Here is a 288,358-nt window from a genome sequence, read left to right as displayed (position 1 = left end):
AAATACTAATATGACTGACACTTTGTATACGTTCTCTCCATAGATGCTACTAACTAAACACGACTTCGATAAGCGCCGGTAGTGCCATCTCTCGGACTTTCCACAGACTCTTCAAACGCACCTAGTATTTAAGTATATTTAAATTAATATCTTCCAGATGTATTAATTTAACAAACTAAACATATCTCTTTGTTTAATGTTTTATCAGATTTGTATACAGCTATTCGTGAAAGAAATGCAAAACTGCTGACGTGGAACCCCTCCGCCATTGGAGTGATCCAAATACTGAGTAGCAACTTATCAGATCTTTTATGGTGCAACGAAGAACCTACAGTCTTTCAGAAACGAAGTCCGATACACAATTAACTATACAGAATAATTCAATTGACCGGTCGCGTTATGCTCTTGCCTTATGAAAATTACATTGGAGATACATCTGTAATGCAGCGTTTCTCTCGAACACAAGCCTGGAGTAACATGAAATCACATCAGGAATCAACAAGCACTGTGCAGTTAATTTTATTTGACAATACTGTGTTGACCACCTACTGGTTACTAGTAGGTGATCACGACTATTTTCTTTACATTCTCTATCTTCCTTCCACTTTCTCAAGCAGGCAAGGTAACAGTTACAGCTCACAACTTCCACTCGTTCATCCACCTTAGAGAGAGGTTGTTGCTATTGTCTGATAGGGACCACTTATACTGTATGGTTGCATTTTAACGTCATACCAGGAACACTTCTTTTTACAACAACTAAATATACAAGAACCAAATAGACAGGTCTTTGATGCCACAGGATATGCCCTTCGGCCATAGAAGACAGTAGTTTGAGGCCATGACCACCTGTTGCGTCAGTTCCTTAACACTCGCAGTCGTCAGCACACACTATGGAGGAAGATGCACCACAGAATTTTCTAGTTTGTTTTTCAGTAGAATGAATGACTAACAGTGAGGTTTATATGAGCCGCCATCGATCGTCATCTCTACAACAATCCACCACCTCAACTCAGAGCTCCACGTGTAAACGTCATCCATCCTGAACAACTCATTTTGATGTCAGAAGTGTGTGTTATGTCTAAATTACATTGCAGGGGAATCTTACCAGCCACTCTCCCTGGAGACGATGACTCTCGACTACCTCAGGGTTGCAATTTAGTCGACACGGTATATGAGTGGCCGAGCGGTTCTAGGCGCTTCAGTCTGGAGACGCGCGACCTCTACTGTCGCAGTTTCGAGTCCTGTCGCGGGCATGGATGTGTGTGATGTCAGTAGGTTAGTTAGGTTTAAGTAGTTCTAAATTCTAGGGGAATGATGACCTCAGAAGTTAAGTCCCATAGTGCACAGAGCCTCTTTGAAGCAAAGTATGCAGTCGGTGAGTGCACTAACTGTTGTATTTTGCCCCCTGCGTGTATCACGTTGAGTCAGTGCACCTTTTTAGCAGCTTTTTAGTTCTGTTTTCATGTGTGACATGTGTCAAGTAAACTCAGACTGTTTTCTGAGGAAGTGGAAATTTTTTTAACTATCATCAGTGATTGGGGCTCATTGTCTGGAAGTGTATAAGGTTTTAACCATGCGTAGCTTCTTAGGAGGGGAATATCAGTATCGTCGAGAAGTCGGAGTTGTGTGGTAATTTTCGCCATTTTGAATGGGCAATGTATTTCATTTTTAGCAATAAATACGGCTCACTGCGTTTAAGCACGTAAAGTAGCAGTCATGATTAGCCTCTCAAGCGGAAAAGTTAAGTTACAGTAAGTGTTAGTATAGAATTAGATTAAGTGTCCTTGTCGTTGTACTGTTTTGTTCTCCTAGTTTGTTGTTTGCATAATTAGTGGGGGACCTCCTAGCGGAGAGGTTGCAAATTTCTGCAGCCTGGAGCAGATGTGGAGGGAAGTGCATATGCCGAAGATTTTTGTGTTTTGCTGAGTGCAACTGCCGACAGTAATTTTGTTGTAGATACGTAGGAGGTGACACTGAAACCTATCAATATGGCTGACTGTATTGCAGATGTTTTGGGTACTGAAATGGTAGAAACGCATTCAGTATTTCCGAAGGCCGCAGTTTCGGCACCATATTTGACGGCACTGCCTCCTCATAAGGTGGGAGGAGAAGAGAAAGGAAATGTGTTTGCAAGGTTTATGATCGGGCCGACAAGGTTTGTGCCAGTGGATAAAGAGATTGACAAAAGCGACAACACTTGCAGTGTAATGCGAGATGCAGTCGAAGGCTGCTGTCCAATCCCAGGGCTAGACCTTCTCATCAGACATCATGCCGAAACTGGCTTTCGATGACGTAGAGTGGAAGTCTGGTGGATAATGTTAAAGCTGGGGAAAGCTGTCACCTGTGAAATACCGTCGCAAAGTCCGTTTGTTATGATAGGACAAATGCGGGCAAAACCACTAATGATTAATTTGTATGATATAGTGCCGCAAGACACTGGGAAGTTGCTTTATGTGACCGAAGGTGTTGCTAACTTATACGATTCTGGACTTCGCCACTGGGTAGAGAATATTCGTTGAGTACGCAGCGCTCAGTGATTGAGAGCACTTCCCCTGTCTATACTCACATTGAGTCATTATCTGAATTCCGTCCTTGTGGATGGGAGTTCGCGTTTCTTGTCTGTAGAACACACAGAGAAAAAGATAGTGTTAAGTTATACTAGACAGAGGACTGCCTTCTGTCGTCCTAGTGTTTAGTCAGTTTTTTTTTTTTTTTTTTTTTTTTTTTTTTGCTGGAGATCTTCCATCGCCGCAGACGTGTACGAGAACCATCACTCCGACGCACCAGACGTAGTAGATACGGTGATATTGGTAATTGCTTTGGCTTATTAATACTACAAAGCTGAACAGCTGTGATTATGTAAGTTTCATTGCTACTGAGGTTGCACACTACTGTAGATCTTTTTGAAAGTAGTGGCTTCTAGTGTTTAGGACGTAGATGACGTCTGTCATCTCGCATTATTTATATTAGGTCGCGTAGACATGAAAAGGGGCACATTTGGACAGTTGATCAATAATAAGAGTTAGGAAATTCATTTGTATATCTTTATGGCCGTTGCACATCGACATATAAACATTTGTAATATATAAAGGGGTTTTAATCTACAATAAATGTATAAGCAGAAAAAAACATTAATAAATAGTAGTTACCAGTTCCCTTCATCATTCATTTGTTTTTATGTAGAAATTTATATGTTAAAGAGCAAGAAGCAGAGAATCATATCACCTTTACGAGGTCCTAAGATCTGCTTCAGGCGGTAGTTAGACAGTGCCAAATCTTTACTTTGGCGATCAGTATTTTCCGTTGCACACACTCATTTTTGTACCCGCCTGAAACAGCACCTCGGAAACCATACAAACACCTTACAGTTATACTTCCTAACACTTAAATTTATATTCGATGTTACGAAATCCCTCTTTCTCATTAATAGTTTTCTTCCTATAATCAGTCTTCATTTGATATCGTGTTGTGCGTAGAAGACAACGAAAAATATTGAAATAAGTATATCTTTGTGTTGGTCATATAATTCATCCCTCTTTGTAGTACACGTTATTTAAAATTAGTTGGTACTGCTTGGTTTAATTCGAATATGCTCCGTTACCTTTCATTTAGTTCCATTGGGGGTTATCTTATAATTACTTTCCAGGGCACTATCTATTCCATTCAACTGTTATTCCAAGTTATTTGCTGTCTCTGACAGAACTCCAGGTCACCGGTATACTTAAAAATGTGTATTTCTTCTTCCTAATATTTAATTCTGTTTACAAATTTGTCCCTATATGCTTTACTGCTTGTTCGTTGAAGATGTTGAAAAGCCTACCTGAATGTCTCAGTCCCATTTTCCCACTGCACAACTAGAAATCCACCGGATGGCGTAGAAGAATTTATGTGCTTCAACAAGATATGTTCTTTGATGGGGTGGGGCTCTGATATAAATGTCCAGTCTCATTACTCCTCTCTTTTCTTTTATCACAGGACAGCAAAATTCATTTTCAAGCACATATACGGCAAAAATTCAAACTTTAATTTAGGACAACATGGATTCTCAAGGATTCACATGTTACCAGTTTTGGAGGAACATATAGGAATGAGCGTCTCTCCTATTTCAGAACATTAAATGTTATATTTGTAACTTCCAGAAGAGCAGAGTACACTGAGATAACTATTTCTAGATCGAAAAGTAAGCCATATCCGTTCGAACCCACTAGCGAGAACAAAGAGAAAAGACGGTTGGAGATGCAGTAGAGCGGGATGTCGTTAGAGTGTATTCTGGGATTGGAGAAGTATGAGGAAGAAAAAGTATTGTATCTTTTTCATGACATTTCGCCTCTTATCTTGAGATACCATATTTAAATGACGAATGATCGCCAGAGGAATGTTTCTACCTCACAGCATCTCTCGACAAATAGCTTTACATCTACGTATAATTTGAAGAGTTTATGTGAAAGTCCAAATTCACAAACCTCTCGGTCCTGGGGGGGGGGGGGGGGGGGGCTGACACTAATGCTTTAACATTGTCCTTGTCCATGCCAACAAAAGGTGCAGTGTAGGCGATTTCCCCAGTTCTAATTCCTTAGACACCGCTTGAAAGAGCTATTAAAACACTTATGTTTTAAAAGATATAAAAGAAACGATATGGTATAAGAATTACAGAAATCAAATAGCATACATATCGGAAAAAGTTCTTTCATCAGCGTATTATCAGTTTTTTTTATTTTGTGCTATTTTCCCTTCTCAGAGAGCTTCTTGCACAAAGACATTCTAACATTGTCAACTGCTTATTCCAGGCAGTATCGTTAGATTGGCTCAGTGACCTATCAAGAGCAGGAAGTTTGAAGGAAGATAGAGAATGTAAAGAATATTGTCGTGATACCTACCACTTACCAGCAGGTAGTCAGCTCAGTATTGTCAATGAAAATTAACTGAACAGTGCTTGTTGATTGCTGTTGTGATTTACTATTACTCCAGGTTTGTGTTCGAGAGAAACGCAAACTTTCATATGTTGTTCCAATGTTATTTTCATAAGGCAAGTGCATAACGCGGTCGGTCTATCTAATTATGCTGTATAGTTAAATGAGTATCGGACTTCGTTAAAAAGACTGTAGGTTGTTTGGTGCACCATAAAAGATTTGATAAACTGCTAATCAGTATTCGGATCACACCAATGGCAGACGGGCTCCACGTCAGCAGTTTTGCTCTGAGCACTATGGCACTTAACATCTGAGGTCATCAGTCCCCCAGAACTGAGAACTACTTAAACCTTACTACCCTAAGGTCATCACACACATCCATGCCCGAGGCAGGATTCCAACTTGCGACCGTAGCAGTCGCGCAGTCAAGGACGGAAGCCCCTAGAACTGCTCGGCAACCACGGACAGGCTCAGCAGTTTCGCATTTCTTTCATGAATAGCTGTATACAAACCTGATAAAGTCTTATTACAGAGAGATATGTTTCGTTTGTTAAATGAATACATCTGAAAGCTATTAATTTAAATATATTTGAATACGAGGGGCATTTTAAAAGTATGTGCAAAGTCCGAGAGATTAGACCACCGTCGCCTTTAGAGGTCACGTTTAGTTAGTAGCATCTTTGCAAAAACGCACACCAAGTTTCAGTCATATTGGTCTCTTTCCTTGTGTTTGGCATCAGTGTGAATCAAGGAAGTCGAGTGATTTAAAAAAAAAATGGACGAAAAATAATTTCGTGTGTTGCTTAAACATTACTTTATGAAAGGCAAAACGCCTCAGTAGACTAAAGAGAAGCTTAATACAGTTTGCGGTGACTCTGCGCCTTCGATTAGAACAGTTTATAAGTGATTTCAAAACTTTTAGGAGTGGCCATATGGGCACAAGTTATGCTGAACATTCTGGACGCCCTGTGGAGGTTACCACTCTAGAAAACATTGATAAAATCCATAATATGGTAATGGAAGACAGAGGGATTGAGGTGCGTGAGACTGCTAATTCTGTGGGCATATCGAATGAACGGGTACATAATATTTTGCGTGAACATTTGGATATGAGAAAGCTATCCACAAAATGCGTTCCGCAATTGCTCAAGCTTGACCAATAATGGAATCGTGTGGAGTGTTGCAAGGATGGTTTGCAGCTGTCCAGATGAATCCAGCGGACTTTGGGCGTAGTTTTGTCACTGTGGATGAACCATGGATACATTACTATATTCCTGAGACCAAACAATAATCTAAACAATATGTTACCAAGGGAGAATCTGCACCAAAAGAGGCGAAGACCATTCATTCGGCCAGAAAGGTTATGAAGACTGTATTTTAGGATTCGCAAAGGATAATCCTCATCGACAATCTGGAACAGAGTAAAACTATTATATGTGAATATTATTTATTATTATAGGACCGTCCTTTTCCATCATGACAATGTACCAGCACAAACCTAAGCAGTTCTGCTGGAAAAATTAATGGAAATAAGATTCCAGCTCGATTCCCATACCCTGTATTCCCCAGACTTGGCTCCCTCGCACTCCTATTTGTTCGCCAATTTGAAGAAATGTCTGGCGGGACAAAGATTTTATTCAAACAAGGATGTGATCGCAGCAACTATAAGCTATATTGAAGACTTAGACAATTGCTATAATTCGGAAGGGATGTACAAATTAGAACAGCGTTGGACGAAGTGTATAAGTCTAAAAGGAGACTATGCAGAAAAATAAAAAAGGTTTACCGCAAACACGTAAATGCTTTATATTTTTGCACGGACTTTTCAAACGCCCCTCGTATATTCGTGGTACTTAAGAGCTAACAGGATGGACGCATACATAGCGAAAGCTGAAGAACAAAGGACGATACGAAACAGGAAGGCATCTCCTAGATGATTGCAGAAAAAATGTGAAGGCTTCTGTGTTCTTCATTGTTGTAGAAAGTATTACTTGTACTTATTAACATTTGTAGACTTTCTAGTACACAAATATTTCATAAACACACATGATGCCACAAGCAACCACTAAAAGATATGGATTACAATACCTGTGGGTCCCTGATGCTGGTTTTAAGATCAGTGCAGTGAGCTTAGCATCTTCCAGGAAGTGGGCCAACTACCAGGTGCAACCAGCCTTCCGCTATAGAGGGCAGTCGTTTGCGACCATGGCCACCTGTTGCGTCAGTTCCTTAAAACCCGCTGTCTTCATCACACACTATGGACGACATTGCACCACAGAATGTTCTAGTTTGTACTCCAGTAAAATGTATGACTAACAGTGAAGTTTTTATGAACAGCGATGGATCATCATCGCGGCAACAGTCCACCACCTCAACTCAGACCTCAACGTGTAGAGATCATCCATCCTAAACCTCTACATTTTGATCTCAGAAGTGTGTGTCACCTTGAGCGAAGGCGTATAGTGAGCATGAGGGAGGCCGGGTGGACGTACCGCCGAATTGCTCAACACGTGGGGCGTGAGGTATCCACAGTACATCGAAGTTGTCGCCAGTGGTCGGCGGAAGGTGCAAGTGCCCGTCGACCTGGGACCGGACCGCAGCGACGCACGGATGCACGCCCAGACCGTAGGATCCTACGCAGTGCCGTAGGGGACCGCACCGCCACTTCCCAGCAAATTAGGGACACTCTTGCTCCTGGGGTATCGGCGAGGACCATTCGCAACCGTCTCCATGAAGCTGGGCTACGGTCCCGCACACCATTAGGCCGTCTTCCACTCACGCCCCAACATCGTGCAGCCCGCCTCCAGTGGTGTCGCGACAGGCGTGAATGGAGGGACGAATGGAGACGTGTCGTCTTCAGCGATGAGAGTCGCTTCTGCCTTGGTGCCAATGATGGTCGTATGCGTGTTTGGCGCCGTGCAGGTGAGCGCCACAATCAGGACTGCATACGACCGAGGCACACAGGGCCAACACCCGGCATCATGGTGTGGGGAGCGATCTCCTACACTGGCCGTACACCTCTGGTGATCGTCGAGGGGACACTGAATAGTGCACGGTACATCCAAACCGTCATCGAACCCATCGTTCTACCATTCCTAGACCGGCAAGGGAACTTGCTGTTCCAACAGGACAATGCACGTCCGCATGTATCCCGTGCCACCCAACGTACTCTAGAAGGTGTAAGTCAACTACCCTAGCCAGCAAGATCTCCGGATCTGTCCCCCATTGAGCATGTTTGGGACTGGATGAAGCGTCGTCTCACGCGGTCTGCACGTCCATCACGAACGCTGGTCCAACTGAGGCGCCAGGTGGAAATGGCATGGCAAGCCGTTCCACAGGACTACATCCAGCATCTCTACGACCGTCTCCATGGGAGAATAGCAGCCTGCATTGCTGCGAAAGGTGGATATACACTGTACTAGTGCCGACATTGTGCATTCTCTGTTGCCTGTGTCTATGTGCCTGTGGTTCTGTCAGTGTGATCATGTGATGCATCTGACCCCAGGAATGTGTCAATAAAGTTTCCCCTTCCTGGGACAATGAATTCACGGTGTTCTTATTTCAATTTCCAGGAGTGTCTGTCGATGTGCAATGGACATAAATAGATACAAACTCCAGCCAAAAAATAAAAATCTCATTAAACACTAGGACGGCAGAAAGCAGTGCTCTGACTAGTAAAATCTAATGCTATCTTCTTCTCTCTCTATTCTACAGACAAGAAATGTGAACTTCCACACACGCTGCGTACTCAACGATGATTCCCTACTCGGACACGAAGTCCAGAATCCTTTAAGTTAGCACCACCTTCGGTCGCCTAAAGCTCCTTCCCAGTGCCTTGTGCCCTATAACATGCCTATTAGACACTAGTGATTTTGCCCGTATTTGTCCTATCATCATAAACGAAGCCTTCGACTGCATCACGCATTACACTGCAAGTGTTGTCACTTTTGTCAATCACCTGATCCACTGGCACAAGCGTTGTCGGCCCGATCATAACCCTTACAAACACATTTCCTGTTGTTCTCCTCCTACATTCTGAGGACGCAGTGCCGTCACAGATGGTGCCGAATCTGCGGCCTTCGGAAACAATAAATTTGTCTGTACCATTTCAGTATCTCTGCAATAGAATAGCTTTCTGCGTCACCTCTCAAATATCTACAAAAAAATTAATGTCGTCATTTGCACACTACATGACACAAAGATCACCTGCAAATGCACTTCCCTCGACATCTGGTCCAGGCTGCAGAAATTCGCAACCTCTCCGCCAGGGTATACTACACCAATTATGCAAACAACAAACGAGGAGAACAAAACTGTACGACGACAAGGACACATAATCTAATTCAACCCTAACGCTTACTGTAACTTCTTCACCACAGCGGCTAGTCATGCTTAAACGTAGCGAGCCACACTTATAGCTCGAAATGAAATACGTTGCCCTTTAAAAACTACTACAAAACTCCGACATCTCGGCAGAACTCATCTTCCCCTCCTAAAACGTTAGGCATGCTTATACACTTCCAGACAATGAGGAGAATCATTGATAATAGGATAAAATAACTCTGATACTTACACATCCTCAGAACACAGTCTGAGTTTACTTGACACAAGTTACACATGAAAACAGAAGTGAAAAGCTGCTAAAAAGAGCAATGACTCGGCGTGATACTCGCAGAGGAAAGAAATAGCACAGACAGTGCACTCACCTACTGCACACTGATGCTGTGTCGAGGAAACTGCAACCCTGAGGTAGTGGAGAGTTATCGTCTCCAGGAAGGGTGGCTGGTAAGGCTGACATCAAAATGTGGAGGTCCAGGATGTATGACCTGTACACGTGGAGGTCTGAGTTGAGCTGGTGTATTGTTGTCGGGATGATGATCCGTGGCTGCTCATAAAAACTTCACTGTTAGACATACATTTCACTGAAGAACAAACTAGAACATTCTATGGTGCAACATCCTCCATAACGTGAGCTGAAGGCACGAGTGTTAAGGAACTGACGCAACAGGTGGCCATGGCCTCAAACGACTGCCTTCTATGGCGGAAGGCTGGTTGCACCTGGTAATTGGCCCACAGGCTGGAAGATGCTGAACACACAGCACAGACCTTAAAACCAGCAGCAGGGGCCCACAGTTAGTGGAGGCCAAATCTCGAGTTGGCTGCTTGTAGCCTCACGTCGCCTCGTAGAGCGGCATACACCTCTTCTTTTAAATAGTAACTACGAGAGTGAGATACCTTTGACTGAAAATAATGGTAACTTATGTTGGAACAGAGCGTTCCTGCTTTGCAAATCATACCTTGTAACCATGTAGACCATAAGAAGTCTGTTGATAGTATGTGTAGTTACTTGCTTACCAACGCCTCTCTGCTGCGTCGTCATTATGGCCTTTCCTTTAGCACAATGTAGGGATCTGCCAGTACCATTCCTGCATCGGACGTAATGGTGTTTGGTCGGCTCTGGAAAATTAAACGGATCTTTGGAGAAAAGGGAACGACTTGCATGAATTTCAAAAGCTCAGATGGAATTCCAATAATAAGCAAAGAAGCGACCTGGAAGAGCAGCTGAGCGGAACGGACAGTCCCTTGAACGGAAGATATAAGATGAACATCAACAGAAGTAAAACGAGGGTAATGGAATGCAGTCCCCTTAAATCGGGCGATGCTGTGGGAATTAGATTAGGAAATGAGAGGCTTAAAGTAGTGAATGAGTTCTGCTATTAGGCGAGCACAATAGCTGATGATAGTCGAAGTAGAGGGGATATAAAGTGTAGACTGGCAATGGCAAGGGAAGCGTTTGTGAAGAGGAGAAATTTGTTAACATCGAGTATAGATTTAAGTGTCAGGAAGTCGTTTCTGAAAGTATTTGTATAGAGTGTAGTCATGTATGGCAGTGAAAAAATAGTTTAGAGAAGAAGAGAATAGAATCTTTCAAAATGTGGTGCTACAGAAGAATTCCGAAGATCAGATGAGTAGATCACATTACTAATGAGGAGGTACAGAATAGAATTAAAGAGAAGAGAAATTTGTGGCACAACTTGACTAGAGGAAGGGATCGGTTGGTAGGGAATATTCTGAGGCATCAAGGGGTCACCAATTTAGTATTGGAGGGTAGCGTGAAGGGTAAAAATGGAGCAGTAAATGGAGCAGTAGAATTTATGTGTTTCAACAAGATTTATTCTTTGATGGGGTGGGGCTATGAAATCTCATTACTCCTGACTTCATTTTACCGGAGGACAGCAAGATTCATATTTCAGTGCATATACGGCGAAAATTCAAACAGTGATTTAGGACAACGTAGACTCCCAAGGATTCACATGTTACCGGTTGTGGAGGAACATTTAGGAATGAGCGTCTCTCCTACTTCAGAACATTAATTGTTATTTTTGTAACTCCCAGATGAGCAGAGTACATTGTGACAACTATTTTTAGATCGAAAGGTAAGCTGCTTCCCTTCGAACCCACTAGCGGGAACAAACAGAAAACACGGTTGGAGATGCAGTAAAGGGAAATGTCGCTAGAGTGTATTGTGGGATTGCAGAAGTATTGTATCCTTTTCATGATTTTACGCCTCTTATCTTAAGATATCATTTTTATATGAGGAATGGTGGCCAGAGGAAAGTTGCTACCTCACAGTATCTCTGGACAAATAGTTTTCATATAATTACAATTTGAGACGTTTATGTAAAAGTCCGATTTCAGAAGTTTCTCTGTCCTGGGGCGCCTGACTCAAATGCTTTACTATTGCCATCGTCCATGTCAAGGGAAGGTGCAGTGTAGGTAATTTCTCCAGTTCTAATTGCTTGGACGACGCGTTGAAGTGATACAAAAAACATTATGTTTTAAAAGGTATAAAATAAACGTTTTCGTGTAAGAATTACAGTAATAGAATAGCATACATACCGTAAAATGTTGATCCATCAGCATATTTTCAGTTCCTTTAGTTCGGGACTTTCTCCCTTCTCAGAGAGCTTATTGCACAAAGTGTTTTTGAAGCTGTAAAATAAACGATTGCATATAAGAATTACAGTAATCGAATAGCATACATAACGGAAAAAGTTCTTTCATCAGCGTATTAACAGTTCCTTCATTTTGGGCTATTTCTCCCTTCTCATAGAGCTTCTTGAACGAAGACATTCTAACATTGTCAGCTGCTTATTCCAGCGATTATCGTAAGCCTGGCTCAGTGATCCATCAAGTGCATTAAGAAGACCACTTTCTTTACGTAAGTGATGTGTTCTTTCGCCGCAGTCAAAAGACCATGAACGTATGGGTAATTAACGCATATATACTCGGCATCAAAATTATTTCATAGCCCTGTTTTTAGCATATGGCAGGAACAATTCAGTCGTGAATAATCGCGCAGTCAGTGTCACGAAAAAAATGAAGAAATCCCATCACTCCACTAAACACTGCTCTTTTCACCGCTCGTAGCCCGTAGCTCGCAATTGCTGTCAGTGCTACCAACAGTTCGTAGGTGCAGCACACCAGTGCTTGCACACGGCGCTGGTGCAGTGACGTCACAGTCTCGCTCAGTGCGCAGCAGTGAGGCCGCGGCTCGTGGGCTGCATCTTAAGTTGCAACTCGGCTGAGGCCGTTACATACAGGTTCTTTCGCAACAGCACTGCTCGGCCCTTGGGGTGACGTCAGGGACTCGCTCGGCCCGAGACTGGTGTTGCCCAGTGCGGCCACACGACTCTGCACCGTGCTAACCGTCGGACGTCCATGTGGCTGCCCCGGCTGACTCGGCAGCGCTAGGCAAGGCTCACACAGATGCCGTGTCTATGCTCCTGGACAGGCCGCGCTACGATGCCCACCTCCTACTGCAAACTGCACAACCAGAGCTCGCTCTGAGCCGGTTGTCACCGTCTAATAGACATCATACAAGCCAACTGCGATGTCACTCCAACAGTTGCTGCATCAATTCCCACTGGCAGACACGTCCCTGAACTGTCTTCACCTTGTTGTACACGACTTGAATGACTACTCATGTAATAGCTGCCAAACTTTCAGGAAACATTCCTCACACACAAAGAAGGAAAATATGTTATGTGGACATGTGTCCGGAAACGCTTACTTTCCATGTTAGAGCTCATTTTACTACTTCTCTTCAAATCACATTAATCATGGAATTTAAATACACAGCAATAGAACGTACCAGCGTGACTTCAAACTATTGTTACAGGAAATGTTCAACATGTTCTCTGTTAGCGAGGATACATGCATCCACACTCCATCGCATGGAATCCCTGATGCGCTATTGCAGCGCTGGAGAATGGCTTATTGTACCACAGCCGTCCACAATACGAGCACGAAGAGTCTCTATATTTGGTACCGGTGTTGCGTAGACAAAAGCTTTCAAATGCTCCCATAAATGAATGTCAAGAGGGTTGAGGTCTGGAGAGCTTGGAGGCCATGGAATTGGTCAGCCTCTACTAATCCATCGGTTACCGAATCTGTTGTTGAGAAGCGTACGAACACTTCGACTGAAATGTGCAAGAGCTCCATCGTGTATGAACCACATGTTGTATCGTACATGTTCTAGCAGCACAGGTAGAGTGTCCCGTATAAAATCATGATAACGTGCTCCATTGAGCGTAGGTGGACGAAACTAAAATGAGCTCTAACATGGAAATTAAGCGTTTTCGGACACATGTCCACATAACATCTTTTCTTTATTTGTGTGTGAGGACTGTTCCCTGAAAGTTTGGCCGTACCTTTTTGCAACACTCTGAATATCGTAGGAAAATGTAAGACGCCAAGAAAATTTTTCTTTTTTTATGTTTATGAAATATGTGTGTACCAGAAAGTCCACAAATGTTAATCAGTACATGTAATACGGGCCGATAATGAAGAACAGAAGAATCTTCACATTTTTTCTGCAATCAGTTAAGAGATACCTTCCAGTTTCTTATAGTCCTTTGTTCTTCAGCTTTCGCTATCTATATCCAACTATACATCTATCCCGTTAGTTCTCAAGAACCATGAATATATGGGTCACGTATTAAAAGTCCGTCCAAAAAAAAAAAAAAGAACTCCTTACATGTTTGGGTAAACCTTTTTTTGTTTTTCAACATAGTCCCCTTTTAGACTTAGAGACTTAGTCCAACGCTGTTCTAATTTGTTGATCCCTTCCAAATAATAGGAATTGTCCAAGTCTGCAATATAGCTAATAAATGCTGCAATCATCTCCTCGTTTGAATAAAATCTTTGTCCCACCAGCCATTTCTTCAAATTGGGGAACAAATAGCAGTCCGAAGGAACAAAGTTTGGAGATTATGGGGGTGGGGGATGTGAATCGAGACAGAATCCTATTTCCATTAATTTCGCAACCACCACTGCTGAGATGTGTGCTGGTGCATTGTCGTGATCGAAAACGACAGTCCCATAACGATGAATAATAGTCACATGGTTTTACCCTTTTGCAGATAGGCGATGAGAATTATCCATTGCCGGCCGCGGTGGTCTCGCGGTTCTAGGCGCGCAGTCCGGAACCGTGGGACTGCTACGGTCGCAGGTTCGAATCCTGCCTCGGGCGTGGATGTGTGTGATGTCCTTAGGTTAGTTAGGTTTAAGTAGTTCTAAGTTCTAGGGGACTGATGACCACACAGTTGAGTCCCATAGTGCTCAGAGCCATTTGAACCAATTTGAATTATCCATTGCGAATCCCAAAAGACAATCGCCATAAAGTTTCCGACCGAAGGAATGGTCTTCGCCATTTTTGGTGTAGATTCTCCCTCGGTAACCCATTGCTTGGATTGTTGTTTGGTCTCATGAGTATAGTAATATATCCATGTTTCATAAACAGTGACGAAACGACGCTCAAAGTCCTGCGGATTCTTCTGAAGAGCTGCAAACCATCCTTGCAACACTTCGCACAATTCTGTTTTCAGTCAATATGAGCAATCGTGGAACGCATCTTTCGGATAGCTTTCTCATGACCAAATACTCTTGCAAAATATTATGTTGCCGTTCATTAGAGATGCTCACAGCACTAGCAACCTCACACACATTAACTCTTCTCTCATCCATCACCTTATCATGGATTTTATCAGTGATGTCTGGAGTCGTATCCTCCACAGGGCGTCCAGAGAATTCAGCATTACTTGTGCCTATATGGCCACTCTTAAAATTTTGAAATCACTTATAAACTGTTCTAAGCGAAGTCGAAGTGTCACCGTAACTTTCATCAAGGTTCTCTTTAGTCTCCTGAGGCGTTTCTCCTTTCATAAAGTAATGTTAAATCACCACACGAATTTTTTTTCGTCCATTTTTTGATAATCACTCGACTTCCTTGATTCATACGAATGCCAAACACAAAGAAATAAACCATTATGACCAGTGTGCGCTCTTTCCAAAGATTCTACTAACTAAACTCGATAGGCGTCGGCGGTGGCATCTCTCTGACTTTGCACAGACTTTTCAAACACTCCTCGTATTTAAATATATTGAAATTAATACCTTTAAGTTGTATTAATTTAACAGATTAAACATATTTGTTTGTATTAATGTCTTTATCAGCTTTGTATACACCTATTCGTGAAAGAAATGCAAAACTGCTGACATGGAGCCTGTCTGCCTATGCAATGATCCAAATACTGATTAGCAATTTATAAGATCTCTTATGGTGTACCAAAGAACCTACAGCCTTTCAGAAACGAAGTAGGATACTCAATTAACTATACAGCATAATTCGACTGACTGATCGCGTTATGCTTTTGCATTATGAAAATTACATTGGAGCCCCATCTGTAACTTTGCGTTACTCTCGAACTCTAACCTGGAGTTACATAAAATCACAACAGAAATCAACAAGCACTGCTCAGTTAATTTCAATTGATAATACTGAGCTGACTAACTGCTGGTAAGTGATAGGTGATCACGACTATTTTCTTAACATTCTTTATCATCCGTCCAGCTTCGCAAGCAGACAAGGTAACAGTTACAGCTAACAACTTTCACTGGCTCATCCACCTTCGAGAGTGGTTGTTGCTATTGTCGGATAGGGTTGCAGTTTAACGTCATACCAGAGACACTTCTGTTTACAACAACATAATAATACAAGAACCGCCACATCAGTTGGTTGCATCGGCCAACAGCGTGAGATAAATACTTTTTCTCATCCGAGAATGAGCAGCGCCTGAGCCGTTAATTAGAGCAATATAGAAACGTCTTTTGCCATGCATACTGCATCACGTGATTTACCTTAATAACGAGTTCTCCCAGTAAAGAACTTACAAAGTTGTGGACCAGAAGCCTACCTCTAACTCCCACCTCCTTCAACAATGTTGTTGTTGTGGTCTGCAGTCTGAAGACTGGTTTGATGCAGCTGCCCAAGCTAGTCAATTCTGTGCAAGCCTCTTCAGCGCTGCACAGCTAATGCGACGTGCATCAGTTTGGACCTGCTATCTGTATTAAAGACTTTGTCTCCCTCTACAATTTTAACAACCCCCCCCCCCCTCCCCAACGCCCACATATACACACTTCTCTCCATTACGTACCAACATGAGAAGTCCTTGATGCCTCAGGATATGCCCCATGAAAGGCAGTTGTGCCATAAATATCTTGTTTTCCCCAGTTCGACTCAGTATCTTCTTATCAGTTATTCGATCTGCATTGCCCGCACTATTTTTTGGCGCTACTGAGTAAAATTGTGATGTTGACATGGTTATTGCAAAAGATCATGGAATTGCGCCAGCTCAGAGCCGACAAAACATCATTACGTCAGATGCAGCAATGCCACTGGCAGATTCCCACATTGTGCTCCAGAGAAGGGGCTGGCACCGCCATAATGTCGACGCAGCAGGAAGGCGTTGGTAGCCCAGTAACTAAACATCCAATCAACAGACTTCTTATGCTCTACATGAGTACAAGCTGTGATTTGCAAAGCAGGGACGCTCTGTCCCAAAACAAATTACCATTTTTTTTTAGTGAAATGTGTCTCAGTCTGGTAGCTACAATTTAAGAGGAAAGGTTCTGCCACTCCACGAGACGACATGACGCTACAAGCAGCCACCATGCGATTTGGCCTCCACTAACTGTTGGTCCCCGCTGCTGGTTTTGAGATCAGTGCCGTGAGATTAGCATCTTCCAGGTACAAGCAGTCTTCAACCATAGAAGGCAATCGTTTGAAACCATGGTTACCAGTTGCGTCAGTTCCTTAATTCTCGCTGTCTTCAGCACACACTATGGAGGACGTTGCACCACAGAATGTCCTAGTCTGTTTTTCATTAAAATGTACGACTAACAGTGAAGTTTTTATGAACAGCCACGGATCATCACTCCGACAACTATCCACCACCTCAACTCAGACATCCACAAGTAGAGGTAATCCATCCTGGACCTCCACATTTTGATGTCAGAACTGTGAGTCACGTCTAAATTACAGTGACTGGGGAACCTTACCAGCCACCCTCCCTGGGACGATGACTCTCTTCTACCTCAGGGTTGTTGGTTCGTGGACATACAGCATCAGTGCACAGTGCCTGAGAGCACTGACTGTTCTATTTTTTGCCCTGCAAGTATCACGTCGAATAATTGCACCTTTAAGCAGCTTTTCAGATCTGGTTTTATGTGTGACATGTGTGAAGTAAACGCTGACTGTGTTCTGAGGATATGTAAATATGAGCGTTATATTTGCCTATCATCAATGGGTGTGGCTCATTGTCTAGAAGTGTATAAGTTGTTAACCATGCGTAACTTCTTAGGAGGGAAAGATGAGTTTTGTCGAGAAGTCGGAGTTTTGTGGTAGTTTTCGCTGTTTTTAATCTGCAATGTATGTCATTTAGAGCCATAAATGTGGCTCACTACTGTTAATCACGTAAAGAAGAAGTCATGAGTAGCCGCTCAATGAGAGAAGTTAAATTACGGTAAGTGTTAGGATACAATTAGATTAACTGTCCTTGTCGTCGTACTGTTTCGTTCTCCTGGCTTGTTGTTTGCATAATTAGGACCACTTTTGTTTTCTTTATATGTCAACGATATTTCGTCGGTTTTGTCCTCCTGTAAACATCATTTCTATGCCGACGACCTCCAGCTCTACCTCAGCGTCAGACCTGAAGACGTAAACACTGCAATCGCTCTGATGAATGATGATCTGTCTTCAGTAGTGACATGGGCGAAAAACCTGGGGCTTAAATTAAATGCAAAAAAGACGCAAGTAATCTTAATAGCCCATCAGAAATTAATAAGTTCAGATTTCCGCGAACGGCTACCTCCTATTCTGCTCGAAGGTACTCCAATACCATATCAGAAAACAGTGAAGAACTTGGGTGTAACTTTGGACGAGCATCTCAACTGGGCGGAGAATACAGTCGCAGTGTGCCGAAAAACGTCTGCTTGTCTCTATGCCCTCAAAGAGTTTCGGAACATATTCCCACAGGACTTGAAACGCCAGCTCGTGCAAGCACTCGTTCTACCGAACCTCCACTATTGTGATGTGATTCAACAAGGTATGAGTAGTGAAAACAAAAGACGGCTAGAGCTAACCATGAATGCCTGTGTGCGTTACACCTGCAACATTCGCCGATATGATCATGTTAGTGCTTCATACTCCGAGCTAGGGTGGCTGCGGCCGGACAAACTGCGTGACTACCACACTCTATGTCTACTTCACCGACTCCTCATCGCGCAAGCACCCCAGTACCTAGCTTCAGAGATTAAAATCCTGTCATGCCATCATAATCGAAACACGAGGTCACTCTTATCTGGTATCCTAACTGTACCCACTCACAAAACAAAAACTTTTGCAAACTCCTTCTCAGTTGCCGCTGTCCGCCTCTGGAACAAACTGCCCCTTACCTTGAGGAAAATTCAGTCTCCTGTTGCTTTTAAGAAGAAGTTGAAGCATTTCCTACTATCATCCGCATAAAATTCTCCACAAAATTAATGTGCAAGGCCAATCCTCTCATCTGTCAAATAGCAAAGCTAGTGTCTCCTATCTTGCTCCTGAGATGCCTTCCTCTTCATCTATCTCTATTAGACACGCAGTCTCCTTTTCCTTTATATTTTCCTTAATTATGTTTCATCATGTCTCTCTATTCTTCTCCTCGCTTCACCATGAGTCTCCCTCATACTCCGTGCTGCCAGCACTCCTATCTTAAATCTTTCTCTTCAATAATGTATTTTTCGAGGTGTACCTTTCTAATTGTTTATCTCACTTTTTGTATTAGATGTAGTTTAACATGCCTACTGAAACATATGACTGTAAAATAAGTAGAATGCCTGGTTAGATGTAAGAGAGGGCCTGATGGCCCTAATCTTGCCAGGTTAAATAAATAAATAAATAAATAAATAAATAAAAAATAATTAGTGAGGAGAGCTTGCGAATTTCTGCAGCCTGGACCAGATGTGGAGGGAAGTTCATGTGCCGATGATTTTTGTGCCTTCCAGAGTGCAACTGCCGACAGCAATTTTATTGTAGATACTTAGGAGGTAACGCAGAAAGCCATCAATGAGGCTGATTGTATCGCAGATGTTTTGGGTATTGAATTGGTACAGACGCATTTAGTATTTCCGAAGGACGCAGATTCATAACCATCTGTGACGGCACTGCCTTCTCAGGAGGTGGAATGAGAAGAATTAGGAAATGTTATTGTAAGGTTTATGATCAGGCCGACAAGGCTTGTGCCAGTGGATCAGGAGAATGACTAAAGTGACAACACTTGCAGTGTAATGCGTGATGCAGGCGAAGGCTGCTGTGCAATCCCAGGGCTAGACTTTCTCATTAAGCATCATGCCGAAACTGACTTCCGATGACGAGCAGTGGAACCCATGTGGATAATGTTCAACCTCGGGGAAGCTGTCACCAGTGAAATACTGTTGCAGTGTTCGTTTATCATGATAGGACAAATTTGGGCAACATCAGTAAAGCTTAATTTGCGTGATATATGGGCACAAGGCACTGGGAAGTTGCTTTATGTGACCGAAGGTGTTGCTAACTTATACGATTCTGGACTTCGTTTCAGGGTAGGGAATCGTCGTTGAGTACGCAGCGCTCAGTGATTAAGAGCACTTCTCCTGTCTATATTCACGTTGAAACGTTATCTGAATTCCGTCTTTGCGGCTGAGAGTTAGCGTTTCTTGTCTTTAGAATACAGAGAGGAGAAGATAGTAATAGAGGAGTGCCTTATGCCATCTTAGTGTTTAATGAGTTTTTTATTTTGGGGCTGGAGTTCTTGCATCGTCGCAGACGTGCACGAGAACCATCACTGCGACGCACGGGACGCAGTACATTCGGTGATATTCCTAATTGTTTCGGCTTGTTAGGGCTATAAAACTGATCAGTTGTGATTGTGTAAGTTTCATTTCCACTGAGGTTGCACACCACTGTAGATCATGTTTGAAAGTAGTGTCTTCTAGTGTTTGGGACATAGATGATAATAGTCATCTCGCGTTATTCATATGAGATCACGTAGCCATAAAAAGCCGCACTTTTGGGCAGTTTATCAAAAATATTAGTCAGAAAATTCAATTATATCATCGACATATAAACATTTTTAATATATAAAGGGGTCTACAATAAATGTATAAGCAGAAACAACGTTAATATTGAGTAATTACCCGTTCCCTTAATCATTCATTTTTTATTTTGTAATTTATATGTTAAAGAGCAAGAAGGAGAAAATAATATCACCGTTAAGAGATCCTAAGATCTGCTTCAAGTGGAATTCAGACAGGTCCAAATCTTTAAATGTTAAAAAGTACATGTAATACAGACCGAAAATGAAGAACAGAAAAGCCTTTACATTTTTCTGCGATCAGCCAGAAGATTCCTTCCTGTTTCGTATCGTCCTTTGTTCTTCAGCTTTCGCTAGGTATACATCTACTTGTTATCTCCTAAGAACGATGAATATACGAGGGGCGTTTGAAAAGTCCGTGCAAAAATAAAACCTGCTTACATATTTGGTATAAACATTTTTTATTTTTAACATAGTCTCCTTTTAGACTTATACACTTCGTCCGACGCTGTTCTAATTTGTTGATCCTGTCCGAATAATAGAAATTGTCCAAGTCTGCAAAATAGCTAATAGTTGCTGTAATCACCTCCTCGTTTGAATAAAATCTTTGTCCCACCAGCCATTTCTTCAAACTGGGTAACAAAATGTAGTCCGAGGGAGCCTGGACTCAACAATATGGTGGGTGTGCGATGTGAAACGAGTTGGAATCCTATTTCAATGAATTTTGCAACGATAACTGCTGAGGTGTGTGCTGGTACATTGCCGTGATGGAAAAGGACGGTCCAATGACGATGAATAATATTCACCTGTAATAGTTTTACCCTTTTCCAGATAGTCGATGAGGATTATCCACTTCGAATCCCAAAAGACAGTCTCGATAACTTTTCCTGTCGAAGGCATGGTCTTCGCCTTTTTTGGTGCAGATTCTCTCTTGGAAAACCCATTGTTTAGATTGTTGTTTGGTCTCAGGAGTATAGTAACGTATACATGTTTCTTCCACAGTAACGAAATGACGCTCAAAGTCCTGCGGATTCAGCTGAACAGCTGCAAACCGTCCTTACAACACTTCGCACAATTCCGTTTTTGGTCAGGCGTGAGCAATCGCGGAACGCAACTTGCGGATAGCTTTCTCGTGAACAAATGTTCATGCAAAATATTATGTACCCGTTCACTCGAGATGCCCACAGCACTAGCAATCCCACACACATTAACTCTTCGGTCATCCATCACCATATCATGGATTTTATCAATGATTTCTGTACTTGTAACCGTCACAGAGGTTCCAGAAAGTTCAGGATCACTTGTGCCCATATGGCCACTCAAAAATTTTGAAATCACTTATAAACTGTTATATGCGAGGGCGCTGAGTCACTGTAATGTTAACGAAGCTTCTCTTTACACTCCTGAGGCGTTTTGCTTTTCATAAAGTAGTGTTTAATTACCAAATAAATTTTTTTCGTCCATTTGTTGACAAAAACTCGATTTCCTTGATTCACACGAATACCTAACACAAAGAAATAGACCAATATGACTTGGTGTGCGTTCTTTCCAAAGATGCTCCTAACTAAACTCAATAGGCGCCTGTGGTGGCATCTCACGGAATTTGCATGCACTTTTCAAACGCCCCTCGTATTTAAGTATATTTAAATTAATACCTTTCAGATGATTCAATTTAACAAATTAAACGTATCTCTTTGTCATAATGTCTTTATCAAAATTTACATACTGCTATTCGTATAATCAATGCAAAACTGCTGACATGGATCCCTTCCGCCATTGGTGTGATCCAAATATTCATTAACAATTTATCAGAGCTTTTGTGGTGCACTAAAGAAGCTACAGTTTTTCAGAAACAATGTCCGATACTCAATTAACTATGCGGCATAATTCGATTGTCCGATCGCGTTATGCACTTGCCTTATGAAAATTACATTGGAACCACATCTGTAACTTTGTGATTCTCTCGAACACCAACCTAGGGTAACAGGAAATCCCATCAGGAATCAACAAGCACTGCTTAGTTAATTTCAGTTGCCAATACTGAGCTTACTACATGCTGGTAAGTGGTAGGTGATCACGACTATTTTCGTTACATTCCCTATCATCCTTCCACCTTCGCAAGCCGGCAAGGTAACAGTTACAGATCACAAGTTCCACTGGCTCGTCCACCTTCGAGAGAGGTTGTTGCTATTGTGGGATAGGGACCACTTATACTGTATGGTTGCAGTTTGTCATACCAGAGGCACTTCTGTTTACAACAACAAAATGTACAAGAACCGCTACATCAGTTCGTTGCATCGGCGAACAGTGTGAGATAAATAGCTTTTCACATACGAGAATTAGCAGCGCCTTTAATTTAGTGCAATATAGAAACGTCTTTTGCCATGTCAAGAGCCAAGGGCGCTGAATCACAGGAGATCTACCTTACTCATGAGTTTTCCCAATAAGGAACTCACAAAATTGTGCCACCCCTTTCCTCAATGTTGTTGATATGGTTTTTAGTCTGAAGCCTGGTTTGATGCAATTCTCAAGCTAGTCAATTCTGTGCAAGCCTCTTCAGCGCTGTATAGTTATTGCCATGTGCATCAGTTTGATCCTGATAACTGTATTCAAGACTTTGTGTCCCTCTACAACTTAAACACCCTCCCCTCCCCAATAACCACATATACACACTTCTCTCCATTACCAAAAAAAAGTCCTTGATGGCTAAGGATATGCCCTATGAAACGAAGTTGTGCCACAAATTTCTTGTTTTCCCTAGTTTGACACAGTATCTTCTAGCAGTAACTCGATCTGCAGTGCCACCGCTATTTTTTGCACTATTGAGTAAGATTGTGGTGTTGCCATGGATGTTGCCAAAGATGTTGCTAGTAGACCAGCACAGAGCCGACCAAACATCATTTCGTCCGATGCAGCAATGTCACTGGAAGATTCCCAACTTGTGTTCCAGGAAAGGGGCTGGCGGGGCCATAACGACTACAAGCAGAAACGTGTTGGTACGCCAGTAACTACACAAAGGTGTCTCAGTATGGGAGCTACTATTTAAGGGGAGCGGTGTTGCCACTCCACGAGGCGACATGAGGCTACAAGCAGCTACCATGGGATTTGGCCTCCACAAACTGTGGGCCCCTGCTGCTGGTTTTAAGGTCAGTGCTCTGAGCTTAGCATCTTCCAGCCCGTCGGCCAACTACCAGTTGCAACCAGCCTTTTGCCATAGAAGGCAGTCGTTTGAGACCACAGAATGTTCTACTTCATAGTATGTATGACAAATAGTGCAGTTTCTATGGGCCGCCGTCGATCATCATCCCACCACCCCACTAATCACTGCTCTACTCACCACTCGTAGCCAGTATCTTGGAACTGCGGTCAATACTACCAACAGGCCGTAGGCCCCAACACTGGTACAGTGACGTCACGGGCGCACTCAGTGTGGAGCAATGAGGCCGCGGTCCGTGGGCTGCGTCTTCATGTGCAACTCTGCTGAGCCCGTGACATACAGGTGCTTTCGAAACAGCACCGTTCGGCCCTTGGGGTGACGTCAGGGACCCGCTCGGCCCAAGAGTGCTGCTATCCTGTGCGGCCGCAGCTCGCGAGACGGGCCTCTGTGCACGACTTTGCACCTTTCGGCCCGTCGGACCTCAATATGACTGCGCCGGTTGAACCGGTAGCGCAAGGCAAGGCACACACGTCTGACATGTCTGCGCTCCTGGACGGGCCGCACCTCGATGCCCAGCTCTGCTACAAAGTGCGCAACCAGAGCTCGCTCTCAGCCTGTTGTCACCGACCGATTGACATAATACAAGCCAACTGCGATGCCACTCCAGCAGTGGCTACATCAATTCCCATAGGCAGACACGTCTCTGAACTGACTTACCCTCTTCTACTCAGAACAATGATAACTCTCAAACTTTAAGTTAGTGTATCTTGTACAAATATCTCCCATGCCAATGAAAATGATTTGTCAAACTTTCATTTTAAATATGTGAAATGGTTTATTCTTATTCCTTGTATGCCCCAATCTTGTGGTTTTTTTGTACTTACGACTTGAATGACTACTTTTGTAACGGCCAGTGTCGTAGTCAAATGTATCGTAGACAAACGTAAGACACCAAGAAAATTTTTCTTTCTTTATATTTATGAAATATGTATGAAAGCCCACAAATGTTAATAAGTGCACGTAATACTCTCTATGATAATAAATAACAGAGAAGCCTTAACATTTTGTCTGCAACAAGTTAGGAGATGCCTTCTTGTTTCGTATCGTCCTTTGTTCTTCAGATTTCGCTATGTAAGCATCTATTTTGTTAGCTCATAAAAGCCATGAATATATTTAAGTATATTTTAATGAATACTTTTCAGATGTATTAATTTAACAAACTGAAAATATCTCTTTGTATTAATGTCCTTATCAGCTTTGTGTACAGCTATTCGTGAAAGAAATGCAAATCTGATGACGTGGAGCCCGTCCGCCATTAGTGTGATCCAAATTCAGATTAGCAATTTATCAGATCTTTTATGGTGCTCCAACGAACCTGAAGTCTTTCAGAAACGAAGTCCGATACTCATTTGACTATGCAGCATAATTCGACTGACCGATCCTGTTATGCACTTCCCTTGTGAATATTACATTCGAGCCATACTTGTAACTTTGCGTTCCTCTCGAACAACAACCTGGGTTAATAGGAATTAACAACAGGAATCAACAAGCAACGTTTGATTAATTCAATTGACGTTACTGACCTGACTACCTGCTGGAAACTGGTTGGTGGTCACGACTATTTTCTTTGCAGTCTTTATCTTCCTTCCACCTTCACAAGCAGGCAAGGTAACAGTTACAGGCCACAACTTCCATTCGCTCATCCCCCTTCCCGAGACGTTGTTGCTATTGTTGGATGGGGACCACTTATACTCTGGTCACTCCACGTGTGGTTGCAGTTTTAACGTCATACCACAGACACTTACGTTTACAACAAGAAAATAATACAAGAAACGCTATATCGGTTGGTTGTATCGGAAAACAGTGTGAAATAAACAGGTTTTTTCATACCAGAATTAGCAGCGCCGTTAGTTTGAAGCAATATAGAAATGTCTTTTGCCATGTCTACAGTCGAGGACGCTGAATCACACGAGATCTACCTTACTCGTTAGTTCTCCCAGTAAAGAAGTTTCGAAATTGTGAAACAGAAGCCTACATCTCTCTCCTCTCCCTTCCCAAATGTTATTGTTGTGGTCTTCAGTCTGAAGACTGGTTTGATGCAGCTTCCCAAGCTAGTCTATTATGTGCAAGCCTCTTCAGCACTGCACAGCTAATGCAATGTACATCATTATGGACCTGCTAACTGTATTCACGACTTTGTCTCCCTCTACAATGTTAACACCCCCCTCCCCAGCACCCACATACACACACTTTTCCCCATTACCAAATTGACAATTCTTTGATGCCTCCGGATATGCCCTATGAAACGAAGTTGTGCTATAAATCCCTTGTTACCCCAGTTAGACACAGTATCTTCTTATCAGTTATTCGATCTGCAGTGCCACCGCTTTTTTTCAGCACTACTGAGTAAAATTGAGATGTTCCTACGGCTGTTGCAAAAGATCTTAAGAGTTGGCCAGCTCAGAGCCGACCAAACGCCATTACGTCAGACGTAGCAATGCCACTGGCAGATTTCCACATTGTGCTCCAGGAAAGATGCTGGCACCGCCATAACGACGACGGAGCAGAAAGGTGTTGGTAGGCCAGTGTTGTGTACATAGTTCCGGTAGTCAGCGGGTACACAACTTTCCCACTACAGCGTGCCCCACTAAGCACAACAGCGCAGGCGCAGCGCTCGTCCGTCTCCGCACTACGATTTGGCGTTGCCTTAGAGACGGCCCAAATTCTGCATCCGCTGATCCGTGTATTAATGTGTAACGCAGCCAATGAGATTGCTGCTAATGTAGAACTTTTTCTCCTCGTGGATCACACTCACACAGTGATACTGGAATGCGTGAGGTATTATAACGAGTGTACAGACCTCCGATTAGTGAGTCTGCATTAGTCTGTACGAGTCTGCATTAGTCTGTACCAGTCTACAGTCAAGTTTCAGTCTGCGCCTAATAAGATTATCATATTCCTGTACATAGCCATGAAGATTAATGTATATACACTTTGTCAAGTATCAGAGATATGTGAGAATAAGATTAATGTACCAAGACCAAAGGAACTTCAGATTGTCAATTGTAAACAGCATCCAGAATCAAGTTACGTAATATCTAAGCTTTTTATTATTTTAAGAAATGTGTGTGAAAATTAATCAAGTTCTGTTTAAAGCTGGTCACCGTCAATTTGCTACTCTAAGCACGCAAGTGGCATTTCTATCGTCTGACCTAACGGCAGGGGATAAACACGCCACGATAAGACCACGAGACACTCGTCTACTTCGTTAGAGTGACAAGTCAAATAATCTGATGGTGAGTGTACCGAAGGTCTTACAGTACACACACCACAGCCGGTTACTACACATCCAACCAACAGACGTCTTATGGTCTACATGGATTACACGCTGCGATATGCAAAGCAAGAACGCTCTGTCCCAACATAAATTACCATTACTTTCAGTCAAAGGTGTCTCAGTCTGGTAGCTACTACTTAGGAGGAGAGGTGTATACCGCACCACGAGGCGACACGAGGCTACAAGCAGCCACAGTGTGATTTGTTCTCCACTAACTGTGGGCTCCTGCTAATCGTTTTAAGATCAGTGCTGTGAGCTTAGCATCTTCCAGCCTGTGGTCCGACTACCAGGTGCAACCAGCCTTCAACAATAGAATGCAGTCGTTTGAGCCCATGGCCACCTGTTGCATCAGTTCCTTAACACTCGCTGTCTTCAGCACACACTGTGGAGGAAGATGCACCACAGAATGTTCTAGTTTGTTCTTCAGTAAAATGTATGGCTAACAGTAAAGTTTTTATGAGCAGCCATCGATCATGATCGCGACAACAATCCACCACCTCAACTCAGACCTCCACATGTACAGATGATCCATCCTGGACCTCCACATTTTGATGTCAGAACTGTGTGTCAACGTTAAATTTCAGTGACAGAGGAACCTCACCAGCCACCCTCCCTGAAGACGATGACTCTCGACTAACTCAGAGTTGCAGTTTCATCGACACACAGCATCAGTATGCATTGGGCCGGCCTGAGTGTCCGAGCGGTTCTAGGCGCTTCAGTCTGGAGCCGCGCAACCACTACGGTCGCAGGTTCGAATCCTGCCTCGGGCATGGATGTGCGTGATGTCCATAGGTTAGTTAGGTCTAAGTAGTTCAAAGTTCTAGGGGACTGATGACCTCAGAAGTTAAGTCCCGTATTGCTCAGAGCCTTTTGAAGCCAAGTAAGCAGTGGGTGAGAGCACTAATTGTTCTATTTAAACCCCTGCGAGTATCACGTCGAGTTAGTGCACCTTTTAGCACCTGTTTTCATGTGTGACATGTCTCAAGTAAACGCAGACTGTGTTCTAAGGATGTAAATATGAACGTCATTTTTAACTATCATCAATGAGTGTGTCTCATTGTCTGGAAGTGTATAAGGTGTTAACCATGCATAGCTTCGTAGGTGGTGAAGACGAGTTTTGTCGATAACTCTGAATTTTGCGATAGTTTCCGCCATTTAGAATGAGCAATGTATTTCATTTTTAGCCATGAATGTGGCTCACTACGTTTAAGCACTTGGGTAGCCGCTCAAGCGGAGAATTTCAGATATTGTAAGTGTTACGCTAGAATTAGATTAAGTGTCCTTGTCGTTGTACCGTTTTGTTCTCCACATTTGTTGTTTGCATAATTAGTGGGGGATGCCCTGGCGAAAAGTTGAAAAATTTTTGCAGCCTGGACCAGATGTGGAGAGAAGTTCATGTGCCGATGATTTTTGTGCCTTGCAGAGTGCAACTGCCGACAGTAATTTTGTTGAAGATACGTAGGAGGTGACACTGTAAGCTATCAATATGGCTGATTGTATTGCAGATGTTTTGGGTACTGAAATGGTACAGACGCATTTAGTATTTTCGAAAGACGCAGATTCGGAACCATCTGTGACGGCACTGCCTCCTTAGAAGGTGGGATGAGAAGAAAGAGGAAATGTGTTTGTAGCGTTTATGATCAGGCCGACAAGACTTGTGCCAGTGGATCAGGAGATTGACTAAAGTGACAACACTTTCAGTGTAATGCCTGATGCAGGCGATGGCTGCTGTGCAATCCCAGGGCTATACTTTTTCATCAAGCATCATGCCGAAACTGACTACCGATGACGAGCGGTGGAACCCAGAGGGATAATGTTCAAGCTGGGGAATACTGACACCAGTGAAATACTGCTGCAAGTTCCGTTTATCATGGTAGGACAAATGTGGGAAAATCACTAAGCCTTAATTTACGTGATATAGTGCCACAAGGCACTGGGAAGTTGCTTTATGTCACCGAAGGTGTTGCTAATTTATACGATTCTTGACTTCACCTCTGGGTAGGGAATCATCATTGAGTACGCAGCGCTCAGTGATTGAGAGCACGTCTCCTGTCAATACTCACGTTGAGACGTTATCTGAATTCCGTACTTGTGGCTGGGAGTTCGCATTTCTTGTCTGTAGAATACAGACAAGTTTAATGAGTTTTTTATTATTTTGTGGCTGGAGATCTTCCATCGTCGCAGACGTGTACGAGAACCATCACTCCGACGCACCGGACGCAGTACATTCAGAGATATTGGTAATTGCTTCGGCTTATTAGAATTATAAACCTGAACAGCTGTCATAATGTAAGTTTCATTTCCACTGAGGTTCATCACCACTGTAGATCATCCTTGATAGTATTGTCTTCTAGTGTTTGGGACGTAGCTGATTTCAGTCATCTCGCATTATTTATTTTAGGTCGCGTAGCTATAAAAATGGGCAGATTTGTGCTGTTGATCAATAGTATTAGTCAGGAAATTCATTTGTATATCTTTATGTCCAATGCTCATCGACATATAAACATTTGTAATATATAAAGGGGTTTTAATCACCAATAAATGTATAAGCAGAGAAAACATTAACATTTACTAATTACCAGTTCCCTTAGTCATTCATTTTTTATGTTGTAATTTATATGTTAAAGAGCAAGAAGGAGAAAATAATACCACCGTTAAGAGATCCTAAGATCTGGTTCAGGTGGTATTCAGACAGGTCCAATTCTTTACTTTCGCGATCAGTATTTTCCAAAGTGCACATTCGTTTTCACATCCGCCTGGAGTAGCATCTCGGAAACCATACAAATGCCTTCCAGTAATACTTCCTAACACTTAAATTTATATTAGATATTACGAAATCTCTCTTTCTCATTATTACTTTCTTGGTATAGTCAGTCTTCATTTAATATCCTGTTGTGCGTAAAAGACAACGAAAATTAACGAAATAAGTTTATCTTTGTATTAGTCATATATTACGACCCTCTTTGTAGTACATGTTATTTAAAATCCGTTAGTACTGCTAGGTATAATTCGAATGGGTTCCATTACCTTTCATTTAGTTACATTGGAGGTTGTCTTATAATTCCTTTCCAGAGCACTATCTATTCCATTCAACTGTTATTCCAAGTTCTTTGCTGTCTCAGACTGAGTTGCAGTGCCACCGGTAAACTTCAAAATGTTTATTGCTTCTCCCTAATATATAATTCTGTTTACAGATTTATCCTTGTATGCTTTACTGCTTGTTCGGTGTAGATGTTGAATAAAATCGAGTTTAGGCTACCTGAATGTCTGACTCCCTTCTTCCCATTGCACAACTAGAAAACCACTTGATGGAGTAGCAGAATTTATGTGTTTCAACGAGATCAGATTTTTGATGGTGTGGGGCTGTGAAATACAATTCCAATCTCATTACTCCTCTCTTTTTACCTGAGGACAGCTAAATTCATGTTAGTGTACATGTACGGGAAAAATTCAAACTTTAATTTAGGACAACATTGATTCCCAAGGATCCACATGTTACCAGACGTTTAGGGGCATGTAGGAATGAGCGTGTCTCCTATTTCAGAACATTAAATGCTATTTTTGTAACTTGCATAAGAGCAGAGTACACTGAGATAACACTTTCTAGATCGAAAGGGAACCCACTTCCTTTCGAACATACTAGTGAGGAGAAATAGAAAAGACGGTTGGAGATGCAAATGAGGGAAATGACGTTAGAGTGTGTTCTGGGATTGGAGAAGTATGAGGAAGGAAACCTATTGTATTTTGTCATGACTCTACGCCTCTTATCTTCAGATATCATTTTTAAATGAGAAATGGTCGCCAGAGGAAAGCTACTACCTCACAGCATCTCTGGACAATTAACTTTACATCTATGAATAATTTGAGACGTTAATGTTAAAGTCCGATTTCAGAAACTTCTCTGTCCTTTGAGGCCTGACTCAAATGCTTTAACATTGTCATTGTCGATGTCAAAAGAACGTGCAGTGTAAGTGATTTCTCCAGTTCTAATTCCTTGAACGCCGCTTTGAAGAACTACAGAAACCCGTATGTTTTAAAAGCTATAAAAGAAACAATAGCGTATAAGAGTTACAGTAATCAAATAGGATACATAACGTAAAAAGTTCTTTCATGATCGTCTTTTCAGTTCCTTCATTTTGCCTATTTCTCCCTTCTCAGAGAGCTTCTTGCACAAAGACATTCTAACATTGTCAGCTGCTTATTCCAGGGAGTATCGTTAGACTGGCTTAGTGATCTATCAAGTGAAGGAAGGCTGAATGAAGATAGAGAATGTAAATAAAATAGTCATTATCACCTATCACTTACCAGCAGATAGTCAGCTTAGTATTGTCAACTGAAATTAACTAAGCAATGCTTGTTGATTCCTGTTGTGATATCCTGTTATTCCAGGTTTGTGTTCGAGAGAAACGCAAAGATTCAGATGGGGCTTCAATGATATTTTCATAAGACAAGTGCATAACGCGGGCGGTCTACCCAATTATGCTGTATAGTTAATTGAGTATCGGACTATGTTTGATAAAGACTGTAGGTTCTTTGGTGCTCCATAAAAGAACTTATAAATTTCTAATCAGTATTTGGATCACACCAACGGCGGACGGGCTCCACGTCGGCAATTTCAAATTGGTTCAAATAGTCTCAGCACTATCGGACATAACATCAGAGGTCATCAGTCTCCTAGAACTTAAAACTACTTTAACCTAACTGACCTAAGGACATCACACACATCCATGCCCGAGGCAGGATAGCAGTCGAGCGGTCCCGGACTTAAGCGCCTAGAACCGCTCGGCCACCTTTGTCAACCTCAGCAGTTTTGCATTTCTTTCACGAATAGCTCTATTCAAAGCTGATAAAGACATTAATACAAAGAGATATGTTTATTTTGTTAAATTAATACATCTGAAAGGTGATTATTTAAATATACTTGAAAAGTCTGTGCAAACTCCGAGAGATTCCACCACCGTCGCCTTTAGAGGTCCACCAAGTTTCAGTCATATTGGTCTATTACTATGTGTATGGCATTCGTGTGAATCAGGGGAGTCGAGGGACTGTCAAAAATGGACGAAAAACAATTTCGTGGGGTGATTGACCACTACTTTATGAAAGGCTAAACGCCTCAAGAGACTAACGAGAAGCTTGATAAACATTATGGTGACTCTGCGCCTTCTATTAGAACAGTTTATAAGTGATTTCACAATTTTACGAGTGGTCACATAAGCACTAGAGATACTGAACGTTCAGGAAGCCCTGTGGAGGTTACAACTCTAGAAACCATTGATAAAATCCATGATATGATGATGGATGACAGAAGAGTTAAGGTGCGAGACATTGCTAGTGCTGTGGGCATCTCGAATGAACGGGTACAAAATATTTTGCATCAATATTTGGACACAAGAAAGCTATCCGCACGTTGCGTTCCGCGAGTGCTCACGCTTGACCAAAAACGGAATTGTGGGAAGTGTTGCAAGGATGGTTTGCAGCTGTTCAGAAGAATCCGCAGGAATTTGAGCGTCGTTTCGCCACTGTGGGTGGAATATGCATACATTACTATACTCCTAAGACCAAACAACAATCAAAACAATGGGGTTTCATTGGACAATCTGACCAAAAAAGTGGAGACAATTCCTTCGGCCAGAAAGGTTGTGACGACTATCGTTTGGGATTCGCAAGGGATAATCCTCATCGACTATCTAAAAAACAGTAAAACTATTACAGATGAATATTATTCAATGTTATAGGACCGTCATTTTCCATCATCACAATGAATAAGCAAAAACGGTAGCAGTTCTGGTAGCAAAATTACCGGAAAAGGGATTCCTGCTCGTTTCCCATACCCCCCTATTCTCCAGACTTGGCTACCTCGAACTACTATTTGTTCCTCAATTTGTAGAATTGTCTGGCGAGACAAGAATTTTATTCAAACGAGGACGTGATTGCAGAAACTATTAGCGATATTGCAGACCTAGACAATTCCTGTTATTCAGAAGCGAGCAACAAATTAGAACAGCGTTGGACGGACTTTTCAAACGCTTCTCGTGTATTCTGGTACTTAAGAGCTAACAAGATGGATGCATAAAATGCTGAAGAACAAAGGACGATATGAAACAGGAAGGCATCTCCGAGCCGATCGCAGGAAAAATGAGAAGGCTCCTCTGTTCTTCATTGTTGTAGAATGTATTACATGTACTTATTAACATTTGTGGACTTTCTGGTACACAGATTTTTCATAAACATAAGGACAGAAAAATTTTCTTTGTGTCCTACATTTTCCTGCGATATATTTAACTATGATACTCGCTGTTACATGAGTAGTCATTCATGTCGTGTACAACAAGATTACTTCAGTTCAGGATGTGTCTGCCTGTGGGAATTGATTCAGCCACTGCTGGAGTGACGTCGTAGTTTGCGTGTATGATGTCATTCGGACGGTGACAACCGGCTGAGAGTGAGCTCTGGTTGTGCAGTTTGCATCAGAGGTGGGCATCGAATCGCGGCCCGCCCAGGATTGTAGCCATCACAGCCGTGCTAGCCTTGCCTAGCGCAGCCGGTTCAGCTGGGGCAGTCGCATGGAGGTCCGATGCGCCGCACGGTACAGAGTCATGCGGCCGCAGTGTGCTACAGCAATCTCCGGCCGAGCGAGTCCCTGACGTCACCCCAAGGTCCGAGCAGTGCTGTTGCGAAACAAATTGTATGCCACGGGCTAAGAAGAGTCGCGTATGGAGACGCAGGCCACGGGCCGTGGCCTCACTGCTCCGCACTGAGCGAGGCTGTGACGTCACTGCATGAGTGCCGTGCTCAAGCAATGGCGTGCTGTGGGCTACGTGCTGTTGGTAGCACTGACCGCAGCTTTGAGCTACGGGCTGCGAGCGGTGAGTAGAGCAGAGGTTAGTTCAAATGTTCAAATGTGTATGAATTCTTATGGGACATAACTGCTGAGGTCATCAGACCAAACACCATTTCGTCTGATGCCGATTCCCACATTGTGCTCCACTAAAGGCGGTGGCACCGCCGTAACGACGACACAGCAAAAAGGCGTTTGTAGGCCAGTAACTACAAATCCAATCAACAGACTTCTTCTGGTCTACATTGTTGTATGCTGTGATTTGCGAAGCTAGAACGCTCTGTCTCAACATAAATTACCATTACTTTCAGTCAAAGGTGTCTCAGTCTGGTAGCTACTACTTACGAGAAGAGGTGTATGCCACTCCTCGAGACGACATGATGCTTCAAAGCAACCACCACAAGATATGGCCTCCAACACATTTGGTCCCCTGCTGCTGGTTTTAAGATCAGTTGTGTGGGCTTATCATCTTGCAGCCAGTGGGCCAACTACCAGGTGCTTTCCACTATAGAGGGCAGTCGTTTGAGACCATGGACAGCTGTTGCCTCATTTCCGTAACACCCCCTGTCTTCAGCACGCACTATGGAGGATGTTGCACCACAGAATGTTCCATTTTGTTCTTCAGTAAAATGTATTACTAACAGTGAAGTATTTATGAACAGCCATGTGTATTTCCACATGGTTGCACTTTCATCGACACACAGCATCAGTGTGCAGTGGGTGAGTGCACTGGCTGTTTTATTTTTTTTTTCCCTGCGAGTATCACGTGGCGTCAGTGCACCTTTTAGTAGCTTTTCTATTCTATTTCATGTGTGACATGTGTCAAGTTAATTTAGACTATGTTCTGAGGATGTGTAATTATCAGAGTTACTTTTGCCTATCATCAATGAGTGGGGCTCATTGTCTGGAGGTTTATAAGGTGTTAACCATACAATGTTTCTTAGGAGGGGAAGGTGATTTTTGTCGAGAAGTAGGAGTTTTGAGGTAGTTTTCGCCGTTTTTAATGTGCAATGTATTTCACTTTGGCAATAATGTGTCTCACTGCGTTTAAGCACTTAAAGTAATATTGATGAGTAGCCGCTCAAGCTGAGAAGTTAAGTAACAGTAAGTGTCCTTGTCGTCATACTGTTTTGTTCTCCTCGCTTTTTGTTTGCATGATTGGTGGCGGGATTCCATGGCGGAAAAGTTGCGAGTTTCTGCAGCCTGGAGCAGATGTGGAGGCAAGTGCATGTGCCGATCATTTTTGTGTCTTCCAGAGTGCAAGTGCCGACAGTAATTTTGTTTAGATACTTAGGAGGTGACAAAGAAAGATATCAACAAGGCTGATTGTATTAAAGATGTTTTGGGTATTGAAATGCGATTGTAGAATTGAATGTGCGCCGTGGAAAATACTGAAGGCGAAAATGAAGATTTTGCCCTATCTGAATATCCCGTGAAGCAGATCTTTGGGTCTGTTAACGGTGATATTATTTCCTCCTTCTTCCTCTTTAACATATAAATAACAACTTAAAAATAAATGAATGATTAAGTGAGCTAGTAACTACTAAATACCAATCTCGTTTCTGCTTATACATTTATTGTAGATTAAAACATCTTTATACATTACAAATGTTTATATGTGCAATGGACATGAAGAGATACAAACTCCAGCCACAAAATAAAAAACTCATTAAACACTAGGATAGCAGAAGGCGGTCCTCTGACTAGTAAAATCTAATACTATCTTCTTCTCTCTGTATTCTACAGACAAGAAATGTGAACTCCCACCCACAAGGACAGAATTCAGATGACGACTCAACATGAGCATAGACAGGAGAAGTGCTCTCAATTACTGAACGCTGCGTACTCAACGACGATTCTCTAAGCGGAGACGAAGTCCAGAATCGTATAAGTTAGCAACACTTTCGGTCACTTGAAGCAACTTCCCAGTGCATTGTGCATCTATATCATGCTAATTAAGCATTAGTGATTTTGCCCGCATTTGCCCTATCATGATAAACGAACCCTTCGACAGTATTTCACTGGTGAGAGCTTCCCCCACCTTGAACATTATCCCCCAGGGTTCCACCGCTCGTCATCGAAAGTCAGTTTCGGCATGATGCTTGAAGATAATGTCTAGCCCTGGGATTGCACAGCAGCATCCACCTGCATCGCGCGTTACACTGCAAGTGTTGTCACTTTAGTCAAACTCCTGATCCATTGGCACACGCCTTGTCGGCCCGATCTTAAACCTTACTAACACATTTCGTGCTTCTTCTCCTCCTACATTCTGAGGATGCAGTGCCGTCAAATATGGTGCCGAATCTGGGGCCTTCAGAAATACTAAGTGCGTCTGTACCATTTCAGTACCCAAAACATCAAACATCTGCAATACAATTAGCCTTATTGATAGCTTTCTGCGTCATCTCTGAAGTATCTACAACAAAATTAGTGTCGGCAGTTGCGCTCTGCAAGGCACAACGATCATCGGCACATGCACCTCCCTCCACATCTGGTCCAGGCTGCGGAAATTCGCAACCTCTCGGCCAGGGTATCCCCCACTATTTACACAAACAACAAACGAGGAGAACAAAACAGTACGACGAGAAGGACACTTAATTTAATTCTATCCTAACACTTACTGCAACTGAAGTTCTTCACCTTCCCATTCAAAACGGCAAAAACTAACACAAAACTCTGCTTCTCGACAAAACTCATCCTGTCCTCTTAAGAAGCTAGGCATGGTTAACACCTTATAAACTTCCAGGCACGCTCAAATTTACGCATCCCGAGAACAGAGTCTAAATTAACTTGACACATGTCACACATGAAAACAGAAAGGAAAAGGTGCTAAAAGGTGCTTTGACTCGGCGTGATTCACACAGGGGCTAAAAATAGCACAGACAGTGCACTCACCTACTGCACCCTGATGCTGTGTCGAGGAAACAGGTATCCTGAAGTAGTGAAGACTTATCGTCTCCAGGGAGGGTGGCTGGTAAGGTTCACCTGTCAATGAAATTTAGACGTGACAAACACTTCTGACATCAAAATGTGGAGGTCCAGGAATGATGACCTCTACACGTGGAGGTCTGAGTTGAGGTGTTGGATTGTTGGCGGCATGATGATCCATGACTGCTCATAAAAACTTCACTGTTAGTCATATATTTTACTGAAGAACAAACTAAAACATTCTGTGGTGCAACGTCCTGCATAGTGTGTGCTAAAGACAGCTAGTGTTAAGGAACTGATGCAACAGGTGGCCATGGCCTCAAACGATAGCCTTCTATGGCGGAAGGCTGGTTGCACCTGGTAGTTGGCCCACAGGCAGGAAGATGCAAAACTCACAGTACTGGCCTTAAAACCAGCAGCAGGGGCCCACATATAGTGGAGGCCAAATCCCATGGTGGCTGCTTGTAGCCTCATGTCGCCTTGTGGAGCAGCATACACCTCTCGTCTTAAATAGTAGCTACCAGACTGAGACACCTTTTACTGAAAATAAAGGTGATTTATGTTAGGATAAAGCGTTCTTGCTTTGCAAATCATAGCTTGTAACCATGTAGACCATAAGAAGTCTGTTGATTGGATGTGTAGTTACTGGCTTACCAACGCCTCTCTGCTGCGTCGTCATTATGGCCTTTCCTTTAGCACAATGTAGGAATCTGCCAGTAGCATTGCTGCATCTGACGTAATGGTGTTTGGTCGGCTCTGAGCTGGCCCACTCAGAAGATCTCTTGCAACTGTGATGGCATCATCACAATTTCACTCAGTACCGCCGAAAAGTAGTGGTGGCACTGCAGATCGAATAACTGATAAGAAGATACTGAGCGGAACTGGGGGAGACAAGAAATTTGTGGAACAACTTCATTTAAGAGGGCATATCCTGAGGCATCAAGGACTCGTCAGTTTGGTATATCATTTAATTGATGACAGGAGAAAATACAAAAACGCATTACATGAAGCAGGCAGAAAAGAATACATACGTCTAAAGAATGAGATCGGTGGGAAGCGCAAAATGGCTAAGCAGGGAATGCTAGAGGACAAATGTAAGGAAGGGTAGGCGCATATCACTAAGGGAATGTTAGATACTGCCTACCGGAAAATTAAAGAAATCTTTGTAGAAAAGAGAACGACTTGCATGAATATCAAAAGCTCAGGTAGAAATCCAGTAACAAGAAAAGAAGGGAAAGCAGAAAGGTGGAAGGAGTATATACAGGGTCTATACAAGGGCGATGTTCTTGAGGACAATATTATGGAAATGGGAGAGAATGTACATGAAGATGAAATAGGAGATATGATACTGCGTGAAGAGTTTAACAGAGCACTGAAATACCTAAATCTAAACAAGGTCCAATGAGTAAACAACATCCCATTAGAACTAATGACAGCCTTGGGAGAGCCAGGCCTTGCAAAACTCTACCATCTAGTGAGCTACATGTATGAGATAGGCGAAATACCCTCAGACTTCAAAAAGAATATAATAATTCCAGTCCCACAGAAAACGGGTGTTGACATATGTGAAAATTACCGAACTAGCAGTTTAATAAAGCTCCGTTGCAAAATACTAAAACGAATTCTGAAGATGACAGAGGAAAAATACAAGAAGGAAAAGGCTATTTATAGTTTGTACAGAAACCAGATAGCAAGAATCGAGGGGCATGAAAGGGAAGCAGTGGTTGGGAAGGGAGTGAGACAGGGTTGTAGCCCATCCCTGATGTTATCCAATCTGTATATCTAGCAAGCAGTAAAGGAAACAAAAGAAAAATTCGGAAATGGAATTAAAAACCGTGGAGAACAAACAAAAAGTTTGAGGTTCGCCGATGACATTGTAATTCTGTCAGAGACAGCAAAGGACCTGGAAGAACAGCTGAACGGAATGGACAGTGCCTTGAAGAGAAGGTATAAGATGAACATCAAGAGAAGCAATACGAGGATAATGGAATGCAGTCTACTTAAATCAGGTGGTGCTGCATGAATTAGATTAGGAAATGAGAGGCTTAAAGTAGTAAAGGAGTTTTGCTATCTGGGGAGCAAAATAACTGATGATGGTCGAAATAGAGAGGATATAAAATGTAGACTGGCAATGACAAGGAAAGCGTTTCGGAAGAAGAGAAATTTGTTAACATCGAGTATAGATTTAAGTGTCAGGAAGTCGTTTCTGAAAGTATTTGTATGGAGTGTAGTCATGTATGGAAGTGAAACGTTGACGATAAATAGTTTAGACAAGAAGAGAATAGAAGCTTTCGAAATGTGGTGCTACAGAAGATTGCCGAAGATTACATGGGTAGATCTCATAACTAATGAGGAGGTATTGAATAGAATTAGAGAGAAGAGAAAATTTGTGGCACAACTTGACTAGAAGAAGGAATTGCTTGGTAGGGCATATTCTGATGCATCAAGGGATCGCCAATTTAGTATTGGAGGGCAGCGTGGAGGGTAAAAATCGTAGAGGGAGACCAAGAGATGAGTACACTAAACAGATTCAGAAGGATGTAGGTTGCAGGAGGTACTGGGAAATGAGGAAGCTTGCACAGGATAGAGTAGCATGGAGAGCTGCAGCAAAAAAGTCTCTGGACTGAAGAGCACACCAACGACAACAAGAGCTAACAAGATAGGTGCATACATAGTGAAAGCTGAAGAGCAAATGACTGTACGAAACAGGAAGGCATCTCCTAGCTGATCGCAGAAAAAAATTTGAAGGCTTCTCTGTTCCTCATTATTGTAGAAAGTATTACACGTACTTATTAACATTTGTGAACTTTCTGCTACACCCATATTTCATAAACATAAAGAAAGAAAAATTTTCTTGGTGTCTTACATTTTCCTACAACAGAGGAGATATTTGTAGTAGAGTAACTTGAAATTTCAGAGGAATCATTGTTCTGAGGATAAGAGGTTAATTCATTTCAGGGACGTGTCTGCCCATGGGAACTGATGCAGCCACTGCTTAAGTGACGTCGCAGTTGGCTTGTATGATGTCAATCGGTCGGTGACGACTGGCTGAGCTCTTGCTCTGGTTGTGCACTTTGCAGCAGAGGTCGGCATCATGGTGAGGTCCGTCCAGGACCGTATCCATGAGAGATTTGCGAGCCTTGCCTCACGCTGCTGTTTCTGCCAGGAGAGCCGCGTCGAGGGCCGATGGATCACAAGGTGCAGAGCCGTGCACAGAGGACCGGCCCGCGAGCTGCGACCACAAAGAACAGTTTGACCATTTACAAATCATTTACATTGGCATCGGAGAAATTTGTAAAAGAGATGTATCAATGTTCTGAGGATAAGAGGTTAAGTCATTTCAGTGACGTGTCTGCCCATGGGAATTGATGCAGCCACTGCTGGAATGACTTCGCAGTTGGCTTGTATGATGGCAATCGGTCGGTGACGACTGGCTAAGTGCGAGTTCTGGTAGTGCACTTCGCTGGAGAGGTGGGCATCGAGGCGATGCCCGTCCAGGACCGTAGCCATGTCAGCCGTGCGATACCTGCCTCGCGCTGCCGGTTCAACCGGTGCAGCTGCATCTTGTTCCGCCGCGCCGCGCGGTGCAGAGTCGTGTGCCCGCACTGGACTACAGGAGTCTCGGTCCGAGTGAGTCCCTGACGTCACACCAAGAGCAGTGCTGTTGCGAAATCACCTGTATGCCAGGGCATCAGCAGAGTTCCGCGTACAGACGCAGCCAACGAGCCGCGGCCTCGCTGCTTCACACTGAGCGAACACGTGGCATCGCTGCACCAGTGCCGTGCGCAAACACTGCTGTGCAGCGGCCTACGGGCTGTTGGTAGCGAGTTACGGGGGACGAGCGGTGAGTAGAGCAGTGTTTAGAGGAGTGGTGGGAATTCTTCATTTCTTTCGTCCCACACAAAATGAGCGCGGAAAGTAAACGTGGTTTGCAGAGGAAGGAGTGCATGTCTAGAAAAAAGGAAAGTAAAAGAAAAGCTAATCAGTGCTGAGTAGCGAACCACACAGCCTGAAGCGAATATCAAAAGTTCGGTTTGGACCGTGTCAAACCTTATTGTGGATGGCGTTAGGAAAAGCGTTCATTTTGTTTGCCGTTCGCTATGCAGTGGTATTTACTCTCAAACTGTAGGGTCAAGTGGCACTTCACACATTTCTCGCCACCCATGTGTGCTTACTAAACAAAGGTCTTATGTGGACGAGAAACGACTTCCTAAACCTGCTCAGGACGTAACTGTCGATAAATGCGTGGGTATATGTGCACCAGACGTAAGGTCGTACGGAACTATAAGAGATGAAAGTCTTAAGGATCTTGTTCAGACGTTAGTTGACACTGCAAATCCCATTATATCTCACCCCACAACTGTGTCGTCGTACATAACAGGAAGTGCTAAAAACCTACGACATATAATCATGCCTCATATAATGTGGACATCCATTGCGAGAAGAAACAATTATCTCACATGTACTGTCTCCTGTTACATTGACTGCACTCTCAGATCTCGCATTTTGTTTACAACTCAGTTTCCAGATGAACCAAAAAAGGCGGTAACATTCTAAGAGAATCGTTTAGACGTTTTATGTCTCTTGGTATCCACGACTCTACTTTGAAAGACATGGAGCCCAAGACTGATGAAGGTACCAACATTGTCGCTGCACTGGGCGACATATTCACGACTGAATTGTTCCTGCCATATGCTAATTACAGGGCTACGAAATAATTTTAATGCGGAGTATATATGTGTCAATTGTCCATAAGTTCATGGTCTTTTGATTGCGGTGAAAGAACGATTCATTTACGTAAAGAAAAGTGGTCTTCTTAATACTCTTGATAGATAGATGTGTAACGACACTCCCTGAAATAAGCAGCTGACAATGTTAGAAAGTCTTTGTGCAAAAAGCTCTCGGAGAAGGGAGATATAGCCAGAAAAGAAGGAACTGATATCACGTCGATGGAAGAACTTTTCACAGTATGTTTACTATTCTATTACTGTAATTCTTATACGCAATCGTTTATTTTATAGCTTTTAAAACATAAGGGTTTTTGTAGCTCTTCAAAGTGGCGTCCAAGGAATTACAACAGGAGAAATCACTTACACTGCATCTTCTGTTGACATGGACAACGAGAATGTTAAAGCATATCTGAGGATAATAGGCGTAAAGTCATGAATAGAATTCTCTTCTTGTCCAAACTATTTATTGTCCATGTTTCACTTCCATACAAATACTTTAGCATCACCCGACTTAATTCGACTACATTCCATTATCCTTGTTATGCTTTTGTTGATGTTCGTCTTCTACCCTCCTTTGAAGACTCTGTCCATTCCGTTCAACTGCTCTTCCAAGTCCTTTGCTGTCTCTGACAGAATTACAATGCCATCGGCAAACCTCAAAGTTTTTATTTATTCTCCCTGGATTTTAATATGAATTCCAAATTTTTCTTTTGAAATGTGCGCACTGGAAAGTGAATCACATTACGAAGTGAGACTCTAAAAGGAGTATTCGGCAGAAAAATTACTGATAATGGCCAAAGTAGAGAAGATATAAAATGACGACTGACTATAGCAAGAAAATAATTAATGAAAAAGAGGGATTTGCTAACATCGAATATAAATTTAAGTGTTAGGAAGTATTTCTCGAAGGTATTTGTATGGTTTCCAAGATGCTGCTTCAGGCGGATGTAAAAATGAATGTGCACAATGGAAAATACTGATCGCGAAAATAAAGATTTGGCCCAGTCTGACTACCCCCTGAAGCAGATCATAGGATCTCTTCATGGTGATATTATTTAATCGTTCTTGCTCTTTAACATATAAATCCCAACATAAAAATAAATGAATGATTAAGGGAACATGTACTACTAAATAATAAAATTTATTTCTGCTTATACATTGACTGTAGATGAAAACCCCTTTATATATTACAGATGTTTATATGTCGATGTGCAAGGGACACAAAGAGGTACAAATGAATTTTCAGACTAATATTATTGATCAACTGCACAAATATGCCCCTTTTTATGGATACGTGATGTAATATAAATAACACGAGATGGCTGACATCATCTAAGTCCCAAACTCTAATAGACTCTATTTTAAAAGATGATCTACAGCGGTTTGCAACCTCATTGGAAGTGAAGCGTACGTAATCACAGTTGTTCAGCTTTATAGCCCTAATACGCCGAAGCAAACAATATCACCGAATGCGCTGCTTCCGGTGTGTCGGAGTGATGGTTCACGTTCACGTCTGCGACGATGGAAGAACTACAGCAACAAAATAAAAAAACTCATTGTAACGGTAGGACGGCAGAAGGCTGCCCTCTGACTAGTATAATCTAATACTGTCTTTTCCTCTCTGTGTTCTACACACAAGAAACGCGAACTCCCAGAGTTCTTCCATCATCACAGACATGTATGTGAACCATCACTCCGATGCACGGGACACAGTACATTGGGTGATATTGACTGCTTCGGCTTATTAGGTCTATAAAGGTGACCAGCTGCGATCACGTAAGTTTCATTTCCACTGATGTTGCAAACCACTGTAGATCATCTTTGAAAGTACTGTCTTCTAGTGTTTGGGGCGTAGATGATATCAGTCATCTCGTGTTATTTATATTAGATCACGGAGCCATAAAAGTTGCAGATTTGGGCAGTTGATCAATAATATTGTTTAGGAATTTCATTTTTATCTCTTTATGTCCACTGCACATCGATATATAAATATATGTAATAAATAAAGATGTTTTAATCTACAATTACTGTCTAAGCAGAAACTTTAATATTTAGTAGTTACTAGTTCCCTTAATTACTCATTTATTTTTATGTTGTAATTTATATTTTAAAGAGCAGCACTGAGGAAATAATATCAACGTTAAGAGATACTAAGATTTGCTTCATGGAGTAGTCAGACAGGGCAAAATCTTTATTCCCGCTTTCAATATTTTCCATTGCGCACATTAATTTTTACACCCGCCTATAGAAGCATCTTGGAAACCATACAAATACCTTCAAGAAATACTTCCTAACACTTAAATCTTAATTCTATGTTAGCAAATCCCAATTTTTAATTAATATTTTTTTTTGTTGCTGTCGTCAGTCTTCATTTTATATCCTCTCTAATTCGGCCATCATCAGTTATTTTCCTGCCCAATAGTCCTTTTAGTGTCTCACTTCGTAATCAGTTTCCTTTAACACTACCTGATTTAACCCTCGCAATACCAAGGGACAAGGAAGTGGTACTTTATGCCTACCTTTTTATAACAATGTAATTCTAGTCACGTACATTATACTTTAAAATTCCGAAAAATATATATTTATGATTTTTAATGATTCCTTCTACCAGATTCCGTAATTGCTTTAAATTTTTCAGTAAAACTTAACGTAAAAATTTAGGTCTTGTCAATGGATGTGAATTTTCAGAAGAGGTGTCATATTCATAATTTCTGGTTTAGGACCCTTCATACACATAAACATATCTTTAAAAATGTATGTTGTGCGTAAAAGATAACGAAAATTCACAACATCCGCATTTCTCTGTGTTGGTCATACATTATGCCCCTTCTGTAGTAAACGTTATGGAAAATTCGTTGGTACTGCTAGGTTTAATTCGAATACGTTCCATTACCTTTCATTTGGTTCCATTGAGGGTGATCTTATAATCCCTTTCCAGGCCACAACCTATTCCATTCAACTGATGTTCCAAGTTCTTGTGTCTCTGAGAGAATTACAGTGTCACTGGTAAACTTCAAAATGTTAATTCCTTCTCCCTGATATTTAATTCTGTTTACAAGTTTATCTTTGAATGGTTTACTTCTTGTTCGGTGCAGATGTTGAGTGACACCGAGTGTAGGCTACCTTATAGTCTCACTCCCATCTTCAAATTGCACAACTAGAAATCTGGCAGATGGAGTAGCAGAATGTATGTGCTTCAACAAACCTTGTTCTTTGATGGGATGGGGCTCTGAAACACGCAAAAATTTAGGTCTTGTCACTGGATGTGAATTTTCAGAACATAAGTCATATTCATATTTTCAGGTTTGGCATACTTTTTACTGGTAAATATATCTTTAAAATGTATGTTGTGCGTAAAATATAATGAAAATTAACAACATCCGTATTTCTCTGTGTTGGTCATAAATTATGCCCCTTCTGTAATAAACGTTATGAAAAATGCGTTGGTACTGTTAGGTTTAATTCGAATACGATCCATTACCTTTCATTTAGTTCCATTGAGTGTTATCTTATAATCCCTTCCCAGGCCACTATCTAATCCATTCAACTGTTATTCCAAGTTCTTTGTTGTCTCTGAGAGAATTGCAGTGTCACTGGAAAACTTCAAAAGGTTTATTGCTTGTTCCTAATATTTAATTCGGTATACAAATTTATCCTTGCATGGTTTACTGTTTTTCAGTGTAGATGTTGAATGATATCAAGTGTAGGCTACCCGAATATCTCACTCCCATCATCCCATTGCACAACTAGAAATCCAGGAGATGGAGTAGCAGAATTGATGCGCTTCAACAAGAATTGTTCTTTGATGGGGTGGGGCTATGAAATCCATGTAAAGTCTCATTACTCCTCTCTTCTTTTTACTGGTGGACAGCAAAATTCATATTTCAGTGCATATACGACAAAAATTCAATTTCTGATTTAGGACAACATATATTCCCAAGGATTCACATGTTACCAGTTGTGGAGGAACATTTAGGAATGAGCGTCTTTTCTATTTCAGAATATTAAATGTTGTTTTTGTAACTTCCAGAAGAGCAGAGTAAATTGAGACAACTAATACTAGATCGAAAGGTAAGATACTTCCGTTCGAACTAACTTGCGAGAACAAAGAGAAGAGACACATGGAGATGCAGTGAAGGGAAATGTCGTCAGTGTGTATTGTGGGTTTGCTGAAGTATGAGGAAGGGAAACTATTGTATCCTTTCCATGACTTTACACGTTTTATCTTCAGATATCATTTTTAAATGACGAATGGTGGGCAGAGGAAAGTTGCTACCTCACAGTATCTCTGGATAAATAGCTTTTCATATAAGTATAATTTGAGGCGTTTATGTAAAAGTCTGATTTCAGAAGTTTCTCTGTCCTGGGGCGCCTGACTCAGAAGCTTTAACATTGTCGTCGTCCATGTCTGCAGAAGGTACAGTGTAGGTGATTTCTCCGGTTGTAATTGCTTGGACGCCGCTTTGAAGTGCTACAAAAACCCTTATGTTTTAAAAGCCATAGAATAAACGATTGCCTATAAGAAATAAAGTAATAGAATAGCATACATACCGTAAAAAGTTCTTTTATCAGTATGATATCAGTTCCTTTAGTTGGGGCTATTTCTTCCTTCTCAGAGAGCTTTTCACACAAAAACATTCTAACATTGCCAGCTACTTATTCCAGGGAGTAATATAAGACTGGCTCAGTCATCTATCACGAGCATTACGAACACCACTTTTCTTTACGTAAGTGATGTGTTCTTTCGCCGCAGTCAAAAGACGATGAGCGTATGGACAATTAACGCATATATACTCGGCATCAAAATTATTTCATAGCCCTGTTTTTAGCATAGGGCAGGAACATGAGGTCATCAGTCCCCTAGAACTTAGAACTACATAAAACTTACTAACCTAAGGACATCACACACATCCATGTCCGAGGCCGGATTTGAACCTGCGACCTCAGTGGTAGCGCGGTTCCAGACTGAAGCGTCGAGAACCGCTCGGTCACTCCGGCCGGCATGTGCTGTATGTCTGTCAAAGTAGAATCGTGTATACCAAGTGACATTAATAGCCTACACAATTCTACTGGAATATTAGTGGTTTTCTGGTTCATCTGGAAACTGGATGGTAAGCAACGCGAGATCTGAGAAGCTCTAACATTCTGCATGGTGTCTGTTGTTCTATGTCGTGTCTCCCTACCACTTTCGCGCAACGACGCTATGGGCGTGTTGTTTAGGGAATTGACTAGTTTGAACCTGGAACCTGTTGCTGGTAAGGAGACGCCACACCACACATGACATGTAGAGTTCAGAAGAGTTCAGTAAGACTAGCAGTGATATAACCAAATACTTAATGATTTCAGCGTCAGCTCCACTACACTCCCTGTAAAAGAATCTTAATACTAACTAAATTTAGTGGAAGGGGTCCAAGGCTTTCCTATTTTTAGTTAGCTGATAAAATAACGTCGAAAAATCAGTTAAGTTTACCTATGGAAATTTTATTTTACTCACAAAACATTGTTTATAAATTGCCCTATTGATAAAAGGAAATGATTTAATACAGGGTGATAAAAACCAACTGCGTTCAACAAAAATGTGACCGAATATTCCCTGAATGGGTTTCCAAGTTCTACAATGGATCGAAGGATGAACTATGCCATATCAAATCTATAATCTAGGTTTAAATTAAGTTCCACAAAAGAGAAAACTATCAAAATGGTCTAAAGTCACCCTCAATTATCTACAATTACTTATCTGTCTTGTCGTAAATTACAGTGGCTGATGTGGCTTCTTAATATTTATATAACAGGAAAATCATAGCGTTTCAGATTTTAACTTGTGTAGATTTTTGCTTCAAGTGGCAAATGTGAACACCATGAGCTTCAATTGACGATCGACACTAGTATTATGTAAAAAGTGGATGTAACAGATGAGACTTCTGCAGTTCTGAGTGAAGTCTTATGCGCTCAAAAATGCGGCATCGCGTGCGTTATTTACCTTGTAGGTGTTTAGGCAGCGTCAGGGCGGCTCAGCTCCTTACATCTCGCCATCTCGGAAGCAACTCTCTCCTAACTTCTCCTTACTACAATTTACCGAAGTTGGTTTAAAAAAAACTATCTGGCTGTGTTTTCAACTGACCAATAAGGATCTCAATGTTAACCTTAAGCTCTGCCTACAAAAATTCTGTCTATCCAATGAGAAACGTTATACTTTTCATGGTGGGGCAATGTTTTTAAAATTTGCAACGTAACATAGACGCGAGAAAGTCTCACGCTAAACCTTGCAGCTGGTGTGGCCCTTTTAGTGGTATCGTAAGATCTATACTGTTCTTCTGGAGGGCTCTAGCCTCTAACATGGGCTGTGAGGTGATCCTGGTGGTTAGCTGGATACGTGGGTGTCTGTTCCTTATCGTAGGGCCTTCTAGCTTAACACGGTTCTGCTCTCGGATTCTGTTCTCGTTTCTCCCCTCGGAACTGCGTCTGTCTCACGGTGGGAAGGTATGACTTGCATTTAGGCATTCTTGTGTTAGTCTGTGGTATTCCATTTGCTCACTCGTTACTCGTATTACTTTGGTTAATTTAATGTCACGATTTATTCGGAACTGTGTGACGTACTACTGGATTTGCTTATCATGTCAGGGTGTTCATGGAAGTTGTTGGATTTGCCTGACACCTTAAAAGGCCAGTCAATGAAACAGGAGACAGTACATGTCAGCTAATGGTTTCTTCTCGCGCTGGACGTGCACATGTCTGTAGTTGCTGAGTATTCACCTTCTTTTACATGAGCAATTACCTCAGGCACAATTATATGTCGTAGGCTTTTAACACTTTCTGCCATGTACGACCACACAGTTGTGGGGTGAGATTTAATGGCCTTGGCGGTGTCAACTAACGTCTGAACAATTTCCCTAAGAAGTTTCTCATAGTTCCGTACGACCTTACGTCTCTTACACATATATCAACGCAATTATCGACAGTTATATCCTGAGGTGGTTTAGGAACTCGTTTCTCGTCCACATAAGACCTTTGTTTATGATACACGCGAGGACGGCGAGAAATGTACGACGTGCCACTTGACCCTTCAGCATGAGAGTAAATTTCACAGTACAGCAAACAGTAAAGAAAATGAACGCTTTTCCTGATGCCATCGACAATAGACTTTAACAAGGTCCAAAGCGTACTTTTAAAATTTGCTCCAGGCTGTGTGGTTCTCTACTCACCACTGATTAGTTTTTCTTTTACTTCCCTTTTTCTTGACATGTGCTCCTTGTTCTGCAAACCACGTTTAGTTTGCCGCTCTTATTTTGTGTGCTACGAAAAAAATGAAGAAATCCCATCACTCCACTAAACACTGCTCTACTCACCGCTCGTAGCCCGTAGCTCGCAACTGCGGTCAGTGCTACAAACAGTACGTAGGTGCAGCACACCAGGGCTTGCACACTGCACTGGTGCTGTGACGTCACGGGCTCGCTCTGTGAGGAGCAGTGGGCACGCACAACTCTGCTGGGCCCGTGGCATACAGGTGTGTTCGCAACAGCACTGCTCGGCCCTTGGGATGACGTCAGGGACTCGCTCAGCCCGATACTGCTGTAGTCGAGAGCGGCCGTAGCTCGCAGGCCGAGCCTCTTCGCACGACTGTCCCGTCGGACCTCGTTGCGGCTGCCCCGCCCGACCCGGCAGCGCGAGGCAAGGCTCGCACCGCTGTCATGGCCACGGGCATGGGTGAGCCGCGCTTCGATGATCACCTCTGCTGCAAACTGAACAACCAGAGCTCACACTCAGCTGGTTCTCACCGACCGATCGACATCATAAAAGCTAACTGCGAAGCCATTCCAGCAGTGGCTGCATCAATTACCACGGGCAGACACGTCCCTGAACTGACTTAACCTCTTATCCTCAGGACATTGATAGCTTTCAAATCTTAAGTCTGTGTATCTTGTACAAATATCTAACATGCTAATGTAAATGATTTATCAAACTGTTTATTTAAAACATGTCAGATAATGTATTGCTTTTCTTCTATACACCAATCTTGTAATTTTGTTGTACACGACTTGAATGGGTACTCATGTAACAGCCAGTATCAAAGGCTGATGTACCGGAGACAAACGTAACACACCAAGAAAATTTTCTTTTTTTATGTTTATGAAATATGTGTCTACCAGTGTCCACAAGTGTTAAAAAGTACATGTAATACTTTCTATGATGGTAAAGAACAGAGAAGCCTTCACATTTTTTCTGCGATCAGCTGTGGGATTCCTTCCTGTTTCGTATCGTCCTCTGTTCTTCCGCTTTCGCTGTGCAAGCATATACACTACAGGCCATTAAAATTATTACACCACGAACGTGCTACAGATGCGAAACTTAAACGACAAGAAGAAGATGCTGTGGTATGCAAATGATTACCTCTTCAGAGCATTCACGCAAGATTGCCGCCGGTTGCGACACCTCCAACGTGCTGACATGAGGAAAGTTTCCAACCGATTTCTCACACACAAACAGCAGTTGACCGGCGTTGCCTGGTGAAACGTTGTTGTGATGTCTCGTGTGAGGAGGATAAATACGTACCATCACGTTCCCGACTTCGATAAATGTAGGATTGTAGCCTATTGCGATGGCGGTTTATGGTATCGCGACATTGCTGCTAGTGTTGGTCGAGATCCAATGACTGTAAGCAGAATATGGAATCAGTGGTTTCAGGAGGGTAATACGGAACGCCGTGCTGGATCCCAATGGCCTCGTTTCACTAGCAGTCGAGATGACAGGCATCTTATCCACTTCGCTGTAACCGATCGTGCAGACACATTTCGATCCGTGAGTAAGCAGATGGTGACGTTTGCAAGACAACAACCATCTGCACGAACAGATCGAAGACGTTTGCAGCAGCATGGAATATCAGCTCGGAGACCATGGCTGCAGTTACCCTCGACGCTGCATCGTAGACAGTAGCGCCTGCGATGGTGTACTCAACGACGAATCTGAGGGCACGAATGGCAAAACGTCATTTTTTTCGGACGAATCTAGGTTCTGTTTACAGCATCGTGATGGTCGCATTTAAGTTTGGCAACATCGCAGTGAACGCACATTGGAGGCGTGTATACGTCACCGCCACACTGGCGTATCACTAGTGATGGTATGGGGTGCCATTGGTGACACGTCTCGGTCACCTCTTGTTCGCACTTAGAACAGTGAACTTTACATTTCAGAAGTGTTACGACCCGTGGCTCCACCCTTCATTCGATCTCTGCGAAACCTTACATTCCAGCAGGAACTGTGCGGGCCGTTCTGGATACAGAAAATGTTCGACTGCTCCCTGGCCAGCACATTCTCCAGATCTCTCACCAACTGAAAGCGTCTTGTCAGTGGTGGCCGAGCAACAAGTGGCTCATCACAATACGCCAGTCACTACTCTTGATTAACTGTGGTATCGTGTTGAAGCTGCATGGACAGCTGTACCTGCACACGCCATCCAAGCTCTGTTTGACTCAATGCCCAGGCGTATCAAGGCCATTATTACGGCCAGAGGTGGTTGTTCTGGGTACTGATTTCTCAGAATCTATATACCCAAATTGCCTGAAAATGTAATCAAATGTCAGTTCTAGGATAATATGTTTTTCCAATGAAACACGTTTATCATCTGCAATTCTTCTTGGTGCAGCAATTTCAATGGCTAGTAGTGTATCTTGTTAGCTCTTAAGAACCATGAATATATTTAAGTGTCTTTAAATTAATAACTTTCAGATGTATTAAGTTAACAAACTAAACATATCTCTTTGCATGATGTCTTTATCAGCTTTGTGTTTAGCAATTCGTGGAATAAATGCAAAACTGCTGACGTGGAGCCCCTCCTCCATCGGTGTGATCCAAATACTGAGTAGCAATTTATCAGATGTTTTATGGTGCCTCAACGAAACTGCAGTCTTTCAGAAACGAAGTCCGATACTCAATTAACTATACACCATAATGCGACTGACCGATCGCGATATGCACTTGCTTTTGAAGTATACATTGGAGGCACATCTGTAACTTTGCGTTTCTCTCTAACACCAATCTGGAGTAATAGGAAATCACAACAGGAATTAAGAAGCAATGCTCGGATAATTTCAATTGACATTACTGAGCTGACTACCTGCTGGTAAGTGGTAGGTAAACGCGACTATTTCCTTTACATTCTCTATCGTCCTTCCACCTGCACAAGCAGGCAGGGTAACAGTTACAGCTCATACCTTACACTCGCTCATACACCTACCAGAGAGGTTGTTGCTGTTGTTGGATGGGGACCACTTATAATGTGGTCACTCCATGTGTGATTGCAGATTATCATACCAGAGACATTTCTGTTTACAACATCAAAATATACTACAACCGCTACTTCAGTTCGCTGCATCGCCGAATAGTGTGAGCTATTTAGCTTTTCTCATACGCGAATTAGCAGCACCGTTAATTTAGAGTAATATAGAAACGTCTTTTGCCATGTCAACAGCCGAGGGTGCTGAATCACAAGAGATCTACCTTACTCATGAGCTCTCCCAGCAAAGAACCTTTCCCTCCCATCTCGTTCCCCAATGTTGTTGTTGTGGTCTTCAGTCTGAAGACTGGTTTCAAGCTAGTCTATTCTGTGCAACCCTCTTCAGCGCTTCACAGCTAATGCAATGTGCACCTGTTTGAACCTGCAACCTGTGTTTAAGACTTTGTCTCCCTTTACAATTTTAGTACCCTCCCTCCCCAACACCAACATATACACACTTCTCTACATTACCAAATTGGAAATTCCTTGGTGCTTCATGATATGCCCTATGAAACCAAGTCATGTCTTAAGTTTCTTGTTTTCCCCAGTTCCACTCAGTATCTTCTTATCAGTTATTCGATCTGCAGCGCCAACACTAATTTTCGGCGCTACTGAGTAACATTGTGATTGTGGTATCGATACCTACGATGCCAAGGCGTACGTCAAAGTCCTTAAGTTGGCATTACGAAAGACACCGACGCCAGTGCCCTCTAGCCAGTGCTGTGGAGGATTACGAGCTCCGCGACAGATTCTGCCCATTTTGGTCAAGAGTAGACGGCCATTACACCTCGTTTGCTCTTGAGACTGTGTACAATATACGACGGGTCTAAGTCTTCCCACCTGAGTGCAATGTTATGTATTCTGTTAATATTGTGATACAGTAAAACCATTTCTAGGAGCTGTGCCGTACAGTAAAACCATTTCTAGGAGCAGTGCCGAGAGATTTTCACCTTTTCCTGCTCCTACTCGGTTCCTTCATTCGGCCAAACTTTCAGTTTACTGGAGCAGACCAACCCGCCGCCTTCGAGGCGGGATACAAAACTTGGCGACAAACTGCGAGTAAAGTTTTTTTCCCTTCTCTCATTTCCTTTTTTCCTCGGTACTGCTTTAGCTTTTTTGTGATATCCCCATGTGGCTGAGTGACTGTCATTGTTTCCACCATTCGCTATAAGACTATCATTTGTGTAAGCCATCGCTTCGCCACAGGAACAGGCTTCACTGTCCGATCTTGCACGTTTTCAGGCTCCGCAAATGACGCAGTTGCTTGCTACCATAAATGGGCTGGTCGCACTACAGACTGCAGCTACTTCGGCTCTTCCGACGCCACCGCCTGTACCGGCGCCGTGGCCGACGGCGCCGCCATTTCGTGCCTTCAATCCTGACGTTTAACGCTGGCCAGAATACATCATACAACTCGAGGCACACTGCGCAACTTACAACATACCAGGTACAGAGCGGCTTGCTTTTTTCATTGTCATTGCCGGTGTTGTGTTGTACCACATGCTCGTGAAATTGTTTCCAACCACTCGCCCAGAAACTAAAACTTACGACGAAGTAATTGATGCTTTGTTATGCCACTTTCGTGATTGTGTAAATGTGGTAGCTGCACGCTACGAATTCTTTCACCTCCGGCGTGGTTCTACTCAGTCGATTAAAGCTTGGTTAGCGAGCCTTCAGGGACTAACTTCTGATTGTGACTTTACTCGTGTGGACGCATATGCGGATGTAATGATTAGAGACGCTATTGCACATAATGTGGCGGACCACCGGATCCACGAAAAAATCCTCAGATTTAAAAACCCGTCTTTGCAGGAAGTGGACTTGCTAGACAGACAAGATACATTAGACATGGCTACTTCCATGTTAGACGTGACCCCGGGTGTGTGGACTGTAAGCGCGGCACAACAGGTGCCCTCCCACCCGCCAGCACGGTACCCACTAAGAAACTGAATTCATGTCCGAACTGCTTTCGTTCCTACCCACGGGACAGTTGCCCATACCGCCAAGCACTGTGTTATTTTTGTAATAAGAAAGGTCATGTGCAAGCTGTGTGTAGTAAGAGAAACTCTAATGCACCAACTTGTCTCCCGTTCGCGTGACTCGCATGGGCGTCACCGCAATGGCAACCGCCATGATCATGATTCACATCAGCCTATGTATGTTAATGCAATTTATTCAAAGCCTTCTGCTTCACGTGCTTCGAGAGCTCGTTGTGCGAATCAAGTTCTTCTCGCGATGCGAGGGAACTTTTGTGACTTTGCTCATTTGCGTTCGTTGTCTTCGCATGCAGCTGGACACTGGTGCGTCAGTTTCTTTACTGAACAAATCGACGTATGACTTGCATGGTTCACTCCCGCTTCATCGTTTACTTTCCACACTGACTGCACTTACTGGACAGGAAATCTCAGTGCTCGGCGTGTGTAGCTTGCTAGCCACATATGGTGCCACGTACAGTGTCTTTCCATGTGCTCTGCTCTAGTGATGCTACCAACATTTCTGGCATGGACGCATTTGAACTTTTTGGTCTCGCAATTCAGGACAATGTACTTTACATCAACGCTATTGACCATGCAGACAGTGTTGCCACACTACGCGATGATTTTGCTGCACTCTTTTCTGATGGCCTTGGTTGTGCCACAGACTCTGCAGCGCATGTTGTAAAGACAATGCTATGCCTATTTTCCGGCGTGCGCGCCCGGCACTGCACACACTGCTTGACACCGTAGCTTCTGAACTGAAGCATATGCAAGACATTGGTGTCATTGAAGCTGTTTGTGCTTCGCCACGGGCTTCGCCTATAGTGTGTCTGAAGAAACCAAACAGCCGTGTCCGAATTTGTGCTGGCTTTAAGTCTACAATAAGTTCCCAGACGCCGGCAGTGGTGGTGGACCGGTTCTAGGCGCTGCAGGCTGGAACCGCAGGACCGCAACGGTCGCAGGATCGAATCCTGCCTCGGACGTGGATGTGTGTGATGTCCTTAGGTTAGTTAGGTTTGAGTAGTTCTAAGTTCAAGGGGACTGATGACCTGAGAAGTTAAGTCCCATAGTGCTCAGAGCCATTTTAAATTTCCAGACGATGGCAGCTACATTTCCATTAGTGCGTCCTGAAGACATTTTTGATAATCTTGATGCGGGACAATTGGTTTCCACGATTGACTTGTGGGACGCATACTTTCAGATTCCCCCCGACGAACAGTCGCAGCGCTATTTTGCGATCAACACCCACAATGGATTGTTCAAGTTCCACCACCTTGCATTCGGTTGTGCTTCGGCTCCTGCTATTTTTCAGTCTTATTTGCAGCAGTTGTGTGCCACTGTCCCTGGTTGCTCAAATTATCTGGACGATATAGTGGTATGAGGTCGCACCCCTGACGAACATTTGCAGAATTTGGGTGCCTTATTTATTGTACTTTTAGTCAGGACTAAAGTGTAACAGGGGCAAGTGCAATTATTTTCAAACTGAGATTCAGTATTTAGGACATATGATTAAAGAATAGGGTATACACCCATCGCCGTCACATCTCAGTGCTATTAGAGACTTGCCAGCACCCAGGAACTCAAAAGAACTTCAGTCTCTGTTGGGTAAAATTTCATATTATATTCGGTTTATGCCAAATGCAGCGGAGATTGCAGCGCCTTTGTATCGCCTTCGGCGTAAGAACGTCCCTTTTGTTTGGCCTTCGGAATGTGACGCTGCTTTCGACAAGCTCAAATCTGCGTTGTTGAGTGATCGCTGTTTGATTCCATTCGAATCCTCCAAACCAGTTGTTTTCGCTGTTGATGCATCTTTTCACAGCATCAGAGCGGTTCTCTCACACCACATTAAATCTGTCGTTCGCCCGATAGCTTTTGCGTCTAAGTTATCCAATTCTGCACAGCAAAACTTTTCTCAAATCGAGGAAGAAGCTTTAGCTATTGTATAAGGTGTGACAAAGTTTCATGATTTTTTTACGGCCCCAAGTTCTATTTGGTCACCGACCATAACCCTTTGAGGTCGTTATTCCACCTATCAAAGCCAGTTCCGGCCCGTACTGCACAAAAGTTGCCGCATGGTCTTTATTTTTCTCTAACTACAATTACGAAATTTTGTTTCGGCCAACAGCCCAACATGGCAAGGCTAATGCTTTGTCTCTTCTGCCTATCGGTCCTGACAAAGTGTTTGATTCTTCCGAATTGTCATACGTGTTTATTGATTCACAAGATAAGAAATTAGCTAATGGTTTTCCAGTGGATTTTCACGCATTGCTTCATCGACAGCGGTCGATGCTTCTTTGCAGATCCTTTAGCAGTATATTCGTACTCAATGGCCTCCAGCAGCTACGCGGATTCGGGAGCTACTTGTTCGACATTACTTTGCGCAACGTGACAACTTGTCTGTACACCACAGCGTTATCTTGTTACGAACTGACGATGATCAGTCCTGTGTGGTTGTACCTCGCTCGTTGCAGTCGGAAATTCCCCAATTGCTGTACGCTGGTCATAGGGGTATAGTGCGGATGAAACACTTAGCGCATCATCACTGCACTTGGGTCGGCATTGATAAATATATTGAGAATTTGCTTGCTAATTGTCGCTCTTGCGTGGAGCACCAATCTGCTCGACGCCAGTGCTTCTTTGCGTGGCCGAATCCTACTGTGCCTAGGCAGCGCGTTCATATTGATTTTGCGGGTCCTTTCTGGGACACCAGCTGGTTGATAGTCATTGATGCGTACAGCAACTTTCCTTTTGTTGTATTTATGTCTTCTACTACATCTGCCAGTACTATTCGGGCTTTGACGTCTATTTTCTGCATTGAGGGCTTTCATGAAGTTATTGTCTCCGATAATGGCCCCCAATTCGTGTCCTCAGAGCTTGAAGCGTTCTGTGCTGCTAATGCCATTCGCCATCGGACCTCAGACCCTTTCCACCCCCAGTCAAATGGCAAGGCTGATCGTTTAGTGCGCATGTTCAAGTCAAGATGAGCGAGATGCGCGCCATACTCTCACGAGCACGCGCTCTGCACTTTCCTTGCTTCATACTGCTCGCAGCCGCTTGGCACCCGTTCCCCAGTGGAATTGCTACATGGCCGCACCCGATGGTCGTTCTTGCAGCTATTCAGCCGCCTCTGTGCGCTCCCACTGCTTCGCCTCGTTGTGGCTTGGCGCCGCATGATTTAGTGTTCTATCGCGTTTTCTGTGGCAGGCAGCGCTCGGAGCAGGGACGCATTCTTCGCCAGCTTGGCGGCGCCTTATCTGTCTTTTCTGGTCCTTCTGGCAGTGACTAGCGACACCGAAGCAGATCCGTTTGTGTCGTCCTCGGTTTTCTGCCTCTGGTTCTGTTTTGGCAGAATTGGAATCTTCACGGATTCCGCCACCTCAGCTCACCACTCCACCGACGGCTCCTCCGCCGCTCGCGCCTGCAGGCGACGGGCGCCTCTTGCCGCCACCATGGCCCCACCTCCAGCCGCCGCTGCCACCGCTTTCCTCCGCGGTGGTGGAACCGCTGGAGGGCCCCCTGGGTCCCTCCACCCGTCGTCGGCCCTTCTCAACGAAGGTGTGTCGTTTCAAGGGGGAAGGATGTGGTATCGATAGCTACGATGCTACGGCGTAGGTGAAAGTTCTTAAGTTGGTACTACAACAGACACTTACGACAGCGCTCTCTAGTTGGTGCTGTGAGGTCTACGAGCTCCGTAACAGATTCTGACCATTTTAATCAAGAGCAGACGGCAGGACACTTCGCTTGCTATTGAGACTATGTACGACATACGACGGGTCTAAGCTTTCGCACCTCAGTGCAAAGTTATGTATTCAGTTAATATTGTGATATAGTAAATCATTTCTAACAGCAGTACCGAGAGATTTTCACCTTTCCTGCTCCTACTCACCTCATTCATTCACTTTACAGGAGCAGACCCACGCGCTGCCTTCCAGGTGGGTGATATTGCTGTGTCTGTTACAAAAGACTTTTTTAGTGGTCCAGCTCAGAGCCGACCAAACACCATTACGTCAGATGCACAATGTCCCAACATAAATTACAATTATTTTCAGTCAAAGGTGTCACACTCTGGTAGCTACTATTTACAAGGAGAGGTGTATCCCGCTCCTCGAGTCGAAATGATGTTACACTCAGCCACCACGTGATTTGGCCTTCACTGTGGCTCCTGCTTCTGGTTTTAAAATCAGTGCTGTGGCTTAGAATCTTCCAGCCAGTGGAAGACCTTCAAGCCAACTACCAGGTGCAAACAGTCTTCCGCCATAGAAGGCAGTCGCTTGAGACCATGGCCACGTGGTGCGTAAGTTCATTAACACTCGTTGTCTTCAGCACACGTTATGGAGGACGTTGCACCGCAGAATGTTCTGGTTTGTTCTTCAGTAAACTGTTTGACTAATAGTGAAGTTTTTATGAGGCGCCATCAAACATCATCCCGACAACAGTCCACCACCTCAACTCAGACCTTCACATGTGCAGTCGTGCTCAAATGTATTCGAACGACCTGAACTGCATTTAGCCTGATTCGCATTCCACCCTCATAACGCAGCTGTCTAGCAGGTCCTCTAATCGCTCCTCGGCACAGTCGATTGACTATTGAAAAGGGTTCCAACAAATCATCCCTAGAAAACATTGCTCTGTATCGCAATACTCAAGATGTAAGGTAATACCATGATACTACTAATATTAGGGAATAACGTATCACAGATAAGACTGTACTTAACGCTTGTAAGCTCACATTTATTACAATAAATGACATAACTGATATTTTACTACTCTCATTATTACGACAGATATGTAATGCAGGTAGATTAAAACTGAAGAAACTGCAAAAAGGTGGGAATTTAAGGAGACGGGACCTGGATAAACTGAAAGAACCAGAAGTTGTATAGAGTTTCAGGGAGAGCATAAGGGAACAATTGACAGAAACAGGGGAAAGAAATACAGTAGAAGAAGAATGGGTAGCTTTGAGGGATGAAGTAGTGAAGGCAGCAGAGGATCAAGTAGGTAAAAAGACGAGGGCTAGTAGAAATCCTTGGGTAAGAGAAGAAATAATGAATTTAATTGATGAAAGGAGAAAATATGAAAATGCAGTAAATGAAGCAGGCAAAAAGGAATACAAACGTCTCAAAAATGAGATCAACAGGAAGTGCAAAACGGCTAAGCAGGGATGGCTAGAGGACAAATGTAAGGATGTAGAGGCTTATCTCACTAGGGGTAAGATAGACACAGCCTACAAGAAAATTAAGGAGACCTTTGGAGATAAGAGAACCACTTGTATGAACATCAAGAGCTCAGATGGAAACCCAGTTCTAAGCAAAGAAGGGAAAGCAGAAAGTTGGAAGGAGTATATAGAGGGCCTATACAAGGGCGATGTACTTGAGGACAATATTATGGAAATGGAATAGGATGTAGGTGAAGATGAAATGGGAGATACGATACTGCGTGAAGAGTTCGACAGAGCACTGAAAGACCTGAGTCGAAACAAGGCCCCCGGAGTAGACAACATTCCATTGGAACTACTGACTGCCTTGGGAGAGCCAGTCCAGACAAAACTGTACCATCTGGTGAGCAAGATGTATGAAACAGGCGAAATACCCTCAGACTTCAAGAAGAATATAATAATTCCAATCCCAAAGAAAGCAGGTGTTGACAGATGTGAAAATTACCGAACAATCAGTTTAATAAGCCACAGCTGCAAAATACTAACTCGAATTCTTTACAGACGAATAGAAAAACTAGTGGAAGCCGACCTCGGGGAAGATCATTTTGGATTCCATAGAAATACTGGAACACTTGAGGCAATACTGACCTTACGACTTATCTTAGAAGAAAGATTAAGGAAAGGCAAACCTACGTTTCTAGCATATCTAGACCTAGAGAAAGCTTTAGACAATGTTGACTGGAATACTCTCTTTCAAATTCTAAAGGTGGCAGGGGTAAAATACAGGGAGCGAAAGGCTATTTACAATTTGTACAGAAACCAGATGGCAGTTCTAAGAGTCGAGGGACATGAAAGGGAAGCAGTGGTTCCTTAAGGGAGTAAGACAGGTTTGTAGTCTCTCCCAGATGTTATTCAATCTGTATACTGAGCAAGCAGTGAAGGAAACAAAAGAAAAATTCGGAGTAGGTATTAAAATCCATGGAGAAGAAATAAAAACTTTGAGGTTCGCCGATGACATTGTAATTCTGTAAGAGACAGCAAAGAACTTGGAAGAGCAGTTGAACGGAATGGACAGTGTCTTGAAAGGAGGATATAAGATGTACATTAACAAAAGCAAAACGAGAATAATGGAATGTAGTCGAATTAAGTCGGGTGATGCTGAGGGAATTAGATTGGGAAATGAGACTCTTAAAGTAGTAAAGGAGTTTTGCTATTTGGGGAGCAAAATAACTGATGATGGTCGAAGTAGAGAGGATATAAAACGTAGACTCGCAATGACAAGGAAAGCGTTTCTGAAGAAGAGAAATTTGTTAACATCGAGTGTAGATTTAATTGTCAGGAAGTCATTTCTGAAAGTATTTGTATGGAGTGTAGCCATGTATGGAAGTGAAACATGGACGATAAATAGTTTGGACAAGAAGAGAATAGAAGCTTTCGAAATGTGGTGCAACAGAAGAATGCTGACGATTAGATGGGTAGATCACATAACTAATGAGGAAGTATTGAATAGGATTGGGGAGAAGAGAAGTTTGTGGCACAAGTTTACCAGAAGAAGGGATCGGTTGGTAGGACATGTTCTGAGGCATCAAGGGATCACCAATTTAGTATTTGAGGGCAGCGTGGAGGGTAAAAATCGTAGAGGGAGACCAAGAGATGGATACACTAAGCAGATTCAAAAGGATGTAGGTTGCAGTAGGTACTGGGAGATGAAGAAGCTTTCACAGGATAGAGTAGCATGGAGAGCTGCATCAAACCAGTCTCAGGACTGAAGACAACAACAACAACAGGTAATGCAAGTAGTATGTTCGTCGTATTCATGATTTTCTCTTCAAAGTAACATACCGTATTTATTATTTAACACAATGACATTAAAAATTTAACTTTTCACGAGCTGCTAGATGAGAATATGTATGAACTTCAAATGACACGACGAACCGTCTTGTTCTGCATATGGATTCAAACCCAGGTCATTCAGGCTAAGTAAAGATTTCGTGACCGACGGAAACTAACAGTCAATCCTGACTAAGCATACAGAGAGTGATATACCTCGATTTTAGACAATATCAGTTAGGAAATATCAACTTTAAATTACATAATGTAAACATTTTTAACGGACGCGAATTCCTACCCTGCCTCTATTGTCCCTGTTAACGAACTACGAGAGATGTTAAATATTGCCTCTTCACAAGTATCTTACTTGAAGTGGGACAGGGATTCGAACACAGAATCTAATCGGATTGTTATCGAAGCACAATCAACTGTGACATATCGGATTTTCTCGGCAGTAGCAAGACGTTTTATCTGATATGACGAGACGAAACATTAATTTTTTCCTTCCCAGGACTCCAACCCGGCACCTATCACTGTTATATTCTAGAGAAAACGAACGTTAAATATAGGTTTGTTACGCCAGCAGCGACATGTGAGCATGTCTGACCTAGAAATAATATAAACTCCGCACATATCGTTCTTGACTACACACAAATAGACGTCAGCTACCGAATGTTTCTCCACCAGCACCTCGGAGTAACATCCCTGAACTTACAGTGAGCTCTCAAATAATTCTGTGTCTCACTGGGAGTCAAAAATGTCAGATATCGTTACTATTGACAACGAATAAAAATACATTAAAAACCAAAATTATTATCCGCCAGCAGATAGGTGTTCGCATGCTACACCTTGAAAATGCATAATGAGAACTTTAGTGCCGGGGCGAGGATTCGAAACCATTCACGCGCAATATGTGGAGATGTTGAGGGTTCTGCAGTGTTGAACAAACAACAAATTGTAGTCGAGCTGTATTGCTACGAAGGGATCAAATTCCGCGTTAAGGGAGGCCTTAGTTGATTCCCCACTTCAGAATCAATTTTATCGACATACAGAAGCTCAAATAAAAGATGGAATAAGTGTCATGTGACGCTACGAAGCGTTTGTTTCGTCAATAGAAATAAGTAACTAGTATAGGAAAGGTTACCGGTGATAGAGTTTCTACATGTTTCCAATACTGTCTTTATTGTGGTTGAACTTAATGTCTACTTGTCAGAGAAGGAATATCACGTTTAATGTGAATTTCAGACCACAATTCCGTTATACCTTCTTCACTTGGCGTAGCCAGAAGAGAATAGAATCTCCCTCTCTTCATCAAATATCATTGGCACAAGTTGGAATCAGACCCAGACCACACGTCTATGAATCTATCAGCAATCCAACAGACCACCAAATCCTCACCTCTGTGAATCATTTTTCTATTGTAACGCCATTGCGCCACACTGGATGAGAATTCTGACACACAGCCTCCCTGTAGTGGTTTGCAGCATGTGCAGTACATTCATTTACTTGGTGACCGAATCGCCACGAACTAGCTGCCTCGGCTACCCAGTGCATACATTCGACTCTATTTTGTAATCACCGAAATAAAATCACGTAACTGCCAACTACACAGAGCTGCCAACAGTGTAGGACGCAGAAATTTAAGTAGGAAGTGTTCTTTTTCACTTGAGCTAGTCTATTGCTGATCTGACTGTTGAAAACTTTGTGCAGTGCAAAGGAAAAGCTAAGACTGTCTGTCTCTCAGAAGTCTACATCCGGCCATATGCATTATCTCACCACACTGTGGAATGCGGAAGTTCTGGAGGAATTCTTGTTGATGTCTGGAACTACTGCAGCTATGGCTCAGTAAGTAGGGTAATGGTAAGTGTAGTGCACAGTAGACAAAACGTCGTGAGTTCAAATACATTTTTTAAACTCAATTCTGCTGCCTGCTGAAGTTATCAATCTAATGGAACTTTGAACATAATTCCCTTCACTTCTCACCTCAAAATAGTTGCATGTGGAAAAAGGGCCAACTACTGCGACGTTTTCTTCTTTTCAGGTTTAATATACAGCCAGGAAGCAGACGCATCTCCTAACTTTAGTATTATGTATGGGGAGATCGCATCGTGGCAAAATATGTCAGAAAAGTATTTTCTACATTAGCTGTCGTGTGGTAGTGTTTGACAGCTTTAACTCAGAACAAGTTTTCCACATGCATGTTATCAATAAACTGCATGTGCATTGTCAGACTAATATTGATAACATCAGTGAATTTGCATATATCGTTGATGATACTTTCTCTCTCATGTCTACTTTTGTTTAAACAACACTAAAAGAAACCCAACGAAAATTGTGCGCCGTATTATAAGAAATGAAATATAACCACCCATGTTAACCTTACGATGACAGTCTCTTTCAATAAAGCTGAGTATCAAACTCAATCATGGACGTTTCCATGCCTGGCGGTATGTCGAGCATAGTGAACAAAGAAAAAGAAAAAAATAATGTCTCTCTCTCTCTCTCTGTGTGTGTGTGTGTGTGTGTGTGTGTGTGTGTGTGGGCGCGCATGTGAGAAGAGAGAGAGAGAGAGAGAGAGAGAGAGACACAGAAGAGAGAGAGAGTAAATAATTATTGTAAAGAAATTGCATCATGTTATGTAAGGAAACCTTCCATTAAAATGACACATTCCACATCATTACGAAATGTCATATCCATGATCTATGGAACAAATATTCATCGAATCCAATGTAATCTAATCATATTGCTGACTAGCCATGAAGAGTCATGAATTACCGAAATTTTCACCAATATTGGTAGCCAAATCTAAACTTGAAAATAAAAGACGGCAATTTTTGTAATAAACCAGGACTCCTATCAAGACCCTTTCGTCCCTGTTAACTAACCACGATAAATGTCTGATATACCTTCATTCAGAAGTAACAAAGTATGCATGATGTGAAGTTCTATGGCAGAGATACAAACCCAACACGTTGGCTTGTTAACTAAGTAAAATCAAACGTTATGTATCGGTTTTTCTTACCATCTGCTAGGTGTCTGAATCTAAATAAGGATACATATTTTGTGCCTGAGCGACAATCGAAATACACACCTACCGTCCTTCTTTATCATCCACGAATATAGCTTAAGTATCAATTGGTTACTCACCAACAGTAAGATGAGTTCGTATTTGGCCAGAAATAACGATACCTATTGTGAATGTTGGCAACACGTGAACAGACATTAAAAATCCATTTTAATTTTCACTAGGAGGCTGGTGTGCATGTGATACAGTTTGAAATGAAATTATGAATATTTTTGTACTGGATCAGTATTCGGACCCACATACTTTCCTTTGGAAGAGACCTAGAGAGGACTGCAGTCTTGGGAAGAGAAACGAAATGATTGAACTATACTGTTCCGAGAGATTCACATCCTCGAGAGAGGAGATACGAATTCAAATCACAGTCCAGCACCAAATTTCTCAACGTCTGTAGATCAATCAAGTACAAGTAAAAAAGAGCCCTCTTTCTTTAAATGGCTATCGGTTCATAAAATAAAATAAAACTTTCTAATGTAAATAAGTAAACGCTGGTAACAGTATTTCTGTTTACCATGATTTCCGCCTATGTCGTTTCCCAACGTGAACCGGCTATGCCCATTTGGTAAAGAAGGAACGTGATGTTCAATGCGGATTCTGAATTACAACATCTTTCTGTTGAGGTTACCAGAGATAAAGTAAATCTGTTTGTGCCTCTTAAAAGTAAACGCCTGAACCCACACATTGCACCTGTGGCAGTTCGTTACACCAGACCATTGTGGTCACATTTTCCAGCATCAGGAGTGTGCTGTAGTGGAGCATATGCTTAGATTACAAAATTAGTCACTGTGGAAAAATGCGAGTCTGTTAAATGGTTAAGTACAAGCAAGTTTCTGACGTGGAGATTATGCTATTCTCATGTCAGCAAGATGTAAAGACACTTCTAGGCATCACAGCCTCGATGTGAAGCCATTTTTAATTTTTCATTAATTCAGCAAATGTCTTTGTGCGATAAAATACACTGTAAAGTGTGAAGTTGTCGGATAATTCGATTATTACTGTATTATTACTATAATTTTCATTATACCGCTGCTGGAGCACATGTGCCTGAACATTATTTAAGAACAGTTTCTTTCCCTGTCTACGGAATTCTTTTCATGTTAATATCAAACATCAGCAATTAGTCGTAGATTACATTAAAACTAAAATAATTGATGAAGACGTCACTTGATAACGAAGACGCGGTGTCTTTCTTCATTCACTTGCGCCTATAAATGGTTGTCGAATACTGCCAAACCAAAAGCCAAGGGATCTTATTGCCTTCCAATATGCGTTGCTGTCAGTTCTTCAATATGATTTGGTCCACGTGACCTGTTTCAAGTTGTTATGACAGAGAATGTTTTAGAAAATCAATTCAGTAACGAAGTATTAAGAACACCTATGCAGTGCGCCAATTAAACACTCAGCCTTTCTTGGTTATTTTGTTAATCGTTAACAATTGCCTGTAATGTAGTAAACATCCTTGATTACTGATTTGTTACTACTAGCTTTGTTACTGTTATTCGTCACCTCACCACAACTTTCCTACCACTCATTACTGCCGATGCAACTAACGAATGGATCAGAATGAATGGAATATGGGATGTTTCGTCACGGAGAATAAACTCATTTATCTCGGAGTCTTGTGTTCAGGGTAATATGAAAATCTCGGTAAGAAAAGACAACAATGAGATGCCGGTGATGCAGGCAATAGTACCCAACTATTTCTGTCGACTTAACACCACGACGACAGAAAAATCGGCGTCTCAATGTATTTTGATTATACTTCGTTAGCCTTCTTGCGACGTCGTTCTAATATCTCGTGAGAGCAGGCATAACATTTTGCTTTTTGAATACCGAGCAGTAACACACAAAGATAGTAGATGGAAGGATACAAAGAAACAGTCAGACTCATGGGTGTGGATCCAGTTCATCATCAGAAGACTAAACAAGACGGAAACATTACGAAAGCAATGAATACGCTCGTTAGTATACATTATTTGTATAGATCTGAAGATGAAAACGCGCAGATCTGCACAGTGTCCGCATCTACACTTTAATTTCTGTCTTAATGGGCACAATTTTTAGTTTCTTCTCTTCTGAATTTTCAAGTGCATTGATTATTACGAGACACAGAATAATTAGTAAACTGTATTTCTTGTAGCTTCCATTCTCTCCAACATTTTTCAACATTTTCCTACACTTCATGAAATTCTACTTGTATGATCACAAAACTGCATATAGGTGCAATCGATTTCGAGGTGCAAAGTGTTTGTCATCATATTTTTCGTGACAGGTGGGAAAAGTTGATTTCCAAAAACTTTTTATTGTACTCAAATAATCTTTTGTCACAAAGTAATAGGGTAAGTGTTTTAATAGTATATATTTTGTGGGAAACTGTACTCGTGATGGAAGTTTATACACCTGAATGTTTGACACAACTGGTAGGAGAAAACGCTGTATATTAACCAAACCCCACGCCTCCTCTCCGTATCCTCCTATGACACAAGCACGGGATTCTCCTCGCATACCGCTACAGAGCTGTTCCCAGCACAACTGAGAATTGGCAACATCGTCACAAAAATTTGGCAACACTGTGACAGTGCAATCACTTCCACGTATGGTACTGAACTGACTCGCTGAATTCACTTGATATTACCTTTCTATTTGAGTGACTGGTGCTATATAACCCCTAGACACTGAGAGAGAACGTTCAGTTTCTTGGCTAAAGAAATGCTATTCTTCACGTAAGTGACAACTTCTATTATCTGTCACGATGTGTTATGAGGCTGAGCGACCAATACCATGATAAAAGTGGCGTGCTGGCAGCAGTGTGTCCGTAGCCCCGTGCCCCCTCCCGTATTTCCTGTCGCAACAGCTCAATGAGTCATCAGTTCTCACCGTGGCAGGGATCAGCATGTGTGAGCTTTTTTTTCTGATTTATTTATGGAGCTGCGAAGTTCCAGTAAAAATTCTGTAACTAAATTGTAAGAAAACCTATACACAACAAGTCCTCTTGATAGCTCGACACAGCAAGTTGTGTTAATGGTCATTGATCTCGGCTTTCTGACTGCAAGCTGCTTCACAATACAAGTGTCTCTGAAGAAATTCGAATCGACCGTCAACGATACGAATTTCAATGTTGTTCTTCACTTAAAACTCACATGCCAGGGTAATAAGTATGAAGGAAATGAACCTCTTGATTACTATAGGGCCTCTATGCTAAGTTTCCACAGTAGCAATTAGGAACTCTCTGCAGACGTTTGGTAACAGCGGCTCTAGCAACTTACTTTTTCTATGGGTAGCTTAAAATGTGGGCAATTTTGTCGCCTTAAATCCAACTGAGTATTTTAAATATCACTTTTCAACAGCGTTCACTTCTCCATTAATTAATGTATGGAACTCAAAACAACCAATTTGCCTGAGTAGCTGTAGAGCAGGTTCTGAAAGGTATTGACAAAATGTTTTGCATCCATTTACCATAGGTAATCAAAGAAAGAAACCAAACACATTAAATTGCATTTACTCTCTGTGCCTTGACTAACACATATGAATCCATGACAAAAAAAAAATTATTTGAAGAATCTCCTCTGAAGGGAAAAAGAACACGATGTGACGCTTTAATTATAGCTCACTAGATCAGGAACAATGAAATTAATTCTGTGCCACATTGATGTATTGGATACTAGTGTAATAAAATACTCATCAAATGAAAACAGTATTTTTGCCTCCCTTGCTATCGAGAGTGAAACACGAATCGTAGACAGATTTTATGGGTCACCAATCAACAATATTAAAGCTTGTTACACCGTCGAGAGTAGAGGAGTGGAGCAGACGTTGTCTAAACATTCATGGTGATGTCTGTTTATTCTATATCGTGTCTCCCTACCACTTTCGCGCAACGACGCTAAGAGCGTGCTTTTTAGGGAATTAACTAGTTTGAACCTGGGACCTGTTGCTGGTAAGGCGACGGCAGACCATACATGACATGTAGAATTCAGAAGAGTTCAGTGAGACTAGCGATGATATAACCAAATACTAAATGATCTCAGCGTCAGCTCCACTGCACTCCCTGTAAAAGAATCTTAATACTAACTAAATTTAGTGGAAAGGGTTCAAGGCTTTTCCATTTTTAGTTAGCTGGTAAAATAACGTCTAAAAAGCAGTTAAGTTTACCATTGGAAATTTTATTCTACTCACAAAACATTGTTTATAAATTGCACTATTGATAAAAGGAAATGTTTTAATACAGGATGTTAAAAACCAACTGCGTTCAACTAAAATGTGAACGAATGTTCCCTGAATGGGTTTCCAAGTTCTACAATCGATCGAAGGATGACCTATGCCATATCACATCTATAATCCAGGTTTAATTTAAGTCTCACAAAAGAGAAAACTATCAAAATGGTCTATGGTGACCCTCAATTATCTTTAATAACTTATCTAACTTGTCGTAAATTAGAGTGGCTGATGTGGCTTCTCAATAACTATATAAAAGAAAAATCATCGAGTTTCAGATCTGTTCTTCAAGTGGCAAATGTGAACACCATGAGCTTTAATTAACGATCGACAATAGTATTACGCAAAAAAGGGGTGTAACAGATGAGTCTTCTGCAGTTCTGAGTGAAGCCTTATACGCTCAAAAATGTGGCATCGCGTGCGTTCATTACCTTGTCGGTGTTCAGGCAGCGTCAGGGCGACAGCGGCCGGCGCACCAGCCATCCAGCTCGCCGTCTCGGAAATAACTCTCCTAACTTCTCCTTAGCACAATTTACCGAAGTAAATTTAAAAAAAAGCTATCTGGCTGTGTTTCCATCTGACCAATCAGGGTCTCAATGTTAACCTTAAGCTCCGCCTACAAAGATTCTGTCTATCCAATGAGAAACGTTATACTTTTCGTGGTGGGGCAATGTTTTTAAATTTTGCAACGTAACAGAGACGCTAAAAAGTCTCACGCTAAAACCTGCAGCTGGTGTGGTCCTTTTAGCGTTATCGTAAGATCTATACTGTTCTTCTGGTGGGCTCTATCTTTTAACATGGGCTGGGGGGTAGTCCTTGATGTACCTGAGACGCGAAAAAGTCTCACGCTAAAACGTGCGGGTGGTGAGCCGTAGTGGTTAGCTGGCGACGTGGGTGTCCAGTCCGTCCCTTATCGTAGGGCCTTCTAGCTTAACACGGTTCTTCTCTCGGCTTCTGTCCTCGTTTCTCCCCTCAGAACTGCGTCGGTCTCTCGGTGGGAAGGTACGACATGCATTTAGGTATTCTTGTGTTAGTCTGTGGTATTCCATTTGCTCACTCGTTACTCGTATTACTTTGGTTAATTTAATGTCACGATTTATTCGGAGCTATATGACATACTACTGGATTTGCTTATCATGTCAGGGTTTTCATGGAAGGTGTTGGATTTGCCTGACACCTAAACAGTTGTCAGCAGAAGGCGAGGCAGCGGCATGCCTCAGCCTCCACCGGTATGCAGCAAACGGGTCTCAGAGAACTCAGATGCTTGCGGTGTTCAGAGGCAGATGGCAGGCCAAGAAATCTCTCGCTAATATAGTGTTGAACCAAACCGTTATTACCAATGTGACAGAAAGCGAAATAAATAGTAGATTCGCTTGAATCAGCACTGAGAGGAAAGGGGCGATAAAAGTTCTGTCAACATGTGCTTTCTGCTGCCAGACGTCGTATTAGCTAGTCTCGTGTTTTATCTGAAGTCTACAGTCGCAGTCAAGAGTGATGTACTCAGACTGCGGTCAAGACTTCCTCCAGGAAGTGCCGAAGTCTAGAATGTTGCCAGATCGAGCATATTGTCGGACTTAGAACTGTTAAGGTGGAGCATGACCGTATTGTCCACCTTATGTGAACAACTCGGCGGGGCGGTCAATTTTTTTGTCTAAGGCTGCATCTACAACACATGTTGCACACTGAATCCCCCGAAGAATTAAACAAACAAAATAAGTTTATGAGAGCAACGTTAACTATATTGTTCGAAGTATTCATAGTATTGTATACATGGGTCTAAAACCCTTCCAATGCCCACTCAAGGAAGAAAAGGATACACAGTCTTGCTTCAATATTATAAATACTCCTAGTTTGTAAATGAATTCAGTCTTAAACTGACAATCATTTTGAATATTTATCATTACTGTACCCATTGGTGTTAAACTCGTTTCCAACCAATGATTACAGCTACAGGAACACTACTTGTTCTACCTCTTAGACAAAATACTTCCGCAGTGCTGTCAGAGGAAAAGATCAACCTGACACAAACTGTTGGAAGTTTGTTATACAACCTTCGTACCTGGATAAAGAGCTTTTACTATTTGATATATATCTGTGAAAGTCGCTGCATAAGACGGTTTAAGAAAAAACTGAATTGCTTCAGCTATGACAATGTTTAAAGAAATCGTGTTAACGGCACTAAATCGTCGTTTGTGAATCGTTTACCAGCCGTACTCTGCTGCATTTCGCTGGTTGGAAGCCAAAAAACTTACTGACAAATTTCACAGAAGGAAAAGGGAGACGAAATGTCTCCCACTGGAAGGTCATGTTGTTTTATTTAAATGACTACAAAATCGGGTAAAATAAACAGTGAGGTTATCAGTAAAAACTCATTACTGTTGTCAGTATGATGTTGTACTGCCCAGGACCTGTAATGATAAAGAGCCCGTTTAGATCAGGAATATTGTATACAGAAGTGGAAGAGAGAGCACCACTAAATTCTACAGTCCGTATGCATTGCATACACAAAAATTAATATTACAGTGTACTTATGGGGCCCAATGGGTTAATTGCGTATTTTCCAGTAAGAAAGAGCACTGGCAAACAGTCTTCACTACATTAGGTTACTTAAATTGGTGTCACTCTGAGCTAGAATTTATGGTCGGTGACTAAATGTAAGGTCCATGGGTCGGAAGCGGGTTTTGCAACTGTGAAATACTTTCCCACATTAGGCAAGCGAATATTAAATTTGAACTAATATTGTGAAAATTTTTAACTTGGATAGCTTAAAATAAATACCTTTATGTTTATTGCAGAGGAAAACAGTTGATTTTCTAAGACATTCTCTGTCATACACAACTTGAAACGGGTCACTTAGACTAAATCATATGGAATAACTGACAGCGACGTATATTGGAAGGCAGTAAGATCCCTTGGCTTTTGGTTTGGCACTATTCGACAGCCATTTCTAGAAGCAAGTGAATGAGGAAAGACACCGCGTTTTCGTTATCAAGTGACGTCTTCATTAATTGCTCTATTTTTAATGTAATCTACGAGGTAATTGCTGATGTTTGATATTAACATGAAAAGAATTCCATAGACAGGCAAAAAAACCTGTTCTTGGGCTACTACTTCTATAATGACTAAAAGGAATTAACTGATGTTCAGGCACATGTGTTCCAGCAACGGTATAAAAAAAATGATAGTAACAATACGGGAATAATGGAATTATCTGACAACTTCACCCTTCACAGTGTATTTTCCCGAACTTAGAAATTTGCTGAATTAGTAAAAAATTCAAAATGGCTTCACATCGAGGCTATGATGCCTCCACGTCAGAATCTTGCTCCTACGTAAACTTTTAATAGGCTCCATTTTTTTCCACTGTGACTGATTTTGTAAACTAAGCATATTATCCATTACAGCACACTCCTGGGGCTGGAAAATGTGACCACAATGGTCTGGTGTAACGAACTGCCACAGGTGCAATGTGTGGGTTCAGGCGTTTACTTTTAAGAGGCACAAACAGATTTACTTTATCTCTGGTAACCTCAACAGAAAGATGTTGTAATTCAGAATCCGCATTGAACATCACGTTCCTTCTTTACCAAATGGGCATAGCCGGTTCACGTTGGGAAACGACATAGGCGGAAATCATGGTAAACAGAAATACTGTTACCAGCGTTTACTTATTTACATTAGAAAGTTTTATTTTATTTTATGAACCGATAGCCATTTAAAGAAAGAGGGCTCTTTTTTACTTGTACTTGATTGATCTACAGACGTTGAGAAATTTGGTGCTGGACTGTGATTTGAATTCGTATCTCCTCTCTCGAGGATGTGAATCTCTCGGAACAGTATAGTTCAATCATTTCGTTTCTTTTCCCAAGACTGCAGTCCTCTCTAGGTCTCTTCCAAAGGAAAGTATGTGGGTCCGAATACTGATCCAGTACAAAAATATTCATAATTTCATTTCAAACTGTATCACATGCACACCAGCCTCCTAGTGAAAATTAAAATGGATTTTTAATGTCTGTTCACGTGTTGCCAACATTCACAATAGGTATCGTTATTTCTGGCCAAACACGAACTCATCTTACTGTTGTTGAGAACCAATTGATACTTAAGCACGGTAGGTGTGCGTTTCGATTGTCACTCAGGCACAAAAATTTGTATCCTTATTTAGATTCAGACACCTAGCAGATGGTAAGAAAAACCGATACATATCGTTTGATTTTACTTAGTTAACAATCCCACTACATGTTGGGTTTGTATCTCCATCACAGAACTTCACATCATGCGTACTTTGTCACTTCTGAATGAAGCTATATCAGACATCTTTCGTGGTTAGTTATCAGGGACGAACGGGTTTTGACAGGAGTCCTGGTTTATTACAAAAACTATCGTCTTTTATTTTCAAGTTTAGGTTTGGCTACTGATATTGGCGAAAAGTTCGGTAATTCGTGACTCTTCATGGCTAGTCAACAATATGATTAGATTAGATTTGATTCGATTAATATTTGTTCCATAGATCATGGATACAACATTTCGTAATGATGTGGAACGTGTTATTTTAATGAAAGATTTCTTTACATAACATGATGCAATTTCTTTACAATAATTATTAACTCTCTCTCTCATCCTTTTTTTATATTTATGTCTATCTCTCTCTCTCTCTCTCTCTCTCTCTGTGTTTATCTCTCTCTCTCTTCTCAAATGCGCGCAAACACACACACACACACACACACACACACACACACACACACATACACAAACATTATTTTTTCTTTTTGTTTGTTCATTGTGCTCGACATTCCGTCACGCACGAAAACGTCCATGATTGAGTTTCTTAGTTCTGAGTACACTTACGACAGAAATATAAAAATGATTATGAAAGTTACTGATTTATGATGCTTAGTTTACAGTCAGTTCTGAGTATTCTTTTAACTACGCTCTAGTCCCTAAACCTAGTTACAGAAATGCGAATCAGACACATTACGTATTCCAGGCCATGTCAACCACGTCTTTGAGATGCCATCTAGGGTCACTTCCCAGCCCTCGGTAGGAACACATCGGTTCGTCTTCTTCCTGCTGGTACTGTAACTGAGATTTGGCAACAAGGCAAGTTATGTTTGGCAACTCTGTGATCGACGAGTTACTTCCTGGTGTGCAGCACGGAATTAAGACTCAAGGTTCACTTGATTTTTCCTGTCATTTCCATTGAATAATCTGAGTTAGTATCGCTTGAGGTGTAACAAAATATTGTAAATTTACTGTTTTCAGCCCAGAAAAGTCGTTGCACGTGGAAATCGCAACTAATCTTGTCCTTTAAATAGTGGCTTACGAGTTCTAGTCACTATTAGCGTCGTAATATGAATACCTGACACATACGTCTGTGTTAGCTAAGTAGTAATGTGCTGTACTGTGAAAAAAGCGTCTGTTCGGGTTCGTGATTCCAGTCTCTCAAACTGCAGCGTTTTCATCCATTTTGTGAAAGAGCTAGAAGCAGTCAGATCAAACATCGATAAGGTAAACGCAAGAAAATACTTTCGGGTCATAGTGCAATGGTGAAAAACTTAAAATGTTGCACATCAGGTAATACCTCCTTCCATTGCTGAAGAGAAAATTTTGCGTTTCTGGGAATACATAACATTATTATTGAAGTGCTACATTTGCACACCTCTTGAATATTAAACAGCGTACCATTTTAACACAGACCCAACGGAAATCTGTGTGAGTAGTATATTATTAAATCTGTTTGATAGAGGCACAATTGTGTACAGATACTCAGCTTTATTGAAACAGACTTACGTTGTAAGGTTATCATGGGTAGTTATATTTCATTTCTTATAATACAGTGCACAATTTTCGTAGGGTTTCTTTTAGTGTTGTTTAAACAATAGTAGACATGAGAGAGAAATTAATCATCAACGATATATGCGTAATTCTCTGATGTTATCTATAACAGTCTGACCATGCAACTGCAGTTTATTGATTATATGCATGTTTAAAAGTTGTTCTGAGCTAAAGCTGCCAAACAAGGTTTGAAGAAGAATAAAGTGCCATTACCACACGACAGCTAATGTAGAAAATAATTTTCTGACGTATTTTGGCACGATGCGCTCTCCCCAAACTTAATACAAAAGTTTCGAGATGCATCTGCTGCCTGGCCGTCTGTTAAACTAGAAAAGAACAAAATGTCGCAGTAGTTTTCCCTTTATCCATCTGCGACTATTTTGAGGTGAGGAGTGAAGGGAATTGCACGCCTGGAAATTGAAATAAGAACACCGTGAATCCATTGTCCCAGGAAGGGGAAACTTTATTGACACATTCCTGGAGTCAGATACATCACATGATCACACTGACAGAACCACAGGCACATAGACACAGGCAACAGAGCATGCACAATGTCGGCACTAGTACAGTGTATATCCACCTTTCGCAGCAATGCAGGATGCTATTCTCCCATGGAGACGATCGTAGAGATGCTGGATCTAGTCCTGCGGAACGGCTTGCCATGCCATTTCCACCTGGCGCCTCAGTTGGACCAGCGTTCGTGCTGGACGTGCAGACCGCGTGAGACGACGCTTCATCCAGTCCCAAACATGCTCAATGGTGGACTGATCCGGAGATCTTGCTGGCCAGGGTAGTTGACTTACACCTTCTAGAGCACGTTGGGTGGCACGGGATACATGCGGACGTGCATTGTCCTGTTGGAACAGCAAGTTCCCTTGCCGGTCTAGGAATGGTAGAACGATGGGTTCGATGACGGTTTGGATGTACCGTGCACTATTCAGTGTCCCCTCGACGATCACCAGAGGTGTACGGCCAGTGTAGGAGATCGCTCCCCACACCATGATGCCGGGTGTCGGCCCTGTGTGCCTCGGTCGTATGCAGTCCTGATTGTGGCGCTTACCTGCACGGCGCCAAACAAGCATACGACCATCATTGGCACCAAGGCAGAAGCGACTCTAACCGCTGAAGACGACACGTCTCCATTCGTCCCTCCATTCACGCCTGTCGCGACACCACTGGAGGCGGGCTGCACGATGTTGGGGCGTGAGCGGAAGACGGCCTAACGGTGTGCGGGACCGTAGCCCAGCTTCATGGAGACGGTTGCGAATGGTCCTCGCCGATACCCCAGGAGCAACAGTGTCCCTAATTTGCTGGGAAGTGGCGGTGCGGTCCCCTACGGCACTGCGTAGGATCCTACGGTCTTGGCGTGCATCCGTGCGTCGCTGCGGTCCGGTCCCAGGTCGACGGGCACGTGCACCTTCCGCCGACCACTGGCGACATCATCGATGTACTGTGGAGACCTCACGCCCCACGTGTTGAGCAATTCGGCGGTACGTCCACCCGGCCTCCCGCATGCCCACTACACGCCCTCGCTCAAAGTCCGTCAACTGCACATACGGTTCACGTCCACGCTGTCGCGGCATGCTACCAGTGTTAAAGACTGCGATGGAGCTCCGTATGCCACGGCAAACTGGCTGACACTGACGGCGGCGGTGCACAAATGCTGCGCAGCTAGCGCCATTTGACGGCCAACACCGCGGTTCCTGGTGTGTCCGCTGTGTCGTGCGTGTGATCATTGCTTGTACAGCCCTCTCACAGTGTCCGGAGCAAGTATGATGGGTCTGACACACCGGTGTCAATGTGTTTTTTTTTTCCATTTCCAGGAGTGTATATTCAAAGTTCCATTAGATTGATAATTTCAGCAGACAGCAAAATTGCGTTTGAAAAATGTAGCAGTGAATGTATTTGAACACGCGACGTTTTGTCTACGGTGCACTACACCTACCATTACAGTACGTACTGAGCCGTAGCTACAGTAACTCCAGAAGTCAACAAGAATTCCTCCAGAACTTCCGCATTCTACAGTGTTGTGAGATAATGCATATGGCCTAATGTAGTTTCTGAGAGACTGACAGTTATAGCTTTTCGTTTGCATTGCACGAAGTTTTCAACATACAGATCGCGCAATAGAGTAGCTGAAGTGGAAAAGAACACTTCCTATTTAAATTTCTGCATCCTACACTGTTGGCAGTTCTGTGTAGGTGGCAGTTACGTGATTTTATTTTGGTGATTACAAAATAGAGTCGAATGTATGCACTGGGTAGTCGAGGCAGCTAGTTCGTGGCGATTCGGTCAGCCGAGTACATCATTGTACTCGACATGCCGCAAACCACTACAGTGAGGCTGTGTGTCAGAATTCTCATCCAGCGTGGCGCAATGGCGTTACAATAGAAAAATTTGCAACAGAGACTAGGATTTGCTGGTCTGTTGGATTGCTGATAGATTCGTATACTCATGGTCTGCGTTCAGTTCCAATTTCTGCCGATAGTTTTTGATATGGAGAGACAGATTCCATTCTCTTCTGGCCACGCCACGTGAAGAAGGTATAATGTCACTGTGGCCGGAAATTCACATTAAACATGATATCCTTTCTCTATCAAGAAGACATTAGGTTGAACCACAATAAAGACGAGAGTTGCGCATTGTAGATACTCTATCACCAGTAACCTTTTTTATACTAGTTAATTACTTCTAGTGACGAAATAAACGATAGTTTTTGATATGGAGAGACAGATTCCATTCTCTTCTGGCCACGCCACGTGAAGAAGGTATAATGTCATTGTGGCCGGAAATTCACATTAAACATGATATCCTTTCTCTATCAAGAAGACATTAGGTTGAACCACAATAAAGACGAGAGTGGCGCATTGTAGAAACTCTATCACCAGTAACCTTTTTTATACTAGTTAATTACTTCTAGTGACGAAATAAACGATATGTATGGTCATTGGACACTTACTCCATCTTTTATTTGGGCTTCTGTATATCGATAAAATTGATTCTGAAGTGGGAAAGCAACTCAGGCCTCCCTTAACGCGGAATTTGATCCCTTCGAGGCTATACAGCTCGACTACAATTTATTGTTTGTTCAACACTGCAGAATCCTCAACATCTCCACATATTGCGCGTGAATGGTTTCGTATCCTCGCCCGGCACTATAGTTCTCATTATGCATTGTCAAGGTGTAGCATGCGAACACCTATCTGCTGGTGAGTAGTAATTTTGGTTTTTAATGTATTTTTATTCGTTGTCAATACTAACGATACCTGACACTTTGGCTCTCAGTGAGACACAGAAGGATGTTACTCCGAGCTGCTGGTGGAGCTGACGTCTATTTGTGTGTAGTCAATAACGGTATGTGCGGGGTTCGATTATCACTCAGCACTGAACTCTTTGCCATATTATTTCTAGGTCAGACATGCTCACATTTCGCTGGTGTAACAAACCTATATTTAACGTTCGTTTTCTCTAGAATATAACAGCGATAGGTGCCGGATTGGAGTCCTGGGAAGGAAAAAATTAATGTTTCGTCTCGTCATATCAGTTAAAACATCTTGCTACTGCCGAGAAAATCCGATATGTCACAGTTGATTTTACTTCGATAACAATCCGATTAGGTTCTGGGTTCGAATCCCTGTCCAGCACAAAGCTTAACCTCACGCCATTTCAAGTAAGTCACTTGTGAAGAAGCGATATTTAACATCTATTGTAGTTCGTTAACAGGGGCAATAGAGGATGGGTAGGAATTAGCGTCCGTTAAAAATGTTTACTTTATTTAATTTAAAGTTGATACTTCCTAATTCATAGTGTATAAATCGAGGAATGTCACTCTCTGTACGCCTAGTTAGGAATGACTGTTAGTTTGCTGCGGTCACGAAATCTTTGCTTAGCCCATATGACCTGGGTTTGAATCCATATGCAGAACGAGACTTTTCGTCGAGTCATTTGTTGTTAATACATATTCTCAAGTAGCAGCTCGTGAAAACGTAAATTTTTAATGTCATTTTGTGTTAAATAATAAGTACTGTATGTTACTGTGAAAAGAAAATCATGAATACGACGAACATACTACGTGCATTTCCTATCTGTCGTAATAATAAGAGTAGTAACATTTCAGGTATGTCATTTATTGTAATAGATGTGAGCTTACAAGCGTTAAGTACAGTCTTATCTATCATTCGGTGTCCCCTGATAATTGTAGTATCGTGGTATTACTTTACTTCCTGAGTTATTGCGATACAGAGCAGTGTTTTCTCGTGTCGATATGCTGGAACCAATTTCAACTGACAAACGACTATACCGAGGGGCGATTAGAGGACCTGCTAGACAGCTGCGTTATGAGGGTTGTATACGTATCAGGCGCAATGCAATTCAGGTCGTTCGGATACTTTTAGCACGACTGTAGATCTAAATCTACATGGATACTCTGCAAATGACATTTAAGTCCCTGGTAGAGGGTTCATCGAACCACCTTCACAATTTTCTATTATTTCAATCTCGTATAGTGCGCGGAAAGAAAGAAAACCTATATCTTTCCGTCCGAGCTCTTATTTCCCTTATTTTACTGTGGTGATCTCTTCTCCATATGTAGGTCAGTGTCAACAAAATATTTTCGCATTCGGAGGAGAAAGTTGGTGATTGGAATTTCGTGAGAAGTTTTCATCGCAACGAGAAACGCCTTTCTTTTAATGATCATCAAGCCTAATTCCTGTATCATCTCTGTGACACTCTCTCCCATATTTCGTGATAATACAAAACGTGCTGCTTTCATTTGAACTTTATCGATGTACTCCGTCAGTCCTATCTGGTAAGGATCCCACACTGCGCAGCAGTATTCTAAAAGAGGACGGAAAGCGTGCCGAGCGGTTCTAGGCGCTTCAGTCTGGAACCGAGCGGCCGCTACGGTCGCAGGTTCGAATCCTTCCTCGGGCATGGATGTGTGTGTTGGCCTTAGCTTACTTAGCTTTAAGTAGCCTTCCCCACAACAGTTTCCATGTGCTCTTTCCAATTTAAGTTGTTCGTTTTTGTAATACCTAGGTATCAGTTGAATTTATGGCTTTTAGATTAGACTGATTTATCGTGTAACCGAAGTTTAAAGAGTTCATTTTAGCACCCATGTGGATGACCTCACACTATTCGTTATTTCGGGTCATCTTCCACTTTTTGCACCATTCATATATTTTTACTAAATCGGTTTGAAGTTTGTTTTGATTTTCTGTTAACTTTATTAGTCGATAAACGACAGCGTCATCTGCAAACAACAGAAGACGACTGCTCAGATTGTCTCCAAAATCGTTTATATAGATAAGAAACAGCAAAGGCCTATAACGCTACCTTGGGGAACGCATGAAATCGCTTCTGTATTACTCGATGACTTTCCATTAATTACTACGAACTGTGTGATCTCTCTGACAGGAAATCGCAAATCCAGTCACATAACTGAGACAACATTCCATAAGCACGCAATTTCACTACGAGCAGCTTCTGTGGTACAGTGTCAAAAGCCTTCCGGAAATCCAGGAATACGGAATTGATTTGAAATCCCTTGCCAATAGCACTCAGCATTTCGTGTGAAAAAAGAGCTAGCTCATAATGTTCGAACACAATATATGTTCTAAAATCCTGCTGCATATCGACGTTAACGATATGGACCTGTAATTAAGTGGATTACTCCTACTACCTTGCTTGAATATTGGTGTGGCCTGTGCAGCAGTCTAAGGCGCTGCAGTCCTGGACTTTGCGGCTGCTCCCGGCGGAGGATCGACTCCTCCCTCGGGCATGGGTGTGTGTGTTTGTCCTTAGGATAATTTAGGTTAAGTAGTGTGTAAGCTTAGGGACTGATGACCTTAGCAGTCAAGTCCCATAAGATTTCACACACATCATCTGACCTGTGCAACTTTCCAGTCCTTGGGTACGGATCTTTCGAACGGTTGTATATGATTGTTAAGTATGGAGCTAATGCATCAGCATACTCGGAAAGCAACCTAATTGGTATACAGTCTGGACCAGGAGGCTTGCTTTTATTAAGTGATTTTAGTTGCTTCACTACTTCGAGGATATTTACTTCTACGTTACTCATGTTGGAAGCTGTTCTCGATTCGAATTCTGGGGTATTTACTTAGTCTTCTTTTGTGAAAGCATTTCGGAACACTGTGTTTAGTAACTCTGCTTTGGCAGCACTGTCTTCTACAGTATCTCCATTGTTATCGCGCAGAGAAGGCATTGATAATTTCTTGCCGCTAACATACTTCACGTACGACCAGAATCTTTTTGGATTTTCAGCCAGGTTTCGAGACAAAGTTTCGTTGTGGAAACTGTTATAGGCGTCTCGCATTCAACTCTGCGCTAAATTTTGAGCTCCTGTAAAGGATGGCCAATATTGTGGATTTTGGGTCTATTTAAATTTGGCATGTTTGTTTCGTTGCTCCTGCGACAGTGTTCTAACCCGTTTTGTGTACCAAGGAGGATCAGCTCCGTTGTTTGTTTGTTTATTTGCTATAAATATCTCAATTGCTGCCGATACTATTTCTTTGAGTTTAAGCTACATCTGGTCTACACTTATTAATATGGAATGAGTGGAGATTGTTTCTCAGGAAGGCGTCAAGTGAATTTTTATCTGCTTTTTTGAATGTATATATTTATCGCTCATTTTTCGAGGATTTGGGGATTACAGTATTCAATCTCGCTACGACATCCCTGTGTTCACAACACCTATATCGCTTTTAATGCTCGTTATTAACTCAGGATTATTTGTTGCTAAGAGGTCAAATGTGTTTTCCCAACCATTTACTATTCGCGTGGGCTCATGAACTAACTGCTCGAAATAATTTTCATAGAATGCGCTTAGCAAAATTTTGGATGATATTATATGCATACTTCCGGAATTAAACATGTATTTTCGCCAACATAACGAGGGTAAATTAAAGTCAACACTAACTATTATCGTATGAGTCGGGTACGTGTTTGAAATCAAACTCAAGTTTTCTTTTAACTTTTCAGCGACTGTATCATATGAAATGGGAGGTCAGTAAAAGGATCCAATTATTATTTTATTCCGGTTGCCAACAATGACCTCTGCCCATACTAACTCACTTTTCGGAACACCGTTACGTTAAAAAATGGCTATGAGCGCTATGGGACTTAACGCCAGAGGTTATCGATCCCCTAGAACTTAGAACTACTTAAACCTAACTAACTTAAGGACATCATACATATCCTTTCCCGAGGCAGGTTTCGAACCTGCAACCATAGCAGTGTCGCAGCTCCAGGCTGAAATGCCTGGAACCGCTCGGCCACCGCGGCCGGCACACCGTTAGTTTCTTCGTAAAAATCTCGGCTGAGCTTATATCCAACTTTAGCCAGCTTTCAGTGCCTATAACGATTTGAGAATCAGTGCTTTCTATTTGCGCTTGGAGCTCTGGCACTTTACCAACACAGATACGATAATTTACAGCTATTATACCAATGGTTCCTGTATCAACGTTCCTCCTGTGTTCAGATTGCACCCTTTGTGACTGAAGACTTTCTTGTGTTTTCCCGAGACCCTCTAACCTAAACAACCTCCCAATCCACGCTACAAAGCCCCTGCTACCCGTGTAGCTGCCTCCTGCGTATAGTGGACACCTGACATATTCAGTGGAACCCGAAACCCAACCACCCGTTGGCGCAAGTCGAAGAATCTGCAGCCTACACGCTGTCAGAACCGTCTGACCCTTTGATTCAGACCCACCACTCGACTCTGTACCAGAGGACCGAAATCGGTCCTGTCGACTATGCTGTAAATGGTCAGCACTGCTTTCATTTTGGAAGCAAGACTGGCAGCCTTATCCAAAGTGACACACATCATTGGTACCGACGTGAGTAACCACCTGCAACTGGCGGCACCCTGTGCTTTTCGTGGCATCCTGGACGACCTTTTCCACATCTGGAATGACTCCACCCGGTATGCACACGGAGTGCACATTGGATTTCTTGCCCTTCTTGTCAGCAACGCCATAAGGGGCACCATAACGCGCGTAACGTTGGAGCCCCCAACTACCAATAATCCCACCCACTGCGATTGAACGGATCTTGCAGGCTGAATGGTTTCCTCTGAAACAGGACAGGCTACAGCATCCGGCTCAACGACAGTGTCGGCCAAGGACAGCAACTGGAACCTGTTTGTGAGACAAACCGGGGAGGCCTTACTTGCAGCTGCTTGGGAAGTCCTTTGCCGCCTGCTTCGCCCTGGGGCGACCTCTACATTTTGATGTCGAAAGTGTGTGTCACCACTACATTTCAGTTAGAGAGCAACGTTACCAGCCACCTTCCCTGGAGACGATGACTCTCGACTGGTTGGTTCTAATGGCTCTGAGCACTATGGGACTTAACATCTATGGTCATCAGTCCCCTAGAACTTAGTAGTACTTAAACCTAACTAACCTAAGGACATCACACACATCCATAGTGGTCTCGCGGTTCCACACTGTAGCGCCTAGGACAGCTCGGCCACCGCGGACGGCTTCTCTAGAGGAATATAGAAACTTCTTTTGCCATGTCAACAGCCGAGGGTGCTGAATCACACGATATCTATCTTTCTCATGATTTCTCCCAGCAAAGAACTTGCAAAAATGTGAACCCTCAGCCTAGCTCTCCCTTCTGCCCCCTTCCCCGATGTTGTTGTTGTTGTCTTCAGCCTGAATACTGGAGTGATGTAGCTGCCCAAGCTAGTTTAGTTTGTGCTAGCGTCTTCGGCGCTGCACGGCTAATAGAAGTACATCAGTTTGAACCTGCTAACTAAAGATTTAACACCTCCAACCTCCCCAAAACCCACATATATACACTTATTTCCACTACCAAATTGACAGTTCCATGATTCCTCTGAATACGCCCTATAAAATGAAGATATGCCGTAAGTTTCTTGTTTTCCCCGGATCGAGTCAGTATCTTCTAATCAGTTATTCGATCTGCAGCGCTACCACGCTACCGTGTAAAATTTTGATGTTGCCATGGCTGTTGCAAAAGACCTTGGGACTGGGCAAGCTCAGAGCCGAGCAAACACCATTGCAGCAGATGCAGCAATGCCACTGGCAGATTCTCACCTTGTGCTCCAGGAAAGGGGCTGGCACCGCCATAACGACGGCACAGCAGAAAGGCGTTGGTGGGCGAGTTACTACATACCCAGTCAATAATCTTATTATGGTCTACATGGCTGCAAGCTGTGATTTGCAAAGCAAGAACGCTCTGTTCCAACATTGTCATTGTCCATGTCTACAGAAGGTGCAGTGTAGGTGATTCGAGCGTTTTAATTCCTTGGACGCCGCTTTGAAGAGCTACAAAAACCTTTATGTTTTAAAATCTATAAAATAAACGATTGCATATAAGAATTACAGTAATCGAATAGCATACATAACGTAAAAAGTACTTTCATCAACGTATTATCAGTTCCTTTGTTTTGAGCTATTTCTCCCCTCTCACAGAGCTTCTTGCACAAAGACATTCTAACATTGTCAGCTGCTTATTCCAGCGAGTATCGTTTGAATGGCTCAGTGATGTATCAAAAGCATTAAGAAGACCACTTTTCTTTACGTCAGTGGCGCTTTCTTTCGCTACAGTCAAAAGATCATGAACTTATGGACAATTGAAGAATATATACTCCCCATTAAATTTATTTCGTAGCCCTGTATTTAGCATTTGGCTGGAACAATTCAATCGTGAATAATCATACAGTGCAACGATAATGTTGGACCTTGATCAGTCGTATGCTGCATGTCTTTCAAAGTAGAGTGGTGGATACCAAGAGACATAATTCGTCTAAACAATTCTCTTAGAATGTTACCTCCAATTTTGGGTTCATCTGGAATCTGAGTTGTAAATAAGATGCAAGATCTGAGAGTCCAGTCAATGAAACAGGAGACAGTACATGGCATATAATTGTTTCTTCTCGCGCTGGATGTCCACATGTCGGTAGTTGCTGAGTATTCACCTTTTGTTGTATGAGCAATTACCTCAGGCATAAATATAGGTCATAGGCTTTTAGCACTTTCTGCCATGTACCGTGACACATTTGTGGGGTGAGATATAATGACCTTTGTAGTGTCAACTAACGTCTGAACAAGATTCATAAGATCTTCATCTCTTATTGTTCCGTACGACCTTAGGTCTCGTTTGCCGGCCGCAGTGGTCGTGCGGTTCTAGGCGCTCCAGTCCGGAGCCGCGCTGCTGCTACGGTAAGGTTCGAATCCTGCCTGGGGCATGGATGTGTGTGATGTCCTTAGGTTAGTTAGGTTTAATTAGTTCTAAGTTCTAGGGGACTAATGACCACGGCAGTTGAGTTCCACAGTGCTCAGAGCCATTTGAACCCTTTTAGGTCTCGTTCACACATAGCCACGCATTTATGGACAGTTATCTCCTCAGTTGGTTTACTAAGTCGTTTTTCGTCCACATGAGACCATTGCTTTACATTCTCTATATTCCTTCCACCTTCGCAAGCTGGCAAGGTAACAGTTACAGCTCACAACTTCCACTCACTCATCCACCTGCCAGAGAGGAAGTTGCTATTGCTGGCTGGGGAGCACTTATACTGTGGTCATTACGTGTGTGGTTGCAGTTTAACGTCATACCAGCGACATTTCTGTTTACAACAACAAAATAATACAAGAACCAATTCCTCAGTTCGTTGCATCGGCCAATAGTGTGAGATAAATAGCTTTTCTCATACAATAATGAGCAGCGCCGTTAATTTAGAGCAATAGAGCAATGTCAACAGCCGAGGGTGCTGCATTACACGAAATCTCCTTACTCATGAGTTCTCCCAGTAAAGAACTTCGCTTGCTATTGAGATTATGTACTACTTACGACGGGCCTACGGTTACGCACGTCAGTGCAAAGTTGTATATTCAGTTAATATTGTGACAGAGTAAAACCCCTTTTAAGAACAGTACCGAGAGATTTTCATCTTTTCCTACTCCTACTCACAGGAACAGAGCCACGCGCTGCCTTGCAGGCGGGATACAAAACTTGGCGACGACCAGGAATTAAATTTTTTTTCCCTCTTCTCTCATTTCCTTTTTTGCTCAGTACTACTTTAGCTTTTTTGTGATATGCCCGTTGCGTAAACCTTGGCTTCGCTAAAGGAACAGGCTTCGCTGTCCGATCTTGTACGTTTTCAGGCTCAGTACATGACGCAGCTGCTTGCTGCCATAAATTGAGTGGTCACACTACAAACTCCGCCTGTACCGGCGCCGTCGCTGATGGCGCCGCCATTTCGTGCCTTCAGTCCTGACGTTTAAGGCTTGCCAGAAGACATCGCACAGCACAAGGCATACTTGGCAGCTTGCAACATTCCAGGTACAGAGTATTGCCAATGCGGGTATTTTGTTGTACCGTTTGCTCGTGAAATTGTCTTCCACCACCTGCCCACAAACTAAAACTTACGATTAAGTGATTGACGCTTTGAACTCCCACTTTCGTGATGTTGTAAATGTGGTAGCTGCACGCTAAAAATTCTTTCGCCTGAGGCGTGGTTCTATTCAGTCGAATAAAGCTTGGATAGCAGGCCTTCTGGGACTAACTTCTGATTTTGACTTTAATTACTAGTGTGGACGCTCATATTCGGATGTAACGATTAAAGACGCTATTGCGCTGAATGTGGTGGATCACCGCATCCGCCAAAAAATCCACAGATATAAAAACCCGTCTTTGAAGGAAGTAGTGGACTTGCTAGACAGACAAGATTCATTAGACATGGCTACTTCCACGTTCGACGTGACGCCGAATGTGTGTACTGTTAGCGCGGCACAACACGTGCCCTCCTATCCGCAAGTAAACAAATTTCACACCAGGCACCCACTAAGAAACTGAAATCATGTCCGAACTGGTATCGTGGACACCCATCGTGGACTGTGTTATTTCTGTAATAAGAAAGGACATGTGCAAACTGTGTGTATTAAGAGAAACTCAAATTCACCAATTGTCTCCAGTTCGCGTCACTCGCGCGGCCGTCACCGCAACGGCAACTGCCATAATCATGATTCACAGCAGCCTATGGATGTTAATGCCATTTATTCAAAGCCTTCTGCTTCACTTGCTTTTACAGCTGGTCGTGTGAATCAAGTTTGGCCAGACACTTCCTCTTACATTCAGCGCGATGCGAGGAAACTTTTTGTGACTTTGCTAATTTGTTGACGTTCTGTTCGCACGCAGCTGGACACTGGTGCGTAAGTTTCTTTACTGAACAAATCGACGTGTGACTTGCTTGGTTCACTCCCGCTTCAAACTTCACAATTCACGCTGACTGCACTAACTGGACAGGAAATCTCAGTGATTGGCGTGGGTAGTTTGCTAGCCCTGTATGGTGCCACGACCCGTACAGTGTCTTCCCACGTGCTCTGCTCTAGTGATGCTACTACGTGCATTACCTATCTGGCGTAATTATGTGAGTGGTAACATTGCAGGTATGTCATTTATTGCAATAAATGTGAGATTACAAGCTTAAGCACAGTATTATCTGTGATAAGTTGTTTCCTGAAATTTCCAGTATCGTGGTATTACTTTACATCTCGAGTTATTGCGATACAGAGCAGTGTTTTCTACTGGTGACTTGTTGGAACCATTCTCAATAGTCAAACGACTGTATCAAGGAGCGCATAGAGGACCTGCTAGACAGCTGCGTTATGTGGGTTGCATGCGAATCAGGCGAAATGCAATTCAGGTCGTTCGGATTAATTTTAAGTACGTTTGTACATTATATTTTAAAATTTTGAAAAAACTATATTTGTGATTTTTAGAGATTTCTTCTACCACATTCTGTAATTGTTTTAAATTTTTCAGTATAAGGAAACGCTAAAATTTAGGTCTTGTCAGTGGATGTGAATTTTCAGAACAGGTGTAATTTGCATATTTTCAGGTTTAGGACCCTTCTTACACATAAATATATCTTTAAAAAGTATGTTGTGCGTAAAAGAGAACGAAAACTAACGAAATCAATATATCTTTGCGTTGGTCATATATTACGCCCCCCTTTTGTAGTACACGATATGGAAAATCCGTTGGTACTCCTATGTTTAAATCGAATACCTTTCATTCAATTCCATTGAGCGGTATTTTATAATCCCTTCCCAGTTGCTGTGTCTGACAGAACTGCAGTGTCACCGGTAAACTTCAAAATGTTTATTGCATCTCCCAAATATTTAATTCTGTTCAAAAATTTATCCTTGTATACATTTCTGCTATTCGGTGCAGATGTTGAATGACATCTAGTGTAGGCTACCCAAACGTCTCACTCCCATCTTCAACATGTACAACTAGAAATCCAGCGGATGGAGTAGCAGAATTTATGTGCTTCAACAAGATTTGTCCTTTGATGGGGTGGGAATGTGAAATACATGTCCAGCCTCATTACACCTCTCTTCTTTTTGCCTGAGGACAGCAAAGTTCATATTTCAGTGCATATACGGCAAAAATTCAAACTTTCATTTAGGACAACATGGATTCCCAAGGATTCACATGTTACCAGTTATGGAGAAACATGTAGGAATGAGTGTCTCTCCTATTTCAGAACATTAAATGTTATTTTTGTAACTTCCAGAAGAGTAGAGTACATTGAGGTAACTATTTCTAGGTCGTTCAAACCCACTAGCGAGAACAAAGGGGAAAGACGATTGGAGATGCAGTAAAGGGAAATCATTTTCATGACTTTACGCCTCTTATCTTCAGATATCATTTTTAAATGTCTAATAGTGGCCAGAGGAATGTTGCCGCCTCACAGTGTCCCTGGACGAATAGCTTTTCATCTAAGTATAATTTGAGGCGTTTATGTAAAAGTCCGATTTCAGAAGTCTCTCTGTCCTGGGGCGCCTGGCTCAGTTGCTTTTACATTCTCATCGTCCATGTCTGCAGAAGGTGCAGTGTAGGTTATTTCTCCAGTTCTAACTCCTTGGACGCCACTTTGAAGAGCTACAAATACACTTATGTTTTAAAAGCTATAAAATAAACGATTGCGTATAAGAATTACAGTAACAGAAGAGCATACGTACCGTATAAAGTTCTTTCATCAGCATGAAATCATTTCGTTCTATTTCTCCCTTCTCAGAGAGCTCTTCGCACAAATACATTCTACATTGTCAGCTGCTTATTCCAGCGTGTATCGTTAGACTGGCTCAGTGATCTATCAAGAGCATTAAGAAGACAACACTGCTTTACGCAAGTGACGCGTTCTTTCGCTGCAATCAAAACGTATGGACAACTGACGCATATATACTCCGCCTCAAAATTATTTCCTTGCCCTGTATTTAGCATATGGCAGGAACAATGCAATCGTGAATAATCGCGCAGTGCAGCGACAATGTTAGTACCTTCATCAGTATAGTGCACCAGGTCTTTAATAATGGATACCAATAGACATAAATCGTCTAAATAATTCTCTTAGAATGTTACCGCCCGTTTTTGGTTCATCTGGAAACTGAGTTGTAAACAAAATGCGAGATCTCAGAGTTCGGTCAATGAAACAGGATACAGTACATGTCAGATAATTGTTTCCTTCTCGCACTGGATGTCCACATGTCAGTAGTTGCTGAGTATTCACCTTTTGTTGTATGAGGAATTACCTCAGGCATAATTATATGTCACAGTCTTTAAACACTTTCTGCCATGTACGGCGACACAGTTGTGATGTGAGACATAATGGCCTTTGCAGTGTCAATTAACGTCTGAACATTATCCGTAAGACCATCATCTCTTATAGTTCCGTAAGACCTTATGTCATGTGCACATATAGCCACGCATTTATCGAAAATTATCTCCCGAGCAAGTTTAGGAAGTCGTTTTCTCGTCCACATAAGACGCTTGTTTATTAGACACGCACGGATGGCGAGAAATGTGTGAAGTGCCACTTGACCCTTCATTATGAGAGTAAATTTCACTGCACAGCGAAACCAAATGAACGTTTTTACTACGCAGTTCAAAGCAGACTTTAACACGGTCCAAACTGAACTTTTAAGATTCGCTTCATGCTGTGCTGTTCTCTAGTCATCACTGATTAATTTTCTTTTACTTCCCTATTTCTTAGCATGCACTCCTTCTCCTGCAAACCGCGTTGAGTTTCCGTGCTCATTTTGTATGTTACGACAAAAATGAAGAAATCCCAAGACCGCACTAAACACTGCTTTACTCACCGCTCGTAGCCCGTGGCTCGCAACTGCTGTCAATAATATCAACAGCCCGTAGGCCGCAGCACGGCAATGCTTGTGCACGGCACTGGTGCAGTGACGTCAAGAACAAGCTCAGTGTGGAGCAGGGAGGCCGCGGCCCCTGCCTGGATGTCCATAAGCAACTCTGCTGAGGGCGTGGCATACAGGTTCTTTGGCGACAGCACTGCCCGGCCCTTCGGGTGACGTCAGGGACTTGCTAGGCCAGAGACTGCTGTGGGCCAGTACGGCCGCAACTCGCAGGCCGAGCCTCTGTGCACGACTCTGCACCGTGCGGCCCGTCGGACTTCGATGCGGCTGCGCCGTCTGAACTGGCAGCGTGAAGGAAGGCTCACATGGCTGTCGTGGCCACGGTCCTGGACGGGCCGCGCCTCGATGCCCATCTCTGCTGCACAACCAGACCTCGCACCAACCGATTGACATCATACAAGCCAACTGCGACGTCACTCCAGTTGTGGTTGCATCAATTGCTATGGGCAGACACGTCACTGAACTGACTTAACCCCTTATCCTCAGAAAAATGATACCTCTCAAATTTTAAGTTACTGCATTTTGTACAAATATCTCCCATGTCAGTGAAAATGATTTGTCAAACCGTTTGTTCAAAACATGTCGAACTGTGTGTTGTTATTTCTTGTATACAACAATATTGTAAATGTGTTGTAAACGACTTGAATGCCTGCTCATGTAACAGCCAGTATCACAGTCAAATGCATCGTAGGCAAATGTAAGACACCAAGAAAATTTTTCTTCCTTTATGTTTATGAAATGTGTCTGTACCAGTGAGTCCACAAATGTTATTTAGTACTTGTAAGACTTTCTATGATAATAAAGAACACAGAGGGCTTCACATTTTTCTGCAAACAGCTAGGAGATGCCTTCCGGTTATGTGTCGTCCTTTGTTCTTCAGCTTTCGCTATGTAAGGTCTATCTTGTTAGCTCATACAGTAATAACCATTATTATATTTAAGTATATTCAAATTAATACCTTTCATATATATTAATGTTACAAACTAAACATATCTCTTTGTATTAATGTCTTCATCAGATTTGTGTACAGTTATTCATAAAAGAAATGCAAAACTGCTGATGTCGAGCCCATCCGACATTGGTGTGATCCAAACACTGATTTGCAATTTATCAGGTATTTATGGTGCACCAACGAACCTATAGTCTTTCAGAAACGAAGTCCGATACTCAATTAACTATAGAGCATAATGCGATTGACCGATCGCGTTATTCACTTGCCTTATGAAAAGTACATTGGAGCCACATTTGTAGTTTCGCGTTTCCCCCCGAACACCAACCTGGAGTAATCGGAAAATACAACAGGAATCAACAAGCACTGCTCGGTTAATTTTAAATGACATCACTGAATTAACTAAGAACTTTCACTCGCTCATCCACCTACCAGAGAGGTTGTTGCTATTGTTGATTTGGACCACTTATACTTTGCTCACTCCATGTGTGGTTGCAGTTTAACGTCATACCTGAGACATTTCTGTTTACAACAACAAAATAATACAAGTTCTCTGTATCGGCCAATAGTGTGAGCTAAATAGCTTTTCTCATCCGAGATTGAGCAGCGCCAATAATTTAGAGCAATACAGAAACGTCTTTTGCCATGTCTACCGCCGATGGGGCTCAATCACACGAGATCTATCTTACTCAGATAATCTCCCAGTAAAGAACTTGCAAAATTGTGGACCAGAATCCTACGTCTCCCTCCCGTCCCCTTCCCCAATGTTGTTGATGTGGCCTACAGTCTGAAGACTGGTGTGTTGTACCTGCCCAAGCTAGTCTCTTCTGTGCAAGCCTCTTCAGCGCTGCACAGCTAATACAATGTGCATCAGTTTCAACCTGCTAACTGCAATCAAGCGTTTGTCTCTCACTACAATTTTAACACGCCACTCCCCAACACCCACATATACACACTTCTCTCCATTACCAAACTGATAAGTCCTTGATGCCTCAGGATGTGGCCTATGAAACGAGGTTGTGCCATTCTCCTCTTTGTATTTTGTAGACAAGAAACGCGAACCCACAGTCACAACGACAGATTTAGGTAACGTCTTGTGGCGTCGCAACTAGTGCGAGCGCACAGTTTTCTATCAAATATTTACTGTGAAATGTAGACAGACTGTAAAGTAGCCATCAGATTAGCATATGTGCTGTAGCGGGCAGATTACCGGTGTCCGTTCGTCTGACGTCACGACCATATGGCATGTCTGTACCGTGAGAATGTAAGACCTGTGCGCTAACTAGCCGCGTGTATAACGTGGAACTTTCATCTTTAATAACTTCTAACTGAGGAACCTGAGGAAATTAAAAGTTAATATACTAGTTTCTGTTATAAATAAAAATAAGTCATCCAAATTTGAGCTTTGAAACCTGCATATTTTGGAAATTAGAAAAATCTTTTAGAAAACGCAAATTTCTACAATTTTCGAGTCTAAATAAATACCATTATGTATAGATCACCTTCAGTGACCATCCAACTATGAAACAAAATCACCTTCCGTGCTTTTGTATTTATTTTGAGAATTTTACTTTTAGAAATTCACCTATAACTTTGTTAAAACCATAAATGTTTTGAAATTTTGTGAACAGTTATTTTATATGAGTAGGTGAGAGTGAATGAGTGTGCCTGAGTGAATGAAAGAGGGACATTCGCCATTCTTTGCAAGTGTATAAAATCTAGGTTGGAACTCGCAAGTGTTCAGACGATGTAACCGTGGGAACAGAGTCGCCAGTGGTTCCCCATCTTAGTGAATGTCGGATGTCCAAGAGTGTATGGTATTGTACAAGCAGCCAGAACGTTCGCGAGTATTTAAATAATTTCTGGAAATAAAGTAAAGTCTAGTTTTCCTTTCGGTTTGTTAAATTATACAGTAAATTTTGTGTAACAAGAAATCATTACGTAAATGATTCAGAAGTCATGACTGGTGCGTGCTAGATTTTGGCGCGAGGCGCACCCAAAGAGTTAATTCTGATTGGCTGTGTGATGTGTGAGCCAATGAGATGCGAGGACGGTTAGCAGACTAGGAGAGTGAGTCGCGAGTGGAGGGGAGTCGCGAAGGAACTGTGATCGAGAAGAGACATGCTTGATGTGTCCTCGCGAATAATGTGTAAAATGAAGTCATAAAACGGCTTCATCGGTTCGGTACTGTGCGATTTGAGGCTGGAAGAGTCCAGTAACGCGTAGTGTGAGTTTGAGCGAGTTGTGACTTTTCGTTCCGCGAAAGACGCGAGTAACTTTAATAATTAAAAGCGTGGCGGTACTTCGTAAACTTTTACTAAGTGCTTATGGCGAGCATTAACGTTAAAAAACGAACTATTATTGAACATCGACTGCAAACGTGTATGTTAGAAAATCGTCTGTGTTGCAGTTAAGTAAATTCCGTAACTTTGAAAGCTAATTCTGGCGGGGTTTGAGTGTGGATAGAATTGTGAACTGAACTTTCTTCAAACGTAGATTAGCGGGCTGATGATCAGGCTTAAAGACAATAAAGAGCTTAAATAGAATTACCAACTTCGCGTTCTCGTTTGAGTAAACAATTACTACCATTCCAATAACTCAATTTATTTAGGAAGATTGCTCATAGATTGTATTTCAGCAAACATGTATCGCGGCCTCCGGTGAGCGGCTATTAAATTGCAGTTTCTTCAACACTGCTTTTCTGCAATTTTTCCAGTAGCTGCTATCAGGAGAGGCGAGTGCAGCAACTACCTAAGAAACGAGGTAGGTGGATTTTCTTTCAGGGAAAGGAAACTGCGCGATAAGAGCCTGACCCGTCGCAGTCTCAACGTGCGTATAGACAGAAAAAGTGCTCTCAATAACTGGACGCTGCGTACTCAACGACGACTCCCTACCCAGAGGCGAATTCCAGAATCGTATTAGTCGGCAACACCTTCGGTCACCAAAGGGAAGTTCCCAGTGCCACTTACCACTATATCATGCAAATTAAGCCTTAGTGATACTGCCCGCATTTGTCCTTCATGACAAACGAACCTTGTGACAGAATTTCACTAGTGACAGCTTCCCCCGGCTTGAACACTATCCCCCTGAGGTCCACCGCGCTTCGTCGAAAGTCAAATGGTTCAAATGGATCTGACCACTATGAGACTTAACATCTGAGGTCATCAATCCCCTAGAACTTAGAACTACTTAAACCTGACTAACCTATAGACATCACAGACATCCATGCCCGAGGCAGGATTCGAACCTGCGACGATAGCGGTCGCGTGGTTCCAGACTGTAGCAGCTAGAACCGCACGGCCACTCTTGCCGGCCGTCGAAAGTCAGTTTCGGCATGATGCTTGATGAGGAAGTATAGCCCTAGGACTAAGCAGCAGCCTTCGCCTACATCACGCAATACACTGCAAGTGTTTTCAAGTTTGTCAATCTCCTGATCCACTGGCACAAGCCTTGTCGGCCCGATCTTAAACCTTACAAACACATTTCCTCTATCTTCTCTCGCACGTTCTGAGGAAGCAGTGCCGTCACAGATGGTGCCGAATCTGCATCCTTCTGAAATACTAAATGCGTCTGTACTATTTCAGTACCCACATCATCTGCAATACAATAACTGGTAATGCTGTGTGGCTGGAGCTCCCGTCGGGGAGATCGTCCGCCTGATGCAAGTGTTTCGAGTTGACACCACTTCGACGGCTTGCGTGTCGATGGGGATAAAATGACGATGATACGGAGAACACATCACCCAGTCACTGAGCTGCGAAAATCTCCGACCCAGCCGGGAGTCGAGCGCGGGCCGGTAAGTATGACACTCTGTCGCACTGACCATTCAGCTACCATGGGCGGAATGCAATACAATCAGCCTTCTTGATAGCTTTCTGTACAACGTCCTTACTGTCGGCAGTTGCACTCTGCAACACAAAAAAATCATCGGAACATGCGCTTCCCTCCACATCTGGTCCACGCTGCAGAAATTCGCAACCTCTCCACCAGAGTATCCTCCTCTAATTATGCAAACTAAAAACGAGGAGAACAAAACAGTACTACGACAAGGACACTTAATCTAATTCCATCCTAACACTTACCGTAATTTCACTTTTCTCATTGAGCGGCTACTCATGACTACTAATTTACGTGATTAAACGTAGTGAGCCACATTTATTGCTCAAAATGACATACATTGCATATTAAAAACGGCGAAAACTACCACAAAACTCCGACTTCTCGACAAAACTCATCTCTCCCTCCCAAGAACTTAGGCATGGTTAACTCCTTATACACTTCCAGACAGTGAGCCAAACCCGTTGATGATAGGCAAAAATATTTACACATCCTCAGAACACAGTCAGAGTTTACTTGACACATGTCACACATGTAAACAGAACTGAAAAGCTGCTAAAAGGTGCAATGATTAGACGTGATACTCTCAGGGGAAAAAATAGAACAGTCGGTGCACTCAGAAACTGTGCACTGATGCGGTGCTTCCAAGAACCAGAAACCCTGAGGTAGTAGAGAGTCATCGTCCCAGGAATGGTGGCTGGTAAGGTTCCCCTGTCACTGAAATTTAGACGCGACACACACTTCTGACATCAAAATGTGGAGGTCCAGGATGGATGACCTCTACACGTGGATGTCTGAGTTGAGGTGGTGGATTGTTGCCAGGATAATGACACGTGGTTGCTCATCATAACTTCACTGTTAGTCGTACATTTTACTGAAAAACAGACTAGGACATTCTGTGGCGCAACGTCCTCCATAGTGTGCGCTGAAGACAGCGAGTGTTAAGGAACTGACGCAACTGGTAACCATCGTCTCAAACGACTGCCTTCTATGGCTGAAGGCTGGTTTCACCTGGTAGTTGGCCCACAGGTTGGAAGATACTAAGCTTACAGCACTGATCTCAAAACCAGCAGCGGGGTCCCACAGTTAGTGAGGGCCAAATCTCATGGCGGCTGCTTGTAGCGTAATGTCGCCTCTTGGAGCTCCTATATCTCTCCTCTTAAATAGTAGCTACCAGACTGAGACACCTTTGACTGAAAATAATTGTAATTTATGTTGGGACAGAGCTTTGCAAGTCACAGCTTCTACCCATGTATAGCATAAGAAGTCTGTTGATTGGACGTTTAGTTACTGGGCTACCAACGCCTTCTTGCTGCGTCGTCATTATGGCTGTGCCAGCCCCTTCTCTGGAGCCCAATGTGGGAATCTGCCAGTGGCATTGCTGCATCTGATGTAATGGTGTTTTGTCGGCTAACACTTACTGTAACTTAACATCTCCGTTTGAGCAGCTACTCCTGACTACTACTTAACGTGCTTAAACGTAGTGAGCCACATTTATTACTCGAAATGAAATACATTGCCAGTTCAAAACGGCATAAACTACCACAAAACTCCGACTTCTCCACAAAACTCGTCTTCCCCTCCTAAGAAGCTACGCATGGTTAACACCTTATATACTTGCAAACAATGAGCCACACCGATTGCTGATAGGCAAAAATAACGTTCATATTTACACATCCCCAGAACACAGTCAGCCTTTATTTGACACATGTCACACATTCAAACGGAACTGAAAAGTTACTAAAAGGTGCACTGAATCGACGTGATACTCGCGGAGGAAAATAAAGACCAGTCAGTGGACTCAAAATAGAACACTTAGTGCACTCACCCACTGCATACAACACCCTGAGGTAGTCGAGAGTCAATGACTCCAGGGAGGGTGGCTGGCAAGGTTCCTCTGCCACTGAAATTTAGATGTGACACACACTTATGACATCAAAATGTGGAGGTCCAGGATGTATGACCTCTACACGTCGAAGTCTGAGTTGAGGTGGTGGATTGTTGTCGGGATGATGATCGGTGGCTGCTCATAAAAACTTCACTATTAGTCATATATTTTACTGAAGAACAAACTAGAATGTTCTGTGGTGAAATGTCCTCCATAGTTGGTGGCCATGGTCTCAAAAGATTGCCCTCTATGGCGGAAGGCTGGTTGCACCTGGTAGTTGACCCATTGGCTGGAAGATGCTAAGCCCACAGCACTGATCTTAAGACCAACAGCAGGGGCCCACAGTTAGTGGAGACCAAATCTCGTGGTGGCTCCTTGTAACATCATTTTGCCTCGTGGAGTGATATATACCTCTCCTCGTAAGTAGTAGCTACCGACTGTGACACCTATTACTGAAAATAATGGTAATTTATGTGGGTACAGCTTGCAACCATGTAGGCCATAAGAAGTCTGTTGATTCGATGGGTAGTAACTGCTCTACCAACGCCTTTCTGCTGTGTCGTCGATATGGCGGTGTCAGCCCCTTTCGTGGAGCATAGTGTGTGGGAATCTGCCAGTGGCTTTCCTGCATCTAACGATATCGTGTTGGGTCGGCTCTGTGCAGGACGACTCTCAACGTATTTTGCAACAGTCATGGCAACATCTCAATTTTACTTATTAGGGCCGAAAAATAGTAGTAGCGCTCCAGATCCAATAACTGATTACAAGATACTGAGTTGAATTGGAGAAAACAAGACATTTATGACATAACTTCGTTTCATAGGGCATTTCCTGAGGCATCGAGGAATTGTCAGTTTGGTAATAGAGACAAGTGTATATATTTTTGTGTTGGGCATGGGTGGGGTGAATTAAAATTGTAGAGGAAGACTAAGTCTTGAATACAGTTAGCAAATTCATTGTATTAGCTCTGCAGCGCTGAAGAGGCTTGCACAGAATAAACTAGCTTGAGCAGCTGCATCAAACCAGTCTTCAGACTGTAGGCCACAACAACAACATTGGGGAAGGGGCGGGAGGGAGAGGTAGGCTTCTGGTCCACAATTTTGCAAGTTCTTCAGTGAGAGAACTCATGAGTAGGGTAGATCTCGTGTGATTCAGCCCCATCAGCTGTCGACATGGCAAAAGACGTTTCTATATTGCTCTAAATTAACGGCGCCGCTCATTCTTGTATGATAAAATCTATTTGTCTCACACTATTGGCCGATACAGCGAACTGAAGTAGCGGTTCTTGTATTATTTTGTTGTTGTAATCAGAAATGTCTCTGGTATGACGTTAAACTGCAACCACACATGAAGTGACCACAGTATAAGTGGTCCACACCCAACAATAGCACTCACCTCTTAGGTGCGAGGATGAACGATTGGAAAATGTTAGTTAACTCAGCAATGTAAATTGAAATTAACCGAGCAATGCTTGTTGATTCCTGTTCTGATTTCCGATTACTCCATGTTGGTGTCAAAGAGAAACGCAAAGTTACAGATGTGGCTCTAATGTAATTTTCATAATGCAAGTGCATAACGTGATCTGTCAATCGCATTATACTCGGACTTCGTTAGTGAAAGACTATAAGTTCTTTGGTGCACCATAAATGATCTGATAAATTGCTAATCAGCATTTGGATGACACCAATGGCGGATGGGCTCCATGTCAGCAGTTTTGAATTTCTTCCACGAATAGCTGAACACAAAGCTGAAGGGTATTAATTTAAATATGCTTAAACATAGTCATGGTTCTTAAGAGCTAACAAGATGGATGCTTACATAGCGACAGCTGAAGAACGAAAGACGATACCAAACAGGAAATCATCTCCTAGTACGGTACCTCAGCGTGCTCGGTCAGAGGGTTAGCTCCCCTCTGTAATAAAAAACAACGGAGTTAATCGATCAACAACGAGCTTAAACGGATGTCTTATGACGTCCGCCCCGAGCAGATCCAACGAACAAAATGAGATTAAAAAAAATTGATGCCAGAAAAAAATGTGAAAGATTCTCTGTTCTTTATTATCATAGAAAATATTAACACGTACTTATTAACATTTGTGGACTCTCTGGTACACACGTATTCCATAAATATAAAGAAAGAAAAATTTTCTTGGTGTCTTACGTTTGTCTACGATACATTTGACTACTATACTGTCTGTTACATGAGTACTCATTCAAGTCGTGTACAACAAAATTACAAGATTGGTGTATACAAGAAAAAAATACACTACTTTACATGTTTTAAATAAACAGTTTGACAAATCATTTACATTGGCTTGTATGATGTCAATCGGTCGGTGACGACTAGCTGTGTGCCAGCTCTGGTTGTACACTTTGCAACAGGGTTGGGCATCGAGGCGATGCCCGTCCAGGACCGTAGCCATGACAGCCGTGCGAGCCTTGCTGGGCGCTACCAGTTCAGCCAGGGCAGTCGCATCGAGGTCCGACAGGCCACACTGTGCAGAGTCTTGCACAGAGGCTCGGCCCGCGAGCTGCGGCGGCAATGGACTGCAGCAGTCTCGGGCCGAGCGAGTCCCTGACGTCATCCCAAGTGCCGAGCAGTGCTGTTGCGAAATCACCTGTACGCCAGAGGCTCAGCAGAGTTGCGCATAGAGACGCAGCCTACGAACAGCGGCCTCGCTGCTCCGCAGTGAGCGAGCCCGTGCCGTGCGCAAACACTAGTATACTGCGGCGTACGGGCTGTTGGTGTATATACTGTATATTGCGTTGCAGAACATTTTATAACTGCTTCTGAAAAAAGGCGTTGTCTGGTTCTGTAGATGCTGCTATGGAATACCTCAGACCAGACATTTCAAGTAATTTCCATAATGTGAATTTGACCCTCTCTACCCCAGCAGAAATAATGTTCATTATAAAATACTTAAAATCAAAGACATCTAGTGGGTATGATGAAATATCAACAAAGTAAATTAGAGTATGTGATTTTGACTTAAGTAACATATTAAGCTATCTGTGTAACCAGTCGTTTATCAGTGGAATATTTCCTGAATCGTTAAAATATGCTGAAGTTAAGCAACTGTTTAAGAAGGGAGATAAAGAAACAGCATCAAATTTCTGTCCAATTTCACTTTTGCCAGCATTCCCAACAAATTTAGAAAAGTAATGTACAATAGGCTTTATAACCACCATATCTCAAATAACATACTGTCAAAGTCGCAGTTCGGATTTCTAAAATATTCTGATGTTGAGAATGCTATCTACACTTACAGTTAACATGTGTTTCATTCATTAGACAAAAAATTGCAGGCAACTGTTATATTTTGTGATCTGTCAAAGGATTTTGACTGTATAAATCACAATATCCCCTTACGTAAATTAGAATATTATGGTGTAATGGGAAATGCTGCAAATTGGTTCAAATCTTATATCTCTGGCAGGAAACAAAGGCTGTTATTAGGAAAAAAACATGAATTAAGCTATAAGCCTTCACCCAACTGAGAACTAATTACATGTGGATTCCCACAAGGTTCCATTTTAGGCTCCTTACTTTTTCTTCTGTATATCAATGACCTTTCATCAGTAACATTATCTTTACATGCAGTTCAGAACTTGTAAAGGGTGTCCCACAAGTATATGCCTAACATACAATGACAAGCAGATAGAAGAAGTGGACAGTGTTAAATTCTTGCGATTACAGCTTGATAATAAATTAACTGGGAAGAGTACACCACATAACTGCTGAAGCATCTTAACAAATCTTTATTTGCAGTGCTGATTGTGTCCGACACAGGGGATATAAACATGAAAAAACTGGCATACTATGCTTACTTTCATTCCATAACGCCATATGGGACTATTTTTTGGGGTGATTCATCAAGCCAAGCTAAAGTTTTCCTGGCATAAAAACGTGCAGTAAGCGTTATATGTGGTGTGAAGTCAAGAACATCTGGAAGAAGCCTGTTTAGGGAACTAGGGATACTAACTACTGCTTCTCAATATATTTATTCCTTAATGAAATCTGTTATTAAAAACATATGACTTCTTCAAACCAACAGCTCAATTCATGGAATCAATACTAGAAGTAAGAATAATCTTCACAAGGATTTAAAGTCACTTACTCTTGTACAAAAAGGTGTGCGTTATTCAGGAACACGCATTTTCAATAACATGCCAGCACCCATAAAAAGCTTACCAAAAATGGCTCTGAGTACTATGCGACTTAACTTCTAGGATCATCAGTCGCCTAGAACTTAGAACTAATTAAACCTAACTAACCTAAGGACATCACACACATCGATGCCAGAGGCAGGATTCGAACCTGCGACCGTAGCGGTCGCTCGGCTCCAGACTGTAGCGCCTAAAACCGCACGGCCACTCCGGCCGGATAAAAAGCTTAACCAATGAAATTCAGTTTAAGAGAAGCCTAAAGGATTTATTTGTGGCCAACTCCTTCAACTCCATAGATCAATTTCTTAGTAGGACCAAATTGATTTCTTCTGCACCATTTCGGTGCAGTAATGTGTTCATTGTAAATAAGAGTGTGTGTGTGTGTAAGTACAATCGAACTTCGGCGCCTTTTCAGTGCAGTAATGTCTTCATTGTAAATAAGTATTGTAGTAGTTCTATTAAATGTTTATTTCCTCATAAAAATTCTTTTTTTAAATTTCAAATTCAGTGCATTAGTGTTTGTAAAATCATTCTTTCATATAGAGTCCATTAAAAAAATGAGGATAATTCCACTTGGGATCTGTGGAAGGTACTTTAACTTATTTGTTTCAGTTGTAAATATCTGTCGTGTATTATTGTTTCTCTGACATGTTCCACATCCTGGAGGACCTTCTCACTATGGATTAGTTGGAATGAAAGTAAATCTAATCTAATCTTGGCCCTCTACATTTTGATGTAAGAAGTGTGTGTCACTTCCAAATTTCACTGACAGAGGAATCTTACCAGCCACCTCCCCTGGAGACGATGACTCTCGACTACCGCAGGGTTGCAGTTTCGTCAATACACAGCATCAATATGCAGTGGATGAATGCACTGATTGTTCTTTTTTCCCCCTGCGAGAGTCACATCAAGTCAGTACACCTTTAACAAGGTTTCAGTTCTGTTTTCATGTGTGGCATGTGGCAAGTAGACTCAGACTGTGTCCTGAGGATGTGTAAATATCAACGTTATTTTTACGTATCATCAATGGGTGTGGCTCATTGTCTGGAGGTGTATAAGATGTTTACCATGTGTTGCTTCTAAGGAGGAGAAGATGAGTTTTGTCGAAAAGTGGGAGTTTTGTGGTAGTTTACGCCTTTTTAATGGGCAATATATTTCATTTTGGGCAATAAATGTGGCTCACTATTTTTAGCACGTAAAGTAATAGTCATGAGTAGCCCTTCAAGCTGAGGACTTAAGTTACAGTAAGTGTTAGGACAGAATTAGAGTAAGTGTCCTTGCCGTCGTACTGCTTTGTTCTCCTCGTTTGTTGTTTGTATAATTAGTGGGGGATATCGTGCCAGATAGGTTGCGAATTTCTGCAGCCTGGACCAGATGTGGAGGGAAGTGCATTTGCCAATGATTTTTGTGTCTTGTTGTAGATACTTAAGAGGTGACACAAAAAGCTATCAATAAGGTTGATTGTATTGCAGATGTTTTGGGTACTGAAATGGTACCGAAGCACTTAATATTTCCGAATAACGCAGATACGGCACCATCTGTGACGGCACTGCCTCCTCAGAAGGTAGGAGGGGAAGAAAGAGGAAATGAGTTTGTAAGGTTAATGATTGGGCCGACAAGGATTGTGCCAGTGGGTTAGGAGATTGTCAAAAGTGACAACACTTGCAGTGTGATGGGTGATCCAGGCGAAGCTTGCTGTGCAATCCCAGATCCAGATTTTCTTATCAAGCGTCATACCAAAACTGATTTGTGATGCCGCGCGGTGGAACTCAGGGGGATAATGTTCAAGCTGAGAAAGCTGTCACCAAGGTTTATCATGATAGGAGAAATGCTGGCAAAATCACTAAGGATTAATTTGCATGATATAGTGGCACAAGGCATTGGGAAGTTTCTTTAGATGCCTTAAGGTGTTGCTAACTTATACTATTCTGGACTTCGCCTCTGGGTAGAGAGTCGTTGAAGAGTACGCAGCGTTCAGTGATTGAGAGCACTTCTTTGTCTATACTCACGTTGAGACACCTGAATCCCGTTCTTGTGACTGGGAGTTCGCGTAACTTGTCTGTGGAACACAGAGAGGAGAAGGTAGTAATAGATGATACTAGTCAGAGGACCGAATTCTTCCGACCTCGTCCTTGAACGAGTTTTCTATTTCGTGGCTGGACTTCTTCCATCGTCGCAGACATCTACGAGAACCGTCACTCCGGCGCACGAGACCCAGTACATTTGGTGATATTGATTGCTTCGGCTTATTAGGGCTATAAAGCTTAACAGCTGTGACCACGTAAGTTTCATTTGCGCTGAGGATGCACACCACTGTAGACGATCTTTGAAAGTAGTGTATTCTAGTGTTTGGGACGTAGGTGAAAACAGTTATCTCGCGTTACTTATATTAGATCGCGTACCCATAAAAAGGGGCACATTTGGGAAGTTGATCAATAACACTAGTCAGGAAATTCAGTTGTATCAATTTATGTCCATTGCACATCGACATATAAACATTTGTAATAAATAAAGGGGTTTCAATCAACAATTAATGTTTAAACAGATACATTAAGATGAAGTAGTTACTAGTTCCTTTAATCATTCATTTATTTTTATGTTGTGATTTATATGTTAAAGAGCAAGAACGATGAAATATTATCACTGTTAAGAGATCCTAAGATCTGCTTCAGGCGGTAGTCATACAGGGCAAAACGTTTATTTTAGCGTTCAGTATTTTCCATTGCGCACATTCAATTTTACACCCGCCTGGAGTAGCACCAAGGAAATACCTTCAGGAAATACTTCCTAACACTTAAATTGATATTCGATGTTAGCAAATCCCTCTTTTTCATTAATAGTTTTTTTGGTATAGGCAGTCTTCGTTTTATATCCTCTCTTCTTCGGCCATAATCAGTTATTTTGCTGCCCAACAGACCTTTTACTGTCTCATTTCGTAATCAGATTCCCTTAACACAATCTAATTTAACCCTCGCATTACTAAGGGGAGGGGTACGTCATGCCTACGTTTCCAGAACACTGTTATCTAGTCACGTACATTATATTTTAAAATTTTGAAAAAATATATTTGTGATTTTTAATGATTTCTCCTACAAGATTGAGTAATTGTTTTAAATTTTTCAGTAAAACTTAAGGCAAAAATTTAGGTCTTCTCAGTCGACGTGACATTTCAGAATATGTGTCATATTCATATTTTCAGGTTTAGGACCCATCTTACACATAAATATATCTTTAAAAAGTATTTTGTGCATAAATGACAACGAAAATTAACGAAACCCGTATATCTGTGCGTTGGTCATATATTACCACCCCCTTTTGTACTGCACGTTATGGAAAATCCGTTGTTACTGCTAGCTTTAATTCGAATACGCTCCATAACCTTTCATTTAGTTCCATTGTGGTTTATCTTAAAATCCCTTTCCAGGGCACTTTCTATTCCACTGAACTGTTATTCCAAGATCTTTGCTGTCTCTGACATAATTACAGTGTCACTGGTAAACTTCAAAATGTTAATTGCTTCTCCCTGATATTTATTCTGTTTAAAAATTTATCCTTATATGCATTAGTGCTTTTGCGTTGTAGCTGCTACCCGAATGTATTATTCCCATCTTCAAATTGCATAAATAGGAATCCAGTGGATGGAGTAGCAGCATTTATGTGCTTCAACAAGATTAGCTTTTGATGGGGTGGGGCTCTGAAATACATGTCCAGCCTCATTATACCTCTCTTCTTTTTACCTGAGGACAGCATAATTCATATTGCAGTGCATATATAGCAAAAATTTAAACTTTCATTTATTATGACATGGATTCCCAAGGATTCACGTGTTACCAGATGTGGAGCAACATCTAGGAATGTGCGTCTCTCTTATTTCAGAACATTAAATGTTATTTTTTAACTTACAAAAGAGCAGAGTACATTGAGATAACTATTTCTAGATCGAAAGGGTAGCCAGTTCCGTTCGAACCCACTTGAGAGAACAAAGAGAAAAGGCGGTTGTTTATGCAGTAAATCAGCCTCATCGAAGAATTGCGCCCGCGGGCGCGAGGCAGTGTAGTTCAGCGCCCCGTCCGCGACCGTGTGTCGCTGGTGTCGCCATAGGAGCGAGAGAGAGCTGCGGATCGAGTGAGACCGCACAGCACTGCGCTACACAGGACTGTCCCGGGTCAGCTTTTTGTATCCATTGTCAGAGTTTAAAAATCGGATGCTTAGTTTGCTGTTTTGTACGTAATAATTTAACTGACCAATTTTGAAAACTTATTAAAAAATAGAATTAACGTTATAAAGTTCTTTGAGTCTTACAGTCAACATTGTTAAAGAAGACAATTAACATTTTATATGTTTTTGTTTTTCGAAGAAACGATTTTGACTAGGTTTTGTACAATATTCCGTGAGACTGCTACCCTCAAAGTGTTAGTCAAATTTTTATCGCCAAGTCATGAAGGGTTCTTAGTTTTAGCAAGCTTTAACAGAGGGAAAAAGTGCTCATATATATATGTGGAACCAAACATTGACAGAACTTTGGCCGCGTGCTTGTACAAAAGAGGATATTTCTCTCGTCGAAGATAACTGTAAAAGTCATCCAGAGATTTAAGCATAAGAAAGCGGTCCTTCAGGCGGATATTGCACTGCAGGTCAATCAGCTCTAGTTGAAGCACTTGTAAGACGTCCTCTGCCCGAAGGGAAAAGGGGCGAACAAATATATCTAAGGCCGGCTGAAGCTCACTTGTCTCCAAAAATCTGTTTTCAAACTGTTCATGTAATTCGAAAATGATCTGAACAAATCTGAAAAAACCACACATTCTTTAACGCTGTCTAGTGCAGAAATGTGACAACAATTCTTCTCGTGCAACTGTTTTTCTCACAAAATAAGAATTTTTGAAATGTTTGAATCGTCTGCACTAAATAAACAACAGAGTGATTTTCGCCTTGGAGTGAAATGTTCAAAGTATTTAAAGGACCACTGACAACACTCAAAATAGCCAAATTCGCCACCCACATAGGATCACAAAGTAATTCTTCTGGACGTCCTTTCATTTCCAAAAAGGTATTTATTTAGCCTCTCAAGGAGAAAAACCAATGAAGCGCCTTTCCTCTGATCATCTATCTAACTTCGGCGTGAGAGGGTACGTCGGGGTACTCCGCTTCGACAGCAGCCAGAAATTCTTTAAATTGGCGATGTGTGAGTCCATGCGATCGTAGATAATTAACCGTTCGAAGAACTGTGTCCATAACATTTTTTATGTTGACAATCTTCCCACAAAGTGGCTTCTGGTGTATCACACAATGGACTGCCGCGAATAAGGAACAGCCAACTTCAGCCATTTTTGACCTGACAAAACTCAGAAATCCAGTGCGTATCCCTCGTAGCGCAGGGGCTCCGTCCGTTGTTACACTGGTCAGGCGTTCCCATTTTAAACCCATTGACTCTAACACGTTTTCCGCGGGTAGAAAAATATCCAACCCCGTGGTTGTGTCTTTTAGTGGTATAGGGTTGAGAAATTCTTATGTGACACGTAGAGTGTCGTCGACACCTCGAATGAATATGACGAGCTGAGATATGTCCGCAACGTCCGCGGACTCGTCAAGAGCGATAGAAAATGATATGAAGTTCGCCGCTCTCTCCATTAATTGCTATTTCATATCTGAGGCCATATCTTAGACTAGGTGAGCAACAGTCTGAGGCGAAAGAGCTAGTTTTTCAAATTTTTCCGTGAGGTCACCTGGACAAATTCAATCCGATTCGACCAGGCAATCCTTGATGAGATTCCCAGCCGCAAAGGGTTTCCCTGCTTTCGCAACTCTTAGCGAGCGTTTGCAACTTGTAACTTTTGCCACCTGTTTCCTGCTCCTACCACGACAAAAAAACATACAATTAATTTTGTACAATCCTGTATTTTAAAACACTTTTATCATTTTAACAACTGTTTAATTCATCGAAACTCAAATAAAAAAACTAAAAATGAAAGATTGGTTTTAGGTGCGTTTTCCCCCAGTTCTTCCGAAAAGCGGCCTTAGACGCTAACCAGGACAGCGAAATGTGCTCGCGAAATAAATTTTTATCTATTGGAATATCCACATTTTAATTAATTTAAAATATAGATCAAACTACAACATAATTTTCCCATCCATAAAACACAGATATACAAAAACAAAGAATGACTCTTAATGACACTTTGCTTCCCGATAGCGCATTTGTGACGGCTTTTAAGAAAGTGGCAAAACAATAACGCACCTGAAACTTTTTCTTGTCTGTGCTACGTGATTTAATGCAACCCAAACATAAAAATTAACCGAAAAGAAATGTTCCTTGTTGCGAACAATTTGATATTCGATAAATGACACATTGCTGAGTGACAGATTATAAAATATTATTTTCTTTATCATCTTTATAAATTATAAAGAGTCATATGATAGGAAACACTTAATTCACTGTAATGCTGCTTGAAATTTTCTTTCACTTTTTCAAACCTTCACTGGCGTTCCTCTCACGACAAATTTCGAACTGATGTTTGTGACCGGTATTAAAGTGCCGTTGAATCGAGTACTATTTTAAATACGTAAGGTTCCCGATGTCATACTAAACATTTGGCATGATTTTCGACAGCAGTACAAAGGAAATTAATTTCCCACTCGGGTTTAAATAGCGCGGACTCGCCGCTCCTCTTTCTTTTTGTCTGCTTCCCGTTGACTATCCATCTCGATTCATTGCAGCCGTACGTCTGTTGCTTAACGGCTTTGTGCGGCTTTTGGCCGCTGCCGGCACGTAAAGGGGCACGGCGAGGCACGGAGGGCGGTCCGCACGGCCAGCTAAGCGACACGACTCGGCCACTGCGACAACACCCGAATTCTCCCAGGCCGCTGGCCGCGGGCAATCGCGGGCGCTGGCGCCCCGGGGGCACAGTTTGTACGAGACTGCAGTAAAGGGAAATGTCGTTAGAGTGTATTGACGGATTGTAGAAGTATGAGGTATAAAAACTATTTTATTCTTTACATGACTTTACGCATCTTATCTTCAGATATCATTTTTAAATGACGAATGGTGGCCAGAGGAGAAGTTCTACCTCACATTATATCTGGACAAATAGCTTTTCATCTGAGTATAATTTAAGGCATTTATGTTAAAGTCCGAGTTCAGAAGCTTCTCTGTCCTGGGCCGCGTCACTCAAATGCTTTAACATTGTCATTTTCCATGCCCACAGAAGGAGCGGTGTAGGTGATTTTCCAGTTTTAATTTCTTGGACGCCGCTTTGAAGAGCTACAAAAACCCTTAAGTTTTAAAAGCAATAAAAAACTATTGCTTATAAGAATTACAGCAATAGTGTGCCATACATACCGTAAAAAGGTCTTTCATCAGCGTGATATCAGTTCCTTCAATTTTTGCTATTTCTCCCTTTTCAGAGAGCTTTTCGCACAAAGACTTTCTAACATTATCAGTTGCTTATTCCTGCGAGTATCGGTAAACTGGCTCAGTGATCTATCAAGAGCATTAAGAAGACCACTTTTCTTTACGTAAGTGACGCGTTCTTTCGCCTCAGTCAAAAGTTCATGAACTTATGGACAATTGACTCATATGTACTCCGCAAAAAAATTATTTCGTAGCCCTGTATTTAGCATATGGAAGGAACAATTGAATTATGATTAATCGCGCAGTGCAACGACAATGTTGGTATCTTGATCAGTTGTGTACTGCATGTTTTTCAAAGTAGAGTCAAGTGGCTAAAGTGTCTCTGAGCGCTATGCGACTTAACATCTGTGGTCATCAGTCCCCTAGACCTTAGAACTACTTAAACCTAACTAACCTAAGGACATCACACGCATCCATGCCCGACGCAGGAACCGAACCTGCGACCGTAGCAGTTGCGTGGTTCCGGACTGAGCGCCTAGATCCGCGAGACCACCGCATTCACTTAGAATGTTACCACCCGGTTTTGGTTCATCTGGAAACTGAGCTGTAAAGAAAATGAGAGATCTGAGAGTCCAGTCAATGAAACAGGAGACAGTAGATATAAGATAATTGTTTCTTCTCGCAATGGATGTCCACATGTCTGTTGTTGTTGAGTATTCACCTTCTGCTATATGAGTAATTACTTCAGTCACAATTATATGCCACAGGCTTTTAGCACTTTCTGCCATGTTCCACGGAACAGTTCTGGGTTGAGACATAATGGGATTTGCAGTGACAATTAAGGTCTGAATAAAATCCATAATTCATTCAGACTTATAGTTCCATACGACCTTACGTCTCGAGCACACATGTTGTTGTTGTGGTCTTCAGTCCCGAGACTGGTTTGATGCAGCTCTCCATGCTACTCTATCCTGTGCAAACTTCTTCATCTCCCAGTACCTACTGCAACCTACATCCTTCTGAATCTGTTTAGTGTATTCATCTCTTGGTCTCCTTCTACGATTTTTAACCTCCACGCTGCCCTTCAATATTAAATTGGTGATCCCTCGATGTCTCAGAACATGTCCTACCAACCGATCCCTTCTTCTAGTCAAGTTGTGCCACAAGCTCCTCTTTTCCGCAATTCTACTCAATACCTCCTCATTACTTATGTGGTCAACCCAGCTAATCTTCAGCATTCTTCAGTAGCACCACATTTCGGAAGCTTCTATTCTCTTCTTGTCTAAGCTATTTATCGTCCATGTTTCACTTCCATACATGGCTACACTCCTTACAAATACTTTCAGAAACGACTTCCTGACACTTAAATCAATACTCGATGTTAACAAATTTCTCTTCTTAAGAAATGGTTTCTCTGCCATTTCCAGTATACATTTTATACCCTCTCTACTTCGACCATCATCAGTTATTTTGCTCCCCAAATAGCAAAACTCTTTTACTACTTTAAGTGTGTCTTTTCCTAATCTAATTCCCTCAGCATCACCCGACTTAATTCGACTACATGCCATTCCATGGATTTTAATGCCTACTCCGAATTTTTCTTTTGTTTCCTTTACTGCTTGCTCAATATACAGATTGAATAAGATCAGGGAGAGGCTACAACCCTGTCTCACGCCCTTCCCAACCACTGCTTCCCTTTCATACCCGTCGACTCTTGTAACTGCCATCTGGTTTCTGTATAAATTTTAAATAGCCTATCGCTCTCTGTATTTCACCCCTGCCACCTTCAGAACTTGAAAGAGAGTATTCCAATCAACATTCTCAAAAGCTTTCTCGAAGTCTACAAATGCTAGAAACGTAGGTTTGCCTTTCCTTAATCTTTCTTCTAAGGTAAGTCGTAAGGTCACTATTGCCTCACGTGTTCCAACATTTCTACGGAGCCCAAACTGATATTCCCCGAGGTCGGCTTCTATCAGTTTTTCCATTCGTCTGTAAAGAATTCGTGTTACTATTTTGCAGCTGTGGTTTATTAAGCTGATGAGGTCGGCTTCTATCAGTTTTTCCATCCGTCTGTAAGGAATTCGTGTTAGTATTTTGCAGCTGTGACTTATTAAACTGATAGTTCGGTAGTTTTCACATTTGTCAACACCTGCTTTCTTTCTGATTGGGATTATTATATTCTTCTTGAAGTCTGAGGGTATTTTGTCCGTCTCATACATCTTGCTCACCAGGTAGTAGTGTTTTATCAGGACTGGCTCTCCCAAGGTTGTCAGTAGTTCTGATGGAATGTTGTCTACTCCGGGGGCCTTGTTTCGACTCAGGTCTTTCAGTGCTCTGTCAAACTCTTCACGCAATATCATATCTCCCATTTCATCTTCATCTACATCCTCTTCCATTTCCATAATATTGTCCTGAAGTACATCGCCCTTGTATAGGCCTTCTATATACTCCTTCCACCTTTCTGCTTTCTCTTCTTTGCTTAGAACTGGGTTTCCATCTGAGCTCTTGATATTCATGCAAGTGGTTCTCTTTTCTCCAAAGGTCTCTTTAATTTTCCTGAAGGCAGTATCTATCTTACCCCCAGTGAGATAAACCTCTACATCCTTACATTTATCCTCTAGCCATTCCTGCTTAGCCTTTTTGCACTTCCTGTTGATATCATTTTTGAGACGTTTGTATTCCTTTTTGCCTGCTTCATTTACTGCATTATTATATTTTCTCCTTTCATCAATTAAATTCAACATTTCTTCTGTTACCCAAGGGTTTCTACTAGCCCTCGTCTTTTTACCTATTTGATCCTCTGCTGCCTTCACTATTTCATCCCTCAAAGCTACCCATTCTTCTTCCCCCATTCCTGTCCATTGTTCCTTATGCTCTCCCTGTAACTCTGTACAATCTCTGGTTTTTTCAGTTTATCCAGGTCCCATCTCCTTAAATTCACCCCTTTTTGCAGTTTCCTCAGTTTTAATCTACAGTTCATATCCAATAAATTATGGTCAGAGACCACATCTGCCCCTGGAAATGTCTTACAATTTAAAACCTGGTTCCTAAATCTCTGTTTTACCATTATAAAATCTATCTGATACCTTTTAGTATCTCCAGGGTTCTTCCATGTATACAACCTTCTTTTATGATTATTAAACCACGTATTAGCTATAATTAAGTTATGCTCTGCGCAAAATTCTACCAGGTGGATTCCTCTTTCATTTTTTACCCCCAATCCATATTTACCTACTATGTTTCCTTCTCTCCCTTTTCCTACTGACGAATTCAACTCACCCATGACTATTAAATTTTCGCCTCCCTTCACTACCTGAATAATTTCTTTTATCTCATCATACATTTCACCAATTTCTTCATCATCTTCAGAGCTAGTTGGCGTATAAAATTGTACTACTCACTGTAGTAGGCATGAGCTTTGTGTCTATCTTGGCCACAATAATGCGTTCACTATGCTGTTTGTAGTAGCTTATCCGCACTCCTATTTTTTTATTCATTATTAAACCTACTCCGGCATTACCCCTATTTGATTTTGTATTTATAACCCTGTATTCACCTGACCAAAAGTCTTGTTCCTCCTGCCACCGATCTTCACTAATTCCCACTATATCTAACTTTAACCTATCCATTTCCCTTTTTAAATTTTCTAACCTACCTGCCCGATTAAGGGATCTGACATTCCACGCTCCGATCCGTAGAATGCCAGTTTTCTTTCTCCTGATAACGCCGTCCTCTTGAGTAGTCCCGGCACGGAGATCCAAATGGGGAACTATTTTACCTCCGGAATATTTTACCCAAAAGGACGCCATCATCATTTAACCATACAGTAAAGCTGCATTCCCTCGGGAAAAATTACGGCTGTAGTTTCCCCTTGCTTTCAGCCGTTCGCAGTACCAGCACAGCAAGGCCGTTTTGGTTAGTGTTACAAGGCCAGATCAGTCAATCATCCAGACTGTTGCCCCAGTAACTACTGAAAAGGCTGCTGCCCCTCTTCAGGAACAACACGTTTGTCTGGCCTCTCAACAGATACCCCTCCGTTGTGGTTGCACCTATGGTACAGTTATCTGTATCGTTGAGGCACGCAAGCCTCCACACCAACGGCAAGGTCCATGGTTCATGGGGGGGGGGCGTATCCTTGCATTCATCGACAGTTACCTCCTGAGCAGGTTTAGGAAGTCGTTTCTAGTCCACATAAAATCCCTTGTTTATTAGACACGCATGGATGATGAGAAATGCTTGATGTGCCACTTGACCCTTACGACAATGAAGAACAGAGAAGACATCACATTTTTTCTGCGATCAGCTAGGAGATGCATTCCTGTTTTGCATCTTCCTTTGTTTTTCAGCTTTTGGTATGTATGCATCTATCTTGTTAGCTCTTAAGAACTATAAATATACGACCGAAAATGAAGAACAGAAAAGCCTTCACATTTTTCTGCGATCAGCTAGAAGATTCCTTCCTGTTTCGTATCGTCCTTTGTTCTTCAGCTTTCGCTATGTATAGATCTACTTGTTATCTCCTAAGAACGATGAGTATACGAGGGGCGTTTAAAAAGCCCCTTGCAAAAATAAAAACTGCTTACATGTTTGGGGTAAACATTTTTAATTTTCAACATAGACTCCTTTTAGACTTAAACACTTCATCCAAAGCTGTTCTAATATGTTGATCCCTTCCGAATAATAGGAATTGTCCAAGACTGAAAAAAGCTAACAGTTCTGCAATCACCTTCTCGTTTGAATAAAACCTTTGTCCCGCCAGCCACTTCTTCAAATTGGGGAACAAATAGTAGTCCCAGGGAGCCAAGTCAGGAGAATAGGAGGAGGGGAAGGGGAACGTGTAACGAGTTAAAATCCTATTTCGATTAATTTTGCGACCACAACTGCTGAGGTGTGTGCTGGTGCAGTGTCAGAATGGAAAAGGACGGCCGTAAATCCCCAGACAGTAGTAGCTACATTTCCCTTACTGCGTCCTAAAGACATTTTTGATAAGCTTGGTGCGGGAAAATTTTTCCAATTGACTTGCGGGACGCATAATTTCAGATTCCGCTCGACGAACAGTCGCAGCGCTATTTTGTGATCAACACCCACCTTGGATTGCTCAAGACTCGCCGGCTTCCGTTCAGTTGTGCTTCAGGTAATGCTATTTTTCAGTCTTATTTGCAGCAGTTGTGGGCTACTGTCCCTGGTTGCTCAATTTATCTGGACGATATAGTGGTATCAGGTTTAACCTCTGACGTACATTTACGGAATTTGCGTACCTTATTTTTTGTACTTTTGCAGGCAGGACTAAAGTGTAACAGGGCAAGTGCAAACGTTTTGAAACTGAGATTCAGCAATTAGGACATATAATTAAAGAACAGGGTACTCGTATCCACTCCTCGCCCTCACATCTCAGTGCAATTAAGGACTTGTCAGCACCTAGGAAGTTGAAAGAACTTCAGTCTATGTTGGGCAAAATTTCAAGTTATATTCGATTTATACCAAATGCAGCACAGATTGCAGCGCCTTTGCATCGCCTTCGGCATAAGAAAGTTTCTTTTGTTTGGTCTTCGGAATGTAACGCTGCTTTCCATAAGTTCAAATCTGCTTTGTTGAGTGATCGCTGTTTGATTCCTTTCGAATCCTCCAAACCAGTTGTTTTGGCTGTCGATGCATCTTCTCACGGCATCGGAGCGGTTGTCTCACACCGCATGAAGTGTGTCGATCGCCCGATAGCTTATGCGTCTAAGTTGCTCAATTCTGCCCAGCAAAACTATTCTCAAATCGAGAAAGAAGCTTTAGCTATTGTATATGGTGTGAGAAAGTTTCATAATTTTTTGTAAGGATGCAAGCTCTATTTGGTCACCGACCATAAGCTTTTGATGTCGTTGTACCACCCGTCGAAGCCAGTTCCAGCCCATACGGGACAAAAGTTGCAACGTTGGTCTTTGTTTTTCTCTAACTAGAATTACGAAATTTTGTTTTGGCCCACAGCCCAGCATGGCAATGATGATGCTTGGTCTCGTCTGCCTATCGGTCCTTACAAAGTGCTTGATTCTTCCGAATTGTCATGCAAGTTTATTGATCCACTAGATAAGGAATTAGCTGATTTTTTTTCCATTGGATTTTCGTCACATTGCTTCCGTGACAGCCGCCGACTATTCTTTGGAGATCCCTTTCCAGTATATTCGTACTCAATGGCCTCCATCTCCTAAGCAGATTCGTGATCCACTTGTTCGACGTTACTTTGCGCAACGTCACAGCTTGTCTGCACACCATGGTGTTATCTTGTTACAAACTGACAATGATTAAACTTGTGTGGTTGTACCTCGTTCATTGTACTCGGAAATTTTCCGCTTGCTGCAAGCTGGTCATTGGGGCATACTGCAGATGAAGCAATTGGCGCACTGCACTTGGCTCGGCATTGATAAAGATTGAGAATTTGCTTGCTAACTGTCGCTCTTGGGTGGAGCATCAATCTGCTCGTTGCCAGTGCATCTTTGCGTGGCCGACTCCTACTGCGCCAAGGCAGCGCGTTCATATTGATTTTGCGGGTCCCTTCTGGGACACCCGCTGGTTGATAGTCATTGATGCGTACAGCAATTTTCCATTGGTTGTACGTATGTCTTCTACTACACCTGCCAGTAGAATTTGGGCTTCGACGTCTATTTTCTGCATTGAGGGCATTCCTGAAGTTACTGTCTCCGACAATGGCCTCCAATTTGTGTCCTCAGAGTTTCAAGCGCTCTGTGCTGCTAATGGCATTCGCCATCTGACCTCAGCCCTGTTCCACCCCAGTCAAACGGCGAGGCTGAACACTTTGTGCATACGTTTAAGTCGCAGATGAGCAAGTTGCGCACCACACACTCTCACAAGCACACGCTCTGGACTTTCCATGCTTCATAATCCTCGCACCCGCTCGGCAACCGTTCCCCAGTGGAATTGCTACATGGCCGCGCCCGTCGGTCGCTCCTGCAGCTATTGCACCAGCCGCCGTGCGCTCCCGCTGCTCCGCCACTTTCTGCTTTGGCGCCGCATGATTTAGAGTTCAATCGCGTAATCTCTGGCAGGCAGCAGCACTGGGAGCAGGGACGCATTCTTCACCAGCTTGGCCGCGCCTTATTTGTCATTTCCGGTCACTCCAGCACTGACAAGCGACACCGGAACCAGACCCGTTTGTGCCGTCGTCGGATTTCTGCCGTTCGTTGTTTTCCGGCAGAATTGGAGGCTTCACAGATTCCGCCGCCTCAGCCCACGACTGCAGCGGGCACGCCTGCTATCGTCGTCATCCAGTCACCTGCATAGGACGGATGTCTCTCGCCGCCACCACATCCCCACCTCCGGCCGCCGCCGCCGCGTTCCTCCGCAGTGCCGGAACCGATGGACGCTGAAGCTGTCGTAACGCCGCCGCTGCCGTCGCCCATAGAGGTCGTTGCTCTGCCTCCTCATCCTCATGCGAGCATACCCAATGGCGGTGCGCGGTCTGAGCAGGTTTTCCTCGGGGTGTTTTCGTCGCCCACTCGCGTGCAATGCGGGGTCGTGGGTGGGCAGCACGCTCCATTAATTCCGCTGTCTGCTGCGCTCCCCGAGTCCCACCACCCGTCGTCGGAAGTCCTACTCAACGACGGTATGCCGTTTCAGAGGGGGGAAGGGGGAGGGATGTGGTATCGACAGCTACGATGCCACGGCGTAGGTGAAAGTTCTTAAGTTGGTACTACAACAGACACCGACGTCAGCCCTCCTCCCCCCCCCCCCCCCCCCCTCTACGTGGTGCTGTGGAGGTCTACGAGCTCCGTGACAGATTCTTCCCGTTTTGATCAAGAGCAGATGGCCGGGAGACTTTGCTTCCTATTGAGACTATGTACTACTTGTGATGGGTCTAAGCCTTCGCATCTTAGTGCAAAGTTATGTATTAAGTTAATATTGTTGTATAGTAAAACCATTTCTAAGAGCAGTACCGAGAGATTTTCACCTTTTCCTACTCCTACTCACTTCTTTCATTCGGCCAACCTTTCACTTTACAGGAGCACATCCATGTGCTGCATTCCAGGTGGAATACAAAAGTGATATTGCCATGGCTGCTGCAAAAGACTTTGTTAGTGGGCCAGCACAGAGCCGACCAAACGTAAGATGCATCACTGCCACTGGCAGATTCCCACACTGTGCTCCAGCAAAGGGGCTGGCGGGGCCATAACGATGACACAGCAGATACGCGTTTTTTAGGCCTGTTACTAGACATCCAATCAACAGACCTCTTTTGGTCTACATAGCTGCGAGCTGCGATTTGCAAACCAAGAATTCTCTGTCCCAACATAAATTAAATTTAGTTTCAGTCAAAGGTGTCTCAGTCTGGTAGCTACTATTTACGAGGAGAGGTGTATGACGCTTCTCGAGGCGACATGATGCTATAAGCAGCCACCACGAGATTTGGCCTCCACTAACTGTGGGCCCCTGCTTCTCGTTTTAAGATCAGTGCTGTGGCTTACCATCTTCCAGTCAGTGGACCACCTTCAGGCCAACTACTAGGTGGAAACAGCCTTCCGCCATAGAAGGCAGTCGCCTGAGACCATGGCCACGTGTTGCGTCATTTCCTTAACACTCGCATGTCTTCAGTACACGTTATGGAGGACGTTACACCACAGAATGTTCTAGTTTGTTCTTCAGTAAAATGTATGACTAATAGTGAATTTTTTAAGAGCAGCCATCGATCATCATCCCGACATCAGTCCACCACCTCAACTCAGACCTGCACATATACATCTACATCTACATGGATACTCTGCAAATCACATTTAAGTGCCTGGCAGAAGGTTCATCGAACCACCTACACAATTCGGTATTATTCCAATGCCAATAGCGCGCGGAAAATATATCTTTCCGTAGGAGCTCTGATTTCCCTTATTTTATCGTGGTGATCGTTCATCCCTGTTTAGCCCGGTGTCACCAAAATAATTTCGTATTCAGAGGAGAAAGTTGGTGATTGGAATTTCGTGAGAAGATTCTGTCGCAAAGATAATCATCTTTCTTTTCATTATTTCAAGTGCAAATCGTGTATCATTTCTGTGACAACCTCTCCCGTATTTCATGATAATACAAAACGTGCTGCCTTTATTTGAACTGTTCTGATGAACTCAGTCAGTCCTCTCTGATAACGATCCCACACTGTGCAGCAGTATTCTAAAAGAGGACGGACAAGCGTAGTATCCTCTCGTAGCGTTGAGTCCTCCTTGGTTGGTAGGTTACATTTTCGAAGTGTCCTCCCAAAAATATGATTCCTTTATTTAGCCTTCCCACAACAGCTTCTATGTGCTCTTTCCAATGTAAGTTGTTCGTAATTGTAATACCTAAGTATTTATTTATATACCGCTTTAATATTAGACTGATTTATCGTGTAAGCGAAGTTTAAAGAGTCCTCTTTTAGCACTCATGTGGATGACCTAACACTTTTCGTTATTTGGGGCCAACTGCCACTTTTCGCACAATTCAGATATTATTTCTAAATCGTTTTGGATTTTGTTTTGATATTCTGATGACTTTATTAGTCGATAAACGACAGTGGCATCTGCAAACAACCGAAGACGGCTGCTAAGATTGACTCCCAAATCGTTTATATAGATAAGGAACAGCAAATGGCCTATAACACTACCTTGGGGAACGCCTGAAATCACTTCTGTATTGGTTGATGACTTTTCTTTTATTACTACCAACTGTGACCTCTCTGAGAGGAAAAAAAAAAAAATGGTTCAAATGGCTCTGAGCAATATGGGACTCAACTGCTGTGGTCATTAGTCCCCTAGAACTTAGAACTACTTAAACCTAACTAACCTAAACACATCACACACATCCATGCCCGAGGCCGTATTCGAACCTGCGACTGTAGCAGACGCACGGTTCCGGACTGCGCGCCTAGAACCGCGAGACCACCACTGCCGGCGCTCTGACAAGAAATCGCAAATCCAGTCACATAACTGAGGCGATATTCCATAAGCACGCAATTTCACTACGAGCAGCTTGTGTGGTATAGTGTCAAAAGCTTCCACGAATACGGAATCGATCTGAAATCCCTTGTCAATAGCACTCAGCACTTCGTGTGAATAAAGAGCTAGTTGTGTTTCAGACTAACGATGTTTTCTAAACCAGTGTTGACTGTTTGTCAATAGACGGTTTCCTTCGAGGTAATTCATAATGTTCGAACACAATATATGTTCTAAAATCCTGCTGCATATCGACGTTATCGATATGAGCCTGTAATTTAATGGATTACTCCTACTACCTTTCTTGAATACTGGTGTGACCTGTGCTACTTTCGAGTCTTTGGGTACGGATCTTTCGTCGAGCGAACGGTTGTATATGATTGTTAAGTATGGAGCTAATGCAACAGCACACTCGGAAAGGGACCTAATTGGTATACAGTCTGGACCACAAGTCTTGCTTTTATTGAGTGATTTGAGTTGCTTCACTATTTCGAGGATACTTACTTCTAAGTTACTCATGTTGGCAGCTGTTCTCGATTCGAATTCTGGGGTACTTACTTAGTCTTCTTTTGTGAAGGCATTTCGGAACACTGTGTTTAGTAACTCTGCTTTGGCAGCACTGTCTTCTACAGTATCTCCATTGTTATCGCGCAGAGAAGGCATTGATAATTTCTTGCCGCTAACATACTTCACGTACGACCAGAATCTTTTTGGATTTTCTGCCAGGTTTCTAGACAAAGTTTCGTTGTGGAAACTGTTATAGGCGTCTCGCATTGAACTCCGCGCTAAATTTTGAACTCCTGTGAAGAATCGCCAATCTTGGGGATACGTGTTTGAAATCAAAGTCAAGCTTCCTTTGAACCTTTAAGCAACTGTATCATATGAACTGGGAGGTAAGTAAAAGGTTCCAATTATTATTTTATTCTGCTTGCCAACAATGACCTCTGCACATACTAACTCACAGGAAGTATCTACTTCAATTTCGCGACATGTTAAACTACTTCTGACAGCTGCAAACACACCACCGCCAACGGTGTTTAGCTTATCTTTTCGGAACACCGTTAGGTTCAAAAGTGGCTCTGAACACTATGTGACGTAGTATCAGAGGTTATCAGTCACCTAGAACTTAGAACTACTTAAGACCTAACCAACCTGAGGACATCACATACATCCATGCCCCAAGTAGGATTCGAACCTGTGACCGTAGCAGTCTCACAGTTCCAGACTAAAACGCCTAGAACCGCTCGGCCACCGCGGCTGGCACACCGTTAGGTTCTTTGCAAAAATTTCGGCTGAGCTTATATCCGATTTTAGCCAGCTTTGAGTGGCTATGACGATTTGAGAATCAGTGATTTATATTAGCGCTTGGAGCTCTGGTACTTTCCCAACACTACTACGACAAATTGCAACTGTAATACCAATGGTTACTGTATCTACGTTCTTCCTGTGTTCAGCTTGCACCCTTTGTCACTGAAGAAATTCTTGTGTTTTCCCGAGACCCTCTAACCTAAAAAACCGCCCGATCCACGCCACAAAGCCCCTGCTACCCGGGTAGCCGCCTCCTACGTATAGTGGACACCTGACCTATTCAGCGGACCCCGAAACCCAGCCATCCGTTGGCGCAAGTTGAGGAATCTGCAGCCTACACTGTCGCAGAACCGTCTGAACCTCAGATTGACCCACCACTCGGCTCTGAACCAAATGTCTGCAATCGGTCGTGTCGACTATGCTGCAAATGGTCAGCTCTGCTTTCATCTTGCAAGCAAACCTGGCAGCCTTTACCACTTCTGTTACCCGCTAGAAACCAGAGAGAATCTCTTCTGATCGAAAGTGAGACACATCATTGGTACCGACATGAGCAACCACCTGCAGCTGGCTGCACCCTGTGCTCTTCGTGGCATTCGGTATGCACACGGAATGCACATTGGGTTTCTTACCCGCCTTGTCAGCAAGGTCCTAAGGAGCCCCATAACGCGCGTAACGAGCGAGCTCCCATCTACCAATAATGCCACCCACTGCTATTGCCCGGATTTTGCAGGCTGAGTGGTTTCCTCTGAAACAGGACAGGCGACAGCATCTGGCTCAGCGACAGCGTCAGCCACAGACAGTGACTGGAATCTGTTTGTCTGACAAACTTGGGAGGCTTTACGTGAGGCCGCTTGGGAAGTCTTTTGCCGCCTGCTTCGCCCTGGGACGACCTCTACATTTTTATGTCAGAAGTGTGTGTCACCACTAAATTTCAGTGACAGAGGAACCTTACCAGCCACCCTACGTGGAGGTGATGACTCTCGACTACCTCAGGGTTGCAGTTTCGTCGACAGACAGCACCAGTATGGAGTGGGTCATTGCGTTGACTGTTCTTTTTTTCCGCTGCGAGTATCACGTCGAGTGAGTCCACCTTTTACCAGCTATTCAGTTCTGTTTTCATGTGTGATATGTGGCAAGTAACCTCAGACTGGGTTCTTAGGATGTGTAAATATGAACGTTATTTTTGCCTATCATCAATGAGTGTGGCTCATTGTCTGAAAGTGTTATAGGTGTTAACCATGCGTAGCTTCTTAGGTGGGGAAGATGACTTTTGTCGAGAAGTCGGAGTTTTGTGGTAGTTTCCTCCGTTTTCAGTGGGCAATGTATTTCATTTTGAACAATAAATGTGGAGCGCTGCATTTAAGCGCGTAAAGTTGTAGTCATGAGTTGCCGCTCACGTGGAGAAGTTAAGTTGCAGTAAGTGTTAGGATAGAATTAGATTAAGTGTCCTTGTCGTTGTCCTCGTTTGTTGTTTGCATAATTAGTGACTTATACCCTGGTAGAGGTTGGGAAATTTTGCAGCCTGGACCAGATGTTGAGGAAATTGCACCTGCCGATGATTTTAGTGTCTTGCAGAGTGCAACTGCCGACCGTATTTTTTCTGTAAGTACTTAGGAGGTTGCACAGAGAGCTATCAATAAGGCTGATTGTATTGCAGATGTTTTGGGTACTGAAATTGTTGGGGTTGTTTGAGGGAGAGGAGACCAAACTGCGAGGTTAACGGTGTCATTGGATTAGGGAAGGACGGGGAAGGAAGTCGGCCGTGTTCTTTCAAAGGAACCATCCCGGCATTTGCCTGGAGAGATATAGGGAAATCACGGGAGACCTAAATCACGATGGCCGGACGCGAGATTGAACCATCGTCCTCCCGAAAGCGAGTTAAGTGTGCTAACCGCTGCGCCTCCTCGCTCTGTACTGAAATGGTGCAGACACATTTGGTATTTTCGAAGGACGTAGATTCGGCACCGTCTGTGACAGCACTGCCTCCTCAGAAGGTGGGAGCAGAAGAAAGAGGAAACGTGTTTGCAACGCTTACGATCGGGCCGAAAAGGCTTTTGGCACTGGACCAGGAGATTGACGAATGTGACAACACTTGCAGTGTAATGCGTGATGCAGGTGAAGGCTGCTGTAGAAACCCAGGGCTAGACTTTCTCATCAAGCATAATGCCGAAACTGACTTTCGGTGCCTCGCGGTGGAAGTCGGGGACATAATGTCCAAGCTGGGGGGAGCTGTCACCAGTAAAATACTGGTTCGTTTATCATGATAGGACAAATGAGGGCAAAATCACTAAGGCTTAATTTGCATGATATAGTGCCACAAGGCACTGGGAAGTTGCTTAAGGAGGCCGAAGGTGTTGATAACTTATACTACTCTGGACTTCCCCTCCGGTTAGAGAGTCGTAGTTGAGTACGCAGCGTCAGTGATTGAGAGCACTTCTTCTGTCAATACTGACGGCGAGGCAGCTAAATTCCATCCTTTTGATTGGAAATTCGCGTTATTTATCTTTAGGACACAGAGAGGAGAAGATAGTATTACATTATACTAGTCAAAGGACCACCTTCTGCCGTCCTAGTGTTTGAATGAGTTTTTTATTTTGTGGCTGGAGTACTTCCATCCTCGCAGACGTGCACGAGAATCATCACTCTGACGCAAAGGACGCAGTACATACGGTGATACTGCTAATTGCTTCGGCTTATTAGGGCTATAAAGCTAGACAGGTGCGATCATGTAAATTTCATTTCCACTGACGTTGCACACCACTGTAGATCATCTTTGAAAGTAGTGTCTTCTAGTGTTTGGGATGTAGATGATGTCAGTCATCTCGCGTTATTTATATTAGATCGCGTAGCCATAAAAAGGGGCAGATTTGTGCAGTTGATCAATATTATCAATCAGGAAATTCATTTGTATCTCTTTATGTCTATTGACATATAAACATCTGTAATATATAAAGGGGTTTTCATCTACAAAAAAAGTATAAGCAGAAATAACTTTTATTATTTAGTAGTTACTTGTTCCCTTAATTATTCGTTTATTTTTATGTTGGGATTTATATGTTAAAGAGCAAGAACGATGAAATAATATCACCTCCAAGCGGTCCCAAGATCTGGCTCAGGGGGCAGTCAGACAGGGCAAAATCTTTATTTTCGCGTTCAGTATTTTCCATTGCGCACATCCATTTTTACACCCTCCTGGAGTAGCATCTACGAAACCACACAAATACCTTTAGGAAATACTTCCTAATACTTATATTTATATTCGATGTTAGCAAATTCCCCTTATCACTAATACTTTTCTTGCTATAGCCAGTCTTCATTTTATATCCTCTCTATTTCGGCCATCATTAGTTATTTTGATGCCCAATTGTCCTTTTAGTGTCACATTGCGTAATCTGATTCCCTTAGCAATACCTGATGTAGTCCTCGCATTAGTAAGGATGAGGTCTACGTATCCAGAACACTGTAATCTAGTCATGTATACTATATCTAACATTTTGAAAAAAAATGTAATTGTGATTTTTAATGATATCTTCTACCAGATTCCGTAATTGTTTTAAATTTTTCAGTAAAACTTAACGCAAAAATTTGGGTCTTCTCAGTGGATGTGAATTTTCAGAACCGGTGTCTTATTCATATTTTCAGGTTTAGGACACATCTTACACGTAAATGTATCTTTAAAAGGTATCTTGTGCGTAAAAGACAACGAAAATTAACGAAACCCATATATCTATGTATTGGTTATATATTACGCCTCCCTTTGGTAGTACATGTTATGGAAAATCCGTTGGTACTGCTAGGTTTAATTCCATTACCTTTCATTTAGATCCATTGAGGGTTATCTCATATTCAGTTTCCAGTGCACTAACTATTCCACTCGACTGATATTCCAAGTTCTTTGCTGTCTCAGACAGAATTGCAGTGTCACCGGTACACTTCAAAATGTTTATTGCTTCTCCCTGATATTAAATTCTGTTTACAAATTTATCCTTGTATGCTTTACTGTTTGTTCGGTGTAGATGTTGAATAACGTCGAGTGTAGGCTACCCGAATGTCTCACTCCCATCCTCAAATTGCACAACGTGAAATCCAGTGGCTGGAATAGCAGAATGCATGTGCTTTAACAAGATATGTTCTTTGATATGATGGGGCCGTGAAATACATGTCCAGCTTCATTATTCCTCTCTCCTTTTAACCTGAGGACAGTCAAATTCAAATTTCAGTGCATATATCGAAAAAATTCAAACTTTCATTAAGGACAACATGGATTCCCAAGGATTCACGTGTTACTAGTTGTGGAGGAACATGTAGGAATGAGCGTCTCTCCTATTTCAGGACATTAAACGTTATTTTTGTAACTTCCATAAGAGTAGAGTCAATTGAGATAACTATTTCTGGATCGAAAGGTAAGCCAGTTCCGTTTGAACCCACTAGCGAGATCAAAAAGAAAAGAAGGTTGGAGATGCAGTAATGGGAAATCTCGTTAATGTTTCGTGGGATTGGAGAAGTATGCGGAAGTAAAACCATTGTATCCTTTTCATGACTTTACGCCTCTTATCTTCAGATACCATTTTTAAATGACGAATGGTCGCTAGAGGTAAGTTGCTACCTCACAGCATCTCTGGACGAATAGCTTTTCAGCTAACTATAAACTGAGATGTTTATGTAAATGTCCGATTTCGGAAGCTTCTCTGTCCTGGGGCGCCTGACTCAAATGCTTTAACATTCTCATTATCCATGTCAACATAAGGTGCAGCGTAGGTGATTTCCCCAGTTTTAATTCCTTAGACGCCGCTTTGAAGACCTACAAAAACCCTTATCTTTTAAAAGCTATAAAATAAAAGAATTGCAGTAATTGAATAGCATATATAACGTAAAAAGTTCTTTCATCAGCGTATTATCAGTTCCTTCATTTTGGGCTAATTCTCTCTTCTCAGAGAGCCTCTCACACAAAGACATTCTACCATTGTCAGGTGCTTATTCCAGCGAGTATCGTTAGACTGGCTCATTGATCCATAAAGAGCATTAAGAAGGCCCCTTTCCTTTACGCAAGTGACGCGTTCTTTCGCAGGAGTAAAAAGACCATGAACGCATGGCTAATTGGCGAATATATACTCTGCCTCAAAATTATTTCGTAGCCCTGTATTTAGCATATGGCAGGAACAATTCAATCGTGAATAATCGCTCAGTGCAACGCCAATGTTGGTATTTGGATCAGTTCAAATGGCGCTGAGCACTATGGGACTCAACTGCTGTGGTCATTAATCCCCTAGAACTTAGAACTATTTAAACCTAACTAACCTAAGGACATCACACACAGCCATTCCCAAGGCAGGATTCGAACCTGCGGCAGTAGCAGTCGCACGGTTCCGGACTGCGTGCCTAGAACCGCGAGACCACCGCGGATCAGTTGTGTGCTGAATGTTTTTCGAAGTAGATTGGTGGATACCAAGGGTGATAAATCGTCTAAACCTTCCTCTTATACTGTTACCGAGCGTTTTTGATTCATCTGGAAACTGAGTTTTAAAGAAAATGCGAGATCTGAGAGTCCAGTCAACGAAACAGGAGACAGTATATGTCAGATAGTTGTTTCTTCTTTCACTGGATGTCCACGTGTATGCAGTTGCTGAGTATTCACCATCCGTTATATGATCAATTACCTCAGGCATAATTATATTTCGTAGGCTTTTAGGTCTTTCTGCCATGTATCACGGCACAGTTGTTGGTTGAGAGTTAATGGCCTATGCAGTGACAATTAAAGTCGGAACAAGATCCATAAGACCTGCACCTCTCATAGTTCCATACGACCTTGCGTCTCGTGCACACATTGCCACGCATTTATCGACAGTTATCTCATGAGCAGGTTTAGGAATTCGTTTCTTGTCCACATAAGACCCTTGTTTATTAGACGCTCATGGATGGCGAGAAATGTGTGAAGTGGCACTTGACCCTTCAGCAATAGAGTAAATTTCACAGCACAGCGAACAGCAAACAAAATGAACGCTTTTCCCAACGCCATTCACACTAGGCTTAACACGGTCCTAACTGAACTTTTAAGATTCGCTTCAAGCTGTGTGGTTTTCTACTCATCACTGATTAATTTTTCTTTTACTTCCCTTTCTCTTGACATGCGCTCCTTCCTCTTCAGACCACGTTTAGTTTCCCAGCTCATTTTGTGCGTTACGGCAAAAATGAAGAAATCCCACCACTCCACTGAACACTGCTCCACTCACCGCTCGTAGCCCGTAGCTCGCAACTGCGGGCAGTACTACCGACAGCCCGTTGGCCGCAGCACGCCAGTGCTTGCGCAAGGCACTGGTGCAGTGACGTTACGGACTCGCTCAGTGCGGAGCAGTGAGTGCGGGGCCCGTGGGCTGAGGCCGTGGCATACAGTTTCTTTCGCAACAGCACTGCTCCGCCTTTCAGGTGACGTCAGGGACTCGCTCAGCCCGAGTCTGCTGTAGTCCAGTGCGCACGCAGCTCGCGGGCCGGGCCTCTGTGCACGGCTCTGCACCGTGCTGCCTGTCGGACTCGATGCGGTTGTTACGGCTGAACCGGCAGCGCGAGGCAAGGCTCGCTCCTCTGTCATGGCTACGGCCCTGGAGGGACCGCGCTCGATGCCCACCTCTGCTACAATGTGCACAAACAGACCTCGCACTCAGCCGGTCGACACCGACCGTTTGACATCATACAAGCTAACTGCGACGACACTTCACCAGTGGCTGCATCAATTCGCACGGGCAGACCCGTCCTTGAACTGACTTAACCTATTATACTCGGAACAATTATTCCTCTGAAATTTTAAGTTACTCTGTCTTATACAAATATCTCCTGTCCCATTGGTCTGTCAAATTGTTTATTTAAACATTTCAAATTGTGTATTGTTTTTTCTTGTATACAGCAATCTTGTTATTTTGTTGTTCTGACTACTTGAATGACTCTTCATGTAACAGACAGTTTCGTAGTCAAATACATCATAGGAAAACGTAAGACACCAAAAAAATTCTCTTTCGTTATGTTTATGAAATATATATGTACCAGAAAGTCCACAAATGTTAATAAGTACATGTAATACTTTCTACGATACTGAAGATGAGAGAAGCCTTCGCATTTTTTCTGCGATCAGCTAGGAGATGCCTTCCTGATTCATATCGTTCTTAGTTCTTCAGCTTTCGCTATGTATGCAGCTATCTTGTTAGCTCTTAAGAAATATGAAAATGCGACTGGCGTTTGAAAAGTCCGTGCAAAAATAAAAATTGCTTACATGTTTGGGTTAAACCTCTTTTATTTTTCAACATTGTCTCCTCGTTTGAATAAAGTCTTTGCTGCGACAGCCATTTCTTAAATTTGGGGAACAAATAGTAGTCCGAGGTAGCCAAGTCTGGGAAATAGGTTAGGGGGTAGGGGATGTGAGTTGGAATCCTATTTCCATAAATTTTCGACCACAGCTGCTGAGGTGTGTGCTGGTGCATTCTCGTGATGGAAAAGAACGGTCCAAAAATTATGAATAATATTCACTTGTAATAGTTTTACGTTTTCCAGATACTGGAAGAGGATTATCACTTGCGAATCCCAAAAGAACGTCACCAAAACCTTTAAGGCCGAAGGAATGGTATTCGCCGTTTTTGGTTTAGATTCTCCCTTGGTGACCCATTGTTTAGATTGTCGTTTGGTGTGAAGAATATAGTAATGTATCTATGTTTCATCCTCAGTGACGAAACGACGCTCAAAGTCCTGCCGATTCTTCTGAACAGCTGCAACCATCCTTGCAGCACTTCACACAATTCCGTTTTTGGTCAACCATGAGAAATCGCCGAACGCATCTCGCCGATAGCTTTCTCATGTACAAAATATGTTCTGTCATCCATCACCATATCATGGATTTTATCTATGATTTCTGTAGTCGTAACCTCCAGAGGGCGTCCAGAAAGTTCAGCATCACTTGTGCCCATATGGCCACTTCTAAAATTTTGATATCACTTATAAACTGTTCTAATAGATGGCGCAGAGTCACCGTAATGTTTATCAAGCTTCTCTTTGGTCTCCTGAGGCGTTGTGCCTTCCATAAAGTAAAGTTTAATCACCACACAAATTATTTTTCGTCCATTTTTTGACAATCACTCGACTTCCTTGATTCACACGAATGCCAAACACAAAGATATGGACCAATATGGCTCAAACGTTGTGTACGTTCTTTCCAAAGATGCTGATAAATAAACATGACCTCGATAGGCGCCGGTGGTGGCATCTCTCGGACTTTGCACAGACTTTTCAAACGCCCGTCCTGTTTACGTCTATTTAAATTAATACCTTTCAGATGTATTAATTTAACAAACTAAACATATCTCTTTGTATTAATGCCTTTATCAGCTTTGTATACAGCTATTCGTAAAAGAAATGCAAATCTGCTGACTTGGAGCATGTCCGCCATTGGTGTGATTCAAAAAATGATTAGCAATTTATCAGATCATTTATGGTGCGCCAAAGAACCTACAGTCTTTCAAAAACGAAATCCGATACTCAACTAATTCGATCGACCGATCGCGTTATGCACTTGCCTTATGAAAATTACTTTGGAGCCGCTTCTGTAACTTTGCGTTTCCGTCAACACCATCCTGGGGTAATATGAATTAACAACAGAAATCAACAAGCACTGCTCAGTTAATTTCAATTGACATTACTGAGCTGATTACCTGCTAGTAAGTAGTAGGTGTTCACGACTATTTTCTTTACAATCTCTATCACCTTCGCAAGCAGGCAAGATAACAGTTAAGCTCACAACTTCCACTCGCTCATCCACCTACCAGAGAGGTTATTGCTATTGTTGGATAGGGACCACTTATACTGTGGGCACTACTTGTATGGTTGCAGTTTAACGTCATACCAGAGACGCATCTGTATACAACAACAAAATACTACAAGAACACCTACATCAGTTCGTTGCATCGGCCAACAGTGTAAGGTAAATACCTTTTCTCATACGAGAATGATCTGCGTCATTAATTTAGACCAATATAGAAACAAACGTCTTTTGTCATGTCAACTGCCGAGGGCGCTGAATCACACGAGATCTATGTCACTCGTGAGTTCTCCCAGTAAATAACTTGCAAAATTGTGGACCAGAAGCCTACCTCTCCCTCACGCCCCCTTCCTCAATGTTGTTGCTGTCGTCTTCAGTCTGAAGACTGGTTTGATGCAGCTGCCCAAGCTACTCTCTGCAAGCCTTTTCAGTGCTGCAAAGCTAATGCAATGTGCATCAGTTTGAACCTGCTAACGGTATTCAAGACTTTGTCTCCCTCTACAATATTAACACCCCCCTCCCCATTCCCAATACCCACATATACACACTTCCCTCAATTACCAAAGTGACAATTCCTTGATGTCTCAAGATATGCCCTATGAAAAGAAGTTGTGCCATACATTTCTTGTTTTCCCTATTTCGACTCAGTATTTTCTTACCAATTAATCGATCTGCAGTGCCACCACTATTTTTCGGCGCTAGTGAGTAAAATGGTGATGTTACCATGCCTGTTGCAAAAGATCTTGGGAATCGACCAGCTCAGAGCCGACCAAACACCATTTCTACATCTACATCTACATCCATACTCCGCAAGCCACCTGACGGTGTGTGGCGGAGGGTACCTTGAGTACCTCTATCGGTTCTCCTTTCTATTCCAGTCTCGTATTGTTGGTGGAAAGAAGGATTGTCGGTATGCCTCTGTGTGGGCTGTAATCTCTCTGATTTTATCCTCATGGTCTCTTCGCGACATATGCGTAGGAGGGAGCAATATACTGCTTGACTCCTCGGTGAAGCTATGCTCTCAAAACTTCAACAAAAGCCCGTTCCGAGCTACTAAGCGCCTCTCCTGCAGTGGCTTCCACTGGAGTTTATCTGTCATCTGCGTAGCGCTTTCGCGATTACTAAATGATCCTGTAACGAAGCGCGCTGCTCTCCGTTGAATCTACTCTATCTCTTCTGTCAACCCTATCTGGTACTGATCCCACACTGCTGAGCAGTATTCAAGCAGTGGGTGAACAAGCGTACTGTAACCTACTTCCTTTGTTTTCGGATTGCATTTCCTAAGGACTCTTCCAATGAATGTGTTTGGCATCTGCTTTACCGACGTTCAACTTTATATGATCATTAAATTTTAAATCACTCCTAATGCGTACTCCCAGATAATTTATGGAATTAACTGCTTCCAGTTGCTGACCTGCTATATTGTAGCTAAATGATAAGGGATCTTTCTTTCTATGTTATCGCAGCACATTACACTTGTGTACACTGAGTTTCAATTGCCATTCCCTGCGCCAAGCGTCAATTCGCTGCAGATCCTCCTGCATTTCAGTACAATTTTCCATTGTTACAACCTCTCGATATGCCACAGCATCATCCTCAAAAAGCTTCAGTGAACTGCCGATGTTATCCACAAGGTAATTTATGTATATTGTGAATAGCAACGGTCCTACGACACTCCCTTGCGGCACAACTGAAATCACTCTTATTTCGGAAGACTTCTCTCTATTGAGAATGACATGCTGCGTTCTGTTATCTAGGAACTCTTCAATCCAATCACACAACTGGTCTGATAGTCCATATGCTCTGACTTTGTTCATTAAACGTCTGTGGGGAACTGTATTGAACGCCTTGCGGAATTCAAGAAACACGGCATCTACCCGGGAACCCGTGTCTATGGCCCTCTGAGTCTCGTGGACGAATAGCGCGAGCTGGGTTTCACACGATCGTCTTTTTCGAAACCCATGCTGATACTTACAGAGTAGATTTCTAGTCTCCTGAAAAGTCATTATACTCGAACACAATACGTGTTACAAAATTCTACAACTGATAGACGTTAGAGATATAGGTCTATAGTTCTGCACATCTGTTCGATATCCTTTCTTGAAAACGGTTATAACCTGTGCACTTTTCCAATCCTTTGGAACGGTACGCTCTTCTAGAGACCTACGGTACACCGCTGCAAGAAGGGGGGCAAGTTCTTTCGCGTAGTCTGTGCAAAATCGAACTGGTATCCCGTCAGGTCCAGCGGGCTTTCCTCTTTTGAGCGATTTTAATTGTTTTCCATCCCTCTATCATCTATTTCGGTATCAAACATTTTGTCATCTGTGCAACAATGTGGAGAAGAATTCTCTGCTTAACTGCTCAAGGTAGTTTTCAGATAAAGCACTTAAAAAAAATTTGACTGGACTCTTAGTCCCTGCCACCCATTATGAACGTTTGAGTCTCCCAGTCTATATCCGGCAAGTTAAAATCTCCACCCAGAACTATAACTTGGTGGGGAAATCTACTCGAAATATTTTCCAAATTATCCTTCAAGTGCTCAGCCACAACAGCTGCTAAGCCAGGGGGCGTATAGAGACGTCCAATTACCATGTCTGAGCCTGCTTTAACCATTACCTTCACCAAATTATTTCATATTTCGGATCTCCTTCAATTTCCTTCGAAACTATTGCACGTCTTATCACTATAAACACGCCTCCTCCTTCACTGTCCAGTCTGGGTCTGCGGTATACATTCCAACCTGAGTCCGATGCTGCAATGCCACTGGCAAAATCCAACATTGTGCTCCAGGAAAGCGGCTGGCACCACCATAACGACGACACAGCAGTAAGACGTTGGTAGGCCAGTAACTACACATTCAATCAACAAACTTCTTATGGTTTACATGGTTACAAGCTGTGATTTACGTAGCTAGCCCTGTCTGTCCCAACATAAAGTACTATTACTTTCAGTCAAAGGTGTCTCAGTCTGTTACCTACTATTTAAGAGCAGAGGTGTATGCCGCTCCACGGGGCGACATGAGGCTACAAGCAGCCACCATGGGACTTGGCCTCCACTAACTGTGGGCCCCCGCTGCTGGTTTTAAGGTCAGTGCTGTGAGCTTAGCATCTTCCAGCCTGTGGGCCAACTACCACGTGCAACAAGCTTTCAGACATAAAGGCAGTCGTTTGAGACCATGGCTACCTGTCTTCAGCACACACTATGGAGGACGTTGCATCACAGAATGTTCTAGTTTGTTCTTCTGTAAAATGTATAACTAGTAGTGAAGTTTTTGTTAGCACCCATCGATCAGTATCCCGACAATAATCCACCACCTCAACTCTGACTTCCGCGTATAGATGTCATCCATCCTGGACCTCCACTTTTGATGTCAGAGGTGTATGTCACGCGTAAATTTCAGTGACAGGGGAACATTACCAGCCACCCTCCCTAGAGACGATGACTCTGGACTACCTTAGGGTTGCAGTTTAGTCGACACACAGCACCAGTGTGCAATGGATGAGTGTGCTGAGTGTTCTATTTTTCTCCCTGTGAGTATCACATCCAGTAAGTGCAACTTTTAGCAGCTTTTCAGTTACGTTTTCATGTGTGACATGTGTCAAGTAAACTCTGACTTTGTTCTGAGGCTGTGTAAATATGAACGTTATTTTTGACTATCATCAGTGAGTGAGGCTCATTGTCTGGAAGTGCATAACGTGTTAACCATGCGTAGCTTCTTAGGAGGGGAAGATGAGTTTTGTCGAGAAGTCGGAGTTTTTTGGTAGTTTTTGCCGTTTCGAATGGGCAATGTATTTCATTTAGAGCAATAAATGTGGCTCACTGCGTTTAACCACGTAAAGTAATATTCATGAGTAGCCGCTCAATGGGAGAAGTAACAGTAAGTGTTAGGATAGAATTAGATTAAGTGTCATTGTCGTCATAGTGCTTTGTTCTCCTCGTTTGTTGTTTGCATAATTAGTGAGGTATACCCTAGCGGAGAGGTTGCGAATTTCTGCAGCCTCGACCAGATGTGGAAGGAAGTGCATGTGCCGAAGAGTTTTGTGTCTAACAGAGTGCATGCAACAGCCGACCCTAATTTTGTTGTAGATAATTAGGAGGTTGCAAAGAAAGTTATCAATAAGGTACATTGTGTTTCAGATGTAATGGGTACTGAAACGGTACAGACGCATTTAGTATTTCCGAAGGCCGCAGATTCGGTACCGTCTTTGACGGCACTGAAGAAACGTTTAAGATAGGGCCGACAAGGCTTGTGCCTTGTACTCACGTTGAGACGTTATCTGAATTCCGTCCTTGTGGCTGGGAGTTCGCCTTTCATGTCGGGAGAAGATAGTATTACATTGTAGTAGTCAGAGGACCAACTTCTGCCGTCCTTGTGTTTAATGAGTTTTTATTGTGTGGCTGGAGTTCTTCCATCGTCGCAGATGTGTACGAAAACCAACAATCCGACACACGGGGAGCAGTACATTCGGTGATATTGGTAATTGTTTCGGCTTATTAGGGCTGTGATAATGTAAGTTTAATTTCCACTGAGGTTGCACAGCAGTGTAGATCATCTTTGAAAGTAGTGTCTTCTAGTGTTTGGGACGTAGATGATATCAGTCATCTCACGTTATTTATATTAGATAGCGTAGCCATAAAACGGGGCAGGTTTGGGCAGTTGATCATTAAAATTAGTTAGGAAATTCATTTGTATCTCTTTATGTCCATTGCACATCGACATATAAACATTTGTAAAATATAAATGCGTTTAAACCTACAATAAATGTATAAGCAGAAACAACATTAAGATTTAGTAGTTACTAGTTCCCTTAATCATTCATTTATTTTTATGACGTAATTTATATATATTAAAGAAAAAGAAGGAGGAAATAATATCACCGTTAAGAGATCCTATGATCTGCTTCACGGATAGTCAGACAGGGCCAAATCTTTATTTTCGCTATCAGTATTTTCCATTGTGCACATTCATTTTTACATTCACCTGGAGCAGCATCTTGGAAACCATACAAATACCTTCGAGAAATGTTTCCTAAATTTATATTCGATGTTACCAAATCCCTCTTTTTCATTAATTCTTTTCTTGCTATAGTCTGTCTTCATTTTATATCCTCTCTACTTTGGCCATCATCAGTAATTTTTCTGCCGAATAGTAATTTTAGTGTCTAATTTCGTAATGTGATTCACTTAACACTACCTGACTTAACCCTCGCAATAGCGAGGGAGAAGAAAGGGGTAATTTATGCCTAGCTTTCCAGAATACCGTAATCTAGTCATTATATTTCAAATTTTAAAAAAATGTATTTGTGATTTTTAGTGATTTCTTCTACCAGATTCTGCAATTGTTTCAAATTTTGTAGTAAAACTTACCGCAAAAATTTAAGTCTTGCCAGTATATGTGAATTTTTAGAACATGTGTCTCCTTCATATTTTCGGGTTTAAAACCATTCTTACACATAAATATATTCTTCAAAAGTATGTTGGGCGTAAAAGACAACGAAAATTAACGAAATCTGTGTTGGTCATATATTACGCCTCCCTTTTGTAGTACACGTTATGGAAAATCGTTTGGTACTTCTAGCTTTCGTTGGAATACGTTCCATTAAAAATGGCTCTGAGCACTATGGGATTTGACAGCTGTGGTCATCAGTCCCCTAGAACTTAGAACTATTTAAACCTAACCAACCTAAGGACATCACACACATCCATGCCCGAAGCAGGATTCGAACCTGCGACCGTAGCAGTCGCACGGTTCCCGACTGCGCGCCTAGAACCGCGAGACCACCGCGGCCGGCAATACATTCAATTACTTTTCGTTTAGTTCCACTGAGGGTTATCTTATAATCCTTTTCCAGGGCACTATCGATTCCATTGAACTGTTATTCCAAGTTCTTTGCTGTCTCTGACAGAAGTGCAGTGGTACCTGTAAACTTCAAAATGTTTATTGCTTCTCCCTGATATTTAATTCTGTTTACAAATTTAACCTTGTGTCCTTTACTGCTTGTTCGGTGTAGATGCTGAATGACATTGAGTGTAGGCTACCCGATTGTCTCAGTCCCATCTTCAAATTGCACAACTAGAAATCCAGCAGATGGTGTAGCGGAATTTATGTGCTTCAACACGATTTATTCTCTGATGGGGTGGGGATCTGGAATACATGTCCAGCCTCATTACTCCTATCATCCTTTTAGCGGAAGACAGCAAAATTCATATTTCAGTGCATATACGGCAAAAATTCAAGCTTTCATTTAGGACAACATTGATTCATAAGGATGCACATGTTCCCAGTTTTGGAGGAACATGTCGGAATGAGCATCTCTCCTATTTCCGAATATTATTATTGTTATTTTTTTTGTAACTTCCAGAAGAGCAGAGTACATTGAGATACCTATTTCTAGATGGAAGGGTAAGCCACTTCCGTTTGAATCTGGTAGCGAGAACAAAGAGAAAAGTAGGTTGGAGATTCAGTAAAGGAAAATGTCGTTAGAGTGTTTTGTGGGATTGGAGAAGTATGAGGAAGGAAAACTATTGTATCCTTTTTATGACTTTACGCCTCTTATCTTCATTTATCATTTTTAAATGAGGTATGGTGCGCGGAAGAAATTTGCTACCTCGCAGTATCTCTGGACAAATAGCTTTTCATCTAAGTATAAGTTGAGGCGTTTATGTAAAAGTCCGATTTCAGAAGCTTCTCTGTCCTGGGGCTCCTGACTCAAATGCTTTAACAATGTCATCGTCCCTGTCAACAGAAGGTGCAGTGTAGGTGATTTTCCTGTTCTAATTGCTTGGAGGCAGTTTTGAAGAGCTACAAAAACCCTTATGTTTTAAAAGCTATAAAATAAACGATTGCGTATAAGAATTATAGTAATAGAATAGCATACTTCTGTGGCGTAGTATGAGGGGAGACTTTGAGACTTAGTCTTCCTTGTACTGTTGCTTAAAAAAGATGCAATAGTAATTCATAGCAAAAATATAAACAACTAAATGAACGAAGACATCAGTTTTGTAGCCCGCGCCGCCGCACCCTGAGTATTGGTGTATCTGCCTGCTTGAGACTCGACTGCTCTCAGTCTCTGCCTCCCTTCTCTTACCTGGCTGTGTGCGTCTGAGCGTTAGTGGCATTCTCGGCTCCCCTCCAGTTCCCCTTCCACGAAGGCCGCTGTGCTTCACTTGCTAGTAGGTATCGAGACCAGTCTATGCCGCTTCTACGGTGGCTTTTGACGCGGAAGTGAACAGTCGCACGGTTTGTGTTCATAGTCATTCTTGTGAGATTTTAGTGCATATTTTCGTTGTGTCGCCAACATGAGTGACCAGCAACTGAACATCTTATAGAATTTTTATTAAAAACGCCTTTTTCTACATTAACGTACGAAAAATGGGTAACTTGAAGGACAAACGACCTTCTCCTATACTCAGTGTAGTTTTAAGTGAAGCCAAACAAAAACGCACTTTTCAGACAGCCTGGTACGAAAAGTATGCTTGGCTGACTGCTAATGCAGTTAATAACAGATTATATTGTTATATATGTCTTCTGTTTGGTTGTGAAAACTAATGATGTAGTAAGGGCATTTGTACAATAAAGAACTTTGACAGGAAAGCACAAAACCATCAGATGTCAAAACGTCACCTGCAGAACAAAGAATAATTTCAGTTATGGGGCAAAAGTAGAATTGAGCACGCCCTTTCTGAAGCCGCTCGTCTGACAGCAATAAAATACAACAAACAAGTTGCATCCAGCAGGAGAGTATTGGTTCGTCTTATTCAGGCAATTGTATTTCTTTGTAAACAAGAACTAGCCTTTTGCGGCCATCGAGAAGACGAATCCTCCAGCAACAAAGATAACTATCTGGAATTGTTGGATTTACTAGCTCAAGGAGAGCAGTTAATCCGAGACCAACTGTCATCATCTTCAACCTTTAAGATATACAGAATGATGTAACAGAAATGATAACTTTGTCAGTTAATGAGAAAATAAAATCTGAAATTCAGAACTGTAATTTCATTTCCATTCAGGCTGATGAAACATTAGACGTGTCATGCAAGATTCAAATGAGTATAACATTCAGGTACTGTATTTAAGGCAAAATTGAGGAAAGATTATCTGGATTTTACTAAGTGTCTGGAGATAAAACTGCTGAAGGTTTGTCAAACATTATTCATGCAGTATTGAAAGAATGGATGTGGAAGGAAAAGTTGTTAGTCAAACATATGATGGCGCTTCCGTAATGGCGGGCGGAGAAAGAGGACTACAACAATTGGTGAAGTAGTTCTGTCCCTATGCGCTGTTTATTCATTGTTACACATACCAACTGAATTTGGTACTGTTACATGCCTCCAAAATCATTCGGCAAGTACGCATGTTTGTAAGTAATCTTATTGCTTTCCATTCGTTTTTCAGCAAATCATCAAAACGAACTGTATTGCTAAGTGAGAAAGGATTTAAACTGACACCTGTATGCAACACTCGCTGGAACTTCCGTTCCAGGGCAGTTTCAAGAACATCTAGTCATTTCTCAGGGCTATATAGTGTTTTTAATTATATATTTGATGACACAGACTCTCAGTGGGACCCAGAATCTTTGAGCTGTGCTGTGGGAATGAAACGACGGATGGATGATCCTAAGTTTGTCTACTTGCTTTGATTCTACCGAGGTTTCTTGGTCTACGTTGAGCATCTCATTAATGTACTTCAGTCAAAATCTGACAGTATAACTGCTTGCCACGACGAAATAAGAACTGTTTCGACAAACGTACGACAATTAAGAACGGAAACATTCGTTGATGACTGCATTAAATGCAGCTTGCGTTTGAATGGCAACTTATCACTCTATGACAGTCAAAAGACATCTCTCAGGGCACTAACGTACGAGATACTGGATTTGTAAGTTGTTCTGATGGAAGGGTTTACCCAAATTCAGTTTGTTGAACTTTTGAGAGAAAAGTGTTTCCTGAACTATCAAAAAGAATTCCCAAAGTTGAAACTGCTTCAATTATTAGAAAAATATTCTTTTTTCAAACAAGAACAACTTGAAAATGAACTGTGTAACGTAAACGCTGATGAGAAAAAACACTTATCTCCAAGAATTCTCTTAAAGTACATTGACAACAATGATTTAGACTCCGCAACTACAGCACGCAGTGAACAAAGGATGAGTGCTCTTAAACGAGTGAAGAATTATTCATTACACCATGAGAAGTCGAAAATGCACATCGAGTGAAGAATTATTTGAGATGTTCAATTTCCAACATCCGGCTGTCGTTTTTTAGTACGTTAGCCATAGAAAAGACACTATCTGTGACCAGAACTTTGTAGACCGACTCCTAGACTTATTTGTGGAAAGAAAAGACAGGCGCATTGCACTTGTGTACAATGAAATATAAGTGCTTCTTCTCTTGCAGCTGGGGTTCTACAAATTTGTCATCGTTTCTTGAACAAATTAGTTATTATTATTATTATTATTATTAGTGGTGGTAGTAGTAGTAGTACTTGTAGTAGTTGTTGTTGTTTCATTAGATGCATTTCGTTTCATTTGTTTAAATTATTGTTTATTCTACTATTTTGTCTCCCCAACCCTTAAAACCACGCTACGCAACTGACACACATGCAGTGAAAAGTTCTTTCATCAGTGTGATATCAGTTCCTTCATTTTGGGCCATTTCCCTCTTCTCAGAGAGTTTCTCCCACGAAGACATTCTATTATTGTCAGCTGCTTATTCCGGCGAGTATCGTTAGACTGGCTCAGTGATGTATCAAGAGCATTAAGAAGACCACTTTTCTTTACGAAAGTGACTCGTTCTTTGACCACAGTCAAAAGACCATGAACTTATGGACAGTTGACACATATATACTTCGCATCAAAAGTATTTAGTAGTCCTGCATTTAGCATATGGCTGGAACTATTTAATTGTGAATAATCACGCAGTGCAACTACTATGTTAATACCTTGATCAGTCGTGTGCAGATGTCGTTCAAAGTAGGGTGGTGAATACCAAGAGGCATAATTCGTCTAAACAAATCAATTCGTATGTTACCGCCCGTTTTTAATTAATCTGGAAACAGAGTTGTAAAAAAATGCGAGATCTGAGAATCCAGTCAATGAAACAAGACACAGTACATGTCAGATAATTGTTTCTGCTCCCACTGGATGTCCACATGTCCGTAGTTGCTAAGTATTTACCTTCTGTCATATGAGAAATTACCTCAGGCATAATTATATGTCGTAGCCTTTTGGCACTTTCTGCCATGTGCCTCGACACAATTGTGAGGTGAGACATAATAGCCTTTTGCAGTCTCGATTAATGTCTGAACAAGATCCATAAGACCTTCATAGTTCCGTACGACCTTACGTCTTGTGCACACACAGCCACTCATTTTCCGACAGTTATCTCCTGAGCAGGTTTAAAAAGCCGTTTCTCGTCGACGTAAGACACTTGTTTATGAGACACTCATGGATGACGAGAAATGTGCGAAGTGCCACTTGACCATTCAGCAGGAGAGTAAATTTCACCGCACTGCGAACAGCAAACAAAATGAACGATTTTCTTAACGCCATGCACAATAGGCTTCAATATGGGCCAAACTGTACATCAAGATTCACTTCAGGCTGTGTGGTTCTCTACTCACCACTGTTCAGTTTTTCTTTCACTTCTCTTTTTCTGGCCATGTGCACCTTCTTCCGCAAACCTCGTTTAGCTTCCCCGCTCATTTTGTGCGTCAAAAAAAATGAAGAAATTCCAGCACTCCACTAAACTCTGCTCTACTCACCGCTCGAAGCCTGTGACTCGCTACCAACAGGCCATAGGCCAAAGCACAGCAGTGTTTATGCACGGCACTGGTGCAGTAACGTCACGGGCGCGCACACTGAGGAGCAGCGAGGCCGCGGGCCGTGGGCTGCGTCTCTACGCGCAACTCAGCTGAGCCCGTGGCATACAGGTGCTTTCGCAACAGCACTGCTCGGCCCTTGCGGTGACGTCAGGGACTCGCTCGGTCCGAGACTGCTGTAGGGCAGTGCGGCCGCTGCTCGCGGGCCTGACCTCTGTTCACGACTCTGCACTGTGCGGCCCGCCGCCAAGGCTCACACGGCTCTCATGGCTGCGGTCCTGGACGGGCCACACCTCGATGCCCACCTCTGCTGCAAAGTGCACTCAGTCGGTCGTCGTCGACCGATTGACATCATACCGGCCGACTGCGACTTCACTCCAGCAGTGGCTGCATTAATTACCATGGGGAGACACATCACGTAACAGACTTAAGCTCTTATCCTCAAAACAATGATACCTCTCAAATTTTAACTTAGTGTATCTTGTACAAGTATCTCCCATGCCAATTAAAGTGATTAGTGAAAATGTTTATTTGAAACATGTCAAATTCTGTATTGTTTTTTCTTGTATACACCACGGTTTTTATTTTGTTGTACTTAAATGACTTGAATGACTGCTCATGTAACAGCAGTATCGTAGTCACTCAAGGTGGCAAATGGAAGACACCGAGAAAATTTTTCTTTCTTTGTGTTTATGAAATATGTGTGTACCAGAGAGTCCACAAATGTTAATAAGTATGTGATCAAATTTTCTATGAGAATAAAGAACAGAGAAGCCTTCTCTTTTTTTCTGCAATCAGATACGATTCTTGTTTCTTATCGTCCTTTGGTCCTCAGCTTTCGCTAATTAAGCAACTCTGGTGTTAGCTCTAAATTACCATGAATATATTTATGTATATTTAAATTAATAGCTTTCAGATGTGTTAGTTTAACAAACAAAATATATCTCTTTGTATTTATGTGCGCCTCCGCAGCGTAGGGGTAGCTCTTACCGACTTCTAGGGGGTCCGGGTTCGATTCCTCGCTGGGGAGTGGGTGTTGTGTGTCCTTCATCACCATTTTCATTATCATTTACTCGCAAGTCGCCGATGTAGCGTCATCTAAAAAGGACTTGCAATACAGTGGCCGAACTCCCCTGCATGGGGCCTCCCAGCAGACAATGCCATACAATAACTTTTTTTTTTACATTTTTGTGTTAATGTCTTTATCAGCTTTGTGTACAACTATTCGTGAAAGAAATGCAAAACTGCTGACATGGAGCCCGTCCGCCATTGGTGTGATCCAAATACTGATTATCAATATATCAGATTATTTATGGTGCACCAACGAAATTACAGTCCTTCAGAAACGAAGTCCAGTACTCAATCAACTACACAGCATACCGATCGCGTTATTCACTTACCACATGAAAATTACATTGGAGCCATATCTGTAACTGCTGGTAAGTGTTAGGTGATCATGACCATTTTCTTTACATTCTATATAGTTCTTCCACCGTCTGCAGCTCGTGGTCGTGCGGAAGCGTTCTCGTTTCTCGGGTTCGATTCCCGGCGGGGTCAGGGATTTTCTCTGCCTCGTGATGACTGGGTATTGTGTGATGTCCTTAGGTTAGTTAGGTTTACGTAGTACTAAATTTTAGGGGACTGATGACCATAGATGTTACGTCCTATAGTGCTTAGAGCCATTTGAACCATTTTCTTTTCCTTCCACCTTCACACACAGGCAAGGCAACAGTTACAGCTCACAACTTCCACTCCTTCGTCTAAATTCCAGAGAGGTTGCTGCTATTGTTGCTTATACAGTGGTCACTCCACGTGTGGTTACAGTTTAACGTCATACCAGAGATATTTCTGTTTACAACAAGAAAAGAATAAAAAGGCCGCTACCTCAGTTCGTTGCATCGGCCTATAGTATGAGCTAAATAGCTTTTCTCATACGAGAATGAGCACCGCCGTTAATTTAGAGCAACACAGAAACGTTTTTTACCATGTCAACAGCCGAGGGTACTGAATCACGCGATACCTACCTTTCTCATGAGTTTCCCAGTAAAGAACTTGCAGAATTGTGGACCAGAAGCCTACCTCTCGCTCCCACCCCCTTCTCCAGTGTTGTTGTTGTGGTCTTGAGTCTGAAGATTGGTTTGAAGCAGCCCAAGGTAGTCTATTCTGTGCAAGCCGCTTCAGCGCTGCACAGCCAATGCAGTGTACATCAGTTTGAACCTGCTAACTGTATTCAAGACTTCGTTTCCCTCTACAATTTCAATACCCCCCCCCCCCCTCTCCAAAACCCACATACACACACTTCTATCCATTACCAAACTGTCAATTCCTTGGTGTCTCGGGATATGCCTTGTGAAACGAAGTCGTGCCTTAAGTTCCTTGTTTTCCTCAGTTCGACTCAGTATCTTGTTATTAGTTATTCGATCTGCAGCACCAGCACTAATTTTCGGCGCTACTGAGTAAAATTGTGATTAAGTTGGCACTACGACAGACACCGACGACAGCGCCCTCTAACCGGTGCTGTGGTGGCCTACCAGCTCCGCGACAGATTCTGCCCATTTTGATCAAGAGCAGACGGCCAGGACACTTCGCTTGTTATTGAGACTTTGTACTACGTATCACGGGTCTAAGGCGAAAGTCGTGCCTTAAGTTCCTTGTTTTCCTCAGTTCGACTCAGTATCTTGTTATTAGTTATTCGATCTGCAGCACCAGCACTAATTTTCGGCGCTACTGAGTAAAATTGTGATTAAGTTGGCACTACGACAGACACCGACGACAGCGCCCTCTAACCGGTGCTGTGGTGGCCTACCAGCTCCGCGACAGATTCTGCCCATTTTGATCAAGAGCAGACGGCCAGGACACTTCGCTTGTTATTGAGACTTTGTACTACGTATCACGGGTCTAAGGCGTCCCACCTCAGTGCAAAGTTAAGTATTCAGTTAATATTTTGGTATAGTAAAACCATTTCTAAGAGCAGTACTGGGACATGTTCACCTTTTCCCGCTTCTGCTCGCTTCCTTTGAAACGTCCCCTTAAAACAATTATACAAGACTGTCTATGTGAAACGTCCTCTTTGAACAATTATACACGAATGTGCTTAAACTGACACACAATATTTTTAGCGCAACGCAATCTGACTTCCAAAAATCCCTACGAAAGAAAGGCCCTGACTAACATTAACCTATACGTTTCACAAATCACTTACCTCACAAAAATCTTCGTTACTCAAGCTACTGCAATACAGCGAGCGCCACTACTGCCAGCTAAATAAAAGATTCAAACTACGGAAGTCACTAACTACTGAGGCACAGTTAGCAAATGAAAGGTTTTAATAGAGAACAAACAATGTATTTACCTTAATAGTCATAATATATATATATATATATATATATATATATATATATATATATATATATATATATATATATCAGTTCATGACACCAATTCTTACAAATTTCAAAACTCCGCCATCTCTCTCCCCACGTCCACCACTGCTGGCGGCTCACCTCCAACTGCGCAACGCTACGCGCCGTTAGCATCCAGCTGCCTCTGCTCAACACTACAATGGCAGACAACAATGCAAACTAGCCACAGAGTGCACACAGAACAGCCAGTGATTTTCATGCAGAGCGCTACGTGGTGGCGGCGTTATCAATAAAATGAAACGTCCCCTTAGAACAATTATACAAGACTGTGCTTAAACTGACACACAATATTTTTAGCGCAACGCAATCTGACTTCCAAAAATTCCTACAAAAGAATGGCCCTGACTAACATTAACCTATACGTTACACAAATCACTTACCTCACAAAAATCTTCGTTACTCAAGCTACTGCAATACAGCGAGCGCCACTACTGCCAGCTAAATAAAAGATTCAAACTACGGAAGTCACTAACTACTGAGGCACAGTTAGCAAATGAAAGGTTTTAATAGAGAACAAACAATGTATTTTCCTTAATAGTCATAATATACATATCAGTTCACGACACCAATTCTTACAAATTTCAAAACTCCGCCATCTCTCTCCCCACGTCCACCACTGCAGGCGGCTCACCTCCAACTGCGCAACGCTACGCGCCGTTAGCATCCAGCTGCCTCTGCTCAACACTACAATGGCAGACAACAATGCAAATTAGCCACAGAGTGCACACGGAACAGCCAGTGATTTTCATACAGAGCGCTATGTGGCGGCGGGGTTACCAATAAAAAAACCTAAACAGCCTACTTACATGGCCCCATGCTCCCCACAAAAAATTTTTACAAATTGTTTTGGGCAGTGGCCAATAATGATTTGATAAAATTTTTCATAATTACTATAACAAAGATATCAAATGCACACACTTATTGATACAATGTTGGTCAAAAGCTAAAATTTTCTCACAGTCCATATAGACAGTCCTGATCATTCATCACAGTAAAATAGTAGTGTTTTTCTCAAAGACTGAGCAATAAAAGAAAATGCACACGAAAGTAGTGGATTTCCATGCAGTCTTGAAGAAGTAGTGTTGTCCTTCCAACGAAAGACAGTGCTGACTCTTGGCATGCAGACAGGTAATGGGCCACAACAGAGTCAGTCGACGTTGAAGACTATCGGTAGGTAGGTCATCACAGAGCAGACCCACTGTAGTCCTGGTAGAGATTACGGTATTGGTGGGCCACCAGAGGTACAGACCCATTGCAGTCCTTGTACAAATAATGGTATTGGTGGGTCATCAAATGTGTAGACCCACTGTAGTCCTTGTAGAGATGGCCAGCAGCCATCTGTTTGACTGTGCAGGCGCACAATCACCATTGAAGAGTCTTGAAGATAATATAACACGTCCATAACCACCACTTGTGCACTCAGAAAAATTGTTTTTGAAATGTCCTTAGAACCAGCAATGCTGTTATCCAGTCCCTTACTGAGTTATTAACACATGTGCAAACACTATCAGTCCCTACTTCTCACATATTGTCCATATACTATGACCAACAGAAACGTGTGCAGTGAAATGTAATTTACAAGTTACTTAATTTGATGAACTGGTGTCAATTACAATTTTATAACATAAGAATGCAATAACAAAGGTACAAAATACATCTTTAAATAACATAACACTACAGATAACCTTTGCAGTAGTACAGGCTTTACAAAAGAATCGAAATAGCAAATACATCAGTGTTACAAAAATTACGACATAAGTACATACATAAAAGATCAGAATAACTTTTGAAACATCAACTTCACACATGAGCATTAGAACAAAATAGAATAAATAATGTCTAAACATTTTTACAAAGTAAATAACATATTATTGATGCAAATTATATTTGAGGATAACAGTATTCCTCATCATAGTGAATGTAGCTTAGTATTAGAACAGAAAAAATTCTAGGAAACAGTAAACAGAGACAGGAAGAAAATAAATACACAAGGGTACACAAACACATAGTGGGATACACAAAAGTAAAGGACAGGGTTTGTTTTCAGGGTAACATTTGGTTCTGGAGTCCAACCGAAAACGTCATTCCATAGATCGCCCCTCTTATTTCAACATTTGCTCCAGCCAAAAAAAATCCTATCCAAGCATGCTTTCTGCATTCTGTTCTCATCCTCTTTCAAAAATAGTTTTCCTCCACTGTACACTACTCTTTTGGCCAAACCATTTTCTTATAGCTTCTCAGTGCTTTTATTCCAATTCATCATAGTTAGTTTCTTATATAGTCTACCCCCTCTTAAGCTAACTTAAACCTACTGAGCTCAGATGCTAAACTAATGGATGAGGCAATGCAGCAGCACAAAACAATTAAAACAAACAGCAATGACAAAAAAAATGCAAGTAAGCATAGGGAGCAGCAATAAATGTAATAATTTATATCTAAACATGACAAAGCTGAAGCAGAAAAAATATTACAGGAAAAATGTTTAATACCTATGTCACACCTTAACACTAGAGTGATGCATCACTAGAACATACGCTAGCAGATAAGTTACCAAATCGTAAAAAAAATTATTTTTGCAAGTCCTGTGAAGGGAAATGTCTATTTGTGCCCTCTTTTCTAAGGAAGTACATCATAATATGATTCTTTACTGGGTCTGTAGACAGAAAGTAGTTATATTAGTACATGTATTAAATTTTAATTTAAACAATGCTGCGTTGCAACAAGAAACTATATATTAAACAAAATAGGCAAAGCAAGGCGTGAAACGTCATTCGCTAGCCATAAGGCACTTCATAATGCAGTAAACAATCTTCCAGCTAGCAAGACAATAGACATGAAACGTTTCTCATCATTTCATTTCAGTAAATATCATAAATTAAGAACTCTACAGTGTAATCATGTTTTCAAGTTTGAGGGTGTCGTATTTACGATGCTTTCTACAAAGGAATATCAATAGCGAGGTTAATGGCCTCTTTTTTTTCCACCTGTGCCTCTGACAGGCACACACTAATGGCTTTTTTTCCAGGCGCCTATCGCGCAGCTGGGTGCCCATGACGCATTACGTGCAGGTGGTCACTTACCTTTCTTACTGAAAAATTTACGACATCAGTTTCTGCTACAGTGACAGTCACATATAAAAATATTTTCACAGGTTGAGAATTTGCGTTACAAATCTGTAGAAACAAAATCCTTTAAATATAATAGTGTCCAAAAAAATTACATCGGCATTCTAATACATTCACGCATTTACATACATTTCATAACTCTTAAAGTACGATTCTTGGTTTCCAACAACCTTTTGCACAATCCAGAGTCCCTAACCATTACTCATTATTCCTTGCTTTATTACACATATACATATTTGTCGACACTTCTTCAATATTTAATCATAAGAAATACATAACATAATCAAATTCCTCACATAGCATCAGCCTATTGATCATAAACATACCACAACAGCGTAATACACATCGTCATCATAACATCATAAAACTTCAGCCAAATCTCAAAATCGTCGTGCCTTCCTATTTCAAAACCTACAAAAAAATCTGTGCTCATGTCAAAAGTGTCATCTACCTCAAACGTACTTTAAAAATCATGACCCCATACCAAATACATCATTCAAAGCTCTCATAGTATCACAATGGTTCTGAAAAAATATGAACAGTTCACAAAGTACAGACAAAATACAAGTTCGTAAGTGTGAAGTTATCCAATGGTGTAATTACGTAAACATCTGTCACTGATGTAGTAAAGTAAATGTTTGTCTCTCTCAGTTAAATGATCAGATAGCTGTGTAATTTATGTGTTAGAGAAATATGGTACCGATGTGTAAAGTTGTATAAACAAATACCATATTAGCTAGGGCTCCTTGTGCTTGCCAAACACATGGTACACAAAGTAAGCGTGTACCCCCCTGAGGAATAATGTAATTATATCCTCAGGTGTTACAGATTACAGCAATGGAATGAAATGTATCACGGAAAACTTTATTTGTAATTCAAATATGTTGAAAAATAAATAGTTTAATTCGTGTCCTGTAGCGCTAAATGTGCGTCTTGCTGTAAGACAATCTCTGTGTGGAAATGTCGTAGTTATTGTCCTCCGAAAACTAAGTTCTGCAGAAGTCAATGTACTTACCTCGTGATAAACGAAATTGAAATGCTTTGCGTATAGATATCTTAGTTATTACGCTTATTGCCGTGATGAAGTAAGTACTGTACTGTACGTATTGTTGTGCTACAGAAAAGGCTGTCTCATTGTAGCTATACCACAAACGTTACTACTAAAACATGTTTTACTTTCCAGAAAAATTCAGAAAAACTGTGCAGATATAAAACAGATAAACTGCAAAAGCAACATTGTAAATTGTCACTCATTAGTAGCGTCGTGATAAAATCGTGTAGCTGTCACATAAACTAACCACTGTATCATCTGGTATCTCACAGAAAGTACTTTAAATCTAGAATGTATTTTCAAGTAAACCAAAATGTTGCATTAAAATCTCATTAGCAGTTCAGGTAAATGTTTTAAGTATGTACGCCTTATAGTCGTTACGTAATCGTGCAACTAACAAGGAAGAATGTACTCACACAATAACACTGTGACGTCTGTTCACTATAACAATGCACTCGTAAATACTGTCTAAATATGTGCCGTAGATTCTAGACTGGATAGTTAACTTCAAAACATTGTTGCATGTTAACAGATTCTTAGTGTGACAAAGTATACTAGTGACGTGATGTGAACAGCTTTATGGCAAACACAAAGTTAAAAAGCAGATTATCTTTCAATAAATGGTTTTACATGTGAAATGTGGTGTAAACCTTTACTCTTCCTACTATACAAAGCTCGAGCTTCAACGGGATTATCATGTCGTATACGTCGGTAAAGAATACTGGAATTTTTCTCAAGGTTAGCGCCTATGTTATTTTTCTCTGAGCCAGCCGGCGCACGCGGCTGCCTGCGGTGCGGGTCATTGTCTGTCTCTCTGTTGGCGCGCGCCGTTATTGGGATTAGGAGACCTAACTTCTACAAATTCACCTTGCCGAGAGGGCCCTGCTCTGTTTGAATCCCGCCAGTACTGATGCAATTCAGGTATGTCGTTACGATCATATCGTCTGTCGTCATGTCAGTAATTTCTGTAATTAATTTCTTGTCGTTCACGTGGTGGAGAATTTCTAGCTGAATCGTAACTGCGCGCTGGACCGTTGCGTCTGAAGTTATTCCGTCTCCCTTGATAGTAATTGTTTTGGTTGCCGGATTGTCTGTTTCTCTGATTGTCTCTGTGATATTCATTACTACGGAAATGCGATCTTTCTCTGTAACTATTACTCTGCCAGTGGTTGTCATATGGGTGGTGTCTGTTTTGGTCACGATTTGTGTTGTGAGAATGGCTTTGTCGTGTCCAGTTATTGTTTCTTTCATCGCGGAATTGCGACGGATGTGACCTGTAGTGATTGTTTTCCTGTTTTCGCATTCCCGCGATTGTCTGTGTCAGTTTCTAATTCTTGTAAGAGCCTCTGAAAAGCTCAACGTCGTCTTTACATCGTCCTGCTAAAACAATCTGTCGTAAATGTTCAGGCAATTTGATTAAGCAAATGCGGATGAGTTCTGAGGGGCTGTATGGGTTTGAAAGATACTGATTCTTATGTAACATGTCTTCAAAATATTTGACAAGACTGGAAAATTCAGATTGTTCGAAATGTTTCATGATTATGATGCTATGTTTTACTCGGTCTTGTGTAGCTTGAGACCAATACGCTGAGAGGAAGGCATGATAAAATTCTCCTTCACTGTGACAATCGTGAATGACCGATCGCATTCTTACAGCTGGTTCATTCTCTAAATAGCCACACATAAATTCTAATCTGTGCTCTAGTGACCAGTTGGGAGGAAAACAATGAGAGAATTGATGGAGCCACGCTTGTGGATGAATTTTGTTGCTAGAATTCTTAAATGTTTTGAATTTACGTGTAGTAATGAACAGCTTATAGTCAAAATGATCGTGTCGGCGGGTCGCATATCTGTCATTGTTACGTCGTTTCGGCGGTTCCATCTCAAAAATCGGTGTACTTTGCCAATTTCTTTCATAATCTCCAAAGTGCCCTGTGTTGTTATTTTGTGGCAGTTCCGTATTTTTATGTCCCTGTTCCCGTATTGGAGTGCGAGTGTCCTCTGAAATATGTAATTCTTGTATTACCTGTGTCAACTGATCTTGTACTTCCCGGATTTCTCTTTGGTGTTGAGTATTAATTTGATTCTGATTTTGTTTGAATTTCCTAATTTGTTCGAACTCTTCTGTGACATTATAGACTACCGGTTTTGTGTCATTCAGATTATCATCTACCTTCGTAGATAAATTATTTAGCTGATCCGAAAGTTCAACTACTTTCTCTGATAATGAACTAATGTCCTCCATGTGTCTTTCTGAACCAATTTTCAGAGTATCTACTGCGTCCTTTAAGTTTTCTTGAGTTTTTGCAAGTTGCGTAACCGAATCGGTAGATGCAACTGAGTCAATTTTAGCTTGCAAGGTCTCATGATTTTCATGAACAATTGTTTTCAGTTCTTTTATGGCTGCTTCTTGATTCTGTAATGCATTTTCATGCCGCGAAAAAATAGGTTGGAAATGCCCACAAATTTGTGTTTTTACGTCATTACAGACTTTTTGACATTTCGATTCGATTTTATGTAATTCAGTAGTTAAATCTTCATGTGTTTTTTCAAGCGTATGTTCCACTGAGTCTAACTTTTGAAGCTTTTGCTCCATTGCGTCTAACTTTTGCTGTGTTTGTCTATGATTTTGTTCCATTGTGTCTAACCTTTGAAGATTTTGTCCCATTTGTTTCTGATTTTGTTCAAGCGTTGTGTCTAACTTTTGTAGCCTTTGTCCCATTGTGCACTGGTGTCTGAAACATGTTCCTCAGTGCTTTTCGGCAGTGCATTTGAACCGGCAATATTCGCATTTTGAAAAGCAGAAAATCTGTCTTGATTTATTTGAGAAAACGGTGAGGACGCAAAATCTGAATCTACAGTAATTGCAAGATTGTGTCCTGTCATTTCGGAATCCTTAGGCGAGCTGTTGCCGACCGATCGATCGATAACGCTTCCCTGCTCACTAATTGTTTCACTGCCTACACCATTATTTGCAACCCGCTCCATTTCCCTATGCACAATTACCAAATTAATACTTTGAACATTAGTTAATTCAGTACATGGTGGCGCTAACACACTGCTTTCGTCTTCACTGTCATTTCTCAATTTACTTTGGAGTCTAGTATTACGTTTTTCACACGCCATTATTGTCACAATTTTTCACACGACAACACAGAAAAACACAATTTGAAGAACAAAAATAAGAGAACACATTAACATAGCACTGAAAATAATATCTAGTTAATTGCAAGCGCAGCTGCGAAATACTACGTGCAAAACTACATGCATGCCACAACTATTTTACTGTACAGCAATGAAAGACTGCAACTACAAAGGAAATTCTCTCCATGATTACGCGCTAGCAATAAAAAAAATCTACATTAATTACACAAACTACAAGAAAAAATCAGAAGATTCCAGTGAGGTATCCTCGGCTAAGGGTAGACAAATGAAACGTCCCCTTAGAAAAAATTATACAAGACTGTGCTTAAACTGACACACAATATTTTTAGCGCAACGCAATCTGACTTCCAAAAATCCCTACGAAAGAAAGGCCCTGACTAACATTAACCTATACGTTTCACAAATCACTTACCTCACAAAAATCTTCGTTACTCAAGCTACTGCAATACAGCGAGCGCCACTACTGCCAGCTAAATAAAAGATTCAAACTACGGAAGTCACTAACTACTGAGGCACAGTTAGCAAATGAAAAGTTTTAATAGAGAACAAACAATGTATTTACCTTAATAGTCATAATATATATATATATATATCAGTTCATGACACCAATTCTTACAAATTTCAAAACTCCGCCATCTCTCTCCCCACGTCCACCACTGCTGGCGGCTCACCTCCAACTGCGCAACGCTACGCGCTGTTAGCATCCAGCTGCCTCTGCTCAACACTACAATGGCAGACAACAATGCAAACTAGCCACAGAGTGCACACGGAACAGCCAGTGATTTTCATACAGAGCGCTACGTGGCGGCGGCGTTACCAATAAAAAAACCTAAACAGCCTACTTACACCTTCATTCAGCCAACCTTTCAGTTTATAGGAACAGACCCACCTACTGACTTCCAGGTGGGATACAAAAGCGCATGTACCGATGTTTTTTTGTGTCTTGCAGAGTGCACGGCCGACAGTAATTTTGTTGTAGATAATTAGGAGGTTGCACTGAAAGCTATCAATAAGGCTGATTGTATTGCAGATGTTGCGGGTAGTGAAATGGTACAGACACATTTAGTATTTCCGAAGGCCGCAGATTCTGCACCATCTGTGACGGAACTGACTCCTCAGAACGTGGGAGGAGAAGATAGAGGAAATGTGTTAGTAAGGATTATGATCCGACCGACACTTGCAGTGTACTGCGTGATGACGGCGAAGGGTGCTGTGGAATCAGAGGGCTAGACTTTCTCATCAAGCATTAGGCCGAAACTGACTTTCGATGACGCGCGGTGGAACTCAGGGGGATAATGTTAAAGCTGGGAGAAGCTGTCACCAGTGAAATACATTCTCATGGTTCGTTTATCATGATAGGACAAATGGGGGCAAAATCAAAATGCTTAATTGGGTTGATGTAGTTCCACAAGGTACTGGGAAGTTGCTTTAGGTGATGGAAGGTGTTGCTAACTTATACGATTCTAGACTTCGCCTCCGGGTAGGGAATCGTCGTTGAGTACGCAGCGTTCAGTGATTGAGAGCACTTCTCCTGTCAATGCTCAAGTTGAGACGTTATCTGAATTCCGTCCTTGTGGCTGGGATTTCGCGTTTCTTGTCTCTGGAATACAAAGAGAAGTATTTAGTATTAGATTATAGTAGACAGAGGACTGCCTTCTGCCGTTCTAGTGTTTAATGAGTTTTTTATTTTGTTGCTGGAGATCTTCCACCGTCGCAGACGTGTACCAGCAACATCACACTTACTTACCGGCCGCAGTACATTCGGTGATATTGGTAACTGTTTCGGCTTATTAGGGTTATAACGCTAAACAGCTGTGATCACGTAAGTTTCATATCCACTAAGGTTGCACACCACTGTAGATCATCATTGAAAGTAGTGTCTAGTAGTGTTTGGGACGTAGATGATATCGATGATCTCTCGTTGTTTATATTAGATCGCGTAGCAGTAAAAAGGGTAGATATGAGCAGTTTATCAGTAATATTAGTCAAGAAATTCATCTGTATCTCTATATCCATTGCACGTCGTTATATAACATTTGTAATATAGAAAGGGGTTTTAATGGACAATGAACGTATAAGTAGAAACAACATAAATATTTAGTAGTTACTATTTTCCTTAATCATACATTTATTATTATGTTGTAATTTATATGTTAAAGAGCAAGAAGGAGGAAAAAATATCACCGTCAAGAGATCGTAGGATCCGATTCAGGGTTTAGTCAGACAGAGCCAAATCTTCATTTTCCCGTTCGGTATTTTCCATTGAGCACATCCACTTTTACACCCACCCTAAGCCGTGTCTGGGAAACTATACAAATACCTTCAAGAAATATTTCCTAACACTTAAATTTATATTCATTTTTAGCAAATACCTCTTATTCATTAAAACTATTCTTGCTATAGCCAGTCTTCATTTCATAGCCTCTATACTTCGGCCAACATCAGTTATTTTGCTGTCCAATAGTCCTTTTAGTGTCTCATTTCGTAATCAGATTCCTTAACACTACCTGATTAAACCCTCGGAATATCAAGGGAGAGGGAAGAGGTACTTTATGCCTACCTATTCAGAGTAGTGCAATCTGGTCATGTACATTATATATTAAAATTTTGAAAGAAATATACTTCTGATTTTCAATGATTTCCTCTACCAGATTACGTAATTGTTTTAAATTTTTCAGTAAAAATTAACGCAAAAATTTAGGTCTTGTCAGTGGATGTGAATTTTCAGAACATGTGTTATATACATATTTTCAGGTTTGGGACACTTCTTAGACGTAAGTATATCTTTAAAACGTATTTGTGTTGATTATATATTACATCCCTCTTTTGTAGTACACGTTATGGAAACTCCGTTGGTACTGCTAGGTTTAATTATCTTCCATTTAGTAGCACTGAGGGTTATCTTATAATCCCTTTCCAAGGCACTATCTATTCCACTCAACTGTTATTACAAGTTATTTGCAGCCTCTGACACATTTGCAGTGTCACCAGTGAACTTCAATATGTCTATTGCTTCTCCCTGATATTTAATTCTGTTTACAAATTTATGGCTCAAATGGCTCTGAGCACTATGGGACTTGCCATCTCAGGTCATCAGTCCCCTTGAACTTAGAACTACTTAAACCTAACTAACGTAAGGACATCACACACTTCCATGCCCGAGGCAGGATTCGAACCAGTGACCGTAGCGGTCGCGCGGTTCCAGACTACAAATTTATCCTAGTATGCTTTACTGCTTGTTCGGTGTAGATGTTGAATGAGATCCATTGCTGTTTTTGTTTTTGTGGTCTACAGTCCTGAGACTGGTTTGATGCAGCTCTTCGTGCCACCCTATACTGTGCAAGCTTCTTCCTACATCCTTCTAATCTGCTTCGTGTATTCATCTCTTAGTATCCCTCTACGATTTTTACCCTCCACGCTGCCCTCAGAACATGTCCTACCAACTGGTCCCTTCTTCTCGTCAAGTTGTGCCACAGACTCCTCTTCTCCCCAATCCTATTCAATACCTCCTCATTAGTTATGTGATTTAGCCATCTAATCTTCAGCATTCTTGTGTAGCACCACATTTCGAAAACTTCTATTCTCTTCTTGTCCAAACTATTTATCGTGCATGTTTCACTTCTATACATGGCTACACTCCATACATATACTTTCAGAAACGACTTCCTGACACTTAAATCTATACTCGATATTAACAAATTTCTCTTCTTCAGAAACGCGTTCCTTGCCATTGCCTGTCTACATTTTATATCTTCTCTACTTCGACCATCATCAGTTATTTGCTGCCGTAATAGCAAAACACCTTTACTACTTTAAGTGTCTCAGTTCGTAATCTAATTCCCTCAGCATCCTCTGACATAATTCAACTACATTCCATTATCCTCGTTTTGCTTTTATTGATGTTCATCTTATATCCTCCTTTCAAGGCACTGTCCATTCCGTTGAACTGCGCTTCCAAGTCCTTTGCTGTCTCTGACACAATTACAATGTCATCGGCAAACCTCAAAGTTTTTATTTCTTCTCCGTGGATGTTAATACCTACTCCGAATTTTTCTTTTGTTTCCTTTACTGCGTGCTGAATATATAGATTGAATAACATCGGGGAGAGGCCACAACCCTGTCTCATTCCCTTCCCAAGCACTGCTTCCCTCTCATGCCCCTCAACTCTCATAACTGGCATCTGGTTTCTGTACGAATTTTAAATACCCTTTCGCTCCCTGTATTTTACCCCTGCCGCCATTACAATTTGAAAGAGAGTACTCCAGTTAACATTGTCAAAAGGTTTCTCTAAGTCTACAAATTCTAGAAACGAAGGTTTGCCTTTCCATAATGTTTCTTCTAAGAAAGAATTCGTGTTAGTATTTTGCAGCTGTGGCTTATTAAACTGATAGTTTGGTAATTTTCACATCTGTCGACACCTGGTTTCTTTGGGATTGGAATGATTATATTCTTCTTGAAGTCTGAGGGTATTTCCCTTGTTTCATACATCCTGCTATCTAGATGGTAGAGTTTTGTTAGGCCTGGCTCTCCCAAGGCTGTCATTAGTTCTAATGGGATGTTGCCTACTCCCGGAGCCTTGTGTCGACTTAGGTCTTTCAGTGCTGTGTCCAACTCTTCACGTAGTATCATATACGTATTTCATCTTCATCTACATTCTCTTCCACTTCCATAATATTGTCCTCAAGTACATAGCCCTTGTACAGACCCTCTATATACCCCTTCTACCTTTCTGATTTCCCTTCTTTGCTTAGAACTGGGTTGCCATCTGAGTTCTTGATATTCATACAAGTGGCTCTCTTTTCTCCAAAGGTCTCTTTAATTTTCCTATAGGCAGTATCTATCTTACCCCTAGTGAGATAAGCCTCTACATCCTTACATTTCGCCTCTAGCCCTCCCTGCTTAGCCATTTTACACTTCCTGTCGATCTCATTTTTGAGACGTTTGTATTTCTTTTTGCCTGCTTCATTTATTGAGTTTTTATATTTTCTTCTTTCATCAGTTAAATTCAATACTTCTTCTGTTACCCAAGAATTTATGCTAGCTCTCGTCTTTTTACCTACTTGATCCTCTACTGCTTTCACTACTTCATCCCTCCGAGCTACCCATTCTTCTTCTACTGTATTTCTTTCTCCCATTCCTGTCAATTGTTCCCCTATGCTCTCCCTGAAACTCTGTACATCCTCTGGTTTAGAGAGTTTAATTCAGATCCCATCTCCTTAAATTCCCACCTTTTTGCAGTTGCTTCTGTTTTAATCTACAGTTCATAAGCAATAGATTGTGGTCAGCGTCCACATCTGCCTCTGGAAATGTCTTACAATTTAAAACCTATTTCATAAATCTCTGCCTTACCATTATATAATCTATCTGATACCTTCTAGTATCTCCAGGATTCTTTCATTTATACAACCTTCTTTTATGATTCTTGCACCAAGGGTTAGCTATGATTACGTTATGCTCTGTGCAAAATTCTACCAGACGGCTTAGTCTTTCATTTCTTACCCCCAATCCATATTCACCCACTATGTTTCCTCCTCTTTCTTTTCCTACTCTCGAATTCCAGTCACACTTGACTATTAAATTTTCGTCTCCCTTCACTACCAGAATAATTTCTTTTATCTCATCACACATTTCAACAATTTCTTCATCATCTGTTGTGCTAATTGGCATATAAACTTGTACTACGGTAGTATGCGTGGGCGTCGTGTCTATCTTGGCCACAAAATGCGTTCACTTGGCTGTTTGTAGTAGCTTACCCGCACTCCTTTTTTATGCATTATTAAACCTATTCCTGTATTACCTCTAATTATTTTGTATTTATAACCCTGTATTCACCTGACCAAAAGTCTTGTTCCACCTGCCACCGAACTTCACTAATTCCCACTATATCTAACTTTAACCTATCGACTTCCCTTTTTAAATTTTCTAACCGACCTGCCCGATTAAGGAATCTGACATTCCACGCTCAGATCTGTAGAACGCCAGTTATTTTTCTCTTGATAACGTCGTCCTCTTGATTAGACCCCGCCCGGAGATCCGAATAGGGGACTATTTTACCTCCGCAATATTTTACCCAAGAGGACGCCATCATTATTTAACCATACACTAAAGCTGCATGCCTTCGGGAAAATTACGGCTGTAGTTTCCCCTTGCTTTCAGCCGTTCGCAGCAATGCCGTTTTGATTAGTGTTACAAGGCCATATCAGTCAGTCATCCAGACTGTTGCACCTGCAACTACTGAAAAGGCTGCTGCCCCTCTTCAGGAACCACAAGTTTGTCTGGCCTCTCAACAGATACCCCTCTGTTGTGGTTGCACCTACGGTACGGCTATCTGTATTGTTGAGGCATGCAAGCCTCCCCACAAACGGGAAGGTCGGTAGTTCATGGGAGGAGAACATCGAGTGTAGGCTACCCGAATGTCTCACTCCTATCTTCAAATTGCACAACTAGAAATACAGCAGATGGAGTAGCAGAATTTATGTGCTTCAACAAGATTTGTTGTTTGGTGGGGCGGGGCTGTGAAATACATGTCCAGCTTTATTACTCCTCTCCTCTTTTTACCTGAGGACTGCAGACTTCATATTTCAGTGCATTGCGGCAAAAATTCAAACTTTCATTGAGGACAACATGGATTCCCAAGGATTCACGTGTTACCAGTTGTTGAGGAACATGTAGAAATGAGCGTCTCTCCTATTTCCGAACATTAAATGTTGTTTTTGTAACTTCCAGAAGAGCAGACTACATTGAGATAACTACTTCTAGATAGAAAGGTAAGCCAGTTCCGTTCGAACCCACTAGCGAGAACAAAGAGAAAACACGGTTGGAGATGCAGTAAAGGGAAATGTCGTTAGGGTGTATTGTGGGATTGGAGAAGTATGAAGAAGGAAAACTATTGTATCCATTTCATGACTTTACGTCTCTTATCTTCATATATCATTATTAAATCACAAATGGTGGCCTGAGGAAAGTTGTTACCTCACAGTATCTCTGGACAAATAGCTTTTCATCTAATTAAAATTTGATGCGTTTATGTAAAAGCCCGAATTCAGAAAATTCTATGATATAGGTCTTCTGACTCAAGTGCTCTAACATTGTCAGTGTCCATGTTAACAGAAGGTACGGTGCACGTGATTTCTCCCGTTCTAATTGCTTTGAAGAGCTACAAAAACTCTTATGTTTTAAAAGCTATAAAATAAACAATTTCGTAAAAGAATTACAGTAATACACTAGCAAACATATCGTGAAAAAGTCTTTGTTCAGCGTTATATCAGTTCCTTCATTTCGGCCTGTCTGTGCCTTCTCAGAGAGCTTCTCGCACATAGAAGATTTTCATCTTTTCCTGCTGCTACTCACTTTCTTCATTTGGCGAAACTTTCACTTTACAGGAGCATACCCACGTGCTGCCTTCCAGGCGGGATACAAAAGTGATATTGCCATGGCTGTTGAAAAAGACTTTGTTAGTGGGCCAGCTCAGAGCCGACCACACACCATTACGTGAGATGCTGCAATGCCACTGGCAGATTCCCACATTATGCTCCAGGAAATGGGCTGGCACTGCCATAACGAAGACAAATATGGTTCAAATGGCTCTGAGCACTATAAGACGTAACTTTTAAGGACATCACTCCCCTAGAACTTAGAACTACTTAAACCTAACTAACCTAAGGACATCACACACATCCATTCCTGAGGCAGGATTCGAACCTGCGACTGTATCGGTCGTGCAGTTCCAGACTGAAGCGCCTAGAACCGCTCGGACACTCTGGCCGGCCATAACGAAGACATAGCCAAAAGCCGTTTGTAGGCCAGTTACTACATATCCAATCAACAGACTTCTTGTGGTCTAGATGTTTGCGAGCTGTGATTTGCAAAGCAAGAAGGCTCTGTCCCACCATAAACTACAATTAGTTTCAGTCAAAGGTGTCTCAGCCTGATAGCTACTATTTACGAGGAGAGGCGTATGCCACTCCTCGAGGCGACATGATGCTACAAGCACCCACCACGAGATTTGGCCTGCACTAACTGTGGGCCCCTGCTTCTGGTTGTAAGATCAGTGCTGTGGCTTAGCGTCTTCCAGCCAGTGGACTACCTGGGGCCCAACTACCAGGTGCAAAGAGCCCTGCGCCATAGAAAGCAGTCGCTTAAGACCATGGCCACCTGTTGCGTCAGTTCGTTAACACTCGCTGTCTTCAGCACACGTTATGGAGGACGTTGCACCACAGCATATTGTAGTTTGTTCTTCAGTAATATGTATGACTAATAGTGAAGTTTTTATGAGCAGCCATCTATCATCATCCTGACAACACCTCAACTTAGACCTCCACACATACATCTACTTTTTCATGGATACTCTGCAAATCACATTTAAGTGCCTGGCAGAGGGTTCATCGAACCACCTTCACAATTCTCTATTATTCCAATCTCGTATAGCTCGTAGAAAGAATGAACACATATATCTTTTTTCCTTATTTTATCGTGGTTATCTTTCCTCCCTGTGTTGGTTGGTGTCAACAAAGTATTTTCGCATTCGGAGGAGGACGTTGGTGATTGGAATTTTGTGAGAAGATTCCATCGCAACGAAAAACGCCTTTCTTTTAATGATTTCCAGCCCATATCATGTATCATTTCTATAACACTCTCTCCCACATTTCGTGATAACACAAAACGTGCTGCCTTTCTTTTAACTTTTTCGATGTACTCCGTCAGTCCTATCTGGTAAGGATCCCACACTGTGCAGTAGATTCTAAAAGAGGACGGACAAGCGTTGTATCCTCTTGTAGCGTAGTGTCCTCCTTAGTAGGTCTGCTACATTTTCTGAGTTGTCCTGCCAATATAACACAGCTTTCCTTTAGCCTTCCCCACAACATTTTCTATGTGTTATTTCCAATTTAGGTTGTTTGTAATTGTTATACCTAGGTATTTATTTCAATATGTGGCTTATAGATTAGACTGATTTATCGTGTAACCGAAGTTTGAAAAGTTCATTTTAGCACTCATGTGGATTACCTCACACTTTTCGTTATTTAGGGTCAACTGCCACTTTTCGCACCATTCAGATACTTTTTCTAAATCGATTTGGATCTTGTTTTGATCTCCTGATGACTTTATTAGTCGATAAACGACAGCGTCATCTGCAAACAACCGAAGGCGCCTGCTCAGATTGTCCCCCAAATCGTTTATATAGATTAGGAACAGCAAAGGTCCTATAACACTACCTTGGGGAAGGCCTGAATTCACTTCTGTATTACTTGATGACTTTCCTTATATTACTACCAACTGTGAACTCTCTGACAGGAAATCGCAAATCCAGTCACACAACTGACACAACATTCCATAAGCACGCAATTTCACTACGAGGAGCTTGCGTGGTACCGGGTCAAAAGCCTTCCGGAAATCCAGGAATACGGAATCGATCTGAAATCCCTTGTCATTAGCAATCAGCACTTCGTGTGAATAAAGACCTAGTTGTGTTTCACAGGAACGATGTTTTCCAAACCCATGTTGACTGTGTATCAATAGACGGTTTCCTTCGAGGTAATACATAATGTTCGAACACAATATATGTTCTAAGATCCTGCTGCATATCGACGTTACCGATATGGGCCTCTAATTTAGTGGATTACTCCTACCACTTTTCTTGAATATTGGTGTGACCTGTGCAACTTCCCAGTCTTTGGGTACGGATCTTTCGTGGAGCGAACGGTTGTATATGATTGTTAAATATGGAGCTAATGCAACAGGATACTCTGAAAGGAACCTAATTGGTATACAATCTGGTCTAGATGACTTGATTTTATTAAGTGATTTGAGTTGCTTCACTACTTCAAGGATATTTACTTCTACGTTACTCATGTTGGCAGCTGTTCTCGATTCGAAATCTGGGATATTTACTTAGTATCCTTTTGTGAAGGCATTTCAGAAGGCTGTGTTTAGTCATTCTGATTTGGCAGCACTGTCTTCGATAGTATCTTCATTTTTATCGCGCAGAGAAGGCATTGATTGTTTGTTGCCGCTAAAGTACTTCATATACGACCAGAAACCTTCTGGATTTTCTGCCAGGTTTCGAGACAAAGTTTCGTTGTGGAAACTGTTATAGGTGTGAACTCCGCGCTAAATTTCGAGCTCTTGTAAAGGATCGCGAATCTTGGGGATTTTTCGTCTGTTTAAATTTGTCATGTTTGTTTCGTTGTTCGTGCAACAGTGTTCTAACCCGTTTTGTGTACCAAGGAGGATCAGCTCCATTGTTTGTTTGTTTATGTGGTATAAATCTCTCATACGCTGCAGATACTATTTATTTGAATTTAAGCCACATATGCCCTACAATTGTATTATTAATTTGGAATGTGTGAAGATTCTCTCTCAGGAAGGCATCAACTGAATTTTTGTCTGCTTTTTTGAATAGGTATATTTTTTGCTCAGTTTTCGAGGATTTGGGGATTACAATATTCAATCTCGCTACGACACCCGTGTGTTCACTAGTCCCTATATCGGTTCTGATGCTCGTTATTTACTCAGGATTATTTGTTGCTAAGAGATCAAGTATGTTTTCACAACCGTTTAATATTCGCGTGGGCTCATGAACTAACCGCTCGAAATAATTTTCAGAGGATGCGTTTAGCAATATTTCGGATGATATTTTATGCGTAATTCCGGAATTAAACATATATTTTCGCCAACATATCGAGGATAAATTAAAGTCACCACCAACTATTATCGTATGAGTCGGGTCCGTGTTTGAAATCAAACGCAAGTTTTCTTTGAACATTTCAGCAACTGCATCATCTGAACTGGGAGGTAAGTAAAAGAATTCAATTATTATTTTATTCCTCTGCCCATACTAACTCACAGGAAGTATCTACTTCAATTTCGCGACAAGTTAAACTACTTCTGAAAGCAACAAACACGACACCGCCAACCGTGTTTGGCCTATCTTTTCGGAACACCGTTAGAATAAAAAATTCCTCTGAACACAATGGTACGTAATATCAGAGGTTATCAGTCACCTACAACTTAGAACGTAACCAACTTAAGGACATCACACACATCCATGCCCGAGGCAGGATTCGAACCTGCGACCGTAGCAGTCTCGCAATTCCAGACTGAAATACGTAGAACGACTCAGCACAGCGGCTGGTACACCGTTAAGTTCTTCGCAAAAATTTCTGCTGAACTTATATCTGATTTTAGCCAGCTTTCAGTGCCTCTAACGATTTGAGAATCAGTGCTTTCTATTAGCGCTTGGAGCGCTGGTACTTTCCCAACACAGATACGATAATTTACAACTGTATCTACGTTCCTCCTGTGTTCAGATTGCACCCTTTGTGACTGAAGGCCTTCTTGTGCTTTCCCGAGACCCTCTAACCTAAAAAAACCGCCCAATCCACGCCACAAAGCCCCTGCTACCCGTGTAGCCGCCTCCTGCGTATAGTGGACACTTGACCTATTCAGCGGACCCCCAAACCCAACCACCCGTTGGCGCAAGTCGAGCAATCTGCAGCTCCACGCTCGCGGTACCGTCTGAGCCTCTGATTCAGACACACCACTCAGCTGTGTACCAGAGGTCCGCAGTCGATCCCGTCGACTATGCTGCAAATGGTCAGCTCTGCTTTAATCTTGGAAGCGAGACTGGCAGCGTTTACCACTTCTGTTAGCCGCTAGAAACCAGAGAGAATCTCTTCTCATCCAAAGTGACACATCATTGGTACTGACGTGAGCAGCCTTCTGCAGTTGGCTGCACCCAGAGCTCTTCGTGGCATCTGGGGGGACACTTTCCACATCTGGAATGACTCCACCCGCTATGCCCACGGAATGCACACTGGCTTTCTTACCCTCCTTGTCAGCAAGGCCCGAAGAGACCCCGTAACACGCCTAACGTTGGAGCTCCCAAATACCAATTCGCCCACCCTCTGCGATTGCCCGGATCTTGCAGGCTGAGTGGTTTCCTCCGAAACAGGACAGGTGACAGCATCCGGCTCAGCGACAGTGTCAGCCACAGATAGCGCTTGGAACCTGTTTGCCAGACAAACCGGGGAGGCCTTACGTGCGGCCGCTTGGGAAGTCTTTTGCCGCCTGCTTCGCCCTGGGGCGAAGTGTGATGTCAGAAATGTGTGTCACCACTAAGTTTCAGTGACAGAGGAACCTTACCAGCCACCCTACCTGGAGACGATGACTCTCGACTACCTCAGGGTTGCAGTTTTGTCGACAGACAGCATCAGTATGGAGTGGGTGATTGCATTAACTGTTCTTTTTTTTTCCTGAAAGTATCACGTAGAGTCAGTCCTTCTTTTACCAGCTATTCAGTTCTGTTTTCATGTGTGACATGTGGTAAGTAAACTCAGACTGTGTTTTGAGGATGTGTAAATATGAACGTTATTTTTCCCTATCATCAATGTGTGTGGCTCAAGGTCCAGAAGGATGTAAGATGTAATACGGTCGCAGAACCTTCTGAGCCTCTGATTCAGACCCATCATTCGGCTCTGTACCAGATGTCAGCAATCGATCCTGTCGACTATACTGCAAATGGAGGGGAAGATGAGTTTTGCTTAGAAGTCAGAATTTTGTGGTTATTTCACGCCACTTTGAATGGGGAATGTATTCCATTTCGAGTAATATAGGTGGCTCACTACGTTTAATCGCAAACGTAGTAGTCATGTCTAGATGCTCAAGCGGAGAAGTTCAAATGGTTCAAATGGCTCTGAGCACTATGGGACTAAACTTCTGTGGTCATCAGTCCCCTAGAACATAGAACTACTTAAACCTAACTAACCTAAGGACATCATACACATCCATGCCCGAGGCAGGATTCGAACCTGCGACCGTAGCAGTCGCGCGGTTCCAGACTGAGCGCCTTAACCGCGAAACCACCGCGGCCGGCCAAGCGCAGAAGTGTATTTACAGTAAGTGCTAGAATGGAATTAGATTAAGTGTCCTTGTCGTCATACTGTTTTGTTCTCCTCGTCTGTTGATTGCATAATTAGTTAGGTATACTCTGTCGGAGAGGTTGCGAATTTCAGCAGCCAGGAAAAGATGTGCAGGGAAGCGCATGTGCCGATGATCTTTGTGTCTTGCAGAGTGCAACTGCCGACAGTAATTTTGTTGTAGATACTTTGGAGGTTGCACAGAAAGCTATCAGTAAGGCTCATTGTGTTGCAGATGTTTTGGGTACTGAAATGGTACAGACGCATTTAGTATTTCCGAAGGCCGCAGATTCGGTACCATCTGTGACGGCACTGCCTCAGCAGAAGGTGGGAGGAGAAGAAAGAGGAAATGTGTTTTTAAGGTTAATGAACGGGGCGACAAGGCTTGTGCCAGTGGATCATGAGATTGACGAAAGTGACAACACTTGCAGTGTAATGCGTGATGCAGTCGAAGGCTGCTGTGCAATCCCAGGGCTAGACTTTCTCATCAAGCATCATGCCGAAACTGACTTTCGATGACGCGTGGCGGAACTCAGGGGGATAATTATTTTGCAGCTGGAGTTCTCTCATTGTCGCAGACGTGACGAGAGCCATCACACCTACGCACGGGACGCAGTACATTCGGCGATATTGGTAATTGCTTCTGCTTATTAGGTCTATAAAGCTGAACATCTGTGATCACGTAAGATTCATTTCCACTGAGGTTGCACATAACTGTAGATCATCTTAGGAAGCAGTGTCTTCCCTATCATGTCGGATTGAGGGAGGACATAGAAGCTATTCAGAAGCGGGATGCTAGATTAGTTACTGGTAGGTTTGATCATCATGCGAATGTTACGAAATGCTTCAGGAACTCGTGTGAGATTCTCTAGAGGAAAAGAGGCGTTCTTTTCGTGAATCGATACTGAGGAAATTTAGAGAACCAGCATTTGAGGCTGACTGCAGTACAATTTTTCTGCTGCCAACTTACATTTCGTGGAAAGACCACAAAGATAAGATAAGAGAGATTAGGGATAGTACAGAGGCATATAGTCAATCATTTTTCCTCGTCCGCTTTTGGGAGTGGAACACGGAGAGCAGATGGTAGTTGTGGTACGAGGTACCGTCCGCCACGCACCGTATGGTGGATTGCGGAGTATGTATATAGATGTAGATGTAGATATTTATGGCGTAGATGATGTCAGTCATCTCACGTTGTTTATTTTAGTTCACGTAGCCGTAAAAAGGGGCAGATTTGGGCAATTGATCAATAATATTAGTCAGGAAATTTATTTCTGTCTCCTTATGTCCATTGTACATTGACATATAAACATCTGTAATATATAAAGTGGTTTAAATCTATAATAATGGTATAAGCAGAAACAGCATTCATTATTTAGTAGTTAAAGATCTCTTACTCATTCATTTATTTTTATGTTGTAATTTATATATTAAAGACCAAGAAGGAGGAAGTAATATGATCGTTATGAGATCCTAAGGTCTACTTCCGTGGGTAGTCAGACAGGGCCAAATCAATATTTCTCCTTTCAGTATTTTCCATTGCGCACATTCATTTTTACACCCACGTGGAGCAGCATCTTGGAAACCATACAAATACCTTCAGTAAATACTTCCTAACACTTGAATTTATATTAGATGTCAGCAAATCACTCTTTTCCAGTAATACTTTTCTTCCTATAGTCAGTCTTCATTCTATATCCCAATAGTCCTTTTAGTGTCTCATTTCGTAATCAGATTCCCTTAACACAACCTGATTTAAACCTCGCAATACCAAGGGGAAAGAAGGGGTACTTTATACGTACCTTTTCGAAACACAGTAATAAATTTATGTATATTGTATACTAAAATTATGGTCCGCAGCTCGTGGTCGTGCGATTGCGTTCTCGCTTCCCACGCCCGGGTTCCCGGGTTCGATTACCACAGGGTTAGGGATATTCTCTGCCTCGTGATGACTGGGTGATGTGTGAAGTCCTTAGGTTAGTTAAGTTTAAGTAGTTTTAAGTTCTAGGGGACTGATGACCATAGATGTTAAGTCCCATGGAGCTCATTGCCATTTGAAATTCTGAAAAAATATATTTATAATTTTTAATGATTTCTTCTACGAGATTACGTAATTGTTTTAATTTTTTCAGGAAAACTTAACGCAAAAGTTTAGGTCTTTGCAGTGGATGTGAATATACAGAACATGTGTCATAATCATATTTTCAGGTTTAGGACCCTTATTACACATAAATATATCTTTAAAAAGTGTATTGTGCGTAAAAGACAACTAAAATTAACAAAATCCGTATATCTCTGTGTTGGTCATATATTACAGCCTCCTTTTGTAGTACACGTTATTGAAAATCCGTTGGTACTGCTAGATTTAATTCGAATACGTTTCATTACTTTTTATTTAGTTCCATTGAGGGTTATCTTATAATCCCTTTCCAGGGCTCTATCTATTCCATTCAACTATTATTCAAAGTTCTTTACTGTCTCTGACAGAACTGCAGTGTCACCGGTAAACTTCAAAATGTTTATTGCTTCTCCCTGATATTTAGTTCTGTTTACAAATTTATCAAAACTTCAAATGGTTCAAATGGCTCTGAGCACTATGGGACTTAACATCTGTGGTCATCAGTCCCCTATAACTTAGAACTACTTAAACCTAACTAACCTAAGGACATCACACACATCCATGCCCGAGGCAGGATTCGAACCTGCGACAGTAGCAGTCGCGCGGTTCCGGACTGAGCGCCTAGAACCACTAGACCACCGCGGCCGGCACAAATTTCTCTTTGTATGCTTTACTGCTTGTTCGGTGTAGATGTTAAATGACATCGAGTGTATGCTACCTGAATATCTCACTCCCATCTTCAAATTGCACAACTAGCAATCCAGCAGATGGTGTAGCATAATTTACGTGCTTCAACAAGATTTGTCCTTTTATGGGGTGGGGCTCTGAAATACATGTCCAGTCTCAGTACTCCTCTCCTCTTTTTGTCGGAGAACAGCAAAGTTCATACTTTAGTGCATATATGGCAAAAATTCAAACTTTCATTTAGCACAACACATATTCCCAAGTATTCACGTGTTACCAGTAGTAGAGGAACATGTAGGAATGAGCGGGAAATGTCGTTAGAGTGTATTCTGGGATTGGAGAAGTATGAGGAAGGAAAAATATTGCAAACTTTTCATGACTCTACGCCTCCTACCTTGAGATAACACTTTTAAATGATGAATGGTACCCAGAGGAAAGTTGGTACCTCACAGCTTGTCTGGACAATAACATTCCATCTAGGTATAATTTGAAGCGTTTATGTAAAAGTCCAATTTCAGAAGCTTCTCTCTCCTGGGGCGCCTGATTCAAATGCTTTAACATTGTCATTGTCCATGTCAACAGAAGGTGCAGTGTAGGTGATTTCCCCAGTTTAATTCCTTGGATGCAGCTTTGAAGAACTACAAAAACTCTTATGTTTAAAAAACAATAAAATAAACGATTGCGTATGAGAATTACAGTACTAGAATAGCGACCATATAGTGAAAAGTTCTTTCAGCAACGTGATATCAGTTCCTTCTTTCGCACAAAGACATTCTATCATTTTCAGCTACTTATTCCAACGACTATCGTTAGACTTGCTCACTTATCTGTCAAGAGCATTAACAAGTCCACTTTTCGTTACGTAAGTGACTCATTCTTTCGCCGTAATCAAAAGACCATGCAACTTAGGTCAATTGACTCATATATACTCCACATTAAAATTATTTCGTAGCCCTGTATTTAGCATACGGCAGAAACAGCTCAATTGTGAATATACCGCAACGACAGTGTTGGTACCTTGATCAGTCGTGTACTGCATGTCTTTCAAAGCAGAGTGGTGGATACCAAGAGACATAAATCGTCCAAACAATTCTCTTAGAATGGTACCACCAATTTTTGGTTCACCTGGAAATTGAGTTGTAAATAAAACGCGAAATCTGAGAGTCCAGTCAATGAAACAGGAGACAGTACATGTCAGATTGTTGTTTCTTCTTGCTCTGGATGTCCACATGTGCGTAGTTGCTGAGTATCTACCTTCTGTTATATGAGTAGTTACCTCACGCATAATTATATGTCGTAGGCTTATAGCACATTCTTCCATGTACCGCGACACAGTTGTGGTGTGAGATATAATGGCCTTTGCAGAGTCAACTAACGCCTGAATAAGATCCATAAGTCCTTCATCTCCTATAGTAGCGTACGACGTTACGTCTCGTACACACATAGCCACACATTTATCGACAGTTATCTCCTGAGCAGGTTTAGGAAGTCGTTTCACGTCCAGACAACACCATTGTTTATTAGACACTCATGGATGGCGATAAATGTGCGAAGTGCCACTTCACCTTTCAGCATGAGAGTAAATTTCACTGCACAGCGAACAGCAAAGAAAACGAACGTTCTTCCTAACGCCATTCACAATCGGATTTAACAAGGTCCAAACGGAACTTTTAAGATTCGTTTCTGGCTGTATGGTTCTCTAATCACCACTGATTAGTTTTTTCTTTTATTTCCGTTTTTATTGACATGCGCTCCTTCTTCAGCAAACCACATTAGTTTCCTCGCTCGTTTTGTGCGTTACGACAAAACTGAAATACCACCACCCCACTAAACAATGCTCTACTCACCGCTCGTAGCTCATAGTTTGCAACTGCGGTCAATAATACTAACAGCCTGTAGGCCGCAGCACTGGTACAGTGACGTCACGGCCTCGCTCAATGCGGAGCAGTGAGGCCGCGGCCTATGGGGGGTGTCTCAATCGCAGCTCTGCTGAGCCACTGGCATGCAGGCGCTTTCACAACAGCACTGTTCGGCCCTTGGTGTGACGTCAGGGACTCGCTCGGCACAGCTATTCGTGAAAGAAATGTACAACTGCTGACATGGAGCCAGTCTGCCATTGGTGTGATCCAAATACTGATTATCAATTTTTCAGATCTTTTATGGTGCACCAACGAACCTGCAGTCTTTCAGAAACAAAGTCTGATACTCAATTAACTATACAGCATAATGCGACTGCCGATCATGTTATGCACTTGCCTTATGAAAATTACATTGGAGCCATTTTTGTAACTTTGCGTTTCTCACGAACACCAACCTGGGGTAATAGGAATTAACAACAGGAATCAACAAGCAATACTTGTTTTATTCAATTGACGTTACTGAGCTGACTACCTGCTGGAAAGTAGTTGGTGATCACGACTATTTTCTGTACATTCTCTACCTTCCTGCCACCGTCCGCAGCTCGTGGTCGTGCGGTACCGTTCTCGCTCTTCCTTACACTTTCGCAAGCAGGCAAGGTAACAGTTACAGGTCGCAACTTCCATTCGCTCATTCACCTTCCCGAGACGTTGTTGCTATTATTGGATGGGGACCACTTATACTCTGGTCACTCCAAGTGTGGTTGCAGTTAAACGTCATACCAGAGACATTTCTATTTACAACAACAAAATATACAAGAAACGCTACCTCAGTTCGTTGCATCGGCCAACAGTGTAAGATAAATAGCTTTCCTCATACAAGAATGAGCAGCACCGTTAATTCAGAGCAAAATGGAAGCGAAGTTGTCATGTCAATAGCAGAGCGTGCTGAATCACACGAGATCGACCTTACTCATGAGTTCTCCCAGTAAAGATATTGCAAAATTGTGAACCAGAAGAGTACATCTCTCTTCCCTTCCTTCCACAATGTTGTCGTTGTGGTCTTTAGTCTGAAGACTGGTTTGATGCTGCTGCCCAAGATAGTCTATTATGTGCAAGCCTCTTCAGCACTGCACAGCTAATGCAATGTACATCATTTTGGACGTGCTAACTGTATTCATAACTTGTCTCCCTCTACAATTTGAACACCCCCACCCCAACACGCACATATACACACTTCTCTCCATTACCAAACTGACAAGTCCTTGATGCCTCAGGAAATGCGTTATGAAACGAAGTTGTGCCATAAATTTCATGTTTTCCCCAGTGCGATTCAGTATCTTCTTATCAGTTATTCGATCTGTAGAGCCACACTATTTTTCGGCGCTGCTGAGTAAAATTGTGATGTTGCCATGTCTGTTGCAAAAGATATTGAGAGAGGGCCAGCTCAGTGCCGACTAAACACCATTACGTCAGATGCAGCAATGCCACTGGCAGATTTCCACATTGTGCTCCAGGAAAGGGGTTGGCACCGCCATAACGACGACGCAGCAGAAAGGCGTTGGTAGGCCAGTTACTACACATCCAATCAACAGACGTCTTATGGCAGGGCCGGCCGAACGCTGCACAGTGTGCAGACGTGCGGAAGTGCTGCACATGTTTGCTACCGCGAGCGACAGCGACATCTGTTATTAGACATATGTCCTAAATGGACGGCGGTACCTCCACTTCGCTGTGGTACAAGCAAGAGCGCAACATATCCAGTCTAGTTTACCCTTGGTGACCGTAACCTTAACAGAGAAGTACTGAGAAATGGCAAGTGCTGTGAAAAAGCAAAGGACGGGAGATCTATGTTCTCAGTCGTTTAAAAATGATTGGAAACTGGAATTCTTTTTTGTAGCCGTTGCGTAAAACTCAGTGTTTGCTGTGCCGTCGAATAATAGGCGTCCGGTGTAAGTTTTCAATTGAAAGACATTACAATACATATCACAAAGACGAGTGTAGTGTACTCAACAATGAAGAACGGCAAGCAAAATTAAATGTCTTTCAGAAAATGGATGAGACACATCAACTCGATTTTACTGTACGTCAAAGTAACTGATGCTTCTTGAACTCTTAGTTTATTGTGTTAAATGTATGACTGTTTTACTGTACGCTGTACAATGTACTGTTTTCAATTTTCCAGAATGACAACCACACTAAATCTTCACTGCGATCAAGTTTTAAAATCGCATTAAGAATTGCACAATCTGGGAAACCCTTTTCCGAAGGGGAGTTTGTGAAAGGGTGTCTGATTGATGCTGTGGAACTTGTGTGCCAGACGAACGTTAGCGGACTTCAAGAAATCAGTCTAGCCAAACAAACAGTGACAAGACGTATCAGTGCTATGGGCGGCGATCTGCACAGGCAGCTAATAAATAAGGCTACTTACTTTGTTGCTTTCTCTGTTGCGCTCGATGAAGCAACAGATCTTACAGATACAGCTCAGGTTGTGTTATACATACGAGGTATCGATAATGCACTTTGTGTAACAGAGGAGCGACATCTGTGCGTAGAAACATGCACTACATGAACGCTGACGGCTGCGGCGTGCACGCTGTGACCCGGAAGTTGCACATGTGCAGGAGCACCGCATGCGTGCAGAATTTCTGGCCGGCCCTGTCTTATGGTGTACATGGTTACAAGCAGTGATTTGCAAAGCAAGAACGCTCTGTCCCAACATAAATTACCATTACTTTCAGTCAAAGGTGTATCAGTCTGGTAGCTACTATTTAAGATTGGAGGTGTATGCCGCTCCACGAGGCAACATGAGGCTACAAGCAGCCACCACGGGATTTGTCCTCCACTAACTGTGGGCCCCTGCTGCTGGTTTTAAGATCACTGCTGTGAGCTTAGCATCTTCTAGCTTTTGTCCAACTACCAGATGCAACCAGCATTCACCCGTAGGAAGTAGTCGTTTAAGACAATGGCCACCTGTTGCGTCAGTTCCTTAACACTCGCTGTCTTCAGCACACACTATGGAGGACGTTGCACCACAGAATGTTCTACTTTGTTCTTCAGTAAAATGCATGACTAATAGTGAAATTCATATGAGCAGCCATGTATCATCATTCCGACAACAATCCACTACCTCAATTCAAACCTCCACATGTAGAGGTCATCCATCCTGGACCTCCACATTTTGATGTCAGAAGTGTGTGCCTCGTCTAAATTTCAGGGACAAGGGAACCTTACCAGCCACACTACCTCGAGACGATGACTTTCGACTAACTCAGGGTTGCAGTTTCGTCGATACACAGCATTAGTGTGCAGTGGGTGAGTGCACTGACTGATCTATTTTTTTCCGGTGCGAGTATCACGTCGCGTCAGTGCACCTATAAGCAGCCTTTCAGTTCTGTTTTCATTTTTGACATGTGTCAAGTAAACTCAGACTGTGTTCTGAGGATGTGTAAATATGAGGGTTATTTTTGCCTATCATCAATGAGTGTGGCTCATTATCTGGAAGTGTGTAAGATGTTAATCATGAATAGCTTCTTATTACCTACTGCAACATACATGCATCTGAATCTATTTAGTGTATTCATCTCTTGGTCTCCCTCTAAAATTTTTACCCTCCACTCTGCCCTCCAATACTAAATTGGTGATCCTTCGATGTCTCAGAACATGTCCTACCAAACGATCCCTTCTTTTAGTCAAGTTGTGCCACAAGCTCCTCTTCTCCCCAGTTCTATTCAATACCTCATCATTAGTTATGTGATCAACCCATCTAATCTTCGCCATTCTTCTGTAGCACCACATTTCGAAAGCTTCTATTCTCTTCTTGTCTAAGCTATTTATCGTCCATGTTTGACTTCCATACATGGCTACACTCCATACAATAACTTTGAGAAACGACTTCCTGACACTTAAATCAATACTTGATGTTAACAGATCGCTCTTCTTCAGAAACGCTTTCCTCCCATTGCCAGTCTACATTTTATATCCTCTCTACTTCGACATTCATCGGTTATTTTGCTCTCCAAATAGCAAAACTACTTTACTACTTTAAGTGTGTCATTTGCTAATCTAATTCCTTCAGCATCACCCGACTTAATTCGACTACATTCCATTATCCTCGTTTTGCTTTTGTTCATGTTCATCTTATACCCTCCTTTCAAGACACTGTCCATTCCGTTCAACTGCTCTTCCAAGTCCTTCGCTGTCTCTGACAGAATTACAATGTCATCGGCGAAACTCAAAGTTTTTATTTCTTCTCCATGGATTTTAATACCTACTCCGAACTTTTCTTTTGTTTCCCTTATTGCTTGCTCAATATACAGATTGAATAACGTCGGGGAGAGGCTACAACCCTGTCTCACTCCCTTCCCAACCACTGCTTCCCTTTCATACCCCTCGACTCTTATAACTGCCATCTGCCTTCTGTACAAATTGTAAATAGCCTTTCGCACTCTGTATTTTATCCCTGCCACCTTCAGAATTTGAAAGAGAGTATTCCAATCAACATTATCAAAAGCTTTCTCTAAGACTACAAATGCTAGAAACGTATTTTTACCTTTCCTTCATTTTCTTCTAAGATAAGTCGTAGGGTCAGTATTGCCTCAAGTGTTACATCATTTCTACGGAATCCAAACTGATCTTACCCGAGGTCGGCTTCTATCAGTTTTTCCATTCGCCTGTAAGGAATTCGGATTAGTATTTTGCAGCTGTGAATTATTAAACTGATAGTTCGGTAATTTTCACATCTGTCAACACCTGCTTTCTTTGCGATTGGGATTATTATATTCTTCTTGAAGTCTGAGGGTATTTCGCTTGTCTCATACATCTTGCTCACCATATGGTAGAGTTTTGTCAGGACTGGCTCTCCCAAGATTGTCAGTAGTTCTAATGGAATGTTGTCTACTCCGGGGTCCTTGTTTCGACTCAGGTCTTTCAGTGTTCTGTCAAACTCTTCACGCAATATCATATCTCCCATTTCAACTTCATCTACATCCTCTTCCATTTCATCAAGTACATCGCCAATGTATATGCCCTCTATATACTCCTTCCACCTTTCTGCTTTCCCTTCTTTGCTTAGAGCTGGTTCCCATCAAAGCTCTTGATATTCATGCAAGTGCTTCTCCTTTCTCCAAAGGTTTCTTTAATTTTCCTGTAGGCAGTATCTATCTTACTCTTAGCGAGATAAGCCTCTACATCCTTACATTTGTCCTCTAGCCATTCCTGCTTAGCCATTTTGCACTTCCTGTCGATCTGATTTTTGAGACATTTGTATTCCTTTTTGCCTGTTTCATTTACTGCATTTTTATATTCTCTCCTTTCATCAATTGAAGTCAATATTTCTTCTGTTACCCAAGGGTTTCTACTAGCCCTCATATTTTTACCTATTTGATCCTCTGCTGCCTTCACTATTTCATCCCTCAAAGATCCACTTTCTTCTCCTACTGTATTTCTGTCCCCCATTCCTGTCAATTGTTCCCTTATGCTCTTCCTGAAATTCAGTAAAAATTCTGTTTCTTTCAGTTTATCCAGGTCCCATATCCTTAAATTCCCACCCTTTTGCAGTTTCTTCAGTTTTAATCTACAGTTCATAACCAATAAATTGTGGTCAGGGTCCACATCTGCCCCTGGAAATATCTTACAACTTAAAACCTGGTTCCTAAATCTCTGTCGTACCATTACATAATCTATCTGAAACCTGTCAGTATCTCCAGGCTTCTTCCATGTATACAGCCTTAATTTATGATTCTTAAACCAAGTATTAGCTATGATTAAGTTATGCTCTATGCAAAATTCTACTAGACGGCTTGCTTTTTCATTCCTTAGCCCCAATACATATTCAAATACTATGTTTCCTTCTCTCCCTTTTCCTACTGATGAATTCCAGTCACCCATGACTATTACATTTTCGTCTCTCTTCACTACCTGAATAATTTCTTTTATCTCATGATACACTTCATAAATTTCTTCGTCATCTGCAGAGTTAGTTGTCATATAAACTTGTACTACTGTAGTAGATGTGGGCTTCGTATCTATCTTGGCCACAATAATGCATTCCCTTTGCTGTTTGCAGTAGCTTACTCGAACACCTACCTTTTTATTCATTATTAAACCCACTCCTGCATTACCCTTATTTGATTCTGTATTTATAACCCTGTATTCACCTGACCAAAAGTCATGTTCCTCCTGCCACCGATTTTCACTAACTCCTACTACATCTAACTTTAACCTATCCATTTCCCTTTTTAAATTTTCTAACCTACCTGCCCGATTAAGGGATCTGACATTCCACGCTCCGATCCGTAGAACGCCAGCTATTTTACTCCTGATAACGACGTCCTCCTGAGTAGTCCCCGGCCGGAGATCCGAATGGGGGACTATTTTACATCCGGAATATTTTACCCAAGAGGCCGCCATCATCATTTGACCATACAGCAAAGCTGTATGTCCTTGGGAAAAATTACGGCTGTAGTTTCCCTTGCTTTCAGCCGTTCGCAGTACCAGAACAGCAAGGCCATTTTGGTTAATGTTACAAGGCCAGATCAGTCAGTCATCCAGACTGTTGCCCCTGCAACTACTGGAAAGGCTGCTGCCCCTCTTCATGATTCACACGTTTGTCTGGCCTCTCAACAGATACCCCTCCGTCCTGGTTGCGCCTACGGTACAGCTATCTGTATCGTTGAGGCAAGCTAGCCTCCCCACCAATTTCCATGGTTCATGGGGGAAGATAGAATAGCATACATATGGTAAAAATTTCTTTCATCAGCATATTGTCAGTTCCTTCATTTTGGTCTATTTCTCTCTTCTTTGACAATGTTGACAAGCTTTTGTTAATGTTGATTGGATTATTCTCTTTCAAATTCTAAAGGTGGCAAGGGTAAAATACACGTAGCGAAAGGCTATTTACAATTTGTACAGAAATCAGATGGCAGTTACAAGAGTCCAGGGGCATGAAAGGGAAGCAGTGCTTGGGAAGGGAGTGAGACAGGCTAGTAGCCTATCCCCAATGTTGTTCAATCTGCATATTGAGCAAGCAGTAAAGGAAACAAAAGAAAAATTCGGAGTAGGTATTAAAATACATAGAGAAGAAATAAAAACTTTGAGGTTCGCCGATGACATTGTAATTGTGTCATAGAAAGCAAAGGACTTGGAAGAGCAGTTGAACGGAATGGACAGTGTCTTGAAAGGAGGATATAAGATGAACATCAACAAAAGCAAAACGAGGATAATGGAATGTAGTCGAATTAAGTCGGGCGATGCTGAGGGAATTAGATTAGGAAATGACACACTTACAGTAGTAAAGGATTTTTGCTATTATAGCAAAGTAACTGATGATGGTCGAATTTGAGAAGATATAAAATGTAGACTGGCAATGGCAAGGAAAACGTTTCTGAAGAAGAGCAATTTGTTAATATCGAGTATTGATTTAAGTGTCAGGAAGTCGTTTCTGACAGTATTTGTATGGAGTGTAGCCATGTATGAAAGTGAAACATGGACGATAAATAGTCTGGACAGGGAGAGAATAGAAGCGTTCGAAATGTGGTGCTACAAAAGAATGTTGAAGATTACATGGGTTGATGAACATTACTAATGAAGAGGTATTGAATAGAATTGGGGAGAAGAGGAGTTTGTGGCACAACTTGACAAGAAGGAGGGACTAGTTGGTAGCACATGTTCTGAGGCATCAGGGGATCAGAAATTTAGCATTGGAGGGCAGCATGGAGGGTAAAAATCGTAGAGGGAGACCAAGAGATGAATACACTAAGCAGATTCGGAAGGATGTAAGTTGCTGTAGGTACTGGGAGATGAAGAAACCTGCACAAGATAGAGTAGCATGGTGAGCTGCATCAAATCAGTTTCATGACTGAACACCACAACAACAGCAACTCTCTTCTCATAGAGCTTCTCGCACAAAGAGATTCAATCATTGCTAGCTGCTTATCCCAGCCAGTATCAATAGACTGGCTCAGTGGTCTATTAACAGCATTAAGAAGACCACAGTCGTGGGCATATGTCGTTCAAAGTAGAGTGGTGGATACCAAGAGACATAAATCACCTAAACAATTCTCATCGTATGATACCGCTCGCTTTTTGTTCGTCTGGAAACTGAGTTGTAAACAAAATGCGGGACCTGAGCGTGCAGTCAATGAAGCAAGAGACAGTATGTTGTGGTTGGCAGGAGAGCCAACCCGTATACCTAAAGGAGGCCGAAATTGCATGCGTTTTAACTCACGCAGGCTGGCGTGAGGTCTGGAACGTGACAAGGGAATTAGAAGTGAGAAAAACGGACGTAGCAGGTGGAATACTTAACTTTAATCCATTAATGGAGAACGTCGCTCTTTATGGTACATAATTCACAATATCAATAGTGCGGATACTGGCGCCTTGCTAGGTCGTAGCAAATAACGTAGCTGAAGGTTATGCGAACTATCGTCTCGGCAATTGAGAGTGTCGAAGTCAGTGAACCATCGCTAGCAAAGTCGGCTGTACAACTGGGGCGAGTGCTAGGAAGTCTCTCTAGACCTGCTGTGTGGCGGCGCTCTGTCTGCAATCACTGATAGTGGCGACACGCGAGTCCGACGTATACTACCGGACCGCGGCCGATTTAAAGGCTACCACCTAGCAAGTGTGGTATCTGCCTGTGACACCACACAGTAAATGTCAGATAATTATTTCTTCTCGCACAGGATGTCCAAATGTCTGTATTCACCTTTTGTTAGATGATCAATTACCTCAGGCATAATTATATGTCGTGGGCTTTTAGCACTTTCTGCCATGTACCGCGACACAGTTGTGGCGTGAGACATAATGGCCATTGCAGTGTATATTAACGTCCAAACAAGATCCATAAGATCTTCACACTTGAAGTTCCATACGACTTTGCGTCTCGTGCCAACATAGCCACTAATTTATCGAAGGTTATCTCCTCAGCTGGTTTAGAAAGTCGTTTCTCTTCCACATAAGACCCTTGTTTATTAGACAGGGATGGATGACTGGAAATATGCGAAGTGCCACTTGACCTTTCAGCCTGAGAGTCAATTTCACCGCATAGCGAACAGTAAACAAAATTATTGGTTTTCCTAACGTCATCCGCGATAGGCTTTAACATGGTCCGAAATGAATCTGTAAAATTCGCTTCAGGCAGCGTGGTTCTTTACCTTTCACTTCCCTTTTTATTGAGATGTGCACCTTCTTCTGCAAACCACGTTACGTTCCGCTCTCATTTTGTGCCTTACGAAAAAAATGAAGAAATCCCACCACTCCACTAAACTCTTGTGGTTTAAGGCGCTGTAGTCATGGACTGTGCAGCTGGTCCCGGTGGAGATTCGAGTCCTCCCTCGGGCATCTACATCTACATCTACACGATTACTCTGAAAATCACATTTAAGTGCTTGGCAGTAGGTTCATCGAACCACAATCATACTATCTCTCTACCATTCCACTCGAGAACAGCACGCGGGAAAAACGAACACCTAAACCTTTCTGTTCGAGCTCTGATTTCTCTCATTTTCGTGATCATTCCTACCTATGGACGTTGGGCTCAACAAAATATTTTTGCATTCGGAAGAGAAAGTTGGTGACTGAAATTTCGTAAATAGATCTCGCCGCGACGAAAAACGTCTTTGTTTTGATGACTTCCATCCCAACTCGCGTATCATATCTGCCACACTCTCTCCCCTATTACGTGATAATACAAAACGAGCTGACGTTTCTTGCACCCTTTGGATGTCTTCTGTCAATTCCACCTGGCAAGGATCCCACACCGTGCAGCAATATTCTAACAGAGGGCGAACGACTGTAGTGTACACTGCCTCTTTACTGGACATGTTGCATCTTCTTAGTATCCTGCCAATGAAACGCCTTCCCAACAATATTATCTCTGTTGTCTTTCCAACTGAAGTTGTTTGTAATTTTAACACCCAGGTACTTACGTGAATTAACAGCCTTGAGAATTGTACTATTTATCGAGTAATCGAATTCCAACGAATTTCTTTTGGAACTCATGTTGATCACCTCACACTTTTCGTTATTTACCGTCAACTGCCACCAGACACACCATACAGCAATATTTTCTAAATCGCTTTGCAACTGATACTGGTCTTCGGATGACAATACTAGACGGTAAATTACAGCAACTGCTGTGAACAACCTAAATTAGGCTTATAATACCACAATTCTTCCAACACAATAACAGCTGCAGAATAATTAATCTTGTTGCTGTAAAATTTTATAGCAAGTTCATCAATCCTCTGTTGGTTGTTAGGAGCAAGGAAGGCGAGGCGTAGATCGTCCGGGTAATTTCGGATATGGGCCCAGTTGGCATAAATAAATTCCAACGCAGACATTAGCTGTAAACAAATACCTTTATTCAGAATGAAACATTACCTTTCCTCTTACAAAACGTCATATACACTCTATTCCTTACAACAAATTTAACGTATTTTACTTCACTCTGAACATTATCGTTTTTCTCAGGTTTATCACCAGCAATTTGCAGTCCAATGTAAAATGGATTGGTACCTTGAAAAAGGCGATTCTTTACTTTACATTCCTTCTCTAGATGTGTCCAGGATTTAACTTTAGATGTATCAGCACTTTGTTCAGGCTTAGAGTAAGTAACAAACTTAAATCTATTCCTCCTACTATATTTACGCCATGGTACACTGGTTGACGCCTGAGGGTTCAAATCAAACGCACCCATTTTATTACTACAAGCTATACGCAATTTTTCAAGTGCGCCCTGATCCTCAAATATTTTTTTCTTACCATTATCGTCCAACGTTAGTCGTTCAGTCCTAACATTAACCCTGTAAACATATGTTACAATTTTATTAATGATTACAGAACCATATTTATTACCAAAAAACATAAATTCTTCAGTAATATCATAATGCTGAAGAGTAGAAAAGTTCTTTGCTTTTTCGTCATGTTTCTCCAAAATCTTTTCGACACATAGTCGTCAACAAACCCAAGGTGATGAACATAACACAATTAATTCTTCGCCAGAGCACAGGAGAAGTGAAGATGCTTCCCAATATCATTTTGACGACGGATGGGAAGTGCCACTGTCGTGCATGCCAGCGTACCTATTCGGAGCTGCAGGGGCATCCTCTGCGAGTGAAAACCCTGTGGGTGTGTGTGTTTGTCCTTGGGATAATTTAAGTTAAGTAGTGTGTAAGCTTAGAGTCGAATGACCTTAGCAGTTAAGTCCGATAAGATTTCACACAAATTTGACCATTTGAACTAAACTCTGCTCTGCATACCGCTCGCAGCCCGTAGCTCACAACTGCGGTCAGTCCTACCAACAGCTCGTAGGCCGCACCACGCCAGCGCTTGCGCAAGGCACTAGTGCAGTGACGTCACAGGCTCGCTCAGTGCAGAGCAGAGAGGCCGTGGCCCGTGGGCTGCGTCTAAATGCGAGAGTCTGTTGAGCCCGTGGCATACAAGTTGTTTCGCAACAGCACCACTCGGCCCTTGGTGTGACGTCAGGGACTCGCTCTGCGCCAGACTGCTGTAGCCCAGTGCGGCCACACGGCTCAGCACCGTGCGGCCCGTCGGACGTCCATGCGGCTGTCCCGGCTAAACCGGCAGCGCTAGGCAAGGCTCGCAACGCTGTCATGGCTCCGGTCCTGGACGGGCCCCGCACCTCGATGCCCACCTCTGCAGCAAAGTGCACAACCAGATCTCGCTCTCAGCCCGTTTTCACTGATGGATTGGCATCATACAAGCCAACTGCGACGTCACTCCAGCATAGGCTGCATCAATTCCCACCGGCAGACACGTCCCTGAACTGTCTTAGCCTTGTTGTACATAACTTGAATGACTATTCATGTAACAGCCAGTATCATAGTCAAATATATCGTAGGAAAATGTAAGACACCATGAAAATTTTCGTTTCTTTATGTTTATGAAATATGTTTGTACCAGAAAGCTCACAAATTTTAATAAGTACACGTAATACGGGCCGATAATGAAGAATGCAGCAGCCTTCACATTTTTTCTACGATCGGCTGGGAGATGCCTTCCTGTTTCGTATCGTCCTTTGTTCTTCAGCTTTCGCTATGTATACATCTATCGTGTTGCCTATTAAGAACCATGAGTATACGAGAGGCGTTTGAAAAGTCCGTGCAAAATAAAAACTGCTTACATGTTTGAGGTAACCCTTTTTTATGTTTCAACATAGTCTCCTTTTAGACTTATACACTTCGTCCAACGTTGTTGTAATTTTTTGATCCCTTCAGACTAATAGGAATTGTCCAAGTCTGCAACGTAGCTAATAGTTGGTGCAATCACCTCCTCGTTTGAATAAAATCTGTGTCCCACCAGCCATTTCTTCAAATTCGGCAACATATAGTAGCCCGAGAGAGCCTGGTCTGGAGAATATAAGGGTAGGAGATGTGACACGAGATGGAATCCTATTTCATTAATTTCGCGACCACAGCTGCGGAAGTTTCTGCTGGTGCCTTGTCGTGATCTAAATGGACGTTTCAATTAGGATGAATAATATTCACAGAGTTTTACCCTTTTCCAGATAGTCGATGAGTATTGTCCCTTGCGAATCCCAAAGCGAATCGCCATAACCTATCCGGCCGAAGGAATGTTCTTCGCCTTTTTTGGTACAGATTCTCCCTTGGTAACCCATGGTTTAGATCGTTGTTTGGTCTCAGGAGTGTAGCAATGTATCCATGTTTCATCCACAGTGACGAAACGACGCTCAAAGTGTTGCGTATCCTTCTGAACAGCTGCAAATCATCCTTGCAACACTTCGCACAATTCCTTTTTTCGTCAAGCGTGAGCAATCGCGGACCCATCCTGCGGATAGCTTTCTCATGTCAAAATGTTCATGCAAAATATAATGTACCCGTTCATTCGCGATGCCCACAGCAATAGCAATCTCACACACCGTAACTTCTTTGACATCCATCACCATATCATGGATTTTATCAGTGATTTCTGGAGTGGTTTCCTCTACAGGGCGTCCAGAAAGTTCAGCATCACTTGTGCCCACATGGCCACTCCTAAAATTTTGAAATCACTTGTAAACTGTTCTAAGCGTAGGCGCAAAGTCAACGTAATGTTGATCAAGCTTCTCTTTAGTCTCCTGAGGCGTTTGGTCCTTCATAAAGTAATATTAAATCACCACACGAAATACTTTTTCGGCCATTTTTTGACAGTCACTCGACTTCCTTGATTCACACGAATGCCAAATACAGAGAAATAGACCAATATGAATGAAACTTGGTGTACGTTCTTTCCAAAGATGCTTCTTACTAAACATGACCTAGATAGGCGACGGTGCTGGCATACCTCGGACTTTGCACAGACTTTTCGAACGCACTTCGTATTTAAGTATATTTAAATTAATACCTTTCTGACGTTTTAATTTAACAAATTAAACTTATCTTTTTGTATTAATGTCTTTATCAGCTTTGTAAACAGCTATTCGTGAAAGAAATGCAAAACAACTGACATGGAGCCCTTCCGCGATTGGTGTGATCCAAATACTGATTAGCAGTTTATCAGACCCCTTATTGTGCACCAAAGAACCTACAGTCTTTCAGAAACGAGGTACGATACTCAATTAAGTGTACACCATAATTCGATTGACCGATCGCGTTATGCACTTGCCTCATGAAAATTACGTTGGAGCCACACCTGTAACTTCGCGTTTCTCTCGAACACCAACCTAGGGTAATAGGAATTAACAACAGAAATCAACAAGCACTGTTTGGTTAATTTCAATTGACAATACTGAGCTGACTACCTGCTGGTAAGTGGCAGGTGATCACGACTATTTTCTTTACATTCTCTATTTTCCTTCCACCTTCGCAAGCAGGCAAGGTAACAGTTACAGCTCACAACTTCCACTCGTTCATCCACCTTCTAGAGGGGATGTTCCTATTGTCGGATAGGGACCACTTATACTCTATGTTTTCAGTTTAACGTCATACCAGAGACACATCTGCATACAATAACAAAATATACAAGAATCGCTACATCAGTTGGTTGCATCGGCCAACAGTGAGAGACAAATAGTTTCACTCGTACGAGAATGGGCAACGCCATTAATTTAGAGCGATATAGAAAAGTCTTTTGGGATGTCAACAGCCGAGTGGGTTGATCACACGAGATCAACCTTACTCATTAGGTCTTCCAGTTAAGAACTTGCAAAGTTTTCGACCACAAGCCTACCTCTCCGTCCCACCCCCTTCCTCAATGCTGTTGTTGTGGTCTTCAGCCTGAAGACTGGTTTGGTGCAGCTGCCCAAGCTAGTCTATTCTGTACAAGCCTCTTCAGCGCTGCACAGTTACTGCAATGTGCATCAGTTTGAACCTGCTAACTGTATTCAAGATTTAGTCTCCCTCTATAATTTTAACACCAACCCTCCACAACGCCCATATATACACACTTCTCTCCATTACCAAACTGAGAAGTCCTTATTGCCTTAAGGAATGCCCTATGAAACAAAGTTGTGCCATCAATTTCTTGTTTTTCCCTCTGCTACTCGTTATCTTCTTATCACTTATTCCATTTGCACCTATTTCTAGGTGCTACTTAGTAAAATTTTGAAGTTCCCATGGCTGTTGCAAAATATCTAAGGATTCGGCCAGCTCAGAGCCGACCAAACACCATTACGTCAGATGGAGCAATACAATTGGCAGATTCCCACATTGTGCTCCAGGAAAAGGGTTGGCACCGCCATAATAACGACTCAGCAGAAAGGCGTTGGTATACGAGTAACTAGTAACTACACATCCAATCAACAGACTTCTTATGGTCTACATGGGTACAAGCAGTGATTTGCAAACCAAGAACGCTCTGTGCCAACATAAATTACCATTATCAGTCAAAGGTGTCTTAGTCTGGTAGCTAATATTTAAGAGGAGAGGTGTTGCCGCTCCACGACGCGACATGACGCTAGAAGCAGCCGACGTTGGATTTGGCCTCCAGTAACTGTGGGCCCAGCTGCAGGTTTTAAGATCAGTGTTGTTAGCTTAGCATCATCCAGCCTGTGGGCCAACTACCAGGTGCAACCAGCCTTCAGCGATAGGAGGTAGTCGTTTGATAACAGGGCACTTGTTGCATCAGTTCCATATCACTCGCTGTCTTAAGCACTGTGGAGGACGTTGGACCACAGAATGTTCTAGTTTGTTCTTCAGTAAAATGTATGACCAACGCTGAAGTTTTTATGAGCAGCCATGGATAATCATCCCCACAACAATCCACCACCTGAACTCAGACCTCCACATGTAGAGGTCATCCATCCTGGAACCCCACATTTTGATGTGAGAAGTTTCACCTCTAAATGTCAGTGACAGGGGAAACTTACCGGCCACCCTCCCTGGAGACGATGACACTCGACTACCTCAGGGTTGCTCTTTCTTCGATACACAGCATCATCGTTCAGTGGCTGTGTGCAGTTACAGTTCAATTTTTTCCAGTGGGACTATCACGGGAATCATTGCACCTTTTAGCAGCTTTTCAGTTCTGTTTTCATGTGTGACATGTGCCAAGTAGACTCAGAATGTGTTCGGACGAGGTGTAAATATGAACGTTATTTTTGCCTGTCATCAATGAGTGTGGCTGTTTATCTGGAAGTGTATACGGTGTTAACCATGCGTAGTTTCTTAGGAGGGTAAGATGAGTTTTGTCGAGAAGTCGGAGTTTTGTGGTATTTTTCGACGTTTTGAATGAGCAATGTCTTACATTTTGAGCAATAAATGTGGCTCACTGTGTTTAAGAGTGTAAAGTAGTAGTCATAAGTAGCATCTCAAGCGGAGAAGTTAAGTTGCAGTAAGTGTTATGATATAATTCGATTAAGCGTCCTTGTGGTCGCACTGTTTTGTTCTCCTCGTTTCTTGTTTTCATAATTAGTGAGGTATACCCGGCGGAGAGGTTGCGAATTTCTGCAGCCTCGACCAGATGGCGAGGGAAGGGCATGTTCCGATGATTTTTTTGTCTTGCAGAGTCCAACTTCGTCAGTAATTTTGCTGTAGATAATTCGGAGGTGGCACAGTAAGCTGATAGTATTGGAGGTGTTGTGGGCACTGAAATTGGATAGACGGATTTAGTATTTCCGATGGACGCAGATACGCACCGTCTGTGACGGCACTGGCTCCTCATAATGTGGGAGGAGAAGGAAAAGGAAATGTTTTTGCAACGTTTATGATCGGGCCGACAAGGCATATGGCAGTGGGTCAGGAGATTGACAAAAGTGACACTTTCAGTGTAATGCGTGGTGCAGACGAAAATTGGTGTGCAATCCCAGGGCTAGACTTCCTCATCAAGCATCATGCCGAAACTGCCTTTCGATGACTCGCTGTGTAACCCGGGGGGATAATGTTCAAGCTCGTGGAAGCTGTCACCAGTGAAATGCTGTCGCATTGTTCGTTTATCACGATAGGACAAATGTAGACAAAAAAAACTAAATCTTAATTTGCTTGATAGAGGCGCACAAGGCACTAGCAAGTTCCTTTAGGTGACCGAAGGTCTTGCTAACTTATTCGATTCTGGACTTCGCCTCTGGGTAGGGAATCGTCGTTGTGTACGCAGCGTTCAGTGATTGAGAGCACTTCTCCTGTCTATACTGGCGTTGAAACGTTATCTGAATTCCGTCCTTGCGGCTGGGAGTTCACGTTTCTCTGTAGAATACAGAGAGGAGAAGATAGTAATAGATTATACTAGTCAGAGGACAGCCTTCTGCCGTCCTAGTGTTTAATGAGTTTTTTATTTTGTGGCTGGAGTTCTTCTATCGTTCCAGACGTGCATGAGTACCATCACTCCGACGAACGGGACGCAGGACATTCGGTGATATTAGTAATTGCTTTGGCTTATTAGGGTTATAAAGCTGAACAGCTGTTATCACGTAAGTTTCGTTTCCACTGAGGTTGCACACCACTGTAGATCATCTTTGAAAGTAGTGTCTTCTATAGATTGGGACGTAGATCATATGTCATCTCGCGTTATTTATTTTAGATTGCGTAGCCATAAAAAGTGGCAGATTTAGGCAGTTTATAAATAATATTAGTAAGGAAATTCCTTTGTATTTCTTTATGTTCATCGTATATCGACATACAACATTTAAATATATAAAGGTGTTTTAATTTTCAATAAATGTATAAGCAATAACAACATTTCTAATTTAGTAGTTGCTAGTTCTCTATATCATTCATTTATATTTAAGTTGTAATTTATATGTTAAGGGCAAGGAGGAGGAAATAATATCACCGTTAAGAGATTCTAAGACCTGCTTCAGGGGGTAGTCAGACTGGGCCAAAACTTTATTTTCGCGTTCAGTATTACCCATCGCGCACATTAATTTTTACTTCCGCCTGGAGCAGCATCTTGGAAACCATTCAATTACCTTAAAGAAATACTTCCTAACACTTAAATTTATATTCGGTGTTAGCAAATCCATTTTTTAATTAATACTGTTCTTTCTATAGTCAGTATTCATATTATATTCACTCTACTTTGGCCATCATCAGTTATTTTGTTGCCCAATAGTGGTTTTATTGTTCATTTCGTAATCAGTTGCCCTGAACACTTTCTGATTTAACCCTCACAATACGAAGGGAGAGGGAAGCGGTACTTTATGCCTATCATTTCAGAATACTTTAATCTAGTAATGTAACTATATTTAAATTTTTTGAAAAAGAATATATTTTTTATTTTTAATGATTTCTTCTACCAGACACCATAATGGTTTTAAATTTTTCAGTAAAACTTAATGGAAAAATTTACGTCTAGTCAGTGGATGTGAATTTGCAGATCAGGTATCAAATTCATATTTTCAGGTTTAGGACCCTTCTTACACATAAATATATCTTTAAAAAGTATGTTGTGCGTAAAAGACAAGGAAAATTGACTGTCTATTCCACTCAAATGTTCTTTTCTGTCTCTGACAGAATTGTAGTGTCACCGCGAAAATTCAAAATGTTTATTGATCATCCGTAATATTTAATACTGTTTACAAATTTATCCTTGTATGCTTTACTGCTTGTTCGGTATAGATGTTGAATGAAATCGAGTGTTGGCTACCCGAATGTCTCATTCCCATCCTCAAATTGCACAACGAGAAATCCAGTGGCTGGAGTAGCAGAATGCATGTGAGTTAACAAGATATGTTCTTTGATGTGATGGGGCTGTGAAACACATGTCCAGCTTCATTATGCCTCTCTTCTTTTTACCTGAGGAGTGCAAAATTCATATTTCACTGCATATATGGAAAAAAAACTTTTCTTTACGTAAGGGATGCGTTCTTTCGCCTCAACCAAAAGACCATTAACTTATGGACAACTGATGCATATATACTCCGCATTAAAATTGTTTGATACCAAGGGACATAAATCGTGTAAACAATGCTCTCAGAATGTTACAGCCCGTTTTTGGTTCATCTGGAACAGGGATGTAAAGAAAACGCGAGATCTGAGAGTCGAGACAATAAAACAGGAGACAGTACATGTCAGATAATTGTGTCTTCTCGCACTTGTTGTCCACATGTTCGTAGTTGCAGAGTATGCGTCTTCTGTTAAATGAGCAATTACCTGAGGCATAATTATATGTCGTAGGCTTTTAACACTGTCTGCTACGTACCGCGACACAGTTGTGGGGTGAGATACAATGCCCTTAGCAGTGTCGATTAACGTCTGAACAATATCAATAAGACCTTCACCTCTTATATTTCCGTACGACCTTACGTTTCGTACACACATAGCAACTCAATTATCGACAGTTATCTCCTCAGCGGGTTCAGGAAGTCGTTTCTCGTCCACATAACACCTTTGTTTATTAGACACGCATGGATGGCGAGATATGTGCGAAATGGCACTTGACCCTTCAGCATGAGAGTCAGTTTCACCGCACAGCGAACAGCAAACAAAATTAACGGTTTTCCTAACGTCATCCGCGATAGACTTTAGTAGGGTCCAAATTGTACTTTTAAAATTCGTTCCAGGCTGTGTAGTTCTCTGCTCACCACTGATTAGTTTTTCTTTTACTTCCCTTTTTCTTGACATGTGCTCCTTCTTCTGCAAACCACGTTTAGTTTTCCTCTCTCATTTTGTGTGTTACGAAAAAAATGAAGGAATCCCACCACTGCACCAAACACTGCTCCACTCACCCCTCGTAGCCCGTAGCTTACAACTGCGGTCAGTCCTATCAACAGCCCGTAAGCCGCAGCACACCGATGCTTGCGCAAGGCACTGGCGCAGTGACGTCACGGTCTCGTTCAGTGTGGAGCAGTGAGGTCGCGGCCCGTGGGCTGCGACTCTATGCGCAGCTCAGCTCAGTCCGTGGCATACGTGTTCTTTCGCAACAGCACTGCTCGGCCCTTGGGTGACGTCAGGGACTCGCTCTGTCCGTGACAGCTGCAGCCCAGTGCGGCTGCAGCTCGTGGGCCGAGCCTCTTCGCACGACTCTCCCAGCGAACCTCGATGCGGCTGCCCCTCCCCAACCGGCAGCGCAAAGGAAGGTTCGCACGTCTGCCCTGGCTACGGCCTTGGACGGGCCGCGCTTCGATGCCCACCTCCGCTGCAAAGTGCACAACCAGAGCTCACACTCAGCCGGTTGTCACCGACCGATTAACGTCATACAATCCAACAGCGAAGTCCCTCCAGCAGTGGCTGCATCAATTACCACGGGAAGACACGTCCCTCAACTGATCCCTCTTATCCTCAGAACATTGATACCTTTCAAATTTTAAGTTAGTGTATCTTGTACAAATATCTCACGTGCGAATGTAAATGATTTGTCAAACGGTTTATTTAAAACATGTCAAATAATGTATTGCTTTTCTTGTATACACCAGTCTTGTAATTTTGTTGTACACGACTTGAATGAGTAATCATGTAACGGCCAGTATAGTAGTCAAATGTATCGGAGACAAACGTAAGACATCAAGAAAATTTTTCTTTCTTTATGTTTATGAAATATGTGTTTACCAGAGAGTCCAGAAGTGTTAAAAAGTACATGTAATACTTTCTATGATGATAAAGAACACAGATACCTTCACATTTTTCTGCAATCAGCTAAGGGATGCCTTCCTGTTTCGTATTGTCCTTTGTTCTTCCGCTTTCGCTGTGCAAGTATCTACACTACAGTCCATTAAAATTGCTACACCACGAAGATGACGTGCTACAGACGCGACATTTAAATGACAGGAAGAGGATGCTGTGATATGTTAATTATTACGTTTTCAGAGCATTCACGAAAGTTTGCTGCCGGTAGCGACACCTACAACGTGCTGACATGAGGAAAGTTTCTAACCGATTTCTCATACACAAACAGCAGTTGATCAGACTGGTGAAGCGTTGTTGCGATGCCTCGAGTAAGAAGGATAAATGCGTACCGTCACGTTTCCGAATTTTTTTAAAGTTACGAGTGTAGCCTACTGCGTTTGCGGTTTATCGTATCGTGGCATTGCTCCGTTGGTCGAGATCCAATGGCTATTAGCAGAATAAGGAATCGGTGGGTTCAGGAGGGTAATACGGAACGCCGTGCTCGATCACAACGCCCTCGTATCGTTAGCAGTCGAGATGAGAGGCATCTTATCCGCTTGGCTGTAACGGAGTGTGCAGCCACGTATCGATCCCTGAGTCAACAGATGGGGACGTTTGCAAGACAACAAAAATCTGCGCGAACCGTTCGAAGACGTTTGCAGTAGCATGGACTATCAGCTCGGAGACCATATCTGCAGTTATCTTTGACGCTAATCACAGACAGGAGCGCCTGCGATGGTATACTCAACGACGAACCTGGCTGCACGAATGGCTATATGTCATTTTTTCGGATGTTTACAGCATCATGATGGTCGCATCTGTGTTTGGCGACATCGCGGTGAACGCACATTGAAAGCGTGTATTCCTCATCGCCATACTGGCGTATCTACCAGCGTGATAGTATGGGGTGCCATTGGTTACACGTCTCGGTCACCTCTTGTTCGCACTTTGAACAGAGGACGTTATATTTCAGATGCGTTACGACCCGTGGCTCTACCCTTCATTCATTCCCTGAAAAACCTTACATTTTAGCAGGATAATGCAGGACCGCATGTTTCAGGACCTGCACGGGCCTTTCTGAATACAGAAAATGTCCGACAGATGCCCTGGCCAGCACATTCTCCAGATCCCTCACCAATTGAAAACGCCGGGCCCATGGTGGCCGAGCAACTCGCTCGTCACAATACGCTAGTCACTACTCTTGATTAATTGTCGTATCGTGTTGAAGCTGCATGGGCAGCTGTACCTTTACACGCACTCCAAGCTCTGTTTGACTCAATGCCCAGGTGGTTGTTCGGGTATTGATTTCTCACGATCTATATACCCAAATTGCCTAAAATGTAATCACATGTCAGTTCTAGTATAATAGATTTGTCTAATGAAACACTTTATCATCTGCATTTCTTCTTGGTGCAGCAATTTTAATGGCCAGCAGTGTATCTGGTTATCTCTTAAGAACCATGGATATATTTAAGTGTATTTAAATTAATAACATTCAGATGTATTAACTTAACAAACTAAATATATCTCTTTGTGTTAAGCTATTCGTGAAAGAAATGCAAAACTGCTGACGTGGAGCCCGTCCGCCTTTGGTGTGATCCAAATACTAAGTAGCAATTTATCAGATCTTTTATGATGCCCCAACGAAACTGCAGTATGTCAGAAACGAAATCCGATACTCAATTTACTATACAGAATAAAGCTATTGACCGATCGCATTATGTATTTGCCCTATGGAATTTACATCGGAGACAAATCTGTAACTTTGTGTTTCTCTCGAACACCAACCTGAAGTAATAGGAAATCATAACAGGAATCAACAAGCACTGCTCGGTTAATTTCAGTTGACATTACTGAGCTGACTACCTGCCGGTAAGTGGTAGATGATCACGACTATTTTCTTTACGTTCTCTGTCTTCCTTCCACCTTCACAAGCAGGCAAGGTAACAGTTATGGCTCACTTTCGTTTGTGTAAACCATGGCTTGGCCACAGGAACAGGCTTCGCTGTCCGATCTTGTACGTTTTCAGGCTCAGCAAATGACGCAGCTGCTTGCTGCCATAAATGGCTCGTCACACTACAAACTGAAGCTACTTCGGCACCTCCTACACCACCGCATGTACCGACGCTGTCGCCGATGGCGCCGCCATTTCGTGCCTTCAGTCCTGACGTTGAACGCTGGCCGGAATTCATCGTACAGCTCGAGGCACACTTCGCAGCTAACAACATACCAGTTACAGAGCAGCTTGCTTTTTTCATTGTCAACGCGTGTGTTGTGTTGTACCGTGTGCTCGTGAATTTGTTTCCCACTACCCGCCCAGAAACTAAAACTTACGACGAAGCGATTGATGCTCTGAATTCCCTCTTTCGTGATAGTGTAAATGTGGTAGCTGCACGCTACAAATTCTTTCGCCACCGGCGTGGCTCTACTCACTCGAATAAAGCTTGGTTAGCGGGCCTTCAGAGACTAACTTCTGATTGTGACTTTAATTGCTCATGTGGACGCTCATATCCGGATGTAATGATTAGAGGCGCTATTGCACACAATGTGAGGATCACCGCATCCGCGAACAAATCATCAGATTTAAAAACCCGTCTTTGCAGAAACTAGTAGACTAGCTAGACACACAAGATACATTATACATGGCTACTTCTGCGTTCGACGTGACACCGGGTGTGTGTACTGTTAGCGCGGCACAACACGTGCCCTCCAACCAGCCAGCACGGCCAGCCACGCCGCGCAGCTCGATCGCAAATAAACGAATTTCACACCAGGCACCCACTAAGAAACTGAAATTACGTCCGAACTGCTTTCGTGCAAACCCACGGGACATTTGCCCATCCCGTCAAGCACTGTTATTTCTGTAATAAGGAAGGACATGTGCAAGCTGTGTGTAGTAAGAGAAACTCTAATTCACAACTTGTCTCCCGTCCTCGTAACTCATGTAGGCGTCACAGCAACGGCAACCGCCATGATCATGATTCACATCAGCCTATGGATGTTAATGAAAAATATTCAATGCCTTCTGCTTTAAGTGTTTCGACAGCTCGTCGTGTGAATCAAGTTTTGCCAGATATTTCCTCTCGCATTCAGCGCGATGCGAGGAAACTTTTTGTGACTTTGCTCATTTGTGGATGTGCTGATCACATGCAGCTGGACACTGGTGTGCCAAAAATATATTCAAATGTGTGTGAAATCTTATGGGACCTACCTGCTAAGGTCATCAGTCGCTAAGCTTACACACTACTTAACCTAAATTAACGTAAGGACAAACACACACACACACACACCCATGCCCGAGGGAGGACGCGAACCTCCGCCTTAAAAAGCTGCACAGTCCATAAATAGAGCGCCTGATACCGCTCGGCTAATCCCCCGTGGCTTGGTATGTCAGTTTCTTTACTGAACAAATCGACGTATGACTTGCTTTATTCACTCCCGCTTCATCGTTCACATTCCACCGTGAATACATTTGCTGGACAGGGAATCTCAGTGCTTAGCGTATGTTGTTTGCTAGCCACATATGGTGCCACGACGCGTACAGTTTCTTTCCATGCCCTCTGCTCTACTCATGCTAAGAATATTATTGGCGTGGACGCATTTGAACTTTTGGCCTCGCTATTCAGGACAATGCACTTTGCATCAACGCCATTGACTATGCAAACAGTGTTGCCACACTAAGCGACGATTTTGTCTGATGGCCTTGGTTGTGCCACAGACTTTTCAGCGCATGTTGTAGTTAAAGACAAGCCTATTTTTCGGGGTGCACGCACGGTACTGCATGCACTGCGCGACACCGTAGCCTCTGAACTTAAGCATTTGCAAGACATTGGTGTCATCGAACCCTATATCTGCTTCGCCATAGCCTTCGCATATAGTGTGTGTGTGAAGAAACCAAACGGTCGTCTCCGTATCTGTGCTGACTTTAAGTCTACAGTAAAACTCCGACAGTGGTAGCTACATTCCCCTTACTGCGCCCTGAAGATACTTTTGACAAGCTTGGTGCGGGAAAATTCTTTTCAACGATTGACTTGTGCGTCGCATTCTTTTAGATTCCACTCGAAGAACAGTCCCAGTGCTATTTTGTGATCAACACCCACCTTGGATTGTTAAAGTTTCGCCGCCTTCCGTTCGGTTGTGCTTCGGCTCGTGCTATTTTAAGTCTTATTTGCAGCAGTTGTGTGCCTCTGTCCTTGGTTGCTCAAATTATCTGGATGATATAGTGGTATAAGGTCGCACCCCGGACGAACATTTGCAGACTTTGCGTGTCTTATTGTACTTTTGCAGGCAGGACCAAAGTGTAACAGAAGCAAGTGCAATTATTTTCAAACTGCGATTCAGTATTTGGGACATACGATTAACGATCAGTGTATCCAACCCTCTCCCTCACATCTTAGTGCAATTAGAGACTTGGAGGCACGGTGGAACCTGAATGAACGTCAGTCTGTGTTGGGCAAAATTTCATATTGTATTCGGTTTATACCAAATGCAGCGCAAATTGCAGCGCTTTTGCATCGCCTTCGGCGTAAGAACGTTCCTTTTGTTTGGTGTTCAGAATATGAGGCTGCTTTCGACAAGCTCAAATCTGCTTTGTTGAGTGATCGCTGTTTGATTCCTCTAGATCCCTACAAACCGGTTTTTTTGGCTATCGATGCACCTTCTCACGGCATCGGAGCGGTTCTCTCACACTGCGTTAAGTCTGTCAATCTGCCTACAGGTTTTGTGTCTAAGTTGCTCAATTCTGCCCAGAAAAACTATTCTCAAACGATAAAGAAACTTTAGCTATTGTACGGCATATGATGTGACAAAGTTCACAATTTCTTGTACGGTCGCAATTTCTATTTGCTCACCGACCATATGCTTAGGATGTCGTTGTTCCACACGTCAAAGCCAGTTCCGGCCCGTACTGCACGAAAGTTGCGAAGTTGGTCTCTGTTTTTGTCTAACTACAAATACGAAATCTTGTTTCGGCCCACGGCCCAGCATGGGCTTAGTCTCTTCTGCCTATCGGCTCTGACGAAGTGTCTCATTCTTCCGAATTGTCCTGCATGTTTATTGATTCACAAGATAAGGAATGAGCTGATGGTTTTCCGGTGGATTTTCGTCGCATTGCTTCCGCGACAGCCGCCGATGCTTCTTCGCAGATTCTTTCTCAGTATATTCGTACTCAATGGCCTCCATCTGCTACGCAGATTCGTGATCCGCTTGTCCGACGTTACTTTGTGCAACGTCTCAACTTCTTGTACACCACGGTGTTATCTTGTTACGAACTGACAATGATCAGGCTTGTGTGGTTGCACCCCATTCGTTGCAGTCGGAAATTCTCCGCTTGCTGGTCATTGTGGTATAGTGCGGATGAAGCAATTAGCGCATCGTCACTGCACTTGGGTCGGCATTGATAAACATATTGACAATTTGCTTGCTAATTGTCGCTCTTGCATGGAGCATCAATCTGCTCGCCACCAGCGCTTCTTTGTGTGGCCGACTCCTACTGCGCCTAGGCAGCGTGTTCATATTGATTTTTCCAGTCCTTTCTGGGACACCCTCTGGTTAATAGTCATTGATGCGTACAGATACTTTCCTTTTGTTGTACCTATGTCTTCTACTACATCTGCCAGTAATATTCAGTCTTGGACGTCTATTTTCTTCATTGAGGGCTTTCCTGAAGTTATTGTCTCCGACAAAGGTCCCAATTCATGTCCTCGGAGATTGAATAGTTCTGTGCCGCTAATGGCTTTCACCATCTGACCTCAGCCCCATTCCACTGCCAGGTGAACGGCGGGGCTGAAGGCTTTGTACGTATGTTTAAGTCGCAGATGAGCAAGTTGCGCGCCACGCACTCTCGCGAGCACATGCTTTGGACTTCCATTGCTACATATTGCTCACAGCCGTTCGGCATCCGTTCCCCAGCGGAATTGCTACATGGCTCGCCCAACGGTGGATCCTGCGGCTATTGCACCTGTAGCCCTGTGTTCCCGCTGCTTCGCGTCGTTCTGCCTTGGCGCCGCATGATTTAGTTTTCTGTTGCGTTTTCTCCGGCAAGCAGTGCTGGGAGCAGGGACACATACTTCGCCAGCTTGGCCGCGCCTTATTTGTTATTTCTGGTCCCTCTGGCTCTGAAAGTGACTTCGGAACCAGATCCATTTGTGCCGTCCTCGGTTTTCTGCCGCTGGTTGTTTTGCAGCAGAATTGGAGGCTTGATGGGTTCCACCGCCTCAGCCCATTTTTCCACCGCCAGCCCCTCCGCCGGTCACGCCCCGCCGTGGGTGCGCCTGCCGTCGTCGAATTCTCTGCTACCGGTCCGGTCACCTGCATGGGGTGGGCGCCTTCTGCCACCACCACAGGATCATCTCCAGCCGCCGTCGCCGTCGCCGCCGCCGACATGTTCCTCCACACAGCCGGTACTTATGGACGCTGAGGCTGCTGTCACGCCGCTGTGGCCATAGCCCATGGTGATGGCTGCTCCTCCTCCTCATCCGAGCATATGCAGTGGCGGTGCGCGGCCTGAGCATGTTTTCCACGGGGCGTTTTCCTAGCCCCCTCACGAGCTATTCGGGGTCGTGTGTGGGCAGCATGACTTCTCAATTCCGCTGTCTACTCCCGCAGCTGCGCCCCCCCTGGGTGCTCCACCTGTCGCCGGAACCCCTACTCAATGACAGTGCATCATTTCAGAGGGGAGGGATGTGGTATCGATAGCTACGATACCACGGCGTTGGTAAAAGTTCCTAAGTTGGTGCTACAACAGACACCGATGACAGCGCCCTGTGAAGGTCTACGATCTCCGTGACAGCTTCTGCTCGTCTTGATCAAGAGCAGATGACGGGGAGACTTCGCTTGCTATAGAGACTATGTACTACTTACGATGGGTATAAGGCCTCACAGTGCAAAATTATGCATTAAGTTAATATTGTGATATAGTAAAACCATTACTAAGAGCAGTACGGAGTGATTTTCACCTTTTCCTGTTCCTATTCTCTTCCTTCATTCCGGGAATCTTTCAGTTTACAAGAACAGGCCCACGCACTGCCTTCCAGGTGGGATACAAAAGCTATTTTGCCATAGCTGTTGCAAAAGACTTTGTTAGTGGGCCAGCTCAGAGCCACCAAACAACATTACGTCAGATGCAGCAATGCCACTGGCAGATTTCCACATTGTACTCCAGGAAAGGGGCTGGCACTGTCAAAACGACGACACTGCAGGAAGGCGTTTGTAGGCCAGTTATTACACATCCAATCAACAGACCTGTTATGGTCAACATGGTAGCAAGCCGTGATTTGCAAAGCATAATAAATGATAATGAATAATGATAAATGCTAGTCAATGATAATCAATAAAAATGAATAATAATGAAGAAAAGTACAGTATTGCATGCATTATCCTCTTGGAATTTGAATTTGGGGCCTATTCTTTCTATGGGCTTAGGTTAGTGGACATAGCCCAATTTGTCTATTTAAATAATAATAAATGATAATGAATGTTAATATATGATAATCAATAATAATGAATAATAATAAAGACAAGTACAGTTCTGCACGCATTAACCTGTTGGAATTGAAACTTCCTGCCATTTTTTTCCTCTGAAGGCTTAGGTTAGTGAACACAGCACTATTCGTCTGTTTTCACGCCAAAATTCAAACTTCCCGCCGTTTTTTTTTGAGGTTGGGTTAGTGGACGTAAAACAATTGGCCTATTTTCCCTCCAAAAGCCTCCATCTTGGATGACGTCATACATTGTTACCAAGTCTACATGCCGATGTCTTGGATGACGTTATTGGCGACATTTTGAATAAATTTGGCACCAATGCACTGTGTCGTCGTACGTAGGATGCCCCACTACACACGTTATGGAATATCCATTGGTACTGCTAGGTTTAATTCGAATACATTCCATTGCCTTTCATTTAGTTCCATTGAGGGTTATCTTATAATCACTTTCCAGGCTATTCCATTCAACTGTTATTCCAAGTACTTTGCTGTCTCTGACAGAAGTGCAGTGTCACTGGCAAAAAAATTGTTTATTGCTTCTCCTTGATATTTAATTCTGTTTAAAAATTTATCCTTGTATACTTTACTGGTTGTTCAGTGTAGATGTTGAGTAACATCGAGTGTAGGCTAATCGAATGTCTCACTCCCATCTTCCCATTGCACAACTAGAAATTCAGCAGCTGGAGTAGCAGAATTTATGTAATTCAACAAGATTGGTTTTTTGATGTGGTGGGGCTCTGAAATACATGTCCAGTCTCATTACTCCTCTCTTCTTTATACTGGAGAACAGCAAAATTCATATTTCAATGCATGTACAGCAAAAATTCAATCTTTAATTCAGGACAACAAGGAGTCCCAAGGATTCATATGTTAACAGTTGTGGAGGAACATGTAGGAATGAGAATCTCTTCTATTTCAGGACATTCAGTGTTATTTTTGTAACTTTCAGTACAGCAGAGTACGTTGAGATAACTATTTCTATATCGAAAGGTAAGCCAGTTCCGTTAGAACCGACTGGCGAAAACGAAGAGAAAAGATGATTGGAGATGTAGTAAAGGGGAATGTCGTTACAGTGTATTCTGGGATTGGTGAAGTATGAGGAACGATAACTGTTGTATCCTTTTCATGACTCTACGCCTCTTATCTTCAGATATCATTTTTAAATAACGAATGGTCGCCAGAGGATGGTTGCTACCTCACAGCATCTCTGGACAAATAGCTTTACATCTAAGTATAATTATACGCGTTTATGTAAAAGTCCGAGTTCTGAAGCTTCTCTTTCTTGGGGCGACTGAATCAGATGCTTTATCATTGTCATCATCCATGTCAACAGAAGGTGCAGTGGAGGTACTTTCTACAGCTCTAATACATTGGACGCCGCTTTGAACAGCTACAAAAACCCTTACGTTTTTAAGCTTTAAAATAAACGTTTGCGTAAAACAGTTACAGTAATAGAATAGCATGTTGTTGTTGTGGTCTTCAGTCCTGAGACTGGTTTGATGCAGCTCTCCATGCTACTCTTTCTTGTGCAAGCTTCTTCATCTCCCAGTACCTACTGCAACCTAAATCCATCTGAATCTGTTTAGTGTATTCATCTCTTTGTCTCCCTCTACGATTTTTACCCTCCACGCTGCCCTCCAGTATTAAATTGGTGATCCCTCAATGTCGCAGAACATGTCCTACCAACAGATCCCTTCTTCTAGTCAAGTTGTGCCACAAGCTCCTTTTCTCCCCAATTCTATTCAATACCTCCTCATTAGCTGTGAGATCAACACATCTAATCTTCAGCATTCTTCTGTAGCACCACATTTCGAAAGCTTCTATTCTCTTCTTGTCTAAGCTATTTATCGTCCAGGTTTCACTTCCATACCAATACTTTGAGAAACGACTTCCTGACACATAAATCAATACTCGATGTTAGCAAATTTCTATTCTTCAGAAACGCTTTCCTCGCCATTGCCAGTCTACATTTTATATCCACTCTACTTCGACAATCATCAGTTATTTTGCTCCCCAAATAGCAAAACTCCTTTACTGGTTTACGTGTGTCATTTGCTAATCTAATTCCTTCAGCATCACCCGACTTAATTCGACTACATTCCATTATCCTCGTTTTGCTTTAGTTGATTTTCATCTTATATCCTCTTTTCAAGACACTGTCCATTCCGTTCAACTGCTCTTCCAAGTCCTTTGCTCTCTCTGACAGAATTACAATGTCATCGGCGAACCTCAAAGTTTTTATTTCTTCTCTATGGATTTTATTACCTACTAAGAAAATTTCATTTGTGTCCTTTATTGCTTGCTCAATATACAGACTGAATATCATCGGGGAGAAGCTAAAAACCTGTCTCACTCCCTTCCCAAACACTGCTTGCTTTTCATACCCCTCGACTCTTATGACTGCCATCTGGTTTCTGTACAAATTGTAAATAGCCCTTTGCTCTCCGTATTTTATCCCTGCCACCATTACAATTTGAAAGAGAGTATTCCAATCAACACTGTCAAAAGCTTTCTCTAAGTCAGCAAATGCTAGAAACATAGGTTTACCTTTCCTTAATCTTGCTTCTAAAATACGTCCTAGGGTCAGTATTGCCTCACGTGTTCCAACATCTCTACAGAATACAAACTCATCTTCCCCGAGGTCGGTGTCTATCAGTTTTTCCATTCGTCTGTAAAAAATTCCTGTTAGTATTTTGCAGCTGTGACTTATTAAACTGATATTTCGGTAATTTTCACATCTTTCAACACCTGCTTTCTTTGCGATTGGGATTATTATTTTCTTCTTGAAGTCTTAGGATATTTCGCCTGTCTCATACATCTTGCTCACCAGATGGTAGACTTTTGTCAGGACTGGCTCTCCCAAGGTTGTCAATAGTTCTAATGGAATGTTGTCTACTCCGGGAGCCTTGTTTCGATGAGGTATTTCAGTGCTCTGTCAAACTCTTCACGCAATATCATATCTCCATTTCATCTTTATCTAGATCCTCTTCCATTTCAATAATATTGTCCTCAAGTACATCGCCCTTGTATAGACCCTCTATATACTCCTTCCACCATTCTGATTTCCCTTCTTTGCTTAGAACTGGGTTTCCATCAAAGCTCTTGATTTTCATGCAAGTGCTTCTCCTTTCTCCAAAGGTCTCTTTCATTTTCGTGTAGGCAGTATCTATCTTATCCCTGGTGAGATAAGCCTCTACATCCTTACATTTGTCCTCTAGCCATCCCTGCTTAGCCATTTTGCACTTCTTATCGATCTCTTTTTTGAGACGTTTGTATTCCTTTTTGCCTGCTTCATATACCGCATTTTTATATTTTCTCCTTTCATCAATTGAAGTCAATATTTCTTCTGTTACCCAAGGGTTTCTACTAGCCCTCATCTTTTTACCTATTTGATGCTCTGCTGCCTTCACTATTTCATCCCTTAAGGATACACATTTTTCTTCTACTGCATTTCTTTCCCCCATTCCTGTCAATTGTTCTCTTATGCTCTGTACAATCTCTGGTTCTTTCAGTTTATCCAGGTCCCATCTCCTTAAATTCCCACCTTTTTGCAGGTTTCTTCAGTTTAAATCTACAGTTCATAACCAATAGATTGTGGTCAGAGTCCACATCTGCTCCTGGAAATGTCTTACAATTTCAGACATGGTTGCTAAATCTCTGTCTTACCGTTATATAATGTATCTGATACCGTTTAGTATCTCCATGGTTCTTCCATGTATACAACCTTTTTTTATGATTCTTAAATCAAGTATTAGCTATGATTAAGTTATGCTCTAGGCAAAATTCTGCCAGACGGCTTCCTCTTTCATTTCTTAGCCCCAATCCATATTCACCCACTATGTTTCCTTCTCTCCCTTTTCCTACTGATGAATTCCAGTCACTCATGGCTATTAAATTTTCGTCTCCCTTCACTACCCGAATAATTTCTTATATCTCATCATACATTTCCACAATTTCTTCGTCATCTGTAGTAGGTGTGGGTTTCGTATCTATCTTGGCCACAATAATGAGTTCACTATGATGTTTGTAGTAGCTTGCCTGTACAACTATTTTTTTATTCATTATTAAACCCAATCCTGCATTACCTCTATTTGATTTTGTATTTATAACCCTGTCTTCACCTGACCAGAAGTCTTGTTCCTCCTGTCACCGAGCTTCACTGATTCCCATTATATCTAACTTTAACCTATCCATTTCCCTTTTTAAATTTTCTAACCTACCTGCCCAATTTCGGGATCTGACATTCCACCCTCCCATCGGTAGAACGCCAGTTTTCTTTCTCCTGATAACGACGTCCTCATCAATAGTCCTCGCCCGGAGATCCAAAAGGGGGACTATTTTACCTCTGGAATACTTTACCCAAGAGGAAGCCAACATCATTTAACCATACAGCAAAGCTTCATGTCCTAGGGAAAAATTACAGCAATAGTTTCCCCTTGCTTTCAGCCGTTCGCAGTACCAGAACAGCAAGGCCATTTTGGTTAATGTTACAAGGCCAGATCAGTCAGTCATCCAGACTGTTGCCCCTGCAACTACTAAGAAGGCTGCTGCCCCTCTTCAGGAACCACACGTTTGTCTGGCCTCTCAACAGCTATCCCTCAGTTCTGGTAGCACCAATGGTACGGCTATATGTATCGCTGAGGTACGCTAGCCACCCCACCAACGGCAAGGTCCATGGTTCTTGGGGGAAGACAGAATAGCATACATAAGGTAAAATTTCTTTCATCAACATATTGTCGGTTCCTTCATTTTGGTCTATTTCTCTCTTCTTTGACAATGTTGACAAGCTTTTGATAATGTTGACTGGAATCCTCTCTTTAAAATTCTATAGATTGCAAGGGTAAAATACAGGGAACGAAAGGCTATTTACAATTTGTACAGAAACTAGATGGCAGTCATAAGTGTCGAGGGGCATGAAAGGGAAGCAGTGGTTGGGAAGGGAGTGCGACAGGGTTGTAGCCTATCCCCGATGTTATGCAATCTGCATATTGAGCTAGCAGTAAAAGAAACAAAAGAAAAATTCGGAGTAGGTATTAAAATCCATGGAGAAGAAATAAAAACTTTGACCTTCGCCGGACATTGTAATTCTGGCAGAGACAACAAAGGACTTGGAAGATTAGTTTAACGAAATGAACAGTGTCTTTAAAGGAGGATATAAGATAAACATCAACAAAACAAAACTAGGATAATGGAATGTAGTCGAATTAAGTCGGGTCATGCTGAAGGAATTAGATTAGCAAATGGCACACTTAAAGTAGTAAAAGAGTTTTGCTATTTGGGGAGCAAAATAACTGATGATTGTCGAAGTAGAGAGGATATAAAATGTAGACTGGCAATGGCGAGGAAAGCGTTTCTGAAGAATAGAAATTTGCTATCATTGAATATTGATTTAAGTGTCAGGAAGTCGTTTCTCAAAGTATTGGTATGGAGTGTAGCCATGTATAGAAATGAAATGTGGACGATAAATAGTTTGGACAGGAAGAGAATAGAAGCTTTCGAAATGTGGCGCTACAGGATAATGCTGAAGATTAGATGGTTTGATCACATAACTAATGAGGAGATATTGAACAGAATTGGGGAGAAGAACAGCTTGTGGATCAACTTGACTAGAAGGAGGGACCGGTTGGTAGGACATGTTCTGAGGCATCAGAGGATCACACATTTAGGATTGGAGGGCAGCGTGGAGGGTAAAAATCGTAGATTGAGACCAAGAGATGAATACACTAAGCAGATTCAGAAGGATGTAGGTTGCAGTAGGTTCTGGGAGATGAAGAACCTTCCACAGGATAGAGTAGCATGGTGAGCTGCATCAAACCAGTCTCAGGACTGAAGACAACAACAACTCTCTTCTCAGGGAGCTTCTCGCACAAAGAGATTCTACCATTGCCAGTTGATTATTGCAGCGAGTATCAATAGACTGGCTCAGTGGTCTATCAACAGCATTAAGAATACCACTTTTTTTACTTAAGTCACGCGTTCTTTCGCCGCAATCAAAACACCATGAACTTATGGACAATTGACGCATTTATACTCCACATAAAAATTATTTCGTAGCCATGTATTTAGCATAAGACAGGAACAATTCAGTCCTGACTAATCACGCTGTGTAACTGCTATGTTTGAACCTTGATCAGTCGTGGGCATATGTCGTTCAAAGTAGAGTGGTGGACACCAAGAGACAATTCTCTTCGTATGTTACTGCCCGTTTTTTGTTCGTCTGGAAACTGAGTTGTAAACAAAAAGCGAGACCTGATAGTCCAGTCAATAAAACAGGAGACAGTACATGTCAGATAAGTATTTCTTCTCGCACAGGATGTCCACATGTCTGTATTCACCTTTTGTTAGATGAGCAATTACCGCAGGCATAATTATATGTCGTAGGCTTTTAGCACTTTCTGCACTGTCGTGCACGCCAACGTACCTATTCGGAGCTGCAGGGCCATCGTCTGCGAGTGAAAACCCTGGAGGTGTGTGTGTTTGTCCTTGGGATAATTTAAGTGAAGTAGTGTGTAAGCTTAGAGTCGAATGACCTTAGCAGTTAAGTCCCATAAGATTTCACACACATTTGACCATTTGAACTAAACTCTGCTCTGCATACCGCTCGCAGCCCGTAGCTCACAACTGCGGTCAGTCCTACCAACAGCTCGTAGGCCGCACCGCGCCAGCGCTTGCGCAAGGCACTAGTGCAGTCACGTCACAGACCCGCTCAGTGCGGAGCAGTGAGGCCGTGGCCCGTGGGCTGAGTCTGTTGAGCCTGTGGCATACAAGTTGTTTCGCAATAGCACTGCTCGGCCCTTGGTGTGACGTCAGGGACTCGCTCTGCGCGAGACTGCTGTAGCCCAGTGCGGCCACACGGCTCAGCACCGTGCGGCCGTCGGACGTCCATGGGGCTGTACCCGCTAAACCGGCAGCGCTAGGCAAGGCTCGCACCGCTGTCATGGCTACGGTCCTGGATGGGCCCCGCATCTCGATGCCCACCTCTGCTGCAAAGTGCACAACCAGATCTCGCTCTCAGCCGGTTGTCACCGTCGGATTGGCATCATACAAGCCAACTGCGACGTCACTCCAGCATAGGCTGCATCAATTCCCACCGGCAGACACGTCCCTGAACTGTCTTAACCTTGCTGTACACGACTTGAATGACTATTCATGTAACATTCAGTATCGTAGTCAAATATTTCGTAGGAAAATGTAAGACACCAAGAAAATTTTCGTTTCTTTATGTTTATGAAATATGTTTGTACCAGAAAGCGCACAAATTTTAATAAGTACACATAATACGGGCCGATAATGAAGAATGCAGAAGCCTTCACATTTTTTCTACGATCGGCTGGGAGATGCCTTCCTGTTTCGTATCGTCCTTTGTTCTTCAGCTTTCGCTATGTATACATCTATCCTGTTGGCTATTAAGAACCATGAATATACAAGAGGCGTTTGAAAAGTCCTTGTAAAATAAAAACTGCTTACATGTTTGGGGTAAACCTTTTTTATTTTTCAACATAGTCTCCTGTTAGACTTATACACTTCGTTCAACTTTGTTGTAATTTCTTGAAGCCTACAGACTAATAGGAATTGTCCAAGTCTGCAACATAGCTAATAGTTGCTACAATCACCTCCTCGTTTGAATAAAAAAAGTGTCCCACCAGCCATTACTTCAAATTCGGGAACATATAGTAGCCCGAGGGAGCCAGGTGTGGAGAATATTGGGGGTAGAGGATGTGACACGAGATGAAATCCTATTTTCATTAATTTCGCGACCACAACTGCTGAGGTGTCTGCTGGTGCAGTGTCGTGATCGAAAAGGACGGTCCAATTACGATGAATAATATTCACAGAGTTTTACCCTTTTCCAGATAGTCGATGAGTATTGTAACTTGAGAATCCCAAAACACTTCGCACAATTCCTTTTTTCGTCAAGCGTGAGCAATCGCGTTTGGCCTTTCATAAAGTAATGTTAAATCACCACACGAAATACTTTTTCAGCCATTTTTCACCAGTTACTCGACTTCCTTGATTCACAGGAATGCCAGACACAAAGAAATAGACCAATATGAGTGAAACTTGGTGTGCGTTCTTTCCAAAGATGCTAATAAATAAACATGACCTCGATAGGTGCCATACCTCAGACTCTGCACAGACTTTTCAAACGCCCCTCGTATTTAAGTATATTTAATTTAATACCTTTCTGACGTTTTAATTTAACAAATTAAACTTATCTTTTTGTATTAATGTCTTTATCAGCTTTGTATACAGCTATCCCTGAAAGAAATGCAAAACTGCTGACATGGAGCCCGTCCGCGATTGGTGTGATCCAAATACTAATTAGCAGTTTATCAGATCTATTACTGTGCAGCAAAGAACCTACAGTCTTTCAGAAACGAAGTACGATACTCAATTAAGTTCACACCATAATTCGATTGAACGATCGCGTTATGCACTTGCCTTATGAAAATTACGTTGGAGCCAAATCTGTAACTTCGCGTTTCTCTCGAACACCAACCTCGGGTAATAGGAATTAACAACAGAAATCAACAAGCACTGCTCAGTTAATTTCAGTTGACTTTACTGAGCTAACTACCTGCTGGTAAGTGGTAGGTGATCACGACTATTTTCTTTACATTCTCTATTTTCCTTCCACCTTCGCAAGCAAGCAAGGTAACAGTTACAGCTCACAACTTCCACTCGCTCATATACCTTGTAGAGAGGATGTTCCTATTGTCGGATAGGGACCACTTATACTCTATGTTTTCAGTTTAACGTCATACCAGAGACACATCTATATACAATAACAAAATATACAAGAATCGCTACATCAGTTGGTTGCATCGGCCAACAGTGAGAGATAAATAGTTTTACTCGTACGAGAATGGGCAACGCCATTAATTTAGAGCGATATAGAAAAGTCTTTTGGGATGTCAACAGCCGAGTGCGTTGATCACACGAGATCAACCTTACTCATTAGGTCTTCCAGTTAAGAACTTGCAAAGTTTTCGACCACAAGCCTACCTCTCCGTCCCACCTCCTTCCTCAATGCTGTTGTTGTGGTCTTCAGCCTTAAGACTGGTTTGGTGCAGCTGCCCAAGCTAGTCTATTCTGTGCAAGTCTCTTCAGCACTGCACAGTTACTGCAATGTGCATCAGTTTGAACCTGCTAACTGTATTCAAGACTTTGCCTCCCTCTACAATTTTAACACCAACCCTCCACAACACCCATATATACACACTTCTCTCCATTACGAAACTGAGAAGTCCTTATTGCCTCAAGATATGCTCTATGAAACGAAGTTGTGCCATAAATTACTTGTTTTCGCCAATTCGACTTCATATCTTCTTATCAGTTATTCCATTAGCAGTGTCACCACTATTTCTAGGTGCTACTTAGTAAAATGTTGATGTTCCCATGGCTGTTGCAAAATATCTAGGGATTGGGCCAGCTCAGAGCCGACCAAACACCATTACGTCAGATGCAGCAATACAACTGGCATATTCCCACATTGTGCTCCAGGAAAAGGGCTGGCACCACCATTATAACGACTCAGCAGAAAGGCGTTGGTATGTCAGTTACTACACATCCAATCAACAGACTTCTTATGGTCTACATGGGTACAAGCAGTGATTTGCAAACCAAGAACGCTCTGTGCCAATATAAATTACCATTATCAGTCAAAGGTGTCTTAGTCTGGTAGCTACTATTTAAGATTAGAGGTGTTGCCGCTCAACGACGCGACATGACGCTAGAAGCAGCCACCGTGGGATTTGGCCTCCAGTAACTGTGGGCCCAGCTGCAGATTTTAAGATCAGTGTTGTTAGGTTAGCATCTTCCAGCCTGTGAGCCAACTACCAGGTGCAACTAGCCTTCAGCGATAGGAGGCAGTCGTTTGAGACCATGGCCACCTGTTGCCTAAGTACCTTAACACTCTCTGTCTTCAGCACTATGGAGGACGTTGGACCACAGAATGTTCTAGTATGTTCTTCAGTAAAATATAAGACCAACACTAAAGTTTTTATGAGCAACCATGGATAATCATTCCGACAACAATACACCACCTCAACTCAGACGTCCACATATAGAGGTCATCCATCTTGGAACCCCACATTGTGATGTGAGAAGTGGCACCTCTAAATGTCAGTGACAGGGGAACCTTACCAGCCACCCTCCCTGGAGAGGATGACACTCGACTACCTCAGGGTAGCTGTTTCGTCGATACACAGCATCATCGTGCAGTGGGTGTGTGCAGTTACAGTTCTGTTTTTTCCAGCGGGAGTATCACGTCGATCATTGCACCTTTTAGCAGCTTTTCAGTTCTGTTTTTACGTGTGACATGTGTCAAGTAGACTCAGAATGTATTCTAAGGATGTGTAAATATGAGGGTGGTTGTTTGTCTGGAAGTGTATAAGGTATTAACCATGCGTAGCGTCTTAGGAGGGGAAGATACGTTCTGTCGAAAAGTCGGAGTTTTGTGGTAGTTTTCGACGTTTTGAATGGGCAATGTATTTCATTTTGAGAGAATAATGTGGCTCACTGCGTTTAAGAGTGTAAAGAAATTGTCATGAGTAGCCGCTCAAGCGGGGAAGTTAAGTTACAGTAAGTGTTATGATAGAATTCGATTAAGTGTCCTTGTGGTCGTCCTTTTTTGTTCTCCGGCTTTGTTGTTTTCATAATTAGTGAGTTATACCCTGGCGGAGAGGTTGCCGATTCCTGCAGCCTGGACCAGATGTGGAGGGAAGTGCATGTTCCGATGATTTTTTTTGTCTTGCAGAGTGTAAGACAGTGCAACTGCCGACAGTAATTTTGCTGTAGATACTTCGGAGGTGACACAGTAAGCTATCAATTAGGCTGATTGTATTGCAGGTGTTGTGGGTACTGAAATTGTACGGACGGTTTTAGTATTTCCGATTGACGCAGATTCGCATAATCTTTGGCGGCACTGCCTCCTCATAATGTGGGAGGAGAAGGAACAGGAAATGTGTTTGCAACGTTTATGATCGGGCCCACAAGGCATATGCCAGTGGGTCAGGAGATTGATTAAAGTGACAACACTTTCAGTGTAATGCGTGGTGCAGGCGAAAATTGCTGAGCAGTCCCAGAGCAAGACTTCCTCATCAAGCATCATGACGAAACTGACTTTCGATGACTCGCTGCGGAACCCGGGGGGATAATGTTCAAGCTCGTGGAAGCTGTCACCAGTGAAATGCTGTCGCATTGTTCGTTTATCACGATAGGACAAATGTAGGCAAAAAAACTAAAACTTAATTTGCATGATAAAGGCGCACAAGGCACTAGGAAGTTCCTTTAGGTGACCGAAGGTCTTGTTAACTTATTCGATTCTGGACTTCGCCTCTGGGTAGGGAATCGTCGTTGAGTACGCAGCGTTCAGTGATTGAGAGCACTTCTCCTGTCTATACTGGCGTTGAAACGTTATCTGAATTCCGTCCGTGCGGCTGGGAGTTCACGTTTCTCTGTAGAATACAGAGTGGAGAAGATAGTAATAGATTATACTGGTCAGAGGACAGCTTTCTGCCGTCCTAGTGTTTAATGACTTTTTTTTATTTTGTGACTGGAGTTCTTCCATCGTACCAGACGTGCACGAGTACCATCACTCCGACGAACGGGACGCAGGACATTCAGTGATATTAGTAATTGCTTTGGCTTATTAGGTCTATAAAGCTGAACAGCTGTGATCACGTAAGTTTCATTTCCACTGAGGTTGCACACCACTGTAGATTATCTTTGAAAGTAGTGTCTTCTAGTGATTGGGACGTACATCACATCAGTCATCTCGCGTTATTAATTTTAGATTCCGTAGTCATAAAAAGTGGCAGATTTAGGCAGTTTATAAATAATATTAGTAAGGAAATTCCTTTGTATTTCTTTATGTTCATTGCATATTGACATACAACATTTATAATATACAAAGGGGTTTTAATTTTCAATAAATGTATAAGCAGAAACAACATTTCTAGTTTAGTAGGTGCTAGTTCTCTATATCATTCATTTATATTTATGTTGTAATTTATATGTCAAGGGCAAGGAGGAGGAAATAATGGATTCTAAGGCCTGCTTCAGGGGGTAGTCAGACTGGGCCAAAACTTTATTTTCGCGTTCAGTATTAACCATTGCACACATTCATTGTTACATCCGACTGGAGCAGCATCTTGGAAACTATTCAAATACCTTCAAGAAATACTTCCTAAGACTTAAATTTATATTCGATGTTAGCAAATCCCTTTTTTTCATTAATACTTTTCTTGCTATAGTCTGTCTTCATTTTATGTTCTCTCTACTTCGGCCATCATCAGTTACTTTGCATCCCAATAGCAGTTTTAGTGCCTCATTTCGTAATCAGTTGCCCTGAACACTCTCTGATTTAACCCTCACAATACCAAGGGAGAGGGAAGCGGTACTTTACGCCTACCTTTTCAGAATACTTTAATCTGGTAATGTACACTATATTTTAATTTTTGAAATTAAAATTTTCGTTCTTTAATGATTTCTTCTACCAGACACCATAAATGTTTTAAATTTTTCAGTAAAACTTAATGGAATAATTTACGTCTTGTCAGTGGATGTGAATTTGCAGAACAGGTGTCAAATTCATATCTTCAGGTTTAGGACCCTTCTTACACATAAATATATCTTTAAAAAGTATGTTGTGCGTTGAAACGTCCCCTTAGAACAATTATATACACGACTGTGCTTAAACTGACACACAATAGTTTTTAGTGCAACGCAATCTGACTTCCAAAAATCCCTACGAAAGAGTGGTCCTGATTAACATTAACCTATACGTTTCACAAATCACTTACCTCACAAAAATCTTCGGTACTCAAGCTACTGCAATACAGCGAGCGCCACTACTGCCAGCTAAATAAAAGATTCAAACTACTGAAGGCACTAATTACTGGTAGGCATAGTTAGCAAATGAAAGATTTTAATACAGAACAAACAATGTATTTACCTTAATAGTCATAATATATATATATATATATCAGTTCGTGACACCAATTCTTACAAATTTCAAAACTCCGCCATCTCTCTCCCCACGTCTACCACTGCTGGCGGCTCAACTCCAACTGCGCAACGCTACCCGCTGTTAGCATCCAGCTGCCGCTGCCCGACACTACAATGGCAGACAACAATGCAAACTAAACACAGACTGCGCACAGCACAGCCAGTGATTTTTCATACCGAGCCCTAAGCGGCGTTACCAATAAGAAAACCTAAACAGCCTACTTACATAGCCCCCATGCTCCCCACAAAAAATTTTTACAAATTGTTTTGGGCAGTGGCCAATAATGATTTGATAAAATTTTTCATAATTACTATGACAAAGAAATGAAATGCACACACTTATCGATACAATGTTGGTCAAAAGTTAAAATTTTCTCACAGTCCATAAAGACAGTCCTGATCATTCATCAAAGTAAAATTGCAGTGTTTTTCTCAAAGTCTGAGTAGTAAAAGAAAATGCACACGGAAGTAGAGGATTTCCATGCAGTCTTGAAGAAGTAGTATTGTCCTTCCAACAGAAAGACAGTGCTGACTCTTGACATGCAGACAGGTAATGGGCCACAACAGAGCAAACCCACAGCAGAGTCAGTCCAAGTTTTGAAGAATATTGGTAGGTAGGTCGTCATAGAATAGGCCCATTGTAGTCCTGGTAGAGATTACGGTATTGGTGGGCCACCAGAGGTGCAGACCCATTGCAGTCCTTGTAGAAATAATGGTATTGGTGGGTCGTCAAAGGTGTAGACCCACTGTAGTCCTTGTAGAGATGGCCAGCAGCCATCTGTTTGACTGTGCAGGTGCACAATCACCATTGAAGAGTCTTGCGGATAATATAGCAAGTCCATAACCACCACATGTGCAATCACAAAAATTGTTTTTGAAATGTCCTTACAACCAGCAATGTTGTTATCCAGTCCCTTACTGAATTATAAACACACGTGCAAACACTATCAGTCCCTACTTCTCACATATTGTCCATATTCTATGACCAACAGAAACGTGTGCAGTGAAATGTAATTTACAAGTTACTTAATTTGATGAACTGGTGTCAATTACAATTTTATAACATAAGAATACAATAACAAAGGTACAAAATACGTCATTAAAGAACATAACAATACAGATAACATTAGCAGTAGTACAGGCTGTACAAAAGAATCGAAATAGCAAATACATCAGTGTTACAAAAATTACGACATAAGTAAATACATCAAGTTCAGAATAACTTTTGAAACATCAACTTCACACATGAGCATTAAAACAAAACACAATAAATAATGTCTGAACATATTTACAAAGAAAATAACATAGTATTTGAAAAATTCTACAACATAAATCTTATTAGCTAAACACATAAAGACAGGAAAAAGACAAATACACAAAGGTACATAAACACATAGAGGGATAATACGAAAGGAAAGGACAAGGTTTGTTTTACTGCAGTATTTTGCCTAGAGATCTCCCTTAGTTTATCATTATTCCCAAAAAGTCCTATCTAAACCTGCTTTCTGTATTCTGTTCACATCCTCTTTCAAAAATAGTTTTTCTCCACTGTACACTACTTTTTTGGCCAAACAATTTTCTTAAAGCTTCTCAATGCTTTTCTTCCAATTCATCATGGTTAGTTTCTTATATAGTTTACCCCCTCTTAAGCTAACTTAAATCTACTGCGCTCAGATACTTAACTAAGGGACAAGGCAGCAGCAGCAGCAGCACAAAACAATTAATACCAACAGCAATGACAAAAAAAATGAAAGTAAGCATAGCGAGCAGCAATAAATGTGATAATTTATATATAAACATGACAAAGCTGAAGCAGAAAAAATATTACAGTAAAAATGTTTAATACCTATGTCACATCTTAACACTAGAGTGATGCATCATGAGAACATACGCTAGCAGATAAGTTACCGAATCGTAAAAAAATTATTTTTGCAATTCCCATGAAGGGAAATGTCTATTTGTGCTCTCTTTTCCAAGAAAGTAAATCATAAAATGATTCTTTACTGGGTCTGTAGACAGAAAATAGTGATATTAGTACATCTATTAAATTTTATTTTAACCAATGCTGCAGTGCAGATAGAAACTGAATATTAAACAAAATGAGCAATCTCTCAGCTAGAAAGACAATAGATACAAAATGTTTCTCATCATTTCATTTCAGTAAATATCATAAATTAAGAACTCTACAGTGTAATCATGTTTTCAAGTTTGAGGGTGCGGTATTTAGGATGCTTTCTACAAAGGAATGTCAATACCGAGGATAATGGCCTTTTTTTTTTCACCTGTGTCTCTGACAGCCACACATTGGCTTTCTTTTGTCAGGTGGTTGTCGCGCAGCTGGGTGCCCACGACGCATTAAGTGCAGGTGGTCACTTAACTGTCTTATCGAAATATTTACGACACCAGTTTCCGCTACGGTGGCAGTCTCATATAAAAAAAATTCACAGGTCAAGAATTTGCGTTACAAATCTGTAGAAATAAAATCATTTAAATATAATAGTGTCCAAAAAATTTTCAACAGCATTGTAATACATTACGCATTTACACACATTTCATAACTCTTAAAGTACGATTCTTGGTTTCCAACATCCTTTTTCACAAACCAGAGTCCCTAACCACTACTCATTATTCCTTACCCTATTGCACATATACATATTCGTCGACACTTGTTCAATATTTCATCGTAACAGATATGTAGCATAACCAAATAACTCACATAGCATCAGCTTAAACATACCTCAGCAGCATAATTCACATCGTCGTCGTAATAATATCATAACACCTCAGTCAAATTCTCAAAATCTCCGTAGCTTCCTCCAATAATTTCAAAACCTAAAATAAAATTCTCTGCTCATGTCAAAAGTGTCATCTGCCTCAAACGTACTTTAAAAATCGTGATCCCATACCAAATACATCATTCATAGCTCTCATAGTATCACAATGGTTCTGAAAAAATATGAAAAGTTCACAAAGTACAGACATAATACAATTTCGTAAGTGTGAAGTTATCCAACTGTGTAATTACGTAACATCTGTCACTGATGTAGTATAATAAATGTTTGTTTCTCTCAGTTAAATGATCAGATAGCTGTGTAATTTATGTGTTAGAGAAATGTGGTACCGATGTGTAAAGTTGTATAAGCAAATACCATATTAGCTAGGGCTCCTTGTGCTTGCCAAACACATGGTATTCAAAGTAGGCGTGTACACCCCTGAGGATAAATGTAATTATACCCTCACGTGTTACAAATTACAGCAATGGAATGAAATGTATCACAAAAAACTTTCTTTTTAATTCAACAATATTAATAAATACATGGTTTAAGTACGAAATTAATCACTCAAATGCGTGCCCTGTGTTGCTAAATGTGCGATTTGCTGTAAGATAATTGTGTGGAACTGTCGTAGTTATCGTCCTCTGTAAGCAAAGTTCTGCTGAAGTCAATGTACTTACCTCATCATAAACGAAGGTGAAATGCTTTCCGTATAGATATCGTAGTTATTACGTACCTTACCGTGATCAAGAAAGTACTATAAAGTAACGTATTGTTGTGCTACGATAAAGGCTGTCTCATTGTAGCTATACCACAAAAGTTGCTACTAAAACATGTTTTATTTTCCAGAATAATACAGAAAAACTGTGCAGATATAAAACAGATACACCGCAAAAGCAACAATGTAAATCGTGTCACATATTAGTAGTGTCATAATATAATCGTGTAGCTATCAGAGAAACCAAATGCTGAGTCATCTTTAATCTCACCGAATGAACTTCAAATAAAGAATGTGTTTTCAAGTAAACCAAAATGTTGCATTAAAATCTCATTAGCAGTACTGGTAAATGTTCTAAGTATGTGAGCCTTATAGTAGTTACGTAATCGTGCAACTAACAAGCAAGAATGTACACACACAATAACACTGTGAAGTCTGTTCACTATAACAATGCACTCGTAAATACTGTCTCAATAAGTTCTCACAGTTCTAGACTGGATAGTTAACTTCAAAACATTGTTGCATGTTAACAGATTCTTAGTGTGACAAAGTATACTAGTGACGTGATGTGAACAGCTTTATGGCAAACACAAAGTTAAAAAGCAGATTATCTTTCAATAAATGGTTTTACATGTGAAATGTGGTGTAAACCTTTCTACCACTGCTGGCGGCTCACCTCCAACTGCGCAACGCTACGCGCTGTTAGCATCCAGCTGCCGCTGCCCGACACTACAATGGCAGACAACAATGCAAACTAAACGCAGACTGCGCACAGCACAGCCAGTGATTTTTCATACCGAGCGCTAAGCGGCGTTACCAATAAGAAAACCTAAACAGCCTACTTACAGCGTAAAAGACAAGGAAAAGTGACGAAATGCGTGTACCTTTGTGTTGGTCATATATTACGCCCCCTTTTGTAGTACACGTTATTGGTAGTGCTAGGTTTAATTCGAATACGTTCCATTACCTTTCATTTAGTTCCATTGAGGGTTATTTTATACTCCCTTTCCAGGGCACTGTCTATTCCACTCAAATGTTCTTTTCTGTCTCTGACAGAATTGTAGTGTCACCGGGAAAATTCAAAATGTTTATTGCTCATCCCTAATATTCAATACTGTTTACAAATTTATCCTTGTATGATTTACTGCTTGTTCGGTGTAAATGTTGAATAAAATAGAGTGTAGGCTACCCGAATGTCTCACTCCCATCTTCAAATTGCACAAAGAGAAATCCAGTGGCTGGAGTAGGAGAATGCATGTGCTTTAACAAGATATGTTCTTTGATGCGATAGAGCTGTGAAATACATGTCCAGCTTCATTATTCCTCTCTTCTTTTTACCTGAGGAGTGCAAAATTCATATTGCACTGCATATATGGAAAAATAAAATCTTTCAATTAGGACAACATGGAATCACAAGGATTCATGTGTTACCAGTTGTGGAGGAAAATGCAGGAGCGTGAACAAAGAGAAAAGACGGGTAGAGATGCACTAAAGGAAAATGTCGTTAGAGTGTATTGTGGGATTGGAGAAGTGTGAGGAAGGAAAACTATTGTATCCTTTTCATGACTTTACGATCTCTTATCTTCAAATATCATTTTAAATGACAAATGGTGGTCAGAGAAAAGTTGCTACCTCACAGTATCTCTGGACCAATATTTTTCATCTAAGTATAATTTGAGGTGTTTATGTAAATGTCCGATTTCAGAAGCTTCTCTGTGCTGGGGCGCCTGACTCAAATGCGTCAAAATTGTCATTGTCCATGTCAACAGAAGGTGCAGTGAAGGCGATTTCTCCAGTTCTAATTACTTGGACGCCGCTTTGAAGCGCTACAAAAAACCCACATGTTTTAAAAGCTGTAATATAAACTACTGCGTATAAGATTTACAGTAGGAATAGCATATATATCGTGAAAAGTTCTTTCATCAGCATGATATCAGTTCCTTCATTTCGGGCTATTTCTCCCTCCTCAGAGAGCTTTTCGCACAAAGACATTGTAAAATTGTCAGCTGCTTATTCCAACGACTATCGTTAGAATGGCTCAGCTATCTATCAAGATCTTTAGGAAGACCACTTTTCTTTACGTAAGGGAAGCGTTCTTTCACCGCAACCAAAAGACCATGAACTTATGGACAACTGACGTATATATACTCCGCATTAAAATTATTGGATACGAAGGGACATAAATCGTGTAAACTATTCTCTCAGAATGTTACAGCCCGTTTTTGGTTCATCTGGAAACAGGGTTGTAAAGAAAAAGCGAGATCTGAGAGTCGAGACAGTAAATTAGGAGACAGTACATGCCAGATAATCGTTTCTTGTCGCACTGTTTGTCCACATGCCCGTCGTTGCAAAGTATGCGTCTTCTGTTATATGAGCAATTACCTCAGGCATAAATGTATGTCGTAGGCTCTTAACACTGTCTGCCACGTACCGCGACACAGTTGTGGGGTGAGATACAATGCCCTTTGCAGTGTCGATTAACGTCTGAACAATATCCATAACACCTTTACCTCTTAGAGTTCCGTACGACCTTACATTTCGTGCACACATAGCCACGCAATTATCGACAGTTATCTCCTGAGCTGGTTTAGGAAGTCGTTTCTCGTCCACATAAGACCTTTGTTTGTTAGACACGCATGGATGGCGAGAAATGTATGAAGTGCCACTTGACACTTCGGCATAAGAGTAAATTTCACAGAACAGCGAACAGCAAAGAAAATGAACGCTTTTCCTAACGCCATCCGCAACAGACTTTAATAAGGTCCAAATTGTACTTTTCAAATTCGTTCCAGGCTGTGTAGTTCTCTACTCACCACTGATTAGTTTTTCTTTTATTTCCCTTTCTCTTGACATGCACTCCTTCTTCTGCGAACCACGTTTAGTTTCCCGCTCTCATTTCGTGTGTTATGAAATAAATGAAGGAATCCCACCACTCCACTAAACACTGCTCTACTCTCCTCCCGTAGCTTACAACTGCGGTCAGTGCTACCAACAGTTCGGAGGTGCACCACACCGATGCTTGCGCAAGGCACCGGCGCAGTGACGTCACGGTCTCGCTCAGTGTGGAGCAGTGAGGTTGCGGCCCGTGGGCTGCGACTCTACGCGCAACTCGGCTCAGTCCGTGGCATACGTGTTCTTTCGCAACAGCACTGCTCGGCCCGTGGGGTGACGTCAGGGACTCGCTCTGCCCGAGACTGCTGCAGCCCAGTGCGCTGCAGCTCGTGGGCCGAGCCACTTTGCACGAATCTCCCGGCAGACCTCGATGCGGCTGCCCCTCCCCAACCGGCAGCGCAAAGGAAGGCTCGCACGTCTGCCCTGACTACGGTCTTGGACGTGCCGCGCTTCGATGCCCACCTCTGCTGCAACGTGCACAACCAGAGCTCACATTCAGCCGGTTGTCACCGACCGCTTAACGTCATACAAGCCAACTGCGAAGCCCCTCCGGCAGTGGCTGCATCAATTACCACGGGAAGACACGTCCCTGAACTGACTTAACCTCTTATCCTCAGAACATTGATACCTTTCATATTTTAAGTTAGTGTATCTTGTACAAATATCTCACGTGCGAATGTAAATGATTTGTCAAACAGTTCATTTAAAATATATCAAATAATGTATTGTTTTTCTTGTATACACCAGTCTTGTAATTTTTTTGTACACGACTTGAATGAGTAATCATGTAACGGCCAGTATAGTAGTCAAATGTATAGGAGACAAACGTAAGACATCAAGAAAATTTTTCTTTCTTCATATTTATGAAATATGTGTTTACCAGAGAGTCCAGAAGTGTTAAAAAGTACATGTAATACTTTCTATGATGATAAAGAACACAGATACCTTCACATTTTTTCTGCAATCAGCTAGGGGACGCCTTCCTGCTTCGTATCGTCCTTTGTTCTTCCGCTTTCGCTGTGTAAGTATCTACACTACAGTCCATTAAAATTGCTACACCACGAAGATGACGTGCTACAGACGCGAAATTTAAATGACAGGAAGAGGATGCTGAGATATGCAAATGATTACCTTTTCTGAGCATTCACGCAAGGTTGCTGCCGGTAGCAAAACCTACAACGTGCTGACATGAGGAAAGTTTACATCCGATTTCTCATACACAAACAGCAGTTGATCGGCGTTGCCTGGTGAAACGTTGTTGTGATGCCTCGTGTAAGGAGGAGAAATGCGTACCGCCACGTTTCCGACTTTTTTTAAAGGTACGACTGTAGCCTATTGCGATTGCGGTTTATCGTATCGCGACATTGCTGCTCGCGTTGGTGGAGATCCAATGACTATTAGCAGAATAAGGAATCGGTGGGTTCAGGAGGGTAATACGGAACGCCGTGCTCGATCACAACGCCCTCGTATCATTAGCAGTCGAGATGAGAGGCATCTTATCCACTTGGCTGTAACGGAGAGTGCAGCCACGTATCGATCCCTGAGTCAACAGATGGGGACGTTTGCAAGACAACAAAAATCTGCACGAAGAGTTCGGAGACGTTTGCAGTAGCATGGACTATCAGCTCGGAGACCATGGCTGCAGTTATCTTTGACGCTGCATCACAGCCAGGAGCGCCTGCGATGGTGTACTCAACGACGAACCTGGGTGCACGAATGGCAAAATGTCATTTTTTCGGATGTTTACAGCATCATGATGTTCATTTAAAACATGTCAAATTGTGTACTGTTTTTTCTTGTATACACTAATCTTGTAATTTTGTTGTACTGACGACTTGAATGACTAGTCATGTAAAAATGGTTCAGATATTTCGGAGCACTATGGAACTTAACATCTAAGGTCATCAGTCCCATAGAACTTAGAACTACTTAAACCTAACTAACCTAAGGACAACACACACAGCCATGCCCGAGGCAGGACTCCAACCTGCGAAAGTAGCGGCTGCTCGGTGCCAGACTGAAGCGCCTAAAACCGCTCGGCCACACCGACCGGCGCAATACTCATGTAACAGCCAGTATCGTACTCAAATATGTCGTAGAAAAATGTAAGAAACCAAGAAAATTTTTCTTTCTTTATGTTTTTGAAATATGTGTGTACCAGAAAGTCCAGCTACTGCAATGTGCATCAGTTTTAACCTGCTAACTGTATTCAAGACTTTGTCTCCCACTACAGTTTTAATAGCCCCCCTGTGCCCAACACTCACATATACACATTTCTCTCCATTACCAAACTGACAAGTCCTTGGTGCCTCAGGATATGCCCTATGGAACGAAGTCGTGCCATAAGTTTCTTGTTTTCCCCAGTTCGACTCAGTATCTTCATTTCAGTTATACGATATACAGCGCCACTACTAATTTTCGGCGCTACTGAGTACAACTGTGATTGCAGTTTCGATAGCTACCATGCCACGGCGTAGGTGGAAGCTCTTAAGTTGTCACTACGACAGACACCGACGACAGCGCCCTCTACCCGGTGCTGTGGAATTCTACGATCTCCACGACAGATTCTACACATTTTCATCAAGAGCAGACGGCCAGAACACTTCGCTTGCTATTGAGACTATGTACTACTTACGACGGTTCTAAGGTTTCGCACATCAGTGCTAAGTTATATATTCAGTTAATATTGTGACATAGTAAAACCACTTCTAAGAGCAGTACCGAGAGATTTTCACCTTTTACTGCTCCTAGTCACCTCCTTCATTCGGCCGACCTTTCAGTTTGCAGGAGCAAACCCACGCGCCGCCTTCCAAGCGGGATACAAAGCTTGGCGACGAACAAGGATTTAACTTTTTTTTCCTCTCTTCTCATTTCCTTTTTTGATCGGTACTACTTTACCGCCGGCCGTGGTGGTCTCGCGGTTCTATGCGCGCATTCCGGAACCGTACGACTGCTACGGTCTCAGGTTAGATTCCTGAATCGGGCATGGATGTGTGTGATGTTCTTAGGTTAGGTTTAAGTAGTTCTAAGTTCTAGGGGACTGATGACCACAGCAGTTGAGTCCCATAGTGCTCAGAGCCATTTGAACCATTTTAAATTCTTTAGCTTTTTTGTGATATGCCTGTGAGGCTGGGTGACTGTCTTTAGGTGTTCCCACCATTTGCTATTAAGACTTTAAATTGTGTATATCATGGCTTCGCCACAGGAACAGGCGCTCCGATCTTGTACATTTTCAGGCTCAGCAACTGACGCAGCTGCTTGCTGCGATAGATGGACTGGTCACACTACAAACTGCAGCTTCTTCGGTGCCTCCGACGCCACCGCCTGTACCGACGCCATCACCGACGGCACCGCCATTTCGTGCCATCAAGCAAGACGTTGAACGCTGGCCAGAATACATCGCACAGCTCGAGTCACACTTTGCACCTTACAACATACCAGGTACAGAGCGGCATGCTTTTTTCATTGTCAACGCGGGTGTTGTGTTGTACCGTGTGCTAGTGAAATTGTTTCCCACCACCCGCCCAGAAACTACAACTTAGGATGAAGTAATTGATGCTTTGAACTCCCACTTTCGTGATGGTGTAAATTCTTTCGCCTCCGGCGTGGCTCGGTCTACTCAGTCGAATAAATCTTGGTTAGCGTGCCTTCAGGGACTATCTTTTGATTGTGACTTTAATTACTCGTGTGGACGCTCATATGCGGATGTAATTATTAGAGGCACAATTGAGCAGAATGTGGCGTATCACTGCATCCGCGAGAAAATCCTCAGATTTAAAAATCCGTCTTCGCAGGAAGTGGACTTGATAGACAGAGAAGATACATTATACATGGCTACTTCCACGTTCAACCTGACCCCGAGTGTGTGTACTGTTAGTCCTGCAAAACACGTGCCCTCCCACCCGCCATCACGACCAGCCACGTGGCTCCGCCGCGCGCAAGTAAACAAATTTCACACCAGGCACCCACTAAGAAACTGAAATCATGTCCGAACTGCTTTCGTGCACACCCACGAAACAGTTGCCCATCCCGCCGAGCACTGTGTTATTTTTGTAATATGAAAGGACATGTGCAAGCTGTGTATAGTAAGAGAACCTGCGACAGCCGCTTGATAGACATTGGGGCGTATAGCAACTTTCCGTTTGTCCTACCTATGTCTTTTACTACATCTGCCAGTACTATTCGGGGTTTGACGACTATTTTCTGCATTGAGGGTTTCCCTGAAGTACTTGTCTGCGACAATGGTCTCCAATTCGTGTCCTCAGAGTCTGAGGCGTTCTGTGCTGCTAATGGCATTCGCCATCTGACCTCAGCCCCGTTTCACCGCCAGTCAAATGGCAAGGCTGATCGCTTAGTGCGTATATTTAAGTCGCAGATAAGCAAGTTGCGCGCCACACACTTACAAACACCCGCCCTGGACTTTAGTTGCTTCATATTGTTCGCAGCCACTCGACATCCAATCCCCAGTGGAACTGCTACATGGCGGCACCAATCTGTCGCTCCTGCAGCTATTGCGCCCTCCGCCTTGCGCTTCCGCTGCTTCGCCTCGTTTTGGCTTCGCCCCACATGATTTAGTGTTGTATCGCGTTTTCTCTGGCAGGCAGCGCTGGGAGCAGGGACTCATTCTTCGCCTGCTTGGCAGCTGCTTATTTGTCGTTTCTGGTCCTTCCAGCACTGACAAGTGACACCGGTACCAGATCCGTTCGTGCCGTCCTCGGTTTTCCGCCGCTGGTTGTGTTTTGGCAGAATTGGAGGCTTCACGGATTCCGCCGCCTCAGCCACTAACGGCACCTCCGCTGCTCACGCCCCGCCGCTGTCGTGCCTACCGTCGTCGCCCATAGAGGTCGTTGCTCTCCCTCCTCATCCGAGCATACCCTGTGTTGGTGCGCGGCCTGGGCTGGTTTCCCACGGGGCGTTTTCCTCGCCCCTTCGCGAACAATTCGGGGTCGCGGGTGGACAGCACGCCCCGGCAGTTCCGCCGTCCACTGCGTTCCCCTGGGTCCCTCAAAGTGTCGTCGGAAGCCCTACTCAGCGACGGTGTGTCGCTTCAGGTGGGAGGGATGTGGTATCGATAGCTACGATACCACAGCGTAGGTAAAATTTCTTAAGTTGGTACTACAACAGACAGCGATGACAGCGTCCTCTAGCTGGTGCTGTGGAGGTCTACGATCTCCGTGACAGATTCTGCCCATTTGGATGAAGAGAAGACGGCAAGGAGACTTTGCTTCCTATTGAGACTATGTACTACCTACAATGAGTCTAAGGCTTCGCACCTCTGTGCAAAGTTATGTATTCAGTTAATATTGCGATATAGTAAAGCCATTTCTAAGAGCAGTACCGAGAGATTTCACGTTTCCCTGCTTCTACTCACTTCCTTCATTCGGCCAACCTTTCAGTTTTCAGGAGCAGACCCACTTGCTGCTTTCCAGGCGGGATAAAAAGTGATATTGCCATGGCTGTTTCAAAAGTCTTAGTTAGTGGGCCACCTCAGAGCCGACAAAGCACCATGACGTCAGATGCAGCAATGCCACTGGCAGAATCCCACATTGTATACCAGGAAAGTCGCTGGCACTGCCATTACGAAGACACAACAGAAAGGAGCTTGTAGGCCAGTTACTACACGTCCAGTCAACAGACTTCTTATGGTTTACATGGCTGCGAGCTGTGATTTGCTAAGCAAGAACGCTCTGCCCCAACATAAATTACAATTATTTTCACTCAAAAGTGTCTCAGTCTGGTAGCTACTATTTACGAGGAGAGGTGTATGCCGCTTCTCGAGGCGACATGATGCTCCAAGCAGCAACCATGAGATTTGGCTCCCACTAAGTGTGGGCCCCTGCTTTTGGTTTTAAGATCAGTGCTGTGGCTTAGCGTCTTCCAGCCAGTGGGCCACATTCGGGCCAACTAACAGGTGCAAACAGCCTTCCGCCATTGAAGGCAGTCGCCTGAGACCATGGACACTTGTTGCATCAGTTCCTTAACACTCGCTGTCTTCAGCACACGTTATGGACGACGTTGCAACACAGAATGTTCTCGTTTGGTTTTCAGTAAAATGTATGACTAATAGTGACATTTTTATGAGCAGCCACCTATCATTATCCCGGCAACAGTCCACCACCTCAAATTAGACATCCACATCTACAACTACAACTTCATGGATACTCAGCAAATCACATGTAAGTGCCTGGCAGAGGCTGCATCGAACCATCTTCACAATTATAAATTATTCCAATATCGCATAGTGCGCGGAAAGAATCAACACCTACATCTTTCCGTACGAGCTCTGATTCCCCTTATTTGATCGTGGTGCTAATTCCTCCCTATGTAGGTCGGTGTCAACAAAATATTTTCGCATTCAGAGGAGACAGTTGGTGATTGGAATTTCGTGAAAAGATTTCATCGCAACGAAAAACGCCTTTCTTTTAATGATTTCCAGCCCAAATCCTGTATCATTTCTGTGACATTCTCTCCCATATTTCGTGATAGTACAAAACGTGCTGCCTTTATTTGAACTTTTTCTGTGTACTCTCTCAGTCCTATCTGGTAAGGATCGCCACTATGCAGCAGTATTCTGAAAGAGGACAGACAAGCGTAGTATCCTCTTGTAGCGTAGTGTCCAGCTTAGTAGGTTTGTTGCATTTGCTACGTGTCCTGCCAATAAAACGCAGCCTTTCTTTAGCCTTCCCCACAACATCTTCTATGTGCTCTTTTCATTTTAAGTTGTTCGTAATTGTAATACCTAGGTATTTATTTCAATATACTGCTTTTAGATTAGACTGATTTATCGTGTAACCGAACTTTGAAGAGCTCCTTTTATCACTCATGGGGATGACCTCACATTTTTCGTTATTTATGGTCAACTGCCACTTTTCGCACCATTCAGATATTTTTTCTAAATCGTTTTGCAGTTTGTTTTTATCTTCTGATGACTTTCTTAGTCGATAAACGACTGCGTCATCTGCAAACAACGGCTCCCAAATCGTTTATATCGATAAGGAACAGCAAATGGCCTATAACACTACCTTGAGGAAAGCCTGAAATCATTTCTGTATTACTTGATAACTTTACTTTAATTATTGCGAATTGTGACCTCTCTGACAGGAAATAGCAAATCCAGTCACGTAACTGAGACAACGTTCCATAAGCATGCAATTTCACTACGAGCAGCGTGTGTGGTACAGTGTCAAAAGCCTTCCAGAAATCCAGGAAAACGGAATCGATCTGAAATCCCTTGTCAATAGCACTAAGCACTTCGTGTGAATAAAGAGCTAGTTGTGTTTCACGAGAACGATGTTTTCTAAATCCATGTTGACTGTGTGTTAATAGACGGTTTCCTTCGAGGTAATTCATAACGGTAGTGGTGGTTAGTGTTTAACGTCCAGTCAACAACGAGGCCATTAGAGACGGAGCGCAAGCTCGGGTTAGGGAAGGGTTGGGAACGAAATCGGCCGTGCCCTTTCAAAGGAACCATCCCGGCATTTGCCTGAAACGAAGTAGGGAAATTACGGAAAACCTAAATCAGGATGGCCGGAGACGAGATTGAACCGTCGTCCTCCCAAATGCGAGTCCAGTGTGCTAACCACTGCGCCACCTCGCTCGGTCGTAATTCATAACGTTCGAACACAATATACGTTCTTAAATCCTGCTGCATATCGACGTTAGCGATATGGGCCTGTAATTTAGTGGATTACTCCTTCTGCCTTTCCTGAACGTTGGTGTGACCTGTGCAACTTTCCAGTCTTTGGGTACGGATGTTTCGTCGAGCTAACGGCTGTATGTGATTAAGCATGGAGCTAATGCATCAGCATACTCGGAAAGGAACCTAACTGGTATACAGTCTGGACCAGTAGACTTGCTTTTATTAAGTGATTTGAGTTGCTTCACTACTTCGAGTATATTTACTTCTATGTTACTCATGTTGGCAGCTGTTCTCGATTCGAATTTTGGGATATTTACTTAGTCTTTCCTTGTGAAGGCATTTCAGAAAGCTGTGTTTAGTAACTCTGCTTTGGCAACACTGTCTTCGATACTATCTCTATTGTTATCGCGGAGAGAAAGCGTTCATCGTTTCTTGTCGCTAGCGTAATTCGCATACGACCAGAATCTTTTTGGATTTTCTGCCAGGTTTCGAGACAAAGTTTCGTTGTGGAAACCGTTATAGGTTTCTCGCATTGAACTTCGTGCTAAATTTCAAGCTCGTGTTAAGAATCGCCAATCTTGGGGATTTTGCGTCTGTTTAAATTCGGTATGTTTGTTTCTTTGTTGCTGCAACAGTGTTCTAACCCGTTTTGTGTACCAAGGAGGATCAGCTCCATCGTTTATTTGGTATACATCTCTGAAATGCTGCCGATACTGTTTCTCTGAATTTAAGGCACATCTGCTCTACAGTTACATTATTACTTTAGAATGAGTGGAGATTGTCTCAGGAAAGCGTGAAGTGAATTTTTTCTGCTTTTTTAAATAGGTATATTTTTCGAGGATTAGGGGATTACAATAGTCAATCTCGCTACGACAACCCTGTGTTCACTAATCAATATATCGGTTTTGATGCTCATTATTAACTCAGGATTATTTGTTGCTAAGAGGTCAAGTGTGTTTTCACAACCGTTTACTATTCGTGTGGGTCCTTGAACTAACTGCTCGAAATAATTCTCAGAGAATGCGTTTAGCGAAATTTCGGATGATATTTTATGTTGAAAGGACTCTATTGGATTCCTTTCGTGTTAATTTCTTATATCTGTTGTCATTTACAGCAAACGTTCCACTTCTAAATATTGTGTGGTGTTTCTAACGCCATCTGGGAGGAAACTGAGCAGTGGAACATGTTACTTTTACACATAATCAAGAACAATGTGACACACTATTACATTTTAAAACACAGTTTATATGTTATTCATGTCACACAGTCTCATACGGAACCTACATCCACTTTCTTTTATATATTGTATATGATAAGATAATGTCATCCCCCTTCCCTTCTATGTGAAAGTATGAATAAGCAAATTTATTTCTAGTTGCATGCTTGATGGTAGCAGACAAGCCTTTGTGCTAGACAACAGTAGGACCAACGTCGGAACAGGTAGCTACGCTTTCTAAAAGCAAAGAGGTTTCTATTCTTAGTATGGTCCTGTCCGTCCCTTGTCATGTTGGTATAGGAAGCTGCCTCTCTGGTCACTTCCGTTTGTATCTGTGAAGCACCCTCGGTAGGGGCTCACGGCATTCTGTCTGCGGCGAGCGTCTGAAGCGATAAGATCTCCGACTAAGTGCGTCTCTGCTCAAGTCCGTAGGACAATGGATTTCTTAAGTTCAGCCTAACTGAAAATTTAATCACATTTATTTCAGGTTTAGATCTAAAATATCTTATGTTATTTTAAATTGCAACACAGTGTAATACGAGTGTGAAGTTCAGATTATCTTCCAGTAGTTGCTTTGTCACTACATTTTGAGTAAAGTGGAACCAAATGTTGATGAGCCATAACTCTAACTAAGCTCATCAATCTTAAAAGCGAATGTGCATGAGATTATAACGTCTCGTTTTGACAATATTTTTCAATATAGCAACGTTTCTTTATGTTCAACCCACGCGGGGTGTACTTTGTGAGACCTGTACCACATGCTTATACAATTGCTTGACCCATCAGGTTAATAGTAAGACGATAGTAACAAGTGTGAAGTTATTCTTTTGTAAATTGCGTTTCGATATAATTTATTTTAATTATCAAAATTATTATGGAGTTACACTCTTGGTGTAAACAAAGTTTACCACGTGAAGCATGTGGTGTAATCATCAAAGTAGCCCTCAGCTATCCTTTTTTGGAAGATTTCACAGAGAGTTAGTATGAATTTGGTATACCAGTGTATGGATTGTGCTACGAACGTAACTTCTTTGGGTGAAAATTGAATAAGTTGGTTGTGGTAAATTTCCTCTTGCATATACTTCAACATTCTTCACGTGCTATTTTATGAATGCAGTGTTGTATGAAGTCTCCAGATCTTGGCTCCATATTTGATGTGTTCCATAAGATTACGAACCCACATTTTCACAATCCTAAATATGGCACCAGTTAAGTTATGAATCAAGTTTAATATGCTGAAACTTTAACGGAACAATGATTAATGTTAAAATAAATGTCCAAATATAAAATTGTTTGTTTCACCGGTTGTCGTAAGATGACTATTAAAAGATTAAAATTTATGTTGGTCTGCTTGGGAATTAGGTAAGCTAGACTGACAACCTGGTGGAACACTTGCTCAGTAATGCAAGGTTAACTTCGCCAGATAGCTCACAGCTTTTAACCGGCTTTTATTGTCTTGAATATCAGCATCGCTTTCAGAAGAACTTAATGCATCAACATTACAATGTGTACTTCCTGAACGAAACATGTATTTTCGCCAACATATCCAGGGTAAATTAGTCACCACCACCTGTTACCGTATGAGTTTGGTACGTGTTTGAAATCAAACTCAAGTTCTCTTTGAACATTTCAGCAACTGTATCATCTGAACTGGAAGGTCAGTAAAAGGATACAATTATTTTATACCGGTTACCAACAATGACCTCTGCCCATACTAACTTACAGGAAGTATCTACTTCAATTTCCCGGCAAGTTAAACTAATTTTGAGAGCAACAAACACGCCACAGCCAACCGTGTTTATCCTATCTTTTCGGAACACCGTTAGGTTCAAAAATGGCTCTGAGCACTAGGGGGCTTTAAATCAGAGGTTATCAGTCCCCTATAACTTAGAACAACTTAAACCTAACTAATCTAAGGACATCATACAAAACCATGCTCGAGGCAGGATTCGAACCTGTGAACGTAGCAGTCTCCCTGTTCCAGACTGCATTACATGAAAACGCTCGGCCACCGCTGCCGTCACACCGTTAGGTTCTTCACAAAAATTTCGACTGAGCTTATATCCAACTTCAGCCAGGTTTCAGTGCCTATAACTATCTGAGCATCAGTGCTTTGTATTGGTGCTTGGAGCTCTGGTACTTTCCGAACACAACTGCGACAGTTTACAACTGTTATACTACTGGTTCCTGTATGTACGTTCTTCCTGCATTCAGCTTGCATGCTTTGTGACTGAAGATCACCTTGTGTTTTCCCGAGGCCCTCTAACCCAAAAAACCGCCCAATCCACGTCACACAGCCCCTGCTAGCCGTGTAGCCACCTCCTGCGTCTAGTGGACACCTGACCTATTCAGCGGAACCCGAAACCCAACCACACGTTGGCGCAAGTCTAGGAATCAGCAGCCTACACGTCACAGAACCGTCTGAGCCTCTGATTCAGACCCAACACTCGGCTCTGTACCAGAGGTCCGCAATCGGTCCTGTCGACTATGCTATAAATGGTCAACTCTGCTTTCATCTTGGCAGCTTTTACCACTTCTGTTAACCGCTAGTAACCAGAGAGAATCCCTTCTGATCGAAAGTGACGCACATCATTGGTACCGACGTGAGCATCCACCTGCAGTTGGCTGCATCCCGTACTCTTCGTGGCATCTATGACTCCACCAGGTATGCACACGGCATGCACATTGAATTTCTTACCCTCTTTGTTAGCAATGCCCTAAGGGACCCCATAACGCGCCTAAAGTTCGAGCTGCCAACTGCCAATAATACCACCTACTGCGATTGCGCGGATCTTGCAGTCAGAGTGGTTTCCTCTGGAACAGGACAGGCGATAGCATCCGCCTCAGCGACAGTGTCAGCCACAGACAGCACCTGGAACCTGTTTGTCAGACAAACCGGGAAACCGGGGAGGCCTAATGTGCGGCCGCTTGGGAAGTCTTATGCTGTCTGCTTCACCATGGGGTGACCTGTGCATTTTGATGTCAGAAGTGTCTGTCACCACAAAATTTCAGTGAAAGGAGGAACCTTACCAGCCACCCTCCCTGGAGACGATGACTCTCGACTACCTCAGGGCTGCAGTTTTCTCGACAGACAACATCACTATGGAGTGGGTGATTACATTGACTGTTCCTTTTTTTTCCCCTGCGAGTACCACGTAGTCGGTCCACCTATTACCAGCTTTTCTGTTTTGTTTTCATGTGTGACATGTGTCAAGTAAACTCAGACTGTGTTCTGAGGATGTGTAAATATGAACGTTGTTTTTCCCTATCATCATTGTCTGGAATGATATAAGGTGTTAACCATGTGTAGCTTCTTAGGAGGGGAAGATAAGATATGTTTAGAAGTCGGAGTTTTGTGGTACTTAACGCAGTTTTGAATGGTGGATGTAATTCATTTCGAGTAATAAATGTGGCTCACTACGTTTGAGCACGTAAAGTGGTAGTCATGAGTAGATGCTGAAGCGGAAACGTTAAGTTACAGTAAGTGTTACAATGGAATTAGATTACGTGTCTTTGTCGTTGTACTGTTTTGTTCTCCTCGTTTGTTGTTTGCATAATTAGTAGGGATACCCTAGCGCAGAGTTTGCGAATTTCAGAAGTCTGGACTAGATGTGCAGGAAGCGCATGTGCCGATGATTTTTGTGTCTTGCAGAGTGCAACTGCCGACAGTAATTTTGTTGTAGATACTTAGGAGGTTGCACAGGAAGTTATGAATAAGGCCGATTGTATTGCAAATGTTGCGGGTACTGAAATGGTAAAGACGAACTTAGTATTTCCGAAGGACGCAGATTCTGCACCATCTGTGTCGGCACTGCCTCCTCTGAACGTGGGAGGAGAAGAAAGAGCAAATGTGTTTGCAAGGTTAATGATGTGGCTCGCAAGGCTTACACCAGTGGATATGGAGATCGTCAAAAGCGACAACACTTGCAGTGTAATACGTTATGCAGGTGAATGCTGCTCTGCAGTCCTAGGGCTACACTTCCTCGTCAATCGTCATACCGAAACTGACTTTCGATGACGGGCCTTGGAACTCAGGGGGATAATGTCCAAGCTGGGGGAGCTGTCACCAGTGAACTACTGTCGCAAGGTTCATCATGATAAGGCTTAATTTGCATGATATAGTGCCATGAGGCGCAGGGAAGTTGCTTTAGGTGACCGAAGGTGTTGCTAGCGTATACTATTCTGAACTTCGCCTTCGGGTAGGGAATCGTCGTTAAGTACGCAGCGTTCAGTGATTGAGGGCATTTCCCTGTCTATACTCACGTTCAGACGTTTAGTGAATTCCGTCCTTGTGGCTGGGAGTTCGCGTTTCTTGTCTGTAGAATACAGAGAGGAGAGGATAGTAATAGATTATACTAGTCTCAGGACTATCTTCTGCCATCCTAGTGGTTAATGTGTATTTTATTTTGTGGCTAGAGTTCTTCCATCGTCGCAGCCGTGTACGAGAGGATGCACGCCACTGTAGATCATCTTTGAAAGTAGTGTATTCTAGTGTTTGGGACGTAGATGATATCACTCACCTCGCGATATTTACACTCCTGGAAATTGAAATAAGAACACCGTGAATTCATTGTCCCAGGAAGGGGAAACTTTATTGACACATTCCTGGGGTCCGATACATCACATGATCACACTGACAGAACCACAGGCACATAGACACAGGCAACAGAGCATGCACAATGTCGGCACTAGTACAGTGTATATCCACCTTTCGCAGCAATGCAGGCTGATATTCTCCCACGGAGACGATCGTAGAGATGCTGGATGTAGTCCTGTGGAACGGCTTGCCTTGCCATTTCCACCTGGCGCCTCAGTTGGACCAGCGTTCGTGCTGGACGTGCAGACCGCGTGAGACGACGCTTCATCCAGTCCCAAACATGCTCAATGGGGGACAGATCCGGAGATCTTGCTGGCCAGGGTAGTTGACTTACACCTTCTAGAGCACGTTGGGTGGCACGGGATACATGCGGACGTGCATTGTCCTGTTGGAACAGCAAGTTCCCTTGCCGGTCTAGGAATGGTAGAACGATGGGTTCGATGACGGTTTGGATGTACCGTTCACTATTCAGTGTCCCCTCGACGATCACCAGAGGTGTACGGCCAGTGTAGGAGATCGCTCCCCATACCATGATGCCGGGTGTTGGCCCTGTGTGCCTCGGTCGTATGCAGTCCTGATTGTGGCGCTCACCTGCACGGCGCCAAACACGCATACGACCATCATTGGCACCAAGGCAGAAGCGACTCTCATCGCTGAAGACGACACGTCTCCATTCGTCCCTCCATTCACGCCTGTCGCGACACCACTGGAGGCGGGCTGCACGATGTTGGGTCGTGAGCGGAAGACGGCCTAACGGTGTGCGGGACCGTAGCCCAGCTTCATGGAGACGGTTGCGAATGGTCCTCGCCGATACCCCAGGAGCAACAGTGTCCCTAATTTGCTGGGAAGTGGCGGTGCGGTCCCCTACGGCACTGAGTAGGATCCTACGGTCTTGGCGAGCATCCGTGAGTCGCTGCGGTCCGGTCCCAGGTCGACGGGCACGTGCACCTTCCAGCGACCACTGGCGACAAAATAGATGTACTGTGGAGACCTCACGCCCCACGTGTTGAGCAATTCGGCGGTACGTCCACCTGGCCTCCCGCATGCCCACTATACGCCCTCGCTCAAAGTCCGTCAACTGCACATACGGTTCACGTCCACATTGTCGCGGCATGCTACCAGTGTTAAAGACTGCGATGGAGCTCTGTATGCCATGGCAAACTGGCTGACACTGACGGCGGCGGTGCACAAATGCTGCGCAGCTAGCTCCATTCGACAGCCAACACTGCGGTTCCTTGTGTGTCCGCTGTGCCGTGCTTGTGATCATTGCTTGTACAGCCCTCTCGCAGTGTCCGGAGCAAGTATGGTGGGTCTGACACACCGGTGTCAATGTGTTCTTTTTTCCATTTCTAGGAGTGTATATTAGATCACATAGTAATAAAAAGGGGCACATTTGGGAAGTTGATCAATAACATTAGTCAGGAAATTCATTTGTATCTCTTTATGGCCATTTCACATAGACATACAAACATTTGTAATAAGTAAAGGGGTTTAAATCAACAATAAATTTGTAAACAGATACATTAACATTTAGTAGTTACTAGTTCCCTTAATCATTCATTTATTTTTATGTTGTGATTTATATGTTAAAGAGCAATATGTTATAGAGCAATAATATCACCGTTAAGAGGTTCTAAGATCTGTTTCAAGGGGTAGTGAGACAGGGCAAAATGTTTACTTTCTCGTTCAGTATTTCCCATTGCGCACATTAATTTTTACAGCCGCCTGGAGTAGTATCTAGGAAACCACACAAATACCTCCAGGAAATACTTCCTAACACTTAAATCCCTCTTTTTCATTAATAGTTTTTTTGGTATAGGCAGTCCTCATTTTATATCCTCTCTATTTTGTCCATCAGTTATTTTGTTGCCCAATATTCCTTCTACTGTCTCATTTCGTAATCATATTCCCTTAACACATTACCAAGGGGAGGGGTACTTTATGCCTACGTTTCCAGAACATTGTAATGTAGTCATGTGCATTATATTCTAAAATTTTGAAAAATATAAATTTCTGATTTTTGATGATTTCTTCTGCAAAATTCCGTAATAGTCAGTGGATTTAAAATTTCAGAACATGTTTCATATTTATATTTTCAAGTTTAGGACCCATCTTACACATAAATATATCTTCAAAAAGTATGTTTTGAGTAAATGACAACGAAAATTAACGAAACCTGTATATCTTTGTGTTGGTCATATGTTACGACCTCATTTTGTTCTGCACGTTATGGATAATCCGTTGGTACCGCTAGGATTAATTTGAATACGTTCTATTACCTTTCATTTAGTTCCATTGAGGGTGAACTTATAATCCCTTTCAAGGCCACTATCTATTCCACTCAATTGTTATTCCAAGTTCTTTGTTATCTCTGACAGAATTGCAATGTCACTGGTAAACTTCAAAATGTTTATTGCTTCTCCCTGATATTTCATTCTGTTCACAAATTTATCCTTGTATGCATTACAGCTTTTTCGGTCTAGCTGCTACCCGAATGTCTTACTCTCATCTTCAAACTGCACAACTAGAAATCCAGCGGTTGGAGTAGCACAATTTATGTGGTTCAACAAGATTGGTTTTTTGATTGGGTGGGGCTCTAAAATACATATCCAGCCTCATTATACCTCTTTCCTTTTTATCTGAGCACAGCCAAATTCCTATTTCAAACATTCATTTAGGACGTCATGGATTCCCAAGGATTCTTGTGTTACCAGTTGTGGAGCAACATGTAGGAATCCGCGTCTTTCATGTTTCAGAACATTAAATGTTATTTTTTTAATTTCCAGAAGAGCAGAGTACATTGAGATAAGTATTTCTAGATCGAATGGTAAGCCAGTTCCCTTCGAGCCCAGTAGCGAGAACAAAGAATAAAGAAGGTTGTAGATGCAGTAAAGGGAAATGTCGTTAGAGTGTATTGTGGGATTGGAGAAGTATGAGGAAGGAAAACTATTGTATCCTTATCTTCAGATATCATTTTTAAATGACGAATGGTGGCAGAGGACAATTGCTGCCTCACAGTATATCTGGCCTAATACTTTAAAATTGTCATTTTCCATGCGAACAGAAGGAGCAGTGTAGGTGATTCTGCAGTTCTAATTCCTTGGACGCCGTTTTGAAAAGCTACAAAAACCATTATGTTTTAAAAGCTAAAAAATAAACTATTATTATTATTGGTGTTTTGCCCTTAAAGAGCGCATTTGGACTAAACTACATGGCCAGTTCCTTTTGCTGCCTACCTTGCTACGCAAACTTCCCTCATTCGTTCGCTATGTTTCTATTTCCGGCCCTCTGTCCATGTTTCTCGTCGGCTTTGTGTCTTAGGCTTCATCTTGATTGCCTTTTTGGTTTCCCATATTTCTTTAATCTTCTGGCTGTGATCTTGCTTGCGTTCTTCGGTCCATTTTATGCCTGTTCGTTTGTCACATTTTATCCCTTGAAGTTTACTTGAAACGTCCCCTTAAAACAATTATACAAGACTGTGCTTAAACTGAAACACAATATTTTTAGCGCAACGCAATCTGACTTTCAAAAATCCCTACAAAAGAATGGCCCTGATTAACAATAACCTATACCTTTCACAAATCACTTGCCTCACAAAAATCTTCGTTACTCGAACTACTGCAATACAGCGAGCGCCACTACTGCCAGCTAACTAAAAGTTTCAAACTACGGAAGTCACTAACTAATGATAGGCAAAGTTAGCAAATGAAAGATTTTAATAGAGAACAAACAATGTATTTACCTTTATAGTCACAATATATATATATCAGTTCATGACACCAATTCTTACAAATTTCAAAACTCCGCCATCTCTCTCCCCACGTCCACCACTGCTGGCGGCTCACCTCCAATTGCGCGACGCTACGCGCTGTTAGCATCCAGCTGCCGCTGCCCAACACTACAATGGCGAGTATTACAACAATGCCAACCAGCCACAGCCTGCACACGGCACAGCCAGTGATTTTCATACAGAGCGCTATGTGGCGGCGGCGTTACCAATAAAAAAACCTAAACAGCCTACTTACATAGCCCCCATGCTCCGCACAAAAAAATTTACAAGTTGTTTTGGGCAGTGGCCAATACAGATTTGAAATTTTTTTTCATAATTACAATAACAAAGAAATGAAATGCACACACTTATCGATACAATGTTGGTCAAAAGCTAAAATTTTTCACAGTCCATAAAGACAGTCATAATCATTCATCAATGTAAAATTGCAGTGTTTTTCTCAAAGTCTGAGTAGTAAAAGAAAATGCACACAGAAGTAGTGGATTTCCATGCAGTCTTGAAGAAGTAGTGTTGTCCTTCCAACGGAAAGACAGTGCTGACTCTTGACATGCAGACAGGTAATGGGCCACAACAGAGCAAACCCACAGCAGAGTCAGTCGAAGTTGAAGACTATTGGTACTTAGGTCATCACAGAGCAGACCCACTGTAGTCCTGGTAGAGTTTATGGTATTGGTGGGTCATCAAAGGTGTATACCCACTTCAGTCCTTGTAGAGATGACCAACAGCCATCTGTTGCGACTGTGCAGGTGCACAATCACCCTCGAAGAGTCTTGCGGAGAATATAGCAAGTCCATAAACCACCAGTTGTCCAATCACAAAGAATTTGTTTGAAATGTCCTTAGAACCAGCAATGCTGTTATCCAGTCCCTTGCTGAATTATTAACACACGTGCAAACACTATCAGTCCCTACTTCTCACATATTGTCCATATACTATGACCAACAGAAACATGTGCAGTGAAATGTAATTTACAAGTTACTTAATTTGATGAACTGGTGTCAATTACAATTTTATAACATAAGAATACAAAAACAAAGGTACAAAATATATCATTAAAGAACATAACAGTACAGATAACTTTTGCAGTAATACAGGCTTTACAAAAGAATCGAAATAGCAAATACATCAGTGTTACAAAAATTACGACATAAGTACATACATAAAAGATCAGAATAACTTTTGAAACATCAACTTCACACATGAGCATAAGAACAAAACAGAATAAATAATGTGTAAACATCTTTACAAAGTAAATAACATGTTATTAATTCAAATTATATTTGAGGATAACAGTATTCCTCATCATAGTGAATGTAGTTTAGTATTAGAAAAATTCTGCAACATAAGTCTTATCAGGTAAACATATAAAGACAGGAAGAACATAAATACACAAGGGTACACAAACACATGTGGGATAATACAAGGAAAGGGCAGGGTTTGTTTTACTGCAGTATTTTGCAAACAAAACTTTCTTTACTTCTCGGAGATCTCCCTTCGTTCCTCATTATTTCCAAAAAGTCCTATCTATACCTGCTTTCTGTACTTTTCTCATATAACCTCTCAGTGCATTTCTTCAGATTCATCGCAACTCATTCTCTTATATAGCCTACCCCCTCTTAAGCTAACTTAAATCTACTGAGCTCAGATGCTTAACTAAGGGATGAGGCAATGCAGCAGCACAAAATGATTAATACAAACAACAATGAAATAAAATGGAAGTTGTCAAAGAAGCAGCAATATTAAAACTAATATAAGGCAATGCACAGCAAACAAGAAAAATAAATCCGTAGTAAAACTGGCTTAACAGAGTAATACAAAGTGAAATTCAGTAGCACTATGCCTGGCACACAGTAGAAGCAAATGCAGCAGCTTATAACTAAACATGACAAAGCTCAAGCAGAAAAAATATTACAGTAAAGACAACAATGCAGAAAAGGGAGATGTCGATTCATATCTTAATGTCTATATAATTAAAGTGGTGCACCACAAAAATTGATTGTAAAAAAAATATTACCATGTACTTGAAAAGACAATTCTGTATGCAATTTCTGTGAAGGGAAATATCTTTTTGTGCTACTTCGTTTTTTTTAAGTACATCATAAAGTTATTATTTACTGGATCTGTAGGCATAAAATATTTATATTAGTACATCCATAAAATTTATTTTAACCAATGCTTCAGTGCAGTTAGAAACTAGATATTAAACAAAATGAGTAAATAAATGCATAAAGCATGCCACATGGCATTTCTCTCAACTAGCAGGACAATAGCCATGAAATGTTTCTCGTCGTTTCATTAGGCATTTTAGTAAATATCATAAATTAAGAGCTCCACAGTGTAATCATATGTTTTCAAGTTTGAGCGTGTCGTATTTGCGACGCTTTCTACAAAGAAATGTCAACAGCGAGGATAATGACACCCTTTTTTTTTTACCTGTGCCTCTGAAAGGCACACACTAATGACTTGTTTCCTGGTGGCTGTCGCCCAGCTGGGCGCCCACGACGCATTACATGCAGGTGGTCACTTAAGTTTCTTACCGAAATATTTACGACACCAGTTTCCGCTACAGTGGCAGTCACATATAAAAATATTTTCACAGGTTGAGAATTTGCGTTACAAATCTGTAGAAACAAAATCCTTTAAATGTAATAGTGTCCAAAAAATTTTCATCGGCATTGTAATACATTCACGCTTTTACATACATTTCATAACTCTTAAAGTACGATTCTTGGTTTCCAACCACTACTCATTATTCCTTGCTTTATTCGTCGACACTTCTTCAATATCTCATCATAACAGATACGTAGCATAATCAAATAACTCTTATACCACCAGCTTATTGATCATAAACATACCGCAACAGCATAATACACATTGTCATCGTCATAATAACATCATAAAAACTCAACTAAATCTCAAAATCATCGTAGCTTTCTGCAATAACTTCAAACCTAAAAAAATTCTTTGCTCATGTCAAAAGTGTCATCTACCTCAAACGTACTTTAAAAATCGTGATCCCATACCAAATATGTCATTCAAAGCTCTCATAGTATCACAAAGTTTCCGAAAAAATATGAACAGTTCACAAAATACAACTTCGTAAGTGTGAAGTTATCCAATGGTGTAATTACGTAAACATCTGTCACTGATGTAGTAAAGTAAATGTTTGTCTCTCTCAGTTAAATGATCAGATAGCTGTGTAATTTATGTGTTAGAGAAATATGGTACCGATGTGTAAAGTAGTATATACAAACACCATATTAGCTAGGGCTCCTTGTGCTTGCCAAACACATGGTACACAAAGTAAGCGTGTACCCCCCTGAGGATTAATGTAATTATATCCTCAGGTGTTACAGATTACAGCAATGGAATGAAATGTATCACGGAAAACTTTCTTTGTAATTCAAATATGTTGTAAAATAAATGGTTTAATGCGTGTCCTGTAGCGCTAAATGTGCGTCTTGCTGTAAGACAATCTCTGTGGAAGTGTCGTAGTTATTGTCCTCCGAAAGCTAAGTTCTGCAGAAGTCAATGTACTTACCTCATGATAAACGAAATTGAAATGCTTTGCGTATAGATATCTTAGTTATTACGCTTATTGCCGTGATGAAGTAAGTACTGTACTGTACGTATTGTTGTGCTACAGAAAAGGCTGTCTCATTGTAGCTATAGCACAAAGTTAGTACTAAAACCTGTTTTACTTTCCAGAAGAATTCAGAAAAACTGTGGAGATATAAAACAGATACACCGCAAAAGCAACAATGTAAATCGTGTCACATATTAGTAGCGTCGTGATATAATCGTGTAGCTATTATAGAAACCAAATGCTAAGTCCTCTTTAATCTCACCGAATGAACTTCAAATAAAGAATGTGTTTTCAAGTAAACCAAAATGTTGCATTAAAATCTCATTAGCAGTACTGGTAAATGTTCTAAGTATATAAGCCTTATAGTCGTTAGGTAATCGTGCAACTAACAAGCAAGAATGTACACACACAATAACACTGTGACGTCTGTTCACTATAACAATGCACTCGTAAATACTGTCTAAATAAGTTCTCTAAGTTCTAGACTGGATAGTTAACTTTAAAACATTGTTGCATGTTAACAGATTCTTAGTGTGACAAAGTATACTAGTGACGTGATGTGAACAGCTTTATGGCAAAGACAAAGTTAAAAAGCAGATTATCTTTCAATAAGTGGTTTTACATGTGAAATGTGGTGTAAACCTTTACTCTTCCTAGTACGAAGAGTTTCAACTTCAACGCGATTATCATGTGGTATACGTCGGATTCTGTAAGGTCCATTGTAAACTAGAAAGAATTTGTGACTCAAGTGTTTCTTCTTATGTGACAATGAATGAGCTTTAATGAGATCTTTCTGACCAATATATAATTTCTTTGCATTTGCTTTACCGTGTAATTTTCTCCTTTTGTATGCAGCAGAATTTATATTTTTAATAGCCAAATCAATTATGTCTTTGTGTCGAAGTTTACGTGTATTCGGGAAAGGTACAAGCTCTCTGATTCTGTTCGGTGGTTCTTTATTCTTCAGTACAAGAACAGGTGGTAAAGCAGTGGAGTCATGAGGCATTTCATTCACCACGTTTTGAAATAAGTGTAAATATCTGTCCCAATGCTGATGCTTTCTGTGACAATAAAGTCTGCAAAGCTTATTGATTTCTTTCATAATCCGTTCAGACGGGTTACAATGTGGTGAGTACAATGAAATAAAAACAGATTTGATTTTATGGTTACGAAGCATGCGTGACCAAACAGCAGATCTGAATTGCGGTCCGTTATCTGAAATTACTTTACTAACGTGTCCAACTTCACGTAAGAAATTTCTAACAAAGGCGTTGGATACAGACCGTCCAGTGGCTTTACGTAACGGAGTGAAAGAAACAAATTTTGAAGTAAGTTCAACAGCGACTAGAACGTACGAAAATCCATTAGATGTTCTGACAAGCGGTCCCAAGAGATCAACAGCAGCAAATTCTTTTAATTTAGAAGGAATGATAGGAAACAATGGAGCACGATGAGAGACAGTAGATGGTTTCGCCTTTTGACAAAGTTTACAAATAGACAAGACTCTTCGAATTCTCTTTTCCATATTGTTAAAATAACAAGTCGTTCGAAGAATATGATAACATTTTCGTGGACCAAAATGTGCATAGCTGAAATGAATGTACAAAATGAGCTTATTAACAAAATCGTCTTTAATGCAAAGTACCCATAGCTTGTCATCAACAGTGCATCGTTTGAACAGTATGTTGTTTCTAACCAGATAATAATGCCGAATCTGTGTGTGGGTCTTTTCATGCCATTTACTTTTGATGTCTTTCCAAATCGGATCTTTATCTTGTTCATGAGTAATGTCCTTTAAAGATGTGGTGATGAAGTTTAAAAGGCGACTTTCTGGATGTAAAGAATACTGAAATTTCTCTCGAGGTTGCTTTCTGTGTTACTTTTCCCAAGCCCAGCCGGTGCGCGTGACAGTGCGTCCGCAACAATGTTCTCCTTGCCGGGAATGTAGACTATTGTGAAGTGGAATTCTTGCAGAAACAATGCTCAACGTTTTAAGCTGTCATGATTTAATTTTGAAGACATAATAAATTGTAATGCACGATGGTCACTGTATACTTTTACGTGCTTACCATAAAGAAAGAAACGGAATTTGTTAAATGCCCAAACGATAACTAAAGCTTCTAATTCAGTAACGGAATAATTTTTTTCAGATTTTGTTAGCACTCGGCTAGCAAAAGCAATGGTTTTCTGAACAGTAATGTCATTTTCTGTGGCTTCTTGAAATAAATGGGCACCAAGGCCGACTTTAGAAGAATCCGTGCTAAGGCAAAAATTTTGTGAGAGATCTGGATGAGCTAGTATTGGCGCGTTAAGTAACGATTCTTTCAAAGAATTGAATTCCAACAGTGCTTGTTCGTCCCAGTTCGAAATAGTATTTTTTCCAGTGAGAGAACAAAGTTTTGGTGTAACTAGAATTTGCATATTCAGAAAACGACGGTAAAAATTTATGAGACCTAGAAAACTGCGGACTTGTTTTTTTGTGGATGGAACTGGAATGGCTCTGATTGCTTCTAACTTTTCAGGATCCGGCTGGATGCCTTCAGAAGAAATAATATGTCCCAAAAACTTCACCTTTGTCCTACCGAATTCAGACTTTTCCAAGTTAACTGTAATTCCAGATTCTGCAAAAATACGTAACACGCTGTTGAGGATGTGATTATGTTGTTCCCATGAGGCTTCTGCTATCAGAATATCGTCCACATATAAAGTGATGTGACGTTTTAAGAACTCAGGTAATATGGAATTTAGCCCGCGAATGAATGATGCCGAAGAAATGTTCAAGCCAAAAGGAAGTTTCCGAAACTGATAACAAACGCCAAAACAAAGGAAAGCTGTGTATTTTCTACATTCTGGATGAAGTTCGATCTGATAAAAGCTGGATCTGAGATCAATGAAAGACAACACTTTTACACCATTCAAATTTTGAAGAAGTTCTTCCAACGTTTGCGGCCTGTCTGTTTCAGGAATAATGATAGTATTGATTTGTCTCGAATCGAAGACAAGCCTGATCGATCCATTTTTCTTCTCAACAACATGTAATGGATTGTTGTATGAGCTTACTGCAGGCTCAATAATGCCCTCGTCAAGCATAGATTGTATTTCTGTTCTAACACGGTCCCTATAATGTGCTGGAATTACGTATGGTCTAACACAAAATTTAGTATGCTCATGAACACGAAATTGGTATTGAAATCCCTTGATTGTTCCTGTTTTATGAGTAAAAACTGTGGAATGTGCTTGTAAAATCTCAAAAAGGTCCTGCCTATCAGTTTCATTACAATTCTCAATTCTTTGAATTTTATTCTGAATTAACTCATTAGTTTCAAATATGCCGTCAATATCATCTTTGTCAGTACTTGCAGAGCGATTGTTAGTAACTAGTTCCGTAGAAAATTCCGAACTGTTGTCGAACAGAAGGCAAAGCCAATTAATTTCCTCGTCATGGTTTGAGAGCCAATCTTCAAATTTCAAAGGTATTGACTTACCTTCTTTCTCTAAGCTTATTTCAGCATCGTGAAAGTTTAAGATTGCTTTGTATTCATTCAAAAAGTCTACTCCCAGTATAATTTCCGTCGACAACAATGGAACAATAAGAAAGTTCATAGAAAAGCTGTGGCTCTGACAAAAGAATTCTAAGTTGGTTTGTTGGAGTACATCTACACTTTTTCCAATGACTGCACCTTGTAATTTAATCTTGCGTAACGGAAGTGTGGGGCAATCGTTCGATTTGTTGCATTTGCTAAAAGCTGTTTCACTAATTACTGAAATGGGACTGCCTGAGTCAAGTACTGCCGTAAATTTTACGTCATTTACAGTAATGTGAATCACAGGATATGCAATGTTGTTATGTTTTACGTCGTGTTCCTGGAGTAATATGTCCCTAATGTCTTCCATTTTAACGTAATTACTAGCTACGGCAGCTGCGTCGTCAGTTTCATAAGTACGTTTTGAGGCTGCCAGCGGTATGAGTCATTGCCTATTGTGTCTTTGTTGGCGCGCGTCGTTATTGGGATTTGGAGACCTAACTTCTACAAATTCGCCTTGTCGAGAGGGCCCTGCTCTGTTTGATTCCCGCCAGTTCTGCTGCAATTCAGGTCTGTCGTTACGATCATATCGTCTGTCGTCATGTCGGTAGATTCCATAGTTTCTTTCTTGTCGGTCACGTGGTGGAGAATTTCTTTCTGAATCGTAACTGCGCGCTGGACCGTTGCGTCTAAAGTTATTCTGTCTCCCTTGATAGTAATTATTTTGGTTCCCATATTGTCTGTTTCTCTGATTGTCTCTGTGATAGTCATTACCGCGGAGAGGTGACCTTTCCCTGTAATTATTACTACTCTGCCAACGGTTGTCATACGGGTGGTGTCTGTTTTGGTCACGATTTGTATTGTGAGAATAGCCTTGTCCTGTCCAGTTATTATTTCTTTCATCGCGGTGTTCCTGTTTTCGCGTTCCGCGATTGTCAGTGTCAATTTCTAATTCTTGTAAGAGTCCCTGAAAAGCTTCAATGTCGTCTTTGCAACGGCCTGCCAAAATAATACGCCGTAAATGATCAGGCAATTTGATTAAGCAAATGCGGATGAGTTCTGACGGGCTGTATGGGTTTGACAGGTACTGATTCTTGTGCAACATGTCTTCAAAATACTTCACAAGACTGGAAAATTCAGATTGTTCGAAATGTTTCATCATCATGATGCCATGTTTTACTCGGTCTTGTGTGGCTTGGGACCAATATGCTGAGAGGAAGGCATGGTAAAATTCTCCTTCACTGTGGCAATCGTGAATGACCGATCGCATTCTTACAGCTGGTTCATTCTCTAAGTAGCCACACATAAATTCTAATCTGTGCTCTAGTGACCAGTTGGGAGGAAAACAATGAGAGAATTGATGGAGCCACGCTTGTGGATGAATGTCGTTGCCAGAATTCTTAAATGTTTTGAATTTACGTGTAGTAATGAACAGCTCATAGTCAAAATCATCGTGTCGGCGGGTAGCATATCGTTCATTGTTACGTCGTGTCGTCAGTTCCATCTCAAAATTCGGTGCACCTTGCCAATGTCTTTCACAATTTCCGAAATGCCCTGTGTTATTATTTTGTGGCTTTTCCGTATTTATAAGTCCCTCTTCCCGTGTTGGAGCGCGACTGTCCTTTGAAATACGTAATTCTTGTATTACCTGTGTCAGCTGATCTTGCACTTCCCGGATTTCTCTTTGGTGTTATGTATTAATTTGATTCTGATTTTGTTTGAATTTCCTAATTTGTTTGCACTCTTCTGTATCATTCAGATCATCATCTACCTTTGTAGATAAGTTAGTGAACTGATCTGAAAGTTCGGCTACTTTCTCTGATAGTGAACACATTTCCTCAGTGTGTTTTTCTGAACCAAGTTTCAGAGTAATTCTTGTATTACCTGTGTCAGCTGATCTTGCACTTCCCGGATTTCTCTTTGGTGTTGTGTATTAATTTGATTCTGATTTTGTTTGAATTTCCTAATTTGTTTGCACTCTTCTGTATCATTCAGATCATCATCTACCTTTGTAGATAAGTTAGTGAACTGATCTGAAAGTTCGGCTACTTTCTCTGATAGTGAACACATTTCCTCAGTGTGTTTTTCTGAACCAAGTTTCAGAGTGTCCATTTGTGTTGAAATCGAATCTACTGTGACCTTTAAGTTTTCCTGAGTTCTTGCAAGTTGTGTAACCGAATCGGTGGATGCAACTGAGTCCATTTTAGCTTGCAAGGTGTCGTGATTTTCACGAACAACCGTTTGCAATTCTTTTATGGCTATTTCGTGATTCTGTAATGCATTTTCATGCCGCGAAAACATAGGTTGAAAATGCTCACAAATTTGTGTTTTTACGTCATTACAGATTTTTTGGCATTTCGATTCAATGTTATGTAACTCAGTAGTTAAATCTTCAAGTGTTTGTTCAAGTGTGGTGTCTAACTTTTGAAGATTTTGCTGTGTTTGTCTCTGGTGTTGTTCCATTGTGTCCAACTTTCGAAGATTTTGTCCCATTTGTTTCTGATTTTGTTCAAGCGTTGTGTCTAACTTTTGTAGCCTTTGTCCCATTTGTTGCATTAACTGTAATAACAGTGCACTGGTGTCTGAAACATGTTTCTCAGTGCTTTTCGGCAGTGCATTTGAACCGGCAATATACGCATTTTGAAAAGCAGAAAATGTGTCTTGATTTATTTGAGAAAACGGTGAGGACGCAAAATCTGAATCTACAGTATTTGCAAGATTGTGTCCTGTCATTTCGGAATCCTGAGACGAGCTGTTGCCGACCGATCGATCGATAATGCTTCCCTGTTCACTAATTGTTTCACTGCCTACACCATTATTTGCAGCCAGCTCCATTTCCCTATGCACTATTACCAGATTACTACCTTGAACATTAGTGAATTCATTACATGGTGGCGCTAACACACTGCTTTCGTCTTCACTGTCATTTCTCAGTTTACTTTGGAGCCTAGTATTACGTTTTTCACACGCCATTATTGTCACAATATTTCACACGACAACACAATTTGAAGAACCAAAATAAGAGAACACATTAACATAGCACTGAAAATAATATCTAGTTAATTGCAAGCGTAGCTGCGAAATACTTGGCGCAAACCAACATGCATGCCACAACTGTTTTACTGTACAACAATGAGAAACTGCAACTACAGAGGAAATTCTCTCTAGAATTACGCGCTAGCGATAAACAAAGGTTACACTAACTACACAAACTACAAGAAAAAATCAGAAGATTCGAGTGACGTATCCTCGGCTAAGGGTCGACGTATGAAACGTCCCCTTAAAACTATTATACAAGACTGTGTTTAAACTGAAACACAATATTTTTAGCGCAACGCAATCTGACTTTCAAAAATCCCTACAAAAGAATGGCCCTGACTAACAATAACCTATACCTTTCACAAATCACTTGCCTCACAAAAATCTTCATTACTCGAACTACTGCAATACAGCGAGCGCCACTACTGCCAGCTAACTAAAAGTTTCAAACTACGGAAGTCACTAACTAATGATAGGCACAGTTAGCAAATGAAAGATTTTAATAGAGAACAAACAATGTATTTACCTCTATAGTCATAATATATATATATATATCAGTTCATGACACCAATTCTTACAAATTTCAAAACTCCGCCATCTCTCTCCACACGTCCACCACTGCTGGCGGCTCACCTCCAACTGCGCGACGCTACGCGCTTTTAGCATTCCAGCTGCCGCTGCCCAACACTACAATGGCGAGTATTACAACAATGCAAACCAGCCACAGCCTGCACACGGCACAGCCAGTGATTTTCATACAGAACGCTACGTGGCGGTGGCGTTACCAATAAAAAAACCTAAACAGCCTACTTACATACTTTGATTAATGATGTTTATCAATTTTATTCTGTCGTTTGTGTCTGCTGTTATGTTGAGTTGGTTCAGGTCGTATTCTACGTCTGCCACCCATTTGTTGTTTCTAGTGGTTACCCAGTCAAAGATCTGTTTGGTCAGCCTGTGTGATGGCATTCTGTATAGGTGTCCATAGAATTGTAGTCTGCGTTTTCTAATCTTTTCTGTGATTGTCTCCGTATGTTTGTACAGTTCCTCTGTAGGTTTCTTGATCCATATTCCATTGTTGTTAGTTGCGCCAAATATTTTCCTAAGTATTTTCCGTTCTACTTTTTCTAATTGTCTGATACGTATATGCCCTAGGATTAGTGTGGTCTCTGCTGCATATAGTGCCTCGGGGAGCACCACCGTATCGTAATGGCGTAATTTGGCTTTTTGTGAGATAGACTTCTTGTTGTAATGATTCCACACTACTTTGTATGCCTTGTCCAGTTGAGTCTTTCTTTCTTCGTTTGAGTCTCTGTTATGTCCACTCATTTGTAATGTTTCACCGAGGTATTTGAAGTTGGCCGTTTTGTAAATCGTGTCATACTTTGTGTTCAGAAATGAGAGTTTCTGTGTGCTCATAAACTGTGTCTTTTCTTAAGAGATCTGTAGTCCAGTTTTGGAAGCGATTTCGTGCAGTTTTTCAATAGCGTCTTCTGTTTATTTTATACCTTTCGTTACGATCGCCAAGTCGTCTGCAAAAGTCAGGCATTTAATCTGTAGGTTTCCCAAGGTTATCCCCTGTTATGATGTTTCCCATTCTTTTATGACCTTATCTAACACCAGACTGAAAAGGAGAGGTGAGAGGCCATCGCCTTGTCGGACACCTGTGCGAATTTCAAAGGGCTCTGATAGTTCTCCAGAGAACTTTACTTTGGAGGTCGTGTTGGTTAAAGTTTGCTCTATGATATCCCGTGTTTTGTTGTCTACTTTGTATTCTGCTAGAATTTTGAAGAGAGTTTTCCGGTCGATAGAGTCGTACACCTTTTTGAAGTCGACAAAGGTAATGATCCGGTTCTGTTTGTGTTGTAAAATCATTTTCAGGATCCAAATTTGTTCCGCACAAGTCCGTCCTTTACGGAAGCCTGCTTAGTATTCCCCAATCAAGTGGTCGGTCTGGCATTCAAGTCTGTTCAGTAAAGCTTTAGAGAGGATCTTGTATGTGACCGGTAGTAGGGATATTCCTCTTTAGTTGTTCGGGTCAGTCTTGTTAACTTTTTGGTGTAGTGGGTGTATCAGGGCAGTTTTACAGTCGTCAGGAATTTTCATGGTCTTCCAGATGTCTTCCAAGATCCTGTGAATGTCTTCCAAGATCCTGTGCATGTCTTTGGTGAGTTCTGGGTCTTGTAACTTCCAGATTTCCGCGATGATGCCATCCTCTCCTGGTGCTCTACGATTCTTGAGTGACTTGATTATTTCTTTAACTTCTTCTAGAGTTGGAGGTTCACTATCTGGATTATACGAGCTCGTGTCTGTCATCATTTCTTCCATAGGGGGGTCCGTGTTGAGCAGTTTTGCAAAGTACTTTGCCAGAATGTCACAATTGTTTTTGGTATTGGTTTTTAGGGTTCCATCCGGTCTTCTGAAGCACAAGTTTGGTGGTTGATATAGAGTCATATTTTCTCTGAACGTTCTGTAGAAGTTTCTTGTATTGCTCTTCATGAAGTCCGATTCGATCTCCGTCAGTCGCCGTTTATCATACTGTCGTTTTTCACTGCGAATGATTTTGTAGGATTGCTTCTGTGTTTTCAAGAAGTTCATCCTATTCTCTTGGGATTTATGGCTACTAAATTTTTTCCATGCACTGATTCGTTGGTCCACAGCTTGGTCACATGTGTGGTTCCACCAACGGTGTTTCCGTGTGCGTTGTGCTTGTGCTAGTTTCATTGCCTCTCGGATTCTTCGTGAAAGTTGTGTCCAGTCTGTCGTTTTCTCCCTTTTAATTTTGTGTAATATTTGTGTCTGGTTTAAAGTAACGTATTCTGGATCTGGTCTAACAATTTTGTTCTTCTGGAGCTTTTTCTTGGGCAAAATACGAATCCTGATATGTAGTAGGTGATGGTCTGAGTCAAAGTACCCTTTACGGGTGTCTATGTTCAAAGTTTCTTATTGTGAGTCTTTCTGGACTATTACGTGGTCGATTTGTAGCTCTTGCTTTCCGCTGGGGAATTTCCATGTGGTAAGTTTCCGTGTTGGTTTCTTGAATTTTGTTGAGATAATGGGGAGGTCGTGGCTTTTTTAAAAGTCTATCAGATGTTTTCCGTTTTTGTTGATGTCCTTGTGTGGAGTATGTTTTCCTGTGATATGTCTGTACATCTTTTCTTTTCCGAGTTTAGCGTTGAAGTCTCCCATTATTATTTTGACTATATGTGCAGGAATTTTTCTGATACTTTCTTCCATTGTCGCCCAGAAGTCATCAATTTCGTCCGGGTTTTCGCTGTTGTAGTCATTAGTCGGTGCATGTGCGTTGATTATTGTGTAGGATTTATTGGCTGATTTCACTGTGATGGTGCTGATTCTTTCGTTTGGTGACGAAAAGTCGATTATGCTGTCCGTGATGGACCTGTGTACTGCAAATCCTGTACCAAAAGGCCTTAGGTTTTTCAGTTGTCTCGATGGTTTTCCTTTGTATGTTCTGAAATTCTCCGTGTTGAAATGGTCTTCGTCTGTGAATCGTGTTTCTTGCAGTGCACATATTTGGATTTGATATTTTTCGAGAGTGTCTGTCACTTGTTTCATCTTTCCTGTCTTCATCAGTGTGTTCACGTTCAGTGTGCCGATGTAGTGTTTGCGTTTGGTCTTGAGGGAGTTTGAGCAGCTCCGATACTTCTCATGATGTCCGTTAGCTCCCGGAATCCGATGCTCACGACGATCCCAGTCTATTGACTGGGGCACGGGGGTAACGAGACTTTCTCGTTGTACCATCATGATGTTTAGTAGTTGGATGTATGGCATGCTGCCGACTACAACCTGACTTTCCAGATCAGGAGGTTGGTTGAGGCCGCCACTGACATGTGGAGCAGACGCCTTTTGTAGCCGCCCACTGTGGGAACAGACGCTACTAGTAGATTTGGTCCGCCCCGAGTATTTCATTTCCTCGGTACCTAGTAGGCATTCCCCTATCCGCCACCTGGGGAGGCGCTCGGTTGCGGGTCTACTAACCGCCCCGAGTAAATAAACTATTACATATAAGGATTTCAGTAATTGTATAGTATGCATACCGTAAAAATTTCTTTCATCAGCGTGATATCAGTTCCTTCAATTTGTGCTATTTCTCCATTCTCAGAGAGCTTTTCGCACAAAGACATTCTAACATTGTCAGCTGCTTATTCCAGCGAGTATCGTTAGACTGGCTCAGTGATCTATCAAGAGCATTAAGAAGACCATTTCTCTTTACATAAGTGACGCGTTCTTTCGCAACAGACAAAAGACCATGAAGTTATGGACAATTGACGCATATATACTTAGCATCAAAAATTTTTCGTTGCCCTGTATTTAGCATTTGGCAGGAACAATTCAATCATGAATAATTGCGCAGTGCAATGACAATGTGGGCATCTTGATCAATTGTGTGCTGCTTGTTTTTCAAAGTAAAGTCGTTTATACCAACAGACATGAATCGTATAAACAATTCTCTTAAAACGTTACCGCCAGTTTTTTATTCATCTTGAAACTGAGTTGTAAATGAGAGATCTGAGAGTCCAGTGAATGAAACAGGAGACAGTACATGTTAGATAATTGTTTCTTCTCACACTGGATGTCCACATGTCTGTTGCTGTTGTGTATCACCTTTTGTTATATGAGCAATTACTTCAATCATAATTAAATGCCGTAGGCTCTTAGCACTTTCTGCTATGTACCGCGACACAGTTGTGGGTTAAGACATAATGGCCTTTGCTGTGTCAACTAAGTTCTGAATAAAATCCATAAGACCTTCACCTCTTATAGTTCCGAACGGCCTTACGTCTCGTGCACACATAGCCACGCATTTATCGACAGTTACCTCCAGAGCAGGTTTAAGAAGTCGTTCCTCGTCTATATAAGATCCCTTGTTTATTAGACGCGCATGGATGGCGAGAAATGTGCGACGGGCATTTGACTCTTCAGTATGAGAGTAAATTTCACCGCACAGTGAACAGCAAACAAAATGAAACCTTTTCCTAACGCCATCCACAATAGGCTTTCACACGGTCCAAATGAAATTCTAAGATTCACTTCAAGCTGCGTGGTTCTCTACTCCTCACTGATTAGTTTTTCTTGTACTACCATTTTCCTTGACATGCGCTCCTTCCTCTGCAGACCACGTTTAGTTTCCGTGCTCATTTTGTGCGTTGCAACAAAAATGAAGAAATCCCATCATCACACTAAACACTGCTCTACTCAACGCTCGTAGCCCGTAGCTCTCAACTGCAGTCAGTGCTACCAACAGTTAGTAGTTGCAGCACACCAGTGCTTGCTCAAGGCACTGGTACAGTGACGTCACGGGCTGGATCAGTGTAGAGTAGAGGCCGCGGCCCGTGGGCTGCGTCTCTATGCGCAGCTCTCCTGAGAACGTGGCATACAGGTGCTTTCGCAACAGAACTGGTTGGCCCATGGGGTGACGACAGGGACTGGCTCGGTCCGCGACTGCTCTAGTCCAGTGAGGCCGCAGCTCACGGGCCGAGCCTCTAAGACTCTGCACCGTGCGGCCCATCGGACCTCAATGCGGCTGTCTCTGCTGAACTGGCAGCGCGAGGAAAGGCTCACGCGGCTGTCATGGCCACGGTCCTGGATGCTGCGAAGTGCACAACCAGACCTCGCACTCAGCCGGTCGTCAGCGACCGATTGACATCATACTAGCCAACTGCGACATCACTCCAGCAATGGCTGCAGCAATTTCCATGGGCAGACACAGCACATTTAAGTTAGTGTATCTTGTACAAATATCGTCTGTGCCAATTAAAATGATTTGTCAATGTGTTTAATTGAAACATGTCAAATTGTGTATTGTTTTTTCTTGTATACACCAATCTTGTAACAGCCAGTATCGTAGTCACTCAAGGGGCCAAATGTAAGACACCAAGAAAATTTTTCTTTTTTTGTTATTATGAAACATGTGTGTACCAGACAGTCCACAGATTTTAATACGTTCGTGTTAATATATTCTATGATGATAAAGAACGGAGAAGCCTTCTGCTCTTTTTTGCAATCTACTAGGAGATGTCTTCCTGTTTCATTTCGTCCTTTGTTCTTTAGGTTTCGCTGTGTAAGCATCTATCTTGTTAGCTCTAAAGTACCATGAATATATTTAAGTATATTTAAATTACTACCTTTCAGATGTACTAATTTAACAAACCAAACATATCGCTCGGTATTAATGTCCGCCTCCGCAGCGTAGCGGTAGCGTTACCGACTACTAGGGAGCCCAGGCTCAGTTCCGGCCTGGGGAGTGGGTGCTGTGTGTCCTTCATCATCATTTTCATTATGATTGACTCGCAAGTCGCCGATGTAGCGTCATCTAGAAAGGACTTGCAATACGGCGGCAATACTCCCCCGCATGTGGCCCCCCGGCCTCAATAACATATAATAATATTTTTTTTTACTTTTATGTGTTAATGTCTTTATCAGCTTTGTATACATCTCTTCGTGAAAGAAATGAAAAACTGCTGACAAGGAGCCCGTCCACCATTGGTGTGATCCAAATACTGATTAGCTATTTATCAGATCATTTATGGTGCACCAACTTAGCTGCAGTCTTTCAGAAACGAAGTCCGATATTCAAATAACTACACAGCATCATGCGACTGACCGATCGCGTTATGCACTTGCCTTATAAAAATTAAATTGGAGCCACATCTGTAAGTTTGCGTTTCTCTCGAACACCATAACAACAGGAATCAACAAGAACTGCTCGGTTCATATCAAGTGACATTAGTGAGCTGACTACCTGCTGGTAAGTGGTAGGCTATCACGACTAGTTTCTTCACATTCTCTATCTTTCTTCCACCTTCCGAAGTAAGAGTGATTGCAGGTGTGCCGCAGGGCAGTGTCATAGGACCTTTGCTATTCACAATATACATAAATGACCTTGTAGATGACATCGGAAGTTCACTGAGGCTTTTTGAAGATGATGCTGTGGTGTATCGAGAGGTTGTAACAATGGAAAATTGTACTGAAATGCACGAGGATCTGCAGCGAATTGATGAATGGTGCAGGGAATGGGAATTGAATCTCAATCTAGACAAGTGTAATGTGCTGCGAATACATAGAAAGATAGATCCCTTTTCATTTAGCTATAAAATAGGTCAGCAACTGGAAGCAGTTAATTCCATAAATTATTAGGGACTAGGCATTAGGAGTGATTTAAAATGGAATGATCATATAAAGTTGATCGTCGGTAAAGCAGATTCCAGACTTAGATTCATTGGAAGAATCCTAAGGAAAATGCAAACCGAATACAAAGGAAGTCTGCTTGAATACTGCTCAGCAGTGTGAGACCCGTAACAGATAGGGTTGATAGAAGAAATAGAGAAGATCCAACGGAGAGCAGCGCGCTTCGTTACCGGATCATTTAGTAATCGCGAAAGCGTTACGGAGATGATAGATAAACTCCAGTGGAAGAATCTGCAGGAGAGACGCTCAGTAGCTCTGTACGGGCTTTTGCTAAAGTTTCGAGAACATACCTTCACCCAAGAGTCAAGCAGTATGTTGCTCCCTCCTACGTATATCTCGCGAAGAGACCATGAGAATAAAATCGGAGAGATTAAAGCCCACACAGAAGCATACCGACAATCCTTCTTTCCACGAACAATACGAGACTGGAATAGAATGGAGAACAGATAGAGGTACTCAAGGTACCCTCCTCCACACACCGTCAAGTGGCTTGCGGAGTATGGATGTAGATGTAGACGATGATGCAAGGTAACAGTTAGAGCTCACGACTTCGACTCGCTCATCCATCTTACAGAGAGGTTTCTGCTATTGCTGGCTAGGGAGCAATTATAATGTGGTCACTCCATGTGTGGTTGCAGTTAAACCTCATACTAGAGACTTTTCTATTTACAACAACAAAATAATACAAGAACCGCTACTCCACTTCGATGCAATGATAAGCGCCGTTAATTTAGAGTAATATAGAAGCGTCCTTTGCCATGTCAACAGCCGAGGGTGCCGTATCACACGAGTACTCATGAGTGCTGCCAGTAAAGAACTTGCAAAACTGTGAACCTGAAGCCTACCTCTCCCTCCTGCACCTTTCACCAATACTGTTGTTGTGGTCTTCAGTCTGAAGAGTGGTTTGATGCAGCTGCCCAAGCTGGTCTAATCTGTGCAAGCCTCTTCAGCGCTGCACAGCTAATGCAATGTACATCAGTTTGAACCTGCTAACTGTATTCAAGACTTTGTCTCCCTCTACAATTTTAATAAACTCTCCCCCTCCCCAACACCCACTTATACACACACTTCTCTCCATTACGAAACTGACAAGTCCTTGGTGCCTCAGGATATGCCCTATGTAAGGAAGTCGTGCCATAAGTTTCTTGTTTTCCCCAGTTGGACTCAGTATCTTCATATCATTATTCGATCTGCAGCGCTACCACTATTTTTCGGCACTACTGAGTAAAATGGTGATTGTGGTATCGATAGCTACGATGCCACGGTGTAGGTAAAAGTTCTTAAGTTGGCACTACGACGACAGCGCCCTCTATCCGGTGCTGTGCTGGTCTACGAGCTCCGTTACAGATTCTGCGCAGTTTAATTAAGAGCAGACGGCCAGGACACTTCGCTTGCTATTGAGATTATGTACTACTTAAGACGGGTCTGAGGCTTCGTACCTCAGTGCAAATTTATGTATTCAGTTAATATTGTGATATAGTAAAGCAATTTCTAAGAGCAGTACCGAGAGATTTTCACCTTTTGCTGCTCCTACTCACTTCCTTCAATTGGGCAACCTTCCAGTTTGCAGGAGCAGACCCACGCGCCGCCTTCCAGGCGGGATACAAAACTTGGTGACGAACAGGGATTAAATTTTTTCCCTCTCTTCTCATTTCCTTTTTTGCTCGGTACTACTCTGGCTTTTCTGTAATATGCCCGTGTGGCTCAGTGACTGTCGTTAACTGTTCCAACAATTCGCTATTAAGACTTTGGGTACTGCTCGAGCGTTTGGGATCCCTATCAGGTCGGATTGATTGGGGACATAGAAGCAATTCAGAGGCGCGCTGCTAGATTTGTTACTGGTAGGTTTGATCATCAGGCGAGTGTTATGGAAATGCCTCAGGAACTCGGGCGGGAGCCACTGGAGGAAATGAGGCGTTCTTTTCGTGAATCGCTACTGAGGAAATTTAGAGAACCAGCATTTGAGGCTGACTGCAGGACAATTTTACTGCCGCCAACATATGTTTTGAAAAAAAAAAACACAAAGATAAGATAAGATAAGAGAGATTAGGGCACATTTCTATCCACCCTAACCAAAAGATCATTTACGTGCATAGAAAACAACAGCGAACCTACCACACTTCCCTGGGGCACTCCAGATGATACCCTCACCTCCGTCTGGAACCGCACGACCACTACGGTCGCAGGTTCGAATCCTGCCTCAGGCATGGATGTGTGTGATGTCCTTAGGTTAGTTAGGTTTACGTAGTTTCAAGTTCTAGGGGACTGATGATCTGAGATGTTAAGTCCCACAGTGCTCGGAGCCACTTGAACCAACCCTCACCTCCGATGAACATTCACCATTGAGGACAACGTACTGGGTTCTATTACGTAAGAAGTCTTCGAGCCACTCACATACTTGGGAACCAATCCCATATGCTCTTAGTTAGGAGGCTGCAGTGGGGCACCGAGTTAAATGCTTTCCGGAAGTCAAGGAATATGGTATCCGTCTGATACCCTTCATCAATGGTTCACAAGATATCATGTGAAAAAAGGTAGAGTTACGTTTCGCAGGAGCGATGCTATCTAAAGCCGTGCTGATGCATGGACAGCAACTTCTCTGTCTCAAGAAAATTCATTATATTCGAACTGAGAATATGTTCGAGAATCCTGCAACAAACCGATGTTAAGGATATTGGTCTGTAATTTCGAGGATCCGTCCTTCCACCATTCTCATATACAGGCGTAACCTGCGCTTTTTCCCAGTCGCTCGGGACTTTACGTTGGGCAAGAGATTCGCGATAAATGGAGCAAGCTAAGTAAGAAGCCAATTCAGTAGAGTACTCTCTGTAAAACCGAATTGGAATCCGATCAGGACCTGGTGATTTATTTATTTTCAACCCATTCAGCTGCTTCACAACCCCAGGGATGTCAGTCTCTATGTCCTCCATACGGGAGTCTGTACGAGACTCAAACGGCGGTATGTTTGTACGCTCGTCCTGCGTGAAAGATTTCTCAAACGCTACATCAAAAATTTCAGCTTTCGTTTTGCTGTCTTCCGTTGCCAGGCAAGACTGATCAGTGAGTGACTGGATGGAAGCCTTCGCCCTGCTTATCGATTTTATGTAAGATCAGAATTTCCTTGGGTTTTCATCAAGATCTTGTGCTAAGGTATGATGTTGGTAGTGGTTGAATGCTTAGTGCATCGCTCTTTTTACAGCAGCACGAATCTCTACTAACTTTTACCTGTCCTCACTCTCCCAATCTTTCTTCTACCGCGAATCCAACTGCCTTTGCTTCCTGAGCATTCTCCGAAATTCGCTGTCAAACCACGGTGGGTCTTTCCCGTCCGTCTTTGCAGGTAGTAGTGAACTTGCTAGACAGAGAAGATATATTACACATTGCTACCTCCGCGTTCGACGTGACCCCGGGTTTGTGTACTGGTAGCGCGGAGCAACACGTGCTCTCTCACCCGCCTGCACGACCATCTACTCCGCCCCGTTCGCGGGCAACTGAACAAATTTCACACCAGGCACCCACTAAGAAACTGAAAACATGTCCGAACTGCATCCGTGCACACCCACGGGACAGTTGCCCATCCCGTCAAATACTGTGTTATTTTTGTAATAAGAAAGGACATGTGCAAGCTGTATGTAGTAAGAGAAACTCGAATTCACCAATTGACTCCCGTTCGCGTGGCTCGCGTGGGCGTCACCGCAACGGCAACCGCCATGGTCATGATTCACAGCAGCCTATGGATGTTAATGCCATTTATTCAAAGCCTTCTGCTGTAAGTGCTTCGAGAGCTCGACATGGGAATCAAGTTTTGCCAGACACTTCCTTTCGCATTCATCGCGATGCGAGGAAACTTTTTGTGTCTTAGCTCATTTGTGGACGTTATCTTCGCATGCAGCTGGGCACTGGTGCGTCAGTTTCATTACTGAACATATCGACGTATGACTTGCTTTATTCACTCCCGCTTCATCGTTCACATTCCACGCTGGCTGCACTTACTGGGCAGGAAATCTCAGTGCTTGGCGTGTGTAGTTTGCTAGCCATGTATGGTGCCACGACCCGTACAGTGTCTTCCCATGTGCTCTGCTCTAGTGATGCTACGAACATTTTTGTCATGGACTCATTTGAACTCTTTGGAATTGCAGTTCACGACAATGTACTTTGCATTAACGCTATTGACCATGCAGACTGTGTTCCTACACTAAGATACGATTTTGTGAACTCTTTTCTGATGGCCTTGGTTTTGCCACAGACTTTGCAGCGCATGTTGTAGTTAAAGACATGCCTATTTTTCGGGGTGAACGCCCTGTACTGCACGCAATGCGCAACGCCGTAGCTTTTGAACTTAAACATTTGGAAGACATTGGTGTCATTGAACCTGTTTCTGCTTCGCCTATCGTGTGTGTGTGAAGGAACCAAACGGTCGTCTCCGTATTTGTGCTGACTTTAAGTCTACAGTAAATCCTCAGACAGTGGCAGCTACATTTTCCTTACTGCGTCCTGAAAACATTTTTTAAAAACTTGGTGCGGGAAAATTCTTTCGACTGACTTGCGGGACGCATACTTTCAGAATCCGCTCGACGAACAGTCGCAGAGCTATTTTGTGATCAACACCCACAGTGGATTGTTCAAGTTTCGCCGCCTTCCGTTCGGTTGTGCTTCGGCTACGGCTATTTTTCAGTCTTATTTGCAGCAGTTGTGTGCCATTTTCCTTGGTTGCACAAATTATCTGGACGATATTGTGGTATAAGGTCGATCCGCTGACGAACATTTGCAGAATTTGCATGCCTTATTTATTGGACTTTGCAGGCAGGACTAAAGTGTAACAGAGGTAAGTGCAATTTTATTCAAACTGAGATTCAGTATTTAGGACATACGATTAACGAACAGAGTATCCACTCCTCGTCCTCACCTCTCAGTGCAATTAGAGACTTGCCAGTACCCAGGAACTTGAAAGAACTTCAGTCTGTGTTGGGCAAAATATCATATTATATTCGGTTTATACCAAATGTTGCGCAGATTGCAGCGCTTTTGCATCGCCTTTTACGAGAGAACGTTCCTTTGGTTTGATCTTCGGGATGTGAGGCTGCCTTCCACAAGCTCAAATCTGCTTTTTGTATGATCGCTTTTTAATTCCTTTCGATCCCTCCGAACCAATTGTTTTGGATGTCGATGCATCTTCTAACGGCATCGGAGCGGTTCTCTCACACCGCATGAAGTCTGTCGATCGCCCGACAGCTTTTGCGTCTAAGTTGCTCAACTCTGCCCAGCAAAACTATTCTCAAATCGAGAAAGAAGCCTTATTGTGTATGGTGTGACAAAGTTTCATAATTTTTTCTACGGTAACAAGTTCTATTTGGTCACCGACCATAAAGCCTTAGATGTCGTTGTTTCACCTGTCAAGCCAGTTATGGCCCATACTGCACAAAAGTTGCAACGGTGGTCTGTCCTCTTTTAGAATACTGCTTCGCAGTGTGGGATCCTTACCAGATGGATTGACAGTACATAGAAAAAGTTGAAATATAGGCAGCACGTTTTGTATTATCACGAAATATGGGAGAGATTGTCACAGTAATGATACAGGATTTGGGCAGGAAATCATTAAAAGAAAGGCGTTTTTCGTTGGGACGGAATCTTCTCACAAAATTTTAATCACCAACTTTCGCCTCTGAATGCGAAAATATTTTCTTGATACCGACCTACATAGGGAGGAACGATGACCACGATAAAATAAGGGAAATCAGAGCTCGTACGGAAAGATATAGGTGTTCATTCTTTCCGCGCGCCATACGACGTTGGAATAATAGAGAATTGTGAAGGTGGTTCTATGAACCTTCTGCCAAGCTGTGATATGCAGAGTATCTATGTAGATGTAGATGTACGTGAGGAGGTCTGAGTTGAGGTGGTGAACTGTTGTCGGGATGATGATAGGTGGATGCTCATAAAAACTTCGCTATTAGTCATACATTTCACTGAAGAACAAACTAGAACATTCTGTGGTGCAACGTCTTCCATAACAGCCAGTGTTAAGGAAGTGACACAACAGTTGGCCATGGTCTCGGACGACTGCCTTCTATGGCAGAGGACTGATTTTACCTGGTAATTGGCCTGAAGGTGGCCCACTGGGATGCTGAGCCACAGAACTGATCTTGAAACCATAAGCAGAGGCCCACAGTTAGTGGACGCCAAATCTCGTGGTGGCTGCTTGTAGCATCATGTCGCCTCGAGGAGCGGCATACACCTCTCCTCGTAAATAGTAGCTATCAGATGGAGACACCTTTGACTGAAAATAATTGTAATTTATGTTGAGACAGAGCGTTCTTGCTTCGCAAGTCACAGCTAGCAACCATGTAGACCATAAGATGTCTGTTGATTGGATGTTTAGTAACTGGACTACAAACGCCTTTCTGCTGTGTCGTCATTATGGCAATGCTAGCTTCTTTCCCGGAGCACAATATGGGAATCTGCCAGTGGCATTGCTGCATCTGACGTAATTGTGTTTGGTTGGATGTGAGCTGGCCCACTAACTAAGTCTTTTGCAACAGTCATTGCAATATCAGTTTTGTATCTCACCTGGAAGTTAGCGCATGGGTCTGTTCCTGTAAACTGAAAGGTTGGCTGAATGAAGGAAGTGAGTAGGAGCAGGGAAAGGTGAAAATCTCTCGGTACTGCTCTTGGAAATGGTTGTACTATATCACAATATTAACTGAATACATAACTTTGCACTGAGGTGCGAAGCCTTAGACTCATTGTAGGTAGTACATACTCTCAACAGGAAGCAAAGCTTCCTGCCGTCTGCTCTTGATCAAGATGGGCAGAATCTGTCATGGAGCTCATAGACCATCACAGCACCGTCTAGAGGACGCTGTCGTCGGTGCCTGCTTTAGTACCAACTTAAAAACTTTCACCTCCACCGTCGCATCGTAGCTATCGATACCACATCTCTCCCACATGAAACGATGCACCGCCATTGAGTAGGGCTTCCGACGACAGGTGGAGAAACCCAGGGGTGCGCAGCTGATGGGCGGAAAGGGAACTACTGAGCTGTGCTATCCACTTTCGACCCCGAATTGCTGGTGGAAAACTTGTCAAGGCTGCGCACCGCCACTGGGTATGCTCGGATGAGCAGGTGGAGCAACTACCTCCATGGGCGGCGGCGGCGGCGGGGGCGGCGGGGGCGGCGGGTTGCGGCGGCGGCGTGACAGCAGCATCAGCGGCCATCGGTACCGGCAAAACGGAGGAACGTGGTGGCGGCGGCAGCAGTGGCCGGAGGTGGGCCGTGGTGGCGGTGAGAGGCGCCCGTCCCATGCAGCTAACCGGACTGGCAGCGGCGACTTCTACGACAGCAGGCGGGGCGACCGTGGCGGGGTTGCGAGCAGCGAAGGGGCCATCGGTGGAGTCGTAGGCTGAGGTGGCGGAATCCGTGAAGCCTCCAATTCTGCCAGAAAACAACCAGCGGCAGAAAACCGAGGACGGCACAAACGGATTTGGTTCCGATGTCTCTTGACAGTGCCAGAGGGACCAGAAATAACAAATAAGGCGAGGCCAAGCTGGAGAAGAATGAGTCGCTGCTCCCAGCGCTGCCTGCCAGAGAAAAAAAAAATAGAACACTAAGTCATGTGGCGCCAAGCCAGTACGAGGAGAAGCAGCGGGAGCGGGAGCAATAGCTGCAGGAGCGACCGATGGGCGCGTCCATGTAGCAATTCCACTGGGGAACGGGTACCGAGCGGCTGCGAGCAGTATGAAGCAAGGAAAGTCCAGAGCGCATGCTCGCGAGAATGCGTGGCGCAAAAATTGCTCATCTGCGACATAAACATACGCACAAAATGTTCAGCTTCGCCGTTCGCCTGGGGGTGGAATGGGGCTGAGGTCAGATGGCGAATGTCATTAGCAGCACACAATGGTACAAACTCTGAGGACACGAATTGGAGGCCATTGTCGGAGACAATAACTCCAGGAAGGCCCTAAATGCAGAACATAGACGTCAAAGACTGAATAGTACTGGCAGTTTCAGTAGAAGACATAGGTACAACAAAAGGAAAGTTTCTAACTATTAACCATCGGGTATCCTAGTAAGGACCGCAAAATCAATAAGAACGTGTTGTCAAGGCGCAGTAGGTTTCGGCCCCACGGAAAGAAGCGCTGGCGGGGAGCAGATTGATGCTCTTCGCGACAGCGACAGTGAGCAAGCAAATTGTTAATATGTTTATCATTGCTGACCTAAGTGCAGTGACGCCGCGCTAATTGCTTCATCCGCACTATACCCCAATGACTAGCGTGCAGCATGCAGAGAATTTCGGACTGCAACAAACGAAGTACAACCACACGAGACTGATCATTGTCAGGTCGTAACAAGATAACACCGTGGTGTACAGACAAGTTGAGACGTTGCGCAAAGTAACGTCGAACAAGTGGATCACCTACCTGCATAGCAGATGGAGGCCATTGAGTACGAATAAACTGCAAAAGTATCTTCAAAGAAGCATCCGCGGCTGTCGCGGGAGCAATGCGACGAAAATGCACCGGAAAACCATCAGCAAATTCCTTACCTTGTGAATCAATAAACATGCAGGACAATTCGGAAGAATCAGACACTTCGTCAGGACCGATAGGCAGACGAGACAAAGCATCAGCATTGCCATGCTGGGCCGTGGGCTGAAACAAGTTTTCTTAATTGTAGCGCAGTGTCCTCCTTAGTAGGCTTGTTACATTTTCTAAGTGTCCTGCCAATAAATCTCAGCCTTTCTTTAGCCTTCCCCACAACAGTTTCTATGTGCTCTATCCAACTTGGGTTCTTCGTAATTGTAATACGCAGGTGTTTAGTTGAATTTATGGCTTTTAGATTAGACAGATTTATCGTGTAACCAAAGTTTAAGGAGTTCGTTTTAGCACTCACGTGGATGACCTCACACGTTTCGTTATTTACGGTCAACTGCCCATTTTTGCACCATTCAGATATTTTTTATTTTTTCTAAAACGTTTTGGATTTTGTTTTGATCTTCTCGTGACTTTATTACTCGACAAACGACAGTGTCATCTGCAAACAACCGAAGACGGCTGCCCAGATTGTCTCCCTAATCGTTTATACAGATAAGGAACAGCAAAGGGCCTGTAACACTACCTTGGGGAACGTCTGAAATCACTTCTGTACTACTTAATGACTTTCCGTCTATCACTACGAACTGTGACCTCTGTGACAGGAAATCGTAAATCTAATCACATAAATGAGACAAAATTCCATAAGCACGCAATTTTCCTACGAGCAGCTTGTGTGGTACAGTGTCTAAAGCCTTCCAGAAGTCCAGGAATACGGAATCGATCTGAAATCCCTATTCAATTGCGCTCAGCAATTCGTGTGAATAAAGAGCTTCACAGGAACGATGTTTTCAAAACCCGTGTTGACTGTGTTTCAATAGATCGTTTGCTTCGAGGTAATTCACAATTTTCGAACACAATTTATGTTCTACAATCCTGCTGCATATCGACGTTAGCGATATGGGTCTGTAATTTAGTGGATTACTCCTACTAACTTTCTTTACTATCGGTGTGACCTGTGCAACTTTCCAGTCTTTGGGTACGGATCTTTCGTGGAGCGAACGGTTGTATATCATTGTTAAGTATGGCACTAATGCATCAGCATACTTGGAAAGGAATCTAATTGGCATACAGTCTTGACCAGAAGACTTGCTTTTACTAAGTGATTTGAGTTGATTCACTACTTCGAGGATATTTACTTCTACGTTACTCATGTTGGCAGCTGTTCTCGATTAGAATTCTGGGATATTTTTTCGTCTTCTTTTGTGAAGAGATTTCGGTAGGCTGTGTATAGTAACTCCATTCTTATCGCTTTGATTGTTTTTTGCCGCTAACGTACTTCACATACGACCAGACTCTTTTTGGATTTTCTGGCAGGTTTCGAGACCACGTTTCGGTGTGGAAACTGGGATAGGCGTCTCATATTGAACTCCCCGCTAAATTTCGAGCTCCTGTAGATGATCGCCAATATGGGGATTTTGCGTCTGTTTAAATTTGCCATGTTTGTTTCGTTGTTTTTGTGACAGTGTTCTAACTAGTTTTGTGTACCAAAGAGGATCAGCTCTGTCGTTTGTTTGTTTATTTGGTATAAATCTCTCAATTGCTGCCGATACTATTTCTCTGAATTTAAGCCACATCTGGTCTACTCCTATATTATTAACTTGGAATGAGTGGAGATTGTCTCTCAGGTTGGCGTCAAGTGAATTTTTATCTGCTTTCTTGAAAAGGTATAAATTTCGCTCATTTTTCGAGGATTTGGGGATTACATTCAATCTCACTACGACAACCCTGTGTTCACTAATCCCTATATCGGTTTTGATGCTCGTTATTAACTCAGGATTATTTGTTGCTAAGAGATCAAGTGTGTTTTCACAACCGTTTACTATTCGCGTGGGCTCATGAACTAACCGCTCGAAATGACTTTGAGAGAATGTGTTTAGCAACATTTCGGAAGGCATTTTATGCATACTTCCGGAATTAAACATGCATTTTCGCCAACATATCGAGGGTAAATTAAAGCCACCACCAACTATTATTGAATGAGTCGGGTATGTGTTTGAAATCAAACTCAAGTTTTCTTTGAACCTTTCAGCAAATGTATCATCTGAGCTGGGAGGTCAGTAAAAGGATCCCATTATTATTTTATTCCGGTTGCCAACTAAGATCTCTGGCGGGAGCCCTAGAGACGCCAAAAGGAAGGCGGTTATAGCGGAAAAGCCCAAAAGGACTGGAGATGACCAATACAGCTTTGGATGGCTCATCCAAAAGTAACTGTAGGTATGCATCCCTCAGGTCAATTTTGGCAAACACCTTGCCGCCAGCCAATTTCGACAAAATGTCCTCAACCTTCGGGATGGGGTAAGAATCGACAACAGACTGAACATTGGCAGTGGCCTTAAAATCCCCACAAACGCGCAAGGACCTGTTGGGTTTCTCAAGAACGACGATGGGCGTAGCCCAACGGCTATTGGGAATGGGGCTGAGGATGCCCTCATCCTCCAGGCGTTGAAGATCCTGCCGTAACTCGTCACGGAGGGCGAAAGGAACCGAGCGAGCATTATGGAATTTTGGGACAGCCAAGGGAAGGATTTCGATGTGGGCCTCAAACCCTGAAACTCCCGGAGACAGAGTGGAGAAAACAGCAAAGAATTCCTGCAATAGCTGCTGGCTCCGAATAATGGATCTCTAAACCCAATAAAGGGAATGATTCGTGCCCAAGGGGTTCATGGCCGTGGGCGCGGAGAGGACCAATACCTGTGCCTAAAAATCATGGAAGCGGTACTGGACCCGACCAGAGAACCACCCTTGGAGGTTAAGGACATCATTACTGTAGCTCCGCAGGGTCATGTGAAAAGGATGGAGAGGTGGGGAACCCAAATGATGGTGGGATCCAGCATCGATGATGGTGGAGAAAGACCCTGTATCCACCTGAAACAGGAGGGAGACGCCATCAACCTGTACCATCAGAGTGACTGCCGTCATTGAAGGCGGAAAGACGGACTGCACAAAGGAAATCTGCAGCGGAGGGACAGAGTCGTCTTCCAGAGAGTCAGAAGCATCGATGGACGTGTGGTCCACGAGCATCGAAGAGGATGACCGGCACACCGCCTTGTTGCCCTGTTTTTCGCAGGCTGAACATTTCACATGTCGAAACCGACAATCAACTCGCGTGTGCGAAATGAAACGTTGCTGGCAGGACAGTAACCCTTGCTGCTGTTGTGGCTGGGGCAGCTGACGCCGCACTCGCGGCGGCTAGTCCGGTGGTGGAGCGGCCACACACCCTGTATCCAGGAATGGGGGAGAGCCTTCTGTACGGGGGGACCTGCGAGACCCCTTTGAGGCATACTGGCGCCGCGACGGAAGGGCGACAAAGACCTGCGCTGGGGGAAACAACTCGGTCAACGAGCAAGTAGACTGTTCATGAGTGCGTACAGCATTGAAGCCAGTATCCAACGATGGATCTTTCAATTTAAGAAAGTTGGTCCACAATTAGTCATCCGGAGCACGTACAAAAGCATGTCCCGAATGAGCGCTGAACCATACAACTGTTTACACGAGGGGTTACCACAAAAGAACCGACTGTCCTGGGAGAGGCCTTGAAGTGTGGCAACCCACTCCCTATAAGATTGGGAGGGGAGCTTCTGACAACTAAAACACTTGTGACGGGCAGCCGCCACGTGGACCTGAGAATCAAAATACTCCAACAAACTCGAAGTCAACTGTTCATACGACAGAGTGTGTGGCTCCATGTCAGTGTGCTGCTGCTGCAACAGATGATATATTTCCGGACCGACGTAGACAAGAAGAATCGCAAGCCCCTTTACGTCGCCAACGACGTTGTTCCAACCATGCTACATAATTGCCCCAACCTCGAAAGACTTGTCAAACTTAGGAAAAGCGGGAGGCGTGACCCGCAGTACCATGAGAGGGCAATCGGACGGAGCACTCAGTGCCTGAGACCCACGGGAGACAGCAGGCAGAGCCTGCAATTGCTGAATAATAAGTTCATTAGTCTGCTGCATACTCGCTAAAAGCGCGAGGCCGATCGATGCCCTGAATATCCTCTGCCATGGAGGAGAACAAGCAACAAACGGGAGGAAACTACAAACCAACTCGTCGCCTCTGCTATGTCTGCGTAAGCTGAAGAAACTAACGATCAAAGCACAACAAAAAATTTATTGGACTGTTCAATTAACCGAAACAAATTCTGCAAGTATAATACCAACATAAAACAATGACCTGAATTCGAATCACAACTACATACAAGAATAACATAGAAAACGACTGAGACTTCTCTGATATACCAAGGCTAATCCAGAGATCAGCGAGAAAATCCAAGCAAGGATGCTGGGGCGGCAGCTATCCATGTCTGCTGGAGGTCGATGAACTTCCGATGTGCAGCCGAGCACCTGCCTTTATATTGCTTTAGCGGATTAGTACCTTGGAACTATTTTCTATCACGTGGTTGGACGTGTGAAAATAGTTCCGTGATCTGCAGCGACCTCTTCCTTATGTTTATGTGGGCCAGTAGTGGCCCCTGGTGGCCGCTGGTGTCTTTGCTGTGGTGTTGGTGTTGTGGTTGTTGCTGTGGCCTTTCATCAATATTGCCAGTCGGTTGTATAGTGCTTCGGTGTACCTGCGAGGCGGGCAACCCGCGGCGGCAGGCTTTCAGTTTGGTTGCTGATACTGTAGGCGGCGTGATGTATGGTGGAGAAGGCCCCAACATTAAGGACATCTCACATATCCATGCCCGAGGCAGGATTCAAACCTGCGACTGTAGCAGTCTCGTAGTTCCGGACTGAAATGCCTAGAACCGCTCGGCCACCACGGCTGGCACACCGTTAGGTTCTTCACAAAAATTTCAGCTGAGCTTATATCCGACTTTAGCCAGCTTTCAGTGCCTACAACGATTTGAGTATCAGTGCTTTCTATTAGCACTTGGAGCTCTGGTACTTTCCCAACACATCTACGACAACTTACAACTATTATACCAATGATTTCTGTATCGACATTCTTCCTGTGTTCAGCTTGCACCCTTTGTGACTGAACTCCTTCTTGTGTTTTCCCAAGGCCCTCTAACATAAACAACCACCCAATCCATGCCACACAGTCCCTGCTACCTGTGTAGCCGCCTCCTGCGCATAGTGGACACCTGACCTATTGAGCGAAACTCGAAACCTAACCACCCGTTGGCGCAAGTCGACGAATCTGCAGCCTACACGCTCGCAGAACCGTCTCAGCCTCTGATTCAGACCCTCCACTCGGCTCTGTACCAGAGGTCCGCAATCGGTCCTGTCGACTATACTGCAAATGGTCAGCTCTGCTTTCATCCTGCGAGTGTCACGTCGAGTCAGTCCACCTTTTAACAGCTTTTCAGTTCTGTTTTCATGTGTGACATGTGGCAAGTAGACTCACACTGGGTCCTGATCATGTGGAAATATGAACCTTATTTTTCTCTGTCATCAATGGGTGTGGCTCATTGTCTGGAATGGTATAAGGTGTTAATCATGTGAAGCTTCTTAGGAGGGGAAGATGAGTTTTGTTTAGAAGTCCGAGTTTTGTTATAGTTTACGCCGTTTCGAATGGGGGATGTACTTCATTTCAAGCAATAGATATGGCTCGCTATGTTTAAGCACATAAAGTAGTAGTCATGAGTAGCCGTTCAAGAGGAGAAGTGAAGTTACAGTAAGTGTTAGTACAGAATTAGATTAAGTGTAGTAAGGTGGCATGATTTTGAGCCACATTACAACTACTACTCCGCAAAGAAGACCCTTTAATAGTATAAACATCGAGACAGGAAACCATTAACGATACCGTCATCGACTAGGGATCTTAATTTGTAGCAGAATATCTGCACGGCGATAGTGAAGCGGACGGAGACGGGAGGTTGGCAGGAGAACGGGAAAGACAGAGGCGAGGCAGGCAGGACTGAGAGCTGTAGACAACATGGAACGAAAACTCCTGGAAACCCCAGGCGGGTGGACCGCTTCCTCGCGGGAGCCACGTGTCCGAGGGCAAGGCGAAGACACAGGGGCTCGCTCACAAAAAGCGTGGCGGCGTGTAGGTGGTTTTCCGAACGGCCGGAGCAGTAGCTTCTGGAACAGTCTGGAAACTTCTAGAAGCTTTGGTCGATTGCAAAACTGAGAAAGTCGGCGATCTGAAACGAACGCCTTCCAGCAACATGACTGGCCACACACATTAAAGGGGAGAAGGAAAAAGAACAGAGCTAGGAAAAAGCGTTGCGACTGTGAAACATTTGTTCCTGGGGTGTCGAGGAGAGAGGTTGGTCCTGGCGAGGTGTGCGACCTCGTTACTGGGACAGAGTACTTGTAGCGAGAGCCTGAGGATCGTTTGGTGTTCCACAGCAGCCGTGGAGGTGCCTACGGAAGCTTTTGGTGAGATAGAATTTATGTTATCTCGCTGAGGCGAGAACCTTTGCAGCGATAAGCGTTAGATAACTGTAGTGGTCGTGCATTCGCAACGGCGGTTAGGGAAGTAAATTGCTGATCACGTGTCTTTATCGTTCTATGCTCAGGCTTCACGTTGCTAGTTGTGAATGTAGTTCTAAATGTAATTGCAATTGCCATAGCTGATGTCAGTATTCCGCGCTTGGATTAACAACTGCAAATATATAACAGGACAGGCGATTACCAAATGTGAATAGGCAGAACTAAAATGTTGCTCGTACTGTGTAATATTGTATAGCGTAAATTGCAGAAGAGTAAAGAATTTAACACTACTGAGAGTATCATTTCATGATTAGTACTTTCTTTTCCCATGTTATTATCTCCTTATTTGTGTATTTGTATTTGCAACCACCTGGTGGAGGCAGTGTTTTTAGGCCAGCACATCTCAACATCCTAGCATATACTGATGATATTGTTAGAAACCAACCAGATTTGCATACGACTAGTTCATGTCACATATCGAGCAAAGGATAAGCTTACCCTTCTGGAGAGCGTATAAGTGTCAGGGCGACTAATTATCGTTATTAAATGTGTTGGGCAAAATTTTTCACTAATACGTTCGGTTCCCAGGCTTGCCCATCAGCAGAAAAGAGCAAAACAGAAGCGGTAGCAAAACGGTTCAAATGGCTCTCAGCACTATGGGACTTAACATCGGAGGTCATCAGTCACCTAGAACTTAGAACTACTTAAACCTAACCAAGCTAACGACAGCACACACATACAGGCCCGAGGCAGGATTCGAAACTGTGATCGTAGCGGTCGCGCGGTTCCAGACTGAAGCGCCTAGAACCGCTTGGCCACTACGGGCGGCAGAACCGGTAGCATACAGTGTCCTTGTCGTCGTACTGTTTTGTTCTCCTCGTCTGTTGTTTGCGTAATTAGTGAGGTATACCCTGGCGGAGAGGTTGCGAATTTCAGCAGCATGGACCAGATGTGGGGGAAAGTGCACCTCCCGATGATTTTAGCGTTTTGCAGAGTGCAACTGCCGACAGTAATTTTGCTGTAGATACTTAGGTGGTTGCACAGAAAGCTATCAATAAGGCTGATTGTATTGCAGATGTTTTGGGTACTGAAACGGTAAAGACGCATTTAGTATTTCCGAAGGACGCAAATTCTGCACCACCTGTGACGGCATTGCCTCAAAGAACGTCGTAGGGGAAGAAAGAGAAAATAGATTCTAATATTAATGATAGGGAAGACAAGGATTGTGCCAGTGGGTCAGGAGATTACAAAACTGACAACACTTGCAGTGTAATGCGTGTTGCAGGCGAAGGCTGCTGTGCTATCCCAGGGCTAGACTTTCTCATCAAGTATCATGCCGAAACTGACTTTCGAAGACGTGCGGTGGAACTCAGGTGGATAATGTTAAAGCTGGGGAAAGCTGTCACCAGTGAAATACCGTCGCAATGCTCGTTTGTCATGATAGGACAAATGCGGGCAAAATCACTAATGCTTAAATTGCATGATATAGTGCCGCAAGGCACTGGGAAGTTGCTTTAGGTGACCGAAGGTGTTGCTAACTTACACGATTCTGGACTTCGCCTGTGAGTAGGGAATCATCGTTGAGTACGCAGCGCTCAGTGATTGAGATCACTTCTCCTGTCTATAGTCACGTTGGAAAGTTATCTGAATTCCGTCCTTGCGGCTGGGAATTCGTGTTTCTTGTCTGTAGAATACAGAGAGAAAAAGACTAGACAGAGGACCGCCTTCTGCCGTCCTAGTGTTTAATCAGTTTTTTTATTTTGTGGCTGGAGATCTAACATCGTCGCAGACGTGTACGGGAACCATCACTCCGAGGCACCGGACGCAGTACATTGGTTGATATTGCTAATTGCTTCGGCTTATTAGGGCTGTTAAGCTGAACACCTGCTATCACGTGAGTTTCATTTCCACTCAGGTTGCACATCAATGTAGATCATCTTCGAAAGCAGTGTCTTCTAGTGTTTGGGACGCGGATGATGTCAGTCATCTCACGTTATTTATATTAGATCGCGCAGCCATAAATAGGTGCAGATTTGGGGCAGTTGATCAGTAATATTAGTCAGGAAATTCATTTGTATCTTTATATGTCCATTGCACATTGACATATAAACGTTTGTAATAAATAAAGAGGTTTTAATCTACAAACATGTATAAGCAGAAACATTAATATTTACTAGTTACTAGTTCCCTAAATCATTCTTTTAAATCTATGTTGAGATTTATACGTTAAAGAGCAAGAAGAAGGACATAATATCACCGCTAAGAGATCCTAAGATCTGCTTCAGGAGGTAGTGAGACAGGGCCAAATCCTAATTTTTGCGATCAGTATTTTCCATTGTGCACATTCATTTTTACACCTGCCTGGAGTAGCATCTAGGAAACCACACAAATTCCTTCAGGAAATACTTCCTAACACTAAAATTTATATTCGATGTTAGCAAATCCTTCTTTTTCATTAATAGTTTTTTGGTATAGACAGTCCTTATTTTATATCCTCTCTACTTCCGCCATCATCAGTTATTTTGCTCCCCAATAGTCCTTCCAATGTCTCATTTCGTAATCTGGTTCTCTGAACACTACCTGGTTTAACCCTCGCATTACCAAGGGGGAGGGAAGGGGTACTTTATTCCTACGTTTCCAGAACGCTGTAATCTACTCATGTAAATTATATTTTAAAATTTTGAAAAAAATATATATTTATGATTTTTAATGATTTCTTCTTGCCGGCCGGTGTGGCCATGCGGTTCTAGGCGCTTCAGTTTGGAACCGCGTGACCGCTGCGGTCGCAGGTTGGAATCTTGCCTCGGGAATGGATGTGTGTGATGTCCGTAGGTTAGTTAGGTTTAAGTAGTTCTAATTTTTAGGGGACTGATGACCACAGATGTTAAGTCCCGTAGTGCTCAGTGCCATTTGAACCCCCTATTTCATTTCTTCTACCAGATTCCGTAATTGTTTTAAATTTTTCAGTAAAACTTAACGCAAAACTTTTGGTCTTACACATAAATATATCTTTAAGAAGTATGTTGTGCGTAAAAGACAACGAAAATTAACGAAATCCGTATATCTATGTATTGGTCATGCACTACGCCCCCATTTTGTAGTACACGTAATTTGAAACACGTTGGTCCTGTTAGGTTTAATTCAAATACGTTTCATTACCTTTCATTTAGTTACATTGGAGGTTATCCCATAATCACTTTTCAGGGCACTATCTATTCCATTAAACTGTTATTCCAATTTCTTTACTGTCTCTGACAGAACTTGAGTGTCACCAGTAAACTTAAAAACGTTTATTGTTTCTACTTCATATTTAATTCTGTTCACAAATTTATAATTGTATTCTGTACTGCTTGTTCAGTGTAGATGTTGAGTAACATCGAGTGTAGGCTACCCGAATGTCTAAGTCCTATCTTCAAATTGTACAACTAGAAATCCAGCGGATGGGGTAGCAGAATTTATGTGCTTCAACATGATTTTCTTTTTTTTGGGCGGTGAGGGGGGGTAATCTGAAATACATGTCCAGCCTCATTATAATTTCATTTTACCTGAGGACAGCAAAACTCATATATCAGTGCAAATATGGCAAAAATTGAAACTTTCATTTAGGACAGCATGGACTCCCAAGAATTCCAGTTGTGGAGGAACATATAGGAATGAGCGTCTCTCCTGTTTCAGTGCATTAAATGTTATTTTTGTAACTTCCAGAGGAGAAGAATACATTGAGATAACTATTTCTAGATCGAAAGGTAAGCTTGATCCTTTCGAACCCACAAGCGAGAACAATGAGAAAAGGCGGTTGGAGATGCAGTAAAGGGAAATGTCGTTAGAGTGTGTTGTGGGATTGGAGAAGTATGAGGAAGGAAAAAGATTGTATCCTTTTGATGACTTTACGCCTCTTACTTTCAGATATCATTTTTAAATGACGAATGGTGGCCAGAAGAAACTTGCTAACTCACAGTATATCTGGACAAATAGCTTTTCATCTAAGTATAATTTGAGGCGTTTATGTAAAAGTCCGATTGCAGAAGATACTCTGTCCTGTCATTGTCCATGTCAACAGAATGTGCAGTATAGGTGATACCTCCAGTTGTAATTCCTTGGACGCTGCTTTGAAGAGCTACTAAAATCCCTCGTGTTTTAAAAGCTTTGAAATAAACGACTGCGTATAAGAGTAACAGCAATAAAATAGCATAAATACAGTGAAAAGTTCTTTATCAGCGTGATATCAGGTCCTTTATTTCGGGCTATTCTTCCCTTCTCAGAGAGATTTTAGCACAAAGGCATTCTTACATTGTCAGCTGCTTATTCCAGCGAGTATCGTTAGACTGGCTCAGTGATCTATCAAGAGCATTAAGAAGACCAGTTTTGTTTATGTTATTGATGCGTTCTTTCGACACAGTCAAAAGACCATCACCTTATGGACAATTGAAGCATATACAGTCCGCATCATAATTATTTCGTAGCCTCGTATTGATCATAAGGCAGGAATATTTCAATCGTGAGTAATCGCGCAGTGAAACGACGATGTTGGTATCTTGATCAGTAGTGTGCTGTATGTTTTTCAAAGTAGAGTCGTGGATACCAAGAGACATAGGTCATCTAAACAATTCTCTTAGAATGTGGCCGCCCGTTTTTGATTCATCTGGAAACTGGGGTGCAAACTAAATGCGAGATCTGAGAGTCCAGTCAACGAAACAGGAGACAGTACATATCAGTTAATGGTTTCTTCTCGCATTGGACGTCCACATATCCGTAGTTGCTGGGTATCCATCTTCTGTTACATGAGCAATTACCTCAGGCATAATTATATGTCGTAAGCTTTTAACACTTCCTTCCATGTACCGCGACACATTTGTGGGGTGAGACATAATGGCCTTTGCAGTGTCAATTAACGTCTGAACAAGATCCATAAGACCTTCACCTCTTATAGTTCTATACGACCTAACATCTTGTGCACACATAGCCACAAATTTACCGACAGTTACCTCCAGAGCAGATTTAGGAAGTCGTCCCTCGTCCACATAAGACCTTTGTTTATTAGACGCGCATGGATGGCGAGAAATGTGCGAAGTGCCACCTGATCCTTTAGCATAAGAGCAAATTTAAAAGCACAGTGAACTGCAAACAAAATGAACGCTTTTCCTAACGAAATTAGAAATAGGCTTTAACACGGTAAAAACTGAACTTTTAAGATACGCTTCAAGCTGTGTGGTTCTCCACTATCGCTGATTAATTTTTTTTACTACCATTTTTCTTGACATGCGCTCCTTCGTCTCCAGACCACGGTTAGTTTCCAACCTCATTTTGTGCGTTACGACAAAAATGAAGAAATCCCACGATCCCACTAAACACTGCTCTACACAAGGCTGCGGTCAGTGCTAACAACAGCACGTAGGCCGCAGCACACCAGCGCTTGCGCAAGGCACTGATGCAGTGACGTCACAGCCTCGCTCAGTGCGTAGCATTGGGGCCGCGGCCTGTGGGCTGTGTCTCCATACGTGACTCTGCTTAGCCCGTGGCATAGAAGTTGTTTCGCAACAGCACTGCTCGGCCCTTGGTGTGACGTCAGGGACTCGCTCGGGCCGAGACTGCTGTAGCCCAGTGTCGCCGCATGACTCAGCACCGTGCGGCCCGTCGGACCTCGATGCGGCTGCCGCGACAGAACCGGCAGCTCGAGGCAAGGCTCGCACTTGTGTCATGGCTAAGGTCCTGGACGGTCCGAAACTCGATGCCGACCTCTGCTACAAAGTGCACAACCAGAGTTCCAGCTGAGTAGGTCGTCACTGACAGATTGACATCATACACGCCAACTGAGATGGCTGCATCAATTCCCATGGGCAGAAACGTTCCGGAACTGACTTAAACTATTATCCTCAGAACAATGATTACTCTGAAATTTTAAGTAACTACATCTTGTAAAAATATCTCGTTTGCCAATTAAAATCATTTGTTTATTTACAACATGTCAAATTGTGTATTGTTTTTTCTTGTATACACCAATCTTGTGATTTTGTTGTACTGACTACTTAAATGACTACTCATGTAACAGCCAGTATCGTAGTAAAATATATCGTAGGAAAATGTAAGACACCAAAAAAGTTTCTTTCTTTATGTTTATGAAATATCTGTATACCAGAAAGACCACTAACGTTAATAAGTACATGTAATACGTTCTAGGATAATGAAGAACTGAGATGCTCTCACTTTTTTTCTGATATCAGCTAGGAGACGCCTTCCCCTTTCGTATCGGCCTTTGTTCTTCAGCTATCGCTATGTACGCATCTATCCTGTTAGCTCTTAAGAACAATGAATATATGAGGGGCGTTTGAAAAGTCCCTGCAAAACTAAAAACTGCTTACGTATTTGGGATAAAACATTTTTTTTTCTACATAGTCTACTTTGAGACTTACACGTTTCGTCCAAAGCTGTTCTAATTTGTTGATCCCTTACAAATAATAGGAATTGTCCAAGGCTTCAAAATAGCTGATAGTTGCTGCAATCACCTCCTCGTTTGAATAAAATATTTGTTCCGCCAGCCATTTCTTCAAATTGGGGAACAACTAGTAGTCCGAGGCAGGCAAGTCTGGAGAATAGTGATGTATGGGAAACGAGCTGGAATCATATTCCCATTAATTTTTCCACCAGAAGTGCGTAAGTTTGTCCGGGTGCATTGTCATGATGGGAAAGGACGGTCCTATAACAATGAATGATATTCACCTGTAATAGTTTTAACCTTTTCCAAATAATCGATGAGAATTACCCCTTGCGAGTCCCAAAAGACAGTCGCCATAACCTTCCCGGCCGAAAGAATGGTCTTCGCCTTTTTTGGTGCAGATTATCCCTTGGTATCCAATTGTTTAGAATGTTGTTTGGTCTCAGGAGCATAGTAATGTATCCATGTCTCATCCACAGTCACGAAAAGACGCTCAAAGTCCTACGGATTCTTCTGTACAGCTGCAACCATCCTTGCAACACTTCACACGATTCCATTTTTGGTCAAGCGTGAGCAATCGCGGAACACATCTTGCGGATAGCTTTCTAGCGTCCAAATGTTCATGCAAAATATTATGTAACCGTTCCTTCGACATGCCCGCAACACTAGCAATCTAACGCACCTGAACTCTTCTGTCATCCATCACCTTATCATGAATTTTATCAATGATTTCTGGAGTCGTAACACCCACGGGGTATCCACAACTTTCAGCATCAAATGGCTCTGAGCACTATGCGACTTAACATCTGAGGTGATGAGTCTCCTAGAACTTAGAACTACTTAAACATAACTAACCTAAGGACATAACTCACATCCATGCCCGAAACAGGATTCGAACCTGCGACTGTAGTGGTCGCTGCGGTTCCAGACTGTAGCGCCTAGAACCAACCGGCCACTCGGCCGGCTCGTTCAGTATCGCTTGTGTCCGTATGGCCACTCCTAAGATTTTAAAATCACTTATAAACTGTTCTAATCGAAGGCGCAGTGTCACCGTAATGTTCATCAAGCTTGTGTTTAGTCTGTTGAGGCGTTTTGCCTTTCATAAAGTAAGGTTTGATCACCACACGAGGTTCCTTTTTCGTCCATTTTTGACAATCACTCTACTTCCTTGACTCACACGAATTCATAACAAAGAAATAGACCAATATGACTGGAACTTGGTGTTCGTTCATTCCAAAGATGCTACTAACTATACATAGCCTTGTTAATCGCCGGTGGTGCCATCTCTTGGACGTTGCACAGACGTTTCAAATGACTCTCGTATTTACATATAATTAAATTAATGCTTTTAGATGTATTAATTTAACAAAAAACATGTCTCTTTGTAATAATGTCTTTATGAGGTTCGTATACAGCTATTCGTGAAAGAAATGCAAAACTGCTGACGTGGAGCCCGTCCGCCGTTGGTGTGATCCAAATACTGCTTAGCAATTTATCAGATCTTTTATGGTGCACCAAAGAACCTACAGTCTTTCGGAAACGAAATTAGATACTCAATTAACTATACGGCACAATGCGATTGGCCGATCACGTTATGCACTTCCCTTATGAAAATTACATTGGAGCCACATCTGAAACTTTGCGTTTCTCTCGAACACCAACCTGGAGTAATAGGAAATCACAACAGGAATTAACAACCACAATTGACATTACTGAGTTGACTACCTGCTGGTAAGTGGTAGGTGATCAGGACTATTTTCTTTACATTCTCTATCTTCCTTCCACCTTCGCAGGCAGGCAGGGTAACAGTTACAGCACACAACTTCCACTCTCCCATCCACCTTGATGCTATTGTTGGGTAGGGACCACTTATACCGTGGTCACTCCATGTGTGGTTCCTGTTTAACGTCATACCAGAGATACTTCTGTTTACAACAACAAAATAATACAAGAACCGCTACATCAGTTAGTTGCATCGGTCAACAGTGTGAGATAAGTATCTATTCTCATACGAGAATGGGCTTCGCCGTTAATTTAGAACTCTATATATACGTCTTTTGCCATTTCAACAGCCGAGGGCGCTGAATAACATTAGTTCTAACTTACTCGCAACTTGTCCCAGTAAAGATCTCGCAAAATTGAGGACCAGAAACCTACCTTTCCCTCCTGCCCCCTTCTGCAATGTTGTTCTTGTGGTCTTCAGTCCGAAGACTGGTTTGATGCAGCTGCCCAAGCTAGTCTATTCTGTGCAAGCCTCTTCAGCGCTGCACAGCTAATGCGACATGCATCAGTTTGAACCTGCTAACTGTATTCAAGACTTTGTCTCCCTCTACAATTTTAACACCCCCCGCTCCCCAGCGCCCACATATACACATTTCTTTCCATTACCTACCAACCTGAAAAGTCCTTGATGCCTCAGGATATGCCCCATGAAAGGAACTTGTGCCATAAATTTCTTGTTTTCCGCATCAGTTATTCGATCTGCAGTGCCACACTATTTTTCGGCGCTACTGAGTAAAATTGTGACATTGCCATGGCTGTTGCAAAAGAGTAGCGTCGACCAAACACCATTACGTCAGATGCAGCAGTGCCACTGGCAGATTCCCACATTGTGCTCCAGGAAAATAGCTGGCACCGCCATAGCGACGACATAGCAGAAATTCGTTGGTAAGCCAGTAACTACACATCAAATCAGCAAACTTCTTATTGTCAACATGTTTCCCATCTGTGATTTGCAAAGCATGTGCGCTCTATCCCAAAATAAATTACCATTATTTTCAGTAAAAGGTGCTCAGTCCGGTAGCTACTATTTAAGAAAAGAGCTGTTGCCGCTCCACGAGGCGAGATGAGGCTACCAGCTGCTATCACGAGATTTGGCCTCCACTAACTGTGGTCCCCTGCTGCTGGTTTTAAGATCAGTGCTGTAAACTTGGCATCTTCCAGCTTGTCGGCCAACTACTAGGTTCAATTAGCCTTCGGCCATACAAGGTAATCGTTTGAGACCATGGCTACCTGTTGCGTCAGTACCTTAACACTCGCTGTCTTCAGCATACACTATGGATGACGTTGCACCACGGAATGTTCTTCAGTAAAATGCATGACTAACAGTGAAGTTTTTATGAGCAGCCAAAGATCATAATCCCAACAACAATTAACTTGCTCAACTCAAACCACCACATGTAGGGGTAATCCATCGTAGACCTCCACATTGTGATGTCCTAAATGTGTGTCACGTCTAAATTTCAGTGACGGGGGAATCTTACCAGCCACCATCCATGGAGACAATGACTCTCGACTACCTCAGGGTTGTAGTTTCGCCGGCACACAGCATCAGTATGCAGTGGGTGAGTACACTGCCTGTTCTATTTTTTCCTCTTTGCGAGTATCACGTCGAGTCAGTGCACCTCTTAGCAGCTTTTTAGTTCTGTTTTCATGTGTGACATGTGGCAAGTAATCTCTTATTGTGTTCTGAGTGTGTGTAAATATGAACATTATTTTTGCCTATCATCAGTGAGTGTAGCTCATTGTCTGCAGGTGTATAAGGTGTTAACCATGCGTAGCTATGGAACCCAGGGGGAAAATGTTCGAGCTCGGGGAGGCTGTCACCAGTGAAATACTGTCGCACATTTCGTTTATCATGATAGGACAAATTTGGGCAATATCACTAAACCTTAATTTTCGTGGTATATTGACACAGGGCACTGGGAAGTGGCTTTAGGTGACCGAAGGTGTTGCTAACTTACACGTTTCTGGACTTCACCTCCGGGTAGGGAATCGTCGTTGAGTACGCAGCGTTCAGTGATTGAGATCACTTCTCCTGTCTATAGTCACGTTGGAAAGTTATCTGAATTCCGTCCTTGCGGCTGGGAGTTCGTGTTTCTTGTCTGTAGAATACAGAGAGGAGAAGATAGTAATAGATTATTCTAGTAAGAGGACCGCCTTCTCCCATCCTAGTGTTATAGAGTATTTTCTTTTGTGGCTGGGGTTCTTCTATCGTCGCACACGTGCACGAGATCCATCACTGCAGTACATTCAGTGATATTGCTAATTGCTTCGGCTTATCAGGCTATAAAGCTGTACAGCTGTGATCACCTAAGTTTCATTGCCAATGAGGTTGCACACCACTGTAGATCATCTTTGAAAGGAGCGTCTTCTAGTGTTTGGGACCTAGATGATATCAGTTACCTTGCGTTATTTATATTAGATAACGTAGCCATAAAAAGCAGCAGATTTGGACAGTTTATCAATAATATTAGTCAGGAAATTCATTTGTATCTCTTTATGTCCATTGTACATCCACACATAAACATTTGTAATAAATAAAGGTGTTTTAATCAACAATAAATGTATAAGCAGAAACAACATTTACAATTTAGTAGTTGCTAGTTCCCTTAATCATTACATTTATTTTTATGTTGTAATTTATATGTTAAGGGCAAGGAGGAGGAAATAATGTCACCGTTAAGAGATCCTAAGACCTGCTTCAGGGGGTAGTAGACAGGGCCAAATCTTTATTTTCGCTTTCAGTATTTTCCATTGCGCACATTCATTTTTACATCCGCCTGGAGTAGCATCTTGGAAACCATACAAATACCTTCAGTAAATATTTCCTAAAATTAAAATTTATATTCGATGTTAGCTAATCCCTCTTTTTCATTAATACTTTTCTTGCTGTAGTCAGTCTTCATTTTATATCTCCTCTACTTCGGTCATCATCAGTTATTTTGCTGCCCTATAGTCTGTGTAGTGTCTCATTTCGTAACAGATTCCACAACACTTCCTGATTTACCCACTTGATAGCAAGGGAGAGGTCCTATTTGCCTACCTTCTCAGAATACTGTAATCTAGTCATGTACATCATATTTTAAAATAAAAAAAATATTTGTTATCTTTAATGATTTCTTCCAGCAGATATTGTAACTGTTTTAAATATTTCAGTAAAAATTAAAGGAAAATTTAGGTCTTGTCAATGGATGTGAATTTTCAGAACATAATCCCTTTCCAGGTGTAAGAGGTCCATAATTAAAGAATTTGTTGCTAGCGCACTCGAGGTGATGTAATTTCGATGTATTGCTCACGCGCTGCCTGCGATATCTAAGCTAGAAGACAATCTGAGACCAAAGAACAGTATTGACTGCAGTAGCACTAAGTTGTTGCTAGCGAGCAGTCGTGTCTGGTGTATCGTGTTGGCTAGGCCGGTCGTGTGCAGCGATGGCAGAGCCTCAGCGTTGTAGGATAAGGTAAAAGCAGCCTCGCGCATATGTAGTATCGTCACATCAAGTCCCATGTAAATGTTGAAAAAAAACTGTTAATAATCTTTCTCATAAAAAGTAACTTTTGACATTAATCTCAATTTAAAGAATTCACTAATTTCTCCAATCTTTGGCCATCCCGATTATTAAAAAAAATCAGTTCTTTCCTTTTATATAAGACAAATCTATCGCCCAGCATTGCACTTAGCTGCGCTAGGAAAATTTCTTATAGGAGCAGATATATACGCGTTATCCGGCGATCTAATTATGGTAAGATTTTTCTATTTATTGAGAATGATGTATCAGGGCCATGATGCAGCATTGCTGACGTCCAAAATTTACCAGGTTAAATTGACTGTCAATTATTGAAAGGTTATAGGTTTGTCATATTGTATTATATTTTCACTGTTGGATAGTTACGCTAAATGAGAATATTATTCATATTATTTTATTTTGTTGGGAAGCTACACTATTTTATTTTGTGGGGAGGTTACACTTGGCAACAACCGGCCAGGATCGAATTTTTGTGAATTTCTGAGAAGTAGTCAGCTATATATCTGCTCTTATTTACTTAATATTAAAAGTAGTTTTCATCTGGCGCAACGCATTTACTAATTTGTCACTTTTTCTTTCACAGATCATCGGCAATTTATTGCTCTTTGTTGTAACTGTATTTGTTCCATTTTTGCTTTGGTTTTGTTTGATTTTGTGCTTAACTTTGAGTTGTGAAAATGCCGCGAAAAACTGCTAACAGTACATCGCGAGTCGTAATGGGTGAAAATGCCGACTTTAATAATTTGACTGATAATACTAGCGACACTCAGTGTCTTGATGATAATCCTGCAGTTACAGACAATCAGTGCGTACCGACCACCAGTAATGATTCTAATCTAAATGATGAGCAAACAAATTCAATTGTGTCCAATGTAAATTTAACGACAATTGATGACGCGGCACGTTCCGTTACAATGAACGCTGCCCAGTTTAACACACCTGATCTGCAAAATTTACACAGTGAACAGATAAATTTTTCTCACGAAGATGAGCAATGTAGTCAAAATACGTCAGATTTATTTGATTCCTAGGTAGTGACCCACAGTGCTCGTCCAATTAGCAAACCTTTTCGTGAATCAGACAATGACCAAATGGTTTCACAAAACGTGACAAATGCAGATACACCATCACACAGTACAGAGAATAGCGCCGGTAATTTTGGCTTGGATCAAGTTGTAGCACTATTGCTACAATTCAATGAAAAACAAGACAACAATTACAAACAGCTTAATGAAAATCTCAAACAGTCGAAGAAAGAACAAGACGACAATTTCAAACGACTTAATGAATCGAACAAACAACTTAATGAAAGTTTCAAACAGCCGAATGAAAAACACGACAGGTCGATCAAACAAATTAATGAGAACTTTAAACAGATTAATGAACAGATTGCAGCCGTTGCCGTACAATGTCATGATACTAAAGAACAATTACGTGAGGAATTTAAGGCTTGTGCTAGGAATAATAGTGAAGAAATTAGATCCGTTGCACAAGAATTAAGTAATACACATGCAGCCACAACTAAATTACTTAGAGATGAAATTAGTGCAGTCGCTAAACAATGTTCTGCAAACGCAACACAGTTACGCGACTAGTTTAAATTAATGTCAGCAGAACTTTCACGCACACTGGATGCGAAGGTAGACACGAAATTCGAACAACAGAACAGCCTAATTGACGAACGTTTTAATCACCACCTACAAAACAGTGAAACGCGTTACCGTAAATTCATACAGGAACAGAACAAAGTAAAGAAACAAGTCATGGAAACAGTTACTGCACAGAGACAGGAAGATAAGCGTAAATTATTTACGAAAGCAAAAACATACGTAGACAATAACCTTGCTACAGTATTAGACGACATCAATACTATTAAACAGTTGAACACCGAATTGCATGATGAAATCTCCGATCTTAAAACAAAAACAGACACACACACAGTAGACTTTCAGACAGTGACCAACAGACTTGAACAATTAGAATTAATACAGGATCCCGATGCCATTAAAGCAGACGTTAAGAAATTGAACAAAACTACCCGTAAAATCCAAAAACAAATTAATGCTTGTGACACTAGAAATGATGATCAGGTAAAAGCACTGACTGAAAAATTTGATGAAATGGCCAGTCGTATTGACGTTATCGAAAATAACAATGACACCAAATCAGACGATACGTCACCAATTTCTTTCAATCAGACACCCGAATTCCAGCATTTACAGCAGACAATCAGTGAGATAGGTTCGTCCAACAATACATTGCTTAGAAAAGTGTCGTCTTTACAGCAAGAACTGACGGAGATGAAAAATGTCTCAGCCTGTAACACGATACAGCATACGCCACTTTCCGAACATTTCTCACACTCACATAGCAAGTACAATTTAGGTAATTTACAGAGAGTACGTGACTTTGATTCCGGGCAAACACAGACAAACGGATTGTCATACAATCCTGAACCAGTTCACACATTCAGAGACGATAACGTTGATTATAAGCAATTTTTATTCGTGCAAAAATCTAAGGTATTTAAAAATGACAGAACACAAATACATCCTTTGGACTGGATATGACAATTTGCTTTTGCATTTTCATCAGCTTGGCCTTTAATGCAGAAACTAGAATTGGACTGGATACAATTTGCTTTTGAATTTTCACCGGCATTGCCTGTAACGCAGAAACTAAAATTTTTTTGCAGCGCCTAAGTGACCTCAGGGGATTCATTACACTTCCATAAATATGTGCCGTAGCGTGCATAGGGCCCCGAGCCGTAGTAGTGCTATTTCATCTTTAGTTTTCTGCACTGCTGCCTTCTGTTCTACTATCCTTTATATCTATCAAAACAGCTCTTCAACTATCGATCTATCTAGAATTAGGAATGAGTAAAGAAAACCAGATATGACAAGTTTTACGGAAAGTGACAATTTTCATTAGACACTCCTGAAATGACAAGAACTACCAGCGTAATTTTAATAAGTGGTAAAATTTTAATCATCAGTATGTACAAAATTTTCAGCAATCTCAAACATATTTTGGCAACACTAGAGGGTTTTCTCCGCAACCAGTCGGTTAGCATACCTAACCAACAATGCAGTCTGCAAGGTCAACCTAGCTGTAATGTTTCGCTGCCTACACGTATAGCGTCGGCTCCACCAAATAGTAACGCACAGCAACAAGGAAATCACTACGTACAGAAAACACACCATTTCAACTCATATCGCAACGATTATTATGACAGAAGTAAAAGTAATTAGCACAGTTTTCAGTGTAACAGTCGGTCTTACCAGCAGCAGAATCATCGGCAACAACAGCTTATCATGAATGAACCAGACAGTAGATATCATCCCGAACGTAACACACTCCTGGAAATGGAAAAAAGAACACATTGACACCGGTGTGTCAGACCCACCATACTTGCTACGGACACTGCGAGAGGGCTGTACAAGCAATGATCACACGCACGGCACAGCGGACACACCAGGAACCGCGGTGTTGGCGTCGAATGGCGCTAGCTGCGCAGCATTTGTGCACCGCCGCCGTCAGTGTCAGCCAGTTTGCCGTGGCATACGGAGCTCCATCGCAGTCTTTAACACTGGTAGCATGCCGCGACAGCGTGGACGTGAACCGTATGTGCAGTTGACGGACTTTGAGCGAGGGCGTATAGTGGGCATGCGGGAGGCCGGGTGGACGTACCGCCGAATTGCTCAACACGTGGGGCATGAGGTCTCCACAGTACATCGATGTTGTCGCCAGTGGTCGGCGGAAGGTGCACGTGCCCGTCGACCTGGGACCGGACCGCAGCGACGCACGGATGCACGCCAAAACCGTAGGATCCTACGCAGTGCCGTAGGGGACCGCACCGCCACTTCCCAGCAAATTAGGGGCACTGTTGCTCCTGGGGTATCGGCGAGGACCATTCGCAACCGTCTCCATGAAGCTGGGCTACGGTCCCGCACACCGTTAGGCCGTCTTCCGCTCACGCCCCAACATCGTGCAGCCCGCCTCCAGTGGTGTCGCGACAGGCGTGAATGGAGGGACGAATGGAGACGTGTCGTCTTCAGCGATGAGAGTCGCTTCTGCCTTGGTGCCAATGATGGTCGTATGCGTGTTTGGCGCCGTGCAGGTGAGCGCCACAATCAGGACTGCATACGACCGAGGCATACAGGGCCAACACCCGGCATCATGGTGTTTGGAGCGATCTCCTACACTGGTCGTAAACCTCTGGTGATCGTCGAGGGGACACTGAATAGTGCACGGTACATCCAAACCGTCATCGAACCCATCGTTCTACCATTCCTAGACCGGCAAGGGAACTTGCTGTTCCAACAGGACAATGCACGTCCGCATGTATCCCGTGCCACCCAACGTGCTCTAGAAGGTGTAAGTCAACTACCCTGGCAAGCAAGATCTCCGGATCTCTCCCCCATTCAGCATGTTTGGGACTGGATGAAGCGTCGTCTCACGCGGTCTGCACGTCCAGCACGAACGCTGGTCCAACTGAGGCGCCAGGTGGAAATGGCATGGCAAGCCGTTCCACAGGACTACATCCAGCATCTCTATGATCGTCTCCGTGGGAGAATATCAGCCTGCATTGCTGCGAAAGGTGGATATACACTGTACTAGTGCCGACATTGTGCATGCTCTGTTGCTTGTGTCTATGTGCCTGTGGTTCTGTCAGTGTGATCATGTGATGTATCTGACCCCAGGAATGTGTCAATAAAGTTTCCCCTTCCTGGGGCAATGAATTCACGGTGTTCTTATTTCAATTTCCAGGAGTGTACGTCAGGGAGAAATAACAGAACAGTACAAATAGTGGAAATGCCACAGCATCCTCCCGCAAATAACAGCACGTCAGATAGAATTTGTCTAGATACAGCACAGATTGAACCTTCCAGCGATGTAAGCAATACTTTTGATACACAGACTCTTGTTCAGGAGAATGTTATTACATTTGACGACATCCGAGACACTCTTTTGCAGGAAAAACCAGTTATTCAAAAAACCATTTGCCACCCTGTCATTGAAGTAAAGATTGGATCATACACATTTTCAGCAGTAATCGACTCTGGATCACCTATGTCAGTTATAAATGAGGAAACTTTCAACGAATGTAACGAAGAGAATACTTATCCTACGTTACCATTAGGTAAAACTAAAGTAAAAGGAGCAGTATCTGGTAAAGGAGTAGATGTAAAATTACAGACACACTTATCATTTTGTATTGCAGGTCATACGTTCCACTCCAATTTTTGGATTTTTCCCTTATTGACAACAGACGTTATTTTAGGTACGAATTTTCTGGTACAACGTGACGCAATTATTGACTTTCAAAATTCCTATTTATTGTTAAAAGATGAAAATGTACAACTGGCATTACAATTTCAGCACGCTGTATATGCAGATAAACATGCAATTAATCGAGCAGAGGTTATTTCTGCATCACGTAACATAAACTGTCATTCCACATTTTTCACAGATACGTATGTTCACAACTACAATACACCAGACGAAGCCGACTATGACGTTATACAAATGATTTCGGATAAGGTTAAACAAAGCAGTGCAAATACAGACGTCGAACGTACGCAATACGCAAAATTCTTTTACAGCAAACTCCAGTTTTTGACAACATCCCTGGTACTATGTCCGGTTTCATGTATGAATTTCAAGTTATACAGCACGACACATTTAAAGCTAAACATTATCCCATTCCGTATATTCACAGAGAACAAGTTAAGAAAGAACTGCAAGCTATGCTTGACCAAGGTATTATTAAATCAGCAGGTAGTCCGCACATAAACCCGCTCCATATTGTTAAGAAAAGGGATGGATCACTTCTACTCGTACTTGATTCGCGTCACATCAACGACATTATTATTAATGAAACAGATCGCCCACAGACATTAGAAGAACTTCTACAGAAATTTCATGGTACTGCTGTTTATTCCACATTAGATTCGAAATCGGGATTTTGGCAAATTCGGCTCCATCCGAACTGCAGAAAGTACACACCATTTCTCCGTTTTGGTGACTTATTAATTTTGTAAATTACCGTTCGGTTTAACAATTTCTTCAGCAGCATTTATTCGCGGTTTGAATACTATACTTCCGACAGAATTAAAAGACACAATCACAACGTATGTAAACTACATTCTCATTGCAGAAGCTAACTTGTCTGGACACAATCTGATTCTAGAACAACTGTTGCAAACTTTTCGTGCACAAGGACTCACAGTTAATCTTAACAAATCGCACTTTGGCAGAACTTCCATAAAATTTTTTGGACATATAATTTCAGCAGAAGGCATTGCTCCTGACCCGGAAAAACTTCAAGCTTTACGTGACATTACTATTCCAACGACGAAGAAACAATTACGCAGCTTTTTGGGTTTAATTAACTTTTTCCGTAAATTTATTCATTACTATGCTTTAGACACCCCTAGATTATGCCAACTGACGGGTAAAAACACTATTTGGTCCTGGGATAGCCAAGCGCAGTCTGAATTTGTCAATCTGAAACATGCCTTGTTGAATGCACCTCTTTTATCACACCCAGATCTCACTAGAAATTTTTCCACATCCACCGACAGTTCTAGCACAGCTTTAGGCGTACACATTTTTCAAGAAATTGAAGAAGACGGTAATACAGTAATTAAAAACATCGCCTTTGCAAGTCGCATTCTGTCACCTGCTGAAAGCAATTATTCTGTTACAGAACTTGAAACATTATGTGTTGTATGAGCATTTCCCCGATTTAGTCATTTTCTTTATGGAAGACGTACTACCGTTCACACAGACCACAGAGCTATCCAGTTTTTACTTTCCGCTAAATTTACACATGACAGATTAAGCAGATGGAAACTTTATTTACAGGAATTTAATTTTACAATTGTTTACATTCCCGGTACACAAAATATTGTAGCAGACGCACTATCCCGTTCTCTCTGCAACAATCAGCAAGACATCGCAAACAACTTCTGCCAAGCAAATTCCAGCGTCATGTATATTCAACAGATCTCATTTGAAAATTTCGTCTCATCGTCATTACGAGACATAACACAAGAGCAGAGTAAAGACAACGTATGGAAAGAAATTAAAGACCTTTGGCAAGATAAGAATAACATTACCATTGGAAACCATTACACGGTACGCAATAACATTCTGTTTCGCCGCTCTCACCATGACTGTAACAACTGGTTATTATGCATTCCTGACGAACTTGTTAACAAATTTATTTGGTATACTCATTTAAGTTACGCACATTATGGAGCCAGAAAATGTTTTGTTATACTGAGACAGAACTGTTGTTTTACCAACATGGAGAAACGTATTCGACGATTTTTAGCGTCATGTAAAATCTGACAGAAAGCTAAATCAGACACGACTTCACATATTCCTCCGTTACATCCTATTGTACCTGTTAAATTGAGACACATGGCAGCTGTAGACATTTTTGGACCGATTCCCAGAACTAATAGAGGTTTTTGCTACATCTTTGTCGCTGTTGAACTCACTTCGAAATTTGTTACCTTCACTCCGTTGCGCAAAGCTACTGCTAAATCTATTTCGAATGCATTTGTAAAACATTTTTTATTTCATGTAGGGCATCTATTGAAAGTAATTTCCGACAATGGACCACAATTTCGATCTGCAAATATGTTACGAGCTAGAAACATTTCTCCGATTTATATATCCCAGTAGCACGCTTCTTCGAACCCTTGTGAACGACTGATGAAAGAAATTGGTAAATTATGTAGAATATACTGCCATAAAAGACATATTGATTGGGATACACACATACTCTCATTCCGGGATGTAATTAACTCCATACCAAATGAATCCAATATGCTATCTCCGACTGTTATGTTGAAAAATGTTGAACCACCTAACAAAATTAAAGAATTAGTATCCTTTCCTACATCTCGTCGACTACGCCACCATGAAATAATTGAGATTGCGCTCAACAACATCAAACGTGCCGCAGAGCGCCGGAGAAGACAGCAAAAACAGCTTTGTACACGCCGTGACTTTCACATTGGACAGAAGATATTAGTACGCACACACTATTTATCCAACAGAGGAAAGAGTAGATGCAGTAAATTTGAACTTTTATACGCAGGTCCATACAGAATTCGCAGCATTCCTCATCCCAATGTGGTACATGCTGAAACTTTGAGAACCAGAAAAAGCAAAGGCAATCACCATGTCTCCAACATTAAACCCTTTATTGAATGAACATACTTTATGATTTATCACATTGTAATGCCTTTTCCGGTTATTGATGTGAACACTTACTGATGATTATCATATTTTTTCTTGGCAAGTGTCCGGCAAGGTAAGGTTAGCAGGTCGCTTTTCTTGTCGTTATATATCAGACCGTGCACATTTTCGATTTTGTGTATGTATGATTGTTTTCCTATTGAAAGTAGAATTTTGGTCTGTATGCACTATGAAATGTTTAAGATGTAACAAACACCAGTTGACATTGACATTTTGCCTTATATCTCAACATCTTGACTATTTTACATTTTTTGCTACTACATTATGATACTGTGTGTACATTTTTTGCACTTGAAAACCCTCTATGTTTTTGACCTAATACGTTTTCTGTCATGCTATGCTGTATGCTTAATTATATTACTAGAAACAAGTTTTTATTTAATGGGTATATGAATTAAATGCAAGATATTAATCCATATTCATCATTTTTCAGAAAGCAATACCGTGTAAAAGAAATGAATTAAACAACCACAGTGGTTTACTATGAAATAGAAATTTTACCATCAGAATGAAGGAAAGAAAATGCAATATCTTGTTATGAAGAGTAAATGGATCAGAATTAACAAGCATTAACCAGAATATACTGTACACATCGTATGATAGCAGTCTTGACTAATTATTTTTCTTTCAGAATACAAGGCGATTGATGCAGACTGTCAGACAGAACTACAGATGTTAATTTTAGTGATGAAATATGATAGAAGTAAGAAACTCTATACTATATGAATTAATGAATGATAATGAATAGTTGTATGAAGTAAATGGTAATCTGAATATGCATAATGAAGTGTCTTTTTTTTGCACATGATAATAAATGATGATGAATAGTTATATGAAGAATATGCTAATATGAATAATGTTTTTCTTCGCAGATGATGATAATGATGTTTATTTATTTACTGTTAGTTAAGAAATGCTATGTAGTTATTTAAGTATTTCTTGCAGTTTCTTTTGACAGTATGTCTTATGTCGCATAGTATAATGACTGAATGTTTTGGAAAAGACAGCTAGAGTACATATATATTATGTACACGTTTCATTACCTGTTAATTCGAAGTTCACTATTTTTCAGCATAATATGCATTTCTTCTTTCAGCTCAATAATTCATTTTGTATTTTTTCCAGGAGAAGCTTTTCGTGACATAACATGCTATAAGCAGTTACTTATTAAACCTGTTCTAGTACTTGCATTTTTTACCCAGTGGTGTATATCAGTTATGAATGTGATCACATTTACTGTACTTATTTCATAACCTCTCTAGAGCTGACTCATGATGAATGACGTTAATAATCCTTATTTCCAGCAATAAGTCAAAAGCAAATATTTTCATGCCCCAGCAAGTAATTATCGATCCCAGTGCAATGCATTGCTTAAAAAAATTATTAAGAGTCCCAACTATTACCAGTATACAACTAAATAATGCTACCAGTTTAAGATATATTTTTAGTCTTAAATAAAAATTGAATTTTTCTGTGTATTGATTCTATTATGTCTATGTATTAGTGGACTACCGATCTTGAGTAATAGTTCCAATGTCTTACAATTTAAATATGTCTTATGTCACTTACATGATATCGTATATAAACACCAGTAACTTGATGCTACACCCAATAGCTCCTGTTTTAACTGATGACTTGTAAATAACACTGAATAATGTTTTGTAACACTATATGAATACTTTGTAACTGGCCAATGAATGCGATTCAATCACATGAGTTATGAATAATGTCTTGTAATATTCAATACTTGCTACATGTTTAGTAACTGGCCAATGAATGCCACTGATTCAATCAGATGAGTTATGAATAGTGTTTTGTAATACTCAATATTTACTACATCTTTAGTAACTAGCCAATGGGTGCCAATAATTGTTCATATCGGTTGATACACTCGTGTAATTCTATGACTAGCATAAGACTTAATGTGTCCTTCACCTTCTGACCTAATTACTGCAATATCCGTTTATCCTGTCCATACTCATGATCATGGAACACTATATTGGTTTTTGCACTTATTCTACGTTGTTGTAAGAGTATGGATTCTACAAGAATATGGTGTTGACATATCAAGCTGTCCACCACCTTGAACGATGGAGATGTTATTATGGTCCTACTGTTTGGTGTACCTAATGTACTACCAAAATGATAACATTAAATATTAATACAACATTTCAGTGTCATGGCTACACTGATAAATACTTCAGGGAACAGAACTTCAGATTGTCTCACTTGGTGTTGTGCTTCTGTAGAAAGATATGGACTTTCAGTGCACCTACGTGCCACCTACTCTGCTACAACCATGATGCAATCCATCCCATTACTTTCCTAGTTCCTGTAAAATAGTAAAGGCTTATACAGTGTATTTAAATTCTTATAAAATGATAAAAACTTTTATAGTGCATGTGCACTTTATTTCTTTTCTTAATAAATTCAGTAGTAAAAAACGCTAAAAACTTTTATCGTGCTTGTGCACTCTATTTTGTTAATATATTTTGTACTCATTGCGTATATACTTTGTCATTTCTGAATATGTTTTGTACTCAGGGCATGTGCACTCTATTTAATTTCTTAATATGTTCGCCACTTATCAATGATGTATATACTCTGTGATTGTAGCCTTAGTAACCTAAATAGATTGTAGAAAAATTTGTTGCTCATGACAAGTCCAATTGACTCGCCATCGCAGCCAAATTTTTGCCCCCCCCCCCCAGTGGAGGGTTATGTAACAGGTCCATAATTAAAGAACTTGTTGCTACCGCACTCGAGCTGATGTAATTTCGATGTATTGCTCACGAGCTGCCTGCGATATGTAAGCTGGAAGAGAATCTGAGACCAAAGAGCAGTATTGACTGCAGTACCACTATTTTGTTGCTAGCGAGCAGTCGTGTCTGGTGTTTCGTGTTGGCTGGGCTGGTCGTGTGCAGCGATGGCAGAGCCTCAGCGTTGTAGCATAAGGTAAAAGCAGCCTCGCGCATATGTAGTATTGTCACATCAAGTCCCATGTAAATGTTTAAAAAAATCTGTTAATAATAATCTTTCTCATAAAAAGCAACTTTTGACATTAATCTCAATTTAAACAATTCACTAATTTCTCCAATCTTTGGCCATCCCGATTATTGAAAAAAAATCAGTTCTTTCCTTTTATATAAGACAAATCTGTCAGCCAGCATTGCACTTAGCTGCGCCAGGAAAATTTCTAATGTTTGACATATTGTATTATATTTTCACTGTTGCATAGTTACACTAAATGAGAATATTATTCATATTATTTTATTTTGTTGGAAAGTTACACTATTTTATTTTGTGGGGAGGTTACCCAGGGCAATGTGTACTCCATTAAAGTGTTATTCCAAGTTTTTTGCTGTCTCTGATAGAATTGTAGTGTCACCGGTACAGTGCAAAATGTTTATTGCTTTGAGAGACGCCCACATACCTTGCTCATACTGTGGCACCAAGCAGTGAAGACAGCAAGATGAGTGGTCTGCCAAGCGAGTGGATTTATTCTTATTTATCGCAAAACATCAGTGACTGATTGTGAGCTCTAGTAACCACAATTAAGCTACAAATTAAACTCCTGTTTGAATATTACGCAACGGAAAGAGATAACGCACATCTGACTATTAAAAATTTATACAACTGTGATTGTTCACTACGCACTGGCAATACTACGTTTTCTTTCTCACCCAACGGCTTTGATCAACATGTAGCCATCGCACTGAATATGAATGGCGCACACGTTATATATTCTGGATATCATGACTACACACTATTCGAAGAACAAGGCCACCAACCTTTTTCTTTTAACCATCTTTTTTATTCAGATAAATTCTATTATGGCTCACAGATAACCTAAACACACCATTACATTTTATACTACAATTACACATGAGAAACTCCGCCCAGAGGGCTTGGCTTTACATTGGTGATTCTCTATCTTATGGTCTCGTAATTATCTAACGCTACAGTGCACTTTCCTTACAGTACTCACCAGGTGGAAGTGCTCGTCTCTAATTTCAAATCCTGCGCAAGCCATTTCTTGAATATTTCCAACTTATAGTACACACGCCATAATTCAGCTTAACTTTAGCACTCAGAAGTATTTCAACTTAGTACTAGCACTCGCAAGTATTTCAACTTATTGCTACATGTGGTTTCTTTGTGACCGTTGGTCACTTCCGAAGAGTACTACAATCCCCTTAACATTACCTGCCTGACATTTAATTCTCCCCACGAAAGTTCATGAAATAGAGAAATAATTATTCCAAACTACTCTTAAGTATTTCACATGCATGCCATCTCTCCACTCTTTTGTCTTTTACAGAGCACACCTTAGACATGTCTTACCAACACTAAATCCAGCGCCAGAGAGCTGAAATATGGCCTTTCTTTAGGCCAGCCTGCACCTCCGTCAAGGTAGGGGAGCACCATGTTACCGTATTGGTCAGCCACATTTCAGGCGCTCAAAGCTCAGGTAAATTTCACCTCTTTGGTTCCACCAAAGGTGACCAAAGGACCGTCTCAAAGATGATCATATATTGCACATTCACTGTCTTCGGTTAGCAGACGACCATACATTCATTCATTTCACAGATGTCACCAAACTGGATGTAATACTTTATTTTGTGGGGGTGCACAAGTGATCAATTAAATATATAAATTGTTATTCTTTCCTACACTGGTATCCAGTTTCGGTGTATTAAGTGAAATTTAGTTATTACCCACAAAAAAATATGTTGTTCTGACCGGCTACCGGTGCAAAAAAAAAAATCACGATACTATCCTTGCAATGCGAGGGTAGTTCCGAACATTTATTTAAGAAAGCTGTATTCGAACAAAATTAGCAAGGAACGATAACAACCAGGAGACCTTACCCCCTTGTGACCTGAAGTAGACAACCAAATGCTGTTACTTTACCAACTTATTGACACATTTGTTGTATTATTGTACTCTCCACAATCCGGAGTAATGTACACATACAAATTTACAACAATCCAAATGACAAATAAAACATTACATCATACAAATAAAGAAAATGGTGAGATAAAAATTTGCTTAGTTACCTGGACCTCCGTTAATTTTAGGAGTAATCCAAACTTTACTAATTCTATAACAAATAAAAAAAATACTAATTGTACTAATGAAATTTTAAAAACCTCACCGTCCACACATAGTAAGTAATGTGACATACATAAATTTTGGGGTATAATCTTTACACAGCAATGTCTAAATGCAAAACAAAATAAACAAAAGAAAAAAAATTACGTACACTATTTACATGTAGAATGTCAGTCTCCATACCATTACTTTAAAATGTACATCAAACCTACAGAGAAATAAATCTGAGGAAAAAACAATGAAATATAACACAAGTTACGTACTGGTTATGTAATATAGTCAATCTAAGACACAATGACATACCTCAGTAACTATCATCACTTTAGCAATTGCCACCACTACTCGACTGTGAGTTTAAACCTTATCCATGTCCAGCAGTATAAATACCTGCTAGTGAGCTAGTCAGTCCTTCAACTTTGATCAATACACGCAGTAAATAGT

The sequence above is a fragment of the Schistocerca gregaria genome, chromosome X (assembly GCF_023897955.1).
Source record: "Schistocerca gregaria isolate iqSchGreg1 chromosome X, iqSchGreg1.2, whole genome shotgun sequence".
Taxonomy (NCBI): Eukaryota; Metazoa; Arthropoda; class Insecta; order Orthoptera; family Acrididae; genus Schistocerca; species Schistocerca gregaria.
The sequence above is the reverse complement of the archived record's forward strand: the minus strand, read 5'-3'. Positions refer to the sequence as shown.